This window comes from Apteryx rowi, unplaced genomic scaffold (genome assembly GCF_003343035.1).
Source record: "Apteryx rowi isolate R43461 unplaced genomic scaffold, aptRow1 scaffold_177, whole genome shotgun sequence".
NCBI classification, from domain to species: domain Eukaryota; kingdom Metazoa; phylum Chordata; class Aves; order Apterygiformes; family Apterygidae; genus Apteryx; species Apteryx rowi.
Window position 1 is genome coordinate 863,754 of NW_020448052.1, and position 288,358 is coordinate 1,152,111.

The following is a 288,358-nucleotide window of genomic DNA, read 5'->3' on the forward strand; positions in this document are numbered from 1 at the left end:
ATTTCTCTTTCCAGTGGATTAACGAGCTACAGATTTTTTTTATATTCTGACTTCATTTGCTGGATAACATGTGGTTGCAGAGTCCTTGATTCATTCAGTAAGAGTTCTTTTTTGGAGCTCTGCCTACAATTATTGTGAATTTTGTACCTTCAATGAGTCAGTGCTCCACATCTTCAAGCATCCTATGGAATTCCATGCATTCCTCACAAGACCAGAAAGTTCACCCCATTTCCTTTCCCCGACATATATACAGTGCCAAGAAAATACTGCGTCATTATATTTGCAGCTGTTAAAAAAAATACCAGGGTATGTACAAAATAAGCTTTTAAAAACATACAGTTCAGGCAAATGGAAACAGTTTTTTACTGGACCTATAAAGCTAGCAGGTTTATTTCCGTGCCAAATCTCAAATCTCTATCTCCAGCTGTTGAAGCAATATAGCTATTCAAAAAGGCTGCACTAAAGTAAGAGAAAACAAAGCCCATTTTTTAACATTTTATATTCAAATTATTATTCTTGTACTTAGAGAAATACTTAATGTTTTAACAGTGACTCTATAGAACATTATGTTTGGAAAATTAAATGTTAATTAAAAAGCACTCTAACAATGAACTACTGCATGAATCACTTATTGTTTCTACAGACCTTGCTCAAAAAAATGAGGATGATGTATACTTCCATGTGTAAGGCAGTAATTTACATGGTTATAACTTTTTACTATAGAACTGTATTTGGCAAATCCTAAAAAAAATAGCACTGGCAAATTTGAAAAAGTGATAATATAAAATCAAAGCATTTATTGTTCAGCTGTGTTTCTTAAAGACTGAGAGGCATGGAAGCAGAATCAAGGATGCCACTTCTGGTCAATTTGTAGGCAGTGTGATTTAGCAGCAGCTAAGTGAGGATTGAAATTTTTTGCGTAAATGTATATAAAGTTAACCTACTAGAAGTGCTTATTTTTGTGAATCTGTGTGTGTGTTCTTTGACAAATGAGAGTGAAGAGATAAGGGTAGAAGCACCTTTATATTCCCTTACAGCTTGTCAACTAAATCAAAAGTAACAAGCTCTAAAATTTGTGAGGCTCTGTATGTCACAAAGGATTTGTAGTTTATTTCCAGCCTTTGGTGATTTGTACTTTTACGTGTTTCCAAGATGAAGTGTAACATCACTTGATTTAAGGGACATTTTCCTTTTATCTTTAGGCCAATGCCAACCTATTCCAAGGTCAAGTGGAAAAGGATTTGACAAATAACTGGTGATTTTAGGTGGCTTGCGGTTTGAACAGCTTTCATCTGCAAAGTTTGTCAGAAAGTGAATGAAGTATTCTTTGGCTATTCAGTTAGTGGCCAAAGTGCAGTGAAAAGAGCACTGAATTTGCATCTCAGTTGCGCAGCATAAGTGACTAAAATCTGTAATGGAAGGCTAAGCTCCTTAGCTGATAGGTATTTTCCTCAGTTTCCACCAACTAATCAGAAATCAGATAGAGTTGCAGTGGAAATTTCATTCCACTGCCTGCCCAGACTAATGTGTATTTAATGTTTTGGCTTCAGCTTAGAATGAGCTTTCACACTTGACTGAACAGTGTAGCACTGCCAATAATAGATAATTATTAGAGGCACCATAGCCACCCAAGGTGATTGGCAGTGTGAAATGGTGAGAACATGCTGTTGCCAAAACTGCCAATTACAGTTGTGTGATTTAGAGACTGAGAGAATTTACAGATTTAAAGACTGAGAGAATCTGACTTCTCATTATGTTAGGAATATGTCAGGCTCTGATAGACACCTGAATATAAGCATAACAGACAAATTCGTTTTATTGACATGGAAGTCAGCACATGAAACAGCAAATTCTGCTTCTATAACATCTCAACGTAGAGAATGTTTCTGAAAAAAACTTATTAACCAGGCAGGTAAAACAAGGCAAATTCTTCAATAGAAAACATGCTTTCCTTATCTCTATATATTGTGTCCAGCTCTCTTGTTCTCTGAGTCCTGTCAACAAACTGCTTTTAGTACAAGTGCCCTCCTTGTTTGAGCTATCAGTATTAAAAAAAATTAATAAGATCTCAAATTTGTGACAAAGTTTGTCGTGATTGCTTATGGTTTACTTTTTAGGCATCTCTAAAATACACCTGTTTCCTTTTTCTGCAACTGCATATCAAATGAGTGAACTAAACTCTCCCAATAACCCTAGGTAATGCAACCCATGACCAAGAGGTCTAGAATCTATTAAGGCTAATCATCCCCTCTTCCCTGGTGTATGCAACCTGTAAGACTTAGAAATAGTAGGTTGCTTTTCGCATTCCCCTTGAGTAAGTAAAAAATGAACTTTTTAAAATCAAATGTATCAAAATATCTGTGAATCTAAGTTTTTTTAAAAATATTTTTGAAAGGAAAAAAAAACCTTATCTCGAGGGAGAGTTAAAATATAAACGAAATCCACCAAACGACTTACCCTTGTTCTCTATGCTTTCTTTGGATACTGAATGGATATCAGCCCTCATTATTTGAACTTATATAAAAAATGCAATGTTTCATTTTGATTGGACTTGATTTGGCTTGTATACTGTCCCATATACTTCTTTGCTTCACTACTGCACCATGATAAAATACACTGCATAAAAAGAGTGCTCTGAACTTCAAACTTTCACATTGTAGATTAACTCCCTTCTATTACAAATTTTGTCAGAATGGTATCTTATTACTTAACAGATTTCTGTTTTCCTAATAAAATGTTTTTTTTGAAACAGAAAGCAGATCTCACTGATGCAGCCTATTTTATATTTAGACTAAAGGCACAGGAAGTTGTGAATTACAAAAGAACCTACTTCATTTTTTCTGATATGGCTCTCAGAAGTGATGCAGTGATGTATTACAGCTGCCCCAAAGAATTACGGACAGAGATCATTAGCCAAACCCTTCTAGTAGTCATCAGCATTTTCTCCTGAAATCTGTATGTTTGCTTTATTTATTTAATTTTGTTTTGTTCTAAACATCATCTAAAGTACTTTGTAATATGACCATAGACTGTTTCCTTCTTGAATTAAGTGAGGAAAGAGCTCCTTCTAGTGGTTGGTGATCTGGTTCAGATAGAAATACTTAATCCTGACAAGTAGTAAAGTTTTGTTTTTCCATCCAGTGAACATTTTTTGTTCCATAGTTTCAAATATGCTTTCCTGCAATTCAGTAAATGGTTCAATATTTTCTTACTTTTGAGGCTTTGATATATTTTAATGAGCTTCTGAATAATTTTTAATGCAAATACCTGGCTTTTTTTTTTCCTCGCAGATATTTTAAAAGGTCTTATTTAAGACGTGTACTAAAAATGTCTTAGTAATTATTCCATCATTTTTGAATAATTTCAAGTTGTTTTAAATAAACAGGTAAGTAAATTATAATGAAGTGAAACCTGACTTTTTACATTGTTAGTATAATTTTTCTTCCAGAAAAGAAAAAATACATTCGTATTATTTAGTTACCTAAATCTAGCTGAAAATTTAAGCATGACACACAAAATAACAAAGCATTTTATAAAATGAATTTTAAAGTGGTTAATGTTATGTTTTGTAAGATTTGTGTGATTGTAAATATTCCTGATTGAAAAGACTGGAGCAAAATCATTTATCTTTGCCCAGAAAGAGGGGCATTTTGTATTTCTTGTGTATTTCTTGCATAAGAAATACAAGAAGGATGATACTGGGACTGAGCAAAGGTCCATGTATTTCAGTATCCTGTCTCCAATGTGCTTGCAGTCACGCAGTAAGATGAAAACACAATAAATGAATTGACAACATTTATCTTTCTAGGATATAGGTAACTTTCTAATGTGTCTCCACAGGACTCTCCTCTAAAAGCCGTGCAGATGTTGTGGGTCAATCTAATTATGGACACCTTTGCCTCGCTCGCTCTGGCCACCGAGCCCCCAACAGAAGCCCTGTTGCTCCGAAAGCCATACGGCCGAAACAAACCCCTTATATCGCGCACCATGATGAAGAACATCCTGGGCCATGCTGTTTATCAGCTTACTCTCATATTCACACTTCTTTTTGTTGGTAAGAAAGTTTGTTAGGCTTGTTGCTTAGTTTAGAAGCAGCTTGATCTTGAAGCCTCACATGTAAAAATGCATTAAATGTAGCTGCTTAATGCACATATTAAGCCTGTTGCAGTTGAACAGCTAGCAGTACAGTGGGATCAGAAACATTAGGGGAAACTTAACAGACCCAACAGAGGGTCAATAGAAAGAAGGGGATAATTTACTCACTTTTCATATGTTCTTTGCGCTGGGAAGGGCCTCTGTGCAGTTTTTTTGCCTCCTAAGCAAAATCTAGGTTTGGGCTTTGGCAGTATTTCTAAAGATATAACATAAAAGGTTATATTTTAATCAGAGTATCTGAGTCCTGCTCCTTCTATGCTGAAATTTCATTTTGGGACTTGTCATCTTTAGCAACAAATAAAACAAAACCAACAAAAATCAAAATCCATTTTACCACTGCCTGGAGATGCTCTAATCAGGGAGCAAAATGTTTGCTATAGTCTATCAAGAAATAATATGGAACTTAAGTAATATAGACAAGCAATTAATCAGTACTACATGATACAAATAAGATTCTTTGAGATTTAATACTTAGAACGGGTATTAAATGAAAACAAGTATCTAATTATTTTCACCCTATTACTTCTGGGCTCTTATTCAGGCCTTGCTAGCAACAGATGCTTTTTATAGGTTGTATCTGGGAGAGGGGAGGGAAGGAGGAGGAATGTTTCTTATTGCAGGGAAGAGTAGGGGATAATAATAGATTGCTGTTGTTCCATGATAATGAGGGAATTTGCTTAAATGGCTGATAATTTTATCAACTGGGTATTGTGTTCTTGACAATGCCATTGCTGTTAAACTGCATGTGTTTTCTTTCAGATTTCTTTTTATCAGCTATATACAGACTTCCATATAAGCTGTAAACATAAATTTGTGGTTGTAAAAATCTTAGGAGGTTTTTGATCTCATTTGTGAAAATCTTGCTCCACCTTAGTAACAAGTAGGAGCTTATTTAGGATGCTCAGAGGAAGTGATGGCCTCTTCATACTGGAGCTATTCAAACCGAGAGACTTGCCAAGTTTTGGAGAGAGATGATCTCTAATATCATGTTAGGCTTAAAGTGTATTTTGAGAACTTCTTGCCAGCCTAATAAAATTATCATTTTCAGATCCTCTAAAACAAGCACAGAAGCTCTTGATAATTCATGTCATATGAGTCTTGGAGCAAAAAATTCTCTGAACTTTATGGGAGTTCTAATGGCTTCTGATGAGTACTAGGGTTTAAAATACTTTATGCTGAGCCCAGACAAAAAGAAAGCCAGGCCTTTTCCCTCATTCTAATTACTTCTGTGTGTCTCTGGAAACCCCATGCAGTACTTTGAAGGTCGCAGCCCACCCAGTTTCCTGATAAGCCTAGAAAATAGTCTTATCCTTTCTAAACTTTAAGGGGCTCAGTTTCATCTGTTGGAGATAGAAGAAAATAAAATGCTTTTCCTCATTATCAATTATGTGACTGAAGTAAATTCTTGGGGAGAAGAAGACAAATCCTTTTCTTTTTCCCAGTGACCTCTAAGCAGTTAGGTGATATTCTAAACTCAGTTTTTCAATAACTGAATTCCAAATTAATAAGAACTGTTTCTATTTTGATCAACTACTACTGCACAGGTTTCTGCAGAGACTAGCACCTCAAGTTCATGTTTCCTTTCTTCCCTATTTTTTCTATGATGTGGCAATAAATATTTTACCTACGTGTTTGAAAATACCGACCTCTGACACCTTTGGGACATCAGGGGCCTGCGAAACTGAGAAGTCATGGTCTGTTTCTGTCAAACTGTACAGTAAAAAATCTCAACCTCAGCTCCAGATCTAGGCCTAGCAAACTTAAAGCTGATCTATTTCTGTAATGACTTTTGGAATATGTTCAGAAATAAAAATTAGATGTGGCCTTAACCACTGTTGCTGCATGATAGCAGCATGTTCTGTTTTACCAATTAAGTGATGTAAAGCAATGGTAAGAGATGTAAGTATAGGTATTCTAACTGAGGAAAGTATCATCTGTGTATTTGTGTGTATGTGTGTATGTATACTGAATACAAACTGAATGAAAGCAAAGAGATGTAATGATTCTGTGTGTGTATATATATATAAAAAATCATTGCATTTATTTGCTTTCATTCAAATTTTCCTTTATTGTTTGTATGTATGGAAGGGAATGTTTTCCAATAGTTTCTTAGTATGTATAATCTCTGTAATGTATAATATAATATATACAAACTATTGTTTGTAGATGTATATTCTGCTTAAAAATCTCTGCTCTCTCACAGCCCAACTTTTCTGGCTTCACATTGCGTTAATGATATATTTGTGATATTATAAGCTTCTTTCTGTCAAAAGACTATAAACCAAATTCTCCCACTGGAGCCATACTTTTTATTCCCCCTGACTTGAACATGAACTTCTCAAACATTCCAAGGCAAAAAACCATGAATGGTAACTTAGCTGATGGAATTATGACCTTACAAGGTTCAAGAGAAAACCTGAGGAAATCTTTCTTCTTTTTTCAGAAATTCGGATTATAATACTAGTGGGATATCAGAAAAACGTTTTTTTTTTTTTTAATTAAAAACACACTGCTCATGTAAATGAGTGGTACTTCCATAGCTGCCTTTACTTTTATTTTGTTTCATTTGTTACTTACTCTTTCATATGAATGCCCCAGCCTTATTTTAAGACAATGACTCTTTTGATAATAGTGTGTTATCTGTAAACTTTGTGAATAAGAAAAGAGGTCCAGCTGGTGCAGGTATCTTTTCAAATCTTATCACATTTTTACAGTTAGCCATCATGGGATGTATTATACTTTTTTATTGGTAAGCTCTAAAAGTGATAGTCAATGTAGCAAAATAGACAGTGATTCATGGTGGTGTGCTTTCAAAGCAGACTAATAGGATGATCAAAAACAAATCTAAAACCAGGAGTGTCTGTGTTTTTATCATTTAATGTGCTTGAACGGTTGTCAAGAGTTCTGACATACTGGATTAGTTAATGGGTAAAAAACTATTGAAGAATGGTTGCTTCTAACTGCTGTAGAAAATCACAAACATACTGTCAAGAGGTCTCTAACTCTTGGTACATCAGAAAGAATAGACTCCTTAGAATAGTTACTACTCAGAGGAAAAGTACCATTGAAGACTATTTGAGCAAATATACTGAGTTATTAGATAAAAGTCATCCTTTGAGAAGCTTCTCACTCATGAAGCTGAGATGTCTTTTGCTCACTACAGTTTAGAATTTAGCCTATATTAAAGTAAGTGCAGAAAGAAAGCTGGTAAAGCAGAGCAAAGGGGCAGCAACTAGCTAAGGCAAACAAGGGTAATATAAATTCAATTTATTGTAGTGGAAACCTTTATTTTTGTTTTATATCTAGGTGAGAAAATGTTTAAGATTGACAGTGGGAGGAATGCACCACTCCACTCTCCTCCTTCAGAGCACTACACCATTATCTTCAACACCTTCGTCATGATGCAGCTTTTCAATGAAATCAACGCACGCAAAATCCATGGCGAGAGAAATGTCTTCGATGGCATCTTCAGAAATCCTATTTTTTGCACTATTGTACTGGGTACATTTGCTATTCAGGTAATAATTTGTGCAAGAATTAGTAACTATTCAACAGAAATTTGTCTTAGGATTTTTTTTTCTGTTTATGCTTTTTGGCAATCAGAATGCTGTAGGAGACACAATTAATAGCAAAACATCTGGTTTCACATATTTGCTTAATCAATACATGGGTTAATAATGGAAAATTTTATGTAAGCATACTAACATAGCATAAATTTTGACAATTATCACTAGGTAAAATCTTGAATTGATCTGAAGATACATAATAATAACAGCGATCATGATTTGTTGATATTGTAACTATCTTTTTAGAAGACATTATTAATATTATATCAACCAACAGCAACAAAACAGTTGACGTTTCTTTACTACTATATGAATAGCCTGTAAATAGCTAACGCTAATCCATTCTTCTGAGGTTAAAGGCCATCACCAAAGGTTACTTGATGTACTTCGTAGTACTACTTCTTGGTAGTAATTCTTTACATACACGTCACAAATTTGTTGCCCAGTGATTTGTGAATATAATTACAGAAATGCACATTTTTCCCAAATAATTCTAATTTTTCTTCCATAAAAACTCTAATCCCTCCTTTTAGTCCTGTATCCATTCATTTGCCTGCATCTACCCTATATTTAGCACCACTTGGCAATACCTTTCAGAAGTCTACTGCAGCCCTCATAGTTGTTGAGAGTTGAACTATCTCTAAGTTGACATTATTGATCAATTCTGGAATGGGACCCCTAACACAGGAGGAGTAAGGAGGATAGAGCTATCTGAATCTGAGTCACAGTGGTTCAAAAACAGAAAAGGGAATCACTCAATAAACTAAGTGTGAGAGAAAGGACACCAATGATGTCAAACAGCTAGTTCAAGAATGGATGGGTTTACTAACAGGAACCAGAATGCCTCTAGCAGATCATCTCTGAATTTTTTTTATCATGGGAAGTGTTTGGGGATTTTTTTTCCAGTTCTAGGCACGACAGTACTCAGCTATCTGGCTGAAGAAAAAGTGCCATCCAGCTGCTAGTCGTAATTCTGAATCAGCTGCTGATTTTACCCACTCCTCCTACCCCTGCTTTCCTAGTAGCTAAAGTATTAATTTCAGTTCATAATCCAAATGACTAGGCTTGCAGCCTGCCAGTGAGTCAAAAAGGAAATTGTAGGATAAAAGTGGTTAGTCTGTGACTCCTATTTGTTTTTCAGTGTCTTTTTTAAAGCCAGATCATTTTTCTTGGGAGAATAAAAGGTTATTCTATTAATTTTTCCACTTTGTTTATTACATTGTGGAAATACAACTTTGCATAATGTTGCTTGCTGAAGCATCTCAGAATGGTATCTACTATTTTGGCTATGTGTTATGGTAGCTGGTTGTGTAAGCCAAGCATGTTATTCCAAAGAAAGGTGATTACCTGTGGGAGTTTGGCATATGTAGATGGATGTGTGAGTTTATGAAAGTGTTGGAGGCAAGTACAGTCTTATTTTATTTCATGTTTAAAACTTGTTTAGGGCCCTGTCTTTTAACTACACTTTCTGTGAAGTACAGACTAACTGGCTTTGGTATTTGATCTCTTGAGTGCAATAGCTCCAATTAACCATCCTCCCCCAACTCCTTCCCTCATCCCCCAAGAAGTAAAAGCTAGCAGCAAAGTGGCCAAATTTTCAAAGTAAAAAGGAGGAGCCTATTAAAATACATGCTTGATACGGATCAGAAAATGCTTCTGCGAGAGCTTCAGCAGCTTAATAAATAAAAGGATAGTTAATGCTCCTCTCCTCAGACAAACAGTATCTTTCTCTTATTTTTCAACCCCTTCTCTATTTTCAGAATAAAAAAGATTTTTACAGTGGAGGAAGATGGATTAAAATATATCTTATCTAGCATTTGTAAATCTCCCAATGTGGAGTTGTAATATCTTTCTTTTAATCTTTCTTAACAGTATATTGAGATTTTTGGTTGGTCTCCTTTTTCTTTACTGTCTCCAATCATTTTTCCACCTCCTATGCATTCCCCCCTTTGATACCTTTCTTCTTATATTTGAACTTCACATAGAGTAAGTCTGTGTTCATAGCTTGTGTTTGTTTACTCACAGAGGAAGGCAACCATTTTATGTATTAGTGTCATTTCATGTTTTAGACTGGACAATTATTTTTAACTTTCATTTTGCAGCCTTTAACTATTTAAATCTCTGGCCTGTGATTTCAGGTTGCTGGTTCTGCAGCAGCAATACTAATAAAAAATACCAATAAAATCTGATTTTCAGTTAACAAAACCAGCTCAATCTAACCAGGCTTAAAAAATTGTCTGTATGTATTGGTTATCCTTTCTGCAAGGTACAAATAAGTGCTTTTGGTGTGTGTTTTTTCCATCCTCTTTCTCCAACAGGACTAAATTTTGGCAGTCTATTCAGGATAACACAGATAACATAAGTGTGCAATGGACATTCCAAAATAAACTATGTCAAGCTCAGTAAATCCCTTAGCTGAGGATACTCAGATGCTGGGAAAGTATTTCGGGGCAGTCTTATTTTCTTTCTTCCTGGGCATTCATATGTGACTGCTGTTAGATATGAGGCTAAGGAAGCCTTAGTCTGAACTAGTATGACTATTTTCTACATAAAATGAAATAATACTCAATTTTGACCTTTAATTCAGAGTGCATAAGTTTGTGTGTTTTATTTTCAGTGACTGAGCTTCTGTGGTTTTCACTGGATGGGCTCCAAAAATGTACTTCTGGTAGACTTCTGTTAACCTGCCTTAGTACCACTTAGTGTCAACTGACAGATCTGGAACATAAGATTGTATTCTGTATCCTGGCTTTGGGTGATCTTTACATTCGGTCCACTAAACCATAGATTAGTAGGTTAATATGCTTGACTATTCTGGTAAAGTTGTAATCAAACAGGCAGAGCTGTAATGTGTAGAAAGAGAGAGTAAATTTCAAGTAAAATAATCACTGTAAGGTTTGGTTTTTTTCCTCCTTAGACAAAATATTTACCTCCCTCATCTCTGCTTTTCTTTGTAGATAGTAATTGTCCAGTTTGGAGGAAAACCATTTAGCTGTTCTCCCCTGCAGCTTGACCAATGGATGTGGTGTGTATTTATTGGATTAGGAGAACTTGTTTGGGGTCAGGTAAGCATTATTCAGGAATGTGCAGATTTCTTCTATTTTTACAAAATGATCAAAGATCTGATTTTGCAAACAGTCACACACAAATAATGTTCGTAATCTTAGTATATTGTTGTTTCCTTGATCTCTCAAAATGTCATATTTGGCACACATTGAAATAAAGGTAGTTCTCTAAGTACTTCAACAACGGATAGCAGCAAAGATAATTTATCCCATTGTTCCTTTTGATTTTTGTTAATATTCATATCTTTTCTTTCTCTAAGGAGGGCATGCTATCACCAAGGTTGTCCTGAGTTAGGCTTATGTGTGAAAGACGTTTGATTCATAGCCTAGTCCTCTAGTCACAAAAAAAGACATATAGTAAGGGCAAATGCACTACAAACTTTCCTGCAACAGAGAACCCAATGTGACATGTGTATGTTCTGCCACAGCGAATTTTTGAAAGTGAAAACAAGTTCCATTTCTAAGTCCACCCGCTCATTTCCTTGCTGAATCTGCCAGTCTTCTCAATTCACGATAGCCTTGTTACTGACATAGGACTAACTAAGAAATATTGTGATCTCCTGTGTGTTTAATATACACCTGAGTGTATACTAAATCTTGATTCTGATCTCCCATCCATCTATTCCTATGTGCCAAGGATGGAAGAGGGGATGAAAGAAAAATCCTTTTTTCCTAGATTAGATACAAAAAGGTGCAGTTTAATCCAGGTGCCATTTGTAAATTCTGCTAAAACCTTTGTCACCATTAGCTAATATAAAATTAAATATAGATGAAAAAGAAAGTACTTATAAGAAAAATAAGTTCCATAATTAGTTGTCTGGAAGTAACATGACAGATATGACTTGAAGGATTGTTAAAACACTACATTACCCTTCAATGTCCAAACACCTATTACAAAAGTAATAATAATGTTTTTCATCTGTAAATGCATTTTAATGGTTTTAAGTTGATACTACCTGACACAGTAAAACAAATCTGAAGTAATATTTTGCTTTTCAGGGGCAAACATACATAGGGACCAACTAGTTTGCCACTATGAAGAGATAGGCAAGAAATTTTCAATTGCAATTGGAATATTGAAATGATTCCAAAAGAATTATAATGAATAGAGGCTAGCTTTCAAAACTGTTTTTTTTTCCTCTTATGAAAAAAATTAACTGGGAAACCCTTCTGGACAGTTGGGCTACAGATTTTTTTTCAGAAATAAGCTCTGTGTGATGACAACTTTTATGTACATGCTGCTGAAAACCACCACTGTTAAATTGTGTTAATGTAGTTATTACCCCAAGACAGGATTTTGAGTTATGGCAGTTGCTGGGGAAAACCTAAAGTCAGTTTGATAGCTGACTTCTAAAATCAGCTAGGTCCTTCTAAAGTATTTTAAGTTACATTCCCTACATTATTCATCACTTTTGAAAACCATGGTCTTAATTTGATAGTTTTCTTGAGAATAACATTTAATTTTTTCATCTACATCCAGTCTATTGAGTCTACCATTAACTGAAATGGGTAGGTGTCTGCAGATATGGGGAGGAAAAAAAAAACAAAACCCAACACCTAAACACCCTAAGAAAAGAATTAGGGCAGAATCTGTCAGCCTGGCTGAGAGAGGTCCTGAATAAGAGGTATGTGCCATCATGCAGAATCACTATCAAATGTGGTATTGCTTGTTTCTGTACATACTGTCTTGCAAGCACGTCATCCAGATCAGTTTCATAAGATACAATACAAACAATTTTAAGTAGACTCTTTCTGTAGAGTGTTGGTATTTTAATTTTTTGAAAGCTGGAAAGCTGAAGCAGTTCCAGTAGGTATTTCAAAGACTAGCACTTACCCTTTTCTTTTTTCTCCTGTTCTGTCTTTGCTGACATCACATCAATCTCATTAATTTTCCAAATTCACGTCATGTTTTAAAACACAAGTGTGAGCTTTAAAAACGTTTCTCAGCAGTGTAGAAATTGGAAAAATTCTTCTTCTTCTTTTTTTTTTTTTAACTTAAAAGCTTCTATACAGTCCGTCTACTTAGCTGGAGTGGCTTTGATACTCTGATTTTCAGGATTACTTAGCTTAGCCTTTGCTGCGGATTATGTGGGCTGGACAATGTCACATGCCAGAGGGCTGCAGAAATGAACACCAAGACTTAGGGTTTCACATGAAAGAAGATGGACCCAGAAGGTGGATCGCAAAGAAATCATTATCGCAAAGTTGACAATAACTTCATCCAGCAGATAGCAACCTTTCCTCAGTTTCAAATGTCCCATAGTAGTAATTTCATATCTGCAAAAAAGCCTTCCTGTTTCAGCTGGCTCCATTTTTCATGCACTTGGGCTTCAGAGATGTGATCACTTAACTGCTGAAACAAGAACAAAATTACAGCACTTTTATGCTAAATGGGTCTAATAGTTAACTCTGTAGATTTTTTTTAAGCATTCAAAATGTTTAGCTTTCCAGGTAACATGTCTTGTTTAAATAGCCAAGGGCTCGTATTTTTATTCAAGCTGACAAAATCAGAACAAAGAGAAAATGACTGCCCAAGAAGGCAACACTGAAATGTATTTAAAATAATTGTGTTATAACACAGTTTAATTATAGTATTTGTAAATTTTTAAGATTATTAGCCATCTTCTGTATTAATTACTTCCAAGTAATTAATTTTGGCAGCCAGAAAGAATATGGAAAAGAACTGAGTTACCCAGAATATATCAATAGTAGGGGCACAGAGCAAGTGACAGACCTACAAAAAGCCCAACAGGGAGATGTTCAAACCCCAAGCCCCAGAAGCCTCGTTTATGTTAAATGCTGGAAAGAGCATTCTGATTTGCTGAATCAAAGGAAAGCTGAATACACGAACCAACACAGTGTTAGGCGATTTATAAGGATGAGAGGCAACTAATTTTCAGCTCACATAAACAGATACTTGACTGTTATCAATCGTTAGGAATCCCCAAACCCTAGATGCAGATGTATCAATCCTGCTTTAGTTTAGTTTTTAGTTTAGTTTAGTTTTAGTTTAGTTTAAGCTTCCTTTAAATAATTACATTCACAACCCTTTAGTTTTTGAGGAAGGATGACATTTCTTTCCAGACTGAAACTAGCTCCACAGCTGTGTATTATCAAAGTGGTTTAATAATGCAAGTAATGCTGACTATTTACATAGTAAGAACTCTGTAAAGTGCCTTGGGCTAAAATAGAGTTAGATAAATATAAAGCACCGTTATGAATACGCTTAGCTTAGCTTTCCAGAAAGATTACAAGTCTCACTAAAATATCAGGGCTTTTTTGTAATTAGCAGATTGTTATACTATTGTTATTGAATGAGGCTTATGCTTTCAGCATTTTTTATAATATAATTTTCAGGTCATTGCAACCATCCCAACAAGTAGGCTAAAGTTTTTAAAGGAGGCAGGGCGGCTCACTGAAAAAGAGGAAGTCCCGGAAGAAGAGCTCAATGAAGATGTTGAAGAAATCGATCATGCAGAGAGAGAACTTCGACGTGGACAAATCCTCTGGTTCAGAGGGCTCAACAGAATCCAAACCCAGGTATGCTAAAGTAAAGGCCCACAAAGTCTAGAAAAAAATATACTTAATCTTTGATCAAGGCAAGATAATGTCACAAGGAAAGCCACAGACAGAGTCTGTGTGGGGGAAATATGGTACTTGTTAATTGCTTTACTATTTACGCATGAGGAACCTATGACATAATAAAACGGGTGAACTTAAAAAAAGAAAAAAGTATGCATGTATGGCATGAGAGATAAAGTGAAAATGTTATAAAATGAAAATATGCAAAAAATGGGAATACTTTTGTTTTGCACACCATTGTGAATGGACATCCATTTTTCTACTTCAGGGATGACAACTGATAAAAGGGAGCCACTTGAAAAATGTTAGCTGTCACAATGACTAGCAAAATGTTATGAACGCTTTTTAAAACATACCATTGTATTTTGTCAAAGATACATTGTTGCTTCCACTTCTGCAATAACAGAATAGCTTAAATTACTGGGCCACACCTTAAGTGTAAGGTACCATTTGATTAAAAAAAAATCTTTTCTGTTCTGTCTCCATACGTATATCATGATTGGAAGGAATTTATTGTCTTTCCTATAAGGTCACGAAAAATGTGGTCCTGGGTTTATTTTTAGTAGTAAGGGCCTAAGCATCCATTAAACACTGAAATGTATTTGTTGGCTGCTACGGATGATCTGTTACAAATGCCTTCTTTTCTTTATAACTTCTTCTAAATACAAAAATCCATGGCATTTTTGAAGGAAAATGAAAGGATCCAGATGAATGATATATATGAATGGAATCATTGTGCTAAATTTTATATATTTTAGACTATTCAGTAAAATTTGTCCTGTAGTGTTAAAAATGAACTATTTTGAATTATTTTGCCTTTTTCAGTTGCAGTGAAGTAGCATGTTTTATAGCACATTAGTCTTTATAATTTCAAGTATTTGTGCCAGCTTGCAGAAGACAGCAGCTTTAAAAGCCAGATATGTACTCCCCCGATATCAGATGGTTCTGTGAATGTTTTACATGCTGCTTACAGGAAAAAGAAGTGAATAATTAGAAAACTCTCCCCTTCTCTTTAAAGAATCCTTTAAAAACATTTTATCTCACAAGATTTTTTGTTTGAGGTTTTTGGCTTAATTTGAGATATATAGTACTTTCTCCCCTTTTCCATCACAAATTAATACATTTTTTTTCTGGAGAAAGAGATACAGGCATTCATTTTAGAAAAAAAGGGAGAAAGCAGCAGAAGCTAGGGCAGTTAGCTCTCTTTAGTGCACCATAGCAGAGAAAGAAGGAAAAAAGGTGGAAACTGCTGTTAGAGATATTAAGGCTTTGGGTGTATTCCCAAGGTTCTTAGGTAAGTAATTAAATACAGATTTTCAGCTTTGGGGTTTTGTGTCTTGAATCTATTGAGTCAGGAGCACTCATCAGTAGAGAAAATTCAAAATGTCACAGTTCCTCCCACCATAAAGGTGACAAACAGGTGCCCAGGTAATGGTTATCATTATGGAGAGATGACACCTAAATATGCATTCTTTTCTTCCTCGTGGCTGTAGGAGCAGTGTTGTCTGTTGGCATTTCTGTCAGGATGTCTTTCTGGTTGTGGTGAGTGTAAACAACTACAAGAACAAAAAAGCAAATTACAGCCTTTCAGTTCTTTTTCTAGTCTCAGAGGTAGCTTTTAGTTCTTCTATATATCTTTGTCCACTTAATTCACAGATAAATTATTATTCTTTTATACTATTTAAAACAAAATAAACATTAATTATGTTTCTTTGCTAACATTCATCTCCTTAGTTTCCTTTCTGCTCTTAGTTGTAGAAATATCTCTGGTAGGATATATTGTTTCCTTTCTTGCCAAGAGGCCTCTGTGATTTTTTTTTTTCCCCTTCGTTTTGTTTATTCAGTGACCTTGATTTTTACATCCATTTCACATCTGTGGAATGATAACGGAAAAAGATTCAACAGATTCATTAAGAGTTCAAAATGCAATTACAAGATGTCCACTGGAGAGTGATGAACCTATATGCAGGTCAAATTAGATCCATTCTTGGATGGACTTGAGTCGAGTGCATTTTGATGCGCTATGTGTTGTGGCCCATCCAAATGAATTCATACACTTGTACTACATTTCTCAGGAAGCCATCTAAAGAAGAGTTGATGGAAGAAGATGAGGATGTCTGTAGCATCCTTGGGGAGCTGGAGGATTTGCAAGAATCCTCTGATGTCTAATGCACTTCTGGAGATGCAGAAGAAGAAGGTAGAGCATCCCCTCGCTTTATATATGTAAGAGGATGACAGTAAGATTAGGAATAAACTATAGACTCTCTGACGACTAGATTGATCATTCAAGTCTGGACAAGACCAGTTTCCACCACCATACACTTATGCTGTATTTTAGATAATACATATATTTTTTATTTTCTATTTGATCATTACTGGACAGATAGCCACAGCACCCAACAAAAGCCTTCACCCCTAAGAAGGCTCTAAAGAATCTACAGTAGTTTTTTTCAGGTAACTGACAGATGTCACTTGTATCACTCCAATAAAAAATCATCCAAACTGACAGAAACTTTGCAGTATATTTCTTTCTGCAGTATATTTCTTTGCAAATATTTCTTTCTCTCTTGTTCATTCTCTCTCAAAACAGAGCATTCACACTTGGTGCCAGGGAAAGGATTTCCACCATTGCTTCTTCATACTGAAATCTTAGAGATACCTCTATTTCATGCTGTACTTGCATGAATTTACTTTACAAGAAAGGTGCATGAAAAATTCATATAACTAAGTCAAGGAAATGGGCTATGTAATTCTGATTTACTTTCTTTTTTTTTTGTCTGCTTATGTTCATTTAGCTATTTTGTTGTCTTATAAATATACTTCATGCCGTTTCTGAATGGATGCGGTTTCCTTACTGGATACCTCTCAGAAGACTAGTAGCATGTGAGATTTCACAAATGTCTCATCTTAGCTCTATTTTATGATATTTGTATCATAAAATAGAAAGGTGGTCTCAAATTCCATAGAAGCCAGGACCTTTTCACCTCTGCTGTTTTTCGGCATTGTTTTCCAAGTGTCTGTTGCAATTTTCATGAATCCTTAATTCTTAAGGAAAGAAAGAGTTGAGATTGGACTGATCATGCCATCTTGACAGACCTAATAGTCTTTGAAAAGTTAATCCAGTTCACCTTCAGACAAACTGCATTACCTGAGTAACAACAGAAAATCATTATGTCCCTTTACATGTATAAGGAAAACTTTCTGTAGTTACCTCACTTTTAAGTATGGAAAAACATGAAGATTGTGAAGTGCGAAGGTTTGAAAACTTCTCAAACTATATGTCAGGCTTTCAGAACACAGGGCCTGATTCTTCCCTCTACCTCAAAGTTTGCTCTATCTGCTTAAGGGGAAAAAAAGCTACCTAAAAACTACCTTAAAATTAGAAGTGTTTTGAGGATAAAAGCAAAAGCTGTGAAATGCATGGCTGCCATATTAATTGCTACCAAAAAGTCTTTGTGTATTTTAAAGTTTCAAAATTTTAAATTTCTAGAAACTGCTACTGAAAAAAGCAGATTTTCCTTTAGATATTCAAATATAAGTAGAGATGCTGTACTGCATTTTCTTTCTTTTCCGTTCTGCATTATAAATTATCTCCTTGAACCAAGGCAAACCTCACAGCAATGTAAGTCACTCTTAGCAAGTGATTTTGAAACTAGAAAAAAAGGGAGCACCTCCTTTTATGGCATTCCATATAGTATTTCATTGAAGTGGCCCAGCGTAAGTAGAATGGAAACTATTCTATTTCATGTGAAATAAAGTAAAGCAAATTATTATTCAGTGACAGAACCATGCCAAACCATTCTTGTTCTACAGAAAAAAAAAAAAAATGCAGGTTAGCTGAATGATACCTGGGACCTTTTAACATGAATGGCAACTTAAATGCTCACTGAAAATCTGTTCCTTGTTAAGCAAAAGAAGAAAAGTTTTGATGTTCTGCCAGGGCTATTTTGCAGGGATAAGATCAGTTTTTTAAACTGCTAATCACTAATATTTTTATTAACTGTGCATATCTAAAAACCTTCTACAGTATAGAAAATAGTATAAAAATGCAGAAAGATGAATGAAAAATTCCAACCATACAAATAAATTATAAATATAGAACATCATTTTTTCTCTAATCAAACTAAACTTTCTCTTTTTTAGCAAATTGAATTGTTCTAACAAAATGTATTGTTTAGTAATTATGAAAGTATCTTAATTTAAAATGCATTATTTATTTATTTATTTGGAGCTGCTCTCTCTTCTTTATTGTATTCTGGTTTTGGAAGATAAATTGCTGGACAAAATTCTTCTCTTCTTCATGTTTCTTGACTTCAGGCTGAACACAACCATGCATGTTCAGCCTTTTAGATTCTGAAGAGCTGTTCATCCTCACCCTATAGATTCTGTCAGTGAAGATCTGTAGTTACTTTCCTCAGGAGAAAGAGTAAATTACACAACTCTAATTCCTGTTCTCTGGAGATATTATTAAATACAGATCTTCCTCTATCTTTCCCCTATTACTTATATTAGGGTTTTTCCTTTTAGTTTATTAGAAGGGCATTTTGTACATCTAAAAATATCCTTTGGCTTAGGATTTATCAGCTGTGTCTTCCACAGTGATATGCACTTTATGCTCTCAGTAAGTCTTTAAAATCTTGTTTTGAATGTTCTCTTTTGAAGAGTGCTCTATCACCTGTGTCAGATCATGAAAACCCAGGATCTGTATTTAATTCTACTTTTGTACAGTGAATATTTCAGGTGAGTATTTAACACGACTTCATATGTAACCAGCAGTTTGAGCCATATATTCTTTTCTAGATGCCAGTGTACACCTTAGCTAATGATGCACTTGTACTGCTATTCCACATGCTGAGTCACCCAGTATTGTATTTTTTAACTGTGATATTGGAGATGTAATCCAAAATAAGTCTCCTGCAGAAAACACTGAGAGCAAAGCTGCAAAATGTTGTAATGACTGCTTAATACTGCACATCTATTAGTGTGCCCATTTATTTTCATTTAATACACATTGTATCCACGATTCATACTGGAAAACAATGGGTCAGTGAACAAATCAGCTGTTCCATATTTGTACAGTAAAATTTCAGTGCATAGTGTGATAATTTTACACCTTTAATCCCTTTTACAGCTCTCTTTGATAGGACTAAAATAAAAACATGCAGGAAAATAAACAATGATTTCTAAAGACTAAGATAATGGAAGGGGATGAGTCTATTTTATTAAAGGTGAAGCCATATGAATTCATTTATTCCTAAGAAAACATTAGTTTTCTTCACAAGGTAGAAAATGTTAGCTAGTTATTATAATGCTTTCAACTTGGAAAATTTAGGAGCGCTTGCACCAAGGTTTGTGCTATTTTGCCGAAGACACCACTTCACCTTCTCCCAACCACTTTACAGGCAATCTCTCTTCAGAAACCTGGGTTGCAAGAATACAAATATGGGAGCAGTGGGCTTCAAATAATGGTTGGGTGTAATCTTCTAATGGATGCTGCTACTGCTTTGTCATGTTGTTGTTGTTTTTATGTAACCAAGAGGACATTTTTGGGGTGCAGGGATTTACAGTTTATATTCATTCTTTGCTATCATCTACTGCCGTTCGCTGGCTTTACCTTTTATACTTACAGCCTGAATATTTTGGGTTAAACTGATGGCAAAGGTGGTCTTGAAATACTCAGCTCTTTCTTTAGCTCCTATTCTGAGGTCATGATTAAAGTACTCATGAAGGTATTCAAAACAGATATATCAAACAGCAGATAAAATATGCATAGAAAAATAACAAGTAGAAAATGGTAATGTGATTTACTGCAATATTCAAATGAGGTCATCATTTTCTGTGTAATTTTTAAGTGTTGTGTATAAAGATTAAAATGTTAATCTTTTCTAATCTGTAGTTATAAAAGACAAGTATTCATTATCACTATGTTTAATTTATGTGAACTTTCATTATAGAAAAAGTCAGATAAAGTATTGGAGCACTTTCTATTTTATCAGGCTACTACACTGATAACCCTGCTTTTTGTAAACAAAAAAAGGGAATCTTATTTTGAATATTCTAAAGGTTTTTTTTTTTTTTTTTAATTCCAGTTAAGTAACTGAATTTTCCTCCCTCTAGAAGAACACCTAGAGAGCAATAGCAAAGTAATTCTATTCTCAGTAGGAAAAAAATGGAGATTAGCTATGTCAAGTATTCCAGTTTTATTTATTTTATTGCTATAACAATAAAAAGGGTTAAATTTTAAAGATTTTTTTTTAAAATCTATACTTGTTTAAACTGATGCAGCTCCACTGCCTCCCATGGAGCAGTTTCATTTGGACCATTTCATATCTAAGACATTAAAAGGATCACTTAAAGTATTTCTTTCAATTGAAGTAAAACTGTATGCACGGTTGATTTATTGTTTTTCATTATTATTCCTGTCAGTTGTGCAACTGTATCCATACTTTAAGCAACTTGTCTCATTCTTTCCTCCATTACAGATCGAAGTAGTCAATACTTTCAAGAGTGGCACTTCCTTTCAGGGGGCTCTAAGGAGACAGTCCTCCGTCACAAGCCAGACCCAGGATGTAACCAATATTTCTAGCCCTAGTCACGTATCGTTATCCAATGCTCTTTCCTCTCCTACCAGCACATCTGCTGCTGCGGCTGGGCGTGAGTGTGTATTCTTAATGCATCAGATCTACAGAGATGCCAACTTATGTAGCAGTCATTTGAGACTGAGCTACTTTGCCCTTTTCCATTTTGTCCTGTTATGTTTCTTAACTGACACATACCCAGACACAGCTAACAATTGTATTACTTTGTGTACAGTAGATACTCTCCAATATTCATTGCAAGTGCTGTTAACTTACTATTAGGGCAGGACTTTCTAGTCATTTTTTTTCAGTGTATGAAGATTCTGATTTTATTTGAGGTTTCTGTGTCATGTTTTCCTAATCTCATTAGATATATTTTCTATTACTTATAAAATATGTACTTTAAATAATCCTACCAAAATATTTATTAAGCAAAATACAGCTTATCAGATAAAAGAACATTCCATCTGGAATCCTGTATACAATATAGGTCACTCATGTTCAAGAAAGATATATTCAAAGTGGCACAGGTACAGAGAAGACTCCCTAGGAATGAATAAGGAAATAGAGGATCTAACTTACGATGCAAGGCTAAAGAATTAAGGTTTACATGAATGATGAAAGCATAGAACTGTTATCTCTGAATTCAGTGGGAGGTAAGCATTGAGGAAGGAGGGAGCTAGGCAAGTTAAAGGACAGTGTTGACACAACAGAATAAATATGGCAACAAATAAATTTATCTTAGCAAAAAGTAGCAGGTTTCTAAACATAAATCCTGAAACAACTTTCTTCTAGATGCAAGTGAAGCATCTAGTGAAGAGTTACTGAAGCAAAAGAAAAAATTATAAAAGGACTAATAAGAAGGAGCTTCTTCACTAACAGTAAAATGGATTCAGTAGCCCAGGAAGATTCTTCCAGATCTAACTTTATGTTTCTATTTGTATTTTTTTGGGACTATAAATATAACCATTTTGTTTTACAGTGTTGTCAGCATTAAAAAAACAGTTAAATTTATGGAACTCACTTTACAAGTTTGTTACTTTACAAAATAATGCAATACATTCTTCATTCAATGTTTAGTGAAAAGTTGGGCCAAACATTCAACAAGTCAGGTTCTGGCAGACGAGAGAGAGAAATAAAATTTTAGAGCTCCTAAAAAAAAGGAAGGCTTCCCATTCCATTTGTGTGTAATCACTTCCAGTATTTCAATGTCAAGCATAAGAAATTTTAGAAATCTGTTATTAGCTTTAAAAGTCAAAGTAGCAACTTTACTTTTTCTCAGAACCCGAAGTACCATTAAGGTTGCAACTTAAGCAGGTGCTGTCTGGAGAAAATATGCATCTTTTTCTCTTTTTTCTTGGTGGAAATTCGGCCCGCTTTTACTCAAAAACTGTCAGCCATTTCAGTGCAGCAGCATAAGAAGCAAAGAGCTAGAGCTGAGGGCCCCTCCTGTGCCGCAGGCACTGTAACCTGCTTCTGATTACTCAGAGCCCCAGTCCCCTCATTTCCGTGTTGAGCACAACACAACCTGCACACAAACCAAGCCTTTGAGCCAGTGAACAGTTTCCCATAATAATGCTTCTGTGTTCCCTAAGAAAACAGAGGAGCAACTCATTCTGCTGTGGGCTTAAAATGTTTCAACAGTGTTTATTTTTAAAATTGGCACTTAAAGGTAATTATTCATCTTGTTTTCACCAGAAAATTAGCTCCTGTTTGAGATCTCTTCTAGAACCTGAAAAAAATTTTCCTAATTCAAATTTCATAAAAATAGGGTATGTTTTTGTGAACTGGCATTTTCTGTGAAAATTTCAGTTGCAAGATTCACACCTAGTTCTACTTTCAGCTCCTTGCTTAAAATGTATGTAGTGGGACAGAACTGATTTCTTGCCTTTTAACTGCTCAGAGTGAATTAACCCCCAAATCATTACTTTCCTCCTTTGGGGACAAGGGGCAATAACAGGGATAACTGTACCTCAGATTTTGAAGCCATTACTTTCCCTGTCTTCAGGAATCTTAAAAAGTACTGCATATGCAGATATATTATGGGGAGTTTCAAGGGAAAACCACAGATATGGTTGCCTTAAAGGGTACTGCAAAGACAGAAGGGCAGAGTACTTGAGAGAGCCCAATACACGATATTGTGAAGAGGATTCATTTTCAGAGGCATGAAAATGCACATTCCAGCAGTCAGGATACTTCCGGTGCCATTTTGGGGGCCCAAACTGGGTAATGATAGGCTGTGTCAACAAGAGCGTACAGGTTTAAGTTCATAGAGCTCTTGTGCAGTGCTTTGCTAGTTGCTTAGCTTTTTAAAATGTAGTTTATTGTGACATCTCGCCAACCTCTGACAAGGGAAACAAATATAACAAAAACAACTGGCTTGTCCAAAACTATACACCACCTTGGAGGGAAGAAGTTGTGTTTTCAGTCCATACTGGGCTATCTAAATCTGACAGGCTTGGAAGTCTTAATTTGAGTTTCAGGATTTTTTATTTATAAAGGTGATTTGTATATTATTTCACTGAAAATTAAGTAGGCTACTTTGGGTTGTTGTTCTTTACCAACTTCTGTGGATTGACAGTAACATTTTGAAATAAAAAATATACTTTTTGCTATTATTTTGGGGAAAGATTAATCCAATGTTTGATTCATCAAGACATGAAAACATTCTTCCAATTTATAGATTTATTAATAGTTAAACAGAAGGGTAGCATATGCTTAAAAATAAACCTGAATGTCAAATACTGCCGCATCTATAGTATTTTGTGAAATGGATTAGCAAGTCTTTACCTGAAATTTTCAACCATTCATAGATATGTGCACATTCAAATCTTTCAAATGGTTGCAAAATACCTTAAAAGCAATTTACACAAAGAAATACTTATTAGAGTACTACAGTTTCCCCAGTTATGCTGCTACTGATTAGCTGTCATAGTGTGTTAGCCAATAACAAATTACGCATTTCAGGATGTCAGCATTAATGGATAACAATAAAGTTCATATTATGAGTCTCTTATCTCTCTTGAAAAACCTTGCAGCTTTAAAAAAATCATAATATAGTTTTCTGCAAATGGAAAACAAAAAAACACAATATAGAAAAGTTATTTACATGCAAATTAAATATGCACATATAAAACTACTGGAAATGAAAACATGGTAAAAGTAAAGCTCTATATGCAATATAGTCTTTGACCATGTTTTCAGGTTTTGTTATATTGTATGCATGTACATACACACACATATACACACATAATTTCTTATCACTGGAAACCTGTTACGCTACAGGGTTAAAAGTGGTTTTAGATATCAGGCTCTCCCTGAGATCCTTACCAGTTTTTGTGGATTTAAAATAACATTTTGAAATTTAAGAATATCTATTTTATATGTATTTCTTTCTATATTGGGAAAACAAAATCGGCTCCAGTGGGGCAACAGAGCATCTTTTTTTTCCTTTAAAGCTCAGAGTTAATAAAACAGAAGGCTAGATTGTGCTTAAAATTAAGTCCATGTTTAAGCCTTTGCTAGATCATGGATTAATTAAGTAGATGATGAATAAGTAGATCTAACTGTACACAAAGTAAACAAGTTATTCTTTATCCTAATCTATTTATTATCCAGTTCTCAAATGTTGCTTATATTATCAGTAGGTAAGCCTTCTGAGAGAATAGTTTCAAATTTTCCTAGCAAGATGCATATTTAATATTCCTTTGTACCTGCTGTTCCTCTTTCCCTTCATTCTCATAATTAATACCATTCCTAAATGGAGGCATGTGGAAACTGCAAGTCTCTTGACAAAAAAAGCCCGTTCTTCTTGTAATTTAAAAATATTCCAAAGTGTAGGAAACATTGCAAACTCCCACCCCCGCCTCCCACGAAAGACAGCCTCCCAAATCTGCTATCTGCAGTAGTTTCTGTATTGGCAAGTTGCTTTTTCTTTATTCTGTTGCGGTCCGTCATTTTTGTCTGAGATTTTTGGAGGTGAATATTTCACTGAATCAGTTACAATTTTTATTATATAAATCTAGCAGCAGTGGCCCCAAGCAAGCCACTGTAAAGATGATACAGAAAAGACAGGCAATGACAAGTCTAAACTTTCTAGCAGACAATTAAAATCTTAACAAATGATCACAAAATATTCAGTGTTTTTCCATCATACAGCTCTCTGAAGTATTCTTTATTGCGTTCAAGCAAAAGGACACAGCATCTTAAGTCATCTCTTAAGGCTGTATTTTGGTCAAGTTTCACTTTTGGGGGGAAGGATGCTAAGGTCCAAAGTGGGACTAATTCTCATATGAAAACAGCTTTTTTCCTTCTCCCTTTAATTAAAAAATAGCTGAAACTGGTCACACCTGTGAAGGAACTACCCTTCACAGGTAAAGCCTCACCTATGCAACACTCACCTCAGAGTGGCACAGCGGCATGAGCACCTGCAAATTATGTCAGAAACTGTAACGCAAGACATTCAGCAAGCTTAATTCTAGTGAATACTAGAGTAGATTTATTTTCTAATAAATAATTTTAAAGTGTTCAGCTTAACTAATTGTGATCTATTCTACATTACAATCAGGCTTTTATATCAAGAAAAATTATTTACTATTTAGAAGCTTTTGGTTTTGTAGATTCCTTACATACTTATTTTTCTATAAATATAATCACCGTTCAGCTGGACAGCCTTTATAATTAAAACATAAGATAAAATCTTAAGTTTGGATCAAATTTTCTGTGTTCACACTCATGAAGAAAAATGGGAACAAGCTTCTTAAAAAGCCCCAAACTGTATTCTAATTCAATAAATGCTAAGGCAAAGATTACTGTCCAATATTGACCTGCATTCAGATCCTGGGCCAAGTCAAATGGGAATACCAGCCTTATAGAAATTGTCAATTGTTTTCTATAACAATGTGGTTTAACTGTCACCTGAGGAAACCGAACAAGCAGAATTTGACTTTAAATGAAATCCACATCTAAAAGTGTGTTTATAAATGTTGCCTCATTTGGGAACATCTTTGAACTGTTAGCTGGCATCTGAACAGAGATATCATACTAAAGCTTAGAGGTTCCCACAGATTATTACAAAGATTTCAGAATCATACTGGGATATGTAAGATCAAAAACAAATTCTGTACATCTTCCCTTACAGAAGCTAACTAGGTTTAAAGTTTAAATACAAAACCAAATCCTCAACTGGAGATGCAGCATGGCAATAAGATTTTGACTCTTAACATAGAAATAATTTCTTTAGAAGGGTTATATAATAAAATATCTGGGCTTTGTCAAATCTGATAGAAAAATGCCAGGCTCCATAATTTTGTAACAACCCTAAAATCAGTTAAAGAAGAGATGCTATGGAGACTACATGTTCTGCATACAGTTCTGATCTCATGCTCTAAAATTCAGTGGAGTAATAACCATGTGAAACTTCCATGAAATCAGAATCAGGCCTGAGGATTTTGCAATATATGTAGCTATTCTATTCTCCCCTTGCTACATGTAGTTTGAATTTCAGCATCCCCTACTGGATTTATTGTATTTTTATGTAGAAAGAGAGTAGCACAGATAATGTTATGTATCTGGTTCAGTCAGCAGAAACCTAGAAAATATTATTTGTGTAAAGTTTACAGTTTTTTATTTTATCTTTGAATTTGCTCAACTACTGCCTCATACAATCCGGAACATATTAGTCACAGCATTTACAGGTGACTCCAACACATAAAATATCTCCTCCTGTGGATGCCTGATCTGATATTACTCACCTAAAACTGTAAGGATTCAAAAATAAACTGTAACAAGTATACTGAAGATATGCCTTCTATTTAAATCTTTATATATACTTTAGTACTTGACCAAACTCTCTTACATTTGCATAGATAGTCTTGATATAGAATAGTATCAGATACACTAAAAGTTGGCATCTCTTTGCAAAATTGACCTCTTGTTTACAATTTTATACTAATCACCTTACTGATCTTTCAGTATTGAATTTATTTGCTTTTGCAGTGCCCTACTCTCTACTGTCTGAATATTAAATGTGTTTGTTTTCCCAGAGGGCTAGAGAACATTGGACAAAAGGGTTCAGCAGGAGAGAGTGAAATAAAAAGAGGTTGTGAGTCTTTAACCTTGAGCCTGAAATGAATGTGAACCAAACTCAAGATACTTGGCTTAAAAGAAGCCAGGTAAACATTCGAGTATAAGCCCACACACTACCAACCATAATACTGCTGTTGATCCTAAACAGGCCTTGTGTATTTTGCCTAGACTGTTGTATTTAGGGGTGAGATTCTGAACTTCATCTTTTTCTTCTGATGGGGAAAAATTTATAATATCTAAAATTCTATTTCTTTTATTTTTGTTGCCTGATGCAGTATAATAAATCTAACTTTCAAGGTGGGATGAAACTGAAGAGTTTTTTCTATTACAGCTACAGAGAAGAAAGAAGTGGAAACTTATAGCCATGTCAAAAATGTCCTGAAGTGTTGTCCCCACAGTCTTTTGTTTAAAAGCAGTTCATTTTTTCTGTTGTCTCCATTACTGTGAGAAAAGGGAACTGTATCACACTGTTTGTCTTCCCTTGGCATTGTCAGTATCATAAGGAATCTCATTACATGAACTCCACATATTTCCTAATAAACCAACACTTACTAGGTTCTATCCATCATGGGTATGTCCCTGCTTTACATGCTGTACAGCTCTAACAACATTATATGAAGTTCAATAGCCTCATTTTATCTTCAGAAAGTAATCACACCAAATGGGCTTTGTTTCAGCAGAGCCCCTAAACATTTTTACACCACATGTTACTTCAAATAATCGTTAAGTTTAAGGATGTATTAAAAGAATCTGTTGCTGTTGGGCCATGTTACTAAATAATTTATTTTCAGTTCTTAGTTATAGTAGTGTTATTTTATATAAAAATGCCACCTTTGCAATTGGTGGACCTTCTACATTTGTTTCCACAAACATAATGAAAGAAACAAGTTTTTTTTTCCTGTAAGCAATAGATTGGCGGACAGACTATTCCCAAGATTTTGAATTACATTGTAATGCAGAAATTCTGTCACTGAATGAGGCAAAACACTAAAAAATAAACGTCTCCTTCCAAGATGCCAAGCTAAATCTGCAGAATTTACAGTAGGGGAGGGAGTTTCTATTTTAAGGGAAAAGTTAATGGAAAACAAATACACAACCCTGAAATTGTAGAGAGATTTTTAGAAAGAAGGTAGTTTTCTACAGCTCCTTAGTAAAGATCATTTATTAGAAAGTTAACTATATTTATGTGTTCTCAGCTTTAGGGACTTGCCCAAATTTGGCCCTTATATCACCATATAGCATTCAGAAGATGAACTACTAGTGATATCAGCATATCTAGCTAGTTTTAAGCTAATATTTCTAGAAAAAATCACACAGAAGGCACAATATGAAGAGCAAGTAGAAATTACACCAGTAGTATCTAAAGTTTCATGCAAGACTCAAACAGTCCATGCCAAAACTTTGCTTAAGATCTTCACACAAAGTGATACAACTGCTGGCTGATTGTGGGTTCTGCAATGATACCTTCAGCCTGCTGTGTAAACACATCTAGTCCATGCAAAAGATGCTAGTGTAGCGTTTTCTTCCAGTAGGTCATTAGTTCAAGCAGTAACAGTGGAGAGCACTGGATTCAGGTCATGGTAAGCAGGTTTTCAGAACTGGTTTTCAAATACTAACCTAAGGCTACAGTTTTCCCTAAGCTGTGTAAGAAAAGAGTGCTGTAGACTGACTAAAAGCTTGGTATTAAATGCATATTAGACCCTAAATCCTGGTATTAAATGCATTTTGGATACATAGTCTTTAGGACATTTAAAATCTGTGTTTATCCTATTGTATCCTTTTCTGAGTCTACTTCTGCAATCTAGTCTAAGCAGAATTCCCAGTGACTTCAGTGGTAGTTTTCCCTACTATGGAACTTGGTTGCTCCTTTGCTAACCTGTAGAGGCTTAAATACAGGTTTGTGTGACCTCCAGAAAAGCTTTACTTTCACTGAAAAACTTTACGAAATCTGTTCAAGAGTAATATGAAATTGCAAGTCTTCTCATTTAAATAAAATTTTAATTTGCATTTATTAAAAAAAATCCAGCTGGCAGACTAGAACCGAAGTCTGTGCAATAAGAGTGGCTGTATTTAAGAGAATGAAAGTGAGTATTTTATTCTAGTAGATAAAATATAGCAAACAACTGCAACTGAATGATAAGATGACTCATTTAAATAGCAGAAAAAATAGGTAGCTTTTTAGAAAATAATACCACGTCAGCCTATATTGTAAGCATGTTATAAAAAATGCCCTGATTTAAAATAGGGCAATCTAGTAACACGTTAAAGATTACCTTGAGAAACATTATTTTTTCATTGTTTAGACTATTCAACTTTGCATTTTAAAATACAAAATAGAAGGGCCTACATAATGTTTTAGTATGTCAGCTCTTCTCTTCAAATAGAGCTCAAATCCTATCTTCAGCAATGCAAACGAATCTCTTATCCCAGGCCGTCTGTTCACTGTACAAAACCATCACATACTACAGCACAATTCAAAGAGACTCCGCTCAGATAGAGCCCTGGTTTGTAATTCCAAGTGTTATGTCAAACAGGCGTTTGCTACACTATATGATCATAATGCATAAAATTTACTTTTTCTATCCTCCTGTTGTACCTCTGCCACCCTACTGAAATCTAGACTCTTCTAGCATCCCAAGACTTGGTCAGGCCATTTGTTACCACTCTGTTCCTAGTATTTCTAAAATAAGCAGTCACATGAATCTGCTTTTTGTACTGTGCCCTGCTGTTATAAAGTGTAATTACAAAGACAAGGGTGGGTAATTGGACTGATTGAGGCCATTTATTTGAAATTTTACATGACTCTCTTCTGCTACTAGCAGTCTGCCAATTAAAAGAATTAAAGCTTTAAAGATTAGTGGTGTATTGTGCCAAACAGTAACTTGCAGCATATTCACATGTAAAACAATATACATACCTACCACCAAACCATTTAAATGTGTGTGGAAAAGCTTTCACAATGCCTGCTTGCACCTTTTCTGCCTCTGCCTGTGTTTTGGTCTCCCCCCAAGAAATGCTAAAAATTCACTCATAAACTACATGGAAGTAGAAGGACAGAACTCATATTTAGTCATAAAACACCAACAGATCACATTTTTGCCATTCTGTTTTTTCCTCTCTGCCCCCCATCCAATCCGCACCTCTGCCCCCCAAGAAAGTTACGGTTTTCTCACTAGTAACAGGTAGCACAATCCTGCACTTCTTCTCAGAGCGAACAGGCCTCTGGGACGCAGGTAGCATCCCCCCTTCGCCCAGCCGCAGAGCACTAATTGTCCCCACTCTGCAAAGCCCCTCGAGCCACTCCTCACTTCCTGCTGCGAAAGCAACTTGGCACTGTCACTGACAGTCCAATGGGCTGCGCCTTGTAGTTGATTTTCACCTCTGTTCTTATTGTCAGGTAGTTAAAGACATCAGATTTATCCTGGCATAAGTTAGCTGACCTAAGACTGCATATATGGCATAAATTGTGTCGCTTTCAGGCTTTAATCTTACAAACAGTATTACAACTGAGACACAGAAAATGAAAGAACTTGCTGTTTAACAATGTAATTCAATTCAACCGCAAAATCAATACGTTATTTTATTACATGTTCTATATATATTAAAAAGTTAAATGGCTAGAACAGTGGGTCTATACTCGAGTGTTTACCTCACATATGCATGAAGGAAAACTGAAAGTTGGTTCAACAATACTATGTTCACATTATCCAGGCTTCCAAGTGTAGTTGTTGTGTGCAAGTTATCTCTGTTCATGTGGTAACTGTGACTTTTTTTTTTCCCCCTGTGGTAGCATGATTATGCTTAGTATTTTGTCTGCTTGGCTTTTTGTGCTCCTGGCTGCATTCACTTAGATTTTGCTTTAAAACATTTACATTACTTATAGTTTTTACATTTGGCTCCTGTGTGTCTCTCATATGTACCCATCCAACTTTGTCTGTGTTCTATGCTTTTCCGTTTGTGAAGTGTGATACGTTATGTGTAATGTTTTATTTAACAATACAAAGAGACTTTTTTAATTAAAAAAAAAGCCTTCCTACTTACTCACTGCAAAACTGTCAACATGCATGGTTTACATTTGCATTACAATTAACATGGCTTGTCTTTTACTAGGGATGTACCACACGAGTGGACGTTCGTTTTCTTTAACCAGTACTTCCCATCAGTTCTTTGATGGCTTTAAACTTGGTTTATTTTAACATTGCAGTTGATACAGATATTCAAAATGCACATAACTGAGCCACTCGTTTATGCATATAACATCCAGAGACTATGGACTTCAGCTGCCTGCACTGCCCTAACCATACGCTACATTTTTCACAAAGTATTCTCTAACGCAGTGTTGCCCTTTGGAGGTGCCACCTCTGACATCTCTTTCCTTTCTCCCCCCAGATCCGCGTCGTGAAGGCATTCCGTAGCTCTCTCTATGAAGGTTTAGAAAAACCAGAATCTAGAACCTCTATTCACAACTTTATGACTCATCCTGAGTTTAGGATAGAAGATTCCCAGCCCCACATCCCACTCATTGATGACACAGACCTAGAAGAAGACCCTGCTCTCAAGAAAAACTCAAGTCCACCATCTTCGCTGAACAAGAACAACAGTGCTATCGACAGTGGAATAAATCTTACAACTGATACAAGTAAATCAGCTACCTCTTCTAGTCCAGGAAGCCCAATACATAGCCTGGAGACATCACTTTAGCTGAAAAGGTCACTGCAAAAAAAAATAAATAAATAAAATTAAAAAAACAGCAACCGAAATATATAAATATATATATTAAAAACATTGCTGGCTGAAAAGCTGTTTGAACTCTTACTCGCTCTGAGACAAGTGAATGAATTGTTGATCACAATGGTTTTGGGGAAAGAATGAATGGCTGATTTACATACCCTCTCTTGTTCCCTTTCAGAAAAACAAAAACAAAAAAAAATCCTCCTGCATGAATGTACTGTACACTTCCAGCCCTTCTTTCTCTCTTTTTGTTTCTTTTTGTTTCTTTTTTTTTCCTCCTTAAGCAGGAACTGCAGAGGACTTCTTGCTGAGGCTATTTATCCAATTCACTGGTCTGTGAGTTTTTTGAAATGCTTGTGTGGCATGGACTCAGTTGTATAGATTAATTTAAATAACTTTTTTGAAGTTGCAAAGCTTAACTTGCACAGTAGATTTGCACCAGTTGGACAGAGGAACTTAAACATTTATGAGACTATATATAGAGATATATACATATAAGTATATACATAATTAATTATATATATGTATATATCTATCTATATATATATAGTTATATATATATAAAGTTTCTTTGTTGGCATGTTGCCTTGTTTCTGCTCAAATTGCTCTGACTATTTTAACTTATTTATGTCCTAAAAAAGAATGTAATTTGTTTACAAACCTGTAGATAATATCCTTAACTATTTGTAGGGTTAAGAAAGCACTTCCTGCCGAAGTAGTATAAAAATGGCTCAGCTCAGCTCATCGAAAACGTCTGTAATATCACACCCTGGATATTTTATTACAACCGTGTTCTGATTTCTGCCTGATTTTTTTTTTTTTTTGTTAAATAATGTAGATACTGCTAGTAAATAACAAAAGAAGCCAAAATATAACACATTGGATGTAGCATTGTGGTCCTATATACAGGGAGGTAAAACAGGCTTCCTTTGTTTCAAATAAAAATCAGAATGATCAGGTTCTCTCTTTTCTTTTTCCTCTAATAAATTGCTTGAACTTGTTTTGGTGCAACATATGATAATGGAGGCTGTTTCATTCTTTAAACATATGGCAATGGCTTCCAAAAAATATTTTTAGAGAGCTATTATATGAAACTGAGTTGAGTTTATAAATAACAGATTAAAAATAAGTTATATTTGGTTGTCTATATGGAGATCAAACTAATGTTAAACTATTGTGATATACTGTGTTAATTCTTTTCAGTTAGTAATTTAGGCATTTATTTCCTTATGACTTAACAAAGTATGGGCTGTTGGCATTTTGGATGAAAATCACTGTAGGTTGTTGCTTTGATTTTTTTTTTAAAGAAAAATATCATTTCTGCACTATTTAGGTCTGAATGAAACTTTGTTAATTATATATGGAGATGTGCTTTGTGTGATTTTTTTTTTTAACCAAGCTTGTCTTCCTGTAGTCACAAAATATACTGTAACACAGTAATACATTGTTTTACCTAATTATTGCGCTTTCTACTAAGAAAGCTATTTTGAAAACCTGCAGTATAGAGGGTGAAAAATATTTTTCAAGATGGTAACAGCCCTGATAACTTAAAATTTATGAGCTTATATAATTGCTATGTCAACCACTTGAATGCTAAGCACTTTGTGGATCACGGATTTTTCATAAATAATTTTTGTATTTAATATAAAGTTTGCTTGGAGACTTTTCAGCATATGATCTTTTCCATAACTGTACAGTGCAAAAGACATTTTAAACTACACAATTGATTATGCCAGATGTGTTGAAAAACACTCTCAAACTAGCTTGATAAATTGATTTGTTAAGGTATTACTGGTTGTGTTAAAGTTGGCTAATAACATGGTGCATCTCTGCAGTCACAAGAACTAATTCAAGCCAGAACTCTCCAAAACAAGATTAGACTCATGGCCAAACTGCAGACTGAACTGACTAAAATGTTTTCAGGGTGCATCAGGACTATTCAGCCAGGTAAAGCTTGAATTGCCAGCTTCCGGACTTTTGTGTAGAAGCTTGAATGTTTTTGGCTCAAACTCATAGTTCACTATCTGATCCACTTTTCACTGAACAACAACAGAACAGGTCTTTGAAGGCTTATACAGCTCTGTTTTCAACAGATAGTGTTACCCATTTCTTAACAGTAAAAAGCTAGCATGAAAACATAATTATTTTAGCTAATTCCTAGCAAAGTGATTGAAACTCAGTCAGGATTGTTCCTCGCTTTGTAAATACGGTGATTAAACTTTGTATAACATGTATTGGGTTTCTATGGCCTATTTGGGATATCATATTCAGAAGAAACAAAAGTGTTATCTATTTGCAGGGAAGCCTCTAGCTTTGGACTTGAACATCTACAAAAGCTACCAATACTGGAACAATTTATTTTCAGCATCCTAACACTGAATATTTGGCTTTTTATTTTCAAACACTTCCACGTTTTTTCTTGGTTTCATTTTTTTAACTTTTCCAGTAGGAATACCCCTCCCTAAGGTACCATTTGCAGACTTGAAAACTGTTAAGAAAATGAACACTGCATTCTGTGTATATATAGTAAAACATATATAAACTGAGATGCATAGAACATTTGGGCTTTTGTGAGCAGAGACTGTGCTTTATGTATATGATAAATGATAGAATTTTTTTTTTAAAGCAGAATAGCTAAGACCTTTCAACTACAAGTCGTGCATCACAATTCTTTTCTTTTATTGCTTGACCTCTCTGTGATGGGAACAATGGATCAAAAACCAAAATGATCAGTTTGTTAAAACTCCCTGCAATATATAAATGCTCGCTCTCTACGTACTGTACTTAGCAGCATGAGATTTGTGGACAACAATACAGTGGTACATTGGCAATCCATCCCACTAGGGGTTATTAATATATGTTCATTCATCTGTTTTTATGAATTTTTTTATCTAGACAATAATTGTAAATAAAGAACTTACTCTGTCTGTTCATTTAATACTATGCAAAAGGTTATGCTTTCTATTGTTATTCTTATTCCTACAGTGTGATGCTGGAATGTTTGTGGTTTCAAAAAAAAAAAAAAAGACAAAAGTAAGTAAAATATGTGATGTAAATTATTTTATAGTTTGAAACAAAATGATAAAGTTTTACTCTTGCTGCTTACTGTCTAATAGATCTCTCTTGGCAGGAGCACAAGTGGAAAATTTAAAGAAATAAATTCACAAAGCAGCATGAACAATAATGGTCTGAACGGAACAGCTTTCTTTATTTTCACTTGAAGTCATTAAATCTAGCTCTGGATTCCCACTGGGATACTTAATGTGAAGGTGTATGTAAACTTTCTGGATTGGCAGTAAGAAGCCTGCTTATCAGGCAGTGGTTACACTGACTACTTTAGGCTTTCATTACACACATGATAAGCCAGCCCAGAGTGCTTTGTATTCCTATCTGACTACAAGGCAATGTAATCCTTAGGCAGATAACTTGGTCTATGCTGTGTGGTTGTGCAAGATGGTGAGAATGGCTGGTGTGAAAGCTGCAACGAAGCTGGCTGAAATTAGTGTGTACAGAATGAGCATGACAGGTGAAGCCCCTGTGAGTTTGCATATGAAGCATTGTTTGAATGTTGGTCCTACGATGAGCATGGTTTTCCATCATTTCGGCCCATACGGCTTATCCCTCTTTTGTCAAGGAAAAATGAGGAAATTCACATTCTACTGCTCAAACCCTCAGCCCTGAATTTCCTGCTTTTTCAGCTTGGAGTAATGCAGTTGTACTATAAACTGCAATATGCACTTGATCATGCACTGTTATGGCACTGTCTGCAGCAAGATTTAGAAGTTAGCCAAACAGACATACAGGGTTGAACTTCTCTCTGATATTTTTCTGCATCTTTATCTACTGCGCAAGCTTTACTGTCTTTGCTTGATGTCACATTTGTGATATTTCAGTCTAAAGTTCAAAGGGAACAAAAGTATCTAAGTGCTACTGATGATGCCTTTGGAATTTGTGGTGGAAAACTTTCTTAGCTGTACAAGGTGTGAGGTGAGTAACTGTCATATAATCACATTTTTAAAGGTAACACACTTCAAATTACAGATTTTCCTGTCTTCTCACCTAGATTTCAACCTTTTACCCACTGACAAATTCTGTATGACAAACATTTGGTAGCAGCTCAGCCAATACTACAACAAATAGTACTAAAAATGGGGGAAAAGTTACCAATAAGTAAAAATTTATAAATTCAATGAAAAACACAGCAGAAAATAATTGTTAGACAGATTTCTCAGACTAACTGAGCTTTTCGACTGTTTTAGAATTAAAGTGTTTTCTGCTTTGCTTTTCTAAATTCAGCCAAGGTAGCAATCTAAAAACAACTTTGAATTCTCCATCACTCATTTACAGGTCCAGTCACTCTCATTCCTGTTAAAAAACACAAACATAACTTTATTTACAGCCTCGGCCCAGGTGCTTTGGACAGGACTCTTCATCTTTGCAAAAAGTATGCACATGGTCAAGTATTTGTAAGAAAGGGGATTGGGATTGTTCAGTGGGTTTTAAACATAGTCTATAAGATTCTGTCAGCTTCAGAGATTTATTAATTGCACCTTTTCAAGAATATAGGTGAAATACATTTTTAGCATTGTATGGATGTGAATGCAGACATGTAAATTTATGAGAATAACAGGGATGAAAATCCCCGCTACTTTACTAACTTCCTATTCTTTGCAAATAGATCAAGTCAACGATTCAGAAAGACACTTAACGTATATAGTGATTAGTCCACCATAGGGAACTCAGGCTGACATACATTCTGATTTGTATTCCTGCAGCAGGGTGAGATATTGGCAAGGACAGAATACAGCTTATTCATGGCTCAGATCAGGACTAGGGTTCACACATGAATTGCACTGGATTATAGACTGCAAATCTATAAATCTAACTGCATCAGTATGTGAAATCTGTTTAGATAATGTTCAGTTTTGTTCATCACGCATGGATGTAAAAGAGGTACTGAGTAACACAGAGGAAAGTCTGGTATTTTTTTCTTTTGACAAACAGGCATTAGCAGGCATTTTATAGTCTAACTTTGTGTAGTTCTATAATAACCTATAGAAACTAAAGAGAAGTATGATTATCCAAGTTATTTATTAAACAAGACAGACTGTTGAAAGACACAAGTCAAGGGAAATATTTACAACACCCTTTTCTCCCATATATTCAAATAAACTTTGATTATCTTTATATTTTATGCTATGCATCTGATGAATGAGAGACCATTTTTGCCTGGTGCCAAGTGAAGTGTTAAATTCCAAGTAAGGGAATTTACGTCTATGCTTATTCTGTCTGTGACCAGTTCGTTCACTTTTCAAGCAAGTTATAAAGTCCTCCCCTCTATGTTTTGTGTGTGTGTGTGTGTGTGTGTGTGCGCGCGCATGCGCACATTTAGGAATGATTACAAGTTGAGTTGGTATAAATAGTGTTGGCCTATAGCCAAATTAATTGACTAGTTTTTACAAGAGTCTGCAGTTATGAAAATCTGAAAAACAAGTTATTTAACTTTCTTGAAAAACATTATAGAAAATTTATGGTATCTCTTTGAGATGACCCTATATATGTATGTATGTATGTATGTATGTAAGGCCTTCTAGTGTTTCCATCGATGGGTTAATTCAAATTAAAGTTTTGTTAGATGCATTTTAAATAAACAACTTTTAAAAAAGACTAAAGAGAAATAAAATAGACAAGCAATATTTGATGACAAATCATATGAATAAGTTACCAATACTTTCTCATCAAAGCATAGGGAAAGCTTTCTTATGCTGACTTGGCATAAGTAAAATTAATTGTAATTGTTAATTTGACCTGTTCAGAAGTCTTTTATAAAAGACAAGGATTACAAGTGTTATAGAACATGGCTACCCATCAGTGTATACATGACATAATGCATTAGGTTTGGCAAGTAACTGCATCAGCTAGAAAGCTTTCAGTCACAAATGAACATGATAAATATCATGGTAAATATCTCATACTATGATTACACAGCTACATTAACTTATCATAAACATACCCTCCCACCAAAGGCATCATCTGCCATGAACTCTCTTATGCCAGCATTAGTGTTTATGTAGTTACATGGTAAATCAGATCAGATTGTTCAGCTGCTGAAAACTCTCTTTCTTAAATTGTTGTTGCTAGTTAATTCCAGCTGATGTCTAGTCAATTCCATGACTGGTCTCACTATTTCATGAAGGCTAGTGCTGGGGCAGAGAAGTAGCAGGAACAACTGACCAGAGAGAGCAAGAGGACATATCCAATTCAAATTTGTTCCAGATTAAAATGACTGTTTTACCAAGCCTACAACAAAGGGAATTCAATAGATGCCTCTAGTCCTTTGTTTTTTTCCAAAGAAAGAGCATTCAGTGCTTTTGATGGTCTGTCTTACCATTAAGGTGCGACAGTGTATCATATAGAATCATGGTTTCAGAAGCCCTGCCTGTGGAACAGGGCCTCCTCCTTCACTCTGTGCAGGATTCTGACCATATTCATCCAGGTATGATCATGGAGTAGCCGTATGGACTACAGCACTAGCTAATCTCATCTTTTCTTTCTAATTTATTAAGGTTCTAATTGGCAACTCATTCTCTGGTAATTAAATACGTTATACAATATGTTTGCTTGTTAGTGTGGTGGATGGTAGAAAGGACCGTAACTGGAAAAGAGCTTTAAGGTAATCTGCTTGAATCTGTACAGAGTTGTGGTGGGCAAAAATGATGAATCACAAGCATTTGCTCAATGACTGTTGTAAGGGAAGCTGACTTTCTTGCAGACAGATGCTTACATCTGACAAAACACCACCACACTCACATTAACCCGCATTCTTGCTGGAGGTCTGAGCAAAGCCAGAGGACGCTGACCTCTTTAAAGAGCTGTGGGATGTACAACATTGGCTGTAACATGGGAAGTTATGTATCTTTTTGGTGGAGTTTAATCTATTGGCAAGAATTAAAATCACTTTCAGTTGGTTTTATTATCCTATTTTGTCCTCCTGTGGGGGATCTGGTTATTTTCTGTATTTTATTATTGCAATTTCTGTGCTATTTCCTACAAGCCTGAGGTGATAAAAATGGTCTTAGTGCAATATACCTCTATATCCCTGTGTTAATGTCCAGTAGCCTATTATACCTCATGACTCCTGGGCATAAATTGTCTTTTCAGTGTATGAGAAAACACAGAGAAAACCTCACTGGTCCAGTCTGCTGTGGGGATGGTTCAATTGCCTTTCATTCTATCTTCATGTTAAGGACAGAGGCATTATCTAATAATGACAGAGTCTTTTGTGTCTTCAGTATTTCTGACCATCTGATGCTGCCAGTACATTTTGTTCTTGAAAATATGCAAGCTGATCTAGTATATGCCACTGCCAGAATGTTCTTATGGTAACAGTGGACCAGCAGAGTCCACTACTAGTCAGTCCAACAGAGTGGAAATCTGCCATCCTTCCAAACACCAGACACTAAAAATAACAGCAATCTCCTGATACAATTTTGAATTACCTCCTATCAGAGGAATACTTTCCTAGCTAGGTACAGTTAATAAAATGTTTGCTTAAGATTTATGTTCTTTATAAATGGAAATCCCAGCAGTCTCTCCATATTTAAGTGTTCAACTGTATGCTGAAATGAGACAAAATTCTAATTAAAATTTCAGATTCCTTTGTTCAGCAGTTCATGTAATGCACATACTATATTGCACAAATCATGTGTTTATAAAAAATTCAAAAGAAACATTCTCATGATTCCCCAGCAATCTGAGATTTTGTAAGGAACTGAAACAAGTGGTTAAGCCTGATACTGACTGATCTTCCCTTAAAAGCTTAATCAACAAAGTATCATTCCAAAAATTCTACAAAGTAGGAAATATTTAAGTCTAGTTTGAGATAGCAGCTACTCATCAAATTATCTTGGGCTCAGAAAATACCTGCTTCTGATATTGAGACTTGGCAGGCATTATCACAAAGGAGATGAAATATGCTGCTTCTGCCATAGCAGCAGCTTTAACAAAATACTGTTTGTTCCTGAGGCTGCAGCTAAATGGCCTCAGAATGGCAGAAAAGTCAATATAGCTCTGCTCATTCATTCCCCTTACTATGGCCCTATGAACACAATCTTTGAAAATGACACATGAAAAAGAGAATTTCTGTTTAAGTATTTTTAGTAAATGGATACATAATTCATGAAATAGTATGCAGATTTACTCCCGATAAAAGTCAAAAGTCTGTGTGTTTTATTTGAACATTTACACTCAATAAATTTCTTTAAAAGATTATGTCTCCTTCCCTTTCTATTTCTGACAAATCTTGTATGAATAACCTCTTCATAGAGTTTATAACTTCAAAGACCACTTGAAAGCAGTCACACCAAACCAAGAATGAAACTACTCTACATTAGCTTCTTTGAACTGAACATGTCCTACCCTACAACACCTACAGTTATACTACAGTCATTAAGCTTGCAAAATTTAAAAGCAAGCTTTTCCTCTGATTTAAACAACGGTCTGTTTAAAGAATCTTATGTTATTTCAAACCCACTAAAATGCAAACCCTGACCACAATAATTTCAGCAGGGAAAAAAGTTTGGTTTTTTTAAGAAAAAAGAAGCTAACGCTTACTAGAAACTTTTTTCAGCACTTTTAAGTGGCTGACGGCCAATAACATGCTAAGCCAAAAGGTGAAAGCATTTGAAATCTTGTGATGAGAGGAACTGTTGGCATTTCAAAAGCAACAAAAACAACAGGTGAAGAAGGAAATTTTTTGAAGTCCTATCTTGCAAAAGTCCCAGGTAGACAGAAAGTATAACATTGTTAACAGACATATATTTCTAAGCAATTATCAAAATCTAATGCCTGAGCTCTTTTAGTTCTGCTCAATACTAGCCATCGTAGAATTAGCTATCTAATTTGCAGATATAATGAGCATCAACATCACCAAAAACCCAAGGGCAGCTTGAATAGATATAGTAGTTGCAGGTGTGTGAGTGGCTCAAGGTAAAGCATTGGTATAATGGCATACAAGTACATTAGTAGAAGAGAAGGCATAGGAATAAGCAAAAATGGGGTAGGCAGGAGAAAAAAAATCTACTGTATGATAGACAAACACTACAGCCTGAACAACTGTGCACTGACTTGACGACCAGGTAAAGTTAATGAGTTGAGAATGTGAAAAAGGAGAGTGTAGAACATTGTATTTCTTGGTAAACTCATTGGAGTAACCCAGTACTGTTCAAACGTTATGTCCTTCAAGATTGTTTTAGCTTGCACTATGTTAACTAAGTAAAGTTTGGAAGAGATTAATGCAGTGTTCCTAGTGAAGTTAGTGATTGCTCTATATTGCATTAATACAACCCCCTTTGATTTACACTCTAATATATTCTTCTTGCTCTTGTTGTTTGTCTCTGTTCCTTGTAATCAGAGACTCTGAGAAACTTCCTGGTAAGGTTTGTACTTTTATGGGTCAGAACACTGCAGCAATATACCACTGAGGAAATACTATTTTTATTCCCTCATCATTATTACTTTTGATGGCAATGAACTGCACTTACAGACTAAATTCTTCAGCATCTGATTTCATTTTTTGTATTGTTTGTATCTTTTGAAATTGCACTCAGAGGCCTACAATTCAAATAATTCCTATAAATAATGAGAAAATGACTGGATAATTTACACTTTAATACCTTATTCTTTAGCTTTCAGTATCTCACAGTTACCTATTACCCTTTATTCCACATGTCTTTTTACTTTTATTTTGGTAGCCATCTTCTTTTCTGCTGTGAGGTCAACCAAAGATTACCTTTCTCTTTAGTACAATATTTAAGCTCCCTGATTTCAGCAACTATTGCTGCCTTCTGTATGTTGCCTGATAAGACAGAAGGCCAACTAAGGGTGCGGGAAAACTGTGGACTAGTTATGTACTTCAATTTCATACTTCTTTGCTTTTTAGGATATCTCCACTGGTTTGGAAGCACATAGTATCTCAGTATGAGAAGCCATGTTCTGTCATTAAAAACAATCCTTAATTATAAACAAGGCATAGATTAATGTTGTGATGTGTTGCTTTCTAAATAAGGAGTGGGATTAAAAAAAGGAATTACTCTTACACTGGAAACCAACCAGATTTTAAAAATCCTTCTGATCTTTCTCAAAATTTATTAAAAAAGGTGTTTCATCAGATTCTTTTGTAGCTCATTCCTGTGCTGAATCTTAATGTGCTCATCACAGTAAATGAAGATACAAACAGTATTCTGCTTATTGATGATTAATCTTATTAACTCTGCTCATGCTGGCAAGAGGAAAGCACATTAATTTATTGGTTTGGCTTTGTAGGAGAAAAGAGAGTTTGTTTTTTTCAAAACCTCCTTTTATACTCTGGGTCTGAACTTTTCCCTCTGCAGTGATGGTATTCAACTTCAATCTAGTATCAGGTCATATTCTATTCCTTGGAGTAACTTTCTGTGTTAGGTTTCAACCTGTTCTTCAGATTATAATACTGATACCAAGAAAGGATATAAGTCAATTTTTTTAGTTACTTATGGCACTGAAGGCTAAGATAACACTACTGTAAGAGTATAACGTAGTGAATTCTAGCCACAGATAAATATGTTCTGGTTTTGGCTATAGGGAAATATCAGAAACAAGCTTTTGCATAAAAATAGCCACTTACAGTCAGAGTACACAGGTGTGCTTTTTTTCATGAAAATTTTGAAAAAAAATGAAAAGCAGTATTATATTTCTAAAGCCTATGGTGTGGGCTGTTCTAGTCCCTACAATTTCTGACAATCTCTTAGAGGTCTGTGATTGAAAAAACTGACACCGGACATGTACAGACTGTCAAATTTGTCTAACATCCGTTAACCTCTATAACATAGCCATACAGAGAAGAGGTTGCCACAGGGGGATTACGAAAGGGACACTGGAGATAACTTGAATTAGAACAGGATCTGTTATAAACTTGCTCTCAAGATTTGGATTGTGTTAGTTTCGAACCTTATAGAAAGGCTACGCTTCGTGTTTGTGAGTCACAGGAGAACAACGTTATGCTGTATTGAGAGAACAATGCCTCGGTGATGTAATTTAAAAACTGTAAGCTGTTGTTCTAAGTATATTTTAATATGTAACATAGTCGGAATGGTCCATGATCTAGGGACTATGGTAATGCATTAAATAATAATTGTAATGATTTCTTATACTCAGTTTTTTGATGCAGATTAAATCCTCTGATAGTGCCACCAGTAAGAGGAGAGGGCATTCTTCATGATGATAATGGTCTACGTTATAATAAATGCTCCCTTTCAAACCAGGTTGAAAGTACAGCTGATGCAGCCCAGATCTGACGAATAGGTTATGAATAACAATAGAGGGCAAGAGTGTAAAAACAGTAGGACTCAAACTCTCTTCAGGCTCAACAGCCCACATTGCATGGGACTGCCACATATTGCCATCGAAGTGCAAATATTTCTCTCTGTGTATTTCTCTGCAGGTTAAAAGAATACTCAATACCTAATGGTTACCTCCACCACATCAGTATTTTTGTATGAAGATTAAGTAAATTACAAATCCTACAGCTAAAAAAGACACAAAATTAGAACTGAACCTCATTAATCTCATTTTATGCCATCTACCACCATCAAAATAACAGATTATCACTTGAAACAATGCGCTCTCTTCAAGCTTCAATAATTCACAGCAAACTGCTGAGCTTTGAGGCAGTCCCTTAAATGTTAAGTTATTCCAATCGAAAGAAAGAACCATTTCTAAGAATTATTATTTTCTTCCTTTAAGGCTTTTTTCTTGTCCTGTAACCAGCTTTTTACTGCTGTCAGTGGGATTTTGTTTTTAGTAACTGAATTATCAAAATGAAACAAACAAAAAAATTAAACCATTAGCTTAAGCAGTTAGGAGATTTTTAACCATGCCTAATAGCATGCAGCTGATGATGTAAATTTCATTGCTTTTCATGATTTTTTTTTAATTTTATATGGCTTAAATATGGTTGCAGAAAAGCTTGATAATAGTCTAATGACGGAGTAATCTATTCTTTAAGTCTCTCAGAAAAATACTTCTCTGCAGTAAAATCCCTGAAATTACCTACCTTGAGGATAAGAGAAAAAAAACAGAAAAACAAAAGCTTATCAAACCAGTCTTATTTTTTATGCTGAACTGAAATATTAGCCTTTTTCATATCCTGCAATTCCTGCACGTGATTCAGCCTGTTGCAGGAGCACTGGATCTGCCAATAGCATAGCTGAGCATAATAGCATAAGCTACATATACCACTCCAGACAAGGGAAGTCTGTTATTTCCCTAGCAGATGCACAGGACCAGTGACAGAAGAACATTCAGAGACATGGCAAGGGTGACTTAAAACTTGGAAGCTGCCAGTTGTTCAGCCAAGTGATTTCTGTCAAGGTAGAGAATTCTTTATTGGCTTATAGAGTATACAGGACCTGAGACTGTAAATTGGGTTTATGTAGCTAGAACTTTGTGTCCCAGTTGCAAGAACCCAAAGTTTCTAAATAGAAAATAAATGTAGCTATGCATTCAGAATTAGGACTCTTCTGGCCTCTTTCAAAGCAGAGGAATAACATACCCTCCAGCAGTTACAAAGTCACTCCTAATCTTTTAAACAGGCTGAATCTCTTTTGACACAATCTTTTCATTTTATTTTCTTATCGTATTTTCTAATACAGACCTTCAAAATCAATCTCTGCTAATCTACCCACTAGTTATGTGGATCGTCAAAACTTCATTTAACAGCCATGCTTGTTATTTCGTATCTCTGAAAAAGCAATCAGGTCCCTCTATGACATGTTTGGTTAAAACCACTGTGACAAGGAAACAGAGGGACAATACAGCTTCCTTTGAGTGAAAAACTCAATAGGACACTTATTATCTGGCTTATTAGTGGTATAGTCCAAATGAAAATTTAGGAAAATTGGTGGCCTTCTAGCATATAATTTGAAAAGCCAGAGCTCTAGAAGTGCAGCAGAAGGTGCTTCCAGGAAAGAGCCTGAATTATCTACATCTAGTGCTAGGACTTGAAATGTAGTGAGAAGCCCACCATCAATCTAGCTGGCCAGTATATAGATCAGTTGTAGATGGTGAGATGAAGATCCTAACAGAACAGGTTGTGAACCAGATGATAAGGACTTGGAAGACAAATTGACAAGTGTTCAATTTACCTGGCCGATAATTGGAAATCATGATCAGCAGTGAGTTTCAAGGTCAATAATGGCAAGAGATTGTCAAAATTTTGTCAGAACTTGAATCTGTCCTCACAATAGAAAAAGCATCTGTTACTGGCAGAGACAGAAACTGAACTCTAGAAACTCTGTAAAGTACATTTCTTTGACTACAGAAACAGGTTAAATGATAATTCTAGCTGACTGGCTGAATAGCAAGCAGGATAACTTCAATTAATAGAACAACAATAGGGAATATAATGGAATGCTACTGCTGAGGGGAAACAGATATTAAGAGGATCCTTCATATTGTAAGATAGCACTTGGACAGTCTTTTGCTGCCTTACTGAAGGCCCATTAGCCAATTTGAGAAATGAGACTGAGGAGGTTAAGCTGTATGGGATAAATTTCGGAGGTCTGTCTTTTTTTTTTTTTTTAATGCCTTGGTGGTTAAAAATGGGGATCAGAATAACAGGTCATAGAATTAAATACATAGCAATGTTTTGATGCAACTAAGAAAACATGAGATCAGACCTACTTTAAAAAAGTTAGGCATTAGTCTTCCCTCTGTCCCCAATGGAAACAGCTGGTTGTCTTAAATGAGACTGTCATATGATGGTAACTTACAACTTTTAAAAACCAATGTGAAAATTCAAGTGAGAAGTCTGGGGAGCCGAAATAGTCAGCTTGACTTCTACTATGGGACTGTGTAATAAATGTAAGGGAAGGTGTCTAGCTGTAGAAATTCCCTTTGGATAAACAAATCATTTTGTAAGCAACTACTTTGCTGTCAAAATGCTATCTAGGGCTAAAAATTCTGGTAGCACCTGTGATAGCTAAGGAAGTGACTGAAATCTGGTTTGAAAGCCAGATCTCAGGTGATCCTTAACAAGCAAAACTCTCATGACTCTGAAAGAGGGATGGATTTCTGTCTGTTTGCTGGACATCTCTGACAAGCTTAAAATAACAAGAAAGGGAACCATGGTTACAAAATGTGCATCAGTGCATTTGGTAAATGTTGGTATACAAGAAAGCTATGAAGTGAGAGCAAAGGTCAGTTCCTAGAAGTTCTATAAGATTTGTCCCTACTGTGGGTTTAAACATGGGACCAGTACAGCAGCTAAAAAGACAATCTGGTTTAGGACAGTCTCTGAATTGAAAAGATGCATAACACATTGGTTTTGAGGAAAACACTACAAAACTGGCAAGAGGGCTAGGCAAGCCTTACTACTACTATATCAAAGTAGTATAAACATTACTAAAATTGCCTCATTCGTAGTTTAAGTCAAGAAAAAAAGAACTAGCAGAATATAATTATGTAGGGTTTATACAAAACTGAATGAACTAATTATGAAGATTCTTACCCACTGATGCAACAGATGATATCCTGGACGCTGGAAAAGGCTCAAACTGTTTTCTACCCATAATCTTAAAAGTGGATACCTGCAAATGGAGGTGGATCTGAAGGACAAAAGAGAGACTCATTTCATAGCAGGATAAGGCCCAAGGCAATTTAAAGTGATGGTTATCTGCCAGATTGAGAAGCTCATTGGGAGGGTGCTGCGTGTCACAAACTGGTTGGTTATTCCAGATAATATACTGGTGCATGCTGAAAAGCTTAAAACAGGAACTGATATATTTAGAGTATTTAAGCTTATGGCTGCCTCTATGTATTCAAAGTTGACTCAAAAAGTTTGTTTTCCATGGACGTTGTATCAGACTTCACAGATAACTTAGAACTGTTACTGGGTGGAACCAGTGAAGCCATACTGAAATCTGTGGAATGATGAGCTACACTTCATTCAAAAACATATGCTGAAACAGAATACCATCCAAAGACATGTCAGGCCAGCCATGAATATGAATTACATGAATAGAGAAGTTTCATGAGTGTCCATGCAAACACAGAGGTCTGTTGGTATTTACTGAATTAGACTGCAAGTGTACACATCATTGATGTAAATGAATGAGACAGAAGCAGCACAAACAATAAGAGCAACATAAAGAAAAAACAGCATGGTCATTCCAGAGGAATGGAATAAAGTAAAAGAATTTGCAGAGTAACTTGGAGAACAAAGTAAAGAAAATGAGCTATAAGTATTGTGCTAACACGAAAGAGAGCAAGATTTTGGACAAAGAATATTACCTGCTTTTTGTTTCCTAATATGCTTAGGAAAACACAGCTGATGATAGAATTTCTTTGATACTTTTATCTATAAATTTTCCTATATTCCTAAAGTTTCCTTTTTACCATAAAGTTTCTTCTCTTTCTAAAAGAGTAAGACTGTAGGCTAACAACTCCACCTGAAAAGGAACAGAATATAGATAACTCTCAGTGTGACCACAACTTTCACAGGTACATATAAGTCAAGTGATCCTCTACGAAGGTTACAGGTAGGAACAGAAAGTTCAGATGTGCTAGCCACTATGCCTAATTTTTAAACCTTATACTAGAGAATTAAGAGGTTAGATCAAAAGGTTTCATCCTGAGTCATTCCATGCTGTAACATGTAGTTGATATTTCAGTGCTCAGATTAGCCACACAGTGTCACCCTAGACCATCAAAAAGTCTAGTAAAAGGCATTCTGCCTAATCATTAGCTTGGAAAAGCTATACTACAAATAGTCTGAAGAAATGTTCCTACTTCCTATTCAGTTAACAGCTTTCTCTGGGGAATCTACGTCATCCTGCATGACACATCTGTAGCCAGGATCCAGCTGTCTTCAGGTGCTCATGAAATTTGGAGGAATGTCATCAGCAACATGCACTTTTATTTCTTGGTTCCGTTTGAGACCTTGGCCTCTACCCTCTTCATCTTTAAACAGGAACTGCTAACACTAGTGTTTTGAATTTATAATTATTACAGGTCAAATACATATTCTTCCAAACTTTTGAAAGATAATTTAGACTTTAAAGGCATACATGTGTTTCAGAAAAAGTATTTAGGATAATTCCACTGAGTTACTCCAGTGAAGCTTCAAAACAGGTCCCAAAGCAAAATGTGATATTGAACTTTCTCATCTTTAGTTTCTGAAAATATATGAAATAGAAATTGATTTGTATTCCTGAGCTTACTGTTGCTTCCTATGGCTTTGATTTCAAATAAAGTTTGTACTGTCCATTTTTGGACCCTGATAATACAAAATCTTGCCAGAACAATCACTTTCAAAAGATTTTTTTTCAAATACAAAGCAATATTGAGAATATTGATATTAAACACTTGTTTTTTGTTTCCCCAATATCCACCCATTTACTACTTCCATTCACTCGTACAAAGTTTTTTCATCTGCTGAAATAAACAGCCCCTTACAGAGAGCATCTTTACAGCACCAAAAACTTTCTTAAAAAAATCCAGAAGTAATTTCTTCTTTTTCATATTTTATCCTTGTGAGTGATAAGAACCTCATTAAGTCCATATTCTTCACTGACACTTATCTAGAAAAACCTAAAGAATATCCTCTGGGTCCAGCTTACTCCCTCAGTGAACTTATTCCAGACATTTGCCAGTGTAATAAGCTCAGAAGAAAAATATGGAGAGAGAGCAAAAGTGGGTGAGTTACAAAAATATGTGGCACTTCCCATGTTTCAGCAGCATGAAAACTCATTAAAACACCAGGGGGCAACTGTATAATAGGATGTAATTTTTAAAATTTAATTTGTCACTTATCTCACAGCATCTTTTTACTGCTCTGGGGCCAAAAAATACATAAAACTTTCTGCCACTAGGTACTGTAATCCATTCCCACCTGTCTATTTCAGCTACTCAAGCTACAGTGTCTCTTTATAGCAAAATGGTAGCTATACTAGTCTAGATGCAGTACCAGGAGGCACTACACTATATAGTGGTTCTAAGTTAATTCAACACTACATGTCGCAGATTCCAGGTACCAAAATTCCTACCATCATTCTAGATATGGTTTATAAGGACTACCTATACCACCGTCTCATGCTGTAATTCGTCATAGACAGTGAGAAAACATACAAAATAGACACCCTTTCTGTGCTCTGTTCTATTTTTCGACATGAATTTGAATAGTTTAGCAAGTAGGGATTTTTGTTTCTTGGCCAGTCCTGTATTACAGAGCTTGCTGAATTGTTGCATTGCAATCTTTTGGGATTTTGGGGGGATGGTCCTGGTAACTACATTCAGGTCACTGGGATGAGCTCTTATGGAAGAAGTCCGGAGAGTCTTAATCACTTGCTCTGCATCTCTGAGTAGTTATCTCAGGACAAGGAATAGAGTGTGTGAGATCCTGGTTCATACCATGTGCCCTGATAAAGCTGATATGAAAGCACAGGGTAACTAGGCTGGAAGGTCTAGCTTGCTAAGTTCATGCCCTGATGGCAGTTTTTTAATGCCAGTCAGTAGCCGGAGGGATGCACTCCTAGAAAGGATAATGAATCTGCCAATATTGGTGCCTCCTGGACTGATGCAAGGTTAATCAGCACATTAATCAGTATGCTGATAGGGCAGGAATGATGGAAGGCTAGATAGATTGCTAATGTTTCCTGTCCTTGCTGTTCCTTAGCACACACCCCTGCCTCTTAAGACACAGTCTCTCACACCTGTAACACTTGGATACCTTTGTTTGGCATCAACATTGCAAAAGATTTAAAAAGTATAATTAATCACTGTTGTACAGTCTTGTAGGTAAGGTACAATTGCTTTGTGCCTGAAGGACTCTACTACCCCATCATCTATGGCTCTACTTTCCTGGATGGATGGGAGATTAAAGGAAACAACCAAATCCTGAAGTAACTGTTTTATATGTTATTTTAGTGACACTAATATCTTTGTTGTAACACTGAGAGCAGGAGTTTTGTTCAGAGGTGCAAATGTTTTATTTAGCGGTCACAAAGAATACTTTCCTATGATCTACATGAAAATATATTTCCATTAGCTCTATGTATCTGTTTCTCTGGAGTCATCTTTAGTGTTTATTTAGCCAGGTTTCCCTTTCCCCTTCCCCAAGCTTTTTTGTTTATAGACTTCTGGACTTAGGAAACACTTTCTGTTAAAACCAAAAATTTACCTTTCAAATTTTTCCTTAAAAGTTAGCTTTTCCCAGATACCTTCAAACATCTGCATGCTCAAGGCTCATCCTTTGCATAGTAACCACGATTGTTTCTCTAACTGGTTTCCCCAATAGCATTTCTCACCCCTAGAGGTTTTATGAACATCTCTTTATATTAATAGAAGTCTCTAGCTAACTTCAGGGGACATCAGATAACAGACTGATGAAGAGGTATTTTATAATGCAGGGCACTGTTCAGAGCTATTAGTCATTACCAGAATACAGAACAATGCAACAATTTGGGAGTGAATATTTATTAAAAGGCTTCACCAAGTTTCAATTTATATTTTGGACAGGTTATATCTTTGGATAAGTAGTGCTATATTAAAATAAATTAGTTAAGATTAAATCTGACTCACAGCTTCTGGAATATAGATTATGATGGGTGGGCAATTTGCTTTCTCAAAATATTTTGTAGTAGACTTCAAATTCTGGCTTTTGCTAAAGAATAATTATTGTCTGTATGTTCAATGAAACTAAACAGTGAAAACAGTTCAATCAATCAAGAAAGTGGAAAATTCTATTAACCAATTTGTTCATGTTTACAAGAAACTAATGAAATAATGATACCGTAGAGATATGACGTTACCTATGTTTCAACAGTTTTGGCTCTTGAATAAGAGTTATAGTGATTATAGCTAAAATTTATGTAGGAGAAGACCTTTTTTTTTTTTTTTTTTTCCTCCCTTCAGCAATAGAATCACTCCCTTCATAAAGCTCATGTTATCACATTGACACTATCAATTCTGTAATGATTGCTCCTAACAAAATGCAAAAAAATGACAAAGCCAAGAAGTAGCAAAATAGCCTGCCACTGAACTGTGCTTAAAACAAAAAAATGAAAGGGTAACGCCCAGAAGTTCGACTTAGTTTGAAGTTTTGTTTAGGGACTAGCCAGCGGAAATGGGTGGAAGAGGAATGAGAGGATTTTGCAGGCTAGTGTTTGTTTGTTTGTTGGGCTGAGGTACTGGACTCTTTGTTCCCTCCGATGGGATACTTTTGGTGAACCAAACTGGTGTGTATACTGAGTTTGTACTGGCCAGGGCAAATGACCAGTGCATGATGGTTAACTGCACCACTGAAGCATACATGCAGCAAGATGTTCTTGAAGTCTGTTGACTGAACATCCCTGGTCTGTAATAAGTATACACAAAAAGCCCCAAGGCTCATCTAGTAAAAATGCTGAAAAAAAATACCCACAATCTAAATTACTTTTCCTAAATCTCTCTTTGTGATAAAACTGAATCTTTTTTTTATGAACAGCAAAATGTTATCCTCTCCCCCCCTTTATTTATTTTTATTTTAAAACAAAACATCTTTCTATGAAATCTTTCAACAACACTTAGGAATAATGGAAGGAAATACTGGAACTTATCTACTATGATTAAACCATACATTAAAAGAACATGCACATAAAGGAAAACAGAACAGCTACAGTATGGAGAATAAGATATTCTGCATATGTTTCTTTTAAGTATGAAATGAAAAGGCAGTCAGAGAGTTCCTATTCTTATCTAGAAAAATGTATAACAGGACTAGTGCTCTCAGGAGAAATAAGCACCTCCTGTCTTGTAGTATATTTGAGTTAAGTGGGTTTGTGCACTTATCAGTGCCCCCACTGGGGGCTCTCCTGGGGCTTTCTGGTAATTCATCACCAGTCCTTGGCATCTCCATCACAAGAGGATGTAAAAGAGGGAATAAAGCAGAAAATCCAGAATAGCTGGGTTGACTTATTCATCTTCTTCGAAAGATGCAAGTAGAACAGAAAATACCTTAAAGTTTGGGCTGCTTACAAACAGGGAGATGCTCTAAGAAGGGCAAAAGACTAGCTACAATTATTTTTATTTTTTATTTATTTTAGAAAATAAAGTATTAAATCCCCAAAACCTGAATTAGCAGCTATCTGGCAAAGCTATTTTAAGGTATATTATAGTTTCGTGTGAGAAAAAAGTTGTTTCATTGTTTTTTGCTACTTTAGACATTGTGAGATCTCTTGGTAGATCAATGTCCAAAAGTTGTACATTTCTAAACGGAAGATTGCTTTGGAGCACTATTTCCCTGCTAGGTTATCTGTGTTTTTGCTATGTATTGCAAGTGATCTAGTTTCAGCAGGTTTTTCACAATCAGGTTGTGATTTAGGCCCCATTCAAGACAACAGTCAGCAGGATAAGTTTTTTGACAGTGGTTTCTTGCAAAATGAAAATAAGGATAGCTTGCTGTTAGTAATGTCACTGTAAAATCCATTAATTCCATTGTCCTCAGCGTTGAAACAGGAAATATTCACCATCTAGTAAAACTAAACAGAGCCCTTAAGTGCTAAAATTATATATGTTTATTCTTGCACTAATCCTTTGCTTTTTGCCTAAAATGGTTTACCTTTGACTACAGATAATCAGAGAAGTACTTTCTGCATGCTGACTTAATATAAAGTCCAGTGAGTTGGATATCAGAAGGGAGGAGGATAAAAATCCAAAACATATGCCCTGGAAGGAACAGATTTTTAGATTTATAAAGTTCAGTCTCTATTGTATTACATCCATGCAGAAAATAGTCTAAAGGAAATAAAATATTTTTTTGAATATTATACTGTACACAGATAGGATAACTGATGTTTAAGTTTTCTCCCTAAAATCAGTTTTGAGCAGATACACTGTATCTTAAAAAACCAACCAACACAATTTTCCAGGGAATTATCAACCTGCAAGCACCTGTTTTGTGTTCTTAAATAGAATAAAATCTATAAAAGAGTTTCAGGTTTTGAAGTGTTTTCCTCCTTCAATTAAATTTTTACATGTGCAATTGAAAGGTGATTAGCAATGTCAGCCCATTTTTATTTTATTTTAACTTGGAAGGAATAGGAAGGAAGTCATAGTAAAAACCCATCAGCCCTACCAATTCTAACAGATTAACCAGCAGCTTACCTCAGGAAATATAGACTGTATGCAACTCAACACAAAGGGATGAACTCTGGCTTCAGGTTCTGTCTTAAAATGTCCTTAGTTCCTGGAAAAACAACAAGAATTCCACTTATTTACTTCCTCTCCAGTATATAACCTGATGAAACAATCTGATAACACTTTCAAATTGAAAAAAAATCCTGTTAAGATTTTTTTTCCCCTTCATGTTAAGCTTTTCAAGCATTTTGCCAGCAAATTGCATTTTGTAGTATGTCTACTGCTCAGGCTCATTCTCACACTCAGCCTCCAGTAAAACCATATGAAAAAGGCTAGACTAATATTTATGTTCGAAAACCTTAACAGAAATACTTTAATTTTGTCTATGTTTCTCTGCTTATGAACAAAACATAATATAGCAGGAATATTTCCAGCAGAGGCTTTATAATCTTCATCACACAGGCTCTAAAATGGACAATGAGCTTGTGAGGGAATCATTTCTAAGAGTAAAAAGGTATTTAACTAGATGGCCTACTCTGATCCTGATTAAAGCAAACATCTTTACTGAGAATGACAGACTAAGTGTGTGTTTAAAGTAAATTACATGCTTATGTCCTGTGACTTAAATATCCCTTCCTAAAGCAGAGACAAAATTTTTCTCTTCCCTGATTGCTAGTTAATAGGGGCTAGTGAATACTGACTACAATATCAACTTTCAAATCGCAGACAAGCCAGAAAGCACTGGCAGTAAAATGGGATATGCAATAACAAACTATGCCACTTATTAAAATGCAAATTCACTCTAAGACTTCTTGGCAGATATTAACTCATTTAATAACCTCTGGTGCAGCATTTGTCTTCCTTAGAGTAAGACAAAAAAACCCTGAAGTTAAGGCTAAATGCTACAAATACTGAAAAATACAAACTAAATTTGCCCACAAGCTGCATAGTGCTATGCTTGATTTTAACTTTAACATGTCAGAAGAACTGATGTTCCTTTTCATTAAGTGTGTAAACACAACCAAGTCAGTTTGTTAGAATCCCTGCTGCTCTAAGTCATGTTAACAAGAAGTATTCACCTAAAAGCAAGGGGAAAGAAAAAAAAAAATCTGAGTCATTAAAAATCCTGCTGATGAAACCAGGAAGAAACACGTGTTAGGAATCTAGACAAATATTTATTCATGTAGATGTTAAGCACAGAGCTAAACCATCTTCAAATAGATCAGGTACTGCTTTCAGAGCAATAAATGTACGTTGTCAGTTTGGCTCGTGAGATCCACTCAGTTCTTCTTAGAGTATTGTAATGGGCAATTAGAAATGTTCTAAGCACAGTAATTTTATGCTTATGATACTCCTCTTAAGAGACATTCCTGATTTTGCAGCTAAAATAAAAATGAGCTTTCCTTACAATAGATTACATATATGGGCACAACCCACTTTTCACTCTTGTCACTCAGTGTTTCTAGTTGAACGGAGTCTCTCAACTGTCCCCGTGTTTTAGAGTCTAAAGAAATCTAGCTGGCTTAAACTGAGCCCAAGTTGAGCAGAAAGGAAACAGATGGATTTTATCTGTCCTTCCACATGGACCTGCCAGACTGTTTTTGCAAATAAGGTGACTGCCCGCTTTGCTGTTCAATTTGGTGATATTTTCAGATGAGCCAAAGACCTGAAAATTGCCCATCTGTACCAATAATTCCTTTTCACATTTAATTCTGAGTGCCACTCATCCAGTCAGATGTGGCTCTCAGCTCATTCATTAATACTTCTGTTTTGGCCAGATTAGGAAAAATACAGTACGCTTTACCTTCAGGAGTTAAGTCTACAGGACAGCCAAGGCTACATCTCGCTCTGAATATGTCTGTTTAACTCCATCTGTCTTGTGAGTTATGGCAACTAGTGTTACTAGTATTGGTACTGGTACTTACTGCCCACATCTCCTGATAACATCAGAGCACTGCTTTCTATGTTTAATGCTCTCTAACAGATTTTTCTATCAGATCATGCTGAGTGTTACAAGTATCTTTATTTTCTGGGGCCAAATGAACAGCTGTCAAAACTGCAGACTTTCCTTGCTGAACAAAAAAACACTGTTCCAGCAGAAACTTCTTTAAGCCAAAACACAGCTACTTTAAGAAGGAAGGTATGGCAAAAAGCATCCTCGCTTCTGGCTATCTGTGCACAGAAAATTAGGATTACTTTCTACCTCTGTCTTGGTGCGGCAGTGATCGCCTGAATGTTTGTTTCCAGGATGTTAACACATCCTCATTTAAAATCAAGTATGTGCCTGGATATTTCAGAGCCTTCCTACAAATACGTGGAACAATAGAAATTATTCATTATCTACATTTGTCTCTTTCTAGAATATTCACAGTTTCAATTATATTTATTTCAGCGGGATTCTTCCTCACCTTAATTATAATTTAATTTGATAGTCTTTTGAGAATTTCGCCATGTCATTTATCGTACTAGTGATTAGTGATGCTCACACAAGGCAAAAAGCAAGCATGCTGGAAACAAATAAATTAAAAAAAAACTCCATAGCCTGCAATAACTAAAAAAGCAACTTATCCAACTTGTGGCTGCAGATCACAGAATCACAGAATCGCTGAGGTTGGAAGGGACCTCTGGAGATCATCTAGTCCAACCCCCCTGCTCAAGCAGGGTCACCTAGAGCACATTGCACAGGATTGCATCCAGGCGCGTTTTGAATATCTCCAGAGAAGGAGACTCCACAACCTCTCTGGGCAACCTGTTCCAGTGCTCTGTCACCCTCACAGTGAAAAAGTTTTTCCTCATGTTCAGATGGAAGTGTCTGTGTTTCAGTTTGTGCCCATTGCCTCGCGTCCTGTCGCTCGGCACCACTGAAAAGAGTCTGGTCCCATCCTCTCGACACCCTCCCTTAAGGTACTTGTACACGTTGATAAGATCCCCTCTCAGCCTTCTCTTCTCTAGGCTAAACAGGCCCAGCTCTCTCAGTCTTTCCTCATAAGAGAGATGCTCCAGTCCCCTAATCATCTTTGTGGCCCTTCGCTGGACTTGCTCCAGTAGTGCCACATCCCTCTTGTACTGGGGAGCCCAGAACTGGATGCAGTACTCCAGATGTGGCCTCACCAGGGCTGAGTAGAGGGGGAGAATCACCTCCCTCCACCTGCTGGCAATGCTCTGCCCAATGCACCCCAGGATACCATTGGCCTTCTTGGCCACAAGGGCACATTGCTGCCTCATGCTTAACTTGGTGTCCACCAGCACTCCCAGGTCCTTCTCCGCAGAGCTGCTTTCCAGCAGGTCAACCCCCAACCTGTACTGGTGCATGGGGTTATTCCTCCCCATGTGCAGGACCCTGCACTTCCCTTTGTTGAACTTCATGAGGTTCCTCTCTGCCCACCTCTAATATTTGAAGAACTTTTAACACTGTAAAAACTGCATCTTGAGTTAGACTCCAAGGTTGAAAGCCTAAGAGCTGTTTATTTCATGGTTTTCTTATTAGCAAATGGGGAAATTCTTCATAAAATATTCTCCAGGAGCTCCAGGGAGAATTGCAATAAGTTGACAAAGAGAAGTGTCCTCAATTTATATTTTCTAATATTCTTATTAAATTATACTTTTTAGGTCTTCTGGGCATGGTTGCTCACATGATGTACACCACTGTATTTCAAATGACTGTCAACCTTGGTCCTGAAGGCTGGAGACCTCACACATGGGATTATGGCTGGTCCTATTGGTACCTATTGATTTATATTTGGTTCTTCCATTACATTTCAGTCACTTCATCCTGTAGTCAAGGAATGTATGCTTAATTGATAAGGAATGGGTCTATCTTGTTTCACTCCTGGGGATGCAATTCAGTATTCCATCTGGGGTTTTTTTGTTTTTTTTTTAAACCAAATTCACTAGTCTTAGATTACTGTATGGATTGTAACAGCTGGAGTTTAGAGCAACTATGAGCACAGTTCTGATCCTCTAAGCTTGTGAGTTTTCTGTTTACCATTCACTGAACAGTGCAGAGACCTCCCACTGCTCTGCATGAGGCAGAGGTTCTTTTCCCCACACATCAGACTACCAGGTTTATTAGACCCAGTGTTGGTAGCTTTGTCTCCAAGGAATGCTGCCTAGCATAAATTGCTTATAACTCTTCCAGATTCARCCATRTAGGCTGAACGTTTCCTTACCAGATATATGCTTCAGGTTGCTATTTTGGGGAAATTTCAGACAAAATGGTTCACATTTTTAGGTCTCTTTCCRTGAATCTAAGCTTCCTGAATAGTAACAGTTCATTTAGAAGCTATTGTTACATATGTATAAATGGAGGCCTGGCCAGTACTGCTTGGTTGCAGACCACCTAGATCATGACAACCGATTGAGCCTCAGTTATTACTATACTGAGCCAGTTTTCTCTGGCTACTGTAAATCCTCTGCTCTTGATTTTAGAGGTCCACACTAATGCATACATAAAAACAAAATCTCCTTCAATTGTATCATCTTTTGTATCAAGTTTATTCCTTGAAAGATTTCAACATTACCATATTTCTACCCTGTGTGCTCAAAACCAGGTCTGGCCTACATGGAAAATAGTGTCTTATTAAGATAAACTTAATCTGCAGTTACACCAGGTGACAAAGTGACCTAAACATGTCAGCTGGAAGCAGCTGCTGATGAAAGCAGAAGAATTTAAACAGTCACTCTGTGGTTTTTTTAATGATAAATCAGTTATTATGCAACTCATCCCTTTAAAGAATGCAAAGAACTAAGGCAAAAGTACCATCCAGGGTCAACAACTGTATAACCTCTTTGTTCCCTTGTAAACTGAAACAATTCCATCTCTGATACAATTAAATTGAGTCTTTTAACAGTGCTGTTGTTAAATATATTTTTATTGTAATTAATTTCAGCATAGATTTATAATCTCTTCTACTCATCATACATTAAGAACTATACATTTGTAAATATAAATCAATGCCAATCAAGTGCAGCAAATTATTTCAGATTTATGTCTTTAAAAAATTCTCTGGAAAAAAACCATCATCATAAGCGAGTTATGTGCTTAGCATCATAGCTGTTTCCTCAGAAACAAGGAATCACATGACACAGTGCTAGTGGAACATGCTCAGTGCATAAATAAATAAGGCAAAATTTTCTTCTTTTGTTCTGAAATCTATCTTATATTTCCTGCTGTCAGCCACAGCAGTGAGAGCTGCTCAGTTTGCCTCATATGTAAAAGCACAGTCCAGGTGGCTGGCAGTGTTGTGTACTGCAGTGCTAAAATCTTGATTAATGTAGAGCAAAACAATGTGTACCTTTTCCTGCGGGAAAGTTCAGCTTCCCTGCATGCAGACTTGTAAAAGAAATCTCAGCAAAGTCAAGTTCACCTGGTTAAAAGGGATGAATTAGCCAAATGACAAATCACAGAAGCAAGATATTATCTGTCAAAATAGATAAACAAATTTTTGTTCATTTCAATTCTGTTTATGAACTGTTTCTTTCTCTTTGTTTATAACATCACTGTTCTGACAGTACTTTAACTGAAAGGAAAAAAAATACTATTTGATGAAGAAAAAAACACAAAATCAAATACTCAGACTTTGCAGGATTCCTTTGTAGTATGTTTTTTTAAAAAGGTAACAGCTGCTTTAAGATGCAAAAGGTTTCTGATCTCTGTACTGCAGCTCTGCTGGTTGGCATTTGTATATAACAGTGTGTCTTGAATACATGATGAGCCATTCACAGACACCCACAGGCTGACAGAGTTTGAATCTGAATTTATTCAAGTCCATGCCCAAACTGATTTCCCTAAAGAATAAGACCTCTGTTGGAGCTGACTTGAATCACACTTGTTTTTCATTGCTAAACTGAGGTAGATGTTACTGACAGTCCTTTACAAATAGCCCAAACTGGAACCTTATACATATATAAACATGGGATTGAGTTTAAAATTCCTTGCTCTAAGGTTCATGACTAATGGTGTTGCTGGACTGCAGACTTTCATGACTCTTCTAATAGTATCACCATACCCACAGATACTGTTAGGCCATACTGAAAATAACAATGAAATGGAAACTAAGAAGAAACTCCTGTAAAGGATTTGTCTCACTTACAAAAAAAAAAGTCCTTATTGTGGAATAGCTGGCTTTTTGTTGTTTAACTCTTCCTTAGCGGTTCAAAGTACACAATTTCCAAATGCACGTGAAGTGCATAATTTTATAGATAAACTAAAAGGCAGAAGTAAAGTAAAAAGAAAACTGTTTGTGCCTTTCTTCCTGTCCCCAGTAACCTAACCATAAAGGCTTTCACATTCAAAGGCTATTGAACACTTACAAAGAGAAAAACTGGAAAGTTCAGAATTGCATAATACCTGCAAAGGGGGAGTTACAAGAAGATTACAAGGCTTAGTGTAATGACAATACATCAGATGTCTATGTACTTGCTTCATGGGGGGCCCCATTTTATAGTACAAGCTAAAGCTATTGCTATTCTTCACAGCATATCAAGTTCACAGTGTGAACAAGGGAAGACCATGAGCTGCCAGCAGAAGTACCATTTTCTTTTGTCTGACATTGAATTCCCAACTTCAAGAACCATACTGCTCAGCTTTGCCCATTGCTGGGCCAACGCTTAGGAGGTATCAGAATGAAATGCATGGGAAAAACAGGTTTTACATTTGTCACACCCGTCCACAAAGTTCATCACAAATGTTGTGTTCTTTTGCTATACTGTATATTTCTTTCTATTCTATAAGCAGACATGAAAGATATTGGATACAAGAAGAAAAACAAGCAAGCTACAAGCCATTTCTCAATTAAAATCGATGCCATTTTTTGATTAAAAGCATAGGAACCTAAAGACAGCTGATGTACCACAGTGTGGCAACAGCTAGATGCAAACTTGGTAAGAGGTCAAGAGCCATCATAACTCTTCATACACCCTCTGTTGGCAAGCAGAATCCAAGCAATGGCCAAAAATACGCAAAGAGTAAAAAGAGAGCTAGAAGAAGCATTTTTGGGCCAACAATTTTTGCAAGAAAAAATTATTTTTATACCTTTTGTGGTTATGAATGCTCCAAGGAGAAACCTGTGCAATCCTTCCTACTGAAGTGGTCTCACTTTGTCTAAAATACTTAAGACTATTGGGGCCAAGAGCAAATACGGAAGAACTTTCCAGCCTTTTCTGGTAGGACACTGGGTTGGGAGGGGAAATCTGCCTGACTTCTGAATGGGCATATAGCCCTGTGTCAATCACAAATAAGAGGTACTGTCACTCCAAGTTTCTCAGGTAGTCATGCAAAGCTGCACTGCTATACTCAAGGGTCACAAAATAGACTGATCCAACACTGTTAGCTTTCCCTGACGAACTTAAAAGCCTTCAAGTGCTGTGATGATAAACGATGCTCAGAAGTTAAAATGACTGGATTGAGAAGCATTTTTAAGATGCGTTTCTTCAGTTATATTCCTACTCATTTAGTCACTTAAAAGAAACTGCAATTAGAAAACAAAGACTTCTTTTTCTTTTCCATTTTAAGGAAATCCTACCTTGTAGTCAACATGCCAGAAAAAGAGGTTGTTCAATACCGAACAATGAATATTTCTGTCAACAAAAACTTCTGACTGCAACTTGAGAACACTTGCTAATTAAACAAAAATTTCATAACACTGATGCTTTCTGTGATAAAAATGATAGTTACTAACTTGAATTTGGATGGTGATACTATTTTAACAGATGCAGTTCTCACTTTCAAGTTATTTCGCTGTAATCCTACAAAGTGCTCTTGCGGTTAGAATACAGACTCACAATTCCTTAAGAAAAGCACACACAGGGCAATGTTCAAAACAGATATGCTTAATAAGTACATACATCAAGGAAGGAAATTGTTTTCTAATGCATTGTTCATTCTTCCCGAAATAATTTAACAAACTGAAAAAAAATATACTGCACAGTATGAAAAAGCAACAAACGATTTTCTGGTTTAAAAAGTTAATTTGTTAAACTTGCTGCCCTTCCCTTTTTTCCACTAATCTCAGGAAAGAGCAGAGAGACAGTTAAGCACTTAAACATTACCATAACAAACAGTGGAGATGGGATGCATAAATCCTTGAAAAGGCCTTTATGGTGCTAACTGCTCTATTCTACTCTTGTGTCATACACTACAGGTATTTTGGAGAGATGCTTTCAAACAAAACTTTCATACGTATCTGTTTTTTCAAGGTTCCACCTGAAAAGCACAGATATGAATGTTTACAGAAAAGAACCATGGTTAAAATGTTGATTGTTATTCATGCATCATTTATTTCCAAGTAGGTTAAATTATCTTAATAGGATCCATTTAGATATTTTTATTATATACTTCTATTGCACTATAAAACTTCATCATCAGCTATATATGAAGATGATGGTGTTTCTTAAACTATACAGTTTGGCTCCTCAAACCACAGGCTGCTAAGCAGAATGTATACTTTTACAGGAAGTTAGAAACTCCTTCAGACTACAATACTGTTCATAATGAATTAACAATTTGTGAGGCTAGCAGCTCAGCTGCAAATATGAAGCCATTTATGTGTCTGCATAGCTCAAAAGGCATGTCTGATTCTGCAGCTGATTTTCACTGTTCGTTTCTTATCAAGTTCTAATGATTTTCTCTGTAGATAATTACATTGTTCTGTTCTAGCTCTACCGACACCCATAATTTTACAAAACTATTTTCAATTTAAACTTGTCATCAGCAATGAAAACTTAAATTGCACACATTGAAGGGCTGATCTTCAATACATCAAAACGAAAGCAAAAGAAAATTAAACAGATTGTCTAAAATAAAGATCATGACTGATCAATGGAAAAGTCATAGCCTTCTGTCAATGGGTGTTATGGTAATCTGCAGTTAATTTAAGTCTTGCCCAGAAGCCTTGACATAAGATAATTTAACCAATTCAATGAAGAATTAATTCAATGAAGAATCAACATTTTCAGCTTCCAAATAATAGATCAGTCTTTTGAGTTTTTTTAATCAAGTCCTCAGTAAGAATATACAGCTGCTAAAGCTAAATGACATTTTTTGGTTCTTCTCCAAAGTACTTAGTTTTACACTAAATAACAATGCAATTATTACCTGCATTAATAAAGGCAATACAACATATTTTAAAATTAAAAGAACACTTTATGCTAATTTACTTCTTCACAGCAACAAGATTTTTTCTTTTGTCAAGCTGATCCACCTACTGTGCTATAAAGATAAACTTCCTATATTTCTGATACGGTTTTCTAGCCATGACAGTATCTTTACAACAAAGTAGCCAATAATTGCTGCTTGTGGAGTTCTTTAGAGATTTTTTAGGGATTTTATAGATTTTTTTAGGGATTTTCAGGGGTGAGGGGTTGCTAGCATTTATTCTTGAGAAGGCGATATATCAGAGCACAATACAAATCTAATCTTTGTCACTTCTTGGAAAATGGGTGAGAGCAGTACATTTCTTTGTAAATCATATTGAAAACTAGTGAGAAAAAGAACTCTGGAGAGGCAGTATAGCGGTATTATTAAATGAAGACAAATCAGACTGCTTTTCATTGGCTATAGGCTTCACTATACTCAGTTTTGCCAGTGCAGTCCAGATCAGCCAATGGTTAGTACATGGTCAGTAGCTGACAGAATGTAAATCAAAATAACTTTCCAAGACTAGAACTCATCTCAGGCTCAGACTCTTCACTGTGGAAACAATTCTGGGAAATGGAACCATAAAAGACCTTCTGAAGCTAGGTGCTTCACAGGCACTAAAAAGTATTCCTGCAAGCAAGCTAGTAAAAGATTTTCATTTTCCTTACATTTTTATCATGCTTGTCATTCAGTAACAATATTTTAAATGTATATATTTAAAATATTTATTTTTGCTATTTCTTGCTGAGGAACCATTAAAAAAGAAGAGTCAGACTTAAATATCTTACATGGACTTTGACTAATTTAATGAAGAATGGACATGATTCAAAAACTTCTAAATTCAAATGATTCAAAAAGTAATTTTTTGGGTTGGGAGGAGCAGAAAAATTTCTGTCACTGAAAAATATCAAGTCAAGAGAGTGAAAAATCAGACACGAGACAGAATCCATGTCAGTGCAACACAGATCACATTGGTGGCTGGCAAAAATACAGAGATACATCCCCAAAATATCTTTATCAGCAGGTTCAAAGCCTAACATGCAGAAGGAGATAATACATATTTCTTTCATGATAAAAATTATCTTTTCTGGAAATATCATGCCCCCCAAAACCCACATTCAAGTTCTTATCTGCTCCAGTAACTCCTGAGACCCACTTTTAAAAACAACTGCTTCTGTGTCTCTTACAAAATTATCTGATAAATGGAGAAGTATTTCTACAATATTTTGCTTACTGTTCAGACTACGGCAAAAGTTGGATCAGAAATAGTGAAAAAAAAGCCTGACAAGTCAGAATGCAAAAGTAAAAAAAAAAAAGGAGATTTGTGCATGCTGCAAAAAAATCATTCCCACCCAAAACATGGCTTTCTTTTCTTTTTTTTTAAGTTATTTCCCATCTACTTTGCACAGAGGCTTACTCTTTCCCTCCTCCTTGGTGTTTCTAGGGGGGCTGTCTTTCTCTGTATTCAAAAATACCATACTGGATCCTATCACTGCCTAGAAAATATATTAATGTATTAGCGAAAAATTAAACCTGAAGTTTGCAAAAAAGTGCACACATGCACACACACAACCTTGCTAGTGACATATCACCCAATCTGTGACAAATTAATGAAGTTTTGCCTCTCCAGCACTTGAATATTTTAACTGGAATAGGACTTTCTTCTAAAACATGTGCCGTAACTCAGCCATAAGTTATTGGCTTTGATGCAGTAAGTACCAAGAAAAATATATAGCCGTACTATCTACCTAGGATGTCAGAGTAGATTATCATACTCTGGCTATAATATCTATTATCTGAACATTCCACAATGTAAATACAGCATTCAAATAACATTTGGTAGAGGAATGTTTTCATTTTTGAAAAACTTCCAGATATATTTGTGGAAACAATTGTAATTTTATCCCAGGACATGCCTGGGTTTGCTCCTAATATGCTTGACTGAGGTACTGGGCAGATGGTGAAGGCTGTAGTCATTCATCACAATAATGTATTTTGTTGCAGTGACCTTATTGTGCTCCAAGTTAACATGCAGTTATATTTTAAATTATTATAAAATACTTTGTAAATGTGAGTTATTACCAGAACCCTATGAATAGATAATAATTGCTTATCCAGTGGTATTCTCATCACTAGTTAGTAGTCTTATTACAATACAAATTGAAATAATTTAGATTCAGGCATAAGACAAATTATCACTACCATTTGGCAGGTTTGTAATAATAAGCAGATGCTGCTGCATAATCAACAATTCTTTGAAGAGCCAGCCTCTGATAACCCTGTTTTTACTAGAATAGTACACCAGTGGAAACTGCTGCCTTACCATAGAGTATTAAACATTTTTAAAACAAATACTCATTTATAAATATAACAGGACATTTTATCAGATTATCACATCTTATCATGCAAATGTTGACTACGTTCTTATCTTCATCAATTAAAAAATTCATTTTAACAGAATGGAAAGTCCGGATACAATCCCAAATATGGAACCACATCTACTGTTTCTAGCGTGGCAGCTTATAGAAACCACAGATTCCCTTATTCTCCCCAAAGTTATGTCATATGCACACTAAATGCTATAGGAAAAAGCATTAGTTTTACTGTGTCAGTGCATCATGTCTACAGTAAAAATCTAGCACCAATACAAAGTAGGGCTGATGTCATCTATACTGAACTTGTGACATGTGAGCAGATCAACTGTGTGTGCAAGCATTATACCAAAACTTTCCAAAACTCCCAAGGTGGTGCTGTACGGTGCTATTGCGTGCCAATTACAAGACGATCGCATTGAAACCTTCAGGCTTTAACACCTCAGAATCAGGTGTAACACCACTCAAGGAACACTACCAAAATGTTCTATCCTGGCATTCCCTCACGCAACAAAGTTAGGGACAGCGTATTACCTTGCGACGTTCCCACTAGTATTGTTCCCCTTGTTATTTACATGCACAGCTAATACAGTGACTGGATGCAGATGTCCCTAACTATCAGAAAATATTAGCAATTTTCTTTTCTTTTCTCTTCTCTTCTCTTCCTCTTCTCTTCCAGTTAGAGGCTAAGTAACGACACACCTGGAAATTCAGGAATTACAAGTGCAAAACAAACATCACCCTGGGTAGACTTTATCCAGCAGCTGCCAAAGTTTTTACTGAAAAATGGCTCTTGTGGTACCCTAATCATCCTGTTCTGTCACAACACTGCTGCTGTTGTTACTGTTACCTCTTTTTCATTTTTCCCTCAGTTGTGTGCTGTATATTACGTAGACTAAGCCAATACTGGAGCACGGACTAAAACTCAAGTCTCCTCAATACTACCGTAACTGCAAACTCTCAGTGCCTAACAGAGTTGCACAATAGAGGTATTTCTCACCTCGTCTCTGCTTCTGCTTTAATTATTGTCTATTTCTTCAATATACTACTTTTTGATACAGGAAAGATTAAGTAATTACAAATATAAAATTTCAGTTGCAAGGTCTTCATTATGGCTCTAAATATTGAAGCATAAAAAGTCAAATCACGATAGTCCTGAGAGTTCTCAAAGTAAATTGCACCCCTTTATGTGAGATGTACTTTGGATTTTGAATATTTGGCAGGTTATTTGTCTTCTGGGTGGTCTTAACACGTCTCAGCTCCTCTGGCAACTAAATGGACTTTTACTCTTTTCCAAAGCAGCTGACCATATCCTCTCTTTTTGAAGTGTATTGTTCAGCCACTTAGTCCTTTCAGTTTCATGCAGAAACTCCAGTGCAGAGAGACTGCTGATGGTTCTTAAATCAAATAGAAAGAAAGTTCGTAGTAAGACTGCATTATGCAAAAGCTTCAACAAATACAGACAGGAAAGACAAGTTAAATACACTGCTAAGGGAAGAAGGACGTTTTTAAAAGTCTCTAGAATGAGCTTGATTAGAATCCTTTCAATTCTTACACTCTTAACTGTACTTCTGAGAAATTTATTTTACGTTTTGCTAGTGTACTTCCATGTTTCAAACAAGACATGTTAAGATATTAATCTTTTAAATCAGATGTTGTTGTGTGCTTACTGTGAGATAAGAATTCATGTGCACATGATATTTTAGCACAGGAACATGTCCTGCAATGCACCTCACACGGAAATTCAGGAGAGGAGTTAGGGCACACAGAGGAATCAAGTCTTGGCAAGTGTTGGCACTTACAAGCCTACCAACAAAATGGTTGAACCAGACTTCTTAATGGGTAGATTTCAGCTTCTTCAAAACAGACAGCATGGGCCATTCAGGACAGAATGGCAAGTGAGGTGACAGTCTGAATACACTTGAATACTGCAGTTCACCAGTGTCAGAGCAAAAATATACAGAAAGCTAATATTTGCCAAAGAAGAAAAGAATTCAGTCTTCCCGGGGGGGGGGGGGAATGCATTACTTTAATATTACAGACATTTTTTCAGACCTTCAGACCTTTCTAAAGTTCTAACACCAGTTTGCACATAGGGTAAAAATAAAATTTGTTCCTAATACAAACAAGAATAACTGTGAGGCCAGTTTAATATTACTTTGTTACTGTTTATACAGTTGTTCTTACATGTTTATTAGTTTAGCTGTGTTCTGGGGAATGAGAAGGTATCATTTCAGGGGAATACGTTAGCTGACTCTTCCAAAGATGTCATATGATTTTTTTTAAATAATAAATTCTGAAATCCCAGCTAACCTTCCCCCTTTTCACTATGAATCTGCATTGTGTCAGCACATTACTAGATCTAGGAAAAAAATACATTTTATTAGCATCCACTAAAGGTATCTGCCAACAATCACTGAAACCATTAACAATATCATCAAAATAGTTCTTTTCATCTCTTTCTGATTATGTCAGGAAAACATTTGACAGTATACAGTAATGCTATTTTGACATATTTTAAAATAGGCTAATACCTAGTTTCTGCATATGTTGTTTTCTGGCTACAAAAGTATCCACTACTCAGAGAAACCTAGATATTATTTTGTTATACTTTAGTATTAACCAACAGAATTTTAACAAATTATTAACATGACTTAAACTTCTTAGACTATGGTTTGCAAGTTAAGTGAGTCTTAATATCTGCCACTGCGCACCATTTTTAAGTAATAGAAAACAATGTCCTTCTAACAAACTATATAGGAGTAAATTAGTGTGATTCATTATTTTATGTTAAATCTAAATCTATATTAAGACAATACTTAAACATGGACACTGGGAATACTACAGTGATGAATCACTGAGCATGACCTCAGAATATACATATTCAGCCTGACTGCATTCTACCTCCCTTATATATTAATACATTCACTAATAACACTGTTTGGAGAAGACTAACAGTGTAATTAAAAACTGAAGAAGTTTCAACAGAAAAAAAACAGGTTCCCAAGTTATATTTCCTAGGAGGTTTATCATTTTCTCATTTATGCTGAAATCCATTAGTGGCTGCAAACTGCTGGTTTCCCCCAAATCTTAGCTCACATTGGTATACAGCCTGACATAATTCTGTTAGGTTTCACCGTAATGATACTGTATTATAATACTGTAGCATCAGGAATTCAATTCAGAAAAGTTTGGTGCTACAAATGCATTTTTTCCCTTAGGCCATATCTGAATTTGAAATTATTTATACCAAACACGAATTATTGCTAAAAGGTTATCTGTGGAAAGTCATCCATGGGCTAATGGCAAACTTAATTTACAACTGATTTTGTTCATTTTCTGATCATATTTGCAATTAAGATAGCCTCTCTGCTATCTACAATTCTAAAATCAAAAACAACTGTGCATACAGGTTTGTAGGTCTTTCTCCTTTGCCTGCTATATTTTCAAGTTTTCTCTTTCCCCTAGGAGAGGTCCCACATGTTTGGATAAGGCTAAATTAATTCAAGTTCATTTGCTTTGTCTTTCAGCCTTTTTGACTGAACAAGAGAGATACCCGTTATTTGGATCTTAAGATCCTAAGACAGAAATAGATACTCTGCACTACAATAGTTACCTAACAAATGATTTGAAATTCATAGAGGCTTAATCAAGTACTATGATGACTTGAATTATTCATATTACCAAAAAAAGTTTGGCATATCAAAAGTCTATTTGCCCTTAAAGAATATATATTCTATTTAATGCTTTCTAAAATGCATGTTAAATGAAATGAGGATTGCTATCAGAAGAAAAACAACAACAATATTTCAGTATTCAGGAACCAGCCTCTTGCACAGAATATCAGATCTACCTTCTCTAAGAAAAAGGCACTTCATGGATTTTGGAATATAAAATTTAACAAATTGTGCTGCATCCATAATATTTTTGAGTAGCCTTGATATTTTCCTAAGATTTTTGAGTTCTTGAGGTACTGTGCATTACTTGGTATATTTTACGCTTCTATTTTATCATTATTTAAAAAAACTCCAACCTAAAGCTGCATGTGTTAACCACAATTTCAAGTAGACTAAAGAATATAGTAATTCCAGTAATTCTGAACAGCCTTTGCAAGTTCTGAAATTAAAGTTTATATGGTGGCAGAATTTGAATACCTGATTCAATTCTGATGAAAATGTCATTCATCTGGGAGTGTGTAAACTGATGCAGATTTGATTTATTTTAATCTCAGTTATCTGCAATTCCACATTGTTAAAAGAGGGTCATGTCCTCAGCATCTGCTATACTGAAATTATAATGTCAGCCAAGTTTTAGTCTCAGTCTTTCACTAGCATCTGGATGACCAAGGTTTAGTATCCCTAGTTCCCAAGTATGCTTATTTTTCCTCAGTATTCAGGTTTACTTCCAATATAATCTATATTTACCTATATTGAGTGATCCAAAGCTCTTCTTAGATTTGGGCTATACTTTTTGCTTCTCCTAAACACAGAATCTTCTTATCCATATCTAAAAAGCAACTCTTTGCACAAAAATTACTTTAAATTATTATTTTTTCAGTTCAACAGTAGGGACTGCAGGTTGTGATCAACTGGACCTACCTAAAATGGCCAGTGGTGATAACACCCTTATGGTAGAACCCTGATTCAACTGCCGCCCAGCAATGGGGCTTCCCCAGACCACAGATGTGCAGACTGATGCAAGGCAGAGATTTGTCCACATTCAATGGCAATGTTTAATGTTTTGAAAGTCTGAACTACAGACAGGAGAACTGCAGAATTCAGAAAAGCAATTACAAGAACTAAAAAGGCAACAAAAACAAAACACTCCACAAATGTAATTATTTTCTTAAGGGTCTATTTGCACTTCCATTTTGTCTTAAAAAGCATAGAAAATCCAGCTCTGTAATTTCTCCCATCTTCTAGCAATCCCGTAAACCTTAGCTTTTGATTATTCCTCTCTGTAAATTGTTCTGTCTCTGAAATATTTGATGTTTGCTTTACTTTATTCTGTTGTTCATTACTACTATTAAGATAGACTCAGGTTCTCTACAGGCATGAAGATCAGTGTCCTATTGCAGTACATTACAAAGACATTGAGGGAAAGAGAGATCAAGAGAGCATGAGCAGAAAATGGAAAGAGATACAGATAGTGAAGCCACTTGCCCAAGAGTACATATCAGGCCAGTAGCAAAGCTAGAAACAGATGCTGGATATCAGGGCCCTGAGTGCCCTAATAGGCCTTAATGGCTCTAAGCAGCCTCACCTGAGGCCTCCACCCACACCCCTGGCCGCTGGTCCAGGAGCTTCATTTAAGCTCAGGACTAGGCCCTCTGTCTCTGCATGAGCTATGCTGTAGGTGTGTTTGTCTCCAGCTCTGTTGTAGCCATGTGTATGCCTAGCCATGGACCCTGTTGATTTGGAACCTGACCTATGGACTGACTTCCTAACTTGACCTTGGAGCTGCCTTGTTCACTGTGGACTTGCCTGGCAATCACTGGTTTGTGTCTGATCCTGGTTACCACTGCTAGACCTGCTCCTGACTCGCATTCCCAGCTTTACCTCTCCTCCCCATGGACTGCTCTGATCTGAACTTTTGGCTGACCCTGACTACACCCTCTGGGTCTGCCCTGCTGGCTATGTTATTGAGGCTGGCTCCCTGTCCCTTAGGGAGTAGTTGGTCCTTGCCATGCCCTTACACTGGGTCTTTGGTGTTCTTATAAAATGACCTACCTATTAGACCACATCACTTCTTAATTCATACAACCTACTTTCCCATGTAAATCTCTGGCTTTGTAGTGTTATAGCCTCTGTGTTTCTAATTCAGCAGGTACTGCAGAAAGCCAAAATGATTACATTCATTTTAGCACAGATTCAAGTTCCCTGCTTTGGCATGTTTGCAATTATTCAAATGTGTCTCCATTCCAGCTTGCTATTTGCTCTCTCTATGCAGCTGCATTTGGATTCTTACCAATTTGCCATCTCAGACTGTGAATAGCCCTGTTCCATTTATGCAGGCAATTTTTGTTTTGGGTTTTTTTTTTTTCTCCTGGTGTGGACAATATTTCTGATGTCAAATACTGTGTATTGACTCAGCTGGCGAATGCAAAAATCAAGATGGAGCATTATAGTGTACTCTGATTTACTTTGTAAGTAAGGAATCCCTATATGTTCATCTGTGATTTATGTAGTATCAAAAGGGGTGTAGAATAGATTCTTACTTGAACTGGATAACAGAATGGAAGACTGGACAGTCATAGGAATTATTATAGAACTGGCAGTGTTCTCCTTCCCTTTAAGTTTTCAAAGTTATCACTAGCTATTCAGGAAAAGCCAATTCTGACCATTTTGGGCAATGTGGGGAAACAGAGGTTCAGTTTACTATTATAGTATCTACAGGGTAGATAGCTGGCATGCATTCATCTCTTTGCATTGTGCACTGAGGCCAACAACTCCTCCTATCTGCAATTTAACAGCACAGAGAAATAAGGAGCTGCTCTTATTAAATTTCATGATGAATATTGGCTTGACAGAGCAGTGTTAGCCTCAGTTTTTGATCTCTATAGCTGACCATTAACATCTTCAGAATAAATACTGTGTAAGTTATTCTGTGGTCCTGAACTCGGAAAATGCCCTATCTGCCTTGTGTTCCACAAGATCTCCCAAACATACTAAAGGCAGCAGCTGTGCTTCAAGACTTATTCATGGAAAGGGAAAGAAGAAAGGGCCCTTAATGCTGGCTGACTTGCTAGTCTAAAAAGCATGACAGCAGACAAGCTTGGTTGGGCAGATGGTGGCAGATCACTATATGGAGTAATGATGGCTTCATTCTTTGAACTAATCTGATCAAAAACTGCTCATCCTAGCATATGCAAGCCTCACTAGAATGGATAAGCTACAGAGAGGGCCCTAAGTAAAATGCTTTTAATAATTCTAATAGTCTTCTATTAGTACTTGTTCTACCTCAGAACTAATGCACTGTAGTGACAATTAGAACACATAGAGTGCTGTTGCAATGGATTTGAACATACAAATTTTTCTTTTCTTGAAATAAGCAGGAATTTTACTACATTAAAGAATAATATGTATTTATTTCTTATCAGTTTGAATCAAAAATGTATATTTTAGAGAAGTAAGAAAAAACACCTACACTCTTGTTACTGTCGTGTGAAGGGAGGACAAGGGGTAATCAACTTTGCCTGCCAGAGCCCTCCTAAAAGGGCTTTCACTGAGTCAGGTTTGCAAAGTTGATCAAAACAGACAATTTATTAAAGCGACAGATCAACAGGTTCAGGATTGCCAGTGATAAATGCACTTACTGCAACAAATTCTACTTTTTCTGAGCTCAAACTGATAATTAAGTGCTTTCAACAATGGTATTTTTCACGGGGTAATGTCCGACGTTGTTGGAGGCGCAAACCTTACCAAAAAGGCATCCCTGTTTTGGGGAGGAGAGAGGTCCAGGCCCGTTGACCCGTCCGTAGGTTGGTGTTCTCGTCCTCGAAATGGAGGATCGTTTATGCACTGGATTTATACTCTTGGCGAGGTGGGGCTGAGTCAAACACTGTGGGATGTTTGGTCCTTGTTGAGCTCAGCAGAGGGTGTCAATGGCTGCTGGCCTTTATTTTCTTTTGCTCCTATCAACAACACCAGGCTGCAAGACTCCCGCCTTGCCCCAGGTGTCATTTTGGGTAGAGCGATGTCAAGTGGTGAGACCTCTGCCTCGCCCTGGGCGTTGTCTCACCCCTCACCGGCATGGGCATCAGGCTGCAAATCACCCTTTGTAATCCACTGTCTACCCCACGGCAGAGAGGATCACAGATAATCACAGACCATTATCCCACAACTCTTAACTTTATTTTTCCTATTGAATTTTTGCTGTCACAGCTATAAGTGTATTAAAGTTCAGAGGAATTAAACTGATATGAAATGAGGATTCAGCACCACTGTGCTGCACCCCCCCCCCAAAAGTCTCATACTAAAGTCTTGAATTCTACTTGGTTTCAGGGACTCAACTTTGTTCAGCTAATAACCTGGCATTTTGTGGAAGACTCAGTGCTCCAAAGCTCCACTTACAAGCATGGATGGATGATAAACAAGAATATCAAAAGGCTCATAAATAATGATTGGATCTTCAGAAAATAGTAAGAGAAACTGATCATCCAGGTTCACGTATCTTAAATTTGACTCATGAGGGCAATGCTTTAACACTTAATATGTCTGAAATTAATCGCTTGTATTTCTCCTCATAAAGTGAAGGACCATGAAATTCTGACAGTTGTTGAAATTGGATGTTTAACTCCATGTTACAGATTTTTAATTCTTTTGTCTTATTTCTAGTGCAGCTAATCTGTCTTTTTGCGAGTATCCTAGCAACCTTTTTTCCCCTTCCCCCCCCCTTCAGTACTGTAAAGGTTAGGTAAGGATTCTAGAGAGATTGGCCTAAAACATAAAACAAACTGACAGAAGAACATTTCTTAAAGGCACAACTTGCTTTAATAATATTCTGACAATTCTAATGCATCTTAAGGGAGAGGACAGGAAGCATGGAAACAAGCCTGAAATAACTTTTAACAGTTTGTAAGGCTATGAAATATTTGACTGAATAAGGGCATAAACTTCACAAAAGGCTACCTCAGAACTAGGAAATCTTTCCTACAAAGACTCTGGAACAAGCTCTTTACTACAGTACTAGGTGAGAATAAAACTTGGGGGGGGGGGGGGGAGGAAGAGTTGAAACAGGTAAACAAAAGTTTGTTTTATAGTAGCAAAATACTTGCAGCCAAAATTGCATATTACCAAAGTCACTGCTTCTAGAGTTGATCACTCAGAAGTTCCAGTAAGATTGGATCCAATATTTAGATGACTCTAACAAACACCATCTCCTACTCAAGCCCCACTTCTGGCTGTGCAGGCACCAGGAGCTGTCAGGCTGTTAGAATTCACCTTCCAGGCTGCCACTAGATCTTGATACATTTTACTTCAGACTGCAAGTAATACTAAATCACCTGTTTCAATTGAATGCTTGAGCTTCTGACCTGATGGAAGGTTCTAATACAAATAGCTTTCTAATTAGTACACTGTTTAGCCAATTATGAGATTTTAACTAAGTACTTAAGGCAAAATCTAGTAGATCTTGAGTATGTCCACATGGAATTGAGGCTGAATAGTTTGGTCTGACAGCTGGAAGCTGTATAATCATGTTAGTTATGCAATTATCTAGGCTTTTTGCTTTGTGGGGTGTGTGGTATTTTTGTTTTTTTAATCAAAGATCTTGATCTACAAGATGTGTGCTCACCACAGATGCAAGTCCAAGAACATCTTTTGCAAGTATTTATTTTTTTTAATCTTTTATTTTAAACCTCACTTTATTCTGCTATCTCCAGAAGTAGACATCTGCTTTGAAGTAATATCAAGGGTGGTCACAACAGGGATGCAATTAAATTTGTCAGTATGATGGGATTTTTTTGAATATTATGAAATAAGACTGAGTCATTTTATGGTTAATGTACTTATTTTCAAAGGCTTTAAATTAAAGACTGAAAATCTCCATACACTTCCAGTTTTCATAGTAAAAACTTAAAGCCTCTACAATGCCTGAGTCTTTAAAGTCACTCATAGTAAAAGCAGTTGATCAGTGTTTCAGAGGAAACTTATAGCTCCCTAAGCCTATACAGTCTCAAACATGTTTTACCTCATCAAGCTAAACCCAAATACATTGGACTGTTCTGAATTTTGTCTTTTACGAAAATTAGCCACCAGAGGGAGCCTGCATTGCTTATCTGGTACAGAAGTGATTCTATCAGCACCAAAAAAATCTGCTTTGCTATGGGACAGACTAGGCTGTGTTAAGTCTGCTTCCCATGTGGCTTGGATGTTAACTACTTTTATGCTAAAATCCATGTGAGAACTTCAGGAGCAGCCAGAGTTTGTTTGCAAACAGTTCAACAACTATTCCTTTTTTTCCATTCCGAATTCAGGCTTATTTCTACCTTTCTGGGCTGGCAAACCACATACTACCATTGGGAGTCAATCATATGCTGCCGTTCCTCCGTATATTGTCAGCCCTACATCACGTGCAGGACGTCCAATGCTTTCTGTGTGCACTGAAATTGCTGCCTGTCTGTAACAGGGGTGTTCACAATCTGCTCCCTCACCAAGATCTCAGAAGCGAAAGGTCACGAAAAGCAAGCTGGGAACCAGTGCCACTGCCAAAACCAATTTGAGAAACCTACTCCTGATCATGCTCTTTCTCCGGGCACTCTTCAGGCAAAGCAAAAGCGCCCAGTGTGGGAATTCATTCCCATAGGCCAGGACAGGCGATGGGATTCCTTCAGGAGCTTTTAGCCCCTCTCACAATCAGGCTGGCAGCTGGTGAGAGAGGCCCTTGCTACGCAAGGGCCAAGGCAGGCCTCCCAGGCCACTGCTGGGGCCCCAGCAGAGGAGCCACCAGGTGCAGGCCCTATGGCAGATGAGCTCCACACAGAGCTGCTCATAGTCTGTGCGCTGCCACGGGCTGAAAACCCCACATGAACTCCTGTGGAGATGAACCTGTGAGGAAACAGTATGTAGTAGAGCCAGTTTTTACCAGCTTTGTTTTTTCTAGAGGAAAATGTGTTGGTGTTTTATAGATACAACAGCTTGTTTGAGGGGTGGGGGGAAGTGACAGAAATCTAATAAGGGATCTCATAAGGAAAAAAATAAATGCAAGTTATTTATTAAGACTACAACAAAAGAAGTTGAACTCAGAAGCCTTTAGGAAGGACCTATTTAATCTAGTGACACACTGTTTGTCTACCATATAGCAAGGCTGTTCACAATTATTACGCTAGAGATCAGTTGAATTTCAAGAATATAAAAGAAAACTTCAACACTTAAAGACTACCAAAGCCTGTATCTGATGACTTTGGGGGAATTAAAACAAAAAACAACCTTTCTTCCCCCCCCCTTAAGTTAGTTGATGCACTTGAAATCAAAATCCTTATAAATAAGCACTAGGGGGGCCGTAGGATGGAAGTACACGACCAACTCCTCGTTACCCTTAACATGGGACTTCCTTGAAAGCCAAAAACACAAGATGGCAAAAACCAAACCAGTTGCCTTTGGTCCCTTCCTCTCCTGGCCCGAGACCGGCGAGGGAAGAGCAGCCGGGCCTGCGGGGAGGCAACCTTGTGGAAAACCAGGCTCCGAGGAAAAAAAGGGAGCTGGGAGGCCAGAGGAGCGAGCGGTGCCAGAGAGAAGGGCAGCTGACTGCTCAGCATGTACGAGGAGATATTCGCCCCCGGGTCACAGCCAGGAAGCTACCTCGGGATTCAGCACCAGGACGAGTCCTCCCGCGGCCAGAGGACTCGGGTGAGCGTCTTCCCGGCGCGCGCTCAGAGTAATTCTTTTTTACTGTTATTTTACGCAGAGGCACCTACCTGAACGGCGTTTTCTGGTGGATCCGCGCGTCCCCCCCTTCCCCGCCTCGCTGCCCCGGCGCCCGCCCCCCCCCCGGTGCCTTCTGGAAGGTTCCGGGCCCGAGCGGCGGCGGCGGCCTGCGGCGGTTGTGCGATGGCGGCCGGCGGCCGTGGCCCCGGTGAGTTTGCCTGGCGTTAGACCGAAATGCAGTTGATTCACCGCATTTTACCTCAGGGTAGTTTGCTTGGGGGGTAGGTGAGAGGTGTGCTCGTGTGAAAAAGGAAACTTAAGTGGTGGAAACGGGGCCTCCTTCAAAAACACTACTCGTTTTTACATTTGGAAAGCAGCAGCTTAGGCGCTGTTATCTTGACTGGCAAATACAGCTTTTATGAACTGTGCTGGAGATATAGGTTAGTTCCTTTCCTAGCTCCTTTGAAAAGACAAGTGTATACATGGTGCATGTATTTAGACAGAATATACGTGCCTTGTGTATACATTCGGATTTACTACATGTTCCCCTGTGTGTCCCGTTGTAACGTAGCAGTGCTCATTAAGCTTTGTATTTTAAATGATGATTTGCATGATATACGTTTTAATTTGCAAAAGGCAAAGTCATAGTGTGATTTCTGCAAGGACAGTGCTTGTTACCATTACTTGGCCCTTTTTTTTTTTTTTTTTTTTTTAGTGTCGCACATTCAACAGCATAAAGAAGCAGCAGAGACGCTGGTAATGTGCTGATAAAGTAATGACTCTGTTTCCATGGAAGGAACTTACAGTCTGTCTTTAGGAGAACTGCAGCAGTGTCTTTTTCAATCCCATTGCTATTTGTGGACGTACCAGCTTGGGCCAACAGTGGTAAATTGAAGCTGCTTTGTAAGCAGTCTACTTAACAAGCTTACTACCGTCATTATAAAGAAACATCTGTCATTATCAAGATATATACCATTCATATAAAGCTGTGTTATTTCATATTGGTCCACGTTTTAACCTCCTAAAAGGGAGAGAAATATTTGCTCATTTGTCTCATGTACCATATTTATTGATTGCAGTGTTGAGGCTATATCAGTAGAATTGCACTAAAAGAGGAGTCATATTAGATCATCTGGTTGAAAGCGGAGGACTGGTTCCCACATGGTTAATTTGTGAGTTGCAACTGGTATTCTGTGTGCAACTTTGCGAAACAAAGGTAAGAATGGGTGATATTATCAGTACTTACTGTTGCACAAAAGCTTTTGCCTGTATTTTCTTGTCTATGAAGCATCCTCAACAATTGAATATAGTTATTTTATAATTGATCAAAACCAAACAAAGATCCTAGCTGGACTAGATAAACAACAGGTCATCACTCTCTCAAGTGTTGAAATGTTGAATCTTCTCAGCTGACACCCTTTGACATTGCAAATGTCAAACAAGGGAGTTAGGGGCAATTTGGGGCATTTTATGCTACTGAAGTTCAGAAAAAAAATCAGCCTCTTATTGGAAGACCTACTAAGGTTTCACTGCAGATATATTATTGAGGCTAATTTCTTCCATTTTAAGAGTGATTTTAAAAAAATTATGCTTGAACTCCTTGCTAAATTCAATGCATGAGTTTCTAAACATGGTCACTGGAACTCTTCTGCTCTCATAATGGCAAGGACTGCCAAGGACTACCTGTATTTTTGTAAGTGAGAGATGCCCTTTGTTCTTTATAACATTCTTAGAATTTGAGTTTATCTGATTATTTAATATTGTAGACAGTACTTCTGAAACATTTTTTGGCCTTCTTGTGTTAGTAATAAAATGAGAGATGATCCTGTTTCCAGCAAGGCTGCAGAGTAAATAAATTGTTAATTGAGATCTAAACATCACAAACATATAACAAAACCTGCTGGTATTTGGGAGTGTGGTGGTGTAAATGTTCATTTTAAAGGAAGAAGTATTCCTGTCTGCACACAAAGTGAACTACACTAATTTGGAGAGCAATTGGAAAATTATTTTTTGCTGATCTTTAGTATACTTGTCTGTTATTCTTTGTTAAACTCTCTGAAGAGGATAGTGCTGTGCCTGCCTATGCCTAGGCTTTAATAAATGGCTCTGCAGTTTACATTACTACTTTTACTACCTCACTATCTCTTCTGTAGTTACTTGTCTTTGCTTTCGACACTGCAAATGTTCCATCTATTTCAAGTGAGCTCTAACCAGGGTGGGGGGTAAGGAGGGAAAGTGTGCTGTGCAGTCCAATAATCCTTCCATCTTCTACTCTTGCAACCTAGATACATGCTCCTGTCTACTCCTCCATCCAACTCAGCTGTCTGTACCTGGAGTACACAAAAGTAGCTCTTTTTATGTGCTTTATTGCCTCTTACTCCATTTCCTTTGGGGAGCCTGCAGCAACTCCCAGAGTGACTTACCTTAAAGCTTCTGCTTCTACCTGCGTATCCTAAGAGTGGTCTGCAGCAAGCAAACAGCATGCTACAGACAGTTACAGTGAAAGATGACCAGCAACTCAGCAACTGCTGCTGACAGGCATTATGATTTGGATATATATTTTTTAGTCTGGTTTCCAAAGGAGAGCAGGTTTGTACCATCATGTTAGATATGTGTCTGCCTGTCAGTCGTCTTCTCAATCCTTTAAACCCATTGACTAAACTTAAAAAAATTTTAACCTTGAGGTGAAAAGCTAAAATACTATGCTTTTGTAAGTTTCGTGAAAACAGATGGAAGAGCAAAGAACAGAATAGAATATATGGACTTACTTGTTTCAGAGTGTTTTGTTTTGTGTTTTGTTCTGATTTTTAAGTGTCTCACAGATGGGTGTGAATTTCTGAGGTGGGAGAGGGGATGGAAGGTCCTGGCTGCTGGTATCAAAACAGCAAGCTTGCCTGTGTATAACCTGTAGGCAGCAATTACACTTAAAACAGTCTCAATCAGAGAGAGGAATTAATAGATTCATGAATTATTCATATGCTATAAACCAGAAATGAAGAAATGGAAGGAGAAGGTTGGGAAAGGCTTGTATAACTTGAGCATAGACTTGGAAAGAGGTAAAACTAGGGCACTGAGGCTATAGGGATATAACACTGGACATGGCAGTCTCAGCAGGAGACAGTGCTAATATTGGTGATGATAGTGGTCAGATCAACCTGCTAGAGAAAATTCAGCCCTCATCTGTTAAAGGCAAACTGCTGAAACATTAGTGTAGCAATGGGAGCAGATTTAGAAACTAGAAACACTGGTGCAGGGTTTGAAGATGGCTTTTATAAGGAAGCAGCAACATGGTTGGTGGCAGGCATACAGCTACTTGAATGGTCTGCTTTAGGAATGGTGAGGGTATTGTTTCACATTAAGGAATAACAGGTCATAAAAATATGAACATAGGGAAAAAAGACTAAAAGGATAAGAAGGGATTCCTACACTGATACTGAAAATACTTTGATTTCAGGACTTGAAAACAGGAATGTTTAGTTTTGATCTGGAATGACACTATCCCTGTACTTTTATCCTAATCCATACATGGTTATAGCAATACAGTTTAACATTTGATGTGAACCATTTCTCTTAATACTAGCACTAACGGTTGTATGAGGTTTATTTTCATAAATAAGCTATTCTAGAACATCTTAAGACTCCTAAAACATTGCGGGTAGAACAGACAGTTGAACGATTTTTCTTCACATTCATTAGTGCTGTAGTTAATTTTGTTCAGTATGAATATTTCTCATTAAATGAAGCACTTAGGTTCCTTCTTTTCATTTTGCAACAAATGATACAACTTCAATGTGTTTGTTTCCAGGTTGCAGTTCAAAGTCTATTGCACGCAATGCATGTTCACTTAGCCTCATCTTCTACCCTCTGTGTCAGGCTGAGCTTCTGCTGGGAGAGGGAGATGATTGTCCAAAAACAACTGTGTGCCTTGTCTCTGGAATGCTGGGGCTGTGCGGCATATCCTTGAAGTCTGGGAGGCCCTCAAGAGAAGCAGAGAGTTTGCTTGTAGCAGAACTGAGATTGAAGCAAAACCTCAGAGGTAAGGAAAGGAGGTAACTTTCCAAAAGTCCTAGAGGAGCTTTATGGGTGCATCTACATCAGCAATTTAGCATGCTGGAGGGAAATTTTTTAGGTGCAAATTTAGCCTGAGTCTATAGTTGGTGTCTTGGTTGTACCACTCAAATGCACCATTGCTGCAGATGAAGCATTTCACTCCTTTTTAAACCAAGACTGAAGCTGCACACTGGGCACCATTTTGTGTGCCCCACTTGTAAGGGGGATGCAAGATCCTCCAGCAGTTAGAATTTTTTTTTTTTTTTAATTTAGTGCCTTTGCAATGATGCTAGACACCTAGCCTGGGTCACCTAGATGATTGCTTCTCTTCCTGCAAAAGAAAAACTGTTTAGGCTTTTGTTCCTGTAGTCAACCAAACTAAGCTTCTCCACTTTTATCCCATTGATCTAGCTAGAAGTTCATTCCTATCCTGCATTCCCATCCTGCCTTCCGTGGCAAGAAGGATGGGAATAATTACAAAGAAGGCCAGTTTGACATTTTTTTTCCTTCAGTGTGTTTTCTGGCTCCCTGAAGTCATTTTGTAGTTTGAGCTGTAGCCCTACTGTTCCATTTCAGTGCTGATATGCACTGTCACTAGTGGATCCTTGCCCACAGACATCAGAAATGCATCCAGTCTGAGAGTGACATCTCATCTTGGCTCTGGGAATGCAGAACAGACTTTTCTGGTGATATGTTCAGCTTCTAAAAATATCCACACATCAGGTAGCTAGCATTTTTTTCAGGACCTAACTCTAAAACATAGAAGCATGATGTACTGACTCCTTGCAAAGCTACTCCATTTCTTCTTTTTAGAAAAAAGAGAAAAGGGGAAGAAAACTTTGTAAAAAAAACAAAAAAACAAAAAAACCAGCATAGCTCTAACTTCTTGACAAAGATTAACTTTGTTGTTTAACTTCAGATCCTGTCCTTCAGGGTATTTAACTTCATAACTAGTATTTATGAACTGTGTGGCTTAGTTTTTAATGAAATGAGTGCAAGTAAAAAAATCATATGCAACCTTCTGTCTCTTCTTTACAAAACAAACCGTTGACCAGTCTGGGAATCAAAGTTAAGAAGCGATAAGCAATGCTAATAAGCTTTATTTCTGAGCATTGAAAGATGTCTGTAATTGTGTCTAATTGTTTCTTTTTCTTTTGTCTGCACCAGACAGTATATTATATGTATATAACATATGATAATGCAAGTTGCCATTAGGCATGAAGTTTCCACAGGCGCATTCTCTAGTTACTGGACGAATAGTAAGGTTTAATGCTTTTGTTAAAGCTTTGGGATTGGCCCATTTCTATGGTGTGACCATTCATGCCAAGGCTTAAGCAGTAATTTTCTTATCCCAGTGAATGTGCTCTGTCTCAATCTTTGCCACAATTTCCTGTCTCAGTGATTCCTGATTTATAAGATTCACATTTTAAAAAAACAGGCTGTGACTGTTGATTGTCAGGTCTTTCACAGGTAAAGGTCAGATTGTTCCACAAAGAATATAGCAAGATATTTCTGTTGTGCTGGAAATGTGTATTTTATCCACAGGGTTACCACCTGTGTTTATTTCCATTAATGTGGACACCACCTTCTGTTCATGGTATAGTTAAATTAAATTGCTTTTCAAAGGACACCTGCATATTGTCTTGCTCTTCTAGAGAAGATATGTATGCGTTATGGCATCCGTTTTCCTAGTGTATACCTAAATAGTCCTGATTTCTAGCTGCACAGTATTACAATATCACATTTTTGTTTTGATATAGTAGTGTTCAGAATCAAAAATATGACTGAACCACGCTGAAAGCAAACATACCTCTATACAGTGAGGATCGTGACTACTTTTCCGATATGTATTTGAAAGAAAACTGACAAAGAAATATTGATGTTTGTGTCCATGAAGGGTTAGTAAATACTGTAATGATAGAGTAGTCCCTGCAACCAGGTTCTGCTCTTCCTTAGGCGCAAGGGAGAACGTCTATGAAAAATGACTGCAGTTTTATGAAATTAACAGAATTTTTGTCTGTGAAAATTTTGCTTATGAATGGAACTTGTAAAACACTTTCATCTGAATAAATAGTTGGTCTGCATGTGTCTGGATATTATACTGGAACTGCTGCAGTCTTAGAGTGTACAAAATAATCATTAAACTATTTTTTCCCCACCACCAAAATTTGGAGAACTTGTAATATTATTGTTACAGTGGATCTTTAAAAGGAGCACCAGTAGTTTTAGGAGGGGAGGGAGGAACCCTGGGAAGGAAGAGGCTCTTTTTATTTACAAAAGATATGGACTTTCCTTTTTTTATTTTTATTTTTTTCTTTCTTTAAGGCAATTAAAATTGATGGAACAAGAAGGCTGCTCACTCAAGCCCAGGTTCAGGTCAAGATTATGGAAGCTGCAGGTGAGATCATAATATGCTGAATATTTCAAAGCAATGTTCAAAAGAGCCAAAGTGTGAGGTGATGTTGCCCACTCCTTCCTTCATACAAATATTTAACAGGCTTTAGTCTGTGGTTCACCTCTGAGTTTTTTCAGTGGTACCCTTTATTGCAAGTTTATTACTTGCATTTTTGATCGAGCAATTTTCTGGTTGAAAAGTAAGTTTATTCTGGCCATTCCTTCTTCTCATTGAAAGAAAACTTTTTACCATACTAAAGGTAAACTAGGTATATTTTTGTTTACCTATAAACCAGAAAATCATTAATCAATTTAAATGTGTTTATAAAAAGTCATTTTTGTGAAAGGTAGAAAAGTTTGAGAAGAAACCCATTATTTCTTTGGAATGCAAATGATGATGTAGGTTATATAAGGTCATATAAGATAATACTTGGTGTTTAGTGAAATAATTATTCATAGGTAGATATTTCATGGCTGAAGAAATACTGCTATACAGAAATAGGAGGTACAAATGCATGAATCTTAGAAAATATTTTTCTTTTCAATAGGATGGTGAGTTTATTAGGTACCTACATTTGCTTGGGTGGCTCTAGTGGGAAGCTGTTACTGCTCTTAGCTTTGGCAGTTGTGCATAGATAGAAACCATGCTTCTGTTCATTACTTCTTGCCAAAATGTTATAAATAACTTTCTAAGCAGCAAGTACAAGAATAAAACATTGCCTATTTCGAATCTGAAAACTATTAATCTGGTAGGATGGTTTCGATTACCTAGTCTGACCTCTTTCTGTGTAAGATAAGCTATAGTACCAGGGATGTCACCAGGAACTGCAGCTCTGTAAACAGCACTGCCAAATTATCACCTACCTAGCTCTTCAAGTTCTCATTTTCTATTTGTTTTAATGCTGTGATTTCAGAGACTACAAAAGGAATTGTCTGTGGGCATTCAGAACAGGTCATGTCTGTGGTAATCATATAATGAGATTTTTTTTAGTTTTTCTTAATAGTTTTAGTCATTTGGATTGCTTAAATGTTTGAAGCTAGGCATGTATTCTAGCCTCTGTAGGACTGAGGCTGCAGTTATCAATGTCATGGGGAGCTATGATGGTGAACGTACAAAGGAAAGATGGAACTTAAACAGAGCATGGCCATAGAATTACTTTTTTGCAGCATTTGATGAATTCACAATGGTCCTGATGAAAAGCCCCTGGAAAATAATGCAAGAAAGCATCCATGGTGAAAGTAATATATTTTCTTTTTTTTTTCTTAATATATTGATCATGTAATTGGATCTGAAAATGGGTTGGGGAATGATGTTATGAACATGAAGCAGTGGAAAGTCTGGCATTATTGCAGTCTGGTTAGTGACATCCATAGATGTGTTGTTGCTCTGTTCAGACTGTTATTATGAATAACAACAACAAAATGTGCAGTATTGGAGCACAAGCAGAATAATTACTGTCTTCCAGTAATTTTGTTACTTGTAAAAGTGATTATAAACATAGAAGCCAACTTGTCAGCTCGGGAATTCAGCAGGAGATGGGAATGTTTCAGTGAAGGGACTGTCTGTACCATAACTCAGCAGACAAAGTGCACTTCAGTGGCAGTGCACCTACCAGAAAAGCGTTGGAGAATGTTAATGACTTTTGGTTTCATTGCTTGGGGTATACTGCTCTGGTCAGTGCACAAGAGTAGGTTGGTTTCTACTTTTACAAACATCTCTGTTCATAAGCTGATGTAGCAGCATCTTAGGTGGTCCAGCATTGTGTTCAGTTTGCACTGATAGTTTTATCTTCCTCAGGAGTAGAAAAGGTCAAACAGTTAATGAACTTATTCAAAGGAATATCAAGTCCTATTCCAACTCCATACTCAGCTCTGACAATTTTAGGTTGCTGAGCCAAGGGCCCATTTTGTTGTCATACCCCTCCTGCTGAGAAACCCATTTTCTAGATAATAAAGTGAGCACTCAAGTGTAGGTGGGGGATGGGGGAAGACTACTGCTTAAAAAGGCCTATCACGGGAACACTGTTTAGCACCAGCATGTAGCAAGTAATTTCTGCCACATTACCAGCATTCTGTGCTATGTTAGTATTGCAGCAAGCAATTTTCAAGGGAATGGGAATAATATGACCCATTTTTATAGCTGTTAACATGCAACTTAACTGTTGCAAACTACTCATTTAAAAACAATTGTATTTTTCCATTCTGTCAACACAGAACAACTTGAGTAGAAGAGTCTTTTATTTTTTAAAAATGTATTATGTAACAGATTTTATTTATCAGTCACAGATCACAATCCTTTGAAAGAACAATTATAGAATACATTTTCTAAGGTGTTACCATAGTCGGTGAGCAGTTTGACCAGACTCTTTGGAAAAAGTAATGGGAATTATGCTGATGCATTTCTGTTTCACCCAAGTAAGGAATGCCTGTGGATGGGGAAGTTCTTTCTCCTAGGCATCCTTAATGCTACCTCTCTAATTCATCTACCAGTAAGTCACACAGTGCTTGTCTTTGAATTAAAGGATTCTGTTGCTATGTTTGTTTTCTATCTATGTGAGGATTTTTTTCAACTGAGTTTCACTTTTATATGGGATAGCATCCAAACACTGAAGTGAAAACTCAGCTTCAGCCACTGAGTTTTGCCTGGTTTTGATACAGAGTTTATTTTCTGCGCAGATTCCCTTGAAAGGTTCATTAGACCACAGCACATCCAGTCAGAGTTTATAGCTGTTAATGAAAACAGGCAAATTTGGCTTGTTTGCTTTTTTAATTGCCAAGATTTTGCTCAGCTCTATGAATTGCTGCTTACAGCACTTAGGCATAGTTCTCCCAAGCTTACAACACAAATGAACATAGTAAAATTTTCTTGCTGAGGATTAGGCTTCTTGTATTAGTATTTTTAGGCTCTTTAGAAAAGCACCTTTAGAAATAGTGTAGAAAACTGCAGAAATATTACAAATAATTAAATATCTTACATTTAGAAACTGGTGCAAATACAATGCCTAGTCTGGAATCTGTTGTCATAAGTCAGTTAATATTAAATAAAAACAGTGTAGATGGGAGGCCCATTTTAACTGAAGCTCAAGCTATAGAGCTTATCATATCTATATGTAGACTTTGTATGTTAACAGCCTTTTCCGCTCCTGCAAAATTTAGAGGGTTTTTTTGTATTTGTGAATAATATCTTCAGCTAATCTCAAGAGAAGGAACTAACTGAAAATTTCAAACCGAAACTTCCCTTTAATTTTTCCAGGAGTGTTAACTCACTGTGTTTGTCTTTGGCCTATATGCAGTAGAAACTTGATTATCCATCTGACAAAAAGAAGTATTGCCCTTCTAATGAAAGGTACAAGTTGTTTAGCAGGCTTCAGGTATTTTTTAATCTTAATAGTCTGACATATACAAACCAATTAACAGGAAGAATACTGCCTTCATGCCAATATGCAAAGTAGTATACGAAGTAACATGTTCATGTCCTTAATCCTGAAATTAAGTTGAGCAGTGAGTTTAGTTAAAATAATTATGATAAGTTAGAATTAAAATTACAGAAAAAATATTTTAAAAGTTAAGAGGTAAAGTTATTTTAATGTTAAATAATACGGTTTGGATTATGGCACAGAGACATTTAAGTCAATTCATGGAATAGATGTGTCTGTTTATGTTCAGGTAATTATGCCTTGCAAGCAAGTATTAAAAATTGTGCTCTCACAGCTGTTATCAAGCATGAACTGAAATAAAGGTAAAATGTTGACAGTACAATTCAGCCTAAGAGAGCTGACCTGGTAACTGTTACTTATCATTACTGCTGATTATGGTGGCAGTTTTTATGGCAGTGCCTGTAAAATCACACATTACACATTATACTGTGTTAGCTGCTTTTTAAATAATACTTTTAACTGTTGATTTAACCTGATCCAACTCTAATACATTTTCTGTGAAATTCATCAAAAATATTTTATTAACATGTGAAAATTACTGTTTACATATTTTTAAAATTTTTTTCCTGTGTGGTGTGGGTGGGTTTTTTTGTTTGTTTGTTTTTCGTTTTTTTGGTGGAATGAACAGATCTCCCCTGCACTGGCTGTCTTCTTTGGGGAGATAGCTGACCGGCCTAATCTTTAGGCCAAAATATAAGCAGTGATTATATTTGGTATCTCTTAAAAGGACCTGATTTTCCAGAGATCAGGTTATATGTTTCTGAATTTCAGTCATCTTAAAAAGTTTCCCAAAGATCTAAATCTCCTGTTACTTTTGAAAATCTTTGCCTTCATGTAAAGTGAGCATTGCAAAATATTAACATTTATGTGAGGAATTTCATATTGTTCAAAACAATGAGCTGAAAAATCTTAGAACATATTACTTGAAATAAAATTCTGATGTTCCAAAAAGAAAACCAGTGAAGAAATAAAATTAAATTCTTCAGAGTGAGAGAAAAAAAGGGCAAACCCTTAGACTATCATGTGAGCTCTAGTTGTACAAGTTTTTTGATGTATTGCTGAGGGGGAAGAACTTGGGAAACATAACACTTTTTATGTCAATAGGGACTGCAGTTTTCTGTAGTTCTGGGATTCTTTTTAAATGGCCGTTAGGCCCTACTATTGCTACCTAGTTTCCAATATCGTGTGTTTAGAATTGAGATGGAGCTTGCAGGAACTTTCTCCATACTTTAGTGATATGTCAGGATGGACCATAACGTTTATTGAAAGGAGATTTTATCAGGAGTTGGTGCTGATTTGAAGATGTTTTGAAAAGGTTATTTGGATTGAATCAATATCTGGTTTCTATAGAAAAAGAGAGAGAATTTATAAGTGCTTATATGCCCAGAATCATAGCTTGGTCCATTTTTAAATTAAAAAAAAAATCCTTAAGTAAATTAGATAGCATTATGGTCTCTCGCACTTGATCCATTTAAGATCTTATATGGAGTACAGGCAAGTTTAGTACTTCATCTCAAAAAACTTACTCTCTTCCTAAGCAGGAGACAATGTGGCTTTTCTCTTAAAATAAACTTTTTTTTCTCATCCTTAGATGTGCAAACATCATTTTGTTAAACTGGGAGCAACTCTTGCACTTCACTGTTAATTTAAAAAATACTCCACTGAAGAATAAAACTCTTACCCCACACTTTCTTTGATATCTACTTATTTTTCAATATGGAATTTATCTTTTACTGCCCTTATATTCTGTCCCAAATTGAACATTAAAAACAGACATGATATAAACATTAAATACGGTATTTATTTACCTCATTGCTTACTCTTGACTGAATCCAGACTTAATTGCCTTTGGGGTGATAACAGATACAGGGTGATTTCTCCCCGGCTCTCTTAGGCACACAGTAGCAGATTGTCTTTTGGATATATCCTAAAAAGAAATCATGTTAATTAGTCAATGTATGCAGTGGCATTGTTCATGTAGCAGATTTCTGGTGTATATATATATATATATTTTTTTTTCCCCCCATGGTGGTACCAAAGGTAACAAATTGAGCCTTCAAGGTGCCTTTAATTTTATGCTTTTTGTTGCAAGTATCACTAAATTAGGCAGATATGAAGCAATGGGGGAGAAGGTATCAATGTTATTCCTCGACCATTTCCTAGATATCTGAATAGAACTTGGAACACAGAAGTTTTAAATACTTTTTATTCTTTGCAAAACGTGAGAATGGAGGTCCAGTGCTATTGCTGTTAATTGTTTTAATTTCTTTGTGGTCCTGAAAGCAAAGTGAGAGTTAACTTTCAGTCAAGAAATAGTGGGAAAATTTTCAGAAATTTTAACCTACTTGGCAAGAGCTGATAATGTTAGAATAATAAAATAAATGTCTTGTAAAATAGTGATCTTGATTACGAGGAAAATATGTATGGAAGAATAATATAAACCACAGAACTTAAGTGTGTGTTAAAGGCTTATTACATTTAGCTACTCCTATTTCTTCAAATATGTATTTTTTTCTTGAATGTTTAAGTTCTGTAATTTATATTTGCTTCACCCAGGAATAAGTAACTTGGTAAATTTTGAAGGTGGTAAAAAGAGTTTCTGAAAGCTTCTCTGTTGTTATACAGACTAGGTGCCATTCACTATGGCATTTTGACCTTTCACATCAGATTTTGAATGCGGCTCAGAAACTTTCTTTGGCCTCTTCATTCTAATGCGACCCAAACGCTTCCTGAGCAAGCCATTAGGCAGCAGCCAAATTTTGTTTTAATCAAATGGATTCAGAGATGAGTTGTTCTTGTGTCTGGCCAGAATTCTGATTTGCAAACATAAAAGGGGACTTAGAACTTCAAGATGCTGTTAGCAGAGTAGCTCGGAAGCAAATGATTCAAGAAATCATGTGGACCCACTGTGTTGAAAAAATTATGTATACATGAGAGCAGAATGAACAGAATGCTACAGAATGTAGCAATCAACACAATTAAATTGGGATGCCTTGCTGAAGGATGTCACAGCACTTCCACTGGTTAAGATGCTGTAACACAATCATAGTCTTGTAATAAAGATCGGTGCTGAAAAAGTGTGCTTCTCCGTATATAGTAACATTTGGTATATAGCCATCTTCGCTATAGTTCACAAAATCCTTATTTAATAATATAGCTGCAGTGTGTGGTACAGATTTATTGGCCATACAACATACATTATTACTCCTTTGAACAGACTTTGTAAGCCACACAGTAGAAAGCAGCCCCTTTAGAAACACTGTCTCTGCCTGTATAAAATCATGTATCCCACCTACAAATTTTCTCTTTCTTGAAAGTAGTTGGAACCTTAACTCTGTCTGAAAGAATTGACTAGCTCAGTTATAGAAGAGGGATGCAATGGCCTCTTTCTTGTTCAAGGCTCATGTCAAACCCAGGACTGAACTGCTAAATTCTTAATAAGCTGAAACAGGCTTAAAATAGAAATACCTTTATAATTGCAAATCCATTTAACACAGACATCTGAAATTGAATACCTACTTATCATTACTAACCAAGGAACAGGAATTGCTTGAATTAACAGCTAACTCTACTCCAAACCCTCTGTGTTCCTTTAGAAACAAAAGCATTAAAGAAAACCTTTCCTGAGTTAAAATCCTTCTTTTTATGTGTGGTGTCTTCAGCCTTAGGTAAGATGGAATGCCCTATGATCATGTCCGCTTTAAGGATTCCTGCTGTCTGTTGGAACAAGTAGAGCCTGTAACTTCCTCAAGTTGAAGGTAAAGGGAGCAAAGCATGCAAGACCTGTTGTAAATGACAGAGTTAGGAATATATGTTATGGGGAAGCAGAATCTGAGCACTTCAGGTATTACAAGAATCTGTGTAGTTTTCTCATATTTAACTTTACTAAAAAGAAATGATACATATAAAAATGTGCTATTTTCCAGTAATAAGAAGTGGGTAACATAGCTATAAATCATATACCTAATATTATTATTCCTACTTTACTTGCAAAGAATGCCTTTTTTCTTCATTTTATTATTGTGTTATTATCAATGCACCTGAATTTTTTAATAGAGGGAAAAGGAGACAATTTACTTTCAGAGCATCAATTTTAGCAACTGTTTGTTATATTAAAAAAGCACTGCAACAGTATGCCTTTCTAATCTAGGGGTGGCCTCCAACATCATCTGAACAAAGCCTTCTCTGATTTTCCATTGTACTACTGTTTACATCTAGTATAGATTTGAAGTTGATATGACTAGATATGAAAATTTTGGAGCTTTTTTTTTTTTCCTAGCGTGTATATTTTATGTGATGCTGTTCAGTGACATTTATAGAATGGAGGAGAAAGGAAGTCCTTTAGCAGGCCTGAGGCACAATGGTAGTGTTCTGTGGTGAGCACCTAGAGAACTAGCATTTAGAATGCTCTTAGTTTTCTGTATTTTGGAGTAGTAATATCCAAGACTTTTTGACACTGTGTTTCAAATAATTTTAGTGGGGAGCAAAAGTGACAAGTTCCTGACAAATATTTTGAGACTGCTGCAGAAAATGATCTAATCACTGCATGGTGGCAACACTGGTATTTCTGAAGAAGGTCATGCAATGGCATCATGTAAGTCCTCAAAGGAGAGCTTCCAGTGTGGCTTGGGCAATCAGCTCCGATGGCTGTGCTTTGAATTTGAAACAGAGCATTTGCTCATACAAAAACTCAAATCCAGAGCATTCTTAATCTGGAGAATTGTAATGTTAGCAAAGAATTGAGAAAATATCACACTTTCTGGAAAGATAAATGCAGTTACAGATACAGAGCCATGAGATACAGAGCCTTGTCTGCTTAGCCTCAGCTACTTTAATTACAGTGGTCACTATGTTATTATTTCTTGTGACCTCAATTTTACAAACTTAATTTGATATTAGAAAGATTATTTTATGGTTTATCCATGACCCGCTTCCTCCTGCTTTGAGTACTGAATTAATCTGAGCTGCTAGCTAGAATAGTCTTAGCTGCTTCCAGGTTAGCATTTTGAACTGTGATTATTGCCACATCCAAAGTTTCTGTCTCTGCCTAGTTCCAGAGAACTGTTAAAATTTAAACTGACTTAGTGACAGTAAACTCTATAATAGCGAGTAAAGAGCACTTAACCTCTAGTAGTAGCTTCAAACTTTCCAAACCTTTATGTTCTGCATTGTCTTCTGAGGACTTGTTAAACTTGGGAAATAGCTGTTTTGGAGTAAAAAGTTTCAGACAGATTGATCAGGAGTATATTAAAACAATGTAGGAGTCACCAGTACCTCAGGCAAGAAGTGGAATGCTTATCCTGGGCCTGGTCCAGGGCCCAGTGTCTTGTGTGACTAGGTAGCTAAAAATCATGACAGAGGAGGGAAATCTACAGTTTTATATTGTATTGGGTGGAGGTTCTTGCAGTCCTGAAAAAATATATATTCAGTTTATGATATCTGGGTAGAATTCTGGCCTTAATGAAATTAATCATGTTTTTGATGTCAGTAGGCACTGCTAATACAGAAGTCAAATGATACAGCATTTTTCTTGCTATAGATTATGGATCTTCCTAACGTTCATTGTTTAAGACCCATAAAACCCTTTCAAACTGCAAACAACTAATCAAGTGAAGTTCCATACTCTGGTACTCAACATCAGAAGAGAAGAGGCCACCTTGGAAACTGAATTCCTGAAAATTTTATCTTTAGGCAAAGTTGTCTACTGAGACAAGCCATTACGTCAATGAAAGTTCAACATGCTGAAAAGTTTTTAAATGATGCACTGGTTGGAAACTTCCAAGTATTTATCTGCAACATATTTTAACCAATGAAAAATTGGAAGGCTTTTCAGTTGTGATTATGCTACCTCTGCAGATCAAATTATATTTTCCTCCTCAGTAAGCAATTTCCTATTTCTAACATAATTTATATTTAATTTCAGTAACAAGTGGAGAAGCTGATTACAAAATATAGAATGCTACTTTCAAAAATTGTATACTTGTGAATACCAGTGCTCATTAAGACCTGTTGTTTGTAAATATACCATATTCATTTCTCTTGTACAGTAGGACATACTGATCTGTCAGCCTTGACTCTATCAGCAAAGACTTTATTTTTCAGTAGGACAGTTAGAGTATTTGACATCTAGTAAGGGGACCTTAGCTTTCTAGTGAGAGTTTTGTTATTATTCTTCCTGTCTTGTTTAATTAGACATTTATAGTCATTAGGACATGATGACTAGAACAACATTCAGAAAAAGTTGAACTAAAAATTTATTTTTTTAATTGCTGCCTAGCATTCCTCACCATAAGGAATTCTTCCTAGAGAAAAAGAAAAATAAGTTGGTTTTCTTGCAGATACTGGGCCAAATTTGGGGGCATAGTTTTACTGAAATTAATGGAATTACATTATAATCAGAGATGAATTACAATTTACCAAGGCATCAGTCCTTTCTGTTTCAGGTGAAATTCTAAACTTTTACCTTTTGTATATTAGTTGTTCAAAAGGACTGCCTGTTCCCTGACTTTCTTTTTCTCAAAGATGTCCTGGATTTAATAAATCAGAATAGTAATTCTTCCATTCTAACATATACCTTACTGCCTTCCCCTATCCCCGCAGAAGTCAATGACCCATTACTCCCTGTTTTAACAGGGCAAAACATTGCTTGCAGTGATCTGTAAATGTAATTCTGAGGATTTTCATCATCATGCCATCTACAAGGCAATGCCTTGCTAAAAACTCATTTTTAAAAGATTTTGAGCAAAGCATGTGTATGGTTTCTGTGGGGATCTGACCCTTTTGTTAAATCATGATAATATTTCTAACTCAGGCATATTGTTAATAGTGATAGGTACTGTCATGCTTTTACAAGCGTTCAAACCATAAGAACTGGCATACGGGTTAGAAAAAAGGTCCCTATGTCACCACATCTTTAGTGGCCAGCAGTTTAGAGGAAGATTTTTAAGAACTAGGATACTACTTTGTTTTGGAGATTGCATTCACTAGCCATTGTGCCTAAGCTAAAGCATAATGTCTGGAGCTGAGCAATTCTACTACCAGCTTTCCTACTATAGACAGCAAAGAGAGATGAGTCAGACTTTTAATTCTTCCTCCTGTTCTGAAGCCAGAAGAGCCATGTTTCTCTCATAATATGAGATGTCTCCTTCTCTCTCCATGAGAAGTTGCTTATAATTTTCCCCTGTAAACATTAGGAAGTTGAAGAAGTGAAACTGAAGACTTTGGCAGAAGTGAGACATACAACAACCTTGTGCAAAATTTCCCATTCTTTCATATATTTAGTTTTCTATGGATTAGTCTCACTGTTTCTAGTAATATGATACCACCCAGTATCAGACATCTGGGTAAGAATTTGTGACAAGTGTATTTTGAGATTCTCTTTTCAGTGCAGTCAAGCGCTGTAGACTCAGTTTCAGCTTACCTGTGGATAGAGTAGGAGTAAAGGATGAGATAAAGAAGGAACTATTAGAACTATTTTGAGTAAGCTGAATAATATTTTTTTCATGTCTCTGATTTCAACCTTATGTTCAAATAACACTCGTGAATTTCTTAAAAATGTCTGGAAAGCTTTTTTCCTGCTTGTAAGAGTCTGCCCACTTTGTCTCATGTGCCCAGATCATAACACCCAAATAGATGCCATCTATTGCTGAAATGGTGCAATAGCAATTCAGACATGTATATATTCTCTTGTCTTCCCATCATACTCATCATTATCTGGCTTCTGAAATGTGTGCCAGCAAAGTAAGAATCTGTACCTACTGTTCTTCATTTCTCTAGCAACTTAGAGCTTCTTGCATGTAAATGCAGCGTGTGCTTTTTTGCTGTGATGTTCTTATGTCATTGATTTTTCTTTGTTAACTTTTAGCATGTCATTAGGGAAAATAATTGTCCAGCAGACACAAAATTACATATGATCTGGTATTCCTGGTGGTGTCTCATTATATTCTTGTATCTTCTCCATTCACCTTTCCAGTGGATCATATTAGAGTCGACATTAACATATAAGAGCTTTTCCCTACTATAGCTGTTTCAGCTGTCAAAGATGCAACAAGTCCACACACCAGGTGAGGCATAAAATGGTATTTTTTAGTAAATGACTATCTTAAAGTTCCAGAATATTCTATATTTTGTCTCGTAAAGCACTGAAATTTTGCTGTTGGACATATTAGGGTGCACTATTACAACAGTGTTTATTACAGTTCATTTTTTTTCTGATTTATTAGCTAAATCCTGTGTTGACTGAATCAGAGCATATAAATCTGCAGGTGTTGGCTTGATGTCAGTCAGGAGCTGATTTTTCACAACTATGAGGAAAGTATTTTAGTAATGTGAGTTTCTGAACTAGTACTCAACTACTGAAACATCTTTTAAAAAAATCTAAACATGGGGAATATATTTCTGGTTAAAATCCAGTGACAAAAAGCAAAGCAGCAAAAAATGTTTAGATAGTTTTCACCAATAGTGTAAAGGAATGAAACTTGGCTGAAATATCTGCAATATCACATCATCTGCTCTGCAGGAATCTTGCTGAAGGCAATTAATTGTTAATTAGCAATGTGCCAGCAGACAACTGAAGAAAGGATTGTTTCCTGAGTTAGTCCAAGTAGTCATATGTAATTTATGTGCTAGAGCAGGTGCAGTAACACAGTGTCTGTATAAATATACTAGGCTGGCTACAAGAACTAAATATTCTGTACTTTATCTCAAACTCCAGATAATGCTTAAATGCTTACACTGCTAAAATGTAAACAAATACCAAAGATGATAAGGTGTATTTGATAAAATCCGATTAAAAGAAAAATATCAGGCAATTACTTTGTTTGCCTAACATGCGGCTTCAACTAAAAAGAATTAAAAAAAGGAAGCATTTTGAAAATAGGAGAGACTTCTTTTTTTAAATTTGACGGAATATATTGCTATTATATTCCACTTTTAAAGATATAAAATCTCCAAAATGAAACCTGTGATTGTGAGTTGAACAGAATTTTTGAGGTAACTTGCCATACATATTTCTCATTATTTTATATTACAGAGAGAAATAAGTTATCTTCATTATGGGTTGAGCTGATCTTTTTAATTTCTTTTTCCTATTTCAGTTCTGAAAGTGAACCAAGCCACTCCCTCATTCACGTTATGACTGTATTTTTTACGATAATTTACAGTTGCTCATTCTAATGGTTTTATTTAAACTGCATTAGGCAGACAGTGTGCTCACTGCTGCTGCTGCACTTCATTCAACATAAGTATTACATAGGTTGCCACTTTTATGAGCAACAATTAGACACTTCACCGTGCAATCAGGAATTCACAGTCAAGGTTCAAAATTGATGCTTTGTTTCTGGGGAGGAAAACCATATAGAAGAGCATACTAAGCTTGAGTCAGAAGAGGGGAATTTCATTTTCTTCAAGAAATGTTTCTGTCACCTAAGATGTAGCATGACCTGATTAAAAAGCCTTTTTGTGGGACTTGGTCTATCAGTTAGCCCAATGTGTTGAAAGAAGATTTGCTGTATGAATAATTTATTTGATGAGTGTTACCCACTTGATCCTAAAACATTTTCAATATATGTATATGTATATTTCAATATATATGTATGTGTGTTCAGTAAGTTAATTTGAGGTCAGTTAATTCTGCGGATAGTGCACACTGAATCTGAATCTGGAAGGCCTAAGTCCTCTTTCAAGATCTACCATTGACTTACAGTGTGAACTATAGAGGCATTGCTATATTTATCTGTGCCGTAGTATACACCTGTATTTAAGATCAGGAAGATAATTATCCATCTGAATAAGACATTTTAAAATATACATTTGAAATTTACTGATGAATTCAGAATAAAACACTAAGACCTGGATCAATTTTTACAGGTTCTTAACTGATGCAGATTTTTAAAAAACCTTATGTGTAGATCTATATACATATGTATATACGTAATTCTGAAATACTTTTATACTTTTATATATATATACTTTTATGTGTTTATTTAACTCTTGTTGATTAGCTTCATTTGCAAGCTGGAAAATAATGTTGTGAATTGCTGTACTATAGAGTCAATCTCAGGTCTGAAAGCCAAGATAAGCTGCATGAAATTCATGGATTAACACAAAGCCTGGCTAGATGGACTGTTCATAGAAAAGAAATGCAATAGGGCCGCTATCCAGGGATTGGAAGAGATGCTGCTTTCTGTCAAGCTCAGTCCTTCCTACCTGAGGTGTAGAGTTGGTAACTTCTCTGAATTTGGTAAATACTAACAGTCTGCCCACATAAATCTGGAATGTACAGCATGTAAGGCAAGTCCTTAGCCCTACTCTTTCTTCTATAGCAAGAAAGAACCACTAGGATAGCATAAGGGACTTCAGATGCCTGCAGAGAGGAACCACTAGATTCTGGCTTTGTTTCTGCCTTTATTTTAATATTCTTCTACTACTGGTAATAACATTTAGCTGAAAATATGTTCAGAGGATCTGAGTGCCAGCTTTCCTCAGAGGTCATCCCTTTTCCAGGTTGTGGCATCTCTCAGTAAGCATGGCATACAGATGATACACATAGTGGTGTGAAGATTGCAAGTTCAGGTTTTGATGTGGAAGAATGACTAGATAGTTACTGCTAGTGATAAGACTCTGGTCATGCTATACTTTAAAGTATCTAACTATTCTGTAGCCTTTATTTAGTATTTATCATATTTGGTCTGACTTGTAAATCTTTAGTGCTGTCATTTATACAGATAGCTATTCTCCTCTCTTCACACAAGCTAGTGCCTTTTACTCTTTATTTCTTGGTTATGTGGACACCTCTGGCTGCATACATTCACTAAAATACTTGAAGATGGTTGTTTTTTGTGAATGTATAGAAATGTACTTCATATTGTCTTGTTCAGATGTACAAAGCCTCAAGGTTTATGATAAAACACATGAGGCTTATGTAGAAAAACACAGTACTTATGTAAAACACATGCGGATGTGTTTTACATAAAATTCTTCTGTCTTACTGTTTCTTTTCGTACTGCTCTTATTGGGTCTGAAGTGCTAACAGAGGTAAAAACGTGCTTTTGTTAGATAAATCAGCAGATAGACTTTAATACAATACAGAAAGGGTCTCTTTTTAACTGGGGATAAATGACTGCTAGTTCTTGGAAGTTGTGTATAAGCCTCACCATTGGAGGTTCCCTCCAAGTGCCATCTGTCCGTGAAACTCATGTTTAGGAAGCTCAAGATATTACAAGCCACTCTTGCAGAGGGGGAGCTCCATAAAGCACAGTCTCAGACCAATAGCAATGACAAGAGAAGGGCCCAAAGGGCAACAGCAATGAATGAAAAAGTGGTTTTCACAGCTTTCTGGAACTCTAAATTTGGGGTCTCAACCATTGTGAGATATGGGCAATAAATGTAAAAGAGAGAGATCTAAAATGACAGCTGTTAAGCCTTTCTAAATAGAAGCTCAACAATCAGTTATAGCTTAACTTTAAATTTTTATCTGCAACAAATAAATCTTATTCTTTTTCCATTGCAGAAAACTGATCAGGCACAAATCAGACAGCCTATTGCTGTTTGACTTAAGTCCAATAGCATAGCAAAAGGTGTCTGTCTTGTTTGAAAACTGCTTCATGGTCTTAGACTCTTGATCCAAAATAATATGTCAGATCAGTATCACTAATGAAATTCTCTGTTTACTTTCCTCTCTTTTGTGTAGCTATTTACACATGAAGAGCCTTACTTTGTGAAATCTTACACAAGGCCTGTGTAGATTTTGCTTCCATCAAGTCTAAACTAAAACTTCTAAATCTGGATAGGGTTGTTGTGTTCCCCCCGCCCCTTAATTATACTGACAGAGTTCTATATTGTTGGAACAACACAGAAGTTAACGCTTACAGTGGTTTAATAAGGAGTAGAAACGGAGCCAAGCCCTCTCATTTCCAAAGCTATATAACGTGACTTTTGCTCACATGAAATACCAGTCTGAAAACGTCATTGATCTCACTATTATGAAATTAGTTCTATTCATCGTAAGTCTGTTCCTAATGAGGGTTTGTTTGTTTTTTTTACAGTGATTTATTGTCTTCATTTTTCTATGCTATTCAGGAAAAATACAAAAATTCTAGAGGCAGCTGTCCAGTCTAGAGGCAAAAAGATCATGCAGCATAGCAGAAATGCTCCACTCTTGTATGGAAACTGAGGTATCCTAACAAGGATCTAAAGCACAGGGTGAGTACAGCATCCTGATTTCCAAAAAAAAAAAGTTACACATCAAAGTGAGGGAAGCAAAGCGTACAATTGCCTCATGTGGCTTTCTTCATGTGCCTTCTGAGTTGTGTAGGGGTTGGGCACTGAGGAGAAAAAGAACAAAAGAGATAAGACACACCAACACATGCTGGGGATTAACTGTGTGTGTGTGTGTGCGCGCGCGTGTGTTTTGAAAGTATGGAGCAAGTAGAAGTCCCACAATAGAATAAATGAGAAAACAGGCTGAATATGAGTTCTAGCAATAATCAAATAGCCTGGGTACAGTGCATATTCCTTGGTGCATCTGGACACTGCCTTCTATTTCAGCACCCTGGCAGAATCCTGTGGGAATGTGGCTTGGTTTTGGAGGTTCTTTTCTCAACATGCTCTGTATATGCTAAATTCTTGTCTGTATTATTTTTACTTTCTAAATACAAATAAATGCAGTAGTAGAACATTTGTGACTTAACAGCCTTGTTCTCTGGATAGCAGAAACACCTGGTCTCCATTCTCACCACAGCCTACTTTCTCCATAAAGCTTTGGTGATTTCCTTGGGAGGGTGAAGATGAATTTTGAATAAGGCAGAATTTGAATTCCTGTGTTAGATCACATCATATTACTGTGGGACTCAAAAGAAATGGCCAGGAAATTCATTTCTGGAGAGTGGGTTGGAGGTAACAACAGCTTTAAAGGTTTCTGCAGACTTGATGCTAAATTACCAGAAATGGAGCAGAAGAAATCTAGCTAGACATATCTAGACTACTTGAGGTGTGTGATGGGGCTAGCCCCTGTATAGAATACAGACTTTTAACTAATGTTTTAATACTAGATATTAATTTTACTAGGACCAGTTAGTAGGTAAAAGTCTCTAGTCTTAAGCACAGCCATGTTGCAAGATATGCTCTCATCCCTATCTGTGAGTTCAGCTCTGACTGCGTGTCACGTGTAGATCTCCCAGCAGAGTGAAATGAGCAGGCATGAATGCATGATGAGGAGCATTAGATACACTAGGTTAGTACATCAACTGAGATGTAATCTGTATTCCAGAGAACTTTTTTCTTTGCCATTGGTGGTGCCCAAGATTAAAAAAAAAAAAAATCACATCCCCCTGCTCCCTCACCCCCAGGGTTATCAACATATATTAACATTTGGGAAGTTCTGTGTTGCAAACACTGTTCTGCATTTCAGTAAAGTATTCACAAGGATCAGCAGCTAGCAGTTACTTCCATAAACTCTTCAATCGGTGGGAGATTGAATGGGAATCAGTGTAGGAATGCAGCAGTGGATAAAATTCTTGTCACCAGGTGTTCATCATTTCAAATACTTAACAAGTCAGCAGTGATTAAACATCTTTTGCATTTGCCAGTCATCTTACAGACTGGTCTTTGGAGCAGGCCTCTTTGATTTGGTATCATTAGTCTCATTTGTAACAGAAAGCTGTTCATGTTGTGACTTACTCTACCTGAAATTCTTTCCGGTATCAAAAGGGTAACACTGTTCTGATATATTTAAATTAGGCTGCAATAGGCTAGGCATACTGGCATTATATCAGTGAAAGCTTCGCCATCATGCTGATTATATAGAATTTATTCTGTGTATAAATAGAAGACTGGTCTCTCCCATGTATTGTATCAGTAGTCAGATCTTTAACTGCCCCTTAGCTTCCTTCATTTTTAGAATTACTCCTAGCAATGAGATGATAATTCAGTTTTGGTTTTGATGTTTAAATATATCCCATTGAACCTGTTCGGTCTGGCTGGAATACAAAAAAACAATGTCTGTTTTGATCTCTGCTGCAAACTAGAAGGTGGAGGAGGAATCTCAAAGTTGAGTTTGGTTTGTACAAAGTCAAGGTTGGGAAGGATGGATCTGTCTTGTCCATCCTTAGCTACTGGATACCAGATGCATTAAAAAACCAAAAGACCCCCCCCCCCAAAAAAAAAAAAAAAACACCCCAAGCTCAGCTTCTGACAATGATATCAGTGGAGGGTAGTTCTTACATTTAAAAAATGTCTAAAAATCAGAATTTTACAATTCTACTGTAGTGTTTTACCATACTTTTACCATAGGGAGTATACAGGTTTGACTAGAACTATGCATGTGGGTACCAGTAAGAAAATAAAGGGCCTATCCTATACCTATTAAGTGAATGCAAGTATTTATAATGATATATAGTTGAAAGTGAATCTAGAATGAGTCCCTGACAACCCTGACTTGAGGCATGCCAAATTTAAAAGCAAAATTCTGAGAACTTTAACCACAGGAGGAGTTTCAGTGTATAGGCACACTGAGGCAACACATGTAAGGGGGTATGGTCAGCTTCTAAATTCCGAAGTCAGCTAAAATTAATATAAAATCTGTCCCTGGGCATCTTTCCACTGTCTTAAGTAAGCACTGGATAACACTTTTGCTGGCGGTGGAAGAAGTCCATGGAGGTAAAGGGCAAGAGAGGGAGAATTCACACGGAGGAGTACACTGTCTCTGGAACAGCATCCTTTGGCATGCTTAAATGTAATCCAAAATTTCAGAGACAAAGTGTTCATGAGCTCATCTCCTGGGGCTGCAGAGCAAAAATATTGGTAATGCTAGCTGAAACTGAGAGGATGGATCTGAGGGAAGATGCGAAGCTAAAAAAATGAATTGGGTCTTGCCATTTGCCAGGAAGAAGCTGCAGAAGTGTGTAGTGGATTTCTTGGTGGTGGCCACGTGGGCCATTTCCACATTTTCCAAGTGTACCTAGAAAGCGCCCACATTGTTTCCACACTTTCTGAATATTTCTGTATCCAGTGTATCTCGTTCTTCCGCTCCCCCCACACCCCTTCCACCCGAAGTTAATGTAACCTGTTTTCAGAGGGCTTTGTTTTTAAATTGTCAGACCTGAACCCCCCAAACGCCCCGAATCTAGCTGGCCCGTGAGCACGGGGTGAAGGACTGCCGGCAGGCAGGGCGCTGCCTGTGGCCGCGCCGGCCTCTCCCCTCCCCTCCCCTCCCCTCCCCTCCCCACCCCGCCGCGGGGCTCAGCGCCGGCACTGCAGCGAGCTGGCCGGCAGGTGCGCAGCGAGCCTGCTGCTGCCGCTCCGCCGCCGCCGTGCTCTCTGCCGGCTCCGGGCAGCTGGCCCTCCTCAAGCCGCGTGTAGGTCACCTCCCTCTCGCACGGGGGGCCGAGGCGCGCTAGAAGCGGGGCTGGGTCCTGTCCGGTGCTTGGTCCTGGTTGCTTTGCACAGGGTGGGGGGAGCAAGCTGCTACGGATGCTCAGGCAGTGATGCCGGGTAGAGGGGGAGGAAGAGGAGGAGGGGGGAGCTGGTGGGACAGACTGAGATGGGCGGAGGGGGGAGGCGGGTGTTATACCATTGCTCCGGGGAAGGCTGAGCATTTGCAGATTCCGGCTCCAGAGCGTGGGGAGCAGGGAGCATCCTATCCCTGCTGGCTGGCTCGGTGAAGGCGGCAGCCGCAGAGCAGGACGAGGCTTCTCAGCTCCTCGTTATCCTCACACCCGCCTTCCCCCTGCCCGCCTCTGCCACCGGGTGCCCGCGTCTGTCCTGCCCCGTGCTCCTGTGCAACGGAGTGGAGAGCAGCAGCCCGCGGCGGTCCACTCGGAGCCGAGCACAGAGCTAGAGACCCTGTCCCTCTCCTAGCCGTGCAGGCACAGGCAGAGCCCTGGGTGAGTAGTCTGGGAGCTCCTTTACTCTTTCAGGCAGGCCAGGAGCCATTCAGGCCACCTTCTCCACATCCTTTTCTTCCCCTGTTCTTGTTTGCGTGCCTGGAAGGTGCAGGAGATCTCTCTCCTCAGTGAGGTTAGTCAAGTTGGGATCCTTGCTGGGGGAGGGATTTCTGAAAGGTTTCCACTATCTGAGTCTTAAGGCAATGTCCTACTAGCAAGTTCTATCTCTCAACTCAGAACCCTTCTTCTTCCCTCATGCGCAAGCTTATTCGTTTTTTTCCTTTTTCTTCTTTTTTTCCTTCTTTAGAACTTGTCTAGCCTTACAAAATTGCCTTCTTCACTTTCACCTGCAACTGTGTGTAGGTAATAAGTATTTTGAAGCCAAAGATACCCTGAGGGACTTCCTAGCGGTTGAAGGTTATAACTAAAAAGTGACTTAAAATATCTGTATGCTTTTCTTTTGTTCTCCTTCAGGCTAAATAGTCATGACAGCTGAAAAGACTATTCCCATAATTAATGGCAAGCCAGAAGATGTTTTGGACCCAGAAGCCTCCAGTACCAACCTCGTCCACAGAAATGATAAGAAAGTTCATGAAAGAGGTCACTGGAACAATAAGGTTGAATTTGTGCTTTCTGTGGCAGGGGAGATTATTGGGCTGGGAAACGTATGGAGATTCCCGTATCTTTGCTACAAGAATGGAGGAGGTAAGATGTCATCATATAAATATTTAAAGTTCACCATAAACGCTTGGTAAATAAACAGTTAAAAATGCTTTGCGATGATTTCTTGCACTAGTTACAAAAGATAAGTGTTCAGGATTTCAGTGTGTGTAGATGGGGAAACATTAAGCATCTGAGAAGTAAGAAAAAATGTGGTGTTCCTCTTCCTCTCTCTTCCCCAAATGTTGCGTGGTTTTCTTTCACAAGTTTTGTGCATTTGTGAATTTATATTTTTTTACTGTAAAATTTTTAATGTAGAAGAAACCAGTGTTCTGTTAAAATAGACCACAGTATGTTTTCTTCTGTATTCGAATGCAGACCCGTGCATACTTAAGTTTTGTCTGGCATGGAAAAGAAAGTAGCAATTTATTTTCCAAAACAACATACTTTGGAGAGGATGAATAGTATTTCTGATAATGCTACAAAGATTACTATTTACATTTTCATATGAAAATGCCTTTAATTCAATTGTACCTTGCTTAGCCTTTACTCCCCAAATCACTACGCTAGGATAGGGGAAGATGTCAAGCTCACTGTTACTCAAAGAGTAGTACTCATGTAGCAATGAGGAAAAAAAACTACTTTAGAAATGCTGTGAACTGGATTCAACACTCTTCCACTTAAGGCCTGACTCAGTGTTAGTGTAAATATATGTGTTCAGTGGCTGATATGCAAAGATACGTTTTTTAACAGGTTGGTTTGCCAACAGTGCAGTGCCAAATTTCTTTCCCTTGTTCCTCCAAAACTAGGCATGGTTTTCTGAACCCAGGGATGGTTTTGGCCTATTTTGTCTGCTGTTTCTAAAGACTGATGCACAGTAGGTGCGTTTCTGGTTTGCATCTCCTTTCTTTATATTTCAGTACTTTGGCAAAACCAGGTTGACAAGAATTCACCCTTTCCTAGAATGATGCTGCCTAGTAATATTTTAGTATGTAAATGTTAATATGCTGGATACAATATGCAGAACAATTTTTCCTTGTTTGGGAAGGGAGAATATGCGAAATAATTTTTCAGTGTGTAATGAAGATTTTCTTGCTCATACAGTAGCCTTCATATGCTCACTTGTAGTTGTGTGTATGTGCTAGCTTGTTAAAATGTGATACTATCATTTTTAAATGTATAGCATTAAGTAGGAAAAAACAGTCATGTTTGGGTGACTTGCTGAAAATGCATTTAATTAAATATCATATTTAATCATCAGTGCGTTCTTTTAGAATAGAATTAACGTGTGTTTTAATTGGTATGTCCTGGCACCATAGAAAATTTGCCATTGACTTCAGCTTCAGTGGGATCTTGGTCTATGACCTTCTGCCATCAGCTCCATTTTTGTTACTCTCTGGAATGCCCTGCTGGAATTAGACCAGAGTTGGGTTTGTTTGATTCATCAGATGTGAACAGTGAAAACATTCTAGTGTGTAGTAAGTGAAGTCCAATGTTGAGATATATGAGGTAGTTATGAAATAATTTGCTCAGGTACAGAAGCAATCCCAAAACAGTAGAATGGAACTTCCAAAGTTTGAGCTATCTCTGATACATACTCCAGGTCATAATATGTAATGTAGACATAAGCTTCTATAATTTTAGTTTGTTCTTACTGGTATTTGATAATCTATTTACAAAAATATAACTCCTTTAAACATTTTGAATTAGGTATTTGTTGGTATCTGATCTGTCTGCAAGCTGAAAAGCTTGATCTCCTCTCATTTTCATGATGTATATTAATTGTATATCAGTGGTGGAAAAATAGTCAAAGCCAATACTTTCAAGCTGAACAGGTTGTCATGGACTAGGGTTGTGCATATGAGTGGGCCAAGCTAGATTTTCTGTTGGCCAGCAGTTCTCACATCACAGCCTATAAAGATTTTGTTTAAGCCATTTACACAGTGAATCATATGGAGAAACCGTGTTTTAGATGTATGGATTCCCTTCTCTGTGAAATACGTATGTATTGCTCAAGATGCAGCTGAGATTCAACTATAGGCAGATTGCCTGGATGAGGGAAGAGATTACTCATGAAGAGATGTCTTTTGATATGCAGGGTCTGAAGAAAGAAACTGCAAATCCCGGGGATGCTGTGTAGAATTTTTCAAAGCAGGTGTACTTAGTTGTGTCTCTTTCCTAGGTCAAAATGATTAAAGCATAACAACTGTTGCAGTTTTCGTTCCTTTTTTTAATGATCATGGATAGGATCCATGTTTACCTCGTAGTTGTAGAAATTATCCTGAAACATTTGGAAATGTTTTGCTCATAGCTAAGGTTCTGATAGAGTACAGAGGCAGCTGTTAATGTGCTGTTCAGTAACGTTCAAAGTAATTTTCAGGACTCTTGTTGAAGGGGATATGCTGCTATCATTAACACTTTAAAGAATGGATTGCTCTTTAGAACATCGCTGCTGTATGCAGCAATGGACAGTGTTGTAAAATACGTCTTCCAGAAAAACTATATCTGTCAAAACTTGTGATTTTAGCACATATTGTGTTGATTTGAAATTGAATGAATGGCAGGATAATTATATCATTTAGTGGCAGCATTAAATGAAGTTCATTAATTCTGGGATTATACGTTCAGGAGCAAGTAGGTTGAGGCCTGGATACATATTACGTATGTTGTACTAACCTGTACTGTCATAATCTAATTAGAAAATTAATGCTTTGTTGTTTTCATACAACTCTGTATTCTGTGTAGTACTTTCCTGTGCTAGTCTGCCTGGTTAAACTGGTGGAACTTTATTTATTGGTGTAAGTAAAAAAAGCAGAATCAGTTATTTTTTACTTTCTTCTTAGTATTTATTTCCTTCTTTCCTTGTTTCAGTCAAAACCTGTAGAGTTACTTGCTTTACACCTCATCCTTTGACTCATCAGGGAAGCTGAGTACCCAGGGAATGAGGAAAAAAGTTCTTCTTTTGGCTTTAAATATTCACTGATTCTCTTTGTGGTGGAAAGGCTATATCTCATTCCTTGTTACTTAGGTTCAGTTCTCAACAGAATAAGTAAAAACTGTATTACTAGCGGTTTTGTACCTCCACTAGCAAGTGACATTCTGCCTAGCCTGTGTGTGTTCTGTCACTTCTTTGCTTCTGCATACTTCACAGCCATGTTCTGTAAGTGCCATATGTAATAACATAATTAATCATGAAATAATGCAATACTTCTGCTATATATAAATTGATAAGAGAAAAATATTTTGTACAATACAACTCTTCACTGAATTGTGCTACTCATCTATGTTGTAACTGACTGTCAGCATCTAATAAAAACGTTGGATGCTTTATCTTCCTACATTTTCTCTGTATTATCTCCAGCTGATAAGGCCAAGCCCTGTTCTTCTTGTAAGTAGTTCAGTAGTTTATTTCATCGTTCACTTTTCATGATCTTTATCATCAGGCTTATCCAAATAACATACACACTATTTGTTGGATTTTATTTCCATAACACTTCTTCATTTGTGCTTTCCTGAGAAGATCAAAGAAGAGAAGATTAGATAGACTGACTTGATGATAATCAGAGCAGAATTGTGTGGCTGAACAAGAATGTAGTCTTCCCTGTGTTTGGGAGAAACATGAGCAGAATTTAATCTATTGTGAGGAACTTTGGATTTGATTTTTTTAATCCCCTGATACTGGCATAAAAGTTAACTTTCAACATTTAGAGACAGGAATAAGTGTTTTCTGCACTTTCAACACATCATCTGTGAGTTGGCTGACAGGTGATCCTTCCTTTATTAAGAAAATGAATTTTCACTAAGCAGTCGAAGAACTTTATTTGTTATAACCAATACCCCCTCAATGTTTGCTTGTAGGTGCTTTCCTCATCCCATATGTGGTTTTCTTTATTTGCTGTGGAATACCAGTATTTTTCCTGGAAACGGCCTTGGGACAGTTTACTAGTGAAGGTGGTATTACATGCTGGAGGAAAGTTTGCCCTCTATTTGAAGGTAACAAAGAATTCTCTGTTCTACTGCAAAAGAAGGCATTAAAACTAAAGTAAAAGATACCATATCAAAATTGAAGTTAAGATATAAAGTAGTGAGCATTTGCTTTTTTAAATGACCTGAAAAGTAAAAGGTTTCTGTGTGTGTCTCTCTCCCTCTCTCCTTTTTTTTTTTTTTTTTTCCCCCCCTCCAGGCATTGGATATGCTACCCAAGTTATAGAGGCACATTTAAATGTATATTACATCATCATTTTAGCATGGGCTATCTTCTATCTGTTTAACTGCTTTACTACAGAGCTTCCTTGGGCTACCTGTGGGCATGAATGGAATACAGGTATGACCTCAGTAGAGATTATTACTATACTAAGTAATTGATTCCCATATCTTTGCTACAAGAATGGAGGAGGTAAGATAGCATCATATATAGATTTAAATGGCAGGTTACAATCTTGCTTTTTCACTCCAAGTGAAATCAGTAGGAGTTTAGATGGAGAGGAAAATATTAAAATAGGAACTTTGGTTTTGATCTTTTTAATGCCAGATGTTGAGGTAGTGGATTGTATTTTTACTAACGTACATTAGGCTACTACTGAAAACTTGGCCACATAGTCCTTACTGCATGCAAAATAGCCCCTTACATGAAAGATGAGGTATGTATTCATAGGGCTTTGCAGTATAGGGCTCTGCATCTATCTTCTCATCAATGATTTTATTCATAATACTGTACTTATTCTATTGCTCTTGAAAATCACAAAGCCCTATGGGGAGGAATACATACTAATGCCCTTCATTTCCATGTTCCTGATGTTTTTGCCTTTTTTCCTGTCCGATTTCAAGTCATGTACCAATTATACTGTCTTTTATGGCTTCTGTTAACTGGCCATGATGTTCCTTGAGTACGTCTAAAACTCTGTCTGAAGTCTGTTGCAGTTTAGGTTATGTCAAGGAACTAGCCTTGGGCCCACTAGATGTGGAAGGCTTCAGTATCAATTTTGGCATCCCTTTAAAGAAGCATAGCCAATGTTGATCGTTGTTCAAATAGTAAGTGTCAACTCAACAATGCTGAGCTGCTGTGATCTCCTTTCTCTATATTAGAGATAATAAGCCAAAGAGTGGCTTTTTACTTGCCGTATTAAGGCAGTGGAAACTTGTTGCTGGCAGTGTTTCATGAGCTAATTGTTGTCATTGGGCATTGAACCATCAGTTGGAGAAGTAGTATGTTCTAATTCCCAAACAATCGGCTCAGTTTCTCAAAGCCATTGTAACTGCATGCGGAAGGTGTAGGAGAATGTAGCATACTGCATGAATATCTTTTTGGGATGGTTCTGTAATCTGGTGATCAAAATATGCTATGTTATAGAATTAGTGGCTGTAGTATTTTAGGGTACTTAGAAATCCTTTTAATGACCAAAAGCAAATGTATTACAGAATTGGTGACTTTACAAGATGTACATACTACAAGAAGAAATGTACTTACATGTCATATAGCAAACTTTTCTTTGTTGTTCTTTTGTAGAAAACTGTGTGGAATTTCAAAAACTTAATATGAGCAACTGCAGTCAAGTCTCTTTACAAAATGCCACTTCTCCAGTCATGGAATTCTGGGAGTAAGTGCACCTAAACTTACCTTTGACCAGAGTATTGATTACCTTCCAATATTTTGATCATTTGCAGGTAATTAGACACCTTGCAACCCTATAGCACTTAGTGATGTGAGTTCAGTTGGAAATTCTGTTCTCATACAGCCAGGAAGGTCAGGATGAAAGTTTAACTCTTTTTAGAGGGTGCAAGGAAAGGAATTCTATATTCCGAAAGAGCATAGAACAAAGTGTGCCACTTGCCTGGGAGCTTGGCTCCTGCTGCTGGAGGGAAGAGTGTCGAACTCATACTAATGAAGAGGCAGAAGTGAAAGAAAGAGAATGATTTTAAGTATTTCTTGTTTCTTCAGAATGTTTTCCTCTCATAAGAATTGCATCTGCACATTTGTTTGAGCAGAATGATATTTTAGCCTCTGTATTTCATTATTTTTGAATGGGCTTGTAAGTATTAGTTATTCAGCTATAACAGTAACTAGAACATTAACATTGTGTCTCCTTGCTTTTCATTTCTAGCTAGAGTAGTAAAAGAGAATTATGTCTTGACAAAATATGGGCTGTTTTTGTGATGACAGATTTTTTTCTTACTATAAATATTTAATTGGTGCATGTGTAGCTTCATATTTGTTCCTTCCAAGGCACGGAGTATGTTAGGACAGTCACAGAAATGGAATATTACTTTTAATACTAAGTCACTTCACATTTCAAAATTGTGTTACAAAGTTCAGGTTTACTAAATACTCTTGAAAGCCTAATCTAATGTTATTTATCTACTGGCAGAGCTTTATTCTGAGGCCCTGTGTTCAGAGCTTTGTTCTATGTTCAGAAATGAATAACCACACTTTGAAAGGACTGTATGTTAAGACCATCCTCCAAGGGAGAACCCTAGATTGGCAGAATTTTCTTGAATGTTAGCATGTGCTATTGTTGCCTCTGTATCTCTTAGTCATGCTGCATCAGTTACCTTAGCCTTCACGGGTGGTAGTTACTGCTTCAGTAAATACTGCTGTTGTACAGCTTTTGCTTTTATTTTCCCTTACAAGGCATGAAATTGCATCACACTCTCAGGTTATAATTGTTATTTTATTTTCTGTTAAAATTTCAGTAATCCAAACACCTGACAACTTGCATCAAAATTTATCTACTCTACCCATTCCCCAGCTAGCATTTCGGAATAAACCAGATAAACTTACTCAGATGATGTCTCTTATTGCTATGGCTTCATCATTTTAACAAAAATATGTTGTGGTTCTTTGGGATAATTAAAACCAAGATTTTTGTGTAGTTACAATAAATGAACAAAGTATTCTCTCCGATACTAGCATTATTTTCCGACTATGTTTATTTGCTTATTCAGTAATCAAAAACTCAGCAATTGATGGTAACTCCTCGAGTTATCCAGGGAAGCAGGCAAGGTTCAGTTGATTTATAGAGAGGTCACAAACTAGGTTCATAAGCTGTATTTTGTATTCCTATGTTTCTTTTGGAGGGGGGAGTTCTCCCTGCTAGTGCTCATCTTTGGATTGTCTAAATCCTCATGCCAGTGCTGTCGTGACACAAATGCATTTTAAGCCTGTCCCTTCTCAGCACTCTCTAAAAATGAAGCTAAACAAGACACTATAGCTAAGAGTATAGCTAACCATTTTGGCTAAGAGTTAAGAATGTATTCTGAACCTAGAAGTGATAATCAGATTCAGCTTTTTCTCTAACTTGTATTACAGACTTGTGCGCACAAAGTGGAAAATACTCAAAAACTTTCATAAAAACAAATGAGAACATGAATAAAATATTATTTTAAAATAAATTTCTAAATGTCTCTGTTTTCCAGACATAATAAACATATACTTCCATTATGAATTCAGATCAACAGATCTGAAATAATCTCCATACTTTCCGGACATTACAGCATCTGTTAAGAAGCCACGCAGCCAGTAATCTTTTGTTATTTATCTGGAACTTTTTCCTTTTTTGTTGTTATTTGGACAAGCTGTTGATAGTACTAACAGTTTACTAGCCAAAATAGCTCAAAATGAACTGTTACCTACTTTCCTTGTCCAAGTAAAACTGATGTTGCATCGCTTTCCACCCTTGGAGGATGAATGCACTGTTGTCCTGCTGAGGAAGATGTTTGCTTTGTTAAAATTTAAGTAGGTGCAATGTTGCATGGTTTTAAAATTTAGAAGAGACATGACATAAATTAGTCTGAAAAAGGAACAATATACTTGTTAAAATATCAGGACTAGTTTTCTATTAAAATGATTACCTGAAATGAACAGAAGATTATAATGAGGTTATATGTCATATATATCTAACATATAACTGCACAGTACAGGTCTGTATGTATAATGTGCAATGCAAATCATGGAAAAAGTAGTTAGTAAGCAGGAAATCTATTACTAGACTAGTTGATTTGTACAGTAAGTTATCTTATGATTTGTAGAAAAGTGTTACCAGAAATGTAATTTCACTTAACCAGAAATCCTGTTCACACAGTGTTGTTTTACTGCTTTATAAATTCCAGTGTCAGGAACTAGAATTTTATTGAAAGATTCTTTTTGCAACAAATAGTAAGTTGATAAGGTAGGTTGCACAGCACAGAAACTGGTTGTTATTTGCAGAACTCAAACAGCTAGTGTGTGATAATCTTCAGTGCTACGATAACCAGTCACAGGACTGAATTTATTTGCATAATGACCAGGTCCCTTACAATTAATTAGCTTAATGCCTGTGAAAGGAAGGGGGAGGCAGTAGTTTTCTTCCGAACAGCCACAGCATTCAAAACTTCCCTTACATTTTGTTCTCTGCAATGTCTAAACTGTGATTGGAACTCCTCTAAGTCATGGCCACAATAAGGTGAATTTATTGTGGAAAGGGTCAATTGGGAAAGTAAGTTCTCTAGTCTGTTACCATCTACTCTTGAGATAATCTGTGAATGATAGTGGTAATTATTGTGAATAGTGATGCTATTTGCCTACTATAAGAGATCCGAACTCCTGTAAAACTGAATAGTGCAATTGTTAACTGTCAGGCTGATGTTAAATCTTTCCTTTGATCACCAGATCACCTTACTGCAGTCTCCTAGGATATTCAGAATATCTTAAGACTTGAGAGAGAGAGAGAGAGAGACTCCAAACCTTTGGAAACTTGGAGAGGACTCAGTATTTATAGAAATGCATTTTTCTTTAGTACCGTGTGTTTCTTTCAAGCCCACTTGTCTGAGTTTAAGAGTTAATAATAGAGATATACGAGTTGTTACCTATCTGACAGCAGACTAGATTGGCAGGTTTAGATGCTAGCAAGTATCAGTAGCAAGGGCAAAAGTTGGATTTTTTTTCGTATGTATGTGTGTGTATAAACGAACATACTAGTCCCATAATGTTGTCTTTACTTCCAGCTTTGAAAAGGAGGCTTTGTTTGTTTGTTTGTTTGGTTAGTTTTGGTTTGGTTTTTTTCCATTTAACTAGTACTGCTAAGTCTTCCCCATCATCCAGGCTGGAAGGCTCAGCCCTTTTAATTTGTGACTGGAAGGAAATCCAAATCCTTGTTCTGTCTGAGGGTGGCAAATAAAGTCATTGCCCTCCCTGCTGAAATATTTCTAGCTTTTATTTCTTCTGTGTCCTTGGCTACTTTTAAAGCTTTTGCTGGAGTCAAACAGCAATCCACCCAAGCACAGTGATGACTGAAGGGATGCTTTGCAGTACTGTGAAACTGTTCTGACATGCAGACTAATAGAATTACTCTTTCTCAGGTATATGCAGAGGATGCTGTTTCCTTGCTACCCAGGCAAGTGTAGGCTCTCTTCCTCTGATACTTAGACATTCTCTACCAACTTTGGTGGTTGGATCACACGCAGAGGTTGATGGCCTATTTATTGTCTTGGATGGATTTTTTTTTCCCCCCACTCAATGTGGGGATTAGTATGACTAGATGATTAGTTTAGATGATTAGTATGGTCATAGATGCTGTATTTCTCTTGGTACACTCAGAAGCATGCCATTATACATGCAAGGACTGCAAAATTCAAAATATATTTTGTTTGTGAGCCTGTAACTAAATAGCTACTTATCTGTAGCTGTACAGCACAAATGGTCTGATCCTGCTGAAGGTGCAGCAGGCAAAGTCTGGGAGTTTGGACCCTTTTTACTTGTTTTCCTGCTTAGTTAGAAATACCCATCCCTGTTAATGTTTAAGAGTTCATTTGAGTTAGCAGACTTTTAATTGACTACACATAACAGTATTGACAACTCTGGGAAAAATCAGAAACATAAGAGGATTTCTTACCCATCCTTAAAAAGACCTTGTAAACCATGGCCTTGATAAGTTTCACATACCATCTGAATATACAGTTTTCCAAGGTTAGCAGCTGAATCAGTCAAATTTCACAGTTTTTATCCTTCATATTCTCTGATACTGAGTTCCACAGAAGGACAGGCAAGAGTCTAAAACTTCATTTTTCGTTTCATATTGGCATTCAGGGTAATGTACACTTTACTATGTTTGTGTCCACTTTACTTACTCTTTCTCTCGTCATAATCATATAGCATGGTAAAGGTTTTTCTAAGAAAATTTTTCGTATTTCTAAGGTATGGCACATGTGATTTTTGGCATCCAGACTTTAAACAGTGAATAGTAATAGCTGCAGTAATAATAGAGATGTTGATCATTATAGATGTGTTAAAGAACACCTATGAAAGACTGCTGTGGTTGTCAGTTAGGCTGTTTTGCTATCCTGGGAGGCAGAATAGAGATGAGAAGATATTCTGTTCCRTTATTCCATATACTTTCCTAGGTGAGGGAATTATCAGGCAGCTGTAGGGAGCAACCAGAAGAGCACACCGGTATGATTGCTGTTGCTCCGGTGTGGTCTGGGACTTGAGCTTTCTAGTGCCTGGGAAGGGAGCTGGACAGAGAGAAGACACATGGTATTGAGGTTGATTCCACCTCAATAGTTTCTTTTATTGGCTTTATAGCAACAAGTTAGTCCTCTGCTAAAGAAGGTCGAGTTGTTAGCCTGTCATTCTCTGGAGGGAGTAATACATCCTCAGCATTTCCAAGTAAAGCCTAGTGAGAAAAAACTTTTTTTTTTTGTGTAGAGAAAAGAAAAGGGACTGTTTGCAGCAGAAAGGAAAAGGCACAAACCTTTTCCTTGCAAAGTCAAAAAGAGTTTTTCCTGTTTCATTCAGGGTGCAAATGACTGCAGGAGTCATATTGTAGTTAATCCCCACTGTCCTATGAAAAGTCATTAGCAATCTGGGCCTGATCCTGCAGTGCTCAGTACCCAGAGACTTTCAGCACCTCTCAGAACTAGGCCCTTTGTGCATGTCTTGCAGGAGAACATTGAGCCATGCCAGACTTGCTCGTTTCTGCTCAGTTCACAAGAGGCCGTCTGAAAACAGCTTTTTGTTTGAATTCACATGAGCTCTTCATCTGGTTTTCCCTTGAAACCACAGACTTTGCCTGGTTTCAGCTGAAAGAAGTAAATGGGATAGGTCTCAAAATGCTAAGCCAGTTTCTTAATATTGCTGGAAAGATGGTGTTTTAATAAGATGCTAAACTAGAAAAATGAACTTCCCATGGTTTTAAATTTTATCTTGTACATTTTACATAACTTTTTTATTATGCAGAAAAATTGCCATTAAGAGTTGCAAAATCAAGTAATTGATTATTAGGAAATACTAGAAGTAAAGTTCTCTCTTCAATGTTAAGTTCAATGTCATTGCAGCTTTTTAGGAATAAGATAATCTTTAGTTAAATAATTGCGTAATATTTTTCAATAGAACTACTTCCTTTCGGCTAGAGGATAGATAGGGAGCAAACACTGTCCAGCTCTTCAGTATTTTGTTGTTGTTCTTCATTCTTTCTCCTATCTTTTATATTCTCAGTATTACTAAACTGCTGCTCTGCTGACGAAGTTATTAATTTTATCAAGGCTTTCTGGGTGCTCATGGTGTCAATGGCTTTGTAATTGTAAGCTTCTTGATTACTTCCACATTCCTTTATCTTCACAAAAACTCTGTAAATTCAGATTATTTCCTTCTTACAGAAGGGGATCTGAGTTACAGAGAGATTAAAAGGCTTAATGTGAGAGGCCCAAGACCTGATTCTTCATATTGCTTAGCAGTAGATTCTCTAGAATTGTGGAAATAATTTTATTTCAATTCAGAAACAAAGAAAATCAGCATAAGTCAGTTTTGTCCAAAGATTGATTAAAAAAAAATTTCTCACTTAAATGAAGACACTTACTATAAAATTTGTTTGATGCAAGTAATTCCTTTTGATTTGAAACAAAACATTTCATTTTGTGCACTTGCATGAAAATTTAAGGGAACTATTCAAAAAAGCCGTAACGTTCTATCTCCTTTGCTCCAGTGACTCAGTATGTAGAAGGCTCACTTCAGACACAGGTAAGTTATCTTCTGCATGCAAGAAATTGGATACATATGTTTCACTTTCTTGAAATGTCCTGTATGGAATGGGGTTTTCACCTTTTTCTCTTGAACCCACTCTACTTCATATAAAAGATTAAATAATCATGGAGTAGAGACTGAAATCCAAATATTCTGTTTCTCAGGTGAGTGCCTTAGGCAGAGGTTTACAGAATCATCTTCTGATCTGTCTCAGTACCTGTTTAAGGGGGTTAGGTTGAAATGGATATTCCAAGACAGGAAGGATTGAGGCAGATTACTCTGATACTTTAATAGACCATCCAGTTCCAGTCTTCATGCCAATAAGTATTTAATTGTTTATACATAGTATTAACAGGAGAGAGTAAAATCCTTTCCTGAATCTACATACTTCAGAATGGCAGGAAGCTTGACAGTTAGCGACTTCTCTTGGTAGAAAAGTTTACATGCCTTAAAGTAGAGGAAGGCTATAAATACGGGCTTCCAGGATGCTGGGTGAGCTTTTTGATTGTTAGTTCCCTGTCCTAGCCTCCTCTTCCTGTGTATGTAAATCAGCTTTTCATTTCTCATATTTCTCATCTTAGGTCCAGACTTTATCAGATGAGTTTTGGTGGAACCTAGAAGTTAGCATGCTTCTAGGACACTGGTGAGCTATCTCAGTTCCTGTCTTTTAACTCCTCAGCTGATTTATTATTCCCTTGTCCATAGTTTGCCAGTGCCCTTGCCACGACTATCCAGTTTAGCATCCCTCCCCAGGATTATATCCAATCCTGCCCTTCTCAAATATATTTCCAAGTGCTGTCTCTTCTTTGTATTACAATTAATCCTAGTCTGTTTGCCTGGACAGTTCAGGTTGCCCTCTGACTTGTCTTTAATCAGGTATATTTCTTGTTCCCACTTCTAGCTTCTAGTCCCAGTCTTCATCCAGCCTGTTGCAGATGCCCCAGACTCGCATCCATTCTCAGGATGGATGCCAACTGGTCTCCAGTTTTAGCTCCCCAGGTGTTTTTTCCTTTCTCCCTAGATTCCTTGCCCAGCTAATCACAAACTGTTCTTCCTCCATCTCTCTGCTTTCTTCATCTTCTTCTGCCTGTCTGCTAATTTGAGAAGGACCAGCCTTCTTGTCCAGATAGTCTCAGCCTAGCCTATCTTCCAGTCTCTCTTAGTCCCAGTCCCCCAGGTGTTTTGTTCCTTCTGATGTTCCCCAAATTCCATATAGTAAGTAGGCAGTGCTAGAGCATATCGACTGGGAAATCTGGGGAGATTTCATCTGGCTCCTGAAGAAGTCTACGCTGAACATTGCATATATGTGCTTTTCTTTTTCTTCAAAGATAAGGCTTTCAGATAATTGCAGTAAATGTTTCTTCTTATGCCTGGGTTTTGGGTGCAGCCAAAAATTTCCATTAATACTTTTGAAACCAATTATCACAAAACTTTTGCTCAGTCAGTGGAATTCTGAATAGATATATGTGTATCTGAAAACCGGCTGTTATAATGGAAATTTTTAGTCTTCCTGATAAAAGTACGGTGTTAGGAGCTGCACCTTTATGCTTTGGAACAGTAATTTTTAAGTGTTATGAACACATCCTCACTAGATGTGGGTACTTCAGTTAACAATAAACTTCCGTTTTTCTGATTGCGAGTGCACCATGAAAAAATTTTTTATTTTTCTAGTTATTTAGAATGATACCATTTATACTTTATTCAATATTGTTTCAGTCCAGATATAGATCATAAAACATTTATTTTACTGTATACTGCTTAGAATGTCTGTTGGGAATTTGTAGTGTTGGGTTGATATGATAAAAATGGTTGGTATGATAAGATAGAAAGTTTTGCCTGCAATGTTGGCAAAAATAGAAACTGTGTTTTTGTAGAAAAGATTGTATGTGAACTATTTGAAATACCCGTTAACTACACAGTTGTTAAAATTTTAGTAATTATATTACTACCTACTGATAGTTGGAAGGCATAGGGAGCAGAATAATATGCTTGTAAGGCTGCTGGGTCAGATATCCTGTTTGCTAAAGAATGCTAAACGCTTTTATATTTCATATTTTTCTAAGAATCAGTGACATTAAGGATGATTTCATTATTGTTGTTAATGTAGGAATGTGTGTGTGTCTCTGTGTAGGGGTGTAACGTATACACAGTTATCTTTAAAATGCACATTTTGATGAGGTGGGCAAAGGAATATTTGAGAGAACATAGTTTGCATAGAGAGAATTAAAAATACTTGAAAGTTCTAAAATAGCACAACCTTAGTTATGTCATGACAAGCTTGCCTTTTGGCAGTCAATACTGGAACATGCTAAAATAAATGGGAATGTTTATTCTGACTCTGTTAGGGTTTAAATTAATCTCATGTAGATAATTTTTGTTACTTAGAGAAGACCTCTGTAGGGAGGCCTCCTTTCTGCCATGCCTGGTTTTGTGCAAATACATAAGTGAAATCATCTCCTTCTTCAAGAATTACTATTTCAATAAAAAAGACAGACAAAGGATGTGGAAGTCTTTGCTTTATTGGAGTCAATACTTAGTCAATGGCTAGAGGCTGCCCGTTCTGGGGGAGAGAAGGAGAAGGACTTTGATAGTTTTATCCAAATAGTATTCAGTCTTAAAAGTAATTCCTTGCATGGCTTGATCTTGCATTCTTTGAATTTGCTGGCACACGTCCTCTTAATTTTTCTGGTCACAAATCAAGGCCACAATACCTTCTTTAAACCTATACATGAGATCTATTTGAACCTTCAACAGATTCAAAGTGGAGCTGTTCTATAGAAATACAGGCTGCTTAAGCATCCCAAGCACTTATAACTTAATAGTGTCCATTGTCATACACCTTTGTTACATATGGTCTCCTATATCTGTATCTAAGCAAACTTCTAAATCTTCTAGAACTACTAAATGCAAGATGCTATCTGCGGTAAATTTCTGCCTGAAGCCAGCTTTTGCACTTCAGTAGCAACCATAAAGAAAAGAATGTAGTTGAGTGGGTTTTTTTGTGTGTTTGTTTGTTTTTTGAGAGAGAGAGAGCATTTACCAGCTACAGCCTGGTCTCTTTGTAGATTCAGAGTGTTAACAGAAAGGGTAGTTGCTTATTTTTTTAGTTAGTTTAAATGATCAAAAGAGGGATGCAGAAAATGCAACAAACGCACGCTTTCTTTTTGGAAGATCTTCTGCTGTTTTGAAAACTGATTCACTTGGACTTGGGCTTTGCACCTAACAGATGTTTGTCATAATGAGCCTTCCTCGTGTGATCTCAGAGAACTGGATGCAGGGCAGAAGGCTGTCTTCTACCTCCAGGAGAAGAATCATTCTTGGAACTACTCCCTTCTTTGCTCTGTAGTCACATCTGATGTTTTGCTAGGCAGGGACAACACTGCATATCCCTCCCAGTGCAGGACAAAATAAAAATTTTAACCTAAAAAATATAAGAAACTCTCTTAAATATTTAAATGTAGTTTGTTCTTCTACAGTGGGCTGGAAGCAAACACAGTTTTAATTAAAAACAGAGTGGTAATGTTCCTACATCTGTTTACAGGTATGACTGTTGATTTCATTAATTGAAGCAGAAGCAAGTTCTAGCCCTTTTTTTGTCCTCCTTTAAACCCTCTTTAGGCCCTTAGGATGAATCTGCACAGCGCAGTGACATTCCCTGGAGAAAGTGCAGTACTCAGCTAGTTTGGGCATCAGGTACCAGAAACAGTAAAGCTGTCTGTAGTGCTGTGCAGTTCTGATGGGTGTGTGCGCAGCACTCTGACTCAGCTATCTGGTTCCAGAGAAATTCTGAGTATATAGGATGGCATTCCTGTTCTAAAAAAGCTTCTCACACTCCTTCAATGTTAAACTTTTTTCACTGCTCCTGGATACTTTCTTGAGTTTATATCAGCAAGTTTTTGAAGGGTGATTGTCAGAGTCCAGTACTCTTTGACCAAGTTCTTTTAGATATTCCACACATGGAGAGTGTAATGTTTAATACAAAAGTTTACTTTGAAGATATTTAATGTTACACAGAATTTTTGATTTAGCAGTGATACAGCAATATACTGAAATCACAATACAAGTGTATACACTTAGCAAAATATAGCAATTGCAATATACAGTTCAGTCTTAGGCTTAGGTTTCAAATGGGGCTGGTAAAACATACTTATCCGTGAAAATATTATGAGCTTCAGCAACAGGAGTGATCCAAAATCTGGAAGACCACATACAAGAATTGGGATTGCAGAGTGGGGGAAAACAGAAGGCTGAGGAGGGATGGCTACCAAAGGGAGGAAGGGACTGAGAAACAAGTCTGTTTTCCACTGGTAGGGACAAGAAGCTGTATTCTTATGTGGCAACCTGGAAATTTAGCTTCAGTATCATGAGGATTTCCTGAGTCAGACTCATTAAACATTGCCATAGATTTCCTATAAAGATTGTGTAATACCAATCACTAGGCCTTGAAGCGATGATGTAGGTGTACTTGTCCTGCAGTGGGGAAAGGGAAAGGACTGGTACTCTCCTGAAGTTCCTTCCAGAGCTATTTTTTATGATTTCAACTCTGCAGACTATTGTTCTTAGTTTACAAATGGAAGATTGAGGCAGCAGAATTTATCTTAGTTTATCTAATTAAGAATCATGCTGTAAGTGCTGCAAGAGGATGGTATTTTATGAAGACCCAATAGTTGTTAATGGGAAAAAAGGACTTGGGACCTCCTAAAGTAGGTTGAGAGTTGAGAGTTAAGATCAGATCGACTGAACTAGCATTATCACATTTGCAGTTTTCTTTTTTCTCTTTTGGCCTGTTAGCTATTCTTTTCTGCCTTGTGCCCCAGCTCTTTTGCAATTTCACTTCTCAGATTTCTTTGTAATTAGGACTTAATAGGAGGGCCAGCGAGTATGAGAAATATGTAGAGAGAGAGAGTCGTATTTTTGGCCAGTCAGGGCATGGTTTTATATTGGCATATATAAATGTTCTGTGTGGAAGAGGTAAGAGGTTACCATCACTCATTTGTTATATGAGTCTGTAGCCAAGGGCTCACCCTGAAGAACTATTCTGCAAAATTATGGAATGGTTTTCAGTTTTGTCTCTGGCCTGTAGTTCTTACTATATGGACATTTCATTAAGAACGAACAGTTGAGTACAATTCTACAGACTCTATAAAAGGTTTAACACAAAATTTGAGAGCCACGAGGTTGACTTACATTTTTTGTAGGTGCTTTCAGTTCCAATTTGCAACAGTCTGAGTGCTGAACTGATTTATATCGCCCAGACAAAAGTTGAAGAAAAAGGAGTTGCTGCATGACTTCTTCAAAGAGAAGTAGTTGGGAAGAGGAAAAACTTCAAAAAGACTGAAGGAGTCTTTCGATATGTTGAGAGAGTATGAAGAAGCTATAGAGCAGAGATGGGTGGAATGATGCAAAAAGTTATCTGACAGGATAAAACTCTCAGGCTTGGCTAAGAAAAAGTTTCCATGACCTCAGTGAAAGAGGTTGAATAAAAATAGTGGAGAAGTGGGGTGTGATAAGTCTTCAGTGTGCATCTGTCACTTTATATATCTATAGCTATAAAAATAAATCTGTCTCTGTATATATTTACTAGCAGCTAATTGGTTCAGCACGGCATCCAAATAACTTAAGTGCTAACTTTAATAAGACAAGGGTTGACACAAGAAACACTTGCATTATTAGCAAGCACTACTAGCAGTTGTAGAGAAAGTCTGTTCAGGTGAATTTAATCTTACCTTTAAATTTGATAAAACTGTAAAAATAGATAATGGGTAATAAAAGGAGCAACATACAACACACTATCCTGTCAGGACTTCAAGAGGAAAGAACAACTAGGCTGAGTACTAGCAAATGTGGCTCAAATAGGGCTAATTTGTTCTGATATGTGTAGGTTCACAGAGAAATATGCTATAAGAGGTAAACATTTGATAACTGTGCATGATGCTCTAGCCAGGTGATTCACACTGACATAACCTGTGAGAATAGTCTGTCTGCTACTTAAAGAAAAAACAAGGGGGGTGTGTGTAAGTATACAATTAGGTGGCTTTCCAGAAGAGAATTCCAATGATTTGAGAGGAATTTCGTTAGGGATTCTTATTATCTTCTAAAAGCTGAAATATATCTTTCCAATCACTGAGCATTGACAGTTTGAGGCTACAAGTCAGTATCCAGGAATATGTAGCAAGGGTTATTTTGAGCACTTTCATAAATGTGCGGATGTGTTATATTTCCTATTTCTGAGTTCACATGGAACTTCGAACACCTTAAAGGGTGTCTAATGCAGGAGAGGTTTGTACAGTACACAGATTTTGGAACCTTTGTCAGTCTAGAATGTATAACTTTCAGAAAAGCGAAAGTGTCTGAGCTGCCAAGCTTATGCTGACTTTCAGTGAGAGTTTGGTACTTGTATTCTTTCTCTTCTTTTCAAGGAACATATGCTTTTGGGGACTAAAAGTATACCAGTGCATTGGAAAATGACACAATTGACCCATTTTTAGTTTTCCAAATGTTAGGATCTAGAAGGAAGAGAATCTGAAAATAATGCTTTATTTTTGGTCATTCTTCTCTAAGGAATGAGATATATGTCTACTCTATGGTATTAATGTTATCACTGCATGTTTTCCCATGCCCTCACTGTGTACCCAGAACTCTGCAAGCTAGTAAACCACAGGAGCGTTCATGTATCAACTAGTTAGCCAATGTGCCTTCTAAATGCTTCTTCACTCCTGGAAGGGTTCCAGATTGTATATTATGGATGCAAATAAGAGCAGAATGAATTTAATGCGCAGTCTGAGTCATATGAGTTCATTTAGGCAATACATATGTAATATATGTTGCAGTCTGGGGCTTACATTTATAAGGGTTTTCACTGTTAAAATATATGTTCATTTCCTGTAAAAGGGAAACTCCAACAACTTTCTTTATCAAAGTCCTGCCTGAGTTAGGTTCCCTTCTAATGAGAATTTTTCTTCATTCTGTAGATAAGTAGTAAGTATACTAATAAGTTGACTGGTGAAGTAACAAGAAGATCCTTTTAAGGTTCATTTTATTAAAGGATATATACATATTTATTTTTTTTACCTTACCTTATCCTGGGAGGTAGCCATTTATTACTGATAGATTTGCTAAGCATAAAACTGTAAACTTACAGTTCGCTGTGTTCTGTCTACCTAAAGAGTCAATTTTGGAGTGCCAGAGCTCATTGTTTTATTTACGTGTGTCCTTTTTTGCCATTCTGTCACTGTCAAAGGATGCAAACTTATAATCATTTATACCCGCTGAAAGGCATGCTCACAGGTAATAAAAGAGCCTTAGTAAAGGATGACTCAGAAACTTAATGGAAGGAGAACTGGATAAACTGCCATCTTTTTTCAACCACTGAATTTTAGCTGAATATGAACAAGTCATTCAATAGCTGCCATCTTTATTTGTGCTGAATGGTACTTTAATATGTAAATAATCACTTTCTTTCACCCAGCAAAGTATTATTTATTGTGTGTGACATATTTTGTGTTATATAAGCATGACAGAATAGTGTAATTTTCAGTTTAAAGAACTTTTTAAAAATATAATAGTATAGGTTATTAATTGTGCCAGATATATAGGTCAGAGTGTATGCAGTGATCTGGGCAAGTTCTCCTAATGCGTTTAATGTGTCTGTGTTTTGTGGGGCAGATTCTCTGTAGTCTTTTATAATCATTTATTTTAGTACAAGGTGCTACAAAGTTTACAAATTAAACCACAACCCTTTTGTTTTTACATCCTTTAGCATTCAGCATAGATTTTGTAAAGAGCTCATCATGTGAGTGTGTAAGGCAGTGGAGAATAGAGTCTCAAGTCTTGAGCATTCTGATTAATACTGTGAGAGAAAACCAGTCCATATTCTAAGAAATGTAGCGAGCGTGTAATTTTAGTGAACTTGTCTTTGCCTTTATTCATTACTTTCTGAGAGTTTTATCCTGTCTAGTCAGTAAACTGAAGACTATTGACTCAAGCAATGGGGTCTTCTCTGGAATATCACTGGTTGTACATTTATTTATTATTGTTTGAAATAAGCATTCTGTATTTCTCTTTGCTCACTTTCATCCCAATATTCTTTTAACAGTTTTTGCTACTCCTGAACTGTTCCTTTTCTTCCTTTGAGTTACACTCTCCGAATGCATGGATCAACCTCTCTTCCAAAACGAACAAAAATTAGTACAAATTAGACAACTGCAAGAAAATGCAGATATGCACTCTCTGGCAGATATTACAGTGCAGAAAAGCTTCTGTGCTGTTCAGCAGAGCTCACTGGTTTGATAGAACCAAAAGAGCAATTTCAGTACCTGGGTGATCCCTCAAAGCTGCTACCAGTCATAAGAGCAGTCACCTGAAGGAGGATAAGGAAGCATTAGCTTGAGCAAGAACTCACAGAACTGCTGCCTAGGAAGAATGTAGGGTCAAGTGCACCTCAGCATTCAGTTCTTAAGATCCTATATATCAGACAGTGGGAAAACTAAAGTGATTCAGACAATGGAGAACAAATACTGCAGGTGGGGAAGTAATTCAAAATAGTTGTTTCTAAGCCATTTCTACATTTGTATGGCTTAGTCTTTGTTATTGCAAAGTGATATCATGAGTAGTCTTTGTTAGATAAGCAGCTGCCTCTGATCTCTGTGATAAAAAGAATATCACTTTACTCATCTATGTGCCTCTGGCGAACATCTCAGCCTTCCAGTGTGTCTGGAATACTGCAGCCATTAGGGTCTCTTCCACACCAGGCTGATTTTATGACCGCTAACTAGCTGACTAAGCATCTGACAGTGCAACAGTCCATAGTGTGATTGTCTTCATCCAGAACCTTGGATGCCTTGTTGTTAAGGCATCCACAGAGGATCCTGGTACATGGAATCTGAAGCCCACCAGTTTCAGAACTGAGTTAATATCTGCTCAAGTTTCTGTATATCTGTATAAGCTGCGGTTATAGCTCTGTTTTATAGTTTAGTCAGATGGGATATCAAAGCAATGTCTGACCTCTTTAAGTTTAGACCAAAGCCACAGAGGTCTGGAAGAGCTGGAAAGAACCTTAGGAGATTATGCTGTCTGTCGTCTTATGCCAACATCAGAGCAACTATATCTGTGTCATGTTTTTCTAACCTATTCTTAAAAGATCTATAAGGAAGAAGATTCCATAATCCCTCTAGGCAGTTTATTACAGAATTTAGAATTCTTTTCCTAGAGACTTGTTAATGGAAAAGAAACTTGTTTATTTGCACATAATACTGGAGTGCATCTGGGTAGGCAGTACCCAAGATAATACATTCAGTGTATAGAAATCAGAGAATGCTGAAATGCATAAAGTGCAGTGAGAGACAGAAAGAAAGGTGGGAGTTTAGAAAACACATTTTTTGATGGAAAACTTAAACTCAACTTAACATAGGAATAAGGATACCTGAGAGTGATTAGTACTTCTCTACTGAAATGATGGGAAAGCTGTGAAGCACGAATGCTTAGATCTGTATGCTTTTGTACAAGGAGTTAAGTAACAAGGTTCACAAGGTAAATACAGAGTAGGTGTGGAAAATCCATATGTATGAAAGGAGCATGCCAGAACAGGTAAGAAAGGCCACTGGACAGGAGCACCACTCCTGCTTAGTGGCTTAAATTTGTTTTCCGTTTGCTGCCCACAAAATCTGGCTCAGAGTAAGTAGCAAATGCCAGCTATGTTCCTGGATGAAGAGTTAGAGAACTGACCTCAAGAGGTGGTCTTCTCTGATTTTTTGTAAAAGAAAAATGTCTTGGAAACTGCTCCAAATCAGAGAGGGGATGTGAAGGGACCTTCCTCAAATAGATTTGGAAACTGAAGAACAGATTCAATCATGAAATATTGCAACAAGTACCGTGGTACATTCCTTTCAACAATGCGTTGGCAGCAGTTAATCCTCCTTCTATTCAAGAGTCTGCTACAGCCCTACACATTGGAATGCTTTAATAAAGATGCCCTTTCCCAGGAAAATGCAGTGTTCTCCCAGCCCATGGGAAATGTAGTGCTGTGGTTGCTGTGTCCCAAAAGAGTGCACTTGTGGAAGGTGAAGCTTTCAAAATGTCAGTTATCAAGTTTCGATTAAAAGGCTACTTTTCAGCTATGAGTAGTCAAAAGTAGCAATTATCTCATAATATGCTCCCCCACATCAATTCCAAGGACGGAGGGCCCCTTCTTCCCTTCAGATGTCCTGAACTGCTAAATTGAAAGGTATTTTAGTACATTCCCAAACAAATTAAGAGCATTTTCAGTAAGTATATAATACTTTTTGAAATACTTCCCTCAAGGGATTTTATCTTTCCAAATTTTGCCAGAATATATATGTGCAGTGATGTTAATTGAAAAGGTGGAAGAACAGCAGTAACCATTAGCAACAGTATGCTCCTGGAATGTAGAGAACAACAAGTCATAGCATGCCATGTAGTTTCTTGCAATGGATATTATTTGATGTTTACTCTCAAGTACTTTAAGTATGTTGAAATTGCTTATGTCTCTGTACTTTCTTCCCCGCTCTGTTCATGTTCATTTGTTTTATTCACACTCACATTTTGGTTCAAGTTAAACTGTAAGCATTTGGCTTACAATATTTGGTACTAAAAGCTGTGATCAGGATGAAGCCACACTGTACTAAAAATGCTGTGAAATTGCCAAGTCTAGCTTTAAAAACCCCTGTGGCCAAACATCAGCATTTCTGATGGTTAAACTGATATATGTCCTATTATTCTGCCTGAATTTATCTTTTATTCATTCAATCCTATTAACTTTGATCACTTCTCTTCTTCGTGTTATATATGAGAAGACAAGTAAAAACCTTCTTTCTTCATCATCATTTAGTCAAGCTAGCGTATGTGTAGCTAGAAGTGGCGAAACCTTCAAACATAGCATGTATTTTTGGGTGTGAAACATATTATGAATCAGTAGTGGTTTGAATTCTAAGAAGAGACCTTACTTTTCCAGTTAGAGGCAAAATGTCCTGTGTAGAGTTAATATTTTGCTTCTACTGAATTAAAAACCTTACTCTAGTTTGGGTTAACATGTAGGCCCCAAATTAACCCTAATCCAAACAGAGCTTATTTTCCCTCAATATTGTGTTCAAGATGCTGAAAGTTCCCAGGCTTCTTTCCCAGGCTATTGGCAGCTCAAGAAACTGAACTGTTGTGTATTAAAAAAGAAAAAAAAAAAAAAAACTCCAAAAATCAATTTCTGTTTTCAGTCAGGTACAAAAGTAGTTAATGATTTGTGTCTTCAGGCCGTATTGCAAGCCTAGACCTTTCTACAGCAGTGTCACATAGTCTTAAGTTGTTGGCAGCAAACTCACACAGCATACTCAGAGTTACTGTGCTTATAATGGCTTTTAATAACCAGTGATCTTAACAAATTTCACAGTAATTGAAATGGTTACTTGCAGCTACCACCAGTTTGTTGAACTGGCAATTACAGTAGACCCATAGGTTCTTGGGCTTTATTCTGTCAGAATTGGTCCTGATTTTTCTTTAAATGTATGGCGGTTTATGGAAATTTTCATTTATTAAAAGAATATTAGATAACCTTCCTGAACCCAGCATATTTTCCCACAAATGCCTGGAAGATAGATGAGTTTGCAGTATTTCTTGAAGATTAGTATATCTAGGTCTTAGGCCAAAGGCCATAGCGAATTCTAGTGACAAGAATTCAAAGCATTGCAGTGAAATACTTGTTAACGATATTTCTCCATGTTTAATTTTGGGGGATTTTAGCTAGAGATCCTCAGACTAATTTAGTCATGATATATATGTGCCTTGCTATATATATACACTGTGCCTGGCATGTAGTGGCACATCTGTTAAGTCACATGATCACTGACATCCTAGTCCCTCTCAGGATATGTCAGATTTGACAATGGAAAGTTCTAGCACAGAGAAATACAAGTTCCAACACTGCAACTATATCAAAATGCAAACCTAGAATTGTATCAGAGCTACCAAGTATGGCGTTCAGTTATGTGTTAGCTTTGTCAATTACCTGCAGTGGCTTCCCTGAGGGTGTCAGTTTGTGTAGTTATCTAACTAGTGCATCTTCTCCTCACAAAAGCATTATTTTTCATTTTGACTTTTAATGTGACCTGATAATTAGAATATAAAAACCCCATGAGTTTGCAACTTGTTTCAGGATCCCATTGTCTCATTGTACAATGCCGCATAGTTTATGCTAGGGGATCTTTTGGCTGATGCTGAAGCCCTCTGTTCAGGAATAATTTAACTCACAGTGACCATGAAGCATTCACAATGTGTTCCCACCACAATCTACATAAATTACATAATGTGCATAATTTACTCCCTTCTTGTGCTCTGCTTTAATATCTGCTATCACAAGTGAAACACCAGCGCAAACAACCTTCCAGATTTTGCTGTTCCTGAGGTTCTTAGTCTAGAACTTCTGTTTCAAATGCTTGTTACTCCAACCAACAGAGCATCATTTTCAAAATTGATTTTACTGTTCTTGCTTTTTCTCTATCCTCTGCATAAAGAGATGAGAATGTTAAAGGTGGTCTAGAGGACTTGCAGTGGTAGAAAAAGAAGAAGAAGATGTAGTGAAATCTACAGTATGTATTTTCCTGCTGGCTGTGTGATGTTATGCAAGGTCATGGCAGCTTTAATTTAGATAGAAGCTGGACTGCTGAGGAGCGAGAAGCTGTCATCAACTCTAATCTTCTGACCCCTACATATACCAAACTCATCTCTTAGATGCAGGAATAATCATGTATTTTTTAAATGCCCCCTCTTTTTGATTAATTCAAATTGAATAATAAAAGAACAAGGTCAGATAAAAGGGTGCCTACAGCCAGACTGAACTGAATCTTTACCAGAACAATTTCAAGTTCTGAATGCCTCTTCCTTTCAAAACCTTGCTTTGCTACTACTGTTTCAGCCAGAATCTCAGCAGGCCCTGGAATTAGGGAGAGCAATATCTTGCCTGCTGAGGAAATCACTGCTAGCCTCCAAGCAGCACTTTCTCAGATATATTCTTTGCATACAGTGTATGTTATAGTTCGATTATATGTTCTGGACTTGTTGCTGCAGGCTTTCTAAGGAGAACATAAAACCTTTGTTCTGCTTGAACAAAGAAAAGACAGAAAGATTTTACAGCACTTCAAAAGATTTGAATACTCATATCAGTACAAGTTGATTAGCACTATGTGTCTTTTTTTAAATGGGAGCAGCAGGGCTAATTGTGTTGGGACCATTAATTTGCCATTTACTTTCTATGCTGTTCTTTACAAAAGAATCAGGCCAAGATTTTTGGATGGGTAACGTAGGTGTCTCTGCTACTTGAGACTTCCCATAGAGCCTTATATTCAGAAAATGCTGAACATTTGCTTTCTGAATATCATCTGCAGACAGCATCCAGAAACTGGTTACTTTTGAAAATCCTCATCTCAAGTCTTCACTGAGAATTGTGTCCATAAAATGAAGTTGCCTTTTGATACATGAAACACTGTCTGTGGGATAGATAGTAATAGCATTTATCTGTTAAGAAGCTGTTACACCATTAGAGAAGAACAGCATAATGATACACGTGACTAACTGCTGGAATGGGCTGCTTTGGGAACTGGATGTGGGCTTAGGTGTGAGTCTAATACAATTCTGTAATCTGTTTGAGCCTTGACTATGTCAATGTATCAGCCATATACTTCCATCATGCTCACTGTTTTGCAGTGTGGTGTCAGCACTGTGGAGTTATTACTGAAAGCTTTCTATGTCTCTTTCCCATAATATACAGTTCTATAACCACCCTACAAAACAGCTGGATAAAGATGGATACCTCAGTTGGCACATTCATGACTGAAAGCTGAGGAGAGCTTGTAACCCTATGCAGAACTGTTGGCAGGACATGAGTATGGAGATTTACAGTGAGGTTGGGCAGGTGGCATTCTTGGGAATTAGTGACTGGTGTGATGCAGTTCACCAGCCATGCAGATGTACACAGATCTTCAAGTGAGGAAGTTGCCAGCCTCTCTCAAATACACTTACCAATCCTCCAGAAGCCATTCCTTGTTGATGGAGGTTTGTCATGTAGGAGGTTTAGTTGTGAAGGTCATATCTACATGATATGAGAGAGTATAGTGCAGAGGTGTCTCTGAACAGGCCAGCTCATGCACCAAAGCAGCACAGCTGTATCCATGATACATGTATCTAAAGCAAGTAATTACTTGTGCTGAGATTCAATACAGATTAGCACAGGCAAAGAGCCGTGTTAGAATGACTCTACTGTTTATAGTACCTGAATTAGTTTACATATTTCTCCAGAGCACTGCCATCTTGCTCTTGTTCATACATTCATGTTTTGGAAAAGAAATACTGTTCAGATTTAGGCATACATGTGTATATAAATGTCATTTGAATGTTTTCTTGTGTTTGGAATTAACAGGGTGTGGCTCAGAGATACAAAGGTCCAGGATCATTGTTGTTACTAATTTATATATTATGGCAGTGTCCAGAACATGACAGGCTCTAAGGGAAGCACAATCTCCATTCAAGAATTTGAAATAGGGAGAATGAAAAGCAGATTAAAGATAGGAGCAATAGATGCAGCAAGCACAGGTAGGAACACTTATACAAGGGCTCCTTTCCTGGTGCAAAGATCTGAAATTTAAAAGAATGTACTGAATGAAGCTAAATCAATGGATTTTGTTTTTATTCTAATAGTGTGTTAGAAAACTATTTTTTAGGCTTATCCTTTACTATTTAGTTCTAAAGGAATAAAGAATGCCTTTAGAATACATGGGGCAACATAACAGATACTGTAGAGGGGTGTGGAAAGAAAAACACTGGAGAGGTGGGTGTACCTGATGAGATTCATTTTATGCTCTCTCCTGAATGTCAGCAAGGATCTGGGTCCTACTGCAGTAGACCTATACATGTTAAAAACAAAGAGATTTTTTTCCAGTATAACTGATGTTAATAGAAAAACAGAGCTAAAATGACTGGAAGGAGAGGGAGAAAAAGAGCTAATTTGTTGCAACCTATTCGGTGCTATGTTTGGTTTTGAGAGTAAGGACAAAATAATAAATATGATGGATACTACAACAGGAACATGCAAAATGCCCCAGAGAGTCAAAGCAACAGGTGGGAAAGGAGACTGGCAATTCTGGATTGACTGTTGTGTGATCCAGATAGCTGGTCACTAGTTTGTCTTGTTATCCTCAATTCTGTTGCTGTCCCAAGAAGTCAGTAAAAAGATGGTTTGATTGAAACCCTAAGGAAGTATGGTCATTATTATTTTTTGCTGAAAAGAAAGGTAAATAAAAAATTTTCTCCAATTGACATTGCCCTTACGGTCCAAATCCAAACCTTTTGTTTCATTTTTGGATTATATGGCCTTTGTTCTACTGTTTTCTTCTTCATCTTAAAAATTAATATTCATTTTAAAACATAGTATGGCATTTGAAAATAAAAATTAGAATATTTCTAAGTAAAACAATAATTTAAATTCCTTAGGCTTCCCCTGCTTGTCTTCTGAGTTTCTCTGGCTGAATCTGCTTGTCAAATTCAAACTGAACTTGAACCAAACTCCCTCCAGACTACATCTCTAAGTCAGTTCACTAGTACTTTCTCCTCCCCTGCCCACTCCCAAATAAAGGAACAAAGATCCCTTTCTAGGGAGAAAGGTACCTAGCCACCACTTTTTCTCAAGTTACTTATGGATCTTTGTTTTCATGGTAAGAGATCGATGATGATATGTCCGGATTTGCCTTTCCATGAATTCCAGTTATAAACTGGAAATAGGAGGTTATTATCAAACCTTTCAGCAAGGAAGCATATATGCATCTCACAACAAACACTGTGGTTTCCATGTTGCCAATATGTACTGTGTAGATGAATATCCTTCTAACCACAGGCTAGCACAGTACACTGTGTGCCAACAGGCTGATAACGTGCTACTTTCTTGTCATGGAGTTGCAAAGATCAGAGTTTGCTCTGGAAAAATATTTTTGTGATATTAGCAGCTGGATGTGTCAAAGCTATTTCTCCTTGGCAGAGCAGAAATCTTACTGGTGGATTAAGACTGTTGATCTGGGAGGCTCTGCAAGGAAGCAGTGGTCCCCAAATGAGGGAAGAAAGTGAGTCATTTATAATTTGAGGCTTTTTAGTCCATTTATAAAATGAACTAAATGGTTGAAAATCCTTGTAGTAGCTGCAATCAAAATAGATCACTTTGAAACTATCTGCTCCTTGTATTGTCAGCAGGCTCCTGGGATGGACTATTCACTCCTAGCATGGTTTTCAGCATGGTTATCTATAGTCTGTTCTCAGTACACAGTCGTTGACCTTTTATTGTCTAGACCCTTCTTAATCATATTACACCAGTTTTGTTCTTGGCTCTCTTGAAAGTAGCACCCTAATATTCAAGGCAAGCTAAGATTCGGAAGGCTTTTTTCCTTTTTGGATGACAGTTTGTAGAAAAGGGTGGAGGTCATCCGAAGTCAAATTCAGCATGATGCCACCTGTCAAATTGCATAGAAGAACTTGAATTTTAAGTATCCATTTCATCAGCCTTTCTCTATAATTGTGGCTTAGTGATGTTATTTTCAGCTCTAGACTGTAGATAGAAAAAATGTGTTTCATCTTCTTGATTAACACATATCCTTCATCAAAAGCTACCTCTTTCCATTTTTTGTAGCATTTTGATGACAGTTCTATAGGTTCTTTGCTAGCTGATGCTGTTCCACACCAGATCACTTTTCTCTCTAACTAGATGATGTCAGAAGCTTTGCAGAATAAAGCTAATTAGTGGGCAAGGAGAAAATGGTGATGAGGTAGCAATAACTTTTACATTTAGATAGCGTAACACTTTCCATTACAAAAAGTTCGTGTGACTTTTTTTTTCTTTTTTAGTGAAAAGGTCTTACACCTCCATTTATATTCATTAGAAAGTAAGGAGACAAACCTCAGGCTAGAGAAATGATTTTTTCTTCTACCTGTTAAATTTTGTCCTGCTTCAGCTGAACAGGAACACTTTAACAGAGACATTCTAAATGGCCGGGCCCCCAGGGCTGCGAGAGCTGCAGCAGGAGCAGCAGCTGTACCGCTTGGAAGGCGTGAAAGCCAGAAGTTGTTCTGCAGCGGCTGTATGGCCAGCTTAAGGACTTGGTGATGGTTAGATCTTTTCATTCTCAACAATATTCACCAGCTGCAGCTCACATCTCCAGCCTCCTATTTTCCATCATTAGAGGCAGGTGAAAGAACTCCCCTTCATCCTCCACCTACTGGTGGGGAAAATTGAAAGAACTAGATCAGATTCCTCCCCGGTGGTGCCGAGACCTAGCATGTTTTCTCTCTGCAGTCAGTGAAAGTAGCAGTCTTCACTGTGACTGCTTACACGTGCAAAGTGTGCTGTTCCAGACCTCATGAGGAAGAGGATTGCATTTGATGTAAGCATTTTTTAAAACAGCATGGAAGACACTACAGTAACAGCTAAAAGATACTGAATGTACTTTACTGACTGCTGGCACAACCTTAATTCTGCTCCTTGTGAAGAAATACCATAAGAGTAGATGGATATTCAGTATGTACAGAATAAATTGGCTCTGTTTGCTGGACGTTTGTGAGCCACCTCCTTTCTGTAAGCTGTGCAGCTGTTGGGTGGCACAGAGTGCAAGCTGAGATCCCCAGCTGCCTATCCAACCATCTAGGGAAAGGACCTGACTGTATTCTGTTTAGGCATGGTTCTGAATTACGCAGTCCTACAATTTTTATTCCTTGATACAGTTGCCTCAGCCAATGACTGAGTCAAATGCAAAAGGAAAAATTAAGTTCATATGGGTAAATGTAGGTTGGACATTTTCTCAGTTAATACTCAACTTGGTAACCTAAATACGTTTTAGTGTAATTAATTACACAATCTGTATAACTATTCAGTTATACATATACGGTAATTTATACAATTTATACATACATGGTAAATTATATATATATGGTAATCATATAAAATTTGTCTTTCAGAACTGTATCCAAAATTACCTGTTCCAGATGATGATAAGAAGTGATACTTTGTTTCTAGGGCTTTTAACTATATCCCAATACTGATAAACTTCAATTAATTAGTCTTCTCAATGTCTCTGGAAAGCAAGTTAGTGTAAGCCTTGGGTCTCTGAGGCTGTGTAAGTAACATTTAATACAGATTTCAGAGAAGACTCTAGCATAATATATGTAAGTTTGAATGCTGGAAGTATATATGTGAATGTATATTTGTACACATATACATATGCAAATATATTTGTGGCAACATACATGGAATGACTTGTGACCAGCCCTATAGAGATTTGATTAAGGCAGGCCTGAATGACTGAAAATAGTTATTCCATGTATAAGATTAGCAAAGGACTGATTACTTGCTCCAAGTAGCTTAAAGATCATGACGGGTTTCTAAATCTCTGTACCTCTGGATTTTAAATCCATATCAACCTCTGTCTTCATATATAAGTTAAGTTATGCTTTTGTTGCTCTGGGAAATTCTGTTTCCTGAAGAAAAGTCTTTTAATTCTATGTAGGGTTTCTTTTAGGTTTAAGAGTAATTGAAAAATCACGAGGGAATTAATGAAATCGATGAGTTTACAGGAAGAAATTCTTGTTTTTACTTTTAACCTCTTTATGCGATGCAGCCTGGAGTATCATGGTTTACTTACAGGCTGGTAAAGAATTTACTTTGTCTGTAATCTGACTGTTTATTTAAAGTAAAAATTGAAGGGCATGAAAGGACTTTACATTCTCCAGGTAGGAGAATCATTCTTAAGTAAAGAAATTGTTCTCATGATTAAAATGCTACCCCACATTTCAGGAGGCTAGAGTTGAAGCCTGGGTTTGCAAACTTCCTATGTGAATACTGGCAAGTCACTTAATTTCTCTGTTCTCAAATTCCTGTTTTACAAAACTAAAAAAAAAAAAAGTTTTACTCATACTCTTTATCTGTCTTGTTTACCAAATTAGTAAATTCTCTGGGCACAGACTATGAGCTGGAGAGATGCTGTACTTAGAAATATGAGGACTTGTGTATTTAGAACTGAGTGGGTTTTTTTAAACAAACAGTAAATGCAGCACATGTTCTTGTTGACCACACTTTACAAAAAGTGTAATTAAAAAAAAAATTAATGTTTTAATGTTATATCCTAAATAAAATCCATTTGGAAAATGTCATGATGTTTGATAGTTTTTAAAAGAAATGTTTTTAAATTATATTTTCATCTAAAGATGACATTTATAAAAAATGTTACAAGGTAAAAATAAAAGTTAAGATTCAAATCACTCACTGTTTTGTTTTGAGCTTAGATGATTTCTCTGTTATTGAGGCAAACAGAAGTACTTGGAGGTTGTTTTGCTTCTTTTGAATGTTTTTTAATAAAAACTTGCTATACTGAATATTTTAAAATCTTTCTGATTATGTCTCTAACCTGGAAAAATCCAATATATGTTCAGTTTTAACTGGATGTAAAACCCAATGAGAATATTCCACTGATTCCTTCAGACTTTTCTTTCTTAACATGGTGCATTCTTAGTATTCAGTAACTAGGAGTGTCCCTGGTTGAAGCTGATTTATTTTTATCCCTGTGTTTCATAGGTATATGTTTTATATTTCACTTTGCCTTTTTTTTTTTTTTTTTTTTTTGACAGGCGCAGGGTGCTAGCTATATCTGGCGGAATTGAATATATTGGGAATCTTCGCTGGGAACTTGCATTATGCCTTCTCGCCGCTTGGACTATCTGCTATTTTTGCATTTGGAAAGGAACAAAGTCAACTGGAAAGGTGAAGTTAAAACTCTGTGTATTAGCTGAAGTATGACTTTTATGCCCCAAATCCTGTGTGTTGTCATTTACATTTATTCAAATCAGAATGGTAGAATTTTAAATGTCTTACATTGCTGTAGGTAACTGTACTTCAGGGTATATAAGGTATAATGTAACGTAATTACAAATCAGTCATACTTCATTTTGCTTCTTTTGCTTTTGGCAATCTGTTTTTTGTCTAATTGTCTTAGATGAGGCTGTTTTCTTTGCTAATTTAACATACTATATGAGTTACAAATTCTTGAGCCTTGAAATCAATACTGAGTCAATTTGATTTCTTTGCACAGGGTATCCAAAATTTGAATTTGATTCTAAATTGAAAGGATTTGAAAATCCCAGTAACACAGGCAAATTACACAGATAGACTGAGAGAATTCAGAAATATAAGTAAGAATTCAGAAATAAAAGTGTACAATTCAGAAGTATAAGTAGACTGGAAAAAATGCAAATTGTCATCATTAAATTGTCTACAGTTCAAGGAAGAACATCAAAAGCAGGAATAGTGAAAAACCTGAAAGAGATGAAGCTGGATTAATTAGGAAAAAAAAAAATCCAGTAATCCCTTGTAATTTATAGAGTGAATGCCATTGCATACTGAATATCCAGCAGAGAGAGACTACTTTAAGGAAGTCATGTGGTGCTTGGGAGGTTGCCCCTAGAGTAGTACAAGACAGAGTTCTGAGTAGAACATACGATTCGTGGGCTAAACAGAGAGAGGAAAATAGTCACCGTTTTGGAGAGGGTCCAAAAAAAAAAAAACCACTCTTTTCTCTTACTGAATCTAAAGAATACATGAAATACGTTGGTGGATTGAAATATTTTTTGTTTATTTAATTTTCAGATGTTTATTACTTGCTTAGTTTGGAAGTATGCCTGTCTTTTTTGCTTCTTTTTTTAATAGGCTACATTTATAAATGAAACGTGATTGAAATGAAAAGTTTTTTTTTTTTAATGTCAAAATGAAATGTTTCAGCTTTGTCAACTACACATCCTTCTTCCTCTCAAAATTTTGGCTTTAAACTATTTGGTGAATTCAGTCTCTATTTGCCAACTGTGTCAGTCAATCTGGAGCTGCATTTTTCATCTGAGCATTTGTGCACATGGATTTATGCAGCCCTACTTTTTATCAACTCGCTGCACAAAAGATGCTGAGAAAGACTGTTTAGAGATACAAATGAAACAGGAATAGTTTAGAGGGAAGAGAAAAAGACCCAAAGCCAAAAATGTAAAGAAGCAAAGGTGAAATAAGGGAATGACAAGATAAATACCCCTATGTTTTTGAAGCGTGCACACCAGGGAGATACAGGAATGGTTTAGAGTTGTCTGAGGAGCTGCCACTGGTAGTAAAGAAGTGACACTGAGCAAAAATAACTTCTCCTGCCTGTCAAAAAGAATGTCTGAAGATGGAGATATATTCTACCGTAGAATAATCTTGTCTCAAAGGTGGAGGAAAAAACACACACTGTGTGTGTGTGTATACACATGCATGCATGCACAGTTGTGCAAAACCAAAGTACTTAAGAAAAATAGTATTGTACGAATCATTCACTGATGGGGAGGGGCTCAAGTGATCACAAGGAAGGTACATTTTGTATTTCTGCATTTCTGTGGTTTACATTTAAGTTTCTCTTGGTCTTCATATACATAACACACCAGATTTCTTCAACTTGCACCATTTCCCCAGAAATAGTTCCCACATTTTGGAAGTGATTAAAGTGAAACTGACCTGTTTGAGAGACCATTCTTCTCATAGCTTAGCTAAAACCTCAGCTTACTAGTAGGTGGAATAAATATTATTTTATGTCAGTGTAATTTTGATAACTGCCTTCCTGATGAGGTTAACTGAAACAGCATGATAGAGACTTGTCTTTTCTTGTCCAGTTGAAATAAGATGATAAACTTTTCAAATAAGCAGAAATAACAGGTACTCTTGGAACAAAAATGGAAAAAAAAAGAAATTAGTACTCAGTATTCTGCTTTATAGATCTCAAGCCAAAAAACATTGGGGTCTTGTAGTAGGTAGCTTATCATATATTTACGCTACTTAGAATGGTTTGCCATGTGCAGCAGTTCTGTTTCCAAAATCCTGAAGAAGCAGATAGGTAGATTCCTGTGTTACTCAGGACACCCTGCAGTCTTCAGCAGCCTGTCCAGGCAGAGGATCCATTGCTTATCAAGGAACATGCAGTAAGGATCTTTCATAGGCAATATCGGTCCTTTCTTATTCCAGTTCTGCTCCTCTAATTGGTAAAGGAAGCTTTTACTAGATGAATATGCAGCATTGCAGTTGGTTTCCAGTAATATATTTTTTCCTGGAGGTAAATAAATGTCCTTTTTCAGACTGACTTAAGAATTTTAATGTTCTTACACATCTCTTATTACAGCCAAGGTCGCTGGAAATGTTTGTCTTCTCACTGCCTCCCCAGACTAGCTAGGCACATATATAGCAGTCAGGTGTTGTAGATGCTACAAACGAAAGAAGTGCTTTGAAATAGAGATGGCAGAGCGGTCTTCTTGGCTGCAGTTTCTGTTTCTGATATAATGGTGTTTTGAAAGTTCATTTTTGAACTCATCCAGTCATTGTCTTTCACACTAGATTGAGTTTATCGTGTGCTTGTTTCCAGGAAACATTTAAGGTGCTCCTAGATTATGGTAATATTAAAAGTGTTTTTAAACTAGCACGTTGAATTTACTTGACACTTTAGGTGGATCGAGTAATTTTAATGTTATAAGACATTTAATCAAAGTGGAAAACTGCTTAGATTTTTATCACTTTCAGAAACATTTTCAAAGGGATATGTGTCTATGGGCCAGAACGGAGAGAGAGAGAGAAGGGGAAAGAGAAAGAGAGGAAGTGGAGAAGAGGAGAGAGAGAAAGAGAGAGAAACTTGCCATGTTCACCTGTTTGGTGAAATATTCAGAGGTTTACTCCTTTCCTCTTTTTACCCTTCATCTTAATGCATAGTGAAAAGAAAAATCCAAGCCTTAAAAGCTGTCATAAAATAAAACCATCATTCTCCAGCTAGCACTAACACAAAACTCCTCTACTCAGATTATGAATGTTTAATATTTTAATATATTTAATATATTAAATCTAACATAAAGCTGAACTCCACAGGAAGCATTTGTGGCACAGTTAGTGAGATGTTTCAACCTTTTCCCAGTATTGCTCTTCAGTTGTCACTTTCTCACCATTTTATAATCCCATTTTGACAGATGTTATAGCCAAATAATTTCAGGCAGCTCTCACAGCTTTCAGGGGAACCATATCGTGCCCTGTCTGAGGTTCTGTCCCATTAACAATTGAATTGTAGACATACTTGAAGTTATTTGTATGCTAGCTTTCATATTTAATATAGTGCAGATACACTAAATGCAGGATCTTTGAATGAGAAACTCAAACAAAATCAAAAGGAAAAAATATGACAATATGTAATGTGTTATGTATATATTGCATCTTGCTAAGCTTGATGTCACTTGATAGCCATCTTGTCCAGAAGTATTTTCAGAAGCTAGCATCAAATGCTTCCAAAGATGAAGTAAGAACTCTGTAGAAGCCTAGTGAAGGTTAATTTTCAAACATAGTAGGTATCATCCTAGTCTCTGAACATTAGGGCTTGGTTTAGTATCTTATCTTTCCAAAATGTTTATGATTATTATTTATAACAATTTTGGATATTTCTATAATGTATATACATACATAGTCAGTTGATGAGTCATGTTAATTTTTTGATTTTTCATGTAACATTCATGAAATCTTGAGGTATCTATGAATAGGGAAAAACAGTTCCTTTTGTAGATTTTGGCTTTCCATCTCTTAATTCTACTAAACAACTGCTTGCTTCACACTTTGATAAAAGGGACATCAGAAGATCTTAATCTATTTTTCCTATAAACATTGCTGAAGTACGTAATCCTAATTTTCCAATTTTGTTTTGATGAGAGTTTTTTCAGATAATGATCACTCCTCTGAGCTCACAGCAGGTCCTCACTCATAGCAAGCTCTGCACAATTTCTTTTGAAGTGAGGAGATTGGTAGACTTACGTAAAGGCATTGTACATCCCTGTCATATTCATCAGTCCATTACTTTTCTGTTCAAGCATCTTGCTTACTTTTTGAATGCATCAACATATCTCTATCAGGAGCTGATATTGTTAATTTATAACTGTGCAAGGTACACAGAATTATAGAATCACAAGATTGTCAGTTTGGAAGGGACCTTGGGAAGTCTCTTGTCCAGACTCTTGCTCAAAGCAGGGTGAACACTGAATTCAGACTGGTTTGCTTAGTGCTTCATTCAGCTGAATTTTAAAAAACTCTTAAGGACAGAGATTTCACAATTCTTGGGGCAGCCTGTTCCTATTCATAATTGTTCTCATGACATGAGTCTTTTTTTCTTTTTTTCTTTCCCACATACAGTGTTTGTTCCAATATTTAATTTTATTTGTTACTGAATTATATATTCATTTGCTTGGCTTGTTTATATTTTTATCATCCACTCCTGACTAAAACGCTTTTTTTTTTAATATGTGTTGCTACATAGCAAGTATAGAATGGTTTTGAGTGCCTGCAATTATTCATGCAAATAGAATAACTTGAAAACAAACTTGTATATTTATATTAATAAACTAACAGTTGCATTTTTTTCTTCAAGTCTTTAATTCCCAGTCAGCATCACTGGCCTATTTATGAATGGCAGTTACAGTTAATCAGCATACAGTATGACACACAATTGTGGGACAGCTGATCAAGCTTGCCCATGTCTGTATGACATGGTTACTTTATCTGCTTCTGAATAAAAGAGCATTTTTTCTTCCCACCCTAATGAGGAATTGAAGCAAAAGTGTTAAAAAGCAACCTGAAGTCTTCCTGTCATTTTCAAATATGGACGTTAGAACATTTTACCACAACCCAAGCTTTGCATTTTTAAGTATGATACCTGCTGTTGTAGCCATGGAGAAAAAAGCAAAGTTTCATATAAAAGAGAAACTAACATAGTAATGATTAATACATATAGGGTACAAGGACTGATTGAGACAGTGATTGCAATAAACTGCCCGTGTTCATATGCAATATCATTTACATTTCTGGGAAAATCATGTAAAGACCCTTCCAGCCTTGTTACAAAGAGTTGAATCTAATGAATGGTTCTTTGGTAAGTTGTTATGAAACATTGAGAAATACATAACAATGCGAAATCTGTTGAAGACTTCAACAGGTCCATCAAAGGGTATTATAGGTAAACATTGCCAAAAAGACAGGTTTCATCCCACAGAACATTTGCAACAAGTAATACTGCTGTATGAATTTGTACCTCAAACCATTTTCTTCTTTGCTTTCAACTTGCTTTTGATTATTTTTACATAGAACATATTGTAATGAAAGTTGCAATAGAATGCCTTATTAAATAACAAATTGTTTACAAAAATGAATGATTAAAAAAGCTTATGTTCCTTACAAAACAGTAAACTGCAGTCAGATTTACAGATTGCTCCTATTTACTTTCTGAAACTATTCCATAAAGAAAATTGGGAATCACCAATACATGTGATTATTTCTGCTAGGATATGACTGATATAATCTGTTTGGGTAATACTCATTTGAAAAAACCTGGATAACTGGAGGCAAATTGCTTTTGGGCTGAGAAACATTATTAAATGAGTTGTAAATAAAACAAAAAATCAGTCTGTTTTAAAACTGTAGACCAGGTTTTGTCATTTACACATCATTGTAGGGTCAACATTCTGATATTAAGTGTTAAAATGGATATTGTTGTGCACCTTCAAGATTTAGGGGTTCTTTAATATTAGAGTATAAACCTGATGGATCTTCATGAATGAGTTTCATTTGTATCATTAAAAACTCTACTTCTGTTCTTTACCCATAGTCAAACCCAAATAGAAAGTTCTTTCATGTTGTTTTGTACTTCCCGGTAGTCCCTGGCCAATATGTGGTGAGAAATCTTTCTGATGGAATTTCAGGATCCTCTAGAAGAAGGATAAGTCTCACAGGAGTCCATTCTTAAAATTTTTCCCAGAACTAATACAAGTATCACAGAGATAAGTTTCAGTAGTCTCTGAATATTGTTCAGTCTGACTTCCAGATCTTTGGATCCTTTCTTAGTCTTTGTATTGAGTTCCCTGAAGTTCAACACCATCCTGATCTCACTTTATGCTGTCTCTCTACTTGATATACTTTAAAACTACAGTAGAGGGGCAGGCTAATAAAAATAGAGGCTGATGCTGAAAGAAAAGGTCAGGAGTGTTGTGCTGTCACAAGGACATGGAGAAAGCATCAACTCCTTCACAGGTATCAAGTGTCTACAAAACATTCTAGAAAAGTAAACCCAGAGCAAAGATCCAGTGTGTCCTGTTAAAAGCTTTGGATGTTGCCCTAAAACAAAGTTGCTTGACTTAAACCATATTCAACTAGAAAATGTCTTGCACACCATCTTATCAAGCTTTGACTTAAAAACATGCTAGAAAACGTTAATATGATTCTGCTTATGACTTGCTACCTCCTTTCAGTCTGTCGGTACTTCATTACCCATAGCACAGAATGCACTGCTGAAAGCTATTAATATGCTCACAACTGTATGACGATTTCCCCTGTATAAGCTACTCGTTCTACATAAGCATGAGTTTTCTAAGATACTTGATTAAAGAGTCATGAAAGTCAAAACATGAAAGAATAGAATAATGATTACGCAATATCTCCTCATGAAATATTTATGAATTTTACCCTAATTTATCACTGGATAGCTCTGAAAAGGATGCTGTTTGTTTAAGAAAATCATTTGCAATTCATCACTGTAAATGATTAAAAATGACCTTTGAAGCTTTCTTGGTGAAGTAGCTAGCATATGTTAACATAAAGGTATGAGACCTTCTGAATTTTTTGTCACCTTTATTATTCATTCAATTATTTGAAAAGCTGTAAAAACCTTAGCAAAGCAGACAACTTTCTTGTCCTAAAGGAACAGCAGTACCATTTTACCTACCAAGATTTGGGGTTGAATGCATATAGGTGGTGGCATAATTTGTTATTAAGCTGATAAGTTTTTTTTCTCTGTTTGCTGTGTATGTGCATAATGTCTTAACCTGTAATGTTCTCCATAGTTCTTTTGAACTTAATGGTTCTGACTGAAGCTGCCGTACTCTAAATGATATGCTTGGCAAACCTGGTTGGATTCCATACAGACTCCCCAATTTTTCCTGGTCTGTTTTATTTGTGCTTTACATGTACAGCTTAGATAAGATTATTGTAAAGGTTTATGTTGGTTTTTATAGTCTTGGTAAATATGATGGTCTTAAGCTTGATTTTGTGAAATTCATTTGTTGCCTGGTTGTTGTCTTTCCCAATGCTGAGCTGTCCCTTACTACTTTGTTCCACTGATTAGTTTGATCTGCTCAGTTGGACACAGCAAAGGGCTGTGTAAGAGTAATTTGTCAAGAAACTCTATGCAAGTCCATATTAATGCTGTGTGTTAAAAGGTCAGAGGTTGGAGAAAACAGTAATGTATGGTCAGTTTGCCTGGGATATCTTGATGTAGACCTATTAACAGTAATAGGAAAATGGCTTGGCAGGTTGTTTTGGTGTCACTGGTAGTCTGTGGATGTGATGTGCAAGAAAGATCACAGAAAACTATCATACCATTTATAATGGGAAAATAAGATGGCCAAAGAATTGTGCTGAAACAAATTGTTCTAAATTGTGCTAAGTTAGTATTGTGCTAAAACTAGTAAGGTTTAACTAAAGGTGGAGAGCCCTGTTTTTTTGCCCCGTAGCACTTTTGGAAACCTTTTGTCCTAGGCTGCAGTCATGATGAGCCTGAATAGCTCAATACATAATAGATATCTGAACTCTTGAGAGCTTATTCCAACAAAGCAAACCCCACACTATGCATTGCTATAAAAAGAACAGAGCTGCAGCTCCACTTAAATATTGGCTGTGTTTTATCTTCTTGTCAAGGAGAATCTGAGAATTTGTGTGAGCAGTTTAAAATGCAAAATGTAAGCTGTCAGACTCTGGCTGGCTGAGTGTAATGTCATCTCTCACTACTGAACTCAACACATTTCTTCCTTACTTCTCTTTTTACAGTCTTCCTCCTTCCTCATGCATTTACACTGCTGGGGAGTATAGCATGATCTATGGACATTTCACTGTTCATCCCTCAGATAACTTCATTACCCAGGTTGGAGACAATAGAGGACACAGTACTAACAAATGATTTTTCATCTTTTTTTGCTGACTCTTCTTTCTTTATATTTGTAAATGACATATTGTTGTCAGAAAGTTGAGATTTTTTTCAATTTCATGCAGAAACTATTCAGAACTTTAAGATTTGAAGATTTTTCTCCTTCATTCCAAACCTTAGATTTTGCAAATCACCTGCCAAGGCACAGTCACTGTCAGATTGTATCTCCATGCCAGGCAACTGTCCTCACAGAGCATCTTATTACAAGGAAGGCTTGGGATCAGGTTGGGGAGACGGGTCAGCTGCCTGTGTCAGCCAGTGAACACCTGTATAAGCTGGCCTGTTCATACGCAGAGCTCTTTCCTTATGCTAGGAAGGTCCATGAGTTCATCTTCTTCTGTCCTCAGACAGGTCCCCGCTTGGCCCCTCTGTGGACTGTAAAGACCTCCTTTTGCTTCTCTCACATTGTGCACCTCCATAAGGGCTAGTGTATCACCTCAGAAGAATAAGTTTTTTGGCTTGCATACTCGTTTGTACTGGTTTTGTGGCAAACTACGCTGCACCCATTTTGTACTTAGTTGTAATATCTTTGAAATAGTTGATTACAATATTGACAGGCTTGGATAGTGTTCATATTTTTGACTGTGGAAAATTATGTATTAATAAATAGAGGACCTGATCTCACATCTGCTTTGCAGCAGTGCATCTCTGTTGATATCAGGCTGCCTTCTGATTTACAGTTGTGCAAAAAGGAGTGGTATGTGCACCTGAAACAAGGAAAATAATTGAAAAGTGTACACTGATGTACTAGAAGGTATGAGGAGATAGATAACTCCATGTATCAAAGCTAATGCAAGAAAGAGGGGAAAAACGTGGCTAGAATTTAGTATGTTCCTTTTCCTTGAACTGATTACCTGCCAGACTCTGCGAGATACCTGCTGTGCCCTAAGACCTAAAATTCAGAGATGAGCTTTTCATACCTTTTACGCATCATTTTTCTGTCCTCCCATCAGGAGTTAAACCCTGCTTGCCAGCAGTTAAGACTCAGTCAGTAGTCTCACAGAAAATTTATTTTTCAATAGCAGGCTGTATAAAGACCTTAATGGATTCAATGAGGCAGAAAAAAAAAAGAGTAAAGGGACAGAAGTAGAAAATAAAAGAGAAAGATGTGTGGAAGAAAAAAAAAAAAGGGCCCCATTGTAGGAGCCCAGGAAAAGGAACTAGGCAGCAATGATTGTATCTCCTGAAGTGTCTTTTGTTTTAGCCTGAAGTAATAGCAAAGAATAGTCCTTCATGGAAAGGCTTTAGCACTCTGTCTAAGGCTGATCTCTGTATTCAAAGGGGGAAAGTAGAACACTCATGAGATGCATGCAGAGTTCCTGCTATCCACCTCCTCTGTGTGAAGTTTTAAAACAACTACTGAGATTTTTTTTTTTTTTCTTCACTCTCCTGTTCACTGAGCATTTAAGGACACCTCGGATTTGTTAATAAAGGAGATTTTTGTGCCTCTCTTTGAGAGTGGTTTTCCCAAAGTTCTCTTCAGCAGTCAGGGAGAGTATTAAATAGTAAACTTAAATCAAATTGTCTTTTTATGATTTCATTCCTTCCAACTGCATCAGCCGCAGAGATTGACTTTTATATGAATCCTTACTTAGATTGGATCTAAGCCCTGATCCACAGCCCAAGCAAGTCAAAAGTGTGTTTCAGCTCACTGAAGGACAGCGCAGCATGCATGCATATGTATGAATTTTTGGGCAGAAAAGTCACCTGATCTATCAAGCTAAAGTATGAAAAAGCAGGGTGGGAAAGGTAAGGTAGCTACTTTGATAATTCAGCGATATTTGCTGAAAAATTAAAGGTGAAGCCAAAAGACACAAAATAAATTCAGAGATTAAGGTATCGCTCTAGGAGAGACTTACTTATTGTCTGGGTAAAGGTAACATATATGGGTTTGTTCCTTCCATGATGTTACCAAGCACTTTTAGTCCATTATTCAAAAATAAATGCACTGAGCCAATAAAAAAGACTTTAGAAATTTAATAGTTTGTCATTTGATCTTCACATGTCCTCTTTGTATTTCATTCCTCCTCTTACAGACCTTACAGTCTCCTTCCAGTTCTGCTATCCTTCACCAAAAAAATTAGCAAACAATACCATGCAAAAGATTGTCAAACAGGAGCCAAAATATAAGATGTTCTGTGCAGTACGATGGGTGGTGGTGGGAATGTCAGGGCTACAGCATTATTCTTTGAGGTGCATGAGACTCTGCTTTTATCTGTTCTTGATAACTGTTGAGGTTTTATGAAGCTGTGTTGTTCCATAGATATTTATATGTTTGCCTATGTCCTAGCCACTTTCTGTGTGTTTAGAAACCCCTAGGGATACTGCTTTTGTTGGTTCTTGGTTTACGTATTTGGAATATTACTTGCACCTTTTCTTCAACAGGAACATACAAGGTACCTTCTTTGGCTCTCAGTGCGAATGCAGATATACTAGAGTTGGTATCTGTTTGTAGCACTGATTCTCTTAGTTTCATATTTCTTCAGTGAAGTAGAACAGATATAACTTTATTCTCACACAGGTAGTTTGTCCTTGGCTTGTGCTAATTTATATAGCTTCAAATGATTGGCCCATTCTTAGCAATCTACAAAGCAGTTTGTGGGTATCCATCCCACTGGCACTGTATGCAAAGATATTATAGCAAGTTTCCACAGACAGAGAGCAGTCTCTTTAGGTTCTACAGTCAATATAGGCCAGATTTTCAGTTTTATCTACAATGTACAGATGTCTTTTTAGTAGAAGTTTTGTTTACAACACTGCTCTTGTGAGATTTACAAACTTTAATTCTGCATACCTCCCTGGAGTCGACTAACATGGACTGAATCCAAACTCAGCCTTAAGAGCAGGAAAGCTTAATGAAATAAATTGCTGCATGAGCAACAAAGGCAGCTTCAGGCAGCTGCTGGTGCTATGTTGGTTACTAAAAACACATCCCAGAGAAATGAGTTGGCTACAGTGCATCTGCTATTCACTTCTGCTGGGCGGTTGAAAAATTTGTGTGTTTAAAAAAAAAAAAACAAACAACTCTTTTAAGCTTGATTGTGTCATATGTAGAAGGCAAAGGGCACTGCTTTAGCAGTCTGACACAAAGAGTTAACTGTACTGAAAAAAATTTCTTGGAATTATTTCCTGTAGGTAGAAAATGTGTTTATTGTTATCTGAGGTAACAGCAGTTCAGGTCAGTAAATATTTTTGTGATTTAGTTTGTTTCCCACTTATGCTTGAAGCCCCTAACTGAGGTTAGAATCCCATTGTGCCAGGTCTTGGATGAGCGAAGTGAGATGCTTCTGTTCCCAAAGAACTTGCCTTTACATCCACATAACGGGCAGTCAGGGCTCTGTGTTGAAGGGAGGGTAAAGGAAGAAAAGGGAGAACAAGGTGTTTGCCTAAGATAGAAAAAGAAACCTGTGGCAGAAACGCACTCAGGTCAGACTGTCTTCCAACCCAATATCTTTATTGTGTGATGTGTCCTACGCATCATATCAGCTCTTCTCCTCACACTGTGAACCTCAGCTCCAAAACACAATTAAATGGCAGCATGCTTTGTCAGGTGTTCTACAATTGGGCCTTGAGATGGTTTAAAAGCTAGATTTAGAGGCTGTAGTGAATGGAAAATACAGTGCAATAAGCCTGTAGGTTAAATAGAAGTTTAACTAGCTGTATTATAACAGATAAAGTATCCATAGGGAATTGAAAGGGAAAGAATTAGGGGACTGGAGGACAAGGATACTTGCTAGTTTAAGTGGTAAAACTATTCATTTTATAGCTATTATAACTATTATACTTACTCACGCACATAGTATAGTAAATGATTTATGGTAAATACATCTCTGAGCTGTCACCATGGTGATAAGGACCTATATTCCTGAGTGGAATGAAAAAGACCAATTTTTTGTCATTGTGTGGGTAGACAAACACACATCTTTATTTGATAATAAATGATAAACTGTGTATTATCCTATAAAATCCCTGAACGTCCCAATACACAAGACTGTTTCATGATTACAGAAGTTATCAAAGAAAGAATAGGTATTAGACTGCTATAGGGATGTCTTTTTTTTACCTGCTTGTTTACAAACTGTCTTTCACCAGCATTCACTGCCCAAGATTAAATAATGATGTGGTATTTTCAGAGAACAGTGTGCAGTATTGGCTGATAAGTCATTTAAAGATGGCCACTAGTATATCTGCCTGAATGCTTGGAAGATTAATCAACAGAAAAGGCTCATGTGTGACTATTTGTGGTGCAGAATTCAAGGGAAATTCCTAGTTCCTCTTTTATTGATGTTTCAAAGTTTTAGTGTTTGTAGTTACTTAAAATTTTTAATGTAGTCATGCATTCTTTTGATGACTTCTCAGATGTTGGCTATAGTGCCTGATGCTCTTCTTACCTCCTACCCAGCCAAGGCCTTTGTGCAGATAATGTGGTCTGATTGCTATACTCGTCTGTGCTAACTAACATCTTTTACCTTTTGTGGCTGCCTGAAGCAGGAGCAGCTCTAGCTAAGAAACCTCACCTAACAGTCCTTTTGATAGATGGCATTATAACTGTTTTCCAGACATAGATGCAGTCTTTTTTTTTTCCTTAGTGTTTTTTAAGACAAATAAAGAAAATGAAGCAGGAGAAGCAACCAATCTGAGCTGGAGATGATGAGTATTTTGGTCAAACTCTAGTTCTCTGGAAAATGCTGCTTCACTGAAACATTCTCCAAAGTAGCTAATAATTACACGAGGATGACACTCATCTGGAAAACCCAGCTTTGTGTTGTGCACCATGGGGTCAGAGAGCAAAGCAACCTCTATTGTCCTCTGGATCAGAGCAGAAGTGACAGAGATTTAAGTCCTTGGAATGAGGTGGTCAAAGATTTGGGGTTCATTCCAGCGCGAACTAAAATCTTATAAATTTTTGCTGGACAAAAAAATCATGTCCTGACATATTCTGGCCTTCACATCTTTATCTGCTTTACAGGTTAAGCATTCTCAGAATATGTCAGAACCTACCGACTGGAGCATTTGGTAAGAGTTTGACAGGCATGTCTAGAGTACCTAAGAAATCAAATTCATTTAGTGCCTTACAAATCTCTCATTTCTGCCTACATAAAAGCAGTAGCAAAACCAGAAATTTGTAAGGGATAAGTTTGGACCACTGTAAATTCTTCATAGAAATGGAACTGTGCTTTATCAGGAATAGTCTGAAACTCAGCCCATAAGATTCAGGTTTCTGTGCATATGTGGAACTAATACCAATATCTGGCTTAGTGTGTATAATGGGAAACAAGCTGGCATTCAGAAGTCCGCAAATCCTGGAGGTTTTGAAAAGATACAGCTTTGATTTATAAAAAGCTTGAACTTTTTAAAGACCTTTTCAAAATGAAAAAAAACTCAGCTGATTAATTAGTCCTAATTTATATTTAAAATTCTTCCTGATTGATTTTTAAAGTTCACTTTTACTTGATTAAATAGCAGTCTTTGATTTTTGAGGTATTTGTGGCTCTGATAATGGCCTACTTGATGGCAGCTCTACATAAACACTTTTACTTGAAATAATGAGCTGAGCCAAGATGCTGAAGTTTGCGTCTTCCCTATCAGTACTCCTCTCCCTGCTCACAACCGTAGGACAGGTCTTCCAGTTCGCACACTAGAGTGTTGGCAAAAGCATTCTTCTTCTAGATATTCACAGTTATAGGACACTGGGGAACAATATTTCATTCGCTTTTCTACTTCCACACTGTCCCATTTATGGTGGAGATAAAATAATGAATTTAAATAAGCAGCCTCCTCAGTAGAAGAAAAAGAAAAGAAAAAAATCCATATAGGTACCAGTGACACTAATATCCTGACTTTCCTTTGGGTTATTTCTTTTGAATTTACACTGGTAGAGTTGTATCTGCTTGCCAAATTGCAGTGCTCATTTTGCTAGAGGTTTTCTGCAACTTTTTGCTCTTGAAAATTAGAAATTTTATACCACAGACCTCCTCTTGCACCACAGAATCATTTTGGGCAGAGAGTTTTTACAGTCGTTAGGATTTTTGCATTGACAGTGCATTAACAATATATTAACAATGTAGCAGCAGGGTTTTCTAACAAATGCATAACACTCTTGGGCACCTTAGTGTTTGAAATTGTTATACCCTTTACATTTTTTTATCAGCAAACCTCCTTTGAGGATACTCAGGCCTTTCCTAAGTTTATGATAAATATTGAGTTTGGATGATATAATTTTGGAGATTGGGGGCCAACAGTAGTGGAATGAGGAAGAACATTATGTTGAGTTCCTGATATTTCTCCGAGTTATGTTTACTATAGGTAATTAGCTAGAACATAAGTCTGCCTTTTCTCCTCCAGTGGCACTTCTGAGAAGAAAAATACAGAAACATCGGTGAAGCAGTGGAGTCAGCACTAACAGTCTCACAGGTTCTTAGTTCAGGCTGTGTCCCTATTCAGGTTACCAAGATCGGCGCTATATGGATTCAGCAGTGAATCACTTTATAAGCCCCCGAGCAGGTTCTCCAAACACTACTACAGACCTCTGTGTTAACTTCTAGACTGTGTAAACCTAGGGTAACCATGCAAATAGTTTCCTGTGAGCATTAATCCAGGTAAAGTGAGTCTCCCTGGATGCCCTGAATGAACTTGACCAAGGCCTATTCAGACTGGAATTGATCTAGGAAAATATATGGAATTGTGATTTAGAGCTACTCTTTCAGGGTCCAAACCATCTGGTATAATAAATCCTACTTCTTTAGGAGCTGCTGGCACATTCTTTGTAAGTAATTAAGTCATCATAAAGCCATGCATGCATATGGTCAGTTCAAGAAAGAACTTGGTTATCTGCAGTTACCATCACTTTGTGCTTAAATGCAGATGTTTTTGTGATTGATTTAAATCACATGATAAAATTAATTGCTTTTACACTTTATATATGCTTTTTTTTGCATGTTCCATTCCATGTGATTGGACTTTACTGACTATGTCTACACAGTGGGGTAATTGTGTTCCAGGAGGCACTTCTTAGTCTTTGTTTTCCAGTTGTCTGGACTGGGAAATCTTTGCAGAATCACTGAAGCTCCCTTCTGCCAACGTAGCAAGATTTCTTTCTGAATTTAAGGAATAATTCTTGCTGAAAAAAATAGTAAAAAAACCTTTTTTCAGCTTTTTTTTAGTTTTGAAATGAAACTTAGAAATAATGACTTTGGTTTGTTTAAAACCACTTTTCATTTAAGATTGGTCTCTCTTTTTGCCTCCCTTTTGGTAAAAAAAGCATGACAGAATGAAATGAAACTTTCTGTATTGCCTCAGAATGAATTTTGGATTTGAATTTTCATTTCATTGTAAAAGAAACTGTTTCAGGTTCACTCAGGGATTTTTTTTTTCAACCTAATCACCTCATAGAGAAAAAATAAGGATTTGCACAGCTCTGCTAGATAGAGATTTTGCTGTGTCCGAGCCAGTAACCCGAGTGTATTGTGGAATTAGAAATTTTTTTCCCTCTCTGCTGTTACTGTGTCACATGTAGAATCATCTGTTTCCCATGATCACTGCACATTTAACAAGGTTCTTATGTAACATTATAAAGTGTCCTCTCCTGGCTCCTATTTTCTAGCTCATCTTTCTGGTGATTTTTTTCCTCTTTGACACTTATTTCTCATCTCTCAAATCTCATTAAATTTTCTTACCTGCTGGATTTTGTACTTCTTTCTACTCCAAGTGAAACTGTTTGCACTCACACATGATTCATCAGTAGCTTAGGAGAAGTTCTACATTTTGTAAGCAATCTGGTTAAGGATGGTTCACAAGACTTTTCTGGAGCATATTTCTTTCTGTGTATAAACAAACCAGGCAAACAGCAGATGATGCTGAATAAATCTGCAAGACACATAAGAAAAATAGAGAAATCAACCATTTTGCTGATTCTTTTTCCTCCTTCCTCCCCCCGCCAAGTCATCTACCATGCAAATCAACTTATCTGGTATTTCACTGGGTTTTTGGTTTAGTTTCCTGTTTCTGAATTGAAATTTAATTTTAAAGTGTAGGCAGATCTAGAAAATATATATTTTTCCCTTTTGGCACACCATTTTTAAAAACTGATGAATCACCTGTCGTTCCTTTACTTGTAAGTCCAATTAATGTTGAAAATGCCTCTTTTGAGCTATGATTTGTATATCTGTCGATGGAATAGTGGCACATCAGCAAAAGACTCTCTTTTAAACACTGCTGTATGAGATTTCACACAAGACCATGTTAGTTGAAAAAGAGTATCTTTCATAGTGTTACCATCTGCAACACTAAGAAGTCAGAATTTGTGGAACTGCAAAGTTGCTTGGGGAGCAGGGTGGCTGGACTACGTGTGGCATGCAAAACTTTTTATTCTTTGTGAAAATCAGTCCCATATTGGTAATGACTTGGGCACATCTACAGAGATACCAGAGCTGTTGGACTGTAGTAGGATAATTATATTTCTATAGTTATGCTAACATGCCCTTCTGCATCAACATTGAAAAGCACGATAAAAATTACTATTTCCTGTCACATCTATCATGCAGTAAAATTTTTATTCCCCAGCTTTTTATCCACATGTGTACTGCAGTGTAGGCATAGTTTTTGTCCCCCCCCAACCCCCCGCCCTGTGTAGACAAGCCTTGTATGTCACTGAGATGTGAAGATTGCCAAGCAGTTTTCTCCTGACAAAGGAAGTTGGTGGTTTCAGTCCAATTCTCAGAGGTCACAGTGTCCACAAAATAAGTAAGCTAAATGAACAGCCAGCAAGCTAAAAACTCTGAATGAAAGTTAAGGATGTACAGGGTATGAAGACAGGGCTTACAACTCTTCAAATACTGAATTCAGCGAAATTACTGGCAATTTTTTGCATTGATACTGCCTGTGGTATAGCCTAATGGAGCAATAGAGGACTTCAGGGGATGGGGGTTAGCAAGTCAGTTAGTTTCTCAAGCATTAAGTTAACTAAAATATATTTACTCCATATAAAAAAAAAATACAAACCTTTCATTATAGTGTAAATAAACCCAAACATCGCAGCTTGCAGAAAAGAATAGACTAATTTTCCTGTTATTTAAGATCTGAGATCTGTTACAAGATGAGGTCTGGTCAGTGACTGGGTATTAAATAAAACCATTAAATTCCCATGTTTGCATGAGGATCAGTTAAAAGCTTTTAATACTGGATATTGTTTTGTCTGTTCTCCCAACTAGCCTATTGCAATGGCCCAGTCTACACAGGAGTTGTGACCATTTGAAGGTTTATTTTCATTGGTATCACATAGATGTACTGTTATTCCCTTATGCTGGCAGATGAGTGTCAAAACTTACCAGCCTAGGAAAATTTTGTCCATTCAGTGCTAGTTCACTTATGGTCTCTGCAAGCGCAAAGCAAAGGATTAAAGTTCACTACTTCCTATTCATGACTAATCCTGCTAAGAAGCTGTTGTGATGTACTGTGTAAACATCAAGCTGGCATGTTCCATAGTAGTTGTAGCCTGGGAAATCTGTTTTTAGTCTTTTAGATTTATGTGGCTGTGTGGCTCAAGTCATTGCATGGGGGGCTGCTTTCTCATTCTCAACAGATTTATGATGTATTTTTTCTACATTTTCTCACAAGCCAAGTCACCTTAATTTCAACCTCTGCAGTATGATCTGGCCAGAATGTTCAGAAGAGCAGCTTTTCATTTAGGCCAAAAGGGTCAACAGTCCCAGGGGCCAAATTTGTACCTAAGTACCAGATTCAGGCTTCTGAAGATATTTAAGTATGTGAAGATGCAAACTGGCAGCACAGCTGGTTTAATTCTCAAGACCTTCATGATTCTTTACTCATGAAGTCATTGTGTAGTTTGATACCTAGATATCTTTACCACTGACCTTGAGTGACATAAACATCTGAGTCTCTTATGGTTTTGATAAAAATTGCAGTACTGGAGTACATGGCAGTTAAGAGCACTGAAAAGCTTTTGAAAATCTGTCCTCAGGAGCATTGGTCCTAATGTACCTCCAGCAAAGCACCCAAGTCTGTTTAAGAGCTATAGATGTCCCAGTAGGTGCCCTTCTACACGTTTATCTGTCTAAATAACTTGGTAAATTTGTCTCTTGGTTATATTGCAATAAGAGAAGCTTGGTGCAAAAACAGGCATGCCAGAAATTTTTATTTTGCTTCCAACTGCTTAAACACTAGCATTGCTCTGACAAGGGTTTAAAAAAAGCATTTTGAGCATTGGAATGCAAATTAATATCCCAAGCAATTAAAGTCAATTAAAACAGGATACAGTGTAATTAGAAACAGTTGTGTTCACATTTATATTCAGAGAGGTTTGATGCATTGAAAGAAAAGAAAACAATTCAGAAAACTTTTAATGCCTACAGATGTGATGATAATAATAATGGCATTTGATTTCTAAAGCATCCCATTTTTCCTCACCTCATGAGCTCTTGAGAAGCATGATAAAATGAGCATGACAACTGATGCACTGGGCACAATGGAATTAAGTTGCTTAGCATACTGGGAGACTTGAACTTCTAAGAGTGGCGGCCTTCTCTCCCGTCTTTGAACACAGTACACGTCAGTACCTGCTGCAGCACAAGAGCAGCTTGTAATTCTAGCAACCTTGTAGCTTTATAAACGCTATCAGCGACAAATTATTAACAGCAATGTTAATTGACTCACAGGAACAGCATATCTTTCCCACACATGATTCCCTGGTATCTCTCATCTTTTGTTGTTGTTCTGGGTGGCAGTATTAGTAGTTGCTGCCAGAAATACTGAGCCAATTTCTCTCCCTATTTACATTCTCTTTGTACCTGGCAGCCAGAGCGGGAGAGTCCTCTTTCCTGTAAAGCTGTGGCACAACTATCAGCCACAATAGTTTCCTCATGATAAAAAATGCTGGGAGTTGTGGTTCTAGTACTTGTGATAAGGTGTGGATGGACTGCGGAAGGCATTCTGAAAAAGAAAATACAAAACTAAGAGGACTTGTAACTCTACAGGTCTGGATGGCTGCTGTGGAAGTACAGATTATTATGCAAGAGTGCCTTTACCTGACCTCTCATGGGTGTAGGGATGAGTGGTTTCAGCTCTTCTTTCTTGATGGAGCTGAATGAGGAAATGCACCCAAAGGAACTTGGAAATAATACCTGCTTCTACAAAAGGACAATTTATATGTTCATGTAAAACGATTCAAGGCAGTGGCAGGATGCACAGGATAGCAAACTAAAAACCAGTATAGTTAAGGAAACATGATGCGACAAAACATTATTCTTTAACTTACAGATACTCAGGTGCAATACCTTCCTTGTCATGAAATGTATATGACTGCTGACTGTCCTCATTAAAAACAACTGTTGATTTAAAGGAAGTGGAGAAAAATAGCTGGCAGAGAATTAAATGTAGAAACATGCAAACCATTCACTGGCTCCTCTATCTTCTCCACACGTGTGGCCATAAGACTCAGAGCAGGACCATGTCCATTCCATGCATTTCCTCTTCTCGTTAAAATGACAATCCATTTTTATTTGGAACCTTTGTGTGGAGAGCGGTCTGTTTGGATGCAGTCTGTCTGAACAGTTAGCTGCAGTGTGCATTTCTGTTTGTAGTGAATAATAATAAATATAAGCACAGGGATCAAGCTTTCCATTTTGCATTTTTATTGACTTATGAATTAACCAATTCAGGCTTCTGAGACCCATAGGAATATTGTGGTCATTTCCATTTCCTGGGAAGATTATGACTTACATTTTCAAAAAGGATAAGGCACCCAGATCCTGAATGAGATATAGATGCTTACCTCCCATTAAGGTCAGTGACAATGAGGTGTCTATATGTGTCTTGGGCAGTTGGACACATTTGAATATCTGCTATGTGATTTTAAGTGCCTCCATTTTCTGGGTGTGCCAGCTGAGGCACCCCTAGGAAGGATTATATTTGGAGTTAAATATCCAGCACTGTCTGAAAATCAAAGTTCAGTTCTTGTGAGTCATGAAAATGTGTTTGAGAATCCTGTCTATCATGGTACATGCTCTGATGCATCTCTTTCTTTTATATAAGCATGGACCAGTTAATGAAATTTTCATTTTGAAATATTTATTTTTGTTGCCTGTACAAGTAGTACATTTTACCAAAGGTTTTTCCCCACTCTTGCAGCTTGTTAAGTCATTTTGACTTTTGCAAGTCAGATGTGTACCCTCTCATTTTAGAATCTTTTGTACTTACTTTGCACAGGTGAAAATGGCTACAGAGGATAATGGAGAAATAAGTTGAAGTTATTATGCTATTTAAAGGAAATATTTATAGTGAAATGGAATCTGTCATTTTATGTATTTCAAACTTTGAATAGCTAGATACTGCTCTCAGGTATGTGTTTGTGTAATGGCAGCAGTTCTGCTTCCCCCCCCTGCCCCGAATAAGACTTCTTGCAGAAAAGCACAGTTGTTCCCCATGCACAAAGATTACTGACTTCTTAAAAAATCTGGCCATCTATATGAAAATAGAAAGGGGTTTTACGTTGCATTTAACCATTAGGCTTGATGAAATGTTTATTCTTCAAACATGGACATGCAGGCAGTCTTATGAGATGACAGTATAGTAGTTACTAGGTGACTATGATCATTAGCATTTTTGCACATATATTGTTGTATAATACATATGATGTTATATAATACAATGAATTACTTGCTATTATGAGTCAATTCTACTGTATCTGAGTTTAGTGTAGTATCTGCTATAGTGTACTGGTATACTATAGTATAGTATCTTGTTAACTGTAACCTAAAGAGAGTAAATAATACCTGAAGAGAACTTCCCAATCTCTCTGTAATAAAATGTTGACCTTTCTTACAATACCTAAATGGTTTAGAAGGGAATATGTTTGGAGGACAAAATTTACCCATAGGCAGAGGGGCATCAGAAGCACTCAGGTCCTCTTTAAAGCTCCAGAGAAGGTTTTTGTGTTACTAACCAGTAGAAAAATGAATGTGGAAGTGAGCTTTTTTGTTGCAGTTGGAAGAAAATAGTTTTCTAATGTTTGTTTCTTCTTGACAGGTTGTATATGTAACAGCCACGTTCCCCTATATCATGCTGATGATTCTTCTGATTCGTGGAGTAACATTACCAGGTGCTTCTGAGGGGATAAAATTCTACTTGTACCCTGACCTTTCTCGACTGTCTGACCCACAGGTAGGCTCATACTCCATGTGTTTATGTTTATCCCTGACTGGGAAAAACTGCAGAGTTCTCTCTCTCTTACCCCCCCCCCCACTTTTAAAATTTGAATACATGTAATTGCTGAATATTTGTTCATTGTTAGGGATTTGGAATTGTGGATAGGGCTTTAAAACCATCACTGCCTACAGTTTTTGGAGCATCTTTTAGAAGAGAGGTGTCCTGGTTTATAAACCAGAATTTTCAGAAGTGTTCAATTGTGGCTGCTCTGCTGCCATTGAAGAACAAGTGCATCATCACTGGTTTCAGCAGGACCAAATTTAACTAAGACTTGCCCCTTTTCAAATTATACCTTTCTGTGCACATTCCAAATCTAAATCTCAGTCAAGAGTAGAAGAGAAACTAATCATTCAGATATTTGTTGTCCTTGAAGCAAAAGTTTCTAAACATGAAAGCAGCAGTGAAGTACTAAAACCAGGAACCATGTCTTTTTAGTTATTTCAGAAGTAGAGTTGAACATGTAAATACTGGTTTAAGTTGATTCTTGAGTGACAGATGAGTACAATAAAGCAATTATTGTATATCGTTTGTCTGATATCAAAGAGGGAATATGGCACAAACTCTACAAAGTTGCATACAGCATTTTACTTACCTGGTTTGGCAATGTAAAAGACACTAAATGGTGTTATTGCTAAGGCAGCTATGATACTAAATGGATCATAAGATGGAGATAAAAAGTAGTTTGGGAATACTTGCGTAAATTAATTCTTAAGGACTCACCTGTACCTACTGAATTGTAAAATATGTCAGCAGAAGTACTTTTTTGCATAAGACAATACAGAGACCCTTCACTTCACTTTCCTAAAGCTTCTGAAACCACTGATACATGTAAAGGTCACCTTAAAAAAGTAATATTTCTACAGAAAAAAAACTAGAAAAAAATAACTAGAAAGAAAATTTTCTTTTAAAATATTGGAAATTGTAGATGAAAAGCGAATTATCTTGCTACCTTTGAACTTGATGACATGTCTAATGTTCAATGTCAGCCTCTTTCCACTTGCTGCTGTTAGCCTGACTGTGGTGATGGATGGTAGAAAGACCTGTGGATGTGGAGTTAGGACTTCTAAGATATGGTATGACTTTCTAACTGCTAGGATTAAGCTTGCTTAGAGGTATCTTCGGTTCACTTGAGAAATTAGCAGAGTAGCAGGGAAAACTAGTAGGATTCTCTGACATTCTCCCAATTTTTCTTTTTTTTCTTTTCTTTGCAAAGTATAGTAGACTCAGACTGTAGTAAGCCAAGCAAGCTAGCCAAATTTCAAGTGAACCACACATATCTTAACTCATCGTAGCAGAGATGAGAAATTTGACTGTCATATGCTTCCCGAAGAACATGGATGACATTTGTTTACATTGTCCAGCTTTGACTAGGGTTTTATTTTGCTTCATGTTTCTGACAATTAGAGTTCCCACTGAGCACTCTTCTTTTGTGCTGCATTATGCTGATTCCTCCTAATGTAGAATTCCTCCACTTGCAACTTCTGGTGACCTAATGTGAACAGGAGGTAGGCTTCCTGCTTAAACGTTGCTTCCTTCATTTGTCCAGCGTTGCATGAGAGGCCTGTTAAAAGGATTTGGGCCTGTATGTGGATTTTTCATGTGCCACTGACACCCTTACTTCTGTTTTTTATTGAGGGAGGGCATGCAAGTTTTAGCAACATTATTGTCAGGTTACAAGGGGGTTTTATATGTTTATTTACTATACTGTTTCCATTTGTAAAGAAATACATTGTTGCCATGACAATTTCCAAAGCACACGGTATTATTCAAAGCAGTCTTTAAAGTACAGAGCACTTAAAAGCCACGTGTGCATGTATCTGTTTGTCCCACGCACATAGTTCAGTTGATATTGGAATGTCTTTTAGGGAAGGCTTAATGTTGTGCTTTAACAAGTGAACTTTTCATTCTATTTCACTATGGCTTTAGTTGATATTATTTCTGTACATCAGTATTTTCAAGCTCCTTTCTGTAGGAAAGAAGCTGAAATAGTATGGGAAATAATAGACTATTTAACTGCAGTATGAATGATGATATGGTTTTAGAGATACATTTTTCCATTGAAAAATGCTATTTCTTTGAAGTTGAAATATTTCATTGAGACACATCAATTGAGGCAGAATTTTTGAAGATATATTTCTGAGTTATGCAGTGGGCTCTAGTCATTTCTCAAGAAAGGAAAAATGTTTCACTTCTCAATCTTAAAACTAGAATTTGACACAACTCATTTTACAAAAAAACAAGGTAAAATGGAATTGGTTCAGCCCTATTGCAACTTTTATTGCAAACAGGATAGAGATATTGGCATTTTCAATTTTATGGAAATGCAGAATTTAATAATGTTCAAAAAATAATTTAAAAAATTGCATCATAGAATACATTCATAAGCCTCTTCTGAATTCTTTCTGGAAGCCTTTGCAAAGGAGCAAGTAGAGGACAACTGAACTAACCCTGACATTTGTGCTCCCAGTTTTCATCTTTACCCTTGTTTATTTGGATTTGCTCCATAATATCAAAGCATAATGTGTGTGTACTAGCAGAAGTTGTTTTCCTCTTCAGCTGGAGGTCTGTTTAAATAATGCTCCAAGGAGACTACTGCGTGTCTGTATTAGGAGAGCAGTATTTGAACCACAGTGCCAACTATGTTTACTGTGGATTAAATAAATTAAGTTTCTCTTCAAGGCTCACTTTAGTTTGAAGTTCTTGAAGCTTTTGTCTTTGTGTGATTTGCATTCCATGGTCTGTTATAGCTTTCTAAGCATCTATTCATCTGTCTTTTCAGTTCCTCTTAGCTTTCAAATGCTGTGTTCTCTATTTCATTTTTATATTCTATCTTTTTGGCAAACTGGATCCTCTGGGTCTGAAAATGCCATCTTTTGTCCTGTATATCTGTACAGCTCATACCAATCACTTCTCATTATAATAGTGGAGTACTATATTTAAACTTCAGAAATGCGTTCTGTTTCAACAGCAGTAAGGACTCGATAGCCTTCATGCTCAAATTGCCCTGATACATGTCTCTGCCCCAATCTGGAAGATAAAGGTGCCATTTGTAGCCCAATATGGGGTCTTTCCTGAGAGATAACTCCCACCAAAAAAAAAAGTATTTTATGAAGTTAACAGGATTCTTATGCTTTTTGTGTGCAAGTCTGACTCAGAATATTGTTCTGGCTGTCCCTCAAGAATTTTAAGTCACTGAGTATGTAGTTGTGTTTGTCTGTGGCATTCACAGCTCCTTTTTGGAAAGCAATGCTGATATCACAGAAGAGGTTTGGCTCTCCAAAATGGGATTTTCCAAACGTGTGCACTGAAAGACTTAAATCTCTGACTTAGGGACTTGCAGACATAACAATATGATGGATCAATGACATAAACTATGGTCAATGATTCTGAACACGCACATGTAAATTCAAAACCTGCTGTAGCATTGACTTCCTAAAATAAAAATAAAGCCTTCTTGCTTATTGTGTGCTTGTATGCTAATAACTGGCTGAGCTACTGCTTTTTTATTCAAAAAATATTATTACTGTTTTAATGAAAAAATTATGGCATCTGTAGGGATGAGGATGTCGACATATCCAGAGTTGCACTGCCTTCTCTAACAGTTGGTGCTTACCAAAATCTGGAACAAATGTAATTAACCTGGTTTGGGGAACTGAATTGCACACTAGAACGCGTTTATGTGTAGAAGGAATGCAGGTTGTACTTTATCTGATATAATCTCATGTAAAACTTACTCATGGGAAAATAAATGAATGGCAGGGCAAATTACTTATAAGGCACAGAAAAATCTGAGACATAACAGTTAGAATTGGTTTTGAATTTTTCTGATATTTCATTGGCAGTAGAAAACTATGAACGTTGCAATAAAATTTCTGATGGCAGTAACATTTCTACCATTCACTACCAGGATTTCAGCCATGTGAGTTCAACTATTAGACAGTCACGTCTAGGTGAGGACTGTGTATGACTTCCAGATGTTTTCTACTGGTATTCTTGCATGACCCTCTGCTATCTGCATCTTCTTGAGGGTAAGAAGACCTGAAAGGCAAAGCAGAGATGTAAAACCAACAGAAGATAAAAGTGAGTGTTTGTAGAGAGGACATCTAATATTCCAGTTGTGGCACAGTTCCAGTCATGCTGAACTTTATTATGGCAGGAGACCAAGTTGCCTGAAAAATCCAGATCAGAAGGGGATTTAGAAGATTAGAAGGAAAGGGAGAGGACAGTAACTTATTTTAGAAAGAATAAAAGAAATAGTTTTTAAAAGTATGCCTACAATAAAAATACATTCACAGTTAAAAAAAAACAGCCAAAGTATTCACCATGATCTTCTCTATGAATATGTCTAAATATACCATATTTTTTCACATAATGGTCATATGCACTGAAGAGCGACACTGTGTTATTACATGCATCGTGAATAGTAAGGAATAAATTCTTATCAGAGAGTAGAATCATAGAATAATTTGGGTTGGAAGAGACCTCCAGCTAGTGCAACCCCTTGCTCAAAGCAAGGCCAACTAGATCAGGTTGCTCAGGGCCATGTCCAGTTGTTCTGAACGCCTCCAAGGATGGAGGTTCCACATCCTTTAGAGGCAACCTGTTCCAGTGTCTGACAGCTCTCTTGGTGATTTTTTTTTTTCCCTTAAATCTAATTAGAATTTCCCATGTTGCAGCTTATGTCTATTGCCTCCTATCATATAACTGTGCTCCTGTTCTGTGTCTCAGAAGAGTCTGGCTATGTCTTCTCTCTCTTCCATGTAGTACCTGAAGATAACAATCAAGTCTCTTAGCCTTCTCTTTTTAAGGCTGAACAAATCCATTTTTTCTCATCTGTCATGACTGTCATCTCCCTAATTATTTTGTTGGCCCTTCCCTAGACTTGCTCCTGTACTGGGGAGTTCTCACAGTAGTCCAGATAAGGTCTCACAAGCGCTGAATAGAGGGGAAGAATCACTTCCCTGAGCCTGCTGGATACACTTTTGCTAATACAGGCCAAGATGCAATTGTATTTTTTGGTACAAGGGTGCACTGTTGACTCATTTCTAGTTTGTTGTCCACTGGGAGCCCCAGGTCCTTTTCTGCTTTCAAGCCACTTTGTGCCCAGCCTTTACTGTTGCATGGGGTGATTCTGTTCCAGGTGCAGGACTTCACATTTGTTTTTGTGGAGCTTCCTGTCAGACAGTTTTTCCAGCCTTTTGAGGTCCCTCTGAATAGCAGCCCTATCTTCCAGCATATAGACCACTCTCCCCAATTTATTATCATCCACAAACTTTCTGAGTATGCACTCCATCCCATCACTCAGGGCATTAGTAAAAGTAAGAAACAGTATTAGCTCCAGTATTGATTGCTGAGGGACGTAACTTAGTAACAGCCAACCAGTTAGACTTTGTATCATGATCCTTTGAGCTAGCAGTCCAGCCAATTTTCCACCCAATTTATGGTTGTAGTTGTCCCTCCATTCCATAGCTCATCTATTGGACTATAGGTTCTTCTTAGAGACCATGACAAAGGCCTCGCTAAAGAGAAGGTAAACGATTGTCTATGACTCTCCCCTTCTGTGAAGAGCCAGGTGTCTCATCACAGAAGACAGTCAGGTTGATCAAGCATAATTGCCCTTGGTAAATCCATGCTGGCAGTTTCTAGTTATCTTTTTGTCCTTCATATGCTTGAAAATTGCTTCCAGGAGGACTTGATCCATAAATTTCCATGGCACTGAAGTTAGATTAACTGGCTTGTAGTTTGCTGGATCCTCCTTCTTGCCCTTCTTCAGGATGAGTGTAATGTTTGTACTTTTCCAGTCATTAGGAACTTCCTTCAATTGCTATGACCTTCCAAAAATGAGAGAAAATGGCCTTGTAGTGATACTGGTCACTCCCTCAGCATCCTCAGCTGCATCTCGTCTGGTCCCATGGACTTTGTATGTCCACTTCCTCATTTTAGGATAAATGCATACAGTAGCCAAGGAGGAGTTTTTAAGGGAGTATCTGTAACTCTTATCAGAGCAAATACCTGTCACTATTATGCTTGCATTTTTAAATCCATGTTCATATGCATGCGAAATGTCCTAAAATATGCTAGTGGACTAAAAGATGAATGCACAGCAATGAGCACAAACTTAACCTGAAAAAAACCTTAAGACTAGATAAGTCTGACACCACAAAGATGACTCCTTTTCTTACATTGCCCTCCACCTCAAAAATGTCTTTCTTTCCATGCTCTGTGTTTGTAGAGAAAAAGAACATTTTAGTACATTCAGTATATAGTTTAGAGAAAACATACCTTTTGGTAAAAATGCATTTAGAATACATACATGTTAAAAATGCTGTTTTTCCCTGAAAATTTTAGTCGTTCATTAGAAATGCCTTAATTTTTCAGTTAGCATGAGTTTATTATGTTTATTATTCTTGCTCCTTCCTTAACATCTTATTAGAGTTCTTGTTCCTTCCTTTAACATCTTATTAGTATTTTTGAGCATATATATAAAACTGTTAGGTTTTTTTTTTTAATGGGGAGGTGTTAACAATTGCTTCCCAGTCAGGCTATAATGATAATGTGCATGCATGTGTGTGTGAGAGATTTAGGGACATTGGTTCTTTAGTACATGCATCCTTGGAAGAAAGCAACTATAACAATTGTATCGCCATCTTCAGGCTGACTGATAATTATGTTTTAAAAGGTAGAAGAAAAAGAACACTCTCTCCTACTGAAAGCAGAGGTAACTGTTGAATTTGAACACAGGTCTTAAGTCTCTGTTTTGTTTGAAAATAATTGTAGAAGAAATTATGGTGTTCAATTTTTGCTTAGTTTCATGCTCAGAAAATCAAGGAAACTGTATGGACTCAAGAACAGTGGATTTTAGAACTGTTATTGTATCTTTCTAAGCATTCTGATCCTTAGAATTGAAGGCTAGAAATTTCTGTATGTTGGCAATGAAATGATAGCTGACTGCAAAGTTTTTGATGCCTTTATTTGTGTGGAATGTGACAAGTGAGAAACTCGCAGTATAATGAGAAACTTACCATCCCTTACTGAACTCATCCTTTGATGAAAGCCTAGTTTTTCAGCACAGTACTTGGAAAAAGAGTTCAGGGACAGGTTACCCATCTTAAATTTTACCAGCCTTTTAACACCACTAAGTTCAGTAAACATCTTAAGCAGTTAACTACATTTTTCACTCTTACAGGAGTTCATGCATCCATTTTTCAAAGAAGTAACTGGAGAAAAACAGTAGTAATGAGAGAGGGAGGATAGCCAATTCCTATCACACTCATGCAATTCTGTTAACTACAGCACTTACTCTTCTTTTTTTTTTTTCTACCAGTTTCTTTGCATTCTCTGTATTGTTTGCTTCACCAGGGATTTCCCTTTTTGAACCAGGCAATTGTGATATACACAGCTGTGAGTTGTGGTAAATTTAAAAAAGAGGAGGGAAATGCCAGCAATTCATACAAGGGCAGTAGGCATGAAAATCCTTGGCTAAATTTCTTAAATATATACCTCCAACTCCCACTTTACTCATGTATTTTTGAACAAATAATTTTTTTTCATATGATATGGAAACTAAATATCGAACCATTCTTTCTATGAAAGGAAAAATGTATTGCTGCAGATTATGAGGTTTTCATGTTTCTATTAAATATTAATACACACCAACTTTTTAAATTTAAACTTGTAAAAGGTTGATTCTTCTGAATCAAATTCTGCTGTTTGTTGCACCATCAGTACAAATAACTGAGATTTTAAATTGTAAGATAAGCCCAGGTTATAGCTTGGCATGATGTTTATAAACAGATTGCCCTACAGTGCAGTTTGATCTGTGCAGTGAGGAACTGTTTCATACTGCTATGTTTAATGACTTTGCATTACAAATTATTTATGTGGTTTTAAAGAATAGCAAGAGCAACAAAATACTGTAGTGGAGAGTGTTCTTACCAAAAGTACAGAGATGTTTAAAACATACATAAATCGCTTCTGGGAGCCAGACTGTTCCCAGGTGCCCCAAAGAAGGACTAACAGCGAGCCTGGGAGAACGTTTCATTCCACTTGCTCAGTGCAATTTACTTACTGCTCCTTCCCCGTGAATGTGCAGTACAGGGATTCGGTGTGTACATTTCAAAATGCATGGGGAAAAGTTATACCCAGGGTCTTCTCCTGCTATGAAAAGAAAATCACACACCAGTCATGCCATGATACAGCAATACTGAGTGTATTTAGGCATACTGTGCTGAAGGCACAGTCTAAATGGAATATACATCCCTCCTAAACCATTGCTGCGGAGGAGTGAGTGTGACATAGCTTTGTGTCTCAATGCACAAATCTGGTTTACCACAGCATAGTATTGCAGGCTCTGACTTTTTTTTTTTTTTTAGGCAAACGTAGTTTCAGGAGACCGGGCATTGTTTGGAGAGCCATTTCGAGCCTTGAGCAAACAGTTTCAGTCTCCTTCCCCCCCTTGTTTCTTGCTGTTGCTACACAAGCAACAGCAAGCTGAGCCAGCAACAGCATATTTTGGCAGTTAGAAGAGACTTGTTGAAGTAACAACATTCTTCATGGGGTCATTTCTTAATTTCTTCAGGGCTTTTAGGCCACATGAAATCTCTTCCACCTATCCCTGCAATCCCTTAGCAACTTGACAATTGAGACACTGTCATTGGAATTACAGCGAAAGTCTTTTTGCACTTAAATATTAGCCGTTATGGCCAGAGGGATACGCCACTGGAGGGAGACAGGATCCACACTTTAGCTCAGTGAATTGACATAATAGGGAGAGATTGTCAGTGTTTACAGTGATGGCTCCTGAAAAGAAGCACCAGATAAACTGGAAGAGCCATTTTGTGCTCAAATTAATAAACCTTCTCAGGAGCATTTAAAGAATTGCTGATAATGAGTCCAGCTTGTCAGCTGCTCTAGAAGTCTCCTTCTAGCAAGAGAAAAGCTATTGATAAAATGCAGTTTATTTCAGATGAATGTAAAAGTTGTACAAAAAATATAAAAAATACTAAGTGAGATGCAGAATTTAATAAGGGAATAAGACTTTGCACACAGTCAGTATAGGCAGTAGGGGAAGCAAATAAAGATTCCATACTATTGCTAGGACAGTTACTAGTGGGTTTAATCCCATATAAAAACAGGCACTGGAAATATCTATATATTTTAAAAATGGTTAACAAGATATTAATAAAACCAATTTTAATCATTCTAGAGCAGTGGGAGAAAAAAAGAAAAAGGGAAGATTATAACACTAGTGGAATGGCTTACAGCATGCAAAAAATCTGTTATATATCTTTTACAGAATGGAGTGCTCCTAAACATGACTCTAAAGAGCTGCAGAAGAAATGCTTTCTCTTCCCCAAAACATTTCTGGGATTTTTTTTTATTTGGATCCTTGAACTGGAATAATAGTTGAATTCTCAAAACATTTTAGCAGAGAGAAGGTTGGGCAAACATCTGCAGAGCAGAAAAGGAGTGATGGATAAAGTATATTGTGTACACCCCACAAATTAGCATTGCAGAGGCTCCATGCTGTAGGGGTTGACTGTGATCCTGGAAAGATCTGTAGCTAAGGCCTTACTGAAAATGGAATTGGTTCACACACATGTTTTTTCCTCAGAAATTGCCTAGAGAAGATTAGTACTTGAAGTTCTCCTCTGCAGTTACTATTGTCTGAATTAATGGAAGTACAGAAAGAGGAGGAAGGCAGAAGCAGAAAAAGGTGCCTTCCTCTAGGGCAGTATAAGATGGTTGGGAACTGCAGTAAACTGTGGGTTCTGCGTGGTCATGATTATATACACATCTTGCAACTAGATATGCCTTACTACTGCTGTTCCTTCTCCCTGCCACTCTTTTTTTTTAATCCATGAGCATATAGTTTCTTTGTGACACTTGTGCATATGTGTGTGAATTATTTGCAAGGGCAGTGTGGGAAAGAGAGAAAGAGTAAGAGAGAAAGGAGGGGGAAACTGGGAGGAGAAGGTGGGAAGTGATTGATGACAGTTGCTGGCATACTGCCCCAGTGTATGTGGGAAAACAAACTGCCTCTCCATCACCATGAATGCCACCAGCTCCCAGGCAGCTCATAGCAAGCACCCAGATCCAGGAGAACAAGCTGGAAAGATAAGTGTATTGGTAGTTATGACTTTCTGATGCTCTCTACTCCGAGTGTCTGTGCTGAAAAGTTGACTATTCCTTCCTTACAGATGAAGCAGTTTGACTTTTTATTAGTATATTCTTTTGTTTAGACTATTGAAGCTGGATTGCTTGTCAGCTATTTTACATAGCATTGCCTAGTTGCTTCTTCCCCATATTTTATAAAATGTTATTTTATATGTTCCATCATACTAAAGTTATATCATCAAAATTGCCCCAGAAGGTAAACAATAAGATGGGGTAGTCGGTATGTCTTCTTGACTTCAGAAGAATTCTGCTCTAGTGCATATTCTTTTCTTTGAAAAAATCTTTTAGACATAAATTTATTCCTGAGTTGGTGTTAAAGTTCAGTAAATTTTGTAATATAGGAATTCCTGCAGGGATCGTTAATATTTATAAACAAATTTTCTGAACTGTATTCACAGTCTCAGATTTTCATATGTTACCATACTTTCCCATATGGATGTTTATTGACAGCTACTCTAAACTCTCAGGCTCAGATAAACTGAGCATTCTGTGGCCATTTGCACCAGAATACTGGTTGTGAGAATATTTTTATGCCATTAAAGAACAGAGGCAATAACATGTGTTTTGTCATTCTAGTGCCAGCCAAACACTACTGCTACAATTTAGGACTGTAAATGAGATTAAGGAAAGAAAGCATTTGACTGTCACAAAGAGGGAGGGAATAAAATGCATTGAGTAAATTTGTTACAAACTTGGCAGGAAATCATCAGATGTTGATGCAGTTTGAGGTACAAGTTCACTGATCTTTCATTTATTTATTTTCAATCCGTCTGAACCTTTTAGTGTTGCACAAGAGAACATCAAGAAGGCACAGCTGAACTTCTAGAGAATGGGAGGCAGAAACTGGTCCCTGGTGATTTTGTTTGCAGTTAAGTTCTGTGTTCTCGTAGTGATATATTAGCTTTCTGCCGAGAATAAATCACAAAACGTTTCACACAGACCAGAGTTTTTAAAAGTATTTTTATTTTAAACTGTTCTTTTCCCTATTATTATTATTATTATTGTATTTTGAGACAAAATCTGGTTTAGGAATTAAAAATCGAATGTCTCATTAAAAATATGGAAAATATTTGACTTCTCAAACTTTCAGTTTTTTATCAAATGTTTTTAATGTTTAACAAATTTACAAATAATGTAAATTAAACTGAATCTTAGTTTTTCTGCTAAATTAAACATTTGCTCAAACAATGTTAATACTTTTAAGAGCTCCCTTAGCATCAAGAAGTCCAGGACAAAATACAAATCCTAAATTGCATTTTTTTATTCTAGTGGTTTTTTTGTCTTGAACTTGATTTTGCTTTAAGTTTCTGCCAGTTCTGTGGCATAGATGAAAGGTTTTTCATTGCCCAGCTCTCTTTAAAAAGGACTAGGCTCGCAGCAGCATTTTAGTGAACATTAAGTGGCTTGTTTACTAAAATTTGCCACTGTGGTATACAGTTTCTGTCACTGTAACAATGCATGCTTTTAAAAAACTGTAAATCCCTCTGTGTAAAATAATAAAACCACACGGTGACTCTGAGGGATATTCATGAATTGGTACAGTGAGAAGGGGCACTTGAGTCCAGGCCTGGAAGTTGGAAGTCTAAATGTTTATCCATCCATGAAGGTGAGGAGAACATTGGTGGAAAATGGTTGTAGCAGGTAAAGCATTGCCTTTGCCCAGACAAGGTATAGCGGGGCACTGGCCTTCAGTGAGTTACTATGCTATGGAGGAAGGCAGGAATTGTAGAGTATGATTGGGGATTACAAACTAAAATGATGTGTCCTGTATCTTGGTCTTCACAGCAAAGTAAATAAGGTAGTCCAGAGTTATTCTATTTAACATTAGGCAGGTAACTGGCATGTCTAAGTAAGGTTCCTGCTTTGCAGATAGTCTTTCGTCAGCAGAGAGAGAAGGGCATACCAAGAGTAATTCAGTCACCTGTCACATGAATCAAACTTTCAAAGTTCTTTTTCCCACTAACTAGATTAGAGAGCTTGGAGTAACTGCAGTCTTACAGTCAGTGCTTAAGCGAGTGCCTAAACTTGAGTGAATGAGGCAGAGGCTAAATAACATAGGAGCTATATTTACTCTCCTGAGTATTTTGAGACTGCCCAGGCTATGATTTTCAGTACTGGTATAACTAATAGTTGTATTTTTGTATTTTTACAACTCTGCCCAGCTGCAGATTTTTAAATAGTTTAAGTCCCAAAGAGATTAAGATAATATGCGCATAGTCACTGAATAAGACAGTTGTTAAAGACAAGAACCCAGTCTGTCAAACACAATTCTAAATAGTAAAATATTAATACTGCTTTCTCTTTTGGCCCAAGAGATGTCCATTTTTTATTGTATAAACTGGATTAAATTTTAACTTTCACCATATAGTCTCTGACAGGTGTAAGTAGAAGAACTGGGTGTGCATTACCAAAATACACAGTCCAAACATGCAGGGCTAAGTGTTTTGGCAGTAAGTGGGAAAGGGGAAGAAATGGACAAAAACATAATCCCTTTTTGTGTTCTTTCCATCCTATTGTATTGAGCAATGTAGATTGGAGGTTTCAGGCAGAAGCAAATTCTCCTTCAGATGGAGGGGGAACATGCAAGAAGTGTTTCTGAGGCACAAGCACAGCATCAAAGATGTCTGTGGGCTGGAACTACCTGTGTGTCACCCCATGCTGCTGGTTGGGTATGAGGTAAATACCAACCAGCATATCAGGTTTTTGAACATTTTAGATAAGCATTTAAAATAAGCCTAGAATATCAGCAAAACAATGTTTGTTTTTGAAATTAACTTCTCGAAAGCAAATCTATCACAGGGAAGAAATGACAAGCTTCTGCCTGCAGCTCTAAAACTTATTTGCTTCATTGCTTTGCTTTCCTCCTCCCCCCTTGCATTTATTTGTGAAAATTATCCAGGGAACTGATTCTTATATCTGTTCTGAATACCACTTAAGGTCTCAGATAGATTGGGTAAGTTGTTGCTCTAAGCTTGCTAGAACAGATTCTTGGCATATAACTCTGGTTAGGGAACAATTTTCCAAGCTGATTCCAGCTACCATTCATCAGTGATAAAACTTTGAGATGCTTAGTCAAATCGTACATACCAAGTTAGCATCTTTGCATCATTGCAGTGGTGCTGCTAGTGTGGCAGAGCTAAGGCTGCACTCATTCATCTGCAGAATCAGACTTGTCCAAGGCCACAGAACAACGGCTGCTCTCCCTCTGCTACCTAGGTGCCAGACCAAGCTCCTTCACTGGAGTCTTAAACACGCACCCTGGAGAGCAGTGCTTGCTGTCTACTTGCAGATGCCACGTGACTTCCCGTCTCTGGCTGGGAATTACATTTATGATTGGAGGCTTGTAACTTGAGCATAATTTGACATGTGGGGAGGGATTAAATTAATTATTCTATGAAAAGTGTAAATTAATGACTTATCACTCAATCACTGATGAAGTGCAAGGCAAAAGAGGCTAAGGGACAAAGAAATAGGGGTTCTGTTGACTGTGAATATGGAGTCTTCAGGACTGCAGTGAATAAACATGTAGGGTTTTGTGGCACACATGCGCTGAGGAGGCACCTGTAAAGCTCCATACTCTGAAGCAACTCAGTACTGAGTGGTGCTGCCATGGAGTGGATGTTCTGAAGGTTTAGCTGTGAAGTAACTTTAGTGGATTCTTACTTTTTATTCCTATAGTTGCTGCTCTATTTTGACCAAGAAAGAGAAGTAATATGCAACCTTTTCACCGAATTCAGTACTGGAAGCACAACTAATATGTGGTGTTTTAACTCATTTAGGTTAGCTCTGTACTGTGAGGGTATATCCATGTTCCTTAAAGACCTTTATTCACCCTTCATTTGTGCTTCCTTTGGCTGTCATGCAGATCTTGTTCCTATTATTTGTCTTCTACATCTATATTGCAAACAAATATTTGTATCCAGTTGCTTGAGTGTGACTGTACAAATGATAAAAAGGAGGGGTACCACCCCCCAAAGCTGTACCGAGGGCAAGGGTGAGATGCTTCGACCCTGAGAGTTCCTCGGGAAGAACCCATGGGACAGAGTAATAATGATTAAGACCTGTTGGTTACTGCTGATCCTCAACCAGAAGGCTGAGCAAGCATTAGCAGCAGCAGTTGCCAGAAAATATATGAAACAGGGGTAAGAGCACATGGTGGGATTCCTAAGCTTTCTGTATAGACAGTTGAAAGAGGTGGCAACCTTGGGAGAGCAATTCCAGTGTGTTATACTCAAGTCATTTGATTATATAATGCTATACAGTATTTTGATACAGTTCAACTAACTAGAATGAAATTGGCATACATCAACTGGTTACATGCTTGCTGTAATCTTTCCCTGGGCATCTGGTTTTGGCAACAATTAAAAGAAAATACTGGGCTACATTTGCACTGATTGAATGTAGCCACACTTGTGTTAGTATTTATATCCAAGTATTTATCCTTTATGCATATGTAGCTATAGTGATAAAGCATTTCTGTTAGACTGTCTAGATGTTAATTTGAATCCTCTCCATTTTATTGTCTTGGTTACTTCATATTAAACAGAGAATGACAGTTCTCAAATGAAAAGAGGATTTAAGATGTTTTAGTAAAGTGGCTTATGCTCTAGATTAACTGTATAGCTTTCTTTAGTTCTCTGGGGCAATTTTTGCTGAGTTAGAACGTGATTATCCACATCCATAGCTTTGTCAAAGGCTGGGTGAGTAAAGCATGATTAAGTTGTAATGAAATTAATGTACTTTCTTGTTTTCCATTTTGGATTGTTGACTTGTATTGTCACTGTCAATAAGTTACATATTTGAAGTTGAACAAAGTTTTAGTATTCTTTATTTTGAGATTACTATTTTAAGAATATAATTATCACTTAATTGTGTCTTTATTGTTTATTCTGCTTCAGCATTCAAGTTTTATTATGCTCGTGAAGGGCAATGATTGGTTTATTATGTGAGTAGTGTGAAATCAATGCTCTCTTTAATTAGTCATTTATTTGTTTATGTAACAGAATAATAGGTAATAAGCTACCTTAATTAGTCTATTAAATACTTTTGTAGTTGGGGGATTTTCTAGAGACACTCCTGATGTATTTGCTTTTGATTATCTTTTTCAACATTTTTCACTTTTCCTTTTGGTCTTTAGGCAATAAATAATTTTTTTCTTTTAATAAATTGTAGTAGAAATGCTCGATAGATATTAGCTGGCATCTGGGCCACAGTTTTGGCTTTTCAGGGACTGTGTCACGTTCGTGGTGTTCCTTAGAAGATTCAACTGTTCATTAAATAACAATGGTAGCCCTGCATGGCAGAATACAGCAAATAGTCACTATTATTTTTGTGCGAAAGCATTGCACACTGTCAGACCTGAAACTGGAGCATGGCCCTCCTAGTTCTGTAGCCAAGGCACCATGCCCTGGTTGTGTGGCAGTCAGCCAGTAATTCAGAAGGTCCTGCTGGAACCCTGCCTTGGATTTGGCAAAGTCTGTCAAAATGGAGATGTAGTGGGTTTTAAAAAAGCATACAAAAGAATGTACTATTTCACACAATGAATAATTAAATGGTGGAACTCAGTGCTAGGGGATGCTGTGGAGACCAAAAACATAAATTTACTCAATAGGGATGAGGTAAATTCATTATAGATAGATAAACTGTGGAGCATTAAACATGCAACATGCGACCTCCAGTTCCAGAATGGTTCTGCTGGAGAATTTCTATCCATCTCTACTGTCCTGGGATTTCCTTCCTGCAGATGCAGTCTCCTTGTGTCCCTATTGTAAAATAAGATGAAGCATATGCCAGCTAGTCAGAACATGTTTATTTGAACAAAAAATAATGTGCCCATTGCTTCTTGTCCTGTCACTGGGCACCACTGAGAAGAGTCTGGCTCTGTCTTCTTTATTGCCTTCCATCAGGTATTTATACACACTGATAAGATCCTCCCCCCCTCCCTGAGCCTTCTCTTCCCCAGCTCTCTCAGCCTCTCCTTGTATTTCAGATGCTCCAGTCATTTAGCCATGTTCATGGGCTTTCACTGGACTCGCTCCAGTATCTCCATGTCTCTCTTGTGCTAGGGAGCCCAGCACTGGACACAGCACTCCAGGTGTGGTCTCACCAGTGCTGAGCAGAGAGGTAGGATCACCTCCCTCAACCTGCTGGCAATGCTCTTCCAGCGCAGCCCAGGATTCTGTTGGCCATCTTTGCCACAAGAGCGCGTTGCTGGCCCATGATCAAATAGTTGTCCACTAGGTCCTTATCTGCAAAGCTGCTTCAAACTTGGTTGTCCCCCAGCTGGTACTGGTGCCTGGAGTTATTCCTTATCTAAAATACAAAGCTGTTTTTGGTTATCTGTGTTGCCTTTCTCTTAACCCTTTCCAATGCTATTGTATATTTGTTATATGACTACAGTGAGAACTACATGAAGTATTCAGTGTGTGGGCAAACTATGGATTCATTCATTCTCTGTTTTCTTTTCTGTTCCTTCCTGAATAATGCCTATAATTCACTTTGCTTTTTTGACCGTTGCTGACACTGTTGGAACTATCTAACATGACCTGAGGATACCTGCTTCCAAATCATAATTCTCAGCTAAGAGCCCGTTTCATATGTCAAATCAGAATTGCTTTTTCTCATGTATAATACTTTAAATGTTTGAACATCAAATTTTTCTGCCATTTGATTTTCTAGTCACTCCATCTCATAAGAGCCATCATGACAATTAGCCATCATCCTTGCTAGTCTGGGTAACTTAGTGTCACCTCTCTTTCTCACTGACTTGTCAAGAAACTGAACAGCAGAGGTCACTTGTAAAAAGTATTGGTTTATTCTTGTCCTGAGTTTCCTATCTTTTAATCAATTATTTATCCAGCAAGCATTTTCTTTCTTATACCATAGATGCTTAGATTCCTAAAGAGCTTTTGGTGACAGATTTTTCCAAAATCCTTTTGAAAATCAAAATAGACTTATGACTTGGATCACCTTCATCCACATGGTGGTCACCACTTCCAAAAATTTTAGGATTAATGGTCTGTCTTGGTTGGGGTTTATCTTTTCTGCATTTTCTGAGCTTTACCAGCAGTTTCTGTTATATTTCAATGCCAAATATAGAAAAGAAACAGGCTGTGGAAGAAGAGAGAGATGAATTTTACACTGGTAATGCTTTGGAAACTTGAGAAGTTTCTTAATTTTTGAAATGCAGCTGCCAGTGGCACAATTCCAGCAGCTGGGCCAGAAGCCAGTGGTGAGGTGCCCACCCTCGGCAGTATGCCGATGCAGTCTGAAAGGGGAAATATGTTCTTTACCTCTGGGCAAATCAACACTGTAGGCTTTTGCTTGCCTTGCCTTTGGGCTTTTGTGCTTTTGGCAGTGGCTGGAGAAAGGCAATGCTGTGGGTTACAAAGCTATGCTCTTATGACTGCCGCCCTCTCTGCTTTCCATGCAGAGTCAATAGAGACAGATCGTTTCTTAGAATCGCTTACTGACTGCAGTCACCGAAAAAGGAGGTCCTGTGAGTAGAAACTACAAACGTAAAAAAGATCACTGAGACTCACTGTCATCTCCCCCCACACAGGAGAAGGCAGGCAGTAATCTCATTTGATGTAATCTGAGAAAGTGTGAATCAAGCCTTTAGTGCACTGATGGCCCCAATCAGCCTGTAAGGCTGGTGCTGTTGTTTCCTATTTCACAGAGTTATCCTACTGTAGAAAAAGCAAGAACAAACAAACAAGAAAAAATATAAAAACAAAGAGCACATTTTTAAACAGAGCTGTTTCCAGTCTGTCTGCTCTTTCCCTGTCCTTGCACATCAGTGCCTGTCAATCTCTGCGCACCCTACCCTAACTAAGGATGTAGGGTTATTAGACCCCGATAAACCTAGTAAAAAAAAATACAGTATTGGCACATGCGGCCAAAACACTTTCGTGTGTCCACTGACACAGACTTTCCAGTCAAAGACAACCTGTCTTTCATGAGGAGTTAATGGGATCTTTATGTGTATATGCAAAGACAGAATTAATATCTGGGGTAAGCATTAAATACTAGGTCTGATCTCTCAGATCAGACTTGATCAGGTGTTTCAGTGATGTAAACATGGAACTTCTCTTTGCATTAATGTATACAAGGGCAGAATCTCTATCTCTGTATACACTTATTTTATCACAGCATAGATTTTATATTCACTAGAATTGTCCTAATATCCAAGTACTGCTGTTAGGGTACTTCCTGCAAAATATCTGCAGCCAGGAAAATCTTTTGGATTGTGAAAGGGATTTCTGAAGTGAACAATGACACAGTGAACATAGATAAGCTTTTCTGGTGCAAACTTTCATTTACTGCTTAGAATTTTTGAATAGGTTCCTGAGAGTATTTTTCTATTTGGATGAGAATCATTACCATGCTAAGTTTGATTTTTCCAACCTAGCCCAATTTCAAATTCTTTATAATCTGAGGAGTGACTAATTTTTTTTTCATTTTACTTTGCTTAATGTCTTCCATCACAAAGTTTGCCAAATGCTCCATTAGAATAGTAGAATACACATTAACTCTTCACATATTTTGAACTTTGGCCTGAGAAATATTTCTGCAAGTAAAAAAACCCCAGCCAAACCAAAAAACAGATAAGCCTTTTAGTTGCATTTCCTTTTTTACAAATACTAATTCTATAAAAGTAGCAGGGCAAAATCTTGGCCCATGGAAGTCAATGGGAGATTTTCTGTTAAATTTTGTGCCCTAACATTGCAGAAGTTTTACCTGTTTAAAATGAGCTGTAAAATTTGAAAGCATTCACTAGTGAGGTAAAGTACTTTTCTTTTCCTCTGAATTTCAGATCATTTGTCTTTTTTAGCACTAACTAAGATTTCCTTAAAAAAGGGAAATTTTCACATTGCAAAATGGATATTAAAAGATATTAGAGGTGAAATACACAATTAGAGCAGAATCTTCAAGAGTCTAAGTGGCTTAGGATCTTCAGTCCTGTTATGCACAGGTCCCATTGGGAATCACTAGGGACTTCTGAAGAGGAGAGTGTTCATGTCATTTGATTTTAGGTCCCTACTGAGGAACCTTAATGCAGTGCCTTAAGATCCAAATATAAGCAATAGGGGGAAAATAGGTTTCTCTAGAGGGTAATTTATCCCACGTAAGGACTGAATCACTTTCTGGGGAGATCAGTCTCTCTCCATTAGCTGTAACAAAGCTCAGGAGAATACAATCTTAAATTAAAATTAACACCCTCATTAGGCCCTTAATCTAGGTGGCAAACCGACTTTGCAATCATATCTGTATTAATAACTGATTTGAAGGAGCAGGACTCTTGACTGACAGAAAAATCCTGACAAAAGCCTCCAGTGTAATGAGAGCTTTTCCAGAAAAACTGTAGTTTTGCTGTGACAGCTTATTTTAGATGGTGGGAATGGTTTGTACTACAGATAGAAGTTCTGTTTTGCTAACATAAACTGAATCCAATGTAGGAGTATCTTGCCAGCATCATATTAAGCACAGATTTCCTGGGCAGGGAGAGGAAGCCTCCCTCTTACTTGCTCCACATAGCAGCATTTGGTTTTTGTTCCAGTTTGGCCATGTCTGCACAGCTTCTCCGTTCACAGCGCAGCTAGATTCAGCCCTTCAGTATACCATCCCCCTTGTATGGGCAGAGTATTTGTAGTCCGCATATGGCCAGTCTTTTTTCTAATTTTATGCTATTGTGAGGCTGCTTAACAAACTAGTAGTCACTATATTATGCAGCCACATTGCATGAACTTTTTGTGGGAAAGTTTAATAAAGAAACATTTAAAGTAGAACAGGTCTCAAATATGCTACAGCCATGTTTCTTAGTGCCATGAGTGTTCTACTTCTGCCTAAATAAGTATGGTTTAATTTGAAATTTATCTTTGAGATTTCACAGTCTGTCTGTCTTTGAGGTGGTGGTTCACACAAAGCAAAAAGTCTTATTGTCTCTTAATATGGTATTCAAAGATGAGGAAATACTTTCTTCAAAGAAGTTATCCTCTTTTTTATTTAAATAAATTATTCATATGTAGTTCAATATGATTATGTCAAAATTATTTTTAGTAATATTTGAAATGTGTTCTAGTTGTTACTGGACATGAATAATACATCATTAAGTTAATTCATTCAATAAACCTGAACCCTTTGGATCAGGATTCTACAGCAAAAATTCTTTAAGTCATATCACATATAAAAGATGCATCATTTTACTACCTAGTCAAACTTGCTTTAGTCAGAGTTTATGTATCAGTTTATCATTTGTCATTAGGTACTTGGGCAGTGTCTGAATTGAAGAAATAGATAGAAATCCCTTTGTGGAAAACTGAATTTAATATTAGGTTGAGGCTGATTTATTAAACAGATAGATTTAAGATAATATCATCTTCATCCTTCTATAACTTTACTTCTGTTTCAAACTCTGTTTTTTTAGACACTGTGCTACACACACAATTTCTAATCTAAGTATTTGTAAGACGATTGCTTAAAAAGATCTCGAATTATGTTTTTCTAAGAAGTTAGATTAATTAACATTTTAAAATATAGTTTTCTCTTAATTTCTGAATGAAACGAATTGTTTGAATAATGATTAATCACCAAAATAGATATCCTTTTTTAAAGTATTGCCATCATGGCTGAATACTCTGTTTTTAATATCTCCAGTGTTCCTCCAAAGTCAATACAGAGAATCTTAAGAGAGGACCAAGAATAAATAAAAAAAAACCTGTCAGAGATCTGTTCTGTCATTCTGATATTATTGTCAAGGATCTCTAAAAACCATTTGGATGAGAGGATATGCATTCCTAACATGTTTGCCATCCCCACCCACCCCTTCACCCCAAACCTAAAAAACAAACCAGCACCAGACTCCCACTTTCTGGCAAGTGCTAAACAAACGGAAACCATGTCTGAAGAGAAAAGATCTTAAAACATTTTGTTGAGGATTAAGAATACTCCAGAATTCAGTCAGGGTGACCTCTCATCAATCCCTCAACATAACTGAGCGCAAGTATACTGAAACTCTGCTGCCTATCCATAGGCATTGCAGTGTGTGTGTATGTGCATGTGCAAGCAGCCAAATACCTTATTCTGAGAGGTGAGTGTGTTTCAGTAAAGAGGAACACTAATCAACACCTTCATTTTAGAAATGAGGTACCTGTGATTCCTACATTTATTTAGAAAAAAATTGAGCATCTGCTTTTATCATCTACAGGAAATGATACTAAGCTCGTCTCTGGACAACCCCCAAACTTGCCTTCAAAAATACCTGGTAAAGTCTGGGGTCTTCAGGACACTGAAAGTAACTCTGTATGTGAAAAGAGACGGAAAGTCTATTGCTATTTCTGTGCTTTTTCGTATCATGCACAAAAGGAAAAAAAAAATTAACAACTTCTATTGCCAGATGGCTGCAGCATTATATAGTACAACTGTATGAGAAGGCAAAATTCCTATGCTTCTAAGGTGTGCTACCAAAGAAGTATATCTGCAGCACAACTGGAATATATGGATACTCTTGCAGTCTATGACTTTACAATTCCAGATTGCTGAACAATTTTCAATAAGCTAGAGCTTTCAGTAGAAAGGTGGCCCTCTGGTTATCATGAAGGCACTGAGATACCATTCGATAAAGGGAGTTTTCCTGAAGAGCTTCTGCAGAGAAAACTGGAGTGAAGGAAGGCCCTGGGCATGGTTGCCATCTATGCAGCATGTCCATTTTGGAAATGGTTGGTGGAAGAAAGAAAGCAAAACAAAGTGGTTGCTCATAGTGTGCTTTGGGTATAAATACATAATGGTTTTCAACTGCATGTGACCTTTGGTCCCTTTAACCTTTTCCAGCCCAAACAGTATTCTTACCAAATAAACAAGATAAGCAAAAAAAAAAAATATCTGTAACAAAGGCCTGAATGAAAGAAGACAGATGCTGTACTTTTTTAAGGTTGCTTAAGGCTGGCAGGAAAAATGTCTCACTAAGGTCAGTTGCCTGTCAAAGTAGATCAGTTGAATACTTGGTCATGAATGAATATAGAAAAAAACTAACTCAGCTTTGTCACAGAAGAATGCTTCAGACCGTTCCTGCTCATCTGAACTCTATAAACATTTGGTATGCAGTTATAAGTAATGAATCTCAGGGTAAAAATGGATGCTGCTCAAGTGTTCAGGCTTAATGATATTTTTGCCTCTTATCAACACCTTTTTCTTTAAAGTTTTTCAGTTTGCCAGATTCCTGAATTTAAGCTACTAATCTACAAAAAACAAGTTTCACTTTATACACTCAGACACACAAGTACATTCCAGCTACACAGTGACCTTTTTTTCCCCAGAAATCTTGTTCATCAAAAGGACATAAATGCTTTTATCCAAGTAATATCTCGTGAAGGTTCCTGTGGATTTTCTACTGTCAGTCATCTCTTTACATTATGTCCCCAAAATAATGGAAAGTTGGTATTCATTTGGAGAGAAAATTCCATATTATGAGATAACTCCTTACATGCATTCTAGGCAGCTGTTAAGACTATTGGCTGTAAACAAAAACAGGGAAGTCTTATAAAGACAATTCAGAGAAATTCTTGGACTCATAAATACCTCTGTGGATATGATTTTTGCCTTGGACAAAGTTGAAATGTTAGTATTGACTGTCAGTTGAAGATAGTCTTGGCTAGGCATTTGTTCTTTTGTTATGTTCTTATTGTATGTTCTTTAATTAAATATGGGCAAAGTCGAATGAAAGTTATTCCTGCAATTTTGTATTTCGGCACAGAAGAAATCAAATAAGGCAGAGGATAGGCTGGTACTATTGAATCAAAGTAAATTCTTTAACAAGTAATATCAGCTAGCATTCTGTTATTCCTTTCATACTTTTAAAAGTCTTGGATGATCAGGACAAAATAACTAATAGCCATTGAAATACCAACTGGAGAAAGCATCTCCAAAGTGTTATGTTTTAACAATGCTATTTAATACACCTTTCATTGCTCATTATGATGTAACTTGGTGACTATCTAAATCTCTGAAAAACGGAATCCAAAAGGGCACTTTTTTGGCAAAAATACAGAGTCATCACTCGCAGGCAAAACTGCCCTTAGGCATTGCTGTTTCTGAGTGAAGCTGAGGATGCAAAGACACCGTGCCCATCCAGACCTTTGAGCACGCTCTCACATGCTTTGCCACTTCTCTGTAGTGGCCCAGGCATTCTTCTGAGCCTCCAGCTCTGCAAGGTGTCTTTGCGGTGACAACGCTTGCAGAAAAGGCAGGCTTTCAGGTCTACCCCTGCTGAAAACTGAAGTCACATATCTACTGAATGTCCTGGAATTTAGAGCCGTCTTGATGTCTGAGATGCTAATTAAAAAAGGAGATAATACAAGGATTGAAAATGAAAGTAGACAAACAGGCATGCCAGCATTGCATATATTTGATCCTTGTACCTTTGGGGGCATGGGTATTTTTTTTTTTTTAATTTAAATTTTAAGAAATTAGTTCATTGTATTGTAATTTAATGAAATAACAGATTTACAGTTGGGGGTTGTTACTTGGTTTTGTAATGGTGTTAAATTTGGAAGAATTGTGTAGATATGTGGGGGGTGTGGTCTGTGCTGCTAGCTGTCCTCAGTAATTATCCAAGTTAAGGAGACAATTAGTAAATGACTTGATGTAAACATTTGCATTCTGTTTAGCACTTTGGCTATTGCCAGGCTGGGATTTCTCTTTGCTGGGGTGCTAGCTTGTGTATTTGAATCCTACCCTCAAGGTGTGCTGATTCTAGGAACAGAATCCAAAGCCTCCTGTCTCCTTCCTGTATCCCGCTGAGTGAGATAACATTGAGGACGTCAACTGGCAAATCCATATTCAAAGTGAATTGCAAGCTCAGAAGCCTGAAATCAGAGTTTGGACCCAGAGACCATTTTCAAAAGCCCACAGAGTCTTGCACTTGATGTCAGTAGATCCAGTTTTGGTTCATTGCCCTTCCTACAGCCACACACACACCTGCTATCTAAAACAAGCATTCAAGACCCTAGTTATCTCAGCTAGCAGTTTCTAGAGAAGAGTGATTTTAGATAATGTTTGGAGGTTTTTTAATGAGCATACACCCCAAGCCATATGTGTGCACTTATGATTATACAAACAGAAAAGTATGACAGTATTTTGGTAGTGCTAGTTTGGGGATCATGCCAAGACAATCAAGACATCTCCTAAGTCTTGGTTTAAGGAGTTCAGGAAAGTAAACCAGTCTTATAACAAACATCGTTTCAGTCATCAAAAGCAGTCAGAGTGAGGGAAGAGGTCTTCCTGTAAGTCCTATAAAGGACCTCAGTATCCCTTGCTCCAGCACCTGACTTTCAACATTAGTTGGCAACACAGAAACATACTACTAGTGTGACTTCTCTATTGAGAAAGGTTCTGTTCCATTTTAATAGGGTGGTACTTGGCTAGCAATCATGCCTGGGCAAATTAGCATTTAAATATGTGTAAAGTAATCTGAGCTATAGTGTTGGTCTCCAAAGGCAGCAATGAATAAACAAAACTTCAAGTATTTAGGTCCTTCTCCCCCTCAGCTCACCATTCTCATAATGAATATACTGTATTCATCGTGTCTGTAAGTAACATTAGCAGAAGGTAGGAGAGAGACTGCCTAGCAACCCACAGAAATCCCAGAGAGAGGTGGAAAGGAAGTGATTTTCATGTAATTATTCACTTCTACAAAAGCTGTTGTCAGGTAGACACTAGAAACATAGCTGTTTTATTGTTCTCCTAACCTACTTTTAATCTTTTGAGAATCACTACCATTAAAAAGAGGGGGAAAAAAGAGCTTAATTCAGCCATTTTCTGCCTGGCCGTTTAAGTTGTGTTTTCCTGCTCTAATGAAGGCTGTGCTTTCAGAAGCTGTGTTGTTTAAAAAACGCTGGGTAGTAAACTTCAGAAACAAACCAAGTCCTGTATCCAAGACTCAACATTTTTGCTGCTGCTTCTCCACAATACACAGTTCATATTTTGTTTTGGTTTGGTTTTCCATTTAATGACATTTCCCATTAAGTTAAAAGACTAACAAGACTTTTTTTTTCCAAGAGGGCATTTGGGGACAGGGGGCAGGGGCTAAAGAGACTATTTACTTTAAGTAACACAGTTGCTGCCAGAGTGCTTGGATCCAGCAGTTTCTTTACTTTTCTGAACGTGGGGACCCCAGCTTTGCCCTTAGCCGCAGTTCTTTTGAGTTGACTGAGGCTGCGTGGATGTAATTGAGAACTGTTTTAGTAGCATTCCTGGCATCTGGGTATGCCTGGGGATTTGTGTTTCACCTATAAAACATCATGCTAAACTTTCTTTTCTATCACTGAGTGCCTGAATGAACAGTTGCCATTTTCATGTAGCATGGAATCAGACGTATTTTCAGGAGTCTTTGAGTTACATCCAGTAGTTTCTGAGTTACTTTGCCTTAGGTTCAATACATTTTGTTTTGATAAACTTACACACATTGCAAGTTTTCTCTTACAGGAGTAGACTTAATGGAATACATCAAAAGTATATTGAACTACTGTTAGAAGTATATTTGATGTTTCTTGTTTGTTGAGGCAGTGGCATTCAAAATGGTTTACCATGAAGGTTGTCATATACATTCTCAGAGGCTTCAACCAATGCCTTTAAATAAAGTAATATTCTACTCAGAAAAGTGACTTTAAAATTGAGTTGCAACAGCCTATTTTGCTCCCTGATGGCTTGAAGATCTCCATTTCAAGCAGGAGACTCTTTTCCTAGTCAGCAAAATGCTTTTCATTGTGACCCCTGGTTTTAAGTAGTTTAATATTGTGCAGTATCTTTTTGTTAAATTTCTAATTAGAAGAAATGTGTCTTTTTAATTAACTTCATTAAAAATGTTTGTGGTTTGTTTAAAACTGAACATATACCAGAATCAGAAAATCAGTCTTTTTTTCTCTTATATAGTCATCCATGAGGACCTATGCAGTTACAATAACTGTGTTGATTATGTAGGAAAATAATGAAGTTTATTCTTCCCTATTAGATTTGATCTGCCGGATTCACAGGAATAAGATATATTATCAGTGTACTGGTAGTCAGAAGAAGAGCAGAATGCATACAAGGAATGGATTTACTCACTTTGAATGCCTTCTAAGCAAACAAACCTTTCGGTTTGTTTTTGAGAATAGAGCAGTACTTTGAACCGAAATCTGTTTTTATTTTGTGTGGTTGCATAGCACAGAATTTCTGTTGATTTTAGTGTGTTAGCTGCAATTGAAGAAAAAATTTCAGTTGATTATGACAGAGTGACTAGAGAATAAATGAAAATTGGTTGAGTTCTCTTATTCATGCCTTTGAACAGACATGTCAGCTGATGTCAGTGAAACTGTCCAGAGAACAACTTTTCTAGCACTTTTTGCAACGTAATCTGAAAACCACTGTGCGTTCTAGCTCAGTGTGGCCATCAGAACAGCTGTAGGTGCTTCTGCATTCTTCTCTTCTCCATCCATTTGACAAAGCTTTCTGCATTGAAACGTAAAATGTCTGAAAGGAATCTTCTTTTTTGGTGGGGTGTGATGTGAATGTATGACATTCTTGATCTTCGTTAGAATTTGAGGAGCGTAGGAGGTGTCTTATTAAAAAAAAAACCACAGAAGTATAGTTGTTGAATTCCTTCCACATCCTGGTGCTCTCTCCTACTATTGCCAATTATGCTACTCCTTGCCAAAATGGTGATAGTTTGTAATTTAGATGAACGTTGTTCATAATGAAAAAGCCACAAAAACTGCTTTAATTTGAATAAAATCAGTGGTAAAATGCTCATCCACTACTGCCTGTTTTATAATTTTGTCTAAGAGGATATATACATATAGGTATATGTCATAGTGTACATACTTTACATACTGTAAAGCATAGCAGAGGAATGTAATAAATGGCAATTTAAGTAAAGCACTGGGAATGATTTTTATAGTTGCATGTTAGCCTAAATTGAGTAGGCACACTTCCATCAGTAGCATACTTCTTGGTTTTCTAGCATCATGGAAAGTTCATCTACGAGGTAGCATTGCCATGGCTTTCAGCATTTGGAACACGTTTTGTAGAATGAGTTCAGCCTTTAACTGGCCTATAAGATTTTCCATATTCTCAGACAGAGTGCCTTATTATGGAATCATCGTTAAACACTCTATAGTTAAGAATGCTTTGAGTATTGCAGCTGAAGTGGGTTTTCAGTCTCACTGTTAAGAATGAAAAAAATTGTGCATATTTATTAACTTACTGGGATACATATTTCAGCCAGTGCTCGGATTCCAATGTGAACTTATTTCCCTTGCTTTTGATAGAAATACTCAAGGAGACAAACTTAAGTGTGTGTACAAATATTAGCAGGCCTTACATTTTTTTCACTTCTAAAAGATCTAACTGTTAACTGTGGAAAGACAGACAAAAAATATACCCATTTTATTTAATGGAAAAATCTTTATAGTATTTCATCATTGCATGGAAGAAATGGATCACATGGATGCTGAAGTTGAACATCCTACTTCAACATCCTTGTTAATTCTGGGAGTTCAGACTGTCGTAACATCAGGAGGAAATCATGACACCCGTCCTGCGACAGTTTAGATGCAGCTCTGAAGTTGGAGTCTGTTGTAATGACATTGACAATAGCATTTTTCCTGTTCAGTATAAAACTGGGAGCCTAACTCTGCAGCAGCTTTATTCATTCCTGCTAATGCTCTTTGCGTGTAAGTAGGCATATACTTCCTCAGCTAAACAAGGCCTGCTCTTTTGAGCTTTTCTGTGTTTTTTTTGGTGTAAATTCTGTCCTATCTTTCAGGCCTCTCCAGGGTCTTTCCTACTTCCTGCTGCAGTGACAACAGCACTAGTGTTACGCAGTGGTCATGCTCATCTGTTGGCTTGAAGAAGCAGAGAAAAAAAACTCACCTTGCAATCATAGTATGTGAATCAACAGTGAGTAGGGTACTGTTACCATGTGCAGAATGCTTGTGAGGGCATACGGAAACACACATAACCAGCTCCAAAGCACTGAGGGCAGAGACAGATATTTGAACAGGGAATAAGTATAGGAAGTGGTTGAGTTGATTTAATGCTGCACTGGGCAATTTATAAAAAATCATATTCTCTTTTGGTTAGTTTCGCCATTTTTGCCATTGATCAGAATAGAAAATTAAACCAAAAACTGGTGTTTGTTCCAAGAGATTGTCTGCCCTGCCTGCAGACTAGACCCTCCCTGAGAGACGCAGTGCAAGTGAGGCTGATAGTTCCTTTCTTCCCCCAGGGCCCAGACGCTGAGCCAGTAGCGCATGTGAGATGACTGGGTTTGTACACATAACCTGACATGAACATAATTTCTGAGAATCACTTTTTTAAAAAACTCTGGCCACCTCTGCTGAGAGTGTCCTTATCCTGCATTGTAGGTGTAGTCTACCTTTTCCTACAGACTAACATGCAAATAAAGAGCCATCCAAAATGAGGCAGAACAGTGAAATTTCAGGGATAGCTTCTCAGCTGAGGTGTGAAATGAAGCTTTCCAAGTAACCATATACTAATTCTTTTTTTAACCACGTGCTATTTAGTAGGATCAGACTGAAATTAATAACCTGACTGCTCCATGTTCCCCAGGTGTGAAATAATTTTACACATTCCAGGTTGCATTCAGCTGTATGTCATTACTCTAACAGCTTGTGGGAATGCCAGTGTTTCATGCAGCCACAGGAGGATTCCACAATAACTGCTCAGTAGGGTTTGCCTTGCGTTATGAGCAGAAAAGTACTTTAGGATGAGTTCTGGTCTTAAGTGGTGAAAAACATTCTCACTGGGATTTAATACATGAAAATGATACAGGCTAAGCGTGGCAAGGGCTCTTTCCTGAGAGCAGGTTTGCCACTGCTGCAGGAATCCCCATAGATCCTGATCTCTGAGGTTTCCCTTTCTTAGCATAGATAACATCGACATATCTATACAGACTCTTTTGGAAAGACATGAGTTCACATTGACTTGTGCTCTGAAGCAGTTAGGAGCTCACTCTGTCTGCACTATGAGCCTGCTGGAGGCAAATCAGCTTTGTCTGGATGTCAGACAGTTATGCTGACCAATTTGCTGTATCTCTCAGGAAGATTTATTGGCTTGGATTCATCATCATGTTTGGTTTAGGATTCCTATGCATCCCACGCCCTGGAAGGATGGGCAGGGCAGGTTCGTGTCTGTCACCAAAATACTGTGCACACAGGCAGCAAGCTACTTCGTGGATATTTAGTAGAGTAAGACTTGCTCTCCTCTTCGCATGAACACGAAAGTTTCACAAGAACGTAGCAGAGGGAGCAGAAAAAGAAACTTGTAGCAGAAGTTAGGAAAACATCAAGAGCTCCTTGGATGTAGAAAAAAAAGGCCTTTTCCATGGTTCAGTGTGGTGACTAACAGCGAGTACTAATGTTAGATTCCATCTAAGGAGGGGATAGATATTTAGAAATAAGGGTTCCTTTTTTAGCAGGGAATTCCAATGACTGTAACTTACCCTATCATTTTGACTTATTAGAACTTGTTACACATGATGCTGTCACAATATGTACTGCACGTTTCTTTTAAAGTAGTGGTATGTATTGAGAAGTGGCAGCAGCAATTCTATTGCATGACCTAGATGTCAGTACACAGTCAAAACTGTGTACTTATATCTAAGTACAAAATTACAGAAAATATATACAGAGACTATGAAAAGTAAAAGAAAGGCCCAAAGTTAGAGAAAGGACTGGAGTCTAATGGTAGACCTTAAGATGAGCAACGTTCATGTTTATTCCATGAATTATGGAACTAAATAAATAATGTGATCACTTAACAGGTTTTCCCTAGGGTCTCTGCTTTATTTGAGTACAGGATTGACTAAACTCCTTTCAGAAGAGTTATGGAATATTTTGTTTTATCTTTCTTGTTCATTGCTTGTCTGTATAAATATACTGCATATCATTCAGACCTTGATCATCACAAAAAATGGCTCAGCCTTTCTTTATATGTGATTTACTTCTGTACTGTCCAGGTGCTTCATAAACATTTTTTTCAGTGTATGGCATGACCCCATCTTACTGATATAAAGAGATATAAAGTAAGACTAAAATGAGAAGTTGCCACTCATTTGGGGATTTTCAATTTGAAATTTGTAGAACTTGGCTTTTTAAACTCTGTGGTTCTTTACGTATTCAAGATGTTGATTTCATTCACCTTAGCTGCGATACTGAATTCTCAGTGATTTTGTGCTTCAGTTTGGACACCCATTAAATGAGGACTATCCAGTTAATGAACAGCTGTGAAAAGGCTGGTTTAAGTGATTTATAGACATAATGTCACATAGGAACTTTGTGGCAGAGACACAAAAAGAATCTTAATTCTCCAGAGCCACATTCAGTTGTCTTAACTACAGCACATCCTCCTTTTTCCTTTTTTATCCTTCTTCATTCATTACATGCACTACAATTATGGCAACAAAAGAGGCAAGGGATCCTCCAGACAACAGTATCCTCCATTATATTAGCTTGATTCATCTCTTTGGGCAGAGACTAGGGTAGTATTATAATCATGTAAATGAAGACTGTCTCCTAGACCTACACACAAGAAGGTCAAATTAAGGTTATGCAGGCAGACTTAATTTTCAGGTATTCCTAGCTTCTGAGAGCTGGACTTTGCAATCTGTTTTCAGTGAAATATTCTCCTTTATTCTGTTTTGTGGAATCATGTTTGTTCCTACATGAATTAGTTATCGGCAGGGCACAACCAAGACCACTGCTTGTGAGCTTATGCTGTGAATCAGGAAAGCTGTAGAATAACATGAAGCTTGGGAAAGCCTCAAACTGGGGAGCAGAGAACAGGCAGAGCTCTTCTGTTCTCCTTCCCAATCGGAGAAGGGAAGGTGGAGAGGCTTACTACTTCTCACTGCCATGCCTCATTCCTACCTGGAGAAAGCAGGCTGTGCCATACTGTTGAGGCTTCTTGGCTTTGCCTCCTCCCTCTGGGAGTGGGCCTTCATTGCATGGACTCATTGAACAGTCTCTTCTTCCCATCCGTCAGCCAGCAAGAATTATTTCTGTACAGGAATCAGAGCAATAGCTGTGCTGCTGTATTCTGAGCTGGCTTTTGCATTCTTCTGCTTTGCCCATACTGCTGCTAACGTGGCACTAGGCCTTGGGTGTCCAGAAAATGGCTGTAACTTGGGTGCAAAATGTGAGCACAGTAGATATAAAGGTTCTGCTCTTTGGCATTTGGATTTTTTAGATATTGGGATATAGTAAAGAGTTTGAGCTTGAATTTTCATCTTGTTTTGGTGTGGAAGCATTTTAAATATGAGGTGAAGAAAAGTAGGAAGAAACAGTTAATTCCGTCTGTTAAAGCGGGAGCTAGTAGAAGACTATAAAACATTTTCCACTCCCAAATCTATGAATGCGTATTATTGAATTGACTTAAATATCACTAACCAAAGGATTTGCAAGGTATAAAGCATACAAAGTATGAACAGGATGTTCTCTGGTGCAGGTCTTTTCCTCTGAAATTTCCTCATGCCAGAAATACATCAAGCCCAGAAAAAGCTTACTGCTTTTGTTCAGGCCTTTCACCAACTGCTGGCTCCAGAATCCTTGGTTTTCAGTTTATTGGCAGTGTTTTCTTTGTCTCTGTCCTTCAGAATTTCATCGTTCTGTGGAATCCTGCTACATTCATTCCATGTACTTGGAAAATGTTACAACTTTTAGTCTAAGCCAGACATTGCAAGGTTACCCAGATATTGCAGTGCAGTGATTCAGCACCTTCAGAAATAATTTATAATGATTTTGTTGCCATAAGCCAGATGGATGGTGCCTGGATTTTTGAGTGGTGTCGACAAGGAGCCATTTTTATCCTGCAAAAGTATATTTGGGGGGGGGGGAATTTCTCTGTGGTACTGTTTATGAATGACTAAGGCTGGATAGGACTAAGATTACCTAACAGTTCATGTACCTCAACAAACTCTCTCATTATTAATGAGCACCGCCGTCTGATATCGAATATGTCTAATGGTCACTAGCTGTTGGGGCAAGAGTTTGAAGAAGTGAGCTGTAATACCAAGTGCTTGCTCTTAAAATGTTAACATATCCAGGCTTGTGACAAAATAGGACGGGGTTAGTCCATCCCTCATATTTACCCACCTATCAAAAGACTACGTGTGATTTCTAAGTTCATTTCACTATTTGCCACTTCCTTGATCAGATGTACGTGTTTTTGCCATTTCAGAAATATTTCAAACCTAAAATTGAAAAACGAATGGTCATAACAAATTAAATGTCATTGGTTCTCTGACCCTACAATCCAAAAGAACCTGCCCTGATTCTGTCATTCCATTCAGTATTTAAAATTACCTCCTCCTTCCTTTTTAAAGTTTTGGTAGAATTTCTAGTTTGATGTAATATAGTGCAACAAAAACACAGGATTCTTCAGTCTGGTTCAACTTTTATAGAATATGTGAACACTTGCTTACAGAATATGTTCCACTGAAAGTATTCAGCATTATTTTCATGTTGATTCACTGTTAGATGTCACTGTCTTTAGAAGAGACTTGTTTTCTTTGAAGGAAATTATATCACTTAAGACCAGATTTTTATCTGTTTTTTGAACAAGGTACACAGGACCTCCAGAGGGATGTTCTCTCTGCTCCGCTTCTCAAGCAGCCCTGGAGTTTCTCACTTCAGAGTACAATTCCTCTTTGCCCCCATTTCCACTAGGACTTGCTGTCCCAAGAATAATCAGACTTCTGTGGAGCTGGCATACGCCAACAGGAAGGGCTGTTGCTCATCTAAGTGCCATACAACGCTCTGCAACAATACGTTGTGCAAAAACTGAAATGGAAGGAAATAGCAGATTCTACATCTGCTGATCCAGTTTCCTGGCTTTTCTTTAGGCTTAAGAAGACTGTGCATTTTCAGTTGACCTATGCAACTTGCAGCTTTTTGGGAGCTTCCAATCTTGTTAAAGAGCCTGTCTGTCAAAAGGCTTTCTCTGTGCTGTTTTGTCCTTACCAAGTGGTGAAACTTTGAGATGTAATCAGCTGTATCTTATTCAGTATGACAGCAGTGAAACCATTTAAACCACTGATGCAAATAAAATGTGCTCTTAACGTTATTCCTAAATACTAACACTCTCAGCAACTCCAGAGACCAAGGCCTCACTTGATCACATGTAAAACAAATATAGCCCCTTCGTGTATTTATGTGTATTTGATTACAATTATTAGTATAGTCATGAAATCATTACCTGAGTAGAATTTGATCTCTCACCTGTCAAACTTACAGTAGCTAATGGCTGCAGCTATTGCCTCTGGTTATCAGCCATGCAGTGTTTCTCTGAAAAGCATTTTGGTTGCTGTGCTTTAAAAAAAAACTCATAGAGCTCATTTATCCGAGAAAGCCAGGAGTTAGAGTTTATTGGACTGGAAATAATAGTCCAACTGTGTAGGTAGATTGCTCACATCAGTCTCATGGCAAGATCAGGAGTTAAAAGAACATACTCATTTCTGCTATCAAGCAATAACACCAAGATTCTAGTGAAACAAGCTTAATGAAACAAGCTGGTTTGCCAGGGTATTTTTTAAAGAGCCAAAAAAGTTGTGTGTTATATTCATGTTCTGAGATTGCTGGAAAGAGAATAATCATATTGTGTCAGCTCATGCTTTTTTTTTCACTTTCTGATTTAGAATGTGGTATTTGGATCAGTTTGGAATATAAATATTGCCACAGTAATATTATAAGGCTACTTACTTGATAAGCTCTACAAAACTGTTATTCTTTAATCATACAGTGACCAGAGCAACCGCATCCTGCTGCCTAATTGGGGCCATTAGGTACTGCTGGGAAAAAAAAAATCCCTGGTTAATTTGTCTCTTACCCTTCCTGGCTCATCTTCATTTGTATATTATCTTTGAATGGCATATTTTGTCTTTAGAGTGTTTTCTCACCCTGAACTTTTAAATATGAGTAAATAATTATCAAGTGATTTGAGATATATGCAGAAGGTTCTATTTAGCTTGCAATTATTATACCTTATAGTGGTAATAAAGTCATTAAGTAATTTATACCGGATAAGGTTTTTCTCCAGGAATTCTGTGTCTCTTTCTTCTTAGATTAGTTGAACTGGTGAAGACCAGCTGAGTTATTCCTTGTTTATACCACTGAGAAGGGGAGGAGAATTTAACTCTCAGCCTTTTTTTTGGTGTAGCTTACAAAACGTTTGCCAGACACTATTACCCTGTTGCCTCTGCAAAATTTGCACTTAATGAATTCATAAAGATGGTTCCTTCTTGGCCTTTTATAACCTCTCTTTTTTGTCTTCAGGTGTGGGTGGATGCTGGTACACAGATATTTTTCTCTTACGCGATCTGCTTGGGGTGCTTGACAGCCCTGGGAAGTTACAACAACTATAATAATAACTGCTACAGGTAATATTTTCTACACTTTTGTGTTTAGTTTCAGTGGTGAAACTGTCCACATGCTTAGCTTTATTTGGAAGGGCTTCCCTTTTCCTTTGGTGGAGCCACTTGCATGAATACTCATAAGCACATGCACTTGTTTAAAGAATACAGACCTATAATGGTTTTTATAATTGTATCAGAGAAACTCTTTTCAAAGGTTTGGCGTTTTCTTCCCTTTTTGTCATCTCTGAGTCTTGCACAGCCACAGATGCTCACTTAGTACACACGTGTATACATATTGGCCTGTATAATATACTGAATTTCATACGTATATATTTGCATGTGTGCGCCATGTTTGATTGTATAGCATATGTCAGCTTTAAAAAATCCTATAAAAATTGTTACTAAAACTCACCTGAATGGCTTATGTTTTGAATGTCACTTTTTCCCATAGTTTACGGGCTCCTAGCTAAAGCACAGTAGAAAAGGATAGCATTTCATCGTTAGTCTTTATAGAAATCAGTAAGGATTTTGCCATTAACTTCAGTAGGTTTTAGTATTTTCTGAATTAATGTTAGAAGGAGGTGACTATCACACAAAATCCCCATTCCATTTTACTGGCATGGGCAGGAAAATAAGCATCACTTTTTTCTTCTGTTATCAGTAAAAACTGAAGCAATTATTAGTGTTGTATTAAATCTCTTGCATATATTATTAAACGTATAGTATAACTGAAGAAGAATTAGCTGAAATTTAACTTAAACACATGGGTGAAATTAGCCTCATGGTGACAGCCTGTCTTGCCTTGGAATGGTTTCTTGAATCAAACCCTTAATGTTATTGTATGTTACACCCAGGCTCATATAAATAATAAACAAAACATTTTTTTTAAGTTCTGAGAGTGAGGCTCACCTCATTCATCTAACCATAGCCATTTGAAAGGAAACCTTAAACAGGAACCTCCAGGAAACCATTATAGGATTAAATGAACTGCTACCTAGAGGCATCTGTCTTTCTCCACTGATTATGCAAAAGTAGTTTAGACAAGATGCCCAACTGTTTGGGCAGATATGGTTAGGTAAGCCAATGCTAGATATACACATCCATCTGAAACAAATAACCACAGTTTGCCAGGCATTTTTCAAATACACATCAAAAACAGTCAGCTAATGGTATCTATATCATATTTTTGATCTGCATATTTACACTGTTTTCTCCATGAAAAAAAAGAAATATCTGTGCACTATTATACAGTTAATTCCTGAATCATCAGTTTTAGAAGTGCCGCAAACAAATACAGCAAAGAGTGATAATGTAACAAATACAGCAAAGAGTGATAATGTAAACTTAACTCCACATCACAGTGTTTAACCATGAGGTGTCATTAGCTCAGCTTACTGTCAGCTTAACTTTTTCCCCATCTGTTGGTGGAACTGGAGCTATTAAAATAAAAATCTCATTATTAATGGATTTGCATTCATGTGGTAAACAGGGATCTGCTTGTTTTGTGCTCAATGGCTTTTGCAACTGAACACTCCAAGGATTTTAGATCAGATTCCAACAAACCTGGAAGTAGTGTTCAACAGCCTTTAATACAAGACAGTAAATGACAGTTTGAGCATACTGACTCCATTATGATCTGCAGACAGAGAATTAAAATTTTATTTTTCTATAAAGGAAACAAATCATTATACAGTGCAAAAGCAAAAAACCCAAAGGTGTAAGGCTTTAAATTCTAAATTACAGTTTTACCTGGAGAGTTCAGGAGACAGTTTTAGAAAATGTATTCTTCTTTCACTGTTTTAGCAACAATTTGCTCTTCTGTCAGAGAAACACCAAATAGTAGGACCCTCCAGAGAGAGCAGAAACCAGGAGACTGGCAACAACAGAAATGCGAATGTATCCACCAACTGAATGTCTGCAAAACTGTCCAGCAGCAGTTAAAGGTGTTCTGCCCTCTAAACATGCAGAGTAGCTCAGAGGCAACATAAGTTAACTTTGGTTATGACAGCCAAAATTCCAAACTTTTTGCTGCATAAATTAGTGTAGATCCTGTACAGTCTTCAAACAATGTTGATTTACATTATCTTCAGAATAAAAATGCCCCAACAGAGGGGTAATGAATGTCCCAACAAAACAGTGGGTAATGAAAGTTTTCCCAATCAGCGTAAGTGATGCTTTAAGCAAAGCTACTTCTTTTCCCTCTTTTTAAATTTTTTTTCTCTCCTGTTGCATCCCATCTAGAAACTACTCTGTCACAGCCTCAAGCACTGCAGTAATCTTCTGCTATAGTTTTGTAACTCATTACAAAAAGCAGGAGTTTTGATGTGTGATCAGAAAGCTTATGTAGTTCTCCTTCTTTTCCTCTGACTCAAACAGCATTTGGTCACAAAAAAAAATCAGTAGCTCACTTTCCAAGGTCCTGAACAAGATGCTGGAACAAGAATACTTTCTACTGAATCCAAGCTCCACAATTCCTTTAACAAAATGTTTTCATAAATTTTCTGAATATGACAGATTTTATTGTGCCCCAAAGGATGATTCTTAAGAAATTTGAGGAAATAAGTTGGACAGAAACTGACGTCTTATGCTGCAGAAAGCAGTTGAGTTAAATGAGTGTTAACAGTGGAAGATATACGAAGCAGCTAAACAGCCTTTGCTGTATAGTGGAAAGCAGAATTAAACTTATATTCTAACCAGCACTTAATGAAAAATAAGCTATGGATTTGTCTCTTGAAATATCCACAGTATCCACAGTAATTGCCTAAATGTAACATACACTTCCAGTCTTTTTGCGTTCTGTTTTACCAAAAAAAAATTTTTCTAAGTGGAAGTTGCAGTGGAAAATAATGACATGAGTTTTAGTGTGAAAAGGGAGTAGAAAACTAAACTGCACATGGGTTTTTCTTATTAGCAAGCCGATCTAATCATTAACAATCATTAAGATTGTAAATGAATTGCGAACAAGTCACTTCATATCTTTGAATAGGAAATGAACTTTTAATGTCTTTACTAATTTTCATTGTAATACACTAATACAGTGAGAAAATTACTTTAGGCCAGGTCCTCCCTGGATTTACAACAGTTTATATCAAAAGTGACTTTTATGAAGAGATGAAAGTAATGGCAGTAACATCAGTATGAAATGTTTTCCCCAAATAAATTCAAAGAGGTGTATTGATGTTTCCTCTTAATGTTTTAGCAAGCTAAGCAATCCTAATCCATTCAGACCTTCTCAAGGTTAGAATTAACGTCAGCCATCCTCAGCAGACAGAAGAGGAAAATGCTCTTGCTCCTACTTCACATGCTCTGTACCTGGAGAACCAGCTCCCTGCTGGATACTTAGCAGTTTCCTTCCAGGAGAAATCATTTGATTCTACAGCCTCACCAGCGCTACTCCTTTGTACTGGAGGCTACACCTCAGTGAGACAATTTTTACATCTGAGCCTTATATACAAATAAGGAGTTGGCTCTAGTGTTACTACTGTGGTGCAAGATCAAGCTTCAAGTGTAAGGGCGAAAGAGGAATGGGAATTGGGTGTTGGGGATCCATAGAGGCAAGGAAGTGATTGGAGGGATGCTAAGGACTCTGCGGTAATCAGAGAAGCTCCTTAAGGACAGCAGAATGAATTTTCAGCAGTATCCAGGCAGTCAGGCACAGAGAGGATAGGAGGCAAATGCCTTGAATTATTCAGATGAAAGGCAAGATATTCATTTGGAATAATGTGAAGTTTTCATAAAAATTTGAAGGTTTCCCTTCATTTGAAATCACTTTGGACTTCAGTCAGGCTCTGATGCCTTCCTACCAAGGATGCTTATAAAAAATTAAAGGAAAACTAGATAAACTTTGTATTTTCTTTCCAGTGGGTCCTGGGCACTTGTGTTTTAAAATTCACTGGCTTCACAAACAATAAATCCAGGTCCTCCCTCCTCTTAGTTTCCTTTCCCACAGCAGAAAAAAGACTGAACTACAGGTAACGCATTTCTGTCTGTTTAAGGGAGAAACAAGAAGGAGTTGAGGGATTAGTAGCATTCTTGCAGAAATAACTTGTATTAGGCTGGAAATTCCCATTCAAGGTTCTATTTTTATTAGGACAGGAAACACTGCTAAGTCCCCACAGAACCAAGTGTTAGTTCAGGGTGTGACTTTCTAGTGGGGGTTGTGGGGGGGGAGATGGCAGAGCTGTGGCTGTGTCATGTTAATCGTGTTACCTGGAAATAGATACCTCACTAACTGGAGATGATGAAAATCTCCTTAGATTCTCCTTTGCCCTTTTCCGTGGATAAATGCCTGTAACTATATAACCTACAACTGTTTTGCACCGAAACTACCTCGTGGAATTGTGGTTCACAATTGTTGTCTTCCCTGTGAGTGCAGAAATGGCTATGGTCCTTCTCCTCTTGAGGAGAGGCTGTTCCAAATGGAAGCATCATATGGGTGCTGAACAGCCAGATATATCCCACTAAAACGGTATCCCTTTTTTCCAAAGGATACAAAAAATAAATCTTTTTGACATCTCTTGTTGACAGAGTTTCATCATATTTTAGTTTTAATTTCTCAGCCTTGAGCTGACCTGTTTCTTAGGTGAGATATGCTGGGATGAGAATCTCTCCAGGGTTACTTATTCACTGAGAAGAATGGTTCGGAAGATGTGCTTTTGCCTTGTTTTATTTCTTGACAAAGCACAAAGGACTTATACTCCTGGTTGTTTTCTTTCAGATTGCTATTTTGCTTAAAAACATACTTCCAATGATAGCTGATGATTTTCTAAGCTGGAAACTGGCTACATAGTAGTACCATTCAAAATGTTTGACTAGATTGGCTGTCTATAAAAGGGGGGAGCAATTCCATATGAATAACAAGGACCTAGCTACCCCTGCTGATGACCAAACAGTGATAGAGAGCATGTATGCGAAAGAACTGTCAAGTCACTGAACTTCTCCATATTCATTTCTTGATCTACGGTATGGGAGTGTTCACAGTTTTTCATTTCTGTACAAATTTTGGCAATTTACAGATGATAAACCATATATAAAAATAAACCATTCTATAAAATGGTTATGGAAGCATTCTTAAAGTAAAGGTCAAAATTAATTGTAGATAAGGTGTGATGAGAGAAAGCTCAAACCTCTCATTGTCCAGTGGCCATAATTCAGCAGCTCATTCATTTGGCAGTATTGAAATGTATATCTGCTTCCTGCCATTTAGAATGTGTGTGGCTAATGCTAAGCTGAATCAAAGTCAGTAACAGCAAGAGTTTTGAATAGATGTAGGAGATAGTTTGGGGATCATTAGTGAAGGAATTAGATGTTGGATGCTGCAACTGGTTACCCCACTTTTAACTTAAGAAACTGATGAAGTAAGGTTACAGTATAAAAAATACCAAATTAGAGAAGCAACAGTTACAGAGAGATTGCCTAAGAGGTTTTGCCTGAATATATGCCAGGACTTCAAAAATATGGATTAATTATGTCTCTGATTTTCAATAAGTCATTACAAAGCTGTGAGAAAGATGGGCATCGTGTTATCTGAGGCTGCAGATTCAGAACCTGTTAGATTCGTCAGGGTCAGTTCTTGCTTGCATGAAAACTTCCTTCAGAACTGGAGAAGGATGGGAATAAGCCAGGCTAGGTATAGGCTTGACAGAGCTACTGGCTTGCCTTGTGTTTCAGTGTTTTAGGATCCTAATTTACTTTCAGGCATCTAGGTTAGAGTATTACTTTCTCAAGTACGCAGCCATCTCTTGTAGCAGTCTTCAGAGACTGACTGTCATGATAAATCATACCTACCTCACCATTTGGCGAGGCTGAAGTACTTTTTGAAAGCAGGGTGAACAATGATGCTTCACTGAGCTCTGGGCAAAGATAGCACATTTCTCCAGAAGTATTTTCCCTTGGTTTTAAGTGATTTACTGTTGTGACACTTCCAATCTAGGCAGAGAAATATTACTTTGCCTTGGCCTTGTATTGCTCCTTGCCTGACATGTAAGATACATATGGCTGAGAGATCAGTGTCCATACACATTCCATCTTTGCCTACTTCTTAGGCTGCTAACTAGAGTGTGGATAGTGATTTTTGTTACCATGGCTTCTAAAAAAGGTTTGTTCCTAAAACAAATTGGGAACATATTCTGTATGCATGTGAATTGCCATTATATTATAACTGAAATAGAGTTAGCCAAGATCTGACCATAAGATTTTTTTCCAGCAAACAATTTATGACCATTTTTATACAGTTTATAAATGAGTTTATATCCTCTGGAGTACATTATTACAACTGCTATAGTAAAATTTTTCTTAAAATCATATTTATTAGGGCTCTGTTTGACTGCATTTTTCAAAGATTCTATTGAAAACAGAATCTTCTAATTCTATAGAAAAGTGAGTAGCAACAGGTTTCCAATTTGACTAGTCAAAAAACAAGAAAGGAAGCTCCTGACTGACTGATTTCTCTCAGGCATAAGATCATTTGGGAGCTTATTCAGTGCTTAATGTCTGTTCCTGCAGTCTGGGATTCTATTAGTCTTAAAACTCAGTATGTGAAGGAAACTTTCAGGAGATCAAATGTGGTGTTTTTTGTTTATGTTTTCAGAGACTGCATCATGCTCTGCTGCTTGAACAGTGGCACAAGCTTTGTTGCTGGTTTTGCTATCTTTTCAGTTCTTGGATTTATGGCTTATGAGCAAGGAGTGCCCATTGCAGAAGTCGCAGAATCAGGTAAGTTCCAAAAGCAATTTTCTGAGTTAACAAAAATGCCTCGAGGTTGTTGTCAGAATACTTAGTCTGTGCCACATCTTATAGATAAGTTGACATTCATTCAGACTGTTCTGCAGATATTTTTAGAAAAATTCCTCTTAAATACCTGTTACCTGACTCATTAGAGTAACTGCTGTAAGAAGAGTTCTTAACTATTTTTATGGTCACACATTTATGTGTGAATAACATTAATATTATTGTGCAAAACAGCAAAAATCAAAAAGTTACGGGTCTATTGTAATACCAGCTTACTTTAACTGAGCATCTAGCAGATTATTTAGCAGAGATATATTGCTCAGTTATGCTCACGGTGGGTTATATCCTCATGGAAAGAGCATTCAGTTTCCTTTAAATGAGACACACCAAAATCCACACAAATATTTGCTCCTTCTGAAAAAAGACATAGCTATTAAAGTAATGACAAACCATCTCTTCAGGAGAAATCTTTGAAAATCCATTGAAGTTTTGCTTTATTTATACTATCTAACTACAGACTGCTAACAGTCAGACTGCTGATGCCGTCTCCTAATGCTGTATGAGGGACATACACTGATACAGTCCGGTTAAGTATAGTAGTTCTTTTTTAAAGGCCAGAGCAGCACAAAGACCAAGTTCTACAAGAAATTTAGCATCCAACCATCACTTGGAGTTAGGCACCTAATGAAAGTTAATTGCTCTTTAATACCTTTGTGGGTGTAATATCTTTAAGTATCACTTAAAATTCAACAGAACAGAAAGAACAGGAGGGCTGCCCAGAAAGAAAAGAAGTATAATGCTGAATTGTTGAGAAGGAGAAATGGCTCTCATGAAGTCAGTCAAGGTTAACAAGAAAACTGAAAAGCAAGTAGAGCTTCCCTGATACTGTCATGGCAAATGCTTCTCTTTCCCTAAAGCCCCCAAGACAGGAAAACGTGAGCTGAGAGAAATGGTATTTTAGTAGATTTGAGAAGTTATCAATGCTGTTGCAAAAATGTTCTGTTAAAAAGATTTCTGTAAACATTCAGCCAATGAATTAATAAAAAATGTGCCAACAGCAGCAGCACTAAAAAATGTGGAGCACAGGTTTTGAACAAACCAGTAAGCATTTTGGCTTGCACCATGTACGGGTTCCAAGGTGCAGCTCTTGCTATGAAGCTCTTACCATTAGCTGCATTCTTGCACAAAATATAGATACATTACTGGTTTAGGGGGAAAAAAGAAGAAAATTTGAGAATATCTTAATAAGGCAGTCACAGAACCCACACATTATTTTTCATTCAGGTATATGAGTCTTGCTGTACCTCCACACAAAGAAACAGGAGAACATAAGGCACAGTGATATCTTACCTGAAATCTTGACCTTCAGACATTTAGAGAGGATGTAGGCAGAGTTGATGTGCCAAGTAAGTCCTCAGTACTAATTAGCCTCATCACCAAATATGTAGACTATTATAGAAATGTGCAGTTTGTCAAGATTTTTCAATCTTATATTTAGCTCTTCTCATATCTCATAAAAGAACAATCAAGTATAAAGTATTTCCTTTGTTTTCTTCCTTTTCAGGACCAGGACTTGCATTCATTGCTTACCCTAAAGCTGTTACCATGATGCCTCTTTCTCCTTTGTGGGCAGCTCTGTTCTTCATGATGCTCATATTCCTTGGATTAGATAGTCAGGTATGAAACAAACACAATTTAAATATTTTGTCAGATTCCCTAGCATTTATATATCAACGTCCTTAATGTTAACGGCACTTTAACCTGATGAAAGAATGAACCCTAACTGAATTCCTTACTTAAAACCATTCATTCAAATTCCTTCTTTTTAATTTTAGTTATGTGATCTTGGAGATTCCTTTATCATTTACTGCAAACACTGATTCAGCCTGAATATAGCTTTCATTATTAACATGGAAATCAGTGAGAACTTAAATATGGGTGGTTAAAATCCACAATTCAGTAAAATGCCAGCTTTTCCCCTTTTCCTGTTTTTAAAGCAATTTGCAAAGAATTTTGAAGCTGAATATCAGATAGTGATAATGTAAGTTCCTATGGTATCTTCATATTTCAAGTAGAAATACCCACATTTTCCTGGAAGGAAACCTGATCTAATACATTGAAAAAAAGTGTGAAAATTAGCAGTTCCTGAATTCTACTCGTGACTGTTTCAAAGAAGCAGTCCTTACATTGTCTACCTTGGGGCATTAATTTAGCTGCATATTTTAGAAACCTTGTTCCAGAGCCCTGAGTCAGAAGCTCAGGTCTCCTGTTTTTCTGGTGATCATTAAAGTTAGTGAGAATATTCCTTCCCTTCCCCATTACATGTACGTGGCTTGGACACTTAATGTCTTTGCTGAACTTCTCTCTTCTGTAAAATGGAGAGAACTCAGTGAACATCTCCAAGAAGCTGCTGAAGTTCATTACACAGTGCTCGACAGTGCAGAGCACTGCATATCGTTCCTCTGAGTGACAAAAGTGCAGGATGCTTAGAGTGAAGTTCTGCTGCAGTCCTATGAAAAGGTTTGTTCATCATTTAAGTCCCATTCAAGACGTATTTGAAAGATTTAACTTTTATGTTAGCTATCTGCTACAAGGCAAACTCTGAGATATTATTAGTGGATCCAACTATTTGAATTTGATGGTGGACTGCAAATCTATAGTTTGGGGCTTTTTAATTCTGAAATGATGTTCCGCTCAGTTTGAGCTTCTCCTTACAAAGTATCCTCAGGGATCATTCAGTCTATCTCTGTGATGAGAATACAGAAGGGTATTTGAAGTGTTTTGTAGCAAATCCAAATCCAGAGAGCAGATGAAACACATATTTTATTTGTACTTTCTTATCACTTTTTCTAGTTTGTGTGTGTCGAAAGCCTTGTGACAGCTGTTGTAGATATGTACCCAAAGATTTTCCGAAGGGGCTATAGAAGAGAACTGTTGATTCTCGGCCTTTCTATTGTGTCATACTTCATTGGCCTAATAATGTTAACTGAGGTAAGATGTTCTTTGTTGTATTACTGTAGACAAAAGGAAATGGGTGTCTGTTTATAAATCATGACAGACTCAAGCCATAGGCATATGTTTGGTGTAGACAAACTTCATTTTCAGGTATATCAGTACAAAATACTCGAGTGACTGTTCTCACCTATTGTGTAACATTTGAAATGCATCCTCAAATTTTCAGCTGAGCTTAAGATATATTTTAATCAAAACTACATAGCCAAGGAAATTCCATCTTCTCTGCACCAGCCAACCAGCTATACTGATCATGGTTTCTGTTCACTCACTCTAAGCAGATCAGTCTGAAAACAACTATGTTTTGGATGAATAGATCAATAAAGAAGATCAAGTAAAATGAAAACAGCAAACACTTCTCTTTTTTTCTTTCTTCTTCTTCTTCTTCTTTTTTTTTTTTTGCTTGCTGGGCCATTAGAGCCTGCCTGTACCAGCGGAAGAAGTGAAGAAAGAGTTGCATTTCTGAGAATCCATGGTATTAAATATCTGAGGAACGTATGTCTAAGGAAGCCTTGCAGTACTAACTGTGAAGGGCCGCTACGTGTCTCTGTTGTGCAGCAGCCTCAGGCAGGGTTTGCAATTGAAGCAGCCTCCCAGGGCTTCATCAACTAATCCGGGGTCACTTACACCACCTCCTTAAGATCCAGGGCCTTTAGACTGTGTGTTTTTCTAATTGCTTTGTTACTGGAAATGAGCAAATTTCGCTTAAAAAAAAAAGGCATCAGGTAATTGTAAACCTGTTATTCTCTCCTCAGTATGTGGGTTTTGGGAACAAATTCAAATAAATCAGCTAATTAGAATACTTTAGCTTTTGATACCCTTTGAAGGAAAGAATAACTAAAGATGGGGAGGAAAATGGAGAGCAGGATAAAATGAAACATGGATTTTCTCAGTGACAGTTCTTGTCAGACTAATCAGATGTCTTTTCTTGATAAAAGATCTGACATTCAATAGGAAGCAAATGCAGTTGAGTAGAAGTTTTATAAACTTCAGTGAAGAATTTGAAAAGGCACCACAAAAAAAATTAGTTACATTCAAAAGAAGAGGATTAGTATAAGTAGTTGGACACAGGGGATATGATAACTTATAGTGTTAAATGAAGCAGTGGCTGGAATGAGATTCTTAGTGAAGTTATACAGAGAGCACTCACGATAGCAATTTTATTAATATTTGTAGTTGGCTTGCTATGGAAACAAGGCATATGTAACCAAAGGCTACATGCAACTATCTCTCTGTCTATGCATTCTTTCATTTTAGCTTTTGAACCTCTTGGCAGGTTTCAATCAATTTAGCAGAAAAAATATTCAAAGATAGGAAGTTCCTACACTTTTCATGAAAGCTGGCAGCCAGATATAGAAGTCCTAGAAGTGTCCTGACTGGTGGAAAGAATGAAATATGATTTTAGTCTTTGTTAAACACCACTGAATTCACAAAAAAATGGCCTAAAGACTGCATCAAGTATAAGGGCTCACAATCATCTATAAAACAAAAGTCCAAATCAGGCTTCATTAATTCTGATGTTCCTGGGTTACAGAAGAAGGCATATTGGCAGGGAAGGACTGTGTGATTGCAGTGCTAAAGATGGGATAGACTGTAGTAGCACAAGGTATAAGGCCATCCATATGGGAATAGTAAACATTCCTATTAGGCTCTGAAAACAAGAAGGAAAGAGAAGTATTTGGATGTGAAACTGTGCACTAACCATGTGGTGTAGACATAAAATATGTTTCTGAGATGCTTCAGGAGAAGTATTTTCAGTTGAAAGATGGGAATAGTCCCATGACTGTACCAGTAAGATTCCCTATGCAATACCAGAAATTATTCTGGCTACTTATATTCAGAAAGATAACAGACTGGAACAAGATGCAAAACATGAGCAAAGAGGATGATCCTAGGAGTGCAGAGCTTGTTTTACCAGAGACCAGCAAAATTATGAAAATATTAGCAAAGGCATATGATTGCTCTTTATAAGCACATCATCAAGGTAACGTGGGGTATAAACATGAACTATTTATGCAAAAAGAAAGGCTCCTTCTCCCCCATACCCAACGCAGGGGGTACAAGCTGGCCATGAATTATTACAGGCTGAAAATTAAGAAGGGATTTCTAGGATTTTTTTCCATGAACAATAGTTATAACTGTTTTTATATTGGAACTCAGGCAGTCAGTGAGTTAATGAACGCTGTTATGCATCACAGTTCCCTGTGAGAACAGAGGAGTTGATGCTGGTTGATTAAGAATTTCTTCCAGATGTGTCTTATAAGTTGGGACTTGAAACATAGCAGCCTTACAGAGACTAATTTGCCTATAGCCATTCTTACTCTTAGTAAGATAGATTATCTTTGCTATGTAAAATGGGGAGATTTTTAAACAATTCCTCCCCCAGTGCAAGTGTTGAGCACTGCAGTGAGAGATATATTATCCAGCCGTACAGGCTGAAATGGATGTAAGCATGAAAAAAGAGGAGGAAGCAAGTTCTCCCAAGTGACAGGTGATTTTTGCAGGAGATTTGCAGAAGTACTTACCTTACCTTGTATCAAAGGTAAGGTTGGTTGGTTGATCTCTAAGCTACCATTTTTCTCAGATATTTGCTGCGCCTCACAGTGAGCTCTTTGTAGTGTGAGACTTTGGGAAGTAGTCAACTGGCAGAGTAGGCACCACAAACTAAAAGTAATGTAGCTAATAATCAACAAAGTGTCTCCATTAGGAGCAAAAAGAATTTCACTTAATGCAAAAACTTTGATTTCAACATTAGCATTCTGGCCTGGGAGGGCTGCCATGCCACAATTCTTGTGCTATAACTTTTTGTTTGAATGGCAATCAAATCCAAGGGAAACACTGACACTCAGAAATCCTTTTTTCTCAGGTTTGCTGGAGAATCGTAAGTTGTTAGTGAGCAAAGTGGCTTATTTACATCATCAGCTAGGCAATGTAAAGAACTGTGATCCCATGCTCAGATGACATTAGTGGACAAGACCCCATTTTGTGGTACTTCTGTAAGGTATCAAAGCTTTATGCATGAGTGAGATTTCCAAGCGTAAATATATATCCCAGATCTGCCTTAATCCTCTCTTGCATTTCTAAGTATATATTCCTGGAATTTTGTCAGGCTTTTTTTTATTCATAAAAGATATTTTTTCCTTCCAGGAAAACTTTTTCATTCAGACATATGGTCATTTCATAACTTTACAGCAGAAGTGTTGTCAAATGGCTGCTTGGACATTGATGCAGTTCTATATACAATTACTTTAGAACATTCATGTGTGGAACAAGATTTAGACAGGATTTTGAGTTTGTAGAGTCCATCTTTATTTTCACTTAGTTAATGCAGAGAAGAAAAGGGAAATCCTAGGGGTTGGCTTTTTGGTTCAGTTTTCGTTACAGTTTAAGGCTCTCTTTCATTTGCAGAAAACTGTCTCAGATGTAATGGATCGTATGTATTACCCAAATAGCATTACATTTCAGTTGGAGAGGCGATCTCAAGTCCTTGTTTCCTTTACATAGTGTCCTGCAAAGAGAGAAATCTTAGGATTCCTGTTTATTGAAATGATCTTCTTCTGTGAATCTTCTTCTCATTATTTGAATAATAAATGCATATGTGATAAGAGATTAAGTATTTTGCATGCAGAATGGTATAATATTAGTATAATGCTATTAGTGAGGTTTTCCATAATGTTATTAATCAGACTTGATTATAGTTTGTCTTCTCATCTTACCTAGAGGCAGAGGAGCTAGAAAGCCAGCCAGTTTTCCAAACAGTTCAGACTGTTGTAAGCAAGAGAAAAATTACAGAAAAAGAAGGAAAGAATTGTGTCTTTGGTAGATGTGGCAATTGAAATATGTGAGTTGTAGTCAAACAGTAAGTAAGTGAGGAAGTAAAATTATGTCTGGGTTTAGCATATTTACCTGTTATCATACTGGTTTGACCTGTGACATCACTGGATGCAGAAAATTACAGGATCATTGATAGTATAGTGTGCATTGGAATCCATTGCGTGGATTCCATGTTAACATAGGACCTTGCTTGGTTTTCGTTGCTCTCCTTTTTGGACGTGCATAGGTTGCTATTTTAAAGCCATTCAGAGAATAATTTTTGACTTGCTAGGAAAACACTAAAGAAAAAAGCTTGCTTGGAGTCATGGTGATTACTGTTTCATTTTCTATCAAATAATAATGACTCACATAAGTAATTCAGCTGAACATTTGTGAGTTATATTCAAACTTTATAGGTCAATGTACTCATTTTACAGGGCCGTATGCCATTGGGTAATGATTCTAGTGGCTATCAGTTATGCTTTCCTTCCCAGGATTTAACTAATACTTTTACATATTAGTGGAACAGACATTAGAAAAAAAACCTGCATATTCATGTGCAGATCAGAAGCACTTGCCCGATGAGGTAACAAATGAAGTTGAAAAAGGTACAGAGGTGGGGGAACATTTTGCAAACAAGTCAAATGTAGTGCCCCATCATTTCAGGTTCAGCTGGATTCACCTGGCATAGAGGGTGGTCTTAGGTGGTATGGAAAAAAAGATCCTTCACAATAAGAAATCACTGAAAAATGAAAATCCTTTGTTCCAGAAGGAACTGATTTTGGGAGGAAGATTGTCAGGGAACCAATAGATTGACTGTCTAATTAAATCCATATTTCTATGAAATATTGCCACCAGTGCCAACACACTATTTTGGTTTTGTTTTGTTTTTTCTTTTTCTGTTCTTGTCTTTCAGGGTGGGATGTACGTCTTTCAGTTATTTGACTCTTATGCAGCTAGTGGCATGTGCCTTCTTTTTGTTGCCATATTTGAATGTGTCTGCATAGGCTGGGTTTATGGTGAGTTGCTGAAAATTGCTGTGGTTTTGAGTTTTTATGTGAGTTTTCTATCTGTGCAAAAGCAAAGTCCTTGCGCCCTCATGGAGTGGGGCCCGCAGAGCTTTACTCCCTCACAAACCCCACTAAAAGTCAGGAAGGCCCTTCTGCACTCCAGTTAACAAGAACAATAGAATTGATTCCTTTCTTGCTGCTTGCAGGGACTGACCTCCACCTTTCTCCATCAGGGTGGTCCTTAGTTAGCTGCCTTAACAAGCAGGAGTGGCAAGAAGTTTTCCTTCTCCTACAAGTGTCTGTGTAGGGTTAGTTCCCTTCCACTCCTGATACTCACAGATAAATCCAGGGGATTTGGAATTAATGCCTCATTAACACAAAAGGGGCGTAGTAGTGTTCCCAGCTCTGCTGTTTCGGCAAAGTCAGGAGAAAAGCACTACAATGCTAGGTATGTTCATACACAAGCATCTCTTTCCATGCAAAAGAATGAAAATTTTGCTTTGTAAAATGCACGTGTCCCCAGCTGTCTAGGGATTCACACATGAGCTTGAAGCATATTTACTCTTTAACTGGGCCTGCTCAGACTGCTATTGACCAGAAGCCATTTGTGTTTGACAGCTCACCCATTCCTACTCTCTGTTCATTCACATTGGGCAGATACAGATATAGCCACAACTTCCAGTATGACATTCTCTGGCCTCAGTCTCCCAGGATTAGGAAACACACTGAATATGTTACCCTTTCATCTCTTGGAATAAGCTCTTTGGGTTCTGTTGTCCTGCACTTTTCTGCCCTGGGCTCTGATTAAGAACAGATGGCTGAAACGGTTCCCACACACAGCCTGCTACCCACCCTTCTGGTAGACATTCTCACGCCCCAGGAATGGATGTCTGATCCATTCCACTCCTAAACAGATCCTGAACTATTTTACCCTAATGTACAAGGTTTAAAACTCCAGTGAATCAAGAACCAGTTTATGAATGAATAAGACATCCCTGCTCCAAGAGCAGCAATCTCTGCCACAAGTATGAGCAGGTGACAGAGAGATGTATGTGTGAGGGAAAGGGATAACAGCTTCGGTCTTTGCAGCTCTGTCAGAGCCTTCATTTTTCTCTTTTCTATTTTAAATACTGACCTGTATAACCTCTTGCACACACATTCTACATCTGCTTTTGCTTTGTTTTTTTTTGTACAGGTAGCAATCGCTTTTATGATAACATTGAAGATATGATTGGGTACAAACCACTGTCATTGATTAAATGGTGCTGGATGGTCTTAACTCCAGGTATTTGTGCAGTAAGTATAGAATATCTGAATAACTTGTCTTAGACATACATAGGGTTTTCTGCACAGATTTTTAGAAGTTTGCAACAACAGTTGAGAAAAAAGCCTATTGATTTGTAGTATATGTTTTAATTCAGAAACACTCTGTAGGATCTGTAAAAATTTGTGGAATGTATGTGTTCTGTGAATTATGAGAAATCCTAGTATATACAGTAATGGGAAAAAATAAACTTGGGGACTTAAATGAACATTTGCCAATACAATGGAGGCTCTTCTTCACTGCATTGCCAGTACCCCTTGTATCTACCCAGCAGAACTCAAGTTCCTCCAGACTCCTGTTGCTTTCCTTGACACTCTAGCCTCCTATTTTCTGCTCTCTCTTTGGGTGACTAGATGTTTCTCAGAGGAGATTGGACATTCTTTCTTCTGGCTGAAGTAGCTGAAGAGGCCAAAGGCACATCTCATATGCAAGAAGGAGGGATTGGAATTTGCCCTACCAGGAGCTGGCAGTACTGGTAGCAGTACAGATTGAGCAGTGCTCTCTCTGGCAATCTGTTGTGGCTGTGTAACAGAGACAAAATTACAAAAAGAGCATGAGTAAACTGTAGCCCATAAATTTTATCCACAAGTCCTCAAGGATTAGATACTAAAACCTTCCAGTTGTCTAACATGTAAATGATAGCAAGGTACAAAAGCAGAGATATTGGGGCACCTGGAGATCCAGGTACCCTTGAGCTCTGCCACTGATTCTGCTTGAAAGCTTGGGAAAATTTTTGACTCACTTTCCCCAACTCTGAAATGAAATTAATATCACTTGTTCTTGTACAGTGTCACTTTTGAGTAAGTAGTAACCTTTTCTATATTACATAAATTTAAATGATACAAACTGCTTAATTAGACACCTGTCAGATTTAGACATATATTTGAGCTTTTGTGAGGATGAAAGATCTGGCATGTAGAACTGCAGATACAGACAGTGGATTAAGGCAATTTTGAAAATTTTGTCTTTCCTTTCTCATAGTGACAGGTTGGAGAGTACCCAGCTTGTGTCACCTAATCACAGCTGGCTTTCCATAGCAAAACTTAATCTTTCCCGCCCAGGTACAGTTTGCCATCAAAGTGCAGGTTTTATCGTCAGCAAGAGGAAAATAGGATTTAAACTTGAAAGGTGGTTCATTTCTGTGGAAGGAACTGAGACACGTTATTTCAGCTGGACATAAAAGAGGATATTGCTGTGTTTTTTCCTCTGACTTCAAAGCTTACCACTACTTTCCATCTTTAAGGAGACTGGCCTTGCCTATACTAATAATCATTTTCCTGTTACATAGACAGTGTTGTTTCAAATACTGCTAATACACTTCTCTGTTTATTTCAGGGAATCTTCATCTTTTTCCTGGTGAAATATAAGCCTTTGAAATATAACAACGTATATACATACCCTGACTGGGGCTACGGCATAGGGTGGATGATGGCTCTCTCCTCCATGATCTGTATCCCCTTGTGGATCTGCATTAAGCTGTGGAAGGCAGAAGGCACTTTTATAGAGGTGAGATATATTCTCAGATTAAGGATACTGAAAAAGGAAGTGGGGAGTATGAATCCATCTGCATGAGATTAAGCACAGTCTAATCAAAAAAAACCAATGCTCTTCTAAGGTAGGATCCACATACCTGTTCCAGTGGTATTTGAATCACAGCTGGGGGTAGGCCTTTCAGTCACTGGTGGATTTTCCTCCATGAGCTGGATACGGTTTTCCTGATTACAGTTATCTGAGTGAGAAGTAGAAGGAAAAAGGCAAAATGAAGCGTCCACAATATAGTTTTATCAGTATGTTTAAAAAAGGAAGTTTTCTACAAATCTCAACATTCAATGTTCCCTTAATGTGCCCCTCAATCTTAATCCATCTCTACAAGGAAATAGCGCTTGTTCATAGAACCTTGCTTTGCGCTGCCTTGTCGACTGAAGCACTGCAGACGTGTCATTCTCTATGCAAGAACGATGAGAGAATTTTTTTAATTACAGTTGGGAGCTGCCCAGGAAGCCAACTTCCTGCGACACCTCTGCTCCCCAAGCTGTAAGCAGCAACATTGATACTGATGTTATTTCTAGAGAAGAGAAAGTTCTCAGCTGAACTAACACACACATGTTTTTCTTCTGTTCTTTATAGTAGTTTAACACACCTTGCCAGTCTCTTGTGTATTTCTTTTTCTCAGTGCATATACTTTGGCTATGTCATGAGAAGCAAAAGGCACCCATATACCAGGACTTAGCTGGTGCATTGTGCAGAGTTACTTCATGGAAGTGAATGTTACTCTAAATCAGTATGAAAAATACACTTTGACTTTGCCTTCCTCTTCATTCTCTAGCCTTTGGTCTGGTGTGATGTGAAACGAACGGTGCGGCATGCAGTTTTATTGATGGAACTAACAGGGAAATGGGACAAACAGACGTGAAGGAGAAGACGATTTTGCAGTCAATCTGTGTAAGAAATGTGTGTCTGTGAGCAAGAAAAAGATAATGATTTCCACTTTCTCCAATTTTCTAGAAATTCAGGAAGTTGATTATACCTAGCTCAGATCTGAAAATGAGAGGGAAACTTGGAGGAGGAGCCTACATTGCAGCAATAAATGACTGCGACACCAAACTGAAAGGAGATGGCACCATTTCAGCCATTACAGAAAAGGAGACACATTTCTGAAAGAACTATCTTTTTGGCTTTTTTCTTTTTTGTATAAATAAATAAATAAATAAATTCACTTAATTATAGAGGCTGGCTTGTTTTGCACAAAATTTTATTAACCAGTTAATTTTGAAGTGAACATTGTATACTTGTTTAAAAGTGATTTTTTAAATTACTATATAAGTAATGATTATGTAAAAGAAAAAGAAATAGTATTGTATGGTATGTTAGTGATGATTTCTTGTAATATGGTGATTTCAGTAAATGTTTTTTTAGAAGTTAGAGGGACCTGTATAATGTGCTGTAAAACTTTTCTACTTAGATTTTTGGCAGGTGTGATGTTGTATAGATATATGCATTCTAATCTGTAAGCATTTCAGACCATTTCAGCTTTTAATGTATGTATATAAAGGGGACCAGAATGTCCTTTTGTTCATATTGGAAGAAATCATGGGGGGAGAGAGGGGATCACTTGTAGCTGCTGTTAAGTATCACTGTCTGAATGTGGGCTGTATCCAAAGTCCACTGAAATCAATGGAAGCCGTTCCTATTTGGGACAGTGGCTTTTGCATCGGGCTGTGTGATTCAGCCTTTCACCTGGGCTAGGGCAGCGGCAAGACTGAGTTGCACACCTAACAAAGCTCTTTTTTCAGGGCAAGTTTTGTGAAGCTGACGGAAAGTACCACCTCAGCTGATATTATCGCCTTCCCTCCACCCTCCATCTGCTTCCAACAGGTCTAAAAATGTGGTGGAATGGGCCCACTTCTGAGTCACTGTTTTTCTGGAGATGGGATAGAGAATTTCTTTAAGAGCTGTGAATTTTACAGTTCTTGTAAGTTAATGGTCTCTAAGTTCACATGTACTGCTTCAAGAGACCTCTGAAGCTTTTTCATTTTCTTTGGTCTCTGGGTGGCCAGTGCTTCATTTTGGTTTACTTTTTGCATCCCCTAGAGTGAAATGTATTTGTCTACGGTTGCGCAACAGGAGGAGATCGAGGTTACATTATGAACTGGAGATGTTTTGAGGAAAAAAGAACAGATATAGAGCTCTGCAAATACCTCGACCTGTCTGTCTCTTCCTCTGCCTGTTTGCCAGTCTGTCTACCTGTTTATCTATTGATTCCCTTCAAAAGAAATCAAGGATCTTGTAATGACAGTGTGTAGCACTAATACAGCTTTTTTCAGCTCCAAGGTGCTTTCTAGATACTCTCAGATTAGGCACTAATTCTTCTACCCCAAATGGCATACAGACTTGCACTGAGGTCAGAATAGGAGTTTATTTGGTGGAAGACTGGAGTAGTAGGTCCTTAAGCTCTACAAGATTTCCAGGAAGTAAACTATATATTGTGCAGATGCAGGAATTAAGACAGGCTTGTTGTGACTTCACTGTTTCTACCAAGGGAGCAGTATTGGGTTTTGATATAAAACTTGCTTATTCCATCAGTTGTATAAAATGAATCCCTCTGATGTAAAACAGATTTTAAAACTGATGGAAGGTCAGGGCCACGAGGTATCCAAATGCTAGTTCCAGGATCAAAATCTCCAGGCTGTCGCTTGTTGTCTTTTCTTCTGTGAATACCGCAAGCACTGTGTTATTTATTTTGGACAATTAATTTTTTTTTTTGTCCTCCATCTCCCATCCTCTTCTCAAACTGTTACGGTATGTTTTTTCTTTAATAGCTATGTGAGAAACCTGTGGAGGAATAATGTACTGTATTACACATTGTTTGATGAGGAGAGAGAAACAACAGCATAAGAGAGCTCAGAAGCAATGTCATAACATCCCCTCCCCTATCTGCAAGGATGAATTCAAAATCAAAAAAGTTCACCAGAAGTCACAAAGTATATCTTAATACTACATAGAACTGTTTATGTAGCCAGCATTTCATTGTGATTTTATGGTATCATAATTACCTCCTATGAAAGCGTCTTTGCTAGAATCACTTGGTCTCAAGTCAGGTTCTTCAATCTAATTGACTTATTTCATTTTACTTTATCTTACTGGTATTTTTGGTGTGGTAGAGTGGAAGTCTAAGAGAGAAAACTTCTCTACCACACCTCTATCTCAAATGTTTTAAGTGCTGCTTGACTTTGAATGTCTCCATCATTAGGTACTTAGGACATTTTGAAGGGGCCTGGCTTTACAGGGGGCAGAGCCACCTTCTTGTCAGTGCTGGGCCCCTCCAAGGGAGTCTCTCCAGCTTGGCATCCAGAACTGGAGGTTACTGCTGAAAATCACAGTCACACTGGAACGCAACACTTTTGGAAAAGAAATATTCCCAGAACTGGAACTGCAGATTGAGTTATGTAACTACAGAAAATACAATGAAGCAACTACAATCTACATACTGATGTTGACAAAAGGCCCACTCCAAAATTCAGAAATCAACATTTTTGGAATTTCCAGTGAGTCATAAGTATTTCCAATCCAGTGCCCCTTCTCAGTCTTCAGTCTTTCTCTCCACCCAGCAAAGCTGCAGAACTAAGGCCCCAAAGCCTACAGACCACATATGGGCTTTGGGATGGTGTCTGTTTTCTCCCCGAGTTAGCCTCTACACATTTTCTAGTGAAAGAAGGATGGGCAAATGTAGATGAACTGTTCGGTTACGCTTGGCCCTTAGCCTTCATTACAGTGAAGTTATCTTCAGGAATATCCTCATGAATGTTTATAGTAAAATGTGCCAATAGGTGCAACCCATACCACCCAACTGGCCACCCATTAGAAACAAAATGAAAATACCAGACAAGTCAAGATTGCCCTTTAAATCCTAATACCCATTGCTGTAGCATTAAAAAAAAAAAAAAAAAAAAAAAAGTTGTTCATTTTAGCTTGTTAATGTACTTTGGACTGTTGTACTCATCCAGATATCTCCACAGGAACTATGTACTTTGTATGGAACATGCTTCCTATTCTGCTGCTATGAACCATTTCACCAGTAGCTTTATACACATACATAAGTTTGGCATGGTCTAAAGCAATATACTGTATTACTAATGTGCTGTGCTTGTAAATGTGTGCATTTAATATATGCCTTTAACACTTTACTGATTTTTTAAAAATATTTTTCTTTTTGTGGGGAGGGATGTGGGAGGGCAAATTTCCTAATAGAATTTCCTAATAGTATTTGTGAACTTTTTTTTGGGGGGGGGCAACAGAATGTGAAGGGGGAAAATGTGAAAACTGTATCATTGTGATTTTTTTACATGGTAGAAACAATATTGCCCTTTTCTGAAGTATCTGGAGTACTATTAAAAAATAAAACAATAGAAATGAACAACCACTAAGGTTTATGTAACATTTCGCACAAAGAAAGATTCTGTTATGTTTTGAAGGGCACAAGATTTTGTCTGCTTACTCATTTCTAAAAATTAAAGGAAACGGGCAAAACTTGTTCTGTGTATTTTAGTTCATGTCAGTGTATTTTATACGGCCCTCACCTAACAGATTAAATCATCACAGCTTCCCTGTTAGGGCAGATGTACGTCCCTCGCTTTATAAATGGGGCATTGAGAAACAAGAGGCAATTAAGCAACTTGTTTGAGGACATCCAGTAAATCTGTGGCTGAAACAAACTAAACTAAAGACTCCTGAGCTTATGACAGAATGGTTGCTGTTATCTAACATAAATCCATGTTGCCATGGAAAAGGCAGACCTCCTCCTGCTCCTTTGCTCCTTCCCCTCTCCTGGCCATGCTCTCCTGTGGCCTGGTTTGTGTTGCCACAAGCATTAGTAGAGCCCTGCAGACAGACAGCCCAGGAACTGATCTGGCTGAAACCTAGCCCAACAAAAACATATGGTTGGTTTCCAGTAACGCCAGTTTGTGACCTGGCCATACAAATGCTAGTGCTGAAGGCAGGCACTGCAGGAAGACAGAATTACATCTCCAGCTGCTGCATACATTATGCTGGATTAAAATAACCTTCTACCCATAGCCTCAGTCACAGGCCAGTGCTCTGTCCCTTTGATCATCTTCTGTACTATGATTTTATGCTTTTATACTCTTCTTTCCTGTGTCACTGGCCTTTGTGCAGGGAAAAATGCTTTAGTACATACCATACTGATGAAAAACTCTGATACTCTACCCTGAGGCACCTTATTATATGGTAGCCTGACACACAGGAAACGAAGCTCTTTTCTTAAAGGCTGTTTCTCATCTTGATTAATGAAGCATGGCCGTAATAAGGAAAATGTGCTATGGATTTTGACAGAGCCTTCCAACTCCTCTCTGACTGTACCAACAACTCTACCCAGCAGCAAAGATACCACAAGAAGGATGTGCACCCTTTTCCCAGGGTTGATGTCCTTGGAACTGCAGCCCCTGGCAGCCCTAGGATCCAGCCAGGCAGCGTGACAAGCAGTTAGGTTCTCAGCCCCATCTTGCAACCAAATATTGAGTAAATCTGAACACAGTGGGAAATTTGGTTTAAGATGTTGATGATTCCCTGTTCTGAGGCATCCCTGTACTTCATGGTCACCTACAGTGCAACAGCAAGTCTAGTGAAGACTTCTAAAAACAACAATTTCTGACTGGATCAGTCCTGGTGGATTACAGAATGGATATTATAGGTTGGTTGGAGGACAATGTGAAAATTTACACATAAAAAGACAGATGGAGGAGAAAGTTGGCTGAAATTTGGGTGCTGATTTGAAGCAAGAATTTGAGGAAAGACTTTCAGACCTCTTTTCTTACATATTTTAATTTTAAAAGGATCAGATCCTTTTTTTTTTGAACTTTTGCTCTCTAAGAAGTACAGCCATCCTCAGCCTTGTCCTACACTCCATCAACGTGTCCTGAATTCCAGTCATGTCCACTTCCTTGCTGAGTGACCAGGCTCACACTGACTGCAGCAGGCTCTTCTTGGGCCTTCAAACTAATTTTCTACATCTGCCCTCCTTGGTTGCCTTGATTATCACCTGTGTTTGTCTAGCCTGCAAAAAGCATGGCCTTGAGTTACGTGGTTGTTACTGTCAAAAACAGAAGCCCAAATGCCACACATATATTGTCATAAGGGGAAGGAAAAAAATCTTTGAATGGTCCTAGAAATGCTCCTGCCAGTAATGCTTTCTTGTGCTGTTATAGCATATGCTAGAAGTCTGAACCAGGCCCCTGTTTTTCACAAGATGTTACTGTCACAGCTGATGGAGAGGGTCCTTCTGCATATGATGAGACCCATTGCTTTTCAAAAGGTTCTTGCTGCTCTGGTATTTCAGTTAATCAAGAAGGGAAGTGTAAGACAGTCAGGACTTCCTTGCTATAAAAGGTTGGTGACAATTTATCAGGATATGTGTTCCCTGAACTGTAGCTTGCTACTAATGTAGTCAGTCAGCCAACTGCACTATCCGTTCCCAGCACTTACTATGGCACTAGGTAAGAGGCACAGCAGCTTTTCTTAAATGTTACTGCAAAATATCTTGTAAGAAACACTGAGAGCTCCAGCTGTTCTTTTTAAGTAAAGTCACCCACTTATTTCTCATACCATACACAGATGAATCATTCCGCTCTCCTTCCCAAAAGGCCAAAAACTGTTTGCAATTAAGGCACGCCGTGCTCAAAACAGCAAGCTACAGCTATTCAGGCAGATGGTCCAGGGCCAGTTCTCAGCTGGGTTCCACCACTGCCATGGAGTTTAGCTCTGCTCTAATCAGCATCCGCCATCGCCAAACCTGGCACCCACTGAATCAGGCACAAGCACAGGCACAGGAACAAGTGAGAGCAGAATAGGTCAAGACAACACAAAACACATTAAAATGGACACAGTCAAGAACCTGTAGTGCTTGTACTGTCAAAAGATGTGTCCACTCGGAAAATGAGTTATGTGGTTTATTCATATGTGGCAGGAGATGTCAGGGTTGTTTTTGTGTTTACATCCTTCCACGTGTGAATCAGCACCATTGGTCTTGTCAGCAGGAACATGCTCAGCTGGGTGACTGGTGGGTCAGACTGCTGCTGCAGCGCCCTGCTTTGTGCTCCGTTTAGGCAGGCTTGGCAAAGCGCAGTGGTTCTCTCTAATCAAACTCTACTTACACTTCCTTGCCCCCACATTAATTTGGAAGAACAAGTGTATGAACAGAAACATGCCCAGGAATTCTTGATTTTTTTGTCTTTTTCATTATCCTGTAGAATCAGTTTTATTGTCTGTGTTTAAAGACCAGCAAATATTGCAAGCCAAATAATGAATCATCAGGTCAGTAAATGGAAATCGAGGAGAAATAAGCTGTCAAGGGAAACAAAGGACAGGTAATCTCTTTGTGTTGTGTGCAGTGAGGAAAGCACACTGCATTAAAAATGACATTTAAATCAGCTTTTAATTTTATCTGTTTTACAGACTTTTTCCAGAAAACTTGTTTGTCAAGTTTCTTCCTTGAGCTTTCTGGAAAACTTACTGGGTTCTTTTGACCCAGACTCCTTCTCTTCCCCAAGTTTTAGGACCTGCTGCTCCTGTGGCCACTACTTTTCTCCTTCTGTTTGTGTATATCTGTGCTTCTCCTTCAGTACAATACAGTCTCAGCCTCTGCAGTAGAAGGAGGAGGAAGTGGTGGTGTTGGAGGCTACCAGCTGCTTGAATTAATTAACTTTAAGTAACAGCAGATGAAAGCCTTGTTTGTGGGAAGGAAAGTGATATAGGAGAAGGTAGAGGAGACATTTTGTGAAGAAGATGAAAAGAAGTATCATGGATATGTTGTTAAGGCTGGCTGTTGGTCTCCATACCTTTTGTCCCAAAAGCTGATGTGAAAAATGCACTGACTGTGGCCTCATCTACCCCTCCTCTCTCCAGGACACAACAGGTAAGTGTGGGGTAGGTGAGAGGGCTTCATCTGAACTAGTTTTCCAGCACTGTAACTTCTGGAGTTTGTATTTTTTTCTGCATTTCTGAATTGTGTTGGAGGTTTTTTGCATGCCAGTGACCTGACTGACAAAATTGTTGCAGGATTTGTACTAACAGAATATTTGGGTTGTTAATCCTTGATTTTTCCCCATCAGACCCAAGTTTCACCAGTTTTTGCATTATCTCTCCTTTCCATGTGCAGTTCAAATTGCAAGCAAGCTCTGTGTATTATAGGGAGCTCAGCTGTTGCCAGTTAGAAAGCTCTAATTATTCAGTCATTCTGGTAAGTTGACCTAAAATTCTTTAGAGTCAAGGTCTGGTGAACCCAAGCTTTTATCTTTTTAGCAGAAGGAGTTTAATTTTCCTGCGGTTTTGCAGAGTTTGTGGCTTGAGTATTAAAAATCCCAAATGCTATAATGGACAGTTCTGTATTGGAAACTATTAATTCTTTTTCAGGAAATAATATGCAAGTAGGATGGAATAAAAAATTAGAGTGGAAATATAGTGTTGAGGGTAGTAAATTTGCCAAACCACACCTCAGGATTGGTTAACATATGAAAGCTAATGTGGTGTGTTCATGAACTAACAGAACTTTCTGGGCAATACTTGAACTCAGTGAAGCCAGTGTTTTGCACACTGGAACACAGCTTTCTTGCAGCAGCTACCAATTCTTCATTTAAAAGCAGCTCTCTGAAACAAAGAACATAGTTCTTGCCTTGTAACCTCTTAGCAAGGAAGTAATGAAGGAAGTCTCTGACATAAAATTGGTTTTCCCCCAGCTGAAACTTTCATTAGAATGGGAGTTGGGAAAATTTCCTTATGCTTTTGCTGCTTGCAGCCTCTTCGCTGCACTATGCAGTGATGTAGACCTAGAGAAGTCCCTCTGGAAAGGTTTCCTTTCTTGCTGGGGGTAGGGAGTTGATGTATCAGTAACTGCAGCCTTGGCTGCGCGATGCTCCAGAAAGACAGCCTTTAACAGCATTTCCATGGTGGAGTGGGGACACCTTTTGGTTAGAATTGGTCTAATCCTGGTGACCTTACGTGATCATATATAGTAAACATCTCCTTATCCACCATTTGCAGCAATCAAGCAGAGCTCAACTCTGTCACCAGCTACTCCTAGTTCTTTATGCATACTTTGCATGCAGTATACTGGCCCAGAGCAAAATGCAGTGTTTCAGCTGAATAGATTTGCAAGTCCTTTCTCCAGTTCCACCTTGTTTTGATGCACAGTTCTGAGTCTTTCTGTCAACAGACACGGTTGCTGTATCATTAGGTGGCAGCACATGCCAGCATAAAATCAGTCACTCCACAGCTCAGCAACTAAACCCAGGGATGTAGAGCCAGAGATCTTTCTGTAGACGCTAAACTGCAAGCAAAGACTGCATTTATATTCTCTAAAGAGAAGGCATAAGAAAATGTCTCTTTTTTTAAATCACTTATCCCCCCAGAATGTTCAGGCTGAGGCTGCCACTGCTGTGTTAAAAAGTTGTTTTCAGCATGACCACAATGATATGTGTGTTTAAAATAATGGAAAATAATGTGTGGCATAAGGAGAAACAGACAATCCACAATACATATCCTGTGGAAAAGAGAAGGTGGTTGTGCGCAATAATGAATTTTTGTCAGTGCCTGAGAGAAGCAGTACTACCACGTCCAAATCCTTCGCTTAAACCGGTGCTGTAATTTTCTCCAGAAAGATTTTTTCAGCAGGATTTCTCTGGAGCAGTAAAATATTGTAATTTCTACCCTAAATAAAGAAGGCAAGAAAAGAAAATACAGGTGTGTCATACCCTGCACCCAACAGACAAATATCAAGCAGAAAATACTCAGTTGAAGGCAGCAATATTTTTTTCATATGAGGAAATATTACCAATATGATCACGCTCAAGTGTTTCTGCTCTTATCTGTGTCTGAGAGATGGCCTAGATTAGACTAAAGCTCACCCCCAACTTAGTTTTCAATGAGTAACTCTCATCATTTATCTTTTGAAGCCACAGTTGTTGTATCATGTCCTAGATCAATGAGGAGGCATTTGTAACCGCTTGTGATATGACAGGTATTGCAAAAAGCTGCAATTGTTATTGTGGAAGCACTGGTACTTCTTTATTAGCCTTCACTGAAGGCGTCTCTTTCAAAGAATGCTGCCAAGGATTGCTAGCTTGTATGTCTGTTCATACCTAAAATGCAGATGTTGGCTGGAAATGTTAACCAGCATTAGCTCCTGCAGAGGTTCCCCCCCACACACACTTCCCCAAAACCTTTGCTGCCAAATAGTCCAAATTACTATGTGTAGAGATGACACAAGTATTTATAGTCCTCAAAAATTCTCATCTTTGTACTCAATATAAAATAGAAGGAATTCATTGCATCCTACGTGTATGTGGTTTTACCTCAAAGCATCTTCTGGGTTCAGGGTTGCATGTATCCATGTGGGCCCTCATGCATATTGATGATCTCTACAGCAGTTCCCTGGCATTGCAGGACCACAGCTTTTTGGTTAGTAGTTGAAACAAGACAATTTTATGCTGTACCAGGCAAGGTGGAAGAGAACTATCTTCTTGTCCTGCCTTCAGCACCATTAAACGCAGCTAGAAATATTTTTAATGTGGCCAGTCTTTTCATTTGAATGTTCCTCAAGTTGTCATATTCCTAAATGGAACAAAATAAGTTAGAGTTGCTACAGGCCTCTGGAAGGACTTGTAGAAAATTGTTATGGACCAGTGGATCAGATGTGAGCCATATTTCAATATTAAAAAAAAAAAAAAAGGCTGTGTATGGATCTGTTGCTCAGGTCTAGTTACTTGACCTTTGAAAGTCACATTCAAATTTGTTTTGTTTTGTTTTTTTTCTTTTGATCTTCACATTATTTGTGCTGTCTGAATCCTGGCAAATCCTCCTGAAGGATATCTTGTAAGATACAAGCTCCCAGGCACAAAGGTGAAAAGTCTCCACTGTTAGCCAGTCTCATCCATGACTTGGTTCCTAGGTGCTTCATTGAGCATCTGGGACTTGGAGAGAATTACTAGTTGAAGCAAACCTCTAGAACCTCCTACTTGATTAATCAGGGTAATAATTAGTACCTATTAACACAGCTTTGTATAAAAATGTAAAAATATGAGATGTACTGGATAAGCAGTAGTCAAAGAAAAATGGGGACAGGGTATGTGCATGTATTTAACTGTGTGTGTGTGTCTGTGTGTATATAAAGCAAAGCCTTCAGTATCTCCACGTATTCTTTGTAAACAGACCTGTAAAGTAGCTGTCCAAAAGAAAAGATAAAAGCCATCAGTACAGCCACCGGAAATTGCACTGGGCACTGCTCTAACAAATTTACAGCTAGGGGCAATTCACGTTGGGCCTCTACCTGAAAGACCACAGAAGTTAGCGTAAGGTCCCTCATTAAAGCACCTAGGCAACTAGACCTTTGGTTGCCTACCAAGGTCCTTCAACTTTAATTTATCTGAGTCCTCTTTGAAACAGCTGGTTAAATACTGAGCCTGGGCTTTGTCCTTAGGATTCTGTGGTTCCTCAGATTAGCTGCATTGTGTAACTTAAGTTTCTATCAGTATCAGCTGAAACTGCTCTTCAACTTTCCCCCTCCCTAAAATCATCCTTGATAATGTTTCCAAATGTAATCTTGGATTGGAGCATCTTCAAATAATCTGAATTCTTTTGTCACCTCTGACAAGGATTTTTCTCTTTCAGACATAAATAAGCATGTATTCCTTACAAATTTCACATGAAAAGGTAATTACAGTGCAGTTCTGAATAAAAAGCCTGATTTGCAATCATAGGGAGGCCTTCCTTCTATTACTGCTAATAAACAACTGTAAAAGATGGTGACTATTTACAGTTCCAAATTTACCCTGCCTTTCTCTTGACAAGCTTGCACATTGACTCTGACATGCAGACTGACAGCTTTATGGCATTTTGGAGTGCTCCAACTGCACTAAGTATGTGGCACTATTTATTTTGGTACCCCCATTCCTACAGCAGCCACTGACTCACAAGAAAGAGCTAAGAGCAATATTTGGCATTTGTTTCCTGTGCAGTACAATTTGCCTGGTTCATTAACCTTCTTTATGTAGATGTAAATTCTGAGTCTGACATGGTTATTTTTGGGGCCTATGTCAAAACTAGATTTGTCCAAGTCTGAGCACCATTTGCTGCAGCAATTCTTTTTGCCTTTTAAAGCACATTTTGTATTTTACGTTAAGCTATGTTTATGTTGTAAATTCAAATCTCTAACACCATTAAGCTGACTTGCAGAGGAAAAGCAGGTGACAAAGGAGTGTGTATAAAGCACCAGCTGTATGACTCTATCCTGTCTCTGTTTTACCAGATATATTTTCTTTCTGCTTGCACAACACAGCATTACTGCAGATTGATGGAAGCTGAACATAAGTTCTGCTGTCACTTGTAAATAGACTGGGTTGGTTGTACGCATGCAAGAATATATAGAGAAACAGGGAGAGAGACAAGTATATTCTCTTGTACTCATATGAGACAAAAATATATACTAAAAACCAAGGCTCTAACATGTCTATATTTTTGTGCCTGTAATACACAAAACACAAGGAGAACATTTCTGCTATAGATTCCCTGCATGACCCCAATATGAACAGCAGCGTTCTTCCTGCTGCAGTAAGAAAATTTGCACAGAGCCCCCTAACTATCCTGAAACTGCTGGATACTGCACAGTTCTTTATTTAGGATATACTCAGGCCTCTTTTAATTCATATAAGAAGGTTTTTTTGGGCCTCAAGCATGGATGCTGAATGTGTGGTGCTACTTGTGGATGTGCTGAAAGCCACAGTGTTTTCCACAGAAGTCAATGAGGGAGTAGGGATCTGCCCATCGGATCACATCCCGGCACAAAAGCTTGGTTTGCATTGAATTTGTGACTTTTTGATAAGATTCTGGTCCATGGCTAGTGTCTGTTTGCTGCTGATCTCCCAACAGATGAGTATTGTTATGTAGCTGAACCAGCTGCACAGGAGGAAGGGTAAGATGTGGGCACTTCCGGGAATAAGTTAGGAATAGTAAGTTACCTGAGCAGCTATCAGCAATGAGCTTATGCATTGAAACCAATCTGCCTGTAAGTAACATGTTAACAAGCAGATTTTTTTTCTAAATGCATCAATTTTATGGTCAGAAGGAACCAATGGTCTGACCTCCTGTCTAAGGAGGAATCATTCAGGAACTTCTAAGTGCACTAATACGTGGTTAAAAAGGCAGCTTCCCTGTATTAGGTGCGTAAATCTGCCCATGTCTTTATTTGACCAGCTGTGAAAGTAACAGGCAATATTTTTACAGCTTCTGCTGCCCACAAAGAGGTGCTGCAGAAATTAATTACTGCTCCTGAAATCAGGGAAAGTGGTGAGAAGAGGAGAAGAGGAGGGGGGAATTTTTAAGCTGACGACAGACCAAAAACTGAGTTGCCACAGTTAAGGGGGAGAGGCAGGTGCCTCCTGAGAGCAATCTGAAAATTTAGGAAGGTGTGGGTGTCTTTCTACTGGCTATAGAGGTTAAAGGCTTAAAATCCAGGCTACACCGTGAATACTGTATTGGTTGTTGAAGAAAGTGACTTTTCTCTGTTTCCATGACTTAAATATAGCTTTTCTCTTTTAACAGTAAATATGTCTACTATTGCTTGCATTTGTTAAGGCTTCTTCCTTTCACTGGGACAACATGGACATTTCAGAGGGAAATTTTGGTAGTAGCGCATTGAGGCACCCTGTTTTGTAAAGACTAGCCTTGAAATATGCTTTTTAGACTGGAGCCAAGTCTCGGACTTCATTTGGATTTGGACACCCTATTGCTTGGTTAGTGGATTGTCTTCAAAATCCATGTGCAGAGGCCTTGAAGAGTGTATGCTTATCATGAATATTTACATAAATGAAATGTTTAGACAATAGACAAATGTTTAGAAAATACCTGATATGCAGCCACAGCAAGTGGAAGTACCTCCTAGATATACAGCAATTTGCATATCCAAGTGCGCACAGCTTTAAAATCAAGCTTCTTGCTGTTCAGTTCCCTTCCCCCTTCTCCACTGTCAGCAGTGTTCACCAGGAGGAAGGAAAGAGTGGTGTGCTCTCGTTCACTTCTGCAAAGCTTCAGCCTTTGAGACCTTAGCTTAATGTGAGCTAGTTTTATCCGTCCCCAATACCCAGTCTGCATTTTACCCCCATTTTGCCAAGAACAGTGTGGGAGAGGGAGAGAAGCACTCAAACAAAACAGGATATACCCCTGCCCCCACAACAGAACTGAAGCTATGTTCAGCAGGTCTGTATTGCTGTTTTTGCAGTTTAATTGAATTAAAGGAAATGCAGACATAGGAGAGGAGGCAATTATGCAATGGGACAATTGGAATAAGTCCTGTATCCTACCTTCTTTCTCTTCTCTCAACCCCACTCAAGTCGCTGTAAATGTGAGGTGTTTAAAACCCTCCCATACTGATGGGTCCTATGCTGGGAGTCTTAAAACATGAATTAAATTTGAGACAAAAAGAGAGCACCTTGGCCTATTTTGCAGTTCCTTTTCAGGGTCTTCTCCCACCAGTTCTGATACAAGCTTTGTCTTTCCACTCCAGTGGTTTCTTCCTTGGAAAAGTTGATGCTCAACACCATGCAGCTTCCTGCGCTGCCTGACGCATGCTCACCTGGCCCAGGGCTCACCTCATACGCACACTTTTCCTCTCCTCCCCCCACAAAAGAAATTGCATTAGGAATGAGCTCCTAGGTGACCTCGCACTCAGGAGCACTGCACAGTTCAGCAGACGTATCAGTCCTCTGGTATAGTAGACTGAGTCTCCAGCTGCTGCCAAGGTGCAATTGGATTTGTTTCATCTCATTTTGTATCATGACCTTAAAGTTGGGCCCTTGTTCTAAGTTTAGGACTTGTCTTGGTTTCTCTAGCTGCTTGGCACCCGCATTTTCAAAGCAATTGCAGACCAAGCTAGGAGGAAAAATGGGCCCCGTAAGTTTAGGAAGAAAGTAGTTTTCTCCTTATCGTCTCAGTAGAAAATGTTAAGTACAAAGATCAGAAAAACTGGCAACATATGAAGTAAGAACATGGGATTGTTTCTGCCAGTCTCACATACTGAGTCAAATCGTCTCATGTCTCTTTATGCTGTTCTGTGGACCACCAGTTTACCCTGCTGAGGATCTGGACTCAGATGGATGTTCTCCATATCAAAGTAATATTTGTTCCCAATAAAACCTGTATGCTGGACAGAGCTATCCTGGTGTATTAAAGAGGTTAAGCTAATGCTGAGAGATTGGGAATGTTTGTCCTATAATCCATTTACATAAATAAAACAATGAATATATCTTAGAAATACAAGCATGCAGAAGAGCAGGCAGTAGTAGAGGCTATAACTAAGAAAGAAACTGGACCCAGGAAGGACAAACTGTTTTGCCTTTTCGACTTGTGGTTGTGCAATGGATGGCATGATTTGTGCAAGCTGTCAGCTTCTGGGGCTCTAGTTAGCGGCTGCATTGTGCCATGTGATGATGATGTGCGCTACAGGAATGCAGCATGGAGCTTGAATTATTTGATGTCTTAACCTTTTCTATGTTACGACTATGGAAAAGCTATTTTAGCCCATTCTGGGTAATACAACAGTAACATTAAAGAGCTTGTATATTTTTATGGCTACAGTTCATACTCCCACCAACCCATCAGCCTTCATTCACAGAAAATTACACTGCAGAAACTTCCTTCTCCTTTGATTTAGTAATATGTTAATTTGTGCGAGTTAATGGGAAACAGGCTTCCACTCTACACTGTGATGCTTACAAAGGCAAAAGGAGGAAAAGTGCCAAGTGAAATAGTTATTATTTAGGGGGCCTGGAGTAATATGTGCCTGATCAGTGTAGAGGTCTGCTTAGAGCTCTTGTAATTTCCAGCAGTGTCCAGTTGTGTTTTTTCACAAATGCAGCCATTCAGAAATTTTGTGAGATGACTATCCCAAAGTGGATTTTGAAACAAATAATCTGGGACTTTCAGATCTGGGCACTAGATCCATATTCTTCAGAAGTTTTACACGTCCACAAATTCCATCACAACATGCAGTGTTCTGCTCTTCTCACCACCCAAAGGCCATTTATATAGGTACTTAAAAATCAATTTAAGTATCTCACTTCAGGCATCCCAGTTTAAAGACTTCAGCTACTGAATTTACTTCTAATCCCTAGCTAAGTTACTTATAGGATCACGAAAAGCAATATTTTTTTTTAAAGCTAAAAGCACACAAATTTTGAGATTTATCTGCCATATACTGCCACAAGCAAGAAAACTTTATGTGCCACTGGATGTCACTCTAACTAAGCTCAGAGTAGTATTTCAGCAGCACAAATCTTCACACTTGAATGACAAAATATAGTTAAAATACTATTAAACTCTGGACTCTTAGGAAAAGGAGAGCAAAGCAAATTGCAATATTGGCTGTTCCATGAGGAAGCCATTGACCTCTGCAGAGTTACATCTGGCAAAAGACAACTAGATTTCATTTCCTTGCAGGAAACCAAAGGGATGCCAAATCAGCACTGCAGCCATCATCTTGACTTTGTCAGGATATTACTCTAGACCTTTGCTTTGTGAAAATGCATGGGTTATTTGGGGCTAAGAAGCAAAGCAAATGTCATTCTGTCTATTTTTGTCACATGTCCATACGTGTGTGCCTGTTCGGCTGAGAATTTCACAAGAGTCCATGGAAGCTGAGTGTTCAAGTCCCACTAAAGGTCAGTAAGAGCTAACCCTCTCCTCAACTTTCTGGTTTTGAAAGAGCAACAGAAAATTGTAGATAAGTAATCTGCCAAAAGGTAATTTAGCTCGGGGAAGAGAGCTGCAGTGATGGGCTTCAAATATAAAATGTTGCCGCGAAGGAGGGACTTGTCTGAGGACAGAACAAGAAGCAATGGAGTTAAGTTGCTGCGAGGAGAACTTGAGTCACAAATCGGCAGAAACTATAAATTGGGATTGATTGTTATTAATAGAGATAGATAAGCAGCATCTTTTTAGAGGGGACAGAGAAGCACAAAAGCATACCAGCAGAGAATCTCCATCACTGAAAGAGTGCAAGAACAACTTAAATATCTGTTTGAAATGATCCAGGTACAGTTTATCCCTCCTCGGGGCCCAGTGACACGTTGATCTCTGCTGACCTAATTGTTCTGATGCTACCAGCCTTCTCATTCTGGCTAACCTGCACAAAACACTGACCACGCTCACCTTCACAAAGACTCGACTAGTTCTCCCTACCTCTCCTCACCCCAGCAGAGGCAAGGGAGACATCTTCCACCACCCTCTTACTCAGTATGGAAGAAAGGAGTCCTGAAATGTTTGCAGAGGCTGCAGCCATTCCTTAAAATTTAAATGGGGGCTTACTCACTAATTTCTCCTAAAATATATCTGGTACTGAATACAGAGATAGTTTAAAAAAAAATCCAGCAGGTACTAATGAAATATGAGCTATAGCAAGGTGGATAATTTTCACGTCATACCATAGAACAGAACGTCAAGGCACTGTACAAAATTTTACCTACATAATTGACTAAGTCACACAACTTTTTCTCCTTTAACTTGAGCCCTACTGGAGATGGTCTTGGCATGTAGCAAGCTATGTCCTGGTACAGCTTTATTTGGGTTGTTGTTCCCTGTGAACTTTTTTCTTTTTTTTTTTTTTTTTTGGTAGAAATCTCAGAGTGATCATCCTAGAAATAGAAATAGAAATCGTAGTCTGGTGGGGGGGTTTTTTTGGTTGTTGGGGGTGTGTTGTTGGGGGTGTGTTGTTTGTTTAAGCAGTGATTAAAAAATGAAGTCATGGCAAGAGTTGTATTAGTGATCCTTAAGTAATGTAAGCTTGTTTCACATGTACTGTCAAAGAGCACCTGGAAGGGGTTTTGGGGGGGAGGGAGGGATGCCATTAATGACCTGCAGTTGACTTAGTGGCTATGACTGAAAAGCTCTGAATTCCATTACCCAGCTCATGTCTGTGAAATCAATGAATGTTTCCCTGGTGACACATAAATAGCTGAGCCCTTTTAATAAGTGTCAGGAAGGGCACTCCATTTTCCCCGTATGACTCTATATTATTCATTTATATGGGCAGAAAAATAGAGTCCTCTTTAGGCATTTCTAGGCTTTTAAAACCTCATTAATACAAAATGAAAGACAAAGACAGATCCCCTCTCTACCTAGGCAAATCCCCTACCTCATATCTCTCCCTTACTGCATGGTAAAAGCTGTCATCGAAGATGGGACTTGCATGCTATTCTGGAAATATTTCAGCTGGGATTTAATATCATTTCTCATTACTGACACCCTGTCAGTTCATGGCCATGAGATGCCCCTGAGAATAGGTATCTGAATCCATGTGGTAGTCTCTGCAAAAACACCATTTACGCCCATTTAGGAGGACTGAATATGTTAGGCTCAGAGGTTTGAGTTTAGGTGTGAATGTGGCAAGAAAGGAATTGCACTGAGAACAGTCAAGATGTGCACGTAGCCTTCTTGTGAACCAGAGTAGAAATGTGCTTTGTGACTTGTAACTGTTATGTGACATTACCTTCAGTCCCAGGTGGGGAGAAATACAATAATTTAACCTGGAAAGAATGAAAGGCTGTTGGCAAACTCCTCCTCTGACAGAAACAGGCTTCACCTCCCTTCCCTCTGAATACAGAAGTGCACAGCCTTTGCTATTTCTGCAATCGTTTGCTCAAGAGAGCTGCCAAGCCTTGCCACATCTGACACCACAGCGTCCCATTTCTGTGGATACACTGTCTATTAAGGCATGCCTTGATAAGCTTCCCTTCATCACTCCCAAGGAGTATGCTGATTTAGAGACACGGATTTCACTCTGGTCTCTGCACAACAGCTTCCCATCATAGTATATATAGTCAGAAGGAAAGTTTGTGCAAGCTAGTCCCCTTTTCTCCTTTCTGTGTGATGGCCTGATAACTTTGCGACATTTCCAGTGTCTGAAAGTCCCCCTGTTTGCTTGTTTTCTTACAGCACCACGGTGCTTCTTCAGGACTGTGGCTGTCTGAGGAGAATTTGCTCTTTGTTCATCTAGAGCAAATAAGCCTGCAGAGTGAGTTGTCAGTGCACTGAAAAGTGCATTGAAAAGCAATATGTAACTGTCCTTTTGTTCAAGTGTCAATGGCACTTTTTTCAGGGTGCTATGGTACTCTCTTCTGAACATTTATTTGCAAGAAAAAATGTCAGTGGTGATAAACACAAGTTCTGGTGAGGCAGTGGTGACACAACGCATACCTTTTTGCAGTGGATCCTTGTCTGTCTCAGTATTTTATTATCTTAGAAAACCAAGACACCACAGAGGTGTCCTGTTTTATTCAGTAAATAAAGTTGGCCTCATTTAGTCATAAATCTATTAGAAATACCTTGCCTCACCTTGCTGGCAATAGGGATTAAAAAGATTCTATCCTTCTTTCACTGCATCTCACCATAGTTTGATTAAAACAGTAAAAGAATTTTTGTACCGGAAAAGAATTTGTAGCAGGTGGCTGTGGTCTGTTTCAAGGTACTTTGGTTACTTTCTTGATTAGAAGCTTGATTATATTGGCTGATGGTTCAGCGCATTTAACCGCAAGTGTTACAAACCACAGGTGGCTCAAACTAATGGTCATGAATAACGCTGTTACCAGGTTATCTGCCTGAAGCAGTAATGAAAGCTCTCACTAGCAATCCTTCTAGAGAACAGGTCAATTGTTTGCACTGTTGCATCATACTTGCCATGCAAAAATTTAAGGGGTAGGGGTTGTTCACTGTGGGACACAGCTCTGCATGAAGTCTTGACCCAGGAGAAACGTGAGAGACTGCTTGCCTGAGGTTTGGTCTTCTCAGGTCCAGTCCATGCACATGACAGATGGCCAATTTGCTGCATCTGTCAGAGTGGAAAACTGCCCCCTCTCTGGTGCACATCCCAACCTTCATTCTGTAGAAGAGTAGATCAGGTCTACACCAAAGTCCAACCTGACTTACTCCTTAAATCAGTATTTGCTAGTTTACGAGATTTTTCTTGTCTTTTTTTAATCCTCTTTACTCTAGAAGGCCCTGTTTAAAGGACCTCATGCAACTGGGCAGTGGTGGTCACTGATATTCTTTTGAGGAAGGTAGCTCAGCTGTGAGTTTGGGGTGTTTAGGACACAAGCCAAGATTTCTTCTTGTACGGGTTTTGTAACCTTACCTGATTCTTGAGCCTTTGCAAGCCACCTCAACTCCATCTACATTATTTCCAGTATGTGTAAACCTGCTCTAAATTGGGGGTCCAAATGCACCCAGGTGTAGGATCCATGGTCTCTATCAGGGGGAGGGGGAATACTTTGTCCTTTAAGAGATGGATTTGCTTGCTGTGCTAGCAGTGTCTGTCCTTGTACATGTATGCATTTGGATAACTCTCATAAATCCTGATGAACGAATCTCCTAAAAGGAAATTTGGGTGATGAACAGTCAAGAAAGATTCTGGGATAAATTTATTCCTGTGACTTCATGAAAATCTACTTAAGAGATTTCATGAAAATCTTCCTTCTTAATCTAGCAGTATTCTTAAAGCAGAATGGTGAGATTATGCTTCTGGGCTGAGTATCATTTTGTATCTGCCGTGAATTGTGAAATGTTTACAGGTGAGAGCTCTCCTGAATGCAGGTTAAACTACAAATGCTGGCCTCAGCCCACCGTAGTTAAAGTTAGCGATTTCTTGTGAGAATTTAAACTCAGTTTCATGTGGACAGAGATGTTGGTTATGATTAGTGTTACATTTTCTATTGTAATAAGGTCAGGAGTCCAGTCACAGCCATAGACCAAGAGCCTTTCGTGGATAACGCTATACAAACAGAATGAAACTTTTCCATGGAGAGCTAGGTTTGCATTGGGCTTGGGGACTTTCATTGCTTGGACCAGAGCTTTAGAAAAGGCTGGGGACTGCAAACTGCAGCATCTTTAGTTCAAGAGGAGAGCATATATGTGTGTGTGTGTGTAAATAAATAAAAAGATATATGGCCACATATATGTCTATTTTATATATGTGCTGGATAGAAATGTAGTCATTTCCTACCATGCATTTGTTTTCTTTCCCTTTAATGGTGCCAGGACTGAAATCTCTCTTCTTCTCTTTTTTAAATAAAATAAAAGGTTAATACCTGTTTCATCAAGGTTTGATACTGCTGATTCCCATTTGGGGTTAACATCTGCTCTACATCCAGTCACGTCTCGGTGCACGCTGCAGTATCCCAGGGTCAGCGCGCTAGGAAGAGCCTGTGTGTTCTTCCATGTGGATCTGGTCCTGAATGCCTGAAACCAGTTCAGAGAGCAAGTGTTTAGCATAACTTCTATTGCATGTTCCCAGTTATTTGTATTTTTGGATAAAAAGTTCACACAGCTCTTATCAGTGAGAGGTTGGCAAGCATAGATAAGCACAGTGTGTGCTCCTCCAGAGTATAAATACTTTTTTTTTTTTTTTTTTGGTAAAGCATTTCTACATTTCTACCTCATTTCAAATTAGAGCTGCTCCTCTTGATAAGGGTGCAGATTGTAACCACCCTTCTTGCTTTTCTAAAATCTTTTGTGAGAACTTGGGGGGAGGGAATAGTAAATATACGACTCATCATGGTAAAATCTAGATTCTTAGCTTATTTCTGCTTCAATTTGCCCAGTAGAAATTTCTTTCCTGTGACAGATAAGGTGCCCTGAAGGCGCATCTGAAGCCCAGGGTTTAGACCAATCTATAAACTTTAAGCTGCTGAAGGCAGTAGTTCCCTGAGACTATTTGTACCACCTGAGAATCAAGCCTCTAAGCTCTCATGTTGGCCTGTTTTGATGTCTCCATCTCTCAGCACACTAGGTGGCTGTTGAAAACAAACTGATACCGAAAGATGCTTAGCCAGTCCCCTTCCCAAGATGATACGTGGGAGAACGTTTTGCTTAGGTGAAAGGATACTTGCTCAATGAGAGCTCATTTGTCTTACAGCCTCAAGTAATGAGGAGTTTGAGTAGGTACCAGCCAGCATATTGACCTACAAGGCCACCAGTTCTGTCTCTAACACCTTCTCCTTCATACTGATGCTTAATATACAGCTTCCTGCAGAAACCTTTGGTGTGTTACCCTGGAACAGCATCAGAACTGTTCTGCTGTGTAAGCAATCACCTGCGTGGTCTTCACTGGCAATACTTGAGGGGTTTCTTTCCGTCTTGTAGTAAATCTTCTAGTAGCTTCCCATAAAAAGACTGTTACAATCACCCAGCCCAACCTCTGCCTGCCACAAACCAGGTATTTCATACAGTGATTGTTGCAATGAGTCCAATAACTCATAGTGTGCATTTATTTCAGAAAGATGGCCAGGCCAATTTAAAGGTCCCAAATGATAATGTATTTATGACTTCCCTTGCTAAGCTATTCCAATTACCTTAGTTGATTAGTCTGTTGCAGCTTTAGAGTGTAAGGTAATACGATTGTGGCTATATTTCACAATCTAATTATATTATAGGAAAGAACATTTATAGCACTTCAAAGTCATTTTCCAATAATGTGATTTCTTTGCTATTTACAATATAGATTTTTTTTTTTTTCTTCAAATCACTGAGTTGTCAAATTACAATTGACCTTATATTAAGTGACCTGGCAGGCCTTAGAGAAAGCTAACACTGAACATTTTCCAGCAACAAATACTTTCATTTCATCAGTACATCCCAACTCTACTACAGGATCCACCAAGAGCCATTCTGTATGTATAAATGACTCTGTTACTGCCACTGCAATATTCAGGCTACATCATGTGGCAAATGCATGTCGGTTGCATGGAAAGGAGTAGCAAAAATCCTGATTTAGTACTTGAAAAGAAGCCAAAAATTTAATTGCTGCAGAAACCATAATTAGAAATCATTAACTGTTAATAATGTGTTTAGAAGACTCAAAGCATTACTGATGGTGAACTATCATCCATCCATTTCATTTACATGCTAGACAAGCTTTAAGGATTTATGCAGGAAGATGCAAGGTGACATCAGAAAAACTAAGAGAAATTAATTTTCTAATCCTGTATTTCCTCTCATTTCAGCTCAGTGTCACCACTGGGTTTGTAGCTGGAAAGATTCCTTTTTCAAAAAATCCAGGGATCCATTTCCAAAGACTAAAGTAACAAAATAAGCCATTTTTACACAATATTTGCTTTTTATCCTGTACTTCTTTCTTCATAGTCTATAGTTTTATTGATCCATCTCCATCTGTAACCTATACATCAAATCTTGAAACCACAAAATATAAACAGCAGCAGCAGTCTTCAGGGGGCAGCTGTAAATATGGTCTCATACACACATTACTTAGGTATGCTACTAAATCTAGAGCTTTTTTTGGCTGGAAATGAGCAACTAATGATAAGGCAAAAGAACTTTCCTGTCTGTGTAACTGAAGTTCTAGTTGCAATAGTTTTACAGGATTAGAAATGAAGTCAGGAAAAAAATAAAACCATGTAAGTCACTGGGATTGGCTCCATACTTCTCTAGTTCTTCTCTTCACCAGATGACAGCCTACGCAGGAATTCTCTTCTGTGCAATCATGGCCATTCCCCGATCTGAAGTACTTTTGTAACACACCCATATCTGAATGCTGTATGTTCTTATCCGCAAAGTAAACTTGTTTGTAAACTCTCCACAAAGGTTAGGCAACCTTTTCTAGAACTAGGATGTATTACTAAATCTATTGTTAATAGTCAAGAAATATTTGAGCAGATGCTTTGGATTTTTTTCCTATTCCTTACCTTCACTGCTTATTTCACTACTCTTTTTTTCTCTGTATAAAGAGAACTGAAATATCTCTCTCTATCCAAGCAGATGATGACATAGGAGGTAGAAGGGAGCGAGCACTTAAACCTGGCTGTCCTACTTGGAAAAGAAATGTTGTGAATTATGTGGCCTATCAAGTCAACAATAAAAAGTCTGAATGTGCCAAACTGTTAGCCTCTTAGGAGGTAGCTGTTAGTATGAGGAATCATAGAACTGCTAGAAACTGAGTTGAAACTGAGTTGTCCATTGATGACAAAGCCATTTGTTTAAAAACAAAACAAACAAATAAACAAAAAAAACAAAAACCCCACACTTAATCTGGTTAACATGTTCAACAAGTTTAAATATCCTTTCTCTGTATAAAACATTCTGTCTATCTGAATTTTAGGACAGCTTTAAAAGTGTCATCTAAAAATGCCAAGAAAAATAAGTATATTTTGCTTTTGGCACAATAATTGTCACGAAACCAGAAAAGAGGAAAGTAGAAAACAAACCTTATAGCTGACATCATAATTTGAAAAGAACGTGTGAATCATTTATTAACATCTGTGGTGCCTCTTCCCATAAGAACAGGTCAAAATTACTGAAAGCAAAGTAAAAACGGATGACCTTTTGGCAAGAACAAAACTAAACCAGTTAGTCAAAGTCATGATAATGTTGAAAGGATCTTCAATTGCAACTTGAAAGTGACTGCTGGAAATGATGAGTGGAGGACTGAGAGGGTGTAATTTGAAATATATAAGACCCGGAATGAAGGAAACCAGCAACCAAACACCAAAAGTTTAAATACAGCAAATAACACAAGTTACTCACAACCTGTTGTATCTGACAAGAATGATGCAGAGTAAGCCAATCCTTAAACTAAACCCCTTGGTCTCTAACAGGGAGATAATATTATTTAATGTGTGTGTATGTATATACACGCACATATATGTGTGTATATACGAACAACTTGATGCTTTTGAGATTATTGTTTGTTTCTCAAACAGAGCAAAACCCTCACGCAGACATGTGGTCTATTAGAAATGTAAAAGCAAGCAGCCTTACTTTTGATCAAAAGAAGGATTCACTTGTACTTAAATGTTTTACCCAAGCTGGGTATCTGACCTAGAAACAGACTTTGACTGATCTTTTGTGGTATTAAATGTCCAAAGGATGCTGAGAAAATTATATACTAAACATTCTCTAGCTATAGTTTAAAGAACAGTTGAAGTAAAGTTTATTTCTGGAAATGTATAATCTTCTTGCATTAGTCTTCTGCCTTTGTGGAAAGGATTACTTGCACAGAGTAGCTGGGCCTGTGACAGGTTTGCAAGAAGAGAGTGGCAAGTATGGTATGCGCTCCCAAATTGCCTCCCCAGTTGCTAAGTAACAGATATTCAGCTCTCAAGTGACTGGAAGCAGCTTGATTGTTTGGTTGAAGGAAATTGCTGACTTCTGTGCAGCATCCTCAAACATCCATTCTACAGGGCTTACCAGTGAGGAAAGCCAAAACCTGCTGCTCAGAAATAAAATGCTTCATACAGACATCAATATAGCATGTTTCATATGTGCTGTTTAAGATACTGAATAACATCACATATTATTCAGATTGAAACTAAGCAGCCACACCTGCCAGACACGGTGTTTGGGAACGGGGGGGAAGCATTTCTTCTGCATGGGATGTTGGTCTTTGTGCACATAAGCTGCTGGAGCATTCTCCATGGGCAAGTGTTAGATGCCAGGTGAAGCTGTCTGGAGTGCTAACTTCTGGAGGCTGAGAAGGTGAGCCCTTCGATGCTCACAAGCCCTTCAGCTCTTGAGCTCTGGCCTTGAGACAGGCAAAGGGTGAGAGCTCTTCCTTGATGGATGAGTCAAGCTGGTCAAATTTCTTTGAAAGAATTTGCCTTGGTCATAGCTAAACAATGGACAGTCATTGATTCTCTTCAGTGTATGGTCTTGATTAGCTTAGATTAACTCTATTGTTTGGAACATCTTTGGCCATATGAAAAAAGAAAGCCTTCTTTCGCCCACCGTCGTCTATAGCACATGACAGTATGGCACCTTCCTGCATCAGTGTATTGGAGCCGGCATCTCCCCACCTTTGCAGCCAAAGCTCTGCCATTGCTGGTCTTATCAAATCCAAGGCCGCAGGTACCCTTCACTGACTTCAGTGGGCATCACACTGGCTCTTCTGTGGGGCTTCATTCACAGAGGTGATGACAGTCTGTGAATTTTCCCAGAAACTTTTTCAACCAAGAAAATTTCTTATAGTTTTTACAGTATATGAATACAAAGTTGTAATTACTGAAGCTATTTAAGTAGCTAGCCACCTTACTAAAAAAGTATAATTTACAAAAAGAAAAGCAGCTCACTATCCAAGATGATAAATGCTTCTACTATCACACTGACATAGCAGCAAAAGAGAATTAAAAAAAAAAAGGGGGGGGGGTTGTGAAAAGAAGTAAGATTCATATAATCCTTTTATCTTAGACTGGTGTTTGAAATCTCATCCTGCAACACCACCCGGATGACTGAAGCAGGCACAGCTGTTATATGACAAAGAGGAATGCAAGGGGCTATAAATTTTGTGTTGGTTGAAAAGAAATTGTAGGAGGGTTTTGAAACCCTGCCATGAGTCCGTGTCTAAGTATATGCACACCAAATGACCAATCAGCCAGCTACAAGGGCTCTTATTCAGAAGAAAGCAGATATCTGAGCTTTGCAGACCTGTTGCCCTATTGTAAAGCCCATGAAAACAAATGCTCAAATTCTAAATATCATGTACAGTGAAAATTAACAGAACAGTACACTCTCATTTCTTTCAGAGTAGATTCAGCTATTTATCACAGTTCAGTGAAATATTTCAGCCAGCATCTCACCAGGTTGATGATGTGTATGTGATATAAAGGGCTTTGCTGTGCTAAACTAGAGGATTAATAAGAGCAAACACATCTACTGTCACAGTAAGCAAACAGGTGTGAACTATATATCCTTCTTGCCTCACCTGTAAGTCACCCAAGTGCATACGCTTAGATTCTCAAGGCCTGAAGTGAAGTGCATTGAAATCAGATTAAGGGGAATGTTCTCCCTGGGCTTTACATCCAGCCTGTAGTTACTTCGGTATACAATATAGTCTGAATCAAACTGCCCCAAGGAGAGCCAAGGAGCTACCTGAGAGAGAAAAGATGCAAATATATTTTCAAAATGAACCCATATGAGAGAGCATTGTGAGGATGGACATGGCTCACTTGAGCAAAGCAACTGCTTCGATTTCCATGCTCCAAAAGAAACTTAGAGCATTCCTCAGCCTTCAACCTGAATGTGAAAATCATTTCCAATGAAGCTGTTATTCATTCTGACTTGCAACAGTTATAAAGGATCTATATTTACCTTTGACAAGAGGGATGCTCCCCACCACTATCCCCTTGCCCTTCAAAAAACAATACCAACTGATGTTTAGTTGCATCTTTTATTTGATGGCTGAACAGGAGTAGCTGTCCCTGTAGTGCTATATGAAACCCTGATACGCTCACTCAGACATCAGGCATGGAAGTGTACAAAACCTGCAAGGTAAAATTTGATGAATCTCTTGCTCTAAGGATGCTGCAGCCCATTCTCTAGCATACAATTGCCTTTTCTTTTTTCTCCAGATAAGCTACTAAGAAATTGCTTCCAGATCTTGGCTATGAAAAGGAAGGAAGGGAATCCAAATGCACTGAATAAACTAGTCTTTTATTAGAATACTGGTGAATAAATTATTTGAGAGAAACAAAAAGTTCTGGTCTAACATCACACATTGTGTGAGATGAAACATTTTGTGACCATTTTCATACTGGGAAATAAGGACCAACATTATTTCAGAGATGAACTGTTTCCAGCTGAGCAAAACACTTGAGTATATGCTTAATTTTAAGCACATGAATAGGTCCATAGCCTTCAATTGCTGCTCTTTATTACTATGCAAAATCCTGAGCTCCTTGCTCAGAGACTTTGCTTCTTATTTCTTCTAATCAGGCAAGACTTCCAATAATTCTGTAACACACTTGAGTAGTTATGCAAGCTATTTATAGATGCTTTCAACAGAAATAATTTGGACAAATCTATCGTGCAGAGACTTCCAAACAATGGTAGGCTACAGACTTCCTTCTTCATCTCTTGTGTGAATCTGCACTAAAAACAGGAGGGGCAAGTCAGGCAATTTATAACCTTTTAAGTATTTTGTGTGCAGCCGATGGTAGCATACTGATGAATATAGCCAGTTTTTTTTTGTTCTCTGCTCAACAGAATTGCAAATTGTATTTGCAAAATACAGCCTGGTTTGGAAAGAAGAGGAAAGGTTCACCCACATATCATATCTTCAGAAGATGATGGATGTAGTTAGCTAGAACAACCTACTATATAAATAGACTTCTGGTTCTTTTATTTTGGCACAGAAACAATGAGATGTGGGAAGAGGAGAAAGAGCATGAGAAATATTGCATCAGCTGCTCCCAGTAGAGCCCAGAGCCAAGCCTGCAAAGTTGTAGCTTCCAAAGTTCCCCAGCCAGGGGTTCATCGAAAAATGTTAGACAACTTATTTTCATCTTAGGTTCCTAAGGAAATGTATCTTACAAGGTTACTAAACTTGTGTTCTCTTCATGTCCTCAGTAACCTCTGTACTCAGAAAAGTTCAAGCAGATTTGGTTCCTATAAGGTTCCTGACAATAAGTTGCCAGGTGAAGAACAACAACCCTATTAATGATTCTGTATTTATGGAATTTAATCTATTTTCTCACAGAGAGAAAAGCTACACTGTCACCTTATATGACATAAGAAAACACACATGGAAGAAAGGAATTAAAAAATTTCCAGTCATGGGAAACTCTTGAATCTTTTTATGGCATCAGACAATACAACCATCAAATATAAACTCCTTGGAAATAATATCACTAGAATTGTCATTATCTTCACGACAGATCTAATTTACCAGCTGTTTCAATCCATGTAATCTACATAATACTATTAGCAGTAGGAGAATGGGGATATCTGTCCCACTGAATAACCTTTCGTTCTTGTTCTTTACATAAATTAAAAAAAAAAAATTGGTCCTCAATGTCTGCAATTTGGCTCTAATACAGAAGAGGGGTGTGTGGGCGCGTGTGTGTGTGCGCGTGCATATATATATATGTATATATGAAGGTGGACAGGGCAACTGGTCTAGTTTTGTTCAAAATTAATTTACTCTTTTTTCAAATCCCCTCATCATTAATTCAGTCATATCAAGTAATGAAATGTGACTTGTTTTGGATTTGCAAGCATTTTGTTTATTCCCTAGTGGACTCCTTGGGCAGTAAGTGACTGAGGCGTTAGTTTACTTGGTAGATTTACGGCCTCACAGATTCAGTGTGAACAGCATGCTCAGAGACATTTATACAACCAAGTAAGTCAAAGTCCACACATGAAGAAGTGATAAGAGGTGAAGAATTTCTAATGTTAATATAAAGCACACATCAAACTTGAATTAAAACCAATTTGAATGTTTGAGTTCCTTTCATACTTTGCTCTCAGTCAACACTAACGGAAGGTTGACAACAAAAAACTAGTAATAGTTTAGAAAAGGATAAAGAAAGACAAAAAATCTTTGCAAGATATATCATTATGAAAAACTATAATGTTCTCATTAGGCTGATTTCATTAAAAGGTAGAGAAGGACCTAAACTGCTAACCTTAAAGGCAAACCTGAATCCCTCCGTAATAAAGGTATCTCTGGACTCCGGCTCTCTTTCCAGCTTCCTGAGAAGACAGCAGTTTATGGTATCTGCACAGATGGGCATCCAAAATGAACTGAAAATTTCTGACATATGATTCAGCTACTGTCTGTGCATTCAGACTAACCGTATCTATAACTGCAGGGCTGTCCATACTGGAGCAGAATAGTAATTTATCTAATTTGATATCTTCTTTCTGCTCATGGGCAAAACAAGGTATAAGAAATCTCACTATAGACACCTACTGATAAGGATAGTTGAAAGCATTAATTATGAAATGAAAAGGATAATAACCAGCTTTCTCCCATCATTAGCCTTTGTTTATATGATTAGGGAATAATATGAAAAAGGGTGGGAACAAGAACATGGGAGGGCTCTGTATTTACACTGTGAGTTCAGTGTGACTACAGCTACTGCACTATAGACCAGTGTAACTAGTCGTTGTCTGTACCTACAACTTCATAAAGTGGAATTTTTTCATTGTCAGAATCCCAAAGGAAACCTCTCCTCCTAATTCTTCACACTTACCTAATGACCACATTTAGCAGGCTGCTTCCAAGTAGAAAACAAAGTTTCAAGAACAAGGTCTTGCCCTAGCCCCCAGTTCTCATTGTCAATACTACATGCTTGCTAGTTTATTCCTGGGGTCCTATCTGTTATGAACTAAGTAGTGTCACCTGAAAGGAGACGCGGGCACAGGCCATGGGAGAGTTCTGTCCTAAAGCTACTCCAGACAGAGTTTGGACACAGCTCACCCTCTTTGCTGTGCTTTACCTCAAATGATCCAATACCCAAAAGTCTTCAGACTGCTGCATGGCACCCCAGTTGCACAATATACCCACAGCGTTAGGCTAAAAAACATCATTTCACCAGGCAGCAGCACAGCTGTCACCATTATTTCAGCCACTGTGACCTGAAAATCAAAAAAGACTAGCAGTTGTTTTAGCGACTTTGCTGAGGTTCATTCCAAGAGAATGTGGCCTGATTAATCATGAGAAGAGAAGCTTGGTATGCAAGAAGGATGTTTTTATCTTCTCAAGGAAGAATGAGATGTGAACTGCTATTCACACGGCAGTACAGCAAGTGAATGGGAATGATGGGAATAGGGACCGGATCTTCTTAGATCCTCTGCTTTCCAATCCAATGACCAATGCAGTGGATTTCTAGCAGTCACACATCTAAAGAGCATAACTTGTTGTGGTAATGCAGGCATAATCTTGGTGGGTACCTGGCCAAGTCTATCATATCACTAGAACATGGGCTTTGCCATGGTGGACAGGATCCCAGGTAGAGCTATGTGCATGTTCCCTGCCTATAAGTGAGGCTGATGTGTGCTGGTTGTGCCAGACTTCTGCCTAAATCCAGCACAGGTGGCTGCATTCTGGCGCTGCTGGACTTGCTGTGTGTGTCCGACTCTGTGGCATGTGGGCAGTAAGCCCAGCACACTGCACCTACTACTCCATCAGTGAGTGTGCTGGTGGTCTCACTGCTTGTGTGTTGCACGCTTGCTTTGCACGTGTGCAGTAGCTCCCTGTCCAGGGAGCTGGGCAGCCTGCTCAGAGCAACCGTGCTGAGGACACTTCTATGGAAAGAAAAGAGTAATTGTTATGGACAGAGCACAGAGTGCTTTTAAACCTAGTCTGTTACTCGGAAAATCCACACCTGTATGCTCACTTTGTGCAGGAGTAGACACTTTGTGAAGTGGGGAGTTGGTCTTGTTTAGTTTTAGATGTATAGGACAGACAGGTGAGAGACCAGAGCTGTATTTTCTTTTCATCCAGCTCCCACTCAGATGAACTGTTGTCTACACCAGCACTATTAGTTTCTCACTCCCGCTAAATTGGACATCCTACTAAAACGAACACAGTCTCTGAAATCAGACTGTTTAGCTAGCAAATACTTGCCCCCAGAGCAAGGCTGAGCTTTGTGCTACGCGGCGTTCCCTCAGACCTGAGCTTGCACGCTGTGCCCAAGGGCAGAGGAGCCTGAGCACTAGTCGCAGCAGACTCTGCCCTGACACCAGCTGACCCTGCAGTGACAGGAACAAGCTCTTGCTAATCACCAGCAGAAAGGGACAGCCTGTGGCACTGATCCCGCAGTCCTCACCGCTTCACCAGGAAGGCAGAGTCAGTCCCTGTGTTTTACATTACTACGCATCTTGAAAGCACTGAGAGGTGATGGACTCTCAGAGCAGCCTTTCTCTCATCTCCACAGGCAGCCTCTTACTTTTGTGTGCTTTCTACAAATTAGACGCATTTAAACATCAAATGCACTTGGTGCATTAAAAGAAAATTCTGTAAACGCTATAAAACAATTCATATCACATGCATGCATGTGTAGAGGCACACAAACACTCATGCACACTCACACAGACCCACACTAGAGCCCATTTTACTTTCCAAATAATTTTTTTTAACAAAAAATCAAGCATACATTTTAGTCTCCACTGTAATTATAATCAATGTCTTCTTCTGGGAAGAAAAAAGAGAAAAGTGGGAATCAGGAAAAGGGAAATGTTAGAAGCCTTTTCATTAGTCTTTTATGTATTTAAAGAATTTACATTTTTAACCAGTGGCAAATTTATTTCATACTACATAAGCTCTAAGGATCCTTTGGGATAAACAGCATGAAAGCTGTCATTTTGGAACAATCATCTATTTTCTGTTTATTGAAAGTTTGCTTTTTTTGCCACGGTGTTTTGCGCGTGGCTGGAAATATTTGTTCAAAGTCATAATTGTCAAACAGCTTGTTCTGTGAGGAATTGATTTGTTAAAAAGAGCTTCCTCTGTTATAAAAATAGAGGGAATGGCGCCAGTCAATTCATTTGGGCTGCAGGTTGCAACCTGGGAGATGCCTGCCTTCATTAAAGCTAGGTATACGCTTCCGTAATTGTGTGTGTACAAGCCACATTTGAATACAGAAAGTAAAACCCGCCGTGAATTTCAGGATTTGAGGGGAGCGAGCCTGGAAGGTCTGTGGAGAGCTGTGGAGATCCCAAAGACGTCTCAAAGTGTCTGTAAGGTTTACAGCCATGGATGACAGTCATTTTCTGTGGGAAGTGCTTGGTTCCCAAGTGGGATTAGTGGAGAATCTCACTGCATTTCCCATCAAACAGTACTTACAGCACTGCTACCGCAAAGCAGATCTGGACTAGATCTTTTGGGCTTTTGGGGTTGGAATACACTTTAAATTATACAGTCTGACAGCAGCTTATAGAAGGACATCCTGGCAACCATTTCTCCCTAGCCACAGTCTTGGGTCAGGAGCCTGGTAGCCATCCAGGTAACCTCTGGCCTCTGGCACAAAGTAATGTGAAACGAACTTCACATTTGGCCTGCTGTGCTGAAGTTCAAGCAAGAATCTTGAATCCTGTCACTGCTGCTCTTCTCAGACACCATGCCAAGCTCTCAGCCCTGCCTGTGCACATATTCAAGTACCTGCTGGCAGTTACAAGGGCTTAAAAAGCCCAGTCGATGGAAGAGATGCACACTGACAGATCCTTAACCCTCACCCCCCAAAAAACTCAAGCCTCTTGACTTTTGAAATGAGGCTGCCTCTCATGTGGACAGTCACTAAAGGATGCAGCAGTATGGATGGCCTAAAACCTTGCTCAAGCACAAAATAAGACACAGAACCAGGATCTATTGCACATCTTATTGATTACTTGCACTCTGTTCCTGCCTGTGTCCCTTTGATTTTGTTGGACTGTGTCCCCTTATTGTGTTGGCCTTGGGAGCTGAGAGCACCAAAATTTTTGTCCATGTTTTGCACTGAAGTATTAATAACAGAAGAATGTTTATTGGCTCAACAGCTATGACTTTTGTATTCAGTCCACCAGAAAGAAAGAGGAATAAAGTCCACTCCTCATCTCAGCTCAGTGATGGCTTTTCAATAGGGTACCAGTATCTTTGAGACAGCATTGCATTAGGGCTGGGGCAGGATGGGATATGAGTACGCAACTTCTTAGCCCAAGAATAATCACAGAATCACAGAATCGCTGAGGTTGGAAGGGACCTCTGGAGATCATCTAGTCCAACCCCCCTGCTCAAGCAGGGTCACCTAGAGCACATTGCACAGGATTGCATCCAGGCGCGTTTTGAATATCTCCAGAGAAGGAGACTCCACAACCTCTCTGGGCAACCTGTTCCAGTGCTCTGTCACCCTCACAGTGAAAAAGTTTTTCCTCATGTTCAGATGGAATTGTCTGTGTTTCAGTTTGTGCCCATTGCCTCGCGTCCTGTCGCTCGGCACCACTGAAAAGAGTCTGGTCCCATCCTCTCGACACCCTCCCTTCAGATACTTGTACACGTTGATAAGATCTCCTCTCAGCCTTCTCTTCTCCAAGCTAAACAGGCCCAGCTCTCTCAGCCTTTCCTCATAAGAGATGCTCCAGTCCCCTAATCATCTTTGTAGCCCTTCGCTGGACTTGCTCCAGTAGTGCCACATCCCTCTTGTACTGGGGAGCCCAGAACTGGACGCAGTACTCCAGATGTGGCCTCACCAGGGCTGAGTAGAGGGGGAGAATAACCTCCCTTGACCTGCTGGCAACACTCTTCCTGATGCACCCCAGGATACCATTGGCCTTCTTGTCCACAAGGGCACATTGCTGGCTCATGCTTAACTTGGTGTCCACCAGCACTCCCAGGTCCTTCTCCGCAGAGCTGCTTTCCAGCAGGTCAACCCCCAACCTGTACTGGTGCATGGGGTTATTCCTCCCCAGGTGCAGGACCCTGCACTTCCCTTTGTTGAACTTCAGGAGGTTCCTCTCCGCCCACCTCTCCAGCCTGTCCAAGTCTCTCTGAATGGCAGCACAGCCCTCTGGCGTATCAGCCATAATATTCTACTTTCTTAGACAAATTATTTCTGTCCTTGCCTTCAGTCTAGATTTAAGGTAAATCCATTTGTATGTGAATATGCAGTTCATAGGCCTTATGCCCATTGTAACACTATTGTCACTGTGTAGCAGTACTGATAAAACCATTATAATTGAATTCAGTTGTCGCTGGAGCAAATGCCTGAGTCTGAAATGCTTACTAATGTGTCGCTCTTCCTCTTTCAAATAATTGTATTGTTTACTGTCTGATTAGTTCAATTTGTTTGTTTGCTTGTTTTTTTGTATACTGTGAATCAGGATAATTCTTTAACAGCTTTCCCTTTAACCAGTAAATGCAGAACACAGCTATTACGTGCAGTGGTTGCTACACAGCCTTTCTAGAAGTCACCAGCAGAGACTGCGTGCAATTGTTCTTGTTCTGCAAACTCAGAAGTCACACTCGGCAACAGTCTCATTGGAAAAAGTCACTTTCGTGTGGATTTATGAGCAGGAATATCCCCAACACTGTTTGTTTGAAACTCATGGTTATTTTCATGATCCCATTGCTAAGTGTTGCTCGCAAATCCCCTGAGAGAGCTGACAAAATAGTTAGACATTTTGGAAGGAAGAGACTCTCATAGCAGTAAAAGCACTAATTAAATTCTGAGGTAAGAAAACAGGATCAAGAAAGTGTCAGTCGCTGTTACAAAGCATCCTTGGGACCCAAAATATCACCACAAAAATCAGTAGCAGGATGATCCCAGCAGGCTTAGTGCTGTTGCTAGGCAACTCTTCACATCAGCTTTAAGGCACTTGCACCGTGGTACGATCGGGATAGAAATCAGTTACTGCTTTCTTTAGAAAAAATAATACTGAGAACATTGCTTGGAGTTTTGTGGTAGAGTGACAGGGGACTGATGCCATATATACTGCAGCTTAATACACGGGTTGAAAAGAAACACAACTAATTCTTTGCGAGTGCACAGCTAGTATCATTTGACAGAAGAGCTAATCAGCGCGTAGCCCTTGACTTGTCCTCATCCAAATGAGACTGAAACCAAGGCCACTTTGTTTCCTGCTCTCAAAAATAAATGTTTCAAAAATTATTTCCATGGAGGAAAATAATTAATCACTGTGCCCTTCTTGCCGACAGACTGATGTACAAATAGAAACAGTAGAAGCTGTGTACTTGCAGCCAAATGCGTGCTTCTTGGAGGAGGGTATTCCAGATAGCCCCTGCCAGGTGATGGCCAAACTGTCTGATCTAGTTCTGGACTGCAGCGACTTGGGCTGGTCGCATGCAGCATAGACTGCAGGCGACGTAATGGCTGCAGCCCACGGCCATTTACGCAAGAGGAACATACTGCTGTCAGTATTTAAGGGAACTAAGGAGGGATGAGGTTGAAGCTAAGTTAATTAATAGCCCTCTTCCTTCATCTTTTTAATTTCTCACATTTTATTTTTTCACAGCTCATTTATGGTACACTCTTAACTGAGTGTTGGAGCTGGGGCTGTGTTTCATTGCACCTGTTAATCCTGTACAAATGTCATTCTCAGGTGGTTAAAAAATGTGTGAACTGTTGTCTTAGAACAGTAATAAAATAGGTTTTCTGCTGTAATATATAGAAAAGGTCATATGTCAACCCTTGGATATGCATGATTAAATCTTGGATCCATGGACAAGCCCAAAGATCCAAGTCTGATGGACAGTTGATGGATCAGATCTAGCTCTGAGTCAATGTTCTGGACCTGATTCTTCTCTTACACAGTTTAATATCTGCGATTCCCAGAACTACTTTTGCTTTGCCACCATATAAAGAAAAATCCATTTGTTGGTGGATTACTGTTAGCTGATTTATGCTGCTCTTCCCCACACATCACATTCCAAAATAGCACATAGCTGTAAGGCTTCATAAGGACAGCCATGAAATCTTTCTGTAAAAGACAGGAACATTGCTAGGTAGCAAGATTTAATGTTCTTTTCTTGACCTTCATCATTTTTCTTCCTGGCTTGAACTGTACCAGATAAAATCCTGTAGTAGCGCACAGGCCCAGCTACACTCTTGGCATTTGCATACATGGCTCTGCTCCTGACAGGGCAGTGACACTGCTTTTGACAGCTTTGCTCTGTAGGATTTTTTTCTGTGGACTACATTTGTACACTCTAGTCTTTGAGCCATGAGAAGTATTTGCAACATGAAATTCTCCTCAACTCTCTCATGTAGCAGAAAAATTAGCAAAAGACTCGGTTCAGTAATTTGGAATCAAGACTGGGTATCCCATGCCATGCTGCAAGAAGTCAGGCAGGCAGTGGCCCAAACAGCAAACGGACCGTTTCAGACCTGCATGCTAAACTGTATTTCGCACATGCAGCTCAGCATAGTGTCACGAGAGACGAGTGGCGCTGGCTGAAGTGATCCTGCAGGACAGTGTGACATGCTGTAAAATGCTATGGCAAATGATAGAGACAGTCTTGCCAATGGAAAAGGCTCAGTGGCACTATCCTCTTCAAATGTGACACCCTCCTCAGTGTTCAGTGTATGAAATGGAAAGAAAGACCACACATACATTTCATTTTCTCCAAGTGCTTGAAGCTCTCCTGGAGCAGCAGAAGGATAACTGAGGTCATCTCACCTACTGACTTCAGTGAAGGTTTTACCATTTTATGAACTGAGTAAAAATTGAATAAAAAGAATTTGTCTCAATATGTGTCTAGGGGCAGATGAGTTTCATGGGCCAGAGTTTATTTTTTAAACTACATTCATATAACACATGGAGAATTTTAACCTGCAATATTCTTCTCACTCCTATACAGTATTTCTAATTTGTTCCCTACCCAAACTGAAATCTCTTTGTTCTTCGCCTTTGCCCATGTCCCACATTACAGTGCAGGCAGAATCTACTGCACACTTTATTTAGCCTATAAAATTACAAAGTAGAGCCCTTTCTCCCCTCCACAACCAGCTGAGCTGGTGCCGCTCTGCTCTCCATAACAAGCCATATACACCAGAGCACCTTATCACTTCAGATACACACTTAGATACACACAGACACACTTAGAATTAGGTGAAGATATAAAAACGACAGGCAGATGCCTGGGGAGTTGGTACACCATGATTTCTCAGGCATGCAGGGTGCTTTTCCAAAAGACTACTCTTAGCAATGGGATTGCTTTTGGAAGTAGGGTGAACAAGAGAAGCCAGAGAGAATAAATTAAGGAATTAGAATCACAAAAGAAGTATGAGGAAGGGAATATATGAAAGGAAAAGCTACTTTGCTTCAAACTGAACTGAAGATTTAATCAGTCTTATTCTATAATCTCTATAATATATACACTCTATGGAATTTGCCAGGCCAAGTCTTGAGATCTCTAACTTTCCTCCAGCAACCTCTGAGAGAAGGCCAGACTTCTGCATTAACCATCAAACAATTTACAGATATAATATCTAGCATCTAGCAGAAGACATCTCTCCCCATTTATGGGATAGTAACAGAAAATGTTCCTGTATCTCCAAGTGTTTTCTTCAGAAAAAAAACCATCAATGAGTAATAAAGCCATTTTCTGCTTTTGTTACTGTCCAGAGGTGGCTTATCAGTGCAGCTCAGCCCTGACTTCTTCTTACCCTGTTTTATTTCCTGTGGAGTGCAAAGGAGTGGTAACAGTCATCAACATTTGCCAGCCTCTGTGACTAGTTAACCAGTGATTAAAAGAAGATGAAGCCAAGCTTCTTAACACTGCAGCAAAATCCACAGTGCATTATCATTCCGACTGCAAAATTTAAGAGAAAAGGTTAATACAAAGCCCACAGTTGAGAGAGCAAAGAATATTAGAGGCGACATGTTGGCCATGAGCCCTGCTTTGGGCGCTGGGGAAAAAAAATAGAAAAAGGTTAGTTCTAACCTTGAAATTAACCTTTTTCTATTTTTTTCTGCAGCCCAAAGAAGACCTACAGGCCAAGATGTCGCCTCTGATTTTTTCTGTGTATTTCAAACACGTACTTTGACCTCGTTTTCATGGTTTAGTCTTTGGGGTTATCAAATAGAAAGTAGCCACTGTGCTGATTAGTCTGTTTTACTGGACTAGAAGAAAGATTAAACATTATTTCTGGGCTTTTTCAGAATTCTTGCCCTGTTTCAGCTGAACCAAATGTGTTTGTCTAGTATTCACCATGCTGTTTTTTCCTGTGACCCTACTATTTTTTTCTGCCTATTTGTTCCTTGTCATTTGGAGTAATCTGATTTCATTTGTTCAGCTCTTGGCATAGTATCCTAATATAGTCAGCTGCGGCAATGAATATCTGGAATTTCTGCAATCTGCCTAAATATCAATAGACTATTGAACTTTTATATTATGCCTACTTGTAATCAAGTCAACTGCTTGAGAATTTGCACATCTATGCATTTAGATGTGGAAAAAATAGTTTGTGTTCATGTAATTAAAGACTATATCACAATACTTATGCACAAAGGGGCCAAATTAAGGTTGTGCAGGCATGTTTAATTCTAGCACTTCCTATTTGTTTAGTGCTTGACTTTGCAACCTAAAAACCATTTGTAATGTCATTTTTTAATTTATAATATCCACGGAACATTGAGATGCAGAATGGTCTGTGGTCACAATTCCTAGCTGGTGAGGTATTCCTCACTAACAAGACACACAACTATTAAAGGCGGAGTAGGGAAGGGAAGCAAAAGCTGCTGAGCTTTCTCTATTACTGTGAACTGTATATCACGACAGGGACTGCGAGGAGGCAACACCAAGGGCCCAAGGGAGAGGAGGAGGTAGCACTGAGAGGTGTAAAGAGTCTCAGGTCAGAAGAAGGTAGGGATTGAGAAGGCAGGAGTCTGGATAGGGAGACAGGCAAGGGCAAAAAGAAGATAGGATCAGTGGGGTCAGCCCCCATCCAAAATGCTACCAGGTCAGACATGCTCTGCTTCCAGCTCTGGTATTGCTCTGCTGTGATACCTTTCATGCTTGCTCCTCATCTGATTTTTAATTATGAGCTCCTGAGGACAGGGACTGTTTCATACTGTGTGTTTGTTCAGTGCCTTGGAAACCCAATGCAAAAAAGAAATTGTGTATATTTAACAGAGAGGCAGCAATATTACAGAAGCAAGATAGAAAAAAAGTCAGGTTGAGACAGGTATCACTGAGCTGAGGAGCCTGCTGGAAATACTGGAATGCATCTATTCCCAAATAATACAGGCAGAGGCACAAAATGTAAAGTTTTCAGACCAGACGTTTTAATGATATCAGAAAGCTACCGGCGAGTTTCAAGTAGTAGCATTTGATCAGCTTGGTATCAATTAGAGGAACAGAAAAAAGTGTTGGATAAAAATTAAATTGACTCCTTCAAGTTAAAATTGAATGACTGGTCTGAAAGGAAGTAGCTGGAGAAATCATAAGCAATGCGGAAGACAAGATCAAAGCTGATCAGTGAAAAGATGATGTGCATGGCAAAAACTACAGACTCAGCATGGGGCTGGAAAGGCCGAAACCAGACAGATTGAAAAGGTGCTTCGACGGGAAAGTGTTTTCAGCTTTTGGAAAATGGATGTTCAAACTTGTTAGCTGAAGAAGGATAACAGTGCTGGAATAGGACCATTTCAAAAAGAAATTTAAAGCCTTAGAAATGATAAGAGAAATAATAAAAGAAAAGATAAGTTGTAGAAGGGACTTGGCTTTTGGATGTATATCATTTGCTGCTAATACCTCTCTGGTAGATCCTCCGGCTATTTTTCACCAACAGGTTTATGCTGTTTGCTGAACATTTTGGGAGTCAGAAGCCTAAAACAGAAAAGGTAAGTCACTGGTTGTTTGTGTTCTTCTCATCTCTCTCCTTTGGGGGAAGAGAGACCAGATAGAGAGCACTTACTGACCAAAGCACAGCAACTAGAGCTCTATTTCTCTCTGTGACTGCTCTTGGATGTGAAGCAGCAGCTTGTGATGTTGGTATTTACAGCATTTCATGATGTGCTGTGACAGTTTCCTGGGTTGTGTTTGTTGGATTGGACAGATGGGCTTTTCTGATGTGCAGTTCATGTGGAATGACCACAGTGTGGTGGCATGCTCCACACCAAAAACTTCCTGGTTTGCAGGCCTCTTACTTTAAATTAACCATGGAATAAGTAACTGTGGAATGAACGACATCGCTACTGGCTCCCTTTATACTGTTCTTTTACTACACAGGTGCTCAGTCTTTGCAGCATGCTGTTAGAGGTACCTGAATATGTGTCACAAATCTCTAGCCTAGAGAAGAACTTCCTAAACTTTTCCAGTTATTCCTGTCCTCAGTCACACTTGTTAATCCTGCCAGTTTACTAAATCTCACCAAAGAGGATGGATCATTTTTGTTATTTTTGCCTCCTTCTCCATGTATTTGTGCCATGTCCAACTTTTCTCCCCGTTCTCTACCTTGTCTAAAATACAGCCAATTCTTTCTTTCCCAGTGTTCAGAATGCTGTCCAGTGTTACAGCCTCATGTCACCCTAATCGCTATAACCTCCATTCCTACATCCTTCATATACCATTACCAGTATCTGAAAAAGAAGACAGGAGTGTTTTAAAAGTATGTCCAGTAAAATTACAATACACAGTGACCGCCCAAGCCACAGTGCCATCTTTTTCATGTTCACCCACAGAATCTCTGTCCTCATGCTCTCACTTCAGTCAAAATTTCCATCCAGGCCTAGATGTCTTGCACACCAAAATGGGAAGGAAGTGATGAAATAAATGGCTTTGTGCCACTTCTACACTCCTGTTTTGTGGCTGCTTATGGTCCTGCACAGTTTGTGAAAGGAAACAGAGGCACTGTAATTCATATTCTGATATCCACAGCTGTCACCAGTCACTGTGGTGGCCACAAACTGCAAAAGCAGACTTGAGCTCTGGTCCTACCACTAGCAAGGAATTGTCTAGGCGAAAGACCAGAGGCATAGAATTGGGTATGCTGTTTTGTCCCCACCTAGGGGAATTTATAATCCAGGGAAGCTTTCTTGCCATAGGCCAGACATGCATTACTGAATCCTTCATACTGCCAGCAGGCCTCTGCCACTGATAATTAAGAGCCTTGACACTCTAGATGGTCCAGCTCCTCTTTGTGTCCCAACTCCCACCAAATTAACTCATCGTTTTTGCTATTCCAGATGCTAGCATCAGCAAACCAAACACCTTCTTCTTCCCTTTTTGCCTCTAAGTCAAATACTGGAAGCGGGAAGAAGAGATGCATGGAGGAGAGAGTCCAGGCAGGCAGATTTGGTGAAGTGGAAGGGGCATAAGAAGGACAATGCAAGGAGCAAACAAACTCCACATGTGATGGATGAGCTACTGATGGATGAGACCTCCTGCCTCACAGATTGCTCGCCCCTTCTTGCCATGCATCTCCTGTTTCCTTGCCTGATGTCTCAAGTGAAAAGGCATCAGCTTATAAACATGGATAATACCCAAGCTCCAAACTGGGCAGAATGTGCAGGGATCCCATACATCACTGCCTTGTGGTACTGCAGCCCCACAGACACCTGCAGCCTGGGGGATTTGAAAAGCAGACAGGGTAATTTATCAGAAATAAACTCTTCTCACCAGCTACAGGATCATTTGACTTGATTAGCATTAGCATTTATTAACGGTTACTTGCACCAGCTGCTTTACTGTTTCCGGTCTTTCAGTGATAGCCTCTATTTAAAATACTTGAGTCCAGGAAGGTGTGATCAGCTTCCCTCTAGTATCTGACATACTCACTCTCTTCCCCTTATTTCATGCTCTAGTTTGTTTTCTAATTCAGTTCTGCCATGAGGAGCCACTTCCTCCTTGTGATAGAGAAGCTGTAATGATAATTGTCTTTTGCAAAGCAATTCAAGGTAACTAATCAGAATAATGATAGCAGCAGCTGTGACTTCTAATGTAGTTAGAAACTGTCAACCTCATAGTAATCATTGTCTTAAAAAAACCTCAGCCCAATAAATTATCATAATCACTGGCCCTATGTTCTTTGCCACTTTGAGGGAGATGCATAGGAATTCACTTATTTGCTGGTTGCCATATCAAAAGGCTTATACTTAGTATTTGCACAGTTTTGCTTGCTCTCTTAAGCCTTTTCACTAAAATGCCATCCTTAAAGCACTGAACCACGTGTTCTGCTGAACGTAGTGTTAGATTCAGTAGCTCACTGCTGTAGAGGCTTACAGAGTACTTTCAGCCTGATTACTTCAAACAACGCGAGGGTCTAACTCATTTGGAGCACACAAGAAAAAGAGACAAAGGATTATTTTCTTAACTGTAATAACTGATAGGTGAAGTAGGAATAGAAACAGGTAGACTGAATGAATTACCAAATTTCAAAACATCTACGTCTTTGCATTTTGGCCTTAAAAGTGGTATGATGTTGATAGTACCACTAAGGAAAAGTGTCTTTAGAACTGTAAGAGCCCTGTTTGGAGCGTAGGTCTTGGACATTGCACGAACTGTAATGGACCTTAAGAGGTGAGCCCTCTGTCACCAAAACCAGCTTTCCTGTACCTCCTGAGGGCCACAGGGCTTTGAAATGTGACCTATGTGCAGTTTGGAAATGTGAGCTGAGATGCATCCCAACCATTGAAGCAGGTTAAGAGACCACAGCAAGAATCCCAAACACTGCAGTCCCATGTTGCAATACTTCACCAGCAAAACTGCACTGAAACTTTTCCCATGCTCAGCAGATCACTGTCCAGGAATGGGTGCTTTGGCAGGTGGCATGTGATTCTTCTTTCAACACTTCTTTTTCTGCCCTTTGTTGTCATCCCTGAGAACCTGAGGTGCACGGGGTCCTCTACTCATGGGCACCAGGAACGTGGAAATTCTGCACCTTCTGTATACACGGTGTTGCTATCTGTCTCTAAGTGAGAGCACAGGTTGCCATGTATATAACCCCCCCACCCTCCGGGGGGGTTATGAATCGGGTGCTGCCCTTCTGAATGATACAGCACAGGATTCTCTCCTAAATGTACAGAAATAGAGACATTTGCTTGCTTATTTGCTTGCTCAAGTGAGTATTTCTTCTGCATTGCCATGTCTATGATGAATTTTCTTTGAAATACTAAATGAGGCAGTTTCCAGTGTAAACAATCTGTCTTTAGCTGGAGGTACATACAAAAATGCTTTAAGGAAGTTCCTACTGCTCTTGCAATATCATGCTGAGACTATTTTGTGCTGTTCCCAGCAGATCTTACTATTATTTCTGTAAATATTTGCTCTAAGGAATAGCAAACAAAGTTCTGGAAGACTACAAAAACATTATTCAAAATCATGTTTAATATTCAAGGAATGTCCTCTCAAGTCATTATCTGCTCTCCCCCCGGATTCTTTTTTTCTTTCTGGCAAAATTATGTGTGAATATGAATTCAGATTCTGTATCCAAGAATATAACAGTTGTACAAATGTCCATAAAAGCATCTCTTTATCTTTTGTATGACAGCTATATCTAAGGACTAAATGCTCTGTGTTAGTTGCCATACATGAACACAAGACAGTACCTTTCCCTGAGAATATGCAACATAATGACTAAAAAACAAATGATAGGCAAGAGACAAAATGATCTTCACTTTCAAACTAAGGAAGGAGTTTAAGAAGCTTGTCCAAGGTTACACAAGCAATCTGGCAGACCTGGGCATCAAAAATCAGTCTTCTGAGTAAGTCCTCCAAAGCTCATATGTCTTTGCATTAGGACACTCTTTTGTGTACCAGGCACACTGTGTAAGGGGAAAAAAATTCTAATACAGCCTATCCAGCCGCTCTGTAACATTTTACATAAGGGATCACAGCAATCTATATACTTATAAAAAGGCTCTTTGATTTATATTTAGCTTTAACTTAAAATTTCATAAATATCATGAATAGACTTATAAACACAAAACTGTTTTCAAAATGAAAAGAGATTCAATAAATGCTATTGTGTAATTTAAATTAACTTTAGACATAGAATGACAACAGATCACCTCAGAAGGGGTGATCCAGCAGAAGAGTATCAGTATTTGAACTTCAAAATCATCAGCTAGCCACTCCCCAATGTGCACATCTCCATAATTAGATTCTAATAATCTTAGAAATTCTATTTGACTTGTTGGGGACGCAACCTTTAGAGATCACACTTTCAAACTTTTTTAATTGCAATTATCATGGTTAGAAATTCATTTCAAGTCTTTAATGAAAGCTGAGGTTCCAATGTAATCACTTAGCTCCAGTAGCTGGGCTTTAAGAAACCTACCATAAGTGCAAGAGTCATGATATACCTTGAAGCTTGTTAAGACTTGGGAATTAATCTAAGTGATCATTGATAAACTGATTGCTATTGCTTGATCTTATCATAGTTTATCTCTTTGCTCACCCAAAGGGAGGGCAGAGGGCAGGGGAAACTTCACTGATATCTGAGGAATGACTTCTGCTTACGCGACAGCGAATGCAATGCTCTGCCTCCTACTGACACTCTCCTTCTCTTTGAAACGGGTTCAGCTCCATCTGATTAAGTTCTCTGAAATGTTTTTGTCTCTGACATCTCTCTATCTCTTCTAGTCCTTTCTGGCAGTTCTGCAACTGCTCCCATCTAGGCAGTCGTGAAGCCCTGTTGGGGAACAGTGGGGAAAGGGACATCTGTGTTTCGCTTTATCTGCCTCTCTCTCCAATTCTTATAGCAACTCCCTAATTATAGCACTGCGGTTGGAATGAAGGTTGTTTAAGTATTCTGACATCTTCCCAAGTCTAGTGAATAGCTTTAATAATTAGACAATGGGATTTTTCTATTCCTGCCCACCCGCATCCCCTTCACTGACTGTTGCTTGTGATTCTATTATTATCTGCCATATTCCAACAATGTTATTCCTTTCAAAGGATTTTGCAGAGTGCAGCAAAATATCAGAGAAATAATTCAAATGTATGAGCTAAAGATAGAAAGAAAGGACAATGGACCTTATGTTCATTTCACCATATAAACAGTCCCTAAGTGCTTTATGTCTTGACACACCATTCTCTAGTAATATAATCATTTTACATGCCCAGATACAGAGCCGGAATGAAGTCTCTTTGCTGTTGTTCCTACACTGAGATGAAGTAGGGACCATTTTTGTGGATAAATAAGAACTGTGCTAGTGACTTCAAACAAGGTTTGAACATATGCTGTGTGAAGGCCACTGATTTGACTTCTTATCTGTTTACAGTGTTTATTTGAATAACTTCTAATTCAGAATCACAGTCCAAGATTTCCAGGCTAGTAGAAAGAACATACTACGTCTGCTACCTAAATACTAAACATCAATATCTGTAACGCACATTTTATTTGAGAAGGTAATAGTTTCTAGGACCTTCCAAAATATCCATTGAGAAAGCAAGTATGTAAGCACCATTTCTTAATGTTGTTTAAGTTGTTAAAAAGTGACTGTGCTATACAACATAGTTCATGCACTAAAGCAGAAGGATAGAAGTGTATGGGTCTACACATTGCTCTGGTCTTCAACACTGCACCCTAGTCATCAGCAATGTCATCTCCAGTCATGCTGGATCATCGATAGAGGGAAACTGCACTCATTCCCAGGTCAGGCTTGTCGCTCCTCCAGTGCATTGATATTTAGAGAAGAAGAACATGGCTTGTGCATGTGGTTTTTCAGAGTGGTTGTGCAAAATATTTAGACTCCTTACGGCTCTAACTTCACTCAGGTTTTAGGAGCTCACATGCTAGCCACTTCGCCGAGTTGTTGCCTTCTGAAGAATTTACCTGCAAAATGTGGTGAGCCCTTGTTGCCTGCCCCACATGTCAGTGTAGGAGGGAAATTAAGGAAACTCTGAAAGCAGGAGTATTTCATGTTTATAATAATTTTATAGCTAAAAATATCATGCAATATAACTTGCAAATGGGAAAAAATATCTACCTATGGTGCATAAAACATACTTCTGCATTCTCTCTTCCTCCATCCTAAGGACATTGGCTAAAACATAAAATTCAAGGAAGAGAATAAAGGTTTCCTGAATCCAGACTTAGCCTTATTTCAAGCTACAAAACCCTGCTTTCATTTCACAGATGCAAGACCAGGTTTTTAGGATGGAAATTATGGGAAAGATCAGAGGTCAAAAGAAAAATCAACCTTCCTCCTAAAGAAAAACATGACTCATACAGGTGTCTCTTTTGTATCACTTTCAACAAGCTGACTAGAAATTAAGAATTACATTTCATGGGGAAAAGAAACCCAAAGATGCAAAGACTTCTTTTTATTCCATATACAGATGAAAGAGAAGCTGTTTGGTCCTGAAATGAAAGAGATGCTCCCCCACAAAAAAAGGGGCTGCTGAGTACTCCAGTTGACTTCGAATCACACAGTTTAGAGCACAGGTCTTCTTTGACTCTTGTCTATCTAGAGCTGTGTCTTTTTTGGTTTGTTTCTATGCTTATGTGCTTCTCCTCCTTTGAGTCAAAAAGAGGAAAAGTTTCCTCCATCCTGAGAAAGATTTGTGTCTGAAAGAGTTCTGTGCACTCCTGAACAGTTACTAGATGTGAGCAATCAAACGCAATTGCTTTTTTTACCATTTGCACATTGAGCTTTCAGCACAAGTCAAACACAGTCCTTGAGTCTAAATTATTCTGGGCTAGGTATCATCAGAAAAGATTCTTCTCAGGCAGAGCAGATGCCATCAGAAACCTATGGGGTCAGTTCCCTCTGTCTATTCAGGTTAATAACTTGAAAAGGGACATACCGGTATAAGGAGTGATTGATCAATACAGCTGAAAGCCTTGGTTAAACTCCCATTGAATTCACTGGTGTGAGACTTCGCAAAGCTGAGAGGAGATTGGCACAGAGAAAATTTCTTACGCAATTTTTGCAGCGTGCTTGATCATCGCCAGATTTATGTTAAATGTGCAAATTAATTGTCATTCCAAAAGCTTGTTATCCATGGCAAATGAAGGATATCACTTTGTATTCTGAATGGGATACATCATCCCCCAGAAGACAGGTAGAATTCACCAAATTGATTGTGGGGTGTGTAGGAGTTAATATACTGCAGGTTTAAATATATTCTGGTAGATTATGCTCAAAAGAGCCTGAGTGAAATAAATGTAGGCCCTTTCCTAACCTGGAGGCTAATTATCTACATGATGTTAGTAAAACTAGGTACAGTACCACTGGCAATTCAGCATCTGAAGGTGACATGAATAGATTTGCAGGGAGTTGTGGGTGCACTCTCAGGCTTATTAAAAAGGGAATGTCTTTCAGTATTTTGGAGTGGAGGATCTATACAGAGCAGTATGGAGCAGATAGGTGGTAACTGAAAGAAAAATAGTTCTTGCTATCTTTCCCTGAATCCATGAGAAGTAGCAGAAGTACTCACTGAGTACCTCTTAAAACTGTTTTGTTTACTTTTCCAAGACTGTAATTTTCTGAAACATTAATGTAAGTCCAATTATATATATATATCAAGAAATTGAAACTATGTTCATGAAGTGGAAACTAGGGCAACCTTTCTGGAGCCAGATGCTCTGGCCCAGAAAGTATTCTGGTAAGGTACATAGCAGATGCCAGTAAAAGTACTGCCTGGAGAGGTGTGCAGATCTTTGCACTCTCTATTTATTTATCAGTTTGTCGCTTACTGGATTTAGCTTCATTCTCCTCTGCAGTTTGTTCAGTCCTAGTCCCTGTTCCATGCTGTGGCCACTTGTGCGTTTCTTAGTGCTTAGGATGTATGTGTTGGCCTGCTGGGAGCTAGAGCTCTGATTTCAGGCTTGCCAGTATGGAATTAGGTTGGTCCCAGCACTAGCTCATCACGGACCCAGATTCGATTCAGAAAACAGGATGAAAACTGCTCAGTCTCTCACCTATGTCTCTTAGCCTCCCTTTTACTTTGCTAGCCGGCCAATATCTTGACAAATAAGTCTGACTGTTCCCTCACTGACAATCTCTCACTCCCAAACTTCTCACCCATTTTGAGCATGCCCTGTGTCACATACATGTGTCAATGTGCACATTCAACCCACCCTACACTCTACTGTCATCTCCAGCTACTTTCCCATCCATTTTCTGTTCTTCACATTTAAACTGACTAAGCCACCATTTTTATAGTGTCTCAACTCTGCTGTGAGAAGTGCAGGGCTCCTGGCGGAGAGCTCTGCCTGCAGCAGCCCAGGGATTTCCTCCACACTGGACGGCATCAGAGCCCGTTGCAGGGCCAGCGCTAATGTCCACATGCAGGTGGTGTAACCACCTGTGCGGTGCGTGTGCGGCAGCACTCCTGCCTGACGTGTGAGCTGACTGGCACAGAGCTCAGGGAGGGAGGATAGGGGTATTACTGGGACATTTGGAGGCAAATTTCCTGTCAACTGGTCAGAAAGAGTGAGGACACTGGACTTCACAATATTGTATTCTGATCCAGCATTACAGATTTTGCCTTTCTTTGTTTTTGTTTGCTTTTCTTGATATATTATCTTCTGAAGAGACTTTGCAGTTTATCTTAATTTTACAGAGACTTTAAAGTTTTGTAATTGTTCACCAGTTCCATAGAGTAGTCACTTAAAATGCTGTTTCTCATTTTTGTCCTGTGGTCCATACTCTTTCAGAGCTTTCAAAAGTGGCAAAACAGTGGCTCCTTTTTGCTTTGATAGTTTTGTGGAGGGCACATATCTCCTACCCTCCTTTTCACAGCACTTCCCAAAATCTGCTCTCCATTCTTCTTTTCACGATTTGCCTCATGATTAAAACATTTTAGTAGGCCATCCTGGTTTTATATTTGTTTAATTATGAAACAACCCTATCAAAAGAAATTACTAATGCACTTGGATTTGTATCTGATAATGAAATTAAAACTTCTGCTGTGGTGGCCTTCAGGTCTCTAATTTTCAGTTTTATTATGAGAACAGCTAAGCTAAACACATGAGGCACTGGCTGTAGTAAGGTAACAACCCAGCATGACTACAAATGAAACAAAATTCTCTCTGAGAGCTGTCTCTCTAAAATGCCTTGACATTACATTCTAAAAATATCCCTAAGAAAGTGCCAAGCTATCATCTTTGGCCATCTTTATAGACTATTTTATTTAACTATTTCTTTAAGACTTCGGATTTGAGAAAGTCAAGGTTCTTTCTAAGCATTTTCCAGCCTGTGCAGATAACCCATTTGAAATGTTTTTAGATTTTAAAGGGAAAAAGTGCATGTTTTCTGTCCTTCCCCTGTCCTCCCTCAGGTGCATGTCCAACCCACAAACTGCGCACTTTCCACTCTATCATCAGTCTTCTAAGGCAATAAAAATGCAGTCTCAGTGGTTTTAGCTTGTGTGGGTCATTTGCAAAGTGATTTCTGTATTTCATTGGTTTGTTTTTTTTCTCCATCACCTGGACTGATCTGAAACAGGTCTCATTCTTCCTCAATAAACCGCAATGTGTTTAAAAACAAGCAAACAAACAAAAACAGAGCTCTCTCTATCTCCAGTATTTCAGAATCCTTATGCAGTTACCAGGAACTACATGTGAGAAATAAATTGCTGGAGCAGGCACTGTAAATACACCTGTAGATGCTCTGTAAGCAACAGGCTTTTCTTTTTTGTCTTAGTGCAATGTAAGCACGGACAAACGAGAAAGGTGTACTTCAGTTTAGACAAACTTATCATCTAGTGTTTGAATAAGTTCTGCACCTTTTGTAGAGATCTTTTTTAGTCATCTTGTATAATTTGAGCTACCAGATGTCATTCTTTAAATTACCTACCAGCTCACTGTGAAATGCTGTAGCAAAACATCTTGAATAGGTTTGGTATTGCACCTGTTCATATATATATACACATATACTCATATATATATATGTACCTGTAGGATCTTGTTTTAGAATAGTAACACACTCAATACCATAAGCTATAGCTTTACTTTGATACTACACTTGTGTAAAGCCAAGGAACCCAATTAAAGTGATTTACACTGCTGTAAAGAGATCAGAACCTTGTCCAGCCTTGTCCATTTTAAATAGATAAAATTATAAAAGAAAAGCTAAGAAAACTTGGAAGTCTTGTCTTAAGAGATACGCAGAGCAAAGTGCTTTGGTCAAGTCCGGCATGCATCTGATGAGCACTGAAATGTTCCCTGGTTCATTCCAGCAGTGCCTTTTCGGTGCCCCACTCCACTAGTGCTCAAATCCCCTGACTATCAGTTTGATATACTTCTTTCTAAGTAAATGTGATCTGAGGATGAATGAAGCTACTTCTCAGCAATTTTGTCCAGAAGCAATTCTGTATTTGGTACTAGGTCAAAAAAGATGGTATCACTGCATGAGCATCTTGGCTCATTCAAGCTGTTAAGCATTGTTCTGTGCTTGGTGTCTCAGTCTTCTCCAAACAGCAGGGTTAGTTTTCTTCTCCATTACAGAGGATTTAGCATGTGTTTTTCTAGATGACAGTCTGTTGTAGATAATTGAGCAAAATCTCCTGAGTTAACTAGCTTTGAAAGACATGAGGTTCAGCTCAGAGAGCGAGTTTTCTTTTGGCTATCATTATGCTTCAGCAATTTTTCTTCCAGAAATTTTGCATTTTTTTTCTGCTTTTAGTTCATCTGTCTCTACTGCTGTAGGGATTGATGCTTTGAGGGAAGAGTTTGCTCACAAGTGTAATCAGTATGTTTTTCATTCAAATAATGGCTTGAGCAATTGCACGCTGTATCTTTATTTTGTGGCTCTTACCACAATCAAACAAGTCATGTTCCCTCGGCTAATAGCTCCAGAAAAATAACTCTTGCTGTACTAATTTATTATACATTGCTACAACCTATGAAGATTAAATTCTATCTCAGCTGCTTCAGCAATAACTTCCACAAATAAGGATGGCTTTTGTCTCTATACACGATGGGAATCTTTTTTCATATGGTCCACAGTCACCTAATTGCATTCATATTGTTATTAGGAAACTCCATGGTGTATGTTTGTGACCTCCATATTTTTTATAGGCTGATATGGCCTTTGGCAAAAAAAAAAAAAAAAAAGAACAAAGTTCTTCACCACTGTAAAATTTAGAGAGGAAATGAGGAGCTCTCTTCTTTTCAAGACACAACATTTATAAGGTCAAAATTAGGATAAAGTCTAGACTAAATCAACAGAAAGTATATTGAATAAAACATACTAATATCAGACATATCTGCAATGTAATTTTAATGCAATAAGCTTTTGTTTGTGTAAGCTTTCCAGTCGTCAAGACTGAGAACAACGTATATGAAGTCTTTTTCCACTTACATTACAATGAATGCAAAAGAAAAATCTGTAACTTATCAACAGGAAAAATCTCCAATTTTATTTTGCTTTTAAGGCTCTACTGTAGCATCTTTTTCTAAAAGGAAAATTAGCATATGATGGAGGCCTACTGAGGATAAGTGTTTGCTTTTGTACTAATTTTCAATGTCGCATCTGTGCTGAGATTTTAGGAAAGACAGAAAGAAAAGAAATGCCACTGGATATCTCATGGGATGAATGAGATGCGTAATGGGACACAACACTGTTAAATGGTGTTTTGTGAGGAAAGTATCCAGGTACTGAGGCCAAAGAGCAGATATATTCCCATTCTTTCACATCACACATACATAGTAATTTCATCACAGACATGTTGTATACTGGCCTATGCTTATCTGGCCTGGCTTTGAGCCTTTACACATTGCCCATGTCCAGCAAAGCACCTGACTGCAGTGGGATTTCTCACCTCTCACATTCCCTGAAGTCTGAGAGCAAGAGGTGAGACAGTGTTCCCACACGGAAGGCATCAGGAGGCTGCTCCCATTTCTAGCTAGGAGTCTTCCGGCCCAGATATTACGCTGACTTTATTTCACCCCCTAAACACTGGGATTCACTCCCGTCTAAGCAAAGATGGTGTGTGGTTTATATGCTCTGATGGCACAGAGAGCTTACTTGATTACACTTGAATGCAAATCCCATACTGTGATAGATAATACTCAGTTCCATGTTCCAGCTGTTTGCTGCTAAAATGCTTGCTTAAATATAAGCATGTTGTGTTTTAGAGAAGGAGACCAGCACTGGTACCTTTTGTATCTTTTGCTTAGAGCATAAGCATAAGATTTGTCCTTTGTACAACAGTTAACTTAATGTAACAGACATCAAAAAGCATTTGTAATGACAACAAACCAAAGGGGCTGGTAGAGAAACATGAATATCTGTGTGCTTTCAGTTTAACGCCAAACCTCCTTCACACAGCATCAAGGAAAAGAGCATTGACTTTGTCTGAAATTCAAGCTGAAAATATCGAGTGCAAAAAGGCAGTTATGGGCACTGATTTCATTCACAAAAGTGTTGCTCTAGATTAAATGGACATGTGCAGCACAAAGATTTGATTGGTATATTGAATTTCTACTTTCTATTTGCCAAACACCAATGTGGAAAATCAATGATGAGGAAAATTGTCTATCACCCTTTCCCATTAGCAGCCCCTATCGTGTTTCAGGAGGTCTTTGGAAAGACTGTTTGTTTGCAAGTTGTGTACCAGTAATAACCCAGCACCAGCTGTATGTACCTTACTGGGCCTGTTTCTGTGTTGTGCTATGCCTTTTGCAGGCATTGGCACTGGTACAAGTCCAGATCAAGATGATAATGTGATGCCAGTGTTGTTCAGCGATAAACAGCTACAGAAAATGCCAAGAAATAGAAAATCAAGTCATTTTTAGTCCCTGATTCTCACAACCATGCAGAGCTTGCAGATGTAGCTATATGAAACCTCAGTGAGAAAACCTGAAGCTAAGTTGTTTTTTCACCTCATAGTAGCCACTGACTAGGAAAATAAACCTGGTTGCTTAATGTTGCTCAGTGGTCTTCGGCCTGTATCTGAGCTCCACAGTGATTACACAAAACCTTCTGTGGGCACTCTCATTTGGAACAAAAATAATCTGAATTTGCTTTATCTTACTTTAGGCATGAGAATAATTTGATTTAAATATATATCTTCTGAGTGAATGTTCTTCTATGTAGAGCAGGCTTCAGCTGTGTTTTGGAGCTAAGAGGCAGATTTCTTTGCTTCTCTGACCTTCCTTCCTGTCAATTCTTGCAATTGTATCTATATCTTACTGGGTCTCAGTAGTGTTTCCCAAGAAGGAATGAAGAGAATTGGAAAATTATGTAGCTAGCAGTAAACTGAGAAAGATACAAATGCCTTTGGGGGCAGAAATAATCCACCAGGACCAAGTTAGGAATTTGACTTGGAGTTCAACAAGTTTTGTCTAGGAAAATGTCATTTTTGATTCCTCCAAAGTGATTCTGTGGATGTGAAAGCCCTGGAAATTGTTTTCTGTGGGAGCATGTTGGAAAATAAAGTGGGTATAAGTGAGAGAGATGCTGTGCCTGAGGAATGTCTGCCCACACTTGGTTGTGGTCCATTCATTATTGAAAAATAAATATAAATGCAGTTCAAATGTTTTTTTTTCTCTCAAGTCAGTTTGCCTCAGAGTCAGGCCATGATCCGTTGGGCAAACCCTGCCTACACCTGTGTTCTGGCAGTTCATCCTGGGAGAATACATTTGTTCAGCACTCTGAAACAATGCCCATATCCAGCTTCAGGAAAACAAATCTGTTTTCCTCATTCTTGCCAAATGGACAGACCAAACCGATACTCCTAGTCTGAAGCACTGGTGGCCCACCTACCACATGTGATGGTCTTCCTCCTTCCTCTGGACTGTGGCATTGGATATTTGTGTATGTGTGATGACAACTTTACTGCTACCCTATACTTTGCAAATTGTTTTAAGATAATAGGCAGAGATAGGTGTGAAGGGACTGAAAGAGTGGACAGAGTACTGATTACAAATTCCTACAAGCTCTGGCATAGAATATTTATAATAATCCGAAGCAGCTGAAAGAGCAGGTCTTCGCTGGACCACCTAGGGCACAGCTCGACAGCACGACACGTCTAGATGGCCGTTAAGGAATCTGAGCGGCTGCTGTTAGCGTGGCATGGATCCAAGCTCATGATACTTGCCAAGTCTTGGGCTTATTAGCTGCAGCCCTGTGCTGCGTTAATGCGATTGCACAGCTCTTGGAGCTGAGCTGCTTCTCTCGTCCTGCGGCTCTGTGTGCCCGCAGCGTGTTGGTGTCTCTCCCCACAACTGGCAGTGTAGACACACCAGCGGAGGCACTTCCGACTGGCTCGGCAGAAGCAGTTTGGGAGAGCAGAGCTCCAGCGGGGGCTGACTCACAGGGAATCACTGTGTCCCCAGAAACCGCTAGGCAGAGCTCAGCATCAAAGTCCTTGGCAGAGCTGCCTGAGACACAAGGCACAACTGGTTTATTTGTAACTAGAGGAAGCAGATGTGCCAAGCTCATTCAGATCTGCTCCTCAGCTTGATCGTCTTCTTTTTCTTTTTTTTGTTTTTTGCCAATATTCACCCATGTCCATGTTTCTAGCAAATTATGGATATTTTGTTTTAACTAAGCACCGAAGCATTTTATACAGCCTTTAGAATTCAGGCTTTCATTTTCAAAACTAGAGAAGTTTTAAATTAAATTGTCCTCAGCCTTGATGGAGTTTAATTTTTTCAGTCTATCAGTGTTTCCCAGACAAGCCAAGTGTCACATTGAGACATGATTTACATATTCATGAAATAATTTGTATTCAGAAGCATTGTTTAATGTTTTCTGGATAGTTTTCATACTAACGAGTGTTTAACTCAAGAGACTATGCAGGTAACCTGAAAAATGAAAGCCTTCCATAACTTTTGCAAAATACTATTAAAGAAATATATTCCAAAACATATAGTCCAAAATAAATAAATTCATGAGCTCTGAATTATTGTATTTCTTTTTTTTTTATCAAACAAGTTATTTGCATAGCAATGAATCATACTTTTTAAATGAAAATGATTAGGAAATGTCCTTATTTTTCAGAGATTTATGCTTATTTTCCTTCTCCTTCTTGACCACAGATCTAGCTGAGTAACTATGATGTTTAAACTATTGCTTAAATCAGAAGACTTGGAAGCAGCAACTAGGACATAAAAGAGGGGAGTCCGCCCCTTTCTAAAAAATCCTAAGGGATAAACAAAAATCTGACATTTGTAGCAGGCAAATTAGTAGATACCGTAATGAAGATTAGAATCAGTAAATATGTGGAGAAACAGTATAACAGGAAAAGGCTTTTATAGGATGAAATCATGCCTTACAAATCTATCAAAGTACTTTAAAATACCAAACAAGTATGTAGACCAGGACAGTCAATCTGACACTGGATTTCCCTAAAGTCTCCCGCCTGAATATCTTAAACCTAATCCCTCATAGGATAATCCCTTCCCTTAGATCAATAACTGCTTAAAAAACAGGGAGAAAAAGCAGTTAGATCAATGAGTGAGGGAGGATATTTTGGAGATCTTCATGTCATGAACAGCATGGGGAAAGTAAATGGAGAATGGCTACTTAATGTTCCCAAAACCAAGCATTTGGAGAGGCACCCCGTAGAAATACTGAGCAGCTGGTTTACAGAAACCCAAGGAACTGTTTCATGTAACACGCAGCTCTGCAGTGGAGTTTGCTGGTGTGGGAGGCTGAGCAGGCTGGGCAGGACATCTTATGTGTACACCAAAGGACTAGACAAATTCATAGCGAAAAGTTGCTGAGTTACCATTAAACAAACTTGGTTCATGCTACCTCCCGTTCAAGATATACCTAAACTGATTTCAGGTAGCTGTCTTAAATATCCACTTGATTAGAGGAATCTTTGATCTGATCCTGGATAGCCAAGTACATAAGGATATTCAGGGTGTGTACTGGGTATACATGAAGGTCTGCCATGCGTGGCCATTCATGGAGTAAAAGGATAGTCAGGACAGGGAGTGTCTTAATATATTCACGAGGTCAAACTGGACATTGACGCTCTATTGATTTTGCCCAAATCACACATATGTATGTATGTATACATAGGGCTAAATTCAGCCATCTCCAGCAGCAATGATTCAATTTGCATTTGTGATTATACTATTTTGCATGTAAATTAGGTACCTGCTTTGCACATACACTCACAGACCTAATTTTTCCCTTGTGATTGACAGAAAGTGGGGGCCTCCTTTCAGAAGCAGGTTAGCGTTAGAGGAGGAAAATGACAACAATAAAAACCTCTTAAGAACCCTTTATTTGGTTGCCTTCCAAGCCACAACAGCTGCAGAGGGTGATTAGCTTCATGTGGTGTCAGTTGCATTTTTATCCAGTGTTATTGTCTGTTTGTTTTCTTTTTCAGACATTTCTCCCTGTTGAGGCTAGAGCTGCCTGTGCCCCATGCAGACCCACCACTACAGACATTTCTCCTGGAGGGAGAGCAGTCAGCCACCCAGGAGGGGTAACTTCTCCTCTTTTCCATGCCTCGCAGTGACTGTCACCGTCTCCACCGTAAGCTTACTCAGCGTCGCTCTGTGGGAAGCAGAGTTAAACATGGACATCCCCACACCACTCTCTTCAGGTGAGACCAATCTGGAAATGTATTTGGTGGCCCATGGAAAGGGAGAGCAAGGGAGGCACTGCAGCTCGCAGGGTAGGAGGCAGGAGCACCGCTGCACTTGTGACTCCACTGCAGTCAAAGGATTCAAGGGTACAGGTGTCATTTGGCCCAGATCCTAAGCTACATCCCAGACAGTAGTACCACATGATAGATGGTGATACTGTGACCCTGAAGAAGAGGGCCAGAGCATCTCCCTTTTTATTACCAGTACTGGCTCATTATCCAGCTGGGTTTCTTGCCCCACATCTGTTCCTTTCCTCAGACCAATACCCGTTCTACAGGTGCTGGAGAACTGTGACAATTCATGGCTAAAATCATAATCGCCCTTAAAAAAAATCTTTAGAAGGCTCCAAGAGGCTGTATGGGACAGGGCACCCAAAGGCCTCGTCTGGCCCTGGCTGGAAAGAGCAGTTAGCTTGTTAATAGCTTTCTATCTCTGAAAAGGAGACGGAACATATATCCTTGCTCAGGCTGCTTTAAGCCCTTAGGAAGTTATGAGAAAATAGGTGTTACATATCAGAGCGAGGCAGATAAGGCAGGCGATACTGGCAGATAAGACAGCACCAGCCCCAGGACGGCACCAGATCCCAGACATCACAGCAGAGCTGGCATCACCGAAGCCCCCTGCATGTCCCCAGGCAGGGCTGCCCGTCGCAGTTTCCACCAGGGCTGGGGGGGGTATGGGAGCGCTAGGTGGTGCAGGTGAGCTGTGTCAAAATGACTGCGTATATGCAGTTACCCAGGTTGCTCATGGTTTGATGGAGCTCGGAAAGTTTGATGTCAAAACGGTACAGCAATTGTATAGAAGCAAGCTTGTCAATCAAATCCTGTATTTTTCTACTAGGGTTACTCTTTGACTTTTTCATATTACTGTACTTTTCACCTCATTCTGCATTAAATGAAGTGACAGGCTGCTGCTTTAAAAAGTGGTATAATATTCTAATTTATCCTCCTACCCCAGCCTGTCTTTCATAGCCATACCATGGCTTTGTTCACCCCGTCCCTTTTCTCTGTGACGATGAAACCCTGTCACTGCAGAACAGGGAGCAGGATCCTATTCTCCACAGCAAGCATATTTGAAAACATGGCTGTTTAATAAGACTTTCATCACTGAAGAGCAGTTTTTAGTCTGACTATTGGTTCAGTTCGGACAGCCCCACATTTGTACTCTTTTTCTACAAAGTGAACTCCTTGGCACAAACCCCACTGCATTCACACTTATGTTTCACCCACTACTCTAGTAACATCTCATCGAACTGCACCCCAGCAGTGGCTTTCTCCTTAACGCTGTAGGGACAAATGGTTGGAGAATAGTAACTTATATTTGCATAGCTCCATTCATACAGACATCTTAGAGATGAACTTTTCAGAATAAACAGTAACATTTACCCCATCCGGCTGAGGTGGCAGGTGAAAATTAGGTAGGCACAGACAGGTGAAGAAGGCAGGGATGGTCAAGGACTGACTCAGAGCCTGAGGCTAATGCTTCCTGTCCTGGAAAAAGTGCCACTATAAAGTTTCTAAGGGCACCTTGCTACATCTATGTTAACTCATTTCCTTCCAAATTTCAACTTCACTTATCCTTAGTTATTGATGAAGAAAAGGTTTTCTGGATTTCCTTTAAATGCCCTAATGTTTCAGGCTATAAATAAACAGCAAATGTTTGCCCTGGCACTGCCAACCTCTCCCATGCTTCCATGCTTCCACGATGGCCACGCACACAAGTCTGGGGCCAAGCGCCACAGAGCACAGCAGTGTGAGCCGGGGCAAAGGCAGCGAGGACTGCCCCAGCCCGGTAAGGACCGGCCTGTTCTGCACTCCTGTCTTACCCCTCAAACTGGGCATGAGATGCTAGCTTTGGTGCTTCCCACAAGTTACTCTATTTCCATTATTATACAATAGCATCCTCTTTTTCTTTTTTCTTTTTTTAAGTCAGACTATGTCCTTAGATGATAGGCCCAAGCAGGAAAGGGTGAAGGAGCTTTCCTCTGCCTAATTTGCTTACAGGGAAGGAGCAACTGCTTTCCAGAGCACAAGGCAGCACAGAAAACTCTCTGATTATTCTTCCAGCTTACCTAAAGGAAAATGGATCTTCCGGAGGCATGAAGCGTTCTCATTCGGACTAAGCACCATTGGCCTTTTAGCAAGCAGCCTGCCTGAAATGGAGACACTGCCCCTTCTCTCCCTTCTCTCATGCACACCTGCCTTTGCTATTTTTGGTTTGCCCAGAGGCAGAATTGCTATAGTTACAAGTGTCTGACTCAGAGTTTGCAATAGCCATTACCAAGGAACCATGCAGCTTCTGGTGCCCGGCAGGGGCTGTAGGTGTAACTGTGATTTGGGGAAGTATTTTTCTTTTGGGGAAGGACCTTTGGGAGCTTACTTGGCTTCATCTAGCTCCTCCACCTTGTTACAGCTGAGTAAACTGTTTATAGGAGAGTAACCACACAAACAAGGAGAGCTGTAAAATCGGCTAAGGCCAACCAGTGGCCATATAACTGATAGATGGCCGTGTCATGGTGGGCAGCACTGGTATCGCTGGCAATGCCAGCCTCTAGTTAACTTGGCTCTGCTCTGGCCTGAGGTGAGCACAGCACCTTGTCAGTACCCAAAATACCCGACTGCCTTCAGCATCAGGTCTTCACATCCGGCGAGATTGTCCTGCTAGTGCAGACTGTGCAACCCAGTCATGGAGAATGGAGCTGTTTGGCTGACTATAAGTTACACAGAAATTAGGTCTGTTGTGCAAAACTTTAAATCTTCTCATTTTGGGGGAGTTCCCTAAATTGCTGACTGCCTGTTAGGCTAACCTATTCATGGTTTGAAAGGCATGCATGTTGGTGAAGGCCTCATCAGGTGATGCTCAGAACACCAAACTAACCAAGTCACAAGACAATTTCTGTAGAAAGCAACCCCTAGAAAGCACTTCCTTTGCTATGCAAAGGGCCACTGCTCCTACTGTAAAAGTTAACAGGATTTGCTTTCAAAGCTATTTCTTCTGCTGCCTGCCTTTTTCTGAGTTGTGCTGGCTTTGCTTCCAGCTCTCTCCATCTTGCATCTGTAAAACTTAAGCTTTCCTCCTTCTCTCCTCTGTTATTCCGGCCTTCCCTGCAGCACTGGTCTGTATGGGAGTGAAGCTGCCTCGGAGCTTGGGGATCTTAAAGAGCAGGCACTCCCATTAAAAGAGCATGAGCCAAAGGCATTGCTGTCAGAAATGAATGAGAGGTTCACCTCTCACCATTTCACACGCTGCCTCTGAAATATCTGCATCCAAATGTGATCCAAACCCCCAAAGAACAGAAAAAATTAAAACCCCAAATATTTTGACTACAGTTGTCAGAGGTCAGGGTGTGTAGGATTACTGTGGTACAGTGCCTCAAGAAGAGAAGATTTTTCTACCATGAAGGGTGGGGCAGTATTTGTCTCCTTCTTCAGCCTGACATTTTCCAGCACTAATTAGGTCTTTGTCACCTGCTCCTTTTCCTCAGTCACTTCTGAGGAAATCACTGGAGAAGAAAAAAAGCTACAAAAAAGGGATCTCCCATTTCATCTCACATGATTTTTAAATGCTTCAACTTTGATTCTTGCAGTAATAATAGTTTATAATTATGGAGTTATTTCAGCCAAATACATTAGTGTGCATTCAAATCCTCCGGTCTCTTAAAGGCCCTCAGGGAATGCCACAGATAATGTGTTTCATGGATGGGCAAACGGAAGCAGTGCTGAAGGAAGGCAAGCTGTACAGTTGAGATTATAACAACAGTATCTTAGGTTCAAGCTCCTTTCTGGGACTTTCATCCCTTTTCAGAGCATAAAGCAGAAAAAGGGAGAGAGCCTTGCCTGCCACACTTTTAGAAATAGTTGGTATTTGTAATACTAAAGACCACAAACAATGGGGCAACAGAGAAAACAGCAATGAGAAGCAAAGGCACCAGATTTTGACTAAAAAAACTACCTCAGCACCAGAGAGCAGGAGAATATTTCCCTGCTGCTTCATTTTGATTTGATTTGACAACCTCATTTCATCCTAATGTCACTGGAAATCACAGTCCAATTTTCTGTGGCACAGTGTTAGCTACAAAGAGCCCTGTATATGTTTTGCATGTTTTGGTTCAGAATAGAACAGAGTTAACATTTATAGGCTTTGCCTTGCAGGGGCTGCCTAGAGCACCACAACTGCCTGCTATGTCCCCTCCCAATTAAAACAAAAATGGATAGGTTTTACTATACCTGTGTTCTCTTGCCTTTTCACTTGACTGAGCATTAGTGGACACTGTCTCTCTGTCAGTCGCATTTCATCTCATCCTTTTGCCTCTAGCCCTTTCGGTCTAGATTTGATTTTCTCACCACTTTAAGCAGAAACTGAGAGAGCTGTATATCGGCGCATTTCTTTACTGCTTTATGCAGTAGTGACAGTAGGCTGCATCCTACATGCAGCTGCTGAATATCTTTATTCCCCTCTTGAAGACAACGGAAGTTACAGGCACTCAATAATTCTAGTGGATGTTCAGAATTTTGCATGATTAAATCCATTTTTGACGCTTCTAGCAAATGTTTGCATGAATGTGTATGCATATGTATGTATAAATATATAAAAATGTGTGCAGGCATGTGTGCATCCGCATGTAAACACACATATTTTCTGACTGGAAAATTCTGCTTTATAAATAAGATTTTGTCTCTCAGCCATGGGAAGAATATTAAAATCTCTCTGTTCTTTAAACAAGACTTAAAAAAACTACATTCCAATCAGATTTTGTGTGTTTATATTCTAAATAACTAAAATGACCTCTGATTTAATTTGTGATGTGAACAGAATAAATGATTGCCACAGCATCCTTCATGCAAGTAGCTCAAAGCCCCTGTACTTCAGTCGTTGGCTTGTGCAGGTACACTGTGCCTTAGAGAAGGGGCACATAAGATGCCTCCCTTCCTCCTGAAATCCGCTCTCTTCTATATGACAACAAGACATTCGGAGCTTCAGAGGTGTTATGGTGGCAAGGTGTTATGGCTTGTCTCTGACTGCTCAGAGAAGCTGCGGTGCTGCAGTGAGTTTTGAGTGGTGTCAGCACTGTGAAAGGAAGTAGAAGACAGAGGCTAAAGGGCAGGAATGGACTAATACTGCTCCTTGGATCAAGATAAATAGCCCGGGACACTACCCCCTGCTTCAGTTAGAGTGGTGCTGCATCCATCCCTACAAAAAATGTGTAGGGATCTATTCATATACAACCCTTTAAAGAAGTGGGTCCTAGACATAGTGAGGATTTTGGTTTTAGTTCCACTTCAAAACCATGGTGAATTACTCAGATATTGAAACTGAAGGAAAAGGGAATTCAGTTTTTTCTCCATTTAAAGAGTTTTGGAGTTTTTTTGCCATCTGAATTCCTACATCCTCATGCCAGTATGTATGGGTCATATGAGAGCAGAGTGAAATATATAAGGTAGTGGTTCTGCACGGAAACAATAAGGTAAACAAACTCAAAGGGATCAGAAACAGGCAATAACTCAGGGTAGCACAGAGAGTCTCACTTAGACAGGCGCTTCGGTAGGGCACTCCACGGGGGTAGAGACAGCCCTCAGGATGATATCTTGAGCTCTGTTTTTGTTTTGCCTTTGGCTAAACAAATAAGGAGAAAAGATAGAAAAATAAGCAAGAAACATATCTTCCCATCATCATGTGGCACAAACTGTGTGTTAAACACAAGTAATCCTGAGAAAATAATAGGCACAGAGGAATCTTTTTATTTCTCCCATAATTTACAGTGATTTTTGCACTGACTGACATAAAGTGTCTCAAAAAGAAGAGTTATACTTGTGCCTTGAGCTTTCAAGATCTGTCTCATTCTTGCTGCCAGAAGCAGTTATAGCCCATTCCGGCTCAGTGCTAATTTAGGCCCTTGAGCTACAGTAATAGTAGCAGAAAGAGCAGCTCCTGGCTAGACCCGTGTTTGTGTCTGTGTCTGTGTGTGTGACAACATCTGGGCATGTGTGTAAAACACAGATTGTGTGTGCATATGTGTGTGCGCACATGTGTGTGCGTGCACATATATGCATATATAGTTAAAAAAAAATCTACAAACATCTTGTGGAACTTGCTAACATCAACAACAGAGCATGCAAATATCTTTCCTTGCACTGTGTTAAAAGAACAAAGCGAGCAGCTCTCTGAAGCCACTGATATTGTTTAAAAGGGTTGTGGGATTGCTCTCCACTAAGAAATGTTTGCTGTGTTTGGCAGCTGATTTATCTGTGTCCCACAGCTTGACAGCACTCCTCCAAGTTAGAACATTTTCCCCTACATTTGTTCTAGATTGAGCATTTTGACATGCAATAGCATCCTTCATGGGCTTTGTGAAGTCTTCTTCTGAGAATGAGTGAAGATTTCTGTGGGCAGCTGGAGAGTGTGGGGAGCATCATTTTTCTATATTGAGTTCTCAGTGTGCTGAAGCTTCACAATGCCAAAGCAAAAATATAACCAAGTGTATGGAAGGTTTATTGAACAAAATGCAGTTCCTTTTATTTCATGTCCCATCCTTCAGTACTGCATGTAACTGAATGTCTTCACATCCTTATTTTGTTTACAGTTAATGCCACAGGGATTTGGGGGTTATATTGCTACTACTTTGTAAACTTGATCACTCTAATCACACTTTGATGCTGTACATTGATTTCAAGCATCTCCTTGGATAGTGGAGCAGAGCAAACTGTTCATTCCCAGTTAAGACCAGTAACAATAGGGTTCTCCCAGAATTAAACATGTTCTCTGCAAGGAACATTAAGTCATGATGGTCATTTCTAGATACAGTCGTTCTACACACAAAAAGCTTTTACAAATTATCCGAAGATAGGAGGGAAATATAGGGAACAGAAAAATACATGATTAACAATGATGATATTCAAAGGTTGTATTTAGGGATATTTGTATGCTTCTAATAAGTATTCTGTTTGTTAATATGGTCCAAAATGCATTTTCTGAGGAAAACTGTAATACTTTATATATATACTTTCTCCTTCACTAAAAACATGTTTCTTCCCTGACGGCCTGTTATTCACCTGGAAAACATGAAACGTCCAGATAGATCATCATCAGTCCTGAAGAACTTTTAAGACATTCTTCCCCACTTTCTCCTGTTTGCATCTTACTATCTAAGATTACAGTCAATATGCCTTTGATTTCTGAAGGAAGTATTGTCTTTCACAGTGTAAATATTTTAAAATGTTTATTAGACTTGTAAGTACTGTAATAGTCCAAGAGCTTTTGTTTCATAGAGCATTTAAGCCAACTAAAATCTGATATTTTACCACCACAGAAAAATCTTCAGCATTTAGATGCAGCACCTCTTGCAGTTGCTTATAGCCATATAGTCATGGCTTATTTCATTTCAGGGAAGAGCTGCTGTAAGACAAATGCCCCATTATCTACTTTTTCCCTCAACAAGAAAATTGAGAGAATTTGCTTCAAGACTTACCTAACTGAACAATTATGATTCTCCTCCTCTGCCCCATGTGACTCTGTCTCAGAGATTGTGAACTCAGATCTTCTAATCCTGTCACTTTTGTTTCCACACCTACACATGCTGTGTTAAAGACCTGAAAATTCATCTCATGCGATTCATAGTACTTCCCTTTTTAGCAGCAAAAGACTTCTGTCTTATGATACTGGTCTCACTGTTGCTTCTGCAGCTAGTATTGATACCTATTGCCAGTACAGTTTGACTTGGCACCAGCTGTGCCATTAGGTCAAATCACATTAGACCCTTTTCATTTACTGAAAGAAATTCACTAGTCGATTCTCTCAGCTAGACTGTTTGGGTAAGATGCATCTCACTTAATTCTCCAACATAAATGTTTCTATATGAGTTAGTCACCCAGGCTTTCTTCGCAGGGAATAAATGGCCTTTTTCAGGGCATGTTTTCATCTTACCTATTTTAGACATGAATCAGAATGACATGAATTGCCTCCTAGATTCTGTTGATTATTTAGACTAAATTTCCACTGACTATAAAGGGATCCTAGATGACTAGTTCATATGGAGATACCTACATTTAGTCAGATCAATCCCATCATTTGTATAAATAGCCCTTGGAAGATAATGTAGCATCTCCCAGTCTCTTTGCCACATATATGAATGAAAAATGTCTTTGGTCTGGATGAAGTCAAAACTGAGCTTCCACAATGGATACATTGTTTCTCCCAGGGTCAATTCTTTCATATATTTCCTGTGATTTCTATGGTACCCAGAGCACATGAAAAAAAAAACAACCTTAAAACACTACTAAGCCTCAAAGCCATGACAATAATAACCTAACACCTTTAGTATGGTGACTGATGAAATTGCCTACGCAATTCCTGTGGCTTTTTCCAGTAAATGTGCAGCCTGCTCTCACAGAACAAAAATCACTTACTCAATCCAAAATCCTGCCCTCTATCTCTGCATTTCATGGGATAGTTCATCAGAGTCTGAATTTATTCATGAGAGCCTTTTACGGAAGAGCTGAAAATTGTACTGAAAACTAGGAACCATAAGAATGATTGTTTCATGTCGTGAGAAACAGCCTTGCCCTGGTCGGCATCCACTCTATTATCTCTGACCCCATCCCAAGTTCAGCATATATTACAGTATCTCAAACTTAAAACACTCTACACTCTCTAGCAGTTCAGTTAAAGTTCATCTTGTAGCAACCTGAACAATGTACCATAAAATAAAAAATAGGTCCCATCCTTTCACAGCTTAACAGTCCTTAAGGGTCTTTAGGGTATAAGCACCAATTTCACGTACAAATTTTAAAGCATCCATTTTCCTTTAGCTGATTCTTTGATGGAACTTTTGTATCCTGTATCCTCCTTCATCTCCCACAGAAAATAGCATTTTTTATTGCCTATCCCTAAGTAAATATACTGTAATGGTCAAACATAATGTTCCCAAACTAGAAAGTTTTCTTGGAATTACATCCTACATTAACATAAAGTAACATTTAGATTTTTATCTGAATTTATATTTATTATAGTTTTTCATAAGCCATGCAGAGAAAGAAGAGAAATCCTGTTCTCGGTGTCTGGTGCCTGAATGCACCCATAGGCCTTAATGGCCCCTGACCAGCCTCACCTGAGGCCTCCACCCACACTCCTGCCCCTGGGCCAAGGAGCCCCATTTAAACTTAACCCTGGGCCTTCAGTCAGTCTCTGCCAAACCTGTGTTGTGGGAGTACCAATCTCCAGCTCAGTTATAGCTGTACTAGGCTATGGAGCCTGTTGATCTCTACCTGCGGGTTGACTTCAGATCTGCCTCCTCACCATGAACTTTCCTGATGATCTGGACTCTTGGTTGAACYTGGCTGCCATCTCTAGGTCTGCCCTGCTCACCTGGCTTGGGTACTGTGGGGCTGGGCCCTGGACTGTGAGGCCCCTGCCCTGCCAGTCATTGCCCTCAGCTCCCTGTCCCCCAGGGAGCAGCTGGCCCTTGCTGTGCCCTGGTACTCTGAACATTGAGTGTTTTCTATAATAATGGAAAGAGACAGGTAAGAATTGTACAGTTAACTTCTATCTTTCTAGTAAAGGTCAGGTAGTTTCAGCTTAGTGCATATGTCATTGGAAGCCACAAGTATAAATTGTTACTTTTTAGTTCATGGCTCTCTATCTCTTAGAGATAGTGGTGTTTTCCACAACAGTATAAACCGCAGCAACTCTTCTGAGCAATGTTGCCATTGCAGATACCTCTAGTGTGTCCAGGCCAGCTTGAGAGTACTGAGGAGAAGCCTTTGATCAGGCTCTGTGTGCTTTTGTTTTAGGCCAGGTCTAAAGGGGCAAATCTCAGCACTTGAATACATTTGATCATGTATAAAAACACAGGATTACTGAAAAAAGGTTTCTCTCAATGACAAGGAAGTGTGGTGGAGGTATTCAACTGTGCACAGTTAGAGCTTACTGTCCCTCTGGGTTTGCAGAGCGTGAGATCCTTGGCCTTGAAGGAAGAGCTGTTCAGCAGCCCTGCTTGAAGGGAGGCAGCTCTCTAGCCTTTTTGCAGCACAAGGATGCACAGGCTATTTGCTGATCTCCCCAAAGCACTCCTGGCAAAAGCATTCGACGTAAGTCTACTGAGTGTGTGTATACTGACTGGTTGTGCCTAGGTCCATTTTGCTGTCTGGAAGATCATCAGTGTAGGAGGTTACTGACTGGTAGAAAGTGGGAGTGTGAGGGAGGGAGAATGGAAGTCTGCTGGGAAGGATGAAATCCAATTTCAGTTGTGTCTACTACTGACTCCTTAGATTCCTCTGTCCAGCTCAAACTTTTCCCATCTTTCAGTTTACTGCAAACTCAATAGCTGTTTGCCAAAAGCTTGATTACACATGATGGTTTTCTACTTTCCCCTTCCCTTTAATGTGGCAGGCTCATATTAACCTCTGTGGGACTTCTGCATTGTGACATCCCTTACACTCTTCCAGTATTTAATTTCTCAAAGCTTATATGAAATGAGAACAAAATCAGATCTATTTCAATTATTTGAGAATTTTTTTTTGTTTCCCCTGGAAAAGAAATGAAAAAGGGATGGAGATCATGAAGCAGGGGACAAGATGGAAAAGCCACTGAGAAGAGGACTGTACTGGATTGTAATTGAAACTGTGCTGCTATATGCGATTTGGGAAATTTTCTAGAATGAAAGCTAGCTTGATTGGCAAGCATCATTTTGTGTGTTTGATAGATACGAGCTGGTGTGTATCAGTAATTCACATATACCTACTCCTGGGGTATGTTTTAAAGCCATGATGACACATATTACAGCTATCTCTCCAGATCCTGCACTGGGAGTAGGCAGTTTTCCAATGCAAACAAGGAGCTTTAAGTAGGGGTGATTAATTCATCAACCCAACAAGCTGGAAAGCTGGCTCTCACTGAATGGCTCATTAACCTAAACCATATTAAGCTGCTAACGCTAGTTAAAGTCACATATAATAATGACTGACACTAAAGGGAACACCAACTGGCACATTCACCCCTTATTCACGCCTTAAATACTTGTGTCTGAACCATCAGACGAAGCATGGTGGGGTTACATAGGTTAGCTTGGACACTCCCCAACAGGAACATGTAGAGACAAAATTTCAGGCTTTCATCTCTGTGAAGGAGAGCAAGTCAGATATACTGTGAATAATAGTATCAGTTTGACTCTACATGCATATATAACTTCCAGGAGGTCTAAAAAACACATGCCAACCAAGCATGTCTCCATCCCTGATATACAACTGTGCCAGAATTAGGGCTTGTAGGAAATCTGCAAGACTTGCTCCTATCGTTTCTGTGCTTCCCTCGACTGCAGCCAGAACAGCAAGGAAGCGTTGGTTAGCTGTGTTACCTAGTGACTACTCCAGTTCCTATGCGTGCCTCTGCTCTAGGGCACATGTAAGCCTTTGCTCAGGGCAGAATGCCAGTTCTTTTACCACTATTTCTCTTCCACTCCTCTTTGCAACTGAGTTTATGTGAGAGTTGACAAGTAGTACATACTCTTGGTACATAACTGACCTGAAATGCAGTTTAAAATTCTCTTAGAACACCTCCTGCTAGAGTTGCTTTGTATACTAGACTTCCCATAGATCTGACTGTTTGGGATAATGACTTTTCTTTATTTCAACCCAGAAGTGTGTATTTTTCCTGCATTTTTGTCTTCTGTCCCTTTGGATAAACATTGCTTCTATGTTGTGGGGAAGTTAAACACTATCTTTGCCTTTTTTGACTTTTGTTTTACTTCAGCATTTTTATTCCTAGTGGAAAAACCCAATTACAAATACTATTTCTTTCTTCAGCTGTACTGGCTCAGTGTGTGCAGAATTAGACATGTGAGTCCCATTAATGCTAATGGAAAATTTACACCATAGTGTCCTTTCCCATCAAGCTGCAATTTGTTCTGTCCTTTTGAATCTTCCTGTCCATAAACTTTGCTTTGCTACTTAGCATTCCAAAAACCAGCTCCCTGAAGCTTAGTAGCTTACTAGTCATAGTTAAATTGAATTTGTGACTACATATGCTGGTAGCTAGCTGAATTGCAAGTTTGCATGCAGATTTCTGCTATCTTCTCTTGACACAATATGCTGCTTACATTAGCAAAAACCCTGCTGTCATACCACCAGCCATTCTTTTTAATATTGCATATTTTCCCCTCTTTTATCTCCTACTCTTTCTTCCAAATGTAGCAATGTTTTCCCACCAACAAACTTCATTTAAATGTGTATGATATCTGGATTATTAACACTTTCAGTTACCATTTAAAGTAAATAAAAACAGTCAAGCTATTACCTAACTGTAAATGATTGCAATTAGTTCTACACTATGTTCTGGTTATCACTAACTTTTCCTCACTGCCTTTAGTCAGAGTGCAGCAGTCATTCCACAGCAAGGCTCCTTGGATAACCACCTGTGAGCAGTATTTGCCTAAATTCAACTCCACCTCTATAATTTAGAGGCCAATGTTGGAACTGGCACCTGTTGATTTATACTGACTATGTGGAGTCAGGCTTAAGCTCTTGTGTTTGCTGAACTTCTCCTAAGAGGCCCAGATCCCAGGATTCCTAAGGTTAGCATCTGGCTCTATCCATAGTCTCAAAGTTGCTGCATATCATAAACTTTTTAAACAGTGACCAAGGAATTAGTGTGCTATCTGGGGAAAATGAGGGTGGATTTTTTGTTTGCCCTCTTTCTTCCATGACATGCCTTCTACTGACATATCCCTTGCTCCAGAGCAAAGGTGATGCTTTAGCTCAGCTATTGTTATTGTTCAGTTGCTAGTTTAGTGAAGCTTTGTGATTTCTTTGCCCTTCTTGAACAGTGAAAAAACCTAAGATAAGCCAAACAGTAACTTGCTAGGACAGATAGACTGATGTTGGTGTATGCCTTTAAAGGTTATTTCAAAACCATGGCATTATAGTAAAACTGAGGCTGTCAGATAAATAGAGTTCAGAAGTTTATCACATTGTACCCCAAGCAGAGTTAAGGGTTTTCTTTTCTTGCCAGCAATTCGTGAAGGTGGTATACATATCCAGGAATGCACTTCTCAAGATAAATCTGCAGAGGTTCTCAAATGTTATTCTCTACCTAGAATTCTTTAGCCTTTGAGAAAGTGGAGGTGGACAAAAGAGCTTTCTCTATCGCTCCTCATATATGTGGGGAAATTACAGGTTGACTTTGAAATTGATGATTAACAGCTGATAAAATGACTGACAAATGGAAGTTCATGAAAACACATTCAGCAAGACTAAAAGGCAAATGGATAAAAACAAACAACATCTGAAAGCAAGAGGAGTTTAAAAAACAAAAACAAGAAACCCAAAATGCTGCATAGGAACAGCAGAGCTATTGGCAGGATGATGATTTTCTGTCCCTGTCTGCCCTGCAAAGAGTTTTTTGGCAACTTAAGTCACTGTGGGAATGATATTACTTGTCAATGGTGAATGGAAAATGCAAACTTCACTTTTGCTCAAACTGTATATTTCTTTGATTGTATTGGTGACTTATTGCAGTTTCCATTTAACAACATCCTCTTCATGTAGGATTTGAGGGTATTTTTGGCAGGCTGTCCTACAACAATGCTTCGTTCTCTGCGAACTCCAGATGTCTCTGTAAACACAGTATGCAATGTGGAGAAGGGAAGAGTGTGGTTCAAAGGAATTTTTTCCTCTACTCTCAATCTGCTGTCTTTATTTTGGCACAGAGTAGATAATGCAGGATGCTATCATGGATCACAGAGCGTGCACATCCCGAATACATTCCCTAGGGAATACAACCTACAAAAGTATTCCATGCAAGCACACTCTGAGGGGTCAGCACGATGCCTCTGGTGAGGCCGTAACTGTGTGATTGTTGGAATAAAAGCTGCAAATCACCTTTTAGCTTGTAGCAAGGTGCCTTCAGGACTAAGGAGAAGCACAGTGGATCACAGTGGAAGGTTTGGGGAAGAAAATGTCATCAAACAACATTCATAGGCAAAATACAAAGTGAAGAAAAGGACTACTGAGCACTGCCTATGGCAGATGCTGGTTGAGCAGGATGCAAATTGCAATCAACCCTTTACAAAAATAACTGGAACAGACTTTGTCTTCTATTTGGAGAATTATCCTTTTGCATTTGCTGCTATCTCTACCCATTCCCCCCTTGGAATTTTATTTTCTCACAAGCACTTCAAAATGTTCCGTGCTTTCGCAGGTTATCAGTAGACAAACGCTTCTGGCCATCTCTTTGGTTTTTATCTACAAATTTCTGAGGAGAAGTGTAAGCAGGGTAGTTAATGTGGCTCAGATGTCTCTCTTTATTTACCTATTTCAGTGGCAATTTTTTCCTGTTTATATTTGCTACAGAGTGAAAGACACAAAACCACTCTCAGTGATGCTTAGATGGACCAAATAGCACTGACCAAACAACTAAGTTTAGAAGCACTGAACAAGGGCCAACAAGTACTAAACAGGAGGACATGAATAGTGTAATGTTTCCAGCAGAAAACACAGTGCTTGAAGCTAATGCCTCATGACTTTCATATAAAAAAGGGGATTCCTGACTTAAGATGTGTTAAACCCATGTTTTTATAAATATATAAAAAGAAATGTCTGCAGCTTGCTGACTTGCTAATTGCAGCTTGTTCTTTTCTCCCAAAGGATTAATTCAGGGGATTAACAAGCTAGTTAGACTTCTGATATAGATTATTTAAAAGATAATGAGCTGGTGTCAAAGCATCCTCCAAAGTCACATATTGTTCAATATGGTAATTGCCAATAAACCCAAACCCAAAACAAGGTCCAGGGTTTTTTATTTTCAGGGGCATAATGGCTACTTTAGGACTCAATAAACACAAATGCAAACCAGGGTCTTTCAGGCACAACCCTTAGCAGAACACATCTGCTTTCAGCCACCTGCCAGTCAAGTAGTATCATGCAATTATGAGTGTTTGGGGCAAGGAGGAGAACTTCCTTTACAAAGCAAGTTTGGGATGGTGTCAGAAGGGGCCAAGCTCAGGTCAGCAGTTTAGATAGCTCCCAGCAGAGCAGTGCGGGGAACTCGACTGCTGAGCTCTCCCGGAGCACTGGCGGCTACAGATCTCTTAGGCAGATGGTGTTGTCTGGAACAGTTATACTTGCCTCTCCCCGAGCTCCTCCTCACTGCTAGGAGCGCTTCTGCTCTATTGTGACCTGGCCACATCTGGCAGAGAACAAGAACTATTGAGAGGTAATGTCTTTTAAATGGATGATCTGCTTGTTGGGGTTTTGCTTGTTCTAAAGCTACTTGAAAATTATATCGTTAATTTTCCCAGCCCTACCACAGATAAAAGATTAGAGGAAGTGAATTCTGGAAAAGTCATAATGTCTGTTTTTGATCTTTTCACTTCAAAAGATTTCAATTGGAAGTTTCACCTGGATTTTTAATTTGGTGCTTAAAGAACAAACAAAATGACTGCCCAGATCTAACAAAACTAATTTGACCCCAAGCAGACCTCCTTTGCTGAGCAGTGCAGGGATGTGGCCCTGAAATGACTTGCAGGCTCTGTAAGCAGGTAAGAGTCCTTCACATTGTTAATGCTTTTTATAGCCCTGACCCTACTACAAGTATTGGTGATGTAAACTACTACTAGCAAACAGCAAGTTTCACTGAGTCAAAGTAATAGTTTAGCATGGCAGCAGGGGGAGGAACAAAAAAAGGGAAATAGAAAATCAAACTCTCCCCCACTATCACACTGTCTTCCTGCCACCTCCTGAACTCTCCCTACTGCTATAAAATGGACTTCTGGCCTTCTGTTTCTTTCTTGCTCTCTCACATTACTTTGCTCTAGACTACGGTTCCCTATAGATTAGATGTCTTTTGTAAGTATCTAAGAAGTTAAGAATACAGACTGCATTCATCTTAAACAGGAACTGTGTCCCTAAATTTCTTGGGCATTTTAGGAAAATTTCCTACAGCATAACTTCTAAACTGGCACAAAAATGTAAAAGGGTTTATATTATCTCCCAACGAAACATGCAGTTAGCTTGGAACTGGAACACAACAGCTGTTTATGAATGCACTACAAGTAATGACAGGTTGATATTTATATAGAGCTTTTAATCTGATCTTTGTTTCCTCAGCAGTATCTTGGTCCCTCAGCATATCTGATACATACATAACTTAATTAACTACCTATTCTGTAAAGTCAAGTTAAGCTAGCTAGCAAAAAGCTAAGTGACTTGACTAGCAGTTTGGTGCAACTGGAAATAGGATAAGGGACTCTAGAGATTGCATCCTGCAAACTTTATTTATGTGAGTAACTCTAACTGGTCTGGATCCTAATTTCATGCCCTACTGCCTTAATCACAAAATGGGCCTTTCTCTGGACAACAAAGCAGCTCCAGAGAGAAAGAGAAGCAAAGTCTATCTCGCAGGAGTAATAACTCGCGCACTTACAGCCCTCCGAGGGAGCGGGCTTTTCGCCCTGCTTCCCTATGCAGCCATTTTGGGACTGTGGGCTGGTATTCACTCGGAGCTGCTGCTGTCTTCCAGCAGGCACTGTTTATCTTTTGGCTGTTGGTTTTGCTGTAATTGTGCATATTTTGTTTTCAAATGAAGTTCACAATGTGGAATTAAAATACGGTGTGCTCAGAATGTAGGACAGAATGGTAATTTAAAGGCAAGAAAAGGTCTGGAAAGCTTGTAAGGGATACCAGAGCAGAGAAGTGGTTTCCATGACAACAAATCCACCAAAATCTTTGCATTCATATTGATTCAAGTGATGGATGCGCCAATTTGGGGGCAGGGAAGAAAGAGAGGAAAAATATTTAACCCTGATGAAGAATGCCTTTTCTGTGGAAAGAAATTAAGGAACTCTTTCTTCCTGAAATCCTCAACTCTGATACCAGCTACAGGAGACTAAATGCAAAATCTGGCTAGCCTGGGTTATTACCCTGTTGTCTGGGTCAGTTTGTAAGGTGCTTTGTTAATTGGCCCTCAGCTGAGCTAGGCAGGGGAAAATGATGTTGTCCAAAAAGCAACTAAAGCTACCCAAATGGGGGGGGGGGGGCGTGAGCAGCGGTGGGTGCATCTCCTCCGAGCACAGCAGAGCACAGTGCTGCGGGGCTTCTCCGAGCAGCGAGGGCTGGGGCTGGTGCAGAGCAGGGCAGGAACAAGCCACTCAGCAATGGAGCTGCCTCAGAAGACAGCTCTCTGCTGTGCTCTGATGTCTGGAGAATAGGTCCTGCTGTTTCTGTCTGCATCTTAGCTGTGTGGGGGATTTTCTGTTTGGTTTTTTTGTTTGTTTGTTTGCTCCTGGCCAGCTCCTGACATGCAGTGAGCAATGCACTTTCCCCAAGCAGCCCACAGGTACCATGTTAATGCTGCTGGGAGCATTGACATGGCTTTCTCAGTGCCCTGTGAGATGGGGAATTAAGCGTGCCTTAGGAGCACAGGTTTGGCTGCTTTAACAGCTTTTTCATTCCTGAGTGGTGATGTCTTTGGATATTAGCCCCTTAGAGACTATTGCACATGTCATCAATTAAAAATTGCGTGCAGTGAAGATTAAAAAAAAAGTGTTGCTGTAGGTCTTAGCTGTGTATAGAAGGAGAATGAAGAAAAAGAAAATGGACCAGTGGGTCTTAAGTCTTCAGTGAGAAACTTATGAAGGGACAGAGGAAAAAGCATTATTATTTTTATATTGTGTTATCTTGCTTGATACCACGTGCACTTCAGATACCACATGCTGCTTCCAGTCATTGACACAAAGCAACCCAAGCTTCATCATCCAGCATTGCTCTTCTGTGGGCTAAAAGCACACTACAGTTATGCAGTAAACCTGTAAGTAATGTATGAAAGAATCCTTTAATTATGCTCATTTACTGTTCAATGTCATAGCTTCTGTACATGCCTCAAACACCATTGCTCTTTTAAAGAAATGACCGTGTTATCTTTCTTTAATGTAGTAAACATTGTTACAACAGGACTGAAACCTCCCTGCTTGCAGTCAGAGGAGCTTTAGGGAAGAATGCCTGGCCTGTCCCTTCCACCCCATGTGGAAAAGGGAGGAAGAGGAGATTTATTCTTCTGTAGTACTGAAAGCAGAAGCAGGAAGCGGAAAATAGTGCTACTATTGCTCAAGGCAGGCAGCGAAAGCTCAGTGCAGATCATGCTGCAGCTCATTGCTGAGATCCTCTGATGTCTCCTAGTCCAGCACTTCCCAGAAATCCATGGCCAGGCTGGGATTTCATTCTGCATGTTAAGATCCATTTCTAATAAGTATCTCATAACAAAGTGATATATAGATCAAGGCAGCTAACTTGTGGTTACAGACTGCTGCATCAGCAAGAAAAGGTGAAGGAATAAGCACAAACGCAGATGTGTGGAGCTAATCAGTGAAGCTTTGGACTGCAAGGGAGTAGGTTTTCTGGAAGGAATTTAGGCTGTAAAACCCTCACCAGGTTTCAGGAAGGTGAAAGACCACAGGGGAGAGACACAGAGCTCCTGCCCAGAAGAGATTTGCTGAAGACTGGATTACCAGGAGCTGAGTAGCTAGCAGCTATAGGGACACTGGAAAGGCTTTGTTTTCACACATCATGCAGGCTGAAGGATCTGATGGCCAAGGAATAAAAGCCTCTCCTGCTTGCAAGGTAGTTAATTCGTAAGTCTTGAGGCTTTTAAGTTCCAGGCTAAATTGATTTTAGTCCTTAAACAGACAAGAAGTTGAGGTACCAATATGGCTTATTTCAAAGTGATTGCTTCTTGAGGCTGTTGGGTGAAGAATGGGGATATGAAAGGTCTTTAATGCTGCATTTGTCATTCTTATTGCCATAATGTATGTTGTCATGCTTGTTGTCAGGACTGAAACTATAAGAGGAACCACTTCAGCGGTGGTTCTTATATGGCTTGTAACAGTGCATGGTGGGACTGCCCTTTGCTCTTTGCTAGCAGCAGCACAGATGCACCAATGGCACATCGTATGAGATTGCTTCCTCCTGTAATATTCTGGCTCACTCCGTAGACTACAGCTGGATTAATCTGGTTGGTTTCTCAAGGAAACATAAGGGACACTGTAAGCAAGCAGCTTTTAAAGGTCTTGCACACCTTGTCCTTGCTGCTCAAGGTATACTTAGTTTTAGACCTTAATCTGATTCTTGCCATATGCACCTATCTAGCTTGAGCTAAGCTCAAGTGATTTAAACTGAACCTAGTTTGCCCATGGAAGTCCTGATGCTGCTGCTGTTAATGCAGCCAGCAACATATAACATAAAGGGTGACAGGGATCAACAAAAATGTGGTTTGCCTTCCATGTAAGGAAGAGCCATACAGCCTAGAACTTGAAAAAAATCTTGGAAAAAAGAGAACTGGGAGGAAGCACACCCATAAAATCACAGATGGTGTTGAAGATAAACTGAGAGAACAAATAATCATCTTCAAGCAGAGGGCAACCAAGGAAACTAGCATGAGACATTTAAATGCCAGCAAAAAGAGCGCCTTTTTGTTGCTTTGAAACGCCTTGGTAGCGCAACTTACAGATCAAAAAACATAAATGGTTCCAGAAAAGGAAGAACATCTGCATTCTTCTCTGCTCTGAGAGTGTTTATAGCTGGCCTGTGAACACAGAGCCTGGAGCCACCACCTCTCATGGGAAGCACTGTTTCCCTTGGCTGACTGGGGGACTCTTGCTGCTAGGCTAGGTAGCAGTTCCCTGGTCCTACTGAGCTCACTGCTAAGCCCGTCCCTTTCCATTTGTCCCCCACCCCATTTCAGGCATGGTTGTTCTGGGGGCAAAAAAAAGCACTTTATCTTGTTGACAATCAGTGGATGGAAACACTACCATTCTGGAAGTGTTAACTTTCCATTTTCATTTACATATTTTGGGGGTCATGTTGGCTTGCAGCCTCACTGCTTATACAGTAAATGGGACTTCAGTTGCACCTATAATGAAACCAGCCATTAAGCCTCTGACTGTAAATTCATATAAACTTTATTCCTGTGGTGGACTTGTTAGATCTGCGATTTAAATGGAAATGTGACTTATTTTAACAGTGCTTCTGAAATCCACTGAAAGAGCAGAATGCAGCATTACATAAACAGATAGCATTTCATTTGGTCTTCATAGTACAGCAAGAGTTATCTTCTGCTTGAATCTAGATAATATTGATTTTAAGTAGCTGTTTGCAATATTCATCCTGTAGTCAGAAGTCTCTAGACACTCTCTGTGGATTAACTAATTGTGCTTCACATTCTCTCCTGTTACAATAATGGAAAGGAAACAAAATAGGTAGTTGAAGGGACTTGTTAAATACCTCAGTGACAAGTCAATGTCAGTGCCCTGCTTCTACTGTTCAGCGTTTTTTCTAGGAGGAAAATAGTCCTCCCCTTCAAAAAGAGAGAGAGACCAAGAGGAGATATTCAGGTCCTAGGTGCAAGAGAGAAATTCGGTGCTCGGACATTCAGTGTCCAAGTAAACTTAACTTAAGGATAGGCTTTTTACTGTCTCTCTGCATACAGAGATGTTTGCCTTTAAAGAACAGTTTCTCAGAAAGTCTCTGATTAAACAGGGCACAGTGTTCATCTGCTGTAACTTGACACAATTTCCTTGAAGTCAGTGGATTTAACTAGAGGAGAAGCTAAATCACAGTAGTTAGCACTGCTTTGATATTCACAAATTAAGCTCTTGAAATGGATATAAAAATCACAATTATCCCTCATGGGAATAAACAAGGGCTCTCAAGACTCAGCAGGCTTTATGTAGTGTGTTTAGAGTGGATTCAAGCACACTATTGAACCCTGAAATGAACTGACTCAAAGTCATTTCTCACAGGAGCTCTGAAAAACCTTATGGCAGAGGCTGGTCTGAGATAACCAAGAGTGGCCATTTAGCAGGTTGTTTTGCACCAGCAAATACCAGATAGGCAGTAGTGAGTGGAGCTGACTGTAGAAAGTAATAATTGTATTAATTCCCACTTATAAAAACCAATACTTTGTACTGGTCCCTATTTCTTAAAGCACTCTTAGAAACTGAGGAGTTCCTAGTTTCCCTGCAAGGTAGATGACCAAGTATTACATTTCCATTTCACAGCTCTGAAAACTGAGTCACAGACATGTTGACTGGTCTGTCCAAGGCATCTCGGTTGACTAGTGTGAGAACCCCAGCAGAACTACCAGTGGTGGCTGACCATTAGTCTTATGCTCAACACATGGCCATGACCCCTCACAATGCAGGAGTTATGTTCCTCTGCTGTTTGGGCTCTGTAGTATGAACAAGTCTTCCATATTCCCCAAGCATGCTGTCTCTATCATCTTACTTTTATTTATTCTTTAATAAAATAGCCTCCTACAGACAGAAACAGTATATTCTGCTTGTTTATTTATCTACAAATTAGATCTCTTATAGCAAACCTAGACCAGTCTTTGCTTCAGTGGTCAACATGGGATAGCTTTGGCCCAAGGGAATTCTCTGTTGTCCTAAAGACAATACAGCTGTATCCTGCACCAGCTGCTGTGTGGGAATCTGCATCTCAGGGAGAGGAGTTGGGAAAAAAGGCAAAATATGAGGGGGGGAAAAAAAATATAAACAGAATAATTTCAGATAACCCTAAACTAGTTTAAAAAAAAAAAAAAAAAAAAAAGCTATCAGAACCAAGAGCTGCCTTTCTTAGTCCTGGTATTAAGAAGGGGATGTATCTATGTAAATCACTGACACTTCAGGCATGATTGTCTACATTAAAACAGAGAAGGTGTGAGTCTGGACTCAGGCTCTCAGATATGAGCTCCTAGTCTTTCCTTAGCAAATCAATGACTCCAGTGAAAATATTCTCATGAGTAACAGCTGCAGGAACACTGAGAGGCTGGCACCTGGGCAGTCCTACACACCTTCAAGAATTTCCAGATATGATGAAATAGACATATACCTTTATTTAGGTATTTTGTATAACCATATCAAAAGCACATGATAGAGTATCATTTTTCTATCTACATATAATGCTGATCATGTGATACTAGTGGTAAAATTTTAGGAAGTAAGCCATCTGCTGTATTACATTTCAAAAACTAAAAAATTGACCCTGAAGAACCTTGTGGGCTTATAATTTAGTGTAGGCACAATGTTCCTAACAGACTTAACAAAATAAATTTGACTTTTTTTAGTACAAAACTTGATAATATGAACCTCCTGAGCATTGTTCTAATGTGCCACAGTAAATCTGAAATGTAAACACACTGTGAAGTCCAACTAATTAATACAAGTATTTAAACACATTTTCCTAAGCAGGATTTTAGTCTGCTGTGTTTTTTCAATACAAAGGCACCTGACCAAGCCAAGTGTTAGCAAGATATGCTCTGTGTGTGTGTTTGTGTGTGCACATGTGTGAACAATACAGTGTACTGAGATCTTTTTCCAAATAGTCAGGTCTTGATGCCATCATATTGCTTAGGGAGTGCCACCAGTTAGTTACAAAAAAATAGGAGGAAGAAGTTTGAACATACACTACATTACCCAACAGAAAAGTCATGCACACTAGGAATATAATTTTGAAATATAAAATAGTATTTAAAATTTTAAAATCTACAGAAACAAAGCCTTGGATTTAATAATATAATTAAAAGTATTTTGTATTTCACTCAAAAATTGGGATCTATTTTTGTGTGTGTGTTAGCATTGGTATATTCCAGAAAAACTCAGCTGTTGATGTGTCAAGTATTTATTTCCATTTTGCCATTTCAAGTAGAGTGCATATGTCAATATACAGGTTGATTAGACTGGCATAAAGGATAACATTTTTATGAGAAAAGTAACTAGGATTTGTGTTATTTTAAAGTGCATCTAAAGTGCTAACAGAAAAGGAAAAGGGAATCATAAGTCATGAAATTTCAGGGAGAGCTGAAATCAGAATATAACAATGTCAGTGCTGATAGCTTTCAGGAAATAGCTATTAAGCAGTGTGCTGTGCAGCTTTCTGCAATAATAATGTCTAAACCCCCCAAGCAATGAGCACCCTGTGAGGATATGTAATTGCTACCTTCTGTGGTCCCTGAGGTTTTGATATCAGTTGAGCAGTCATGTGTGCCTCAGCCTATTGCCAAGGACTGCAAATTACATTACAGACTCAGAAACATGCAGCAGTTTGAGTAAATCCATACCCAAACCCCGGAAGACTATTTGAGTGTAGAGGCATTCCAGATGGGAATTTAAATGCTAAATTTCATGTCATATTATTTAGCAGGTTAGTTTATCCCTCATTTGTTTGCCATCTGTCATTATTTCAGCAAAAATGCTTGCAACTCACGAGCCTACAAAACCAGAAAAGATTGCTACCTCAAATGAAAGATTATCGCTATAAGGTGCAATTTCGGAATAACTACAAATTATAAAGACACAATTTGGGAAAACTTTGCTTTGAAATTGTTGCTTTAGTTAGTAAAGTCATGGTTGCGGTTTCAGCATTCAAAAAAAGTGCAGCCATTTATCTGCCAAAAGATAACGAACTGCTCTTTGCTCACCTGAATCTCATTCTGAAGTGGAAATATAGTGACTTTTCTCCACAGAAAAAGAATAGGAAAAGCCCCCAAAACAATGCAAAAGAAACAGCATGAAACACAATATAGATTCTATTTACAGGTATTCATCTACAAACAAAACTGAAATGTGGTAAACCTCAAAAGCTACTACTTGCTTTGAAAATTTAGTTAAACAAAATAAGCATTATTTTACCCTCCATTTTTCCCTATGGAATAGGCATGGAAGATTACAATTGCTTAGACATTGGGGTTTACTGTCTCTATTATGAAAAAACTGTCCCCTATTTCTGGTCTGATAGATGCAATTTTAGATTTCATAAGTTGGTTCTCATTATGCCCTGGTCTGCTAGATTAAAAAGAAATCACTTCTCAAATAGGCCATGGTTGAATTGCTAGCACTACTATTGCAGTCAGATGGTATCACTTCCGCTTCCTGACGCAACACGTGAAAAAGCTGTAGTATAAAATTTGCTTTGCAGTCATTTGTGCCTGTTCACAGACAGTAAATATCAAGGCTTCCAGAAGTAATTTTTGATAGAGTGGAGGAGAGGATGACTCAACCGTAATAAAGTAGCCGCTAGAAAGCTGCAAGATTTTAGTAGTTTACAAATGTGTTTGGGGG

The 288,358-nt window shown here is 38.1% G+C and overlaps 2 protein-coding genes across 5 annotated transcripts in view; both read left to right on the forward strand.

The window, feature by feature from the left end:
- ATP2B2 (ATPase plasma membrane Ca2+ transporting 2) overlaps positions 1-31,734 on the forward strand; it is a 180,197-nt gene extending 148,463 nt beyond the window's left edge. For all 4 annotated transcript variants that reach the window (XM_026061170.1, XM_026061168.1, XM_026061169.1 and 1 more), the window contains 5 exons: positions 3,841-4,054; positions 7,462-7,673; positions 10,679-10,786; positions 14,144-14,326; positions 31,423-31,734. In XM_026061170.1, coding sequence (XP_025916955.1) covers positions 3,841-4,054; positions 7,462-7,673; positions 10,679-10,786; positions 14,144-14,326; positions 31,423-31,734 — 1,029 coding nt within the window. The remainder of the gene's footprint in view (positions 1-3,840; positions 4,055-7,461; positions 7,674-10,678; positions 10,787-14,143; positions 14,327-31,422) is intronic.
- Positions 31,735-102,032: 70,298 nt separating this feature from the next.
- Positions 102,033-208,639, forward strand: SLC6A11 (solute carrier family 6 member 11). Its single transcript, XM_026061167.1, has 14 exons — positions 102,033-102,252; positions 106,066-106,200; positions 106,391-106,531; positions 107,714-107,804; positions 133,859-133,991; positions 155,332-155,466; positions 190,014-190,117; positions 196,683-196,807; positions 198,387-198,499; positions 199,676-199,813; positions 204,564-204,666; positions 205,853-205,953; positions 207,317-207,487; positions 208,487-208,639. Exons 1-14 carry the CDS (start codon positions 102,033-102,035, stop codon positions 208,637-208,639), a joined length of 1,863 nt encoding a protein of 620 aa, XP_025916952.1.
- The last annotated feature ends 79,719 nt before the right edge of the window (positions 208,640-288,358 follow it).

Excerpts from the sequence above, each read along its gene's own strand:
- SLC6A11 (XM_026061167.1), top strand. The coding sequence starts at position 102,033 with ATGACAGCTGAAAAGACTATTCCCATAATTAATGGCAAGCCAGAAGAT. Across the intron at positions 204,667-205,852 it reads CTGCATAGGCTGGGTTTATG|GTAGCAATCGCTTTTATGAT; the intron begins GTGAGTTGCTGA and ends TTTTTTGTACAG. Across the intron at positions 205,954-207,316 it reads TAACTCCAGGTATTTGTGCA|GGAATCTTCATCTTTTTCCT; the intron begins GTAAGTATAGAA and ends TGTTTATTTCAG.